Here is a 254,110-nt window from a genome sequence, read left to right on the forward strand (position 1 = left end):
ACTAAAAATACAAAAATTAGCCAGGCACGGTGGAAGGCACCTGTAATCCCAGCTACTTGAGAGGCTGAGCCAGGAGAATCGCTTGAGCCTGGGAGCTGGAGGTTGCAGTGAGCAGAGATTGAGCCACTGCACCCCAGCCTGGGCAACAAAGCAAGACTCCATTTCAAAAAAAAAAAAAAAAAAAAAAAAAAGAATAGCCAGGCAAGGTGGCATGTGCCTGTAGTCCCAGCTACTCAAGAGGCTGAGGTGAGAGGATCGTTTGAGTCCAGGAGGTCGAGGCTGCAGTGAGCCGTGATCGTGCCACTGCACTCTGGCCTGAGTGACAGAGACCCTGTCTCTAAAAAAAAATAAATAAATAAAAATGTGGCAGGGCACCGTGGCTCACGCCTGTGATCCCAGCACTTTGGGAGGCCAAGGTGGGTGGATCACCTGAGGTCAGGAGTTCAAGACCAGCCTGGGCAACATAGTGAAACCCCATCTCTACTAAAAATACAAAAATTATCTGGGTGTGGTGACGGGCAGCTGTAATCCCAGCTACTCGGGAGGCTGAGGCAGGAGAATCACTTGAGCTTGGGAGGTGGAGGTTGCAGTGAGCGGAGATCACGCCATTGCACTCCAGCCTGGGTGACAGAGTGAGACTCCGTCTCAAAAAAAAGAAAAAAAAGTAAATAAAAAAATTTAAAAAAAAATGTAATGCTTGCTTTTTGGCAAATACATTTTAAAGGTTGTTGCTCTTCAGAGGTTGTTTTTAACTGACCATTTGGAATATGAAACTCCAAGAGGAGCCCCTATAAATCTCATCTGTTTCAGAAATTCAAATGAGAGAACTTTGTTCTTTGTTACTTACATGATATGTGGCTAAGATCACTTTGGAAAATGTAGTAAAACTTCATATTGGCCGGGCGCGGTGGCTCACGCCTGTAATCCCAGCACTTTGGGAGGCCGAGGCGGGCGGATCACGAGGTCAGGAGATCGAGACCATCCTGGCTAACACAGTGAAACCCCGTCTCTACTAAAAAATACAAAAAATTAGCCGGGCGAGGTGGCGGGCGCCTGTAGTCCCAGCTACTCGGAGAGGCTGAGGCAGGAGAATGGCGTGAACCCCGGGGGGCGGAGCCTGCAGTGAGCCGAGATCGCGCCACTGCACTCCAGCCTGGGCGACAGCGAGACTCTGCCTCAAAAAAAAAATAAAAAATAAAAAATAAAAACTTCATATTAAACTGAACAAATAAAGAAAGTCTTTTCTAACTGGGAAACTGGAAATAACTTCTTTTTTTTTTTTTTTTTTTTTTTTTGAGACGGAGTCTGGCTCTATTGCCCCAGGCTGGAGTGGAGTGGCATGATCTTGGCTCACTGCAACCTCTACCCTCCAGGTTCACGCCATTCTCCTGCCTCAGCCTCCCGAGTAGCTGGGACTACATGCACCTGCCACCACGCCTGGCTAATTTTTTTGTATTTTTATTAGAGATGGGGTTTCACCGTGTTAGTCAGTATGGTCTTGGTCTTCCGATCTGATGATCCACTCTCCTCAGCCTCCCAAAGTGCTGGGATTACAGGCGTGAGCCACCGTGCCAGCCTAATTTTTGTATTTTTAGTAGAGACAGGGTTTCTCCATGTTGGCCAGGCTGGTTTCGAACTCCTGACCTCAGGTGATCCACCCGCCTTGGCCTCCCAAAGTTCTGGGATTGCAGGCATGAGTCACTGCGCCTGGCTGGAAATAACTTCTTAAATTGTCTTTTAACCATTAAGTTTTGCCTCAAAGTGGCTACTTGCCACTGTCACTTTTTTTTTTTAATTTTTTTTTTTAGAGCTAAGGTCTCTTGAATAAAGCTGAAAATTCTTATGTTGAAAGGTACTTCCTTCTGTTATTTTATCACCTTCCTGGTTTTGTCTAATCTCAACGAGATTACAGTCATATTTCTTGTTCTTTTTAAGGTGCATTTAACAATTTCAAGCACAGAGTCTTTGTTCTGTGGTCTTGATGTTTTGTGTACTCCCGGACATATTTTGGGACTCTTTAAACAGAAGAATGTTTGCTTTAAATATTCTTAATGTCTTTAAACCTACTTTGTCATATTCAGCTTCTAAATTTTTCATGTGTGCTGATGAGATATTTTATTTAGATTGTTTTGTTTTAATTAAGCCCATCTTAAGAGACATTCAGTTTTTGCCAAGAATCTGCTTTCTCTCTTAAAAACCAGTTATATTTATAACATTCATAAACTAAGTTATTAGCAAAGGAGAAATTTTAGCTGCACCCTGGCTATGTCTTCCAGATTCATGGCAGAATTAAAGAGAGTAAGAGCAGGCTAAAACAAAACACGATGACAAATCAGGATGCTATAAACATGCATGACCTTTATTTTCAATATTTTCTTAAATGTGGTTTTTCCTTTTTTTTTTTTTTTTTTTTGGAGACAGGGGCTCACTCTGTTGCCCAGGTTGGAGTGCAGTGGTGCGATCTTGGCTCACCGCAACCCCTGCCTCCTGGGCTCAAGCCATTCTTCTGCCTCAGCCTCCCGAGTAGCTGGGACTACAGGCATGTGCCACCTCACCCGGCTAATATTTGTATTTTTAGTAGAGACGGGGTTTCGCCATGTTGCCCAGACTGTAAATGCTGTCTTTAAAAATTTGTTTCAAAGAACAATTCCTCATCTCTAAAAAGATAACTAAGGGAGGTTGCTATATTTGAGAGCATTGTGTTTTATCTTTTAACGTGCATCCTTCAACTATGGAGAAAGGCTGCAGTGGAAACTGCAATTCTTCCTTTGTTCAATTAGGCTGCATTTGAAAACTAAAGTTTATTTTTTGACTATTATAATGTATGTCCACATAGCAGAATATATAGAAAGTTCAGGAAAGTAGAGGCAGGAAAATTAAAGTCGTTTTACCAAAAGGTAACCAATGTTATTATTTCGGTCTCTTTTGTTGGAAATATTGTACATGTAACCCTTTTCTTTTTATTATTATCTTGTATTATTATCTTTTTTTTTTTTTCTGAGACAGTGTCTCACTCTGTCACCCAGGCTGGAGTGTAGTGGCATGATCATGGCTCACTGCACCCTCAATCTCCTGGGCTCAAGCGATCCTCTTGCCTCAGCTTCCTATGTAGCTGGGACCACAGTGTGCACCACCATGCCTGGCTGATTTTTAAAATTTTTTGTAGAGACAGAGTCTCACTTTGTTGCCCAGGCTGGTCTCAAACTCCTGGGCTCAAGCTATCCTCCTGCCTTGGCCTCCCAAAGTATTGGGCTTACATGCATGAGCCATAGCACCTGGCCCATATATGCATTCTTTTATCCTGCTTTTCTTCTTTCTTTCTTTTTTTTTTTTCCTCAGCCTCCCAAATAGCTGGAATTAGAGGAATGCACCACCATGCCCTGCTAATTTTGTACTTTTAGTAGAGACAGGGTTTTCTGCCTCAGCCTCCCAAATAGCTGGGATTACAGGCACGTACCATCATGCCCTGCTAATTTTGTATTTTTAGTAGAGACGGAGTTTCACAATGTTGGTCAGGCTGGTCTCAAACTCCTGACCTCAGGTGATTCACCCGTCTCAGCCTTCCCAAGTGCTAGGATTACAGGAGTGAGCCACTGTGCCCGGCCTCTTTTTTTTTTTCTCTTAAGACAGGGTCCTTCTTTGTCGCCCAGGCTGGAGTGCAGTTATGTAATCATAGCTCACTGCAGCCTTGACCTCCCAGGCTCAAGTGATCCTCTCATCTCAACCTTCCCAGTAGCTGAGACCACTGGCATATGCCACCATGCCTGGGTAGTTTTTTTGTTTTGTTTTGTTTTTGTTTTTGTTTTTGTTTTGAGACGGAGTCTCACTCTGTTGCCCAGCCTGGAGTGCAGTGGCGCGATCTTGGCTCACTGCAAGCTCTGCCTCCTGGATTCACGCCATTCTCCTGCCTCAGCCTCCGGAGAAGCTGGGACTACAGGCGCCTGCCACCACGCCAAGCTAATTTTTTGTATTTTTAATAGAGACGGGGTTTCACTGTGTTAGCCAGGATGGTCTCGATTTCCTGACCTCGTGATCCGCCCGCCTCGCCCTCCCAAAGTGCTGGGATTACAGGTGTGAGCCACTGTGCCCAGCCATGCCTGGGTAGTTTTTATATTTTTTATAGAGATGAGATTTCCCTATGTTTCCCAGGCTAGTGTCAAACTCCTGGGCTCAAGCAATCCTCATGCCTTAGCCTCCTGAGTAACTGGGACTACAGGAGTGTGCTACCACACCTAACTAATTTTTCTTTTTCTTTTCCTTTTTTTTTTTTTTTTTTTTTGAGATGGAGTTTCGATCTTTCGTTCAGGCTGGAGTGCAATGGTGCAATCTTGGCTCACTGCAAGCTCCGTCTCCTGTCCCCCAAGTGATTCTCCTGCCTCAGCCTCTCGAGTAGCTGGGATTATAATTAGCCGGGCATAATTTTTCTTTTTGTAGACAAGGGGTCTCTCTATGTTGCCCACCCTGGTCTCGAACTCTTAACCTCATGCGATCCTCCCGTCTTGGCCTCCCAAAGTGTTGGGATTACAGGCACGAGCCATGGATGCTAGCCACATTCCATTTTTGATAGTAGCGTAAGCCAAATGTAAGTAACAACATTTGCTCCTTTCCCTTTTACATAGGTTCTCAAGGAAGGAGAAGTATATTCTTACCACCTGGACCACTGATTGTGTTGGTTTGAAAATGGCATCGTGGACACTGGTTCCATATTGCAGTACTAAAATATTCCTATCTGTGCGTCTTTGAGAAGTCACCATATAGAGAGACAGCTCTCTTCTATTTCTTCTTCTTCTTTTTTTTTTTTTTTTGAGACAGGGTCTCGCTGCTCTGTCACCCAAGAGTGTTGCAATCACGGCTCACTGCAGCCTTGACCACCCAGGCTCAAGCAATTTCCTCCCTCCTGAGTCTCCCATGTAGCTGGGACCACAGGCATGCACCACCACGCCAGGCTATTTTTTTTTTTTTTGTATTTTTTGGAGAGACAGGGTCTCACTATGCTGCCCAGGCTGATCTTGTACTCCTGGGCTCAAGTGATCCTCCCACCTTGGCCTCCTAAAATGCTGGGATTACAGGCATGAGCCATCTTGCCCAGCATGGCTAATATATGTTATTAGCCACTTAGCTAATATTAGCTGTTTTCACAATAGCTAATATATGTGCCACACACATAATGTAAATGATCTATAATCCTAATAACAACTCCGCATGGCAGATATTATTGTCTTCATTAATAAACCAAAAGGCCGAGGTTCAGAGAGGTCAACCACCTTATCTCGGGTCACACAGCAGATGAGTTGGAGTAACCTTCTCTTCATTCTGAGAGCACTTAGATTGGGGACCATATACACATTTTAAATTGAAGCAAAAATTCACATAAAATTCACTGTTTTAGGCTGGGTACAGTAGCTCACACCTGTAATCTCACCACTTTGGGAGGCTGAGATGAGAGTATCTCTTGAACTCAGGAGTTCGAGACCAGCCTGGGCAACATAGCGAGACCCCTTCTCTACAAATAGTAAAAAAATTACCTGGGCATGGTGGTGTGCATCTGTGGTCTCAGCTACTTAGCAGGCTGAGGCAGGAGGATTGCCTGAGCCCAGGAAGTCGAGGCTGTAGTGAGCTGTGATCACACCACTGCACTCCAGCCTGTGTGACAGAGTAAGACCCTGTCTCAAAAATAAAATAAAATAAAATAAAACAAACCATTCTAAGGTGACCAATTCAGTGGCAATTTAGTGCATTCACAATGTTGTGCAACCATCACCTCTATCTAGTTGCAAAACATTTTCATTACCTCTAAAGGAGATCTTGTACCCATTAAACAGTTACTCTTCATTCTTCCTTCCTCCAGCCCCTGGCTACCACCAATCTGCTTCCTATCTCTATGGAGTCATCTATTATAGACTTTTATTTTATTTTATTTTTTTAGACAGAGTCTCGCTCTGTCACCCAGGCTGGAGTGCAATGGTGTGATCTTGGCTCACTGCAACCTCCACCTCCCAGGTTTAAACAATTCTCCTGCCTCAACATCCCAAAGAGCAGAGATTATAGGTGCCCACCACCACACCCGGCTAATTTTTTTGTATTTTTAGTAGAGACAGGTTTTCACCACGTTGGCCAGGCTAGTCTCGTACTCCTGATCTCAGGTGATCCACATGCCTCAGCCTCCCAAAGTTCTGCGACTTACAGGCGTGAGCCACCACGCCCAGCCTATTTTATATGTTATTTTATATCTTTTGAGATAGTCTCACTCTGTTGCCCAGGCTGGAGTGCAATGGCGCAGTCTTGGCTCATTGCAACCTCCGCCTCTCGGGTTTGAGCAATTCTCCTGCCTCAGCCTCCAGAGTAGCTGGGAGCCTACTCCAGAGTAGGCGTGAGCCACCAAGCCCGGCTAATTTCTGTATTTTTAGTAGAGACAGAGTTTCACCATGTTGGTTAGGCTGTTCTCAAACCTCTGACCTCGAGTGATCTGCCCGCCTCGGCCTCCCAAAGTGCTGAGATTACAGGCATGAGCTACCACACCTGGCCCTATTATAGATATTTTATGTAAGTGGAATTGTATAATGTGTGGCTTTCTGCCTCTGGCTTCTTTCACTCAGCAGAATGTTTTCAAGCTTTATCTGCGTGGTAGCACGTGTCAGTACTTCTTTCCTTTCTTTTTTTTTTTTTTTGAGACAGAGTCTCGCTCTGTCGCCCAGGCTGGAGTGCAGTGGCACAATCTCGGCTCACTGAAAGCTCCGCCTCCCGGGTTCACGCCATTCTCCTGCCTCAGCCTCTCCAAGTAGCTGGGACTACAGGCGCCCGCCACCACGCCTGGCTAATTTTTTTTTTTTTTTTTTTTTTTTGAGACGGAGTCTCGCTGTCTCCCAGGCTGGAGTGCAGTGGCGCAGTCTCGGCTCACTGCAAGCTCCGCCTCCCGGGTTCACGCCATTCTCCTGCCTCAGCCTCCCGAGTAGCTGGGACTACAGGCGCTGCCACCGCGCCCGGCTAATTTTTTGTATTTTTAGTAGAGACGGGGTTTCACCGTGTTAGCCAGGATGGTCTCGATCTCCTGACCTCGTGATCCACCCGCCTCGGCCTCCCAAAGTGCTGGGATTACAGGCGTGAGCCACCGCGCCTGGCCAGTACTTCTTTCCTTTCTATGGCTCAGAAATATTCTATGGTTCGTATACCACAATTTGTTTATCTGTTTGTCCATTTATGGACATTTGCAAAATTTCCACCTTTTGACTATTGTGAATAATGCTGCTTTAAACTTGTGTGTATGTGTGTTCATCTGAGCACCTGTTTTTAGCTCTTTTGGGTACGTAACTAGGAGTGGAATTGCTGGGTCGTACGGTAATTCTATGTTTAACTTTTTGAGGAACTGCCAGACCATGTTTCATAGCAACTGCCCCATTTTACAATCCCTTCAGCAACATATGAGGCCTCCACATCCTCTCATGGGAATCATCTCTCTCTCTCTCTCTTTTTTTTTTTTTTGAGACAGTGTCTCACTCTGTTACCCAGGCTGGCATGCACTGGCATGATCAGGGCTCACTGCAGCCTTGACCTCTTGGGATCAAGCCATCCTCCTGCCTCAGCCTCCCAAATAGCTGGGACTACAGGTGCACACCATTTAATAATTAAAAAAAAAACAAACTAGTCTAATATGGTGGCACATGCCTGTAGTCCTAGCTATTTGGGATGTTGAGGTGAAAGGAACACTTGAGGACAGGAGTTGGAGGCCACAGTGAGCTATGATCTTAATTTTTTAAAAATTAGCTTAGCCACGTTCAGCTAATTTTAAATGTTTTTTGTAGAGACAGGGTCTCACGATGTTGCCCAGGCTGGTCTTGAACTCCTGGGCTCAAGTGATTCTCCCACCTTGACCTCCCAAGTGCTGGGATTACAGGAGTGACTTATCGGGCCCAGTTTTTAAAAATTTATTTTATTTTTTTGAGAGGGAGTTTCGCTCTTGTTGCCCAGGCTGGAGTGCAATGGCGCGATCTCGGCTCACCACAACCTCTGCCTCCCGGGTTCAAGCGATTCCTCCGCCTCAGCCTCCCGAGTAGCTGGGATTACAGGCATGTGCCACCATGCCTGGCTAATTTTGTATTTTTAGTAGAGATGGGTTTCTTTTTTTTTTTTGAGACGGAGTCTCGCTCTGTCGCCCAGGCTGGAGTGCAGTGGCGCAATCTTGGCTCACTGCAAGCTCCGCCTCCCGGGTTCATGCCATTCTCCTGCCTCAGCCTCTCCGAGTAGCTGGGACTACAGGGGCCCGCCACCACGCCTGGCTAATTTTTTGATTTTTTGTATTTTTTAGTAGAGACGGGGTTTCACCGTGGTCTCGATCTCCTGACCTCGTGATCCGCCCGCCTCGGCTTCCCAAAGTGCTGGGATTACAAGCGTGAGCCACCGCGCCCGGCCTGAGATGGGTTTCTTCATGTTGGTCAGGCTGGTCTCGAATTCCTAACCTCAGGTGATCTGCCCGCGTTGGTCTCCTAAAGTGCTGGGATTACAGGTGTAAGCCACCATGCCCAGTCTTTTATTTTTTATTTTTTTAAGAGATAGAGCATGTTTACCTATGTAACAAACCTGCCACATCCTGCACACATATCCCAGAACTTAAAATAAAATAAAATAAAAAGATAGAGAGACTCTCACTCTTGAAAAATAAAAGCTGGGGGCCCGGCACGGTGGCTCACGCCTGTAATCCCAGCACTTTGGGAGGCCAAAGCGGGTGAATCACGAGGTCAGGAGATCGAGACCATCCTGGCTAACACAGTTAAACCCCATCTCTACTAAAAATACAAAAAAATTAGCCAGGTGTGGTGGCGGGCGCTTGTAGTCCCAGCTACTAGGGAGGCTGAGGCAGGAGAACGGTGTGAACCCAGGAGGCGGAGCTTGCAGTGAGCCAAGATCGCACCACTGCACTCCAGCCTGGGTGAGAGAGCAAGACTCTGTCTCCAAAAATAAATAAATAAATAAAATGAAATAAATAAAAGCTTGGGTGTAGGGGTGTGATCTCAGCTCACTGCAACCTCTGCCTCTTGAGTTCATGTGATTCTCCCGCCTCAGCCTCCTGAGTAGCTGGGATTACAGGTGTGCACCACCACTCCTGCTAATTTTTGTATTTTTGGTAGAGACAGGGTTTCACCATGTTGGCCAGGCTGGTCTTGAACTCCTGACCTCAAGTGACCCATCTGCCTTGGCCTCCCAAAATACAGGGATTACAGGAGTGAGCCACTGTTCCCGGCCTTTTTTGTTTGTTTGGTATTGAGACAGGGTCTTGCCCTGTCTCCCAGGCTGGAGTGCAATGGGGCCATCATAGCTCACTGCAGCCTCCAGCTTCTGGGCTCCAGCAATTCTCCTGCCTCAGCCTCCTGAGTAGCTGGGAGTATAGGTGTACACCACCACACCTGGCTAATTTTTGTATTTTTAGTAGAGATGGGGTTTCATACTCTTGGCGAGGCTGGTGTCGAACTCCTGACCTCAGGTGATTTGCCTGCTTTGGTCTCCCAAAGTGCTGGGATTACAGGCATCAACCACTGTGCTGGTCGCAAGCAACATTTACCGACTTGGTCCTGTGCACTATGGTGCCCACTCCATTCAGGGGGCTGGTGGTTTGGTGGTTAACATCAGAAGAGGGCTGATGCCACACTTCATCATCTTTCCACGTCTTCAATCTTTCTTGGTGTTTCTTGACCTGAGAGTCACAGCCTCGTCTTCACTCCTTGTCTTGAATTTTCTAGGAGACACTTTGTTTTGATCCTCTGGGACAGGCAAATGCAACACCTAGAATAAATGTATGTGTTATTAAATATCGCCCCTAAATGAATAATTCTTGCTGAGGTGCAATGTGAGGAAGTAACATGAGCCTTAGAATCCACAGAAACTCAGACCTACGTGGTGGGATGGGAAAATCCTCCAGCAATTGAAATCAAATAAATCATGTCCTCTCCATAGAACCTTTTTTTTTTTTTTTTGAGACAGAGTCTTGCTCAGTCACCCACTGGGGTGCAGTGCTGTGATCTTGGCTCACTGCAACCTCCGCCTCCCGAGTTCAAGTGATTCTCCTGCCTCAGCCTCCTGAGTAGCTGAGATTAAAGGCACTCACCACCACACCTGGCTAATTTTTGTATTTTTAGTAGAGACTGAGTTTCACCATGTTGGCCAGGCTGGTCTTGAACTCCTGGCCTCAAGTGATCTGCTCAACTCAGCCTCCCAAAGTGCTGGGATTATAGACGTGAGCCACTACGCCCAGGCTTTTTTTTTTTTTTTTTTTTGAGACAGGGTCTCACTCTGTTGCCCAGGCTAGAGTGCAGTGGTGTGATCATAGCTCACTGCCTCACTGCAGCCTCCAACTCTTGGCCTCAAGTGATCCTCTCACCCTGGCCTCCTGAATAGCTAGGACTACTGGCATGAGCCACCATATCAGGCTAGGTTTTTTTTAAATTTTCTTTTCGGACAGGGTCTCGCTCTGTTGCCTAGGCTGGAGTGCGGTGGCACGGTCTTGGTTCACTGTAAGCTCCACCTCCAGGTTCACACCATTCTGCTGCCTCAGCCTCCCAAGTAGCTGGGACTACAGGTGCCTGCCACCACGCCCGGCTAATTTTTTGTATTTTTTAGTAGAGACGGGGTTTCACCATGTTAGCCAGGATGGTCTCAATCTCCTGACCTCGTGATCTGCCTGCCTTGGCCTCCCAAAGTGCTGGGATTATAGGCGTGAGCCACCGCACCCAGCCCAGGCTAGATTTTTAAAACTATTATTATTGTAGAGATGGAGTCTTGCTATATTGCCCAGGCTGGTCTTGAACTCCTGGCCTCAAGTGATCCACCTGCCTCAGCCTCCCAAAGTGCTGGGATTATAGGCATGAGCCACCATGCCTTGCCCGAAGTTCAGTTTGATTTCATGGCCAAGGCTCTCCCACCCCAGCCCCTTTCCTGGCTCTGGAATTTCCACCCGAAGGTGGGCTTGTGCCGTTTCATCTTCAGGATCAGCAAGTCCACTCTGCATCAGGCAGGTGACTTAATGGGCAGCTCCCCTTGACTTCTGGCTGTGGGAGATTCAGATAAAGTCCAAGTAGCAGGCTAGGTGTGGTGGGTCACACCTGTAATCCCAGCACTTTGGGAGGCCGAGGTGGGTGGATCACTTGAGGCCAGGAGTTCAAGACCAGCCTGGCCAGCATGGCGAAACCCCGTCTCTACTAATAATACAAAAATTAGCCAGGCCTGATGGTGCATGCCTGTGGTCCCAGCTACTCAGGAGGCTGAGGCAGAAGAATCACTTGAGCTCGGGAGGCAGAGGTTGCAGTGAGCCGAGATCGTGGCACTGCACTGCAGCCTGGGCAACAGAGTGAGACTCTGTCACAAAAGGAAAAAAAAAAAACCCAAACAAAAAACAAAGTCCAAGTCCAAGTAGCAAGAGGACTTTCAGTGAAACCATCTTTCCTCAGTCTTCCCTCTCTTTCCATAATCTGGTTACTAGAGATTAATTTTTCCTTTTTTTTTTTGAGGAGTTTTTGCTCTGTCACCAGTATGGAGTGTGCGATATCGGCTCACTGCAACCTCCACCTCTCGGGTTCACGTGATTCTCCTGCCTCAGCCTCCCGAATAGCTGGGGCTACAGGGGCCCGCCACCACGCCCGGCTAATTTTTGTATTTTTAGTAGAGACAGGGTTTCACCATGTTGGCCAGGATGGTCTCAATCTGTTGACCTCGTGATCTGCCCGCCTTGGCCTCCCAAAGTGTTAGGATTACAGGTGTGAGCCACTGCGCCCGGCCGTAATTTTTCCTTTTAATTCTTGGTAGTACTGTGGCTGTTTTCTGGAGCAGGCCAAAGCACATTTCACCTTTTTCCATTTTCTTTCATTCTCATCACAAAAATCCCTCCAGGCTAAGGCTCCTTCTCAGAAACCTGGCAATTAGAAGAGGAAGCCTGTCTACTCCTAACACTTCATTTGTAGCCCCATTATAAATAATTAACCTGAAGTTATGCTCAGAAAACAAATAGATGGGGTGCAATTGGCAGGGCTGCATAGGAGATTTTTCTCATGGGTTTTTACCCCATTCACAAAATCCGGGAAGCGGATACAGCCCTTTCCATTAGCAGAAATGAGCCGTCTGCTCTTGAACACTTAGAGAGGAAACCACAGTGGAGCCACTTTTCTTATGCACTTAAACTTGAGATCTGCCCTTGGAGCCGTTGTCTGAGGCCCTGGACAGCATTTACTCCTACCAGGATCTCACAGGCCCCCCTAAGGACAGAGCTTGGTTGCAGCTGCCACTGTACGCACTGATTCTGATCCCCTGTCAAGTCAGTCTTGTACCTGGGGATGACAGTGGTGAGTAGATTCAGAAGGGGTTGTGGTCACCTCAACTCAGATTCAGTCCTTGGCTAAAACAAGGTAAAGACGAGACTGATATTGTTGTTGTTTTTGTTTTTTTGAGACAGAGTCTCGCTCTGTCACTTACGCTGGAGTGCAGTGGCACCATCTCGGCTCACTGCAACCTCTGCTTCCCAGGTTGGAGCAATTCTCCTGCCTCAGCCTCCCAAGTAGTTCAGATTACAGGCACCCGCCACGATGTCGGCTAATTTTTGTATTTTTTAGTAGAGACGGGGTTTCACCATGTTGGCCAGGATGGTCTCAAACTCCTGACCTGAAATGATCTGCCCGCCTCAGCCTCCAAAAGTGCTGGGATTATGAAAAGTTTTGAAATACAGGTGAAATTCACATAACATGATGTTAACCATTGTATTAGTCCGTTTTCATGCTGCTGATAAAGACATACCAGAGACTGTGTAATTTATAAAGAAAAAGAGGTTTAGGCTGGGTGCGGTGGTTCATGTCTGTAATCCCAGTACTTTGGGAGGCTGAGGCAGGTGGATCACCTGAGGTCAGGAGTTCGAGACCAGCCTGACCAACATGGTGAAACCCTGTCTCTACTAAAAATACAAAAACTAGCCGGGCGTGGTGGCAGGCACTTGTAATCCCAGCTACTTGGGGGGCTGAGGCAAGAGAATTGCTTGAACCCGGGAAGCAGAGGTTGCAGTGAACCAAGATCATGCCACTGCACTCCGGCCTGGGGGACAAAAGCGAGACGTCGTCTCAAAAAAGAAAAGAAAAGAAAAAGAGGTTTAATGGACTTACAGTTCCACATGGCTAGGGAGGACTCAGAATCATGGTGAAGGTGAGGGAAGAACAAAGGCGTGTCTTACATAGCAGCAGGCAAAGAAAGAAAATGCGAGCCAAGTGAAAGGGGTTTCCCCTTCTAGAACCATCAGATCTCGTGAGACATACCATGAGGACAGCATGGGGGAACCACCCCCATGATTCAGTTATCTCCCACTGGGTCTCTCACACTACAATTCAAGATGAGATTTGGGGCCGAGTGCAGTGGCTCACACCTGTAATCCCAGCACTTTGGGAGGCCGAGGCGGGCGGATTGCCTGAGGTCAGGAGTTCGAGACCAGCCTGGCCAACATGGTGACACCCTGTCTCTACTAAAAATACAAAAATTAGCCAGGAGTGGTGTCAGGCGCCTGTAATCCCAGCTACTCGCGAGAATTGCTTGAACTTGGGAGGCAGAGGTTGCAGTGAGCCAAGATCACGCCATTGCACTCCACCCTGGGTGACAAGAGCGAGAATTCGTCTCAAAAAAAAAAAAAAAAAAAAAGATGAGATTTAGGTGGGAACACAGCCACCATATCAACCATTTTAGTCACAAAAGGACTAATGCTGTATGATCCCAGTTATATGAGGTCCCTAGAGTAGTCAAATTCATAGAGATAGAAGGTATGGTGGTTGCGGGGGACTGGGAGGAAGGAGAATGGGGAGTGTTTGACTGGTGCAGTTTCAGATTGGGAAGATGAGAAAGTTCTGGAGATGGATGGTGGTGATAGTTGCACAACACTGTGAATGTGTTTAGTGCCACTCAACTGGTCGCTTACAAGTGGTTAAAATGGTAAAATGTACACATATTTTATCACAATAAAATATATATGTTATATATTTTGTCACATAAAATATATATGGCTGGGTGTAGTGGGTGGCTCATGCCTGTAATCCTAGCACTTTGGGAAGTCGAGGCGGGCAAATTAGTTGAACCTAGGAGTTCGAGACCAACTTGGGTAACATGGTGAAACCCTGTCTCTACAAAAAATACAAAAATTAGCCAGAGTGGTGGCATGTGCCTGCAGTCCCAGCTATTCGGGAGGCTTAAGTAGGAGGATCGCTTGAGCCTGGGAGGCAGAGTTTTCAGTGAGCCAACATTGTGTCATTGCACTCCAGCCTGGGCGACAGAGTGAGACCCTGTCTCAAAAAAAAAAAAAAGAGAAAAGAAAAAGAAAAGGGTCAGGCATGGTGGTTCACACCTGTAATCCCCACACTTTGGGAGGCCTAGGCGGGTGCATTACCTGAGATCAGGAGTTTGAGACCAGACTGGCCAACATGGCAAAACCCCATCTCTACTAAAAATATAAAAATTATCTTGGTGTGGTGGCACATGCCTGTAATCCCAGCTCCTTGGGAGACCGAGGTGGGAGAATCACTTGAACCTGCGAGGCGGAGGTTTCAGTGAGCAGAGATCTTGCCACTGCCCTCCAGCCTGGGTGACAGAGTGAGAATCCATCTCAAAAACAAAAACAAAAACAAAGCAAACAAACAAAATATATATATATGTGTGTGTGTATGTTTTATATAAGCAAAACATTAATAACCATTTTAAAATATACAGTTCAGTGGCATTTAATACATTCCCACTGTTCTGCCACCACCACTTCTATCTAGTATCAATATATATATGTGTATATATGTATATTTAATTTTTTTTTTTTTTTTTGAGATGGAGTCTCCCTCTGTCACCCAGGCTGGAGTGCAATAGCGCCATCTCGGCTCACTGCAACCACCGCCTCCTGGATTCAAGCAATTCTCCTGCCTCAGCCTCCTGAGTAGCTGAGATTACAGGCACGTTCCACCAAACCTGGCTAATTTAGTAGAGACGGGGTTTCACCATGTTGGTCAGGCTGGTCTCGAACTCCTGACCTTGCGATCCACCCGCCTTGGCCTCCCAAAGTGCTGGGATTACAGGCATGAGCCACCGCGCCTGGCCTGTATATTTAAGTTTTTAGTAGAGACAAGGTCTCACTATGTTGCCCAGGCTGCTCTCGAACTCCTGGCCTCAAGTGATTCTCTCACCTTGGCCTCCCAAAGTGCTGGGATTGCAGGCTGAAGCCACTGTGCCCGGCTGTTCCAAAATGTTTTCACATCATGAAAAGGAAACCTCATTCCCATTAAGCAGTTACTCCTCGTTCTACTCCCACCCCAGCCCCTGGCAACCACCAGTTTGCTTTCTGTCTCTATGGATTTACTTATTCTAGATATTTCCTATAAATGGAATCATACAATATGTGGTCTTTGTGTTTGGCTTCTTCTACTTAGCCTCATGTTTTTGGGCCAGGCATGGTGGCTCATGCCTATAATCCCAGCAGTTTGAGAGGCTGAGGCAGGAAGATCAATGCAGGTCAGGAGTCTGAGACCAGCCTGGGCAATATAGCAAGACCCCATCTCTATTGAAGATAATGTTTCTGGCCGGGCGCAGTGGCTCACGCCTGTAATCCCAGCACTTTGGGAGGCCGAGGCGGGCGGATCACGAAGTTAAGGGATTGAGACCGTCCTGGCCAACATGGTAAAACCCTGTCTCTACTAAAAATAAAAATTAGCTGGGCCTGGTGGTGCAGCACCTTTGGTCCCAGCTACTCGGGAGGCTGAGGCAGGAGAATCGCTTGAACCCAGGAGGCGGAGGTTGCAGTGAGCCGAGATCACGCCACTGAACTCCAGCCTGGCAACAGAGCAAGACTTCGTCTAAAAAAAAAAAAAAAAAAAAAGATAATGTTTCTGAAATCAGCACTTCCTTCCCCCCTTTTTTTTTTGTTTTTTGAGACAGGGTCTCACTCTGTCACCCAGGGTAGAGTGCAGTGGCGTGACCACAACTCGGGCCAACCTCAACCTCTTGGGCTCGAGTGATTCTTGCACCTCAGCTCCCTGAGTAGCTGGGACCACAGGTGCATGACACTATGCCTGGCTACATTTTATTTTATTTTTTGTAAACGGGGTCTTGCTATGTTTTCCAGGCTGGTCTTGAACTCCTGGGCTCATGTGATTCTCCCACCTGGGCCTCCCAAAGTGCTGGGATTACAGGCGTGAGCCCCCTCACCCAGCCGCTTCCTTCCTTTTGATGGCTGAGTAGTATTCCACTGTGTGAATGTATTACCATTTGTTTCTCCATCTGTGGGTGGACATACGGCCCATTCCCACCTTTTGGTTATTGTGAACACTGCTGCTGTGAGTATTCACATACAAGGATTTGTTTGGGTGCCTCTGCCGGGAACATTTTTGGCTGCTTTTTGCTCTCATTTCTTTCTGGCCTTGCCAAGAGGGCTTCCAGATCCCCTTTCTCACTTGTGTCCAGGTTGGTCCTGCTGGGGCCTCCTACAGCTTGTGGGACAAGTGGTGCTTCTTGGAGAACCTGCTGGGTGACATGTCTCAGAGGGTCACAGCACTCGGCGGCCACCCAGCAGTTAGGAGGCTGCCTTGTCATGCTCTCTGGAGAGAGTACCTGAGTATGTGGCCTGGCAGTTCTGTCTGTCGGTTTTCTGAAAGCAACCAGGAGATGTCCCAGCCTCTGTGGGGCAGGTGCAGCAAGAATCCACCTCCCTGAGTCACCACTTAGAGAGCCTTCAAGTCTGTGGACATCCTGTCTCATTTCAACCTTAGTGTTAACAGGATGTGTAAGACATGACACTGAAACGGGAGGGGAGGACAGTGAGGCCGAAACTCTGCCCAGCAAGGCTTACCATGGGAGGCTCCGGGAATGACTACTGAGGCCTGAACACATCTGGTGGACACAGTGAGCTTCCAGCAAAGGACAAGGGGCTTTTAGGCGCCAATAGCGTTAGAAATAATCAGACATGGAATTTCTCTGCTGTGCCGTTTCCATACCTTTTAAATTTATTGAGGTGAAATTCACATAAAATTAGCCATTTTAAAGTGAGCAATTCAAGGCTTGGCGTGGCGGCTCACACCTGTAACCCCAACACTTTGGGAGGCTGAGGCAGGAGGATCACTTGAGCCCAGGAGTTCAAGACTAGCTTGGGCAACAGAGCGAGATCCTGTCTCTCCAAAAAATACATATATGAGAAAACACTAACTGGGCATGGAGGTGCGCACATGTAGTCCCAGCTACTCAGGAGGTTAAGGTGGGAGGATCGCTTGAGCCCAGGAGGTTGAGGCTGCAGTGAGCTGTGATCACACCACTGCACTCCAGCCTAGGAGACAGAGCCAGACTCTATCTAAAAAAAAAAAGTAGTTACTATAATATTGCTGTACTTATTAAATGATGAAGATTGTGATGGTGATGGGGGTATTGATGGAAGTGCCAGGCAAAATCCAAGCCCCAGTAGCTGACTTCTCTTTTTTTTTTTTTTTTTTTTTTTGAGACAGAGTCTTGCTCTGTCGCCCGGGCTGGAGTGCAGTGGCGCAATCTCGGCTCACTGCAAGCTCCGCCTCCCGGGTTCACGCCATTCTCCTGCCTCAGCCTCCGAGTAGCTGGGACTACAGGCGCCCGCCACCGCGCCCGGCTAATTTTTTGTATTTTTTAGTAGAGACGGGGTTTCACCGTGGTCTCGATCTCCTGACCTCGTGATCCGCCCACCTCGGCCTCCCAAAGTGCTGGGATTACAAGCGTGAGCCACCGCGCCCGGCTTTTTTTTTTTTTTTTGAGACAGTCTCGCTGTGTCACCCAGGCTGGAGTTCAGTGGCGGCGCAATCTCGGCTCACTGCAAGCTCTGCCTTCCGGGTTTACGCCATTCTCCTGCCTCAGCCTCCTGAGTAGCTGGGACTACAGGTGCCTGCCACCACACCTGGCTAATTTTTTGTATTTTTAGTAGAGATGGGGTTTCACCGCATTAGCCAGGATGGTCTCCATCTCCTGAGCTTGTGATCCACCTGCCTTGGCCTCCCAAAGTCCTGGGATTACAGGCGTGAGCCACAGCACCCAGCCACCAGTAGTACACTTCTTATCCTAAATCCAGAAGAGAAAATGATGCAGGATAGTGAACAACAAGAGAGAGAATCTGGAAGAGTCTGCCTCCATTCAGGAGAAGCCGAGAGAACTGAAAGCCTTTTCAGGAATTAGGACATTCAGCTGGGTGCGGTGGTGCACACCTGTAATCCCAGCACCTTGGGAGGCTGAGGCAGGAGAATTGCTTGAGCCCAGGAGTTGGAGACCAGCCTGGGCAACATAGCGAGACCCTGACTGTACAAAAAATAAGAAAAAAAAATCCCAGCTACTCAAGAGACTGAGGTGGGGCAATCACTGGAGCCCAGGAGTTCAAGACCAGCCTGGACAACATAGTGAGACCCCCATCTCTACACAAAAAATTTTTTTTAGGCTGGGCATAGTGGCTCACGTCTGTAATCCCAGCACTTTGGGAGGCCGAGGCAGGTGGATCACAAGGTCAAGAGATTGAGACCAAACTGGCTAACACGGTGAAACCCCGTCTCTACTAAAAATACAAAAATTAGCTGGGCGTGGTGGTGCGCACCTGTAGTCCCAGCTACTCAAGAGGCTGAGGCAGGAGAATCACTTGAACCCAGGAGTGGAGGTTGCAGTGAGCCGAGATCGTGGCACTGCACTCCAGCCTGGAGACAGAGCGAGATTCCATCTCAAAAAAAAAAAAAAAAAATCTAATAGCCAAATTTTGGGCCACATGCCTGTAGTCCCAGCTACTCAGGAGGCTGAGGTGGGAGGATTGCTTGAGCTCAGGAGTTGTAGGCTGCAGTGAGCTATGATTGTACCACTGCACTCCAGCCTGGGCAACAGAGTGAAACCCTGTCAAAGAAGGAAGGAAGGAAGGAAGGGCAAAAGGGAGGGAGGGAGGAAGGAAGGAAGGTAGGAAGGAAGCAAGGAAGGAGAGAAAGAAGGAAGGAAGGAGAGAAAGAAAGAGAGAAAGAAAAGAAAGGAAGGAAGGAAAAGAAAGAGGAAGGGAGGGAGGAAGGAAAGAAGGAAGAAAAAAGGGAAGAAGGGCCGGGCACGGTGGCTCACACTTGTAATCCCAGCACTTTGGGAGGCCGAGGCGGGCGGATCACGAGGTCAGGAGATCCAGACCACGGTGAAACCCCGTCTCTACTAAAAATACAAAAAATTAGCCGGGCGTGGTGGTGGGCACCTGTAGTCCCAGCTACTCGGAAAGGCTGAAGCAGGAGAATGGCGTGAACCCGGGAGGCGGAGCTTGCAGTGAGCCGAGACTGCGCCACTGCACTCCAGCCTGGGCGACAGAGCAAGGCTCCGTCTCAAAAAAAAAAAAAAAAAAAAAAGGAAGAAGGGAGGGAGGGGAGGGAGGAAGGAAAGAAGGAAGGAAGGAGAGAGAGAGAAAGAAATAAGGAAGGAAGGAAAGAAAGAAAGAGAGAAAGAAAGAAAAGAAAGAAAGGAAGGAAGGAAAAGAAAGAGGAAGGAAGGGAGGGAGGAAGGAAAGAAGAAAGAAAAAAGGGAAGGAGGGAGGGAGGGAGAAAGGAAAGAAGGAAGGAAAAGAAAGAGGAAGGAAGGAAGGGAGGGAGGGAGGAAGGAAAGAAGAAAGAAAAAAGGCAAGGAGGGAGGGGAAGGAAGGAAGGAAGAAAAAGAGGAAGGGAGGGAGGGAGGGAGGGAGGAAGGAAGGAAGGAAGGATGGAAGGAAGGAAGGAAGGAAGGAAAACGAGACATTAGGCTGGGCGTGGTGGTTCCCGCCTGTAATCCCAGCTACTCGGGAGTCATCCCAGCACTTTGGGAGGCCGAGGTGGGCAGATCACTTGAGGTCAGGAGTTCGGGACCAGCCTGGTCAACATGGTGAAACCCTATCTCTACAAAAAATACAAACATTAGCATGAAGCGGTGGCACACGCCTATAAACCCAGCTACTCAGGAGGCTGAGGTAAGAGAATCGCTTGAACCCAGGAGGCAGAGATTGCAGTGAGCCAAAATTGTGCCACTGCACTCCAGCCTGGGTGACAGAGCGAGATTCTGTCTTAAAAAAAAGAAAAAAGAAAGAAAAAAGAAATGAAATCACTCTCTCCCTGTGACCCTCCTGCCCACCTGTTCAGGCAGAGTGCCTCCCTGCCAAGGTCCAGTAGGTCTCATTTCTTCCCTCCTTAGAACTCGGCAGTGTGGAGGGGTTAGAAGGGCTGTGACTAAGCTTCCAGCCAGCTGACTGGCCATCTTCTGATGAGCAGGCAGGCGCCAAGGGGAGACTGTGCCCTGGGCAGTGCATTTATGCGGCTGCGCCAGAATGGGATTTTTGTTTGCTTGTTTTCCAGCTCCTTTTTTACACACAGCAAAATGTTGCATGCTTGAGGGTGTGTCTCCTGTTTCCTTTTGTAGAAGACAATCCTTCACTTCCCAGATGGAATCAATCTGGGATGCATTTTCTTTGTGAGCCAGCCGTGTGCACAGCTCCGGGGTGGTGGAGACTGTCTTCTCTGGGCATCCTTAGCAAAAGACTCCACTTACCAAAGACCACCAAAGAGACAGAATCAAACAGTATTAGGGTCCTAGGGCTGCTGTAACAATGACTGCAGACTGGAGTCTTAAAAGCAACAGAAGTTGTCCAGGCGCGGTGGCTCACGCCTGTAATCCCAGCACTGTGGGAGGCTGAGGCAGGAGGATCGCTTGAGGCCAGGATTTCGAGACCAGCCTGGGTAACGTGATGAAACACGGTCTCTACTAAAAATACAAAAAAATAGCTGGACGTGATGGTGCATGCCTGTAATCCCAGCTACTCGGGAGGCTGAGGCAGGAGAATTGCTTGAACTCAGGAGGCGGAGGTTGCAGTGAGCCAAGACCGTGCCACTGCACTCCAGCCTGGGTGACAAGAGCGAAACTCTGTCTCAAAAAACAAACAAAAAACAATAATTAGCCATATGTGGTGGCACCCACCTGTGGTCCCAGCTACTTGGGAGGCTGGAGGTGGGAGGATTGCATGAGCTCAGTTGAAGGCTGCAATGAGCTATGATCGCAGCACTGCACTCCAGTCCGGGCAACAGAGTGAGATTCTGCCTAAAAAAAAAAAAAAAAAAAAAAAAAAAAAGTAAAAAAAAGTGGAGGATCCTTCTAGGCCTCTCTTCCAGCTTCTGGTGGCTCCCGGCAATCCTTAGTATTCCGTAGATGGTAGCTGCATTGCTGCAATGTCTGCCTCCATTGTCACACACTTCCTTGTGTGTGTCTTCTCTCTTTTTTTTTTTTTTTTGGAGATGGAGTCTCACTCTGTCCCCCAGGCTGGAGTGCAGGGGTGCGATCTTGGCTCACTGCAACCTCCGCCTCCTAGGTTCAAGTGATTCTCCTGCCTCAGCCTCCCAAGTAGCTGGGACTACAGGCGTTTGCCACCACACCCAGCTAATTTTTTGTATTTTAGTAGAGACGAGGTTTCACCACGTTGGCCAAGCTGGTCTCAAACTCCTGACCTCAAGTGATCCACCCACCTCGGCCTCACAAAGTGCTGAGATTACAGGCATGAGCTACTGTGCCCAGCTCTACTTTTCTTTTAAGCAATACTGCATTTTGTTTGTTTTTGAGGTTCAATCATCTTTATTCCCTTGTGGCCCTTCCCAGTTAATGCCACCCAACCCCAGGTAGCCCCTGTGAAGTTGGGGCCTCTAGGAGGCAGTTAGAAGTGGGGGAGCTCATTCAGGGCTGCGTGGTGAGGGAGATGGATAATGGGGGAAACTTCTAGTCCAGATAGGATGTCAGGAAAAGATAGGAAGGAAGGGCCTCTGCTGTGGTGCAGCTCTCAGCGTCTCGGCCAGCTCGATGGGGGCCCAGAGTAGAAGCTGCCAGGGGAGGAGCTCCAGGATGCCCTTGTCCCCTGCTGTCCACCCAGTTTCCCCGCTAGGTGACATCTCATGTAACTGTAGTAAAATATCAAAACCAGGAGTTCGACATTGGCATAAGGGGTGTATGTGGTTCTGTGTCATCGTATCACACAGGTAGATCCATGCAATCATTGCCGCAATCAGGATACAGATCTGGGCCAGGCTCAATGACTCATGCTTGTAATCCCAGTACTTTGGGAGGCGGAAGTGGGCGGATCACTTGAGGCCAGGAGTTCAAGACCAGCCTGGGCAACAGCCGTTACAACAGCAACAAACTTAAAAAATTAGCTGGGTGTGGTAGCTCGCTCCTGTATTCCCAGCTACTCACTCAGGAGGCTGAGGTGGGAGGATCACTTGAGCCCAGGAGGTCGAGGCTGCAGTCAGCTATGATTGTGCCACTGCACTCCAGCCTGGGCAACAGAATGAGACCCTGTCTCCCACTCCCTGAAAAATGATATAGATCTGTTCCATGATCTCAAATGCCAGAGAGCCTCCTGCTTCCCTGCTGCAGTCACACCACTGTCCTCCCCCACGAACATACCAACCCTTGTCAATCACTAATCTGTTTTCCATCTTTACAATGTTGTCATTTTGAAAATGTTACATAAGGCGGGGCGCAGTGGCTTACGCCTGTAATCCCAGCACTCTGGGAGGCCGAGGCAGGTGGATCACGAGGTCAGGAAATCGAGACCATCCTGGCTAACCCGGTGAAACTCCGTCTCTACTAAAAAATACAAAAAATTAGCCAGGCGTGGTGGCGGGCGCCTGTAGTCCCAGCTACTCGGGAGGCTGAGGCAGGAGAATGGCGTGAACTTGGGAGGCGGAGGTTGCAGTGAGCCAAGATCACGCCACTGCACTCTAGCCTGGGCGACAGAGCGAGACTCCATCTCAAAAAAAAAAAAAAGAAAAAAGAAAATGTTACATAAATGAACTCCTATAGTATGTCATCTTTTGAGATTGGCTTTTATCGCTCAATGTAATGCCCTTGAGATGCGTCCAAACTGATGCTCATATTGTTTGTTCGTATTTTTATTGTTGAGTAGTATTCCATGGTATGGATGTACCAGTTTAATTTTTTACTTATTGTAGGACACCTTGGTTGTTTCCTGTTTTTGGTTATTATGAATAAATTGCTGTGAGTATTCATGTCTATTGTTTTGTTGCGACATAACTTTTTTGATTGTTTGTTTTGAGACAATGAAATCACTCCGTTGCCCAGGCTGGAGTGCAGTGGCAGGATCACGGCTCACTGCAGCCTCCACCTCTTGGGCTCAAGTGATCCTACTGCCTTAGCCTCCCAAGTAGCTGGAACTGCAGGCTCATGCCACCACGCCCAGCTAATTTTTGTATTCTTTATAGAGATGGGGTCTTGCTATGTTATCAAGGCTGGTCTCAAACTCCTGGGCTCAAAGGATGCGCTCACCCCAGCCTCCCAAAGTGTTGGGACTACAGGCATGACCCACCATGCCCAGCCAAACATAACTTTTTATTTGTTTTGAGACGGAATCTTGCTCTGTCTCCCAGGCTGGAGTGCAGTGGCACAACCTTGAGGGCTCACTGCAATCTCCACTTCCCAGTTTCCAGAGACTCTCCTGCCTCAGCCTCCCGAGTAGCTGGGATCACAGGCGCCCGCCACCATGCCTGGCTAATGTTTTGTATTTTTAGTAGAGACGGGGTTTCACCATGTTGGTCAGTCTTGTCTCAAGCTGCTGACCTCAAGTGATCTGCCCACCGCGGCCTCCCAAATTGCTGGAATTACAGGCATGAGCCGCTGCGCCTAACCCTGGATTCTTTTTTTTCCTGCTAAGTTTTAGAGTTCTTTATACATTCTAGAAATGAGTAATTTTTCAGATATGCAACAAATTTCTCCCGCAAATATTGGAAATGTTTTTGCAATTGTTTTCTCCCTGTTTGTGGCTTGTTTTTTTATCCTTTTAATTGGGTCCTTCACAGAGTATAAGTTTTAAATTTTGATGAAGTTCAGTTTATTGATGTTTTTTCTTTTATGGATCGTGTGTTTTTGTTGTTGTTGTTGTTGAGACAGACTCTGGCTCTTTTTCCCAGGCTGGAGTGCAGTGGTGTGATCTCGACTCGCTGCAACCTCTGCCTCCCAGGCTCAAGCCATCCTCCCACCTTAGCCACCTGAGTAGCTGGAACTACAGGCATGTGCACCACCATGCCTGGCTAATTTTTGTGTATTTGGTAGAGACAGGGTTTCTTCATGTTGCCCAGGCTGGTCTCAAAACCCTAAGCTCAAGCAATCTGCCTGCCTTGGCCTCCCAAACTGTTGGGATTACAGGCGTGAGCCACCATGCCCAGCTGGATTGTGCTTTTGAAAGTGTCATGTCTGGCCGGGCACAGTGGCTCATGCCTGTAATCCCAGCACTTTGGGAGGTGGAGGCGGGCAGATCACAAGGTCAGGAGATCAAGACCATCCTGGCTAACACGGTGAAACCCTGTCTCTACTAAACATACAAAAAAAAAAAAATTAGCTGGGCGTGGTGGCAGATGCCTGTAGTCCCAGCTACTTGGGAGGCTGAGACAGGAGAATGGCGTGAACCTGGGAGGCGGAGCTTGCAGTGAGCTGAGATCGCACCACTGCACTCCAGCCTGGATGACATAGCGAGACTCTGTCTCAAAAAAAAAAAAAAAGAAAAAAAGAAAGTGTCATGTCTAAAAACTTTTCACTTAGCTGTAAGTCCCAAAGATTTTCTCCTGTTGCCTTCTAAAAGCATGGTTTTCACACTTGGCATTTAAATCTATGATTTTTTTTTTTTTTTTTTTTTGAGATGGAGTCTCGCTCTGTCACCCAGGCTGGAGTGCAGTGGCGTGATCTTGGCTCACTGCAATCTCCACCTCCCAGGTTCAAGCAATTCTCCTGTCTCAGCCTCCTGAGTAGCTGGGATTACAGGCACCCGCCACCATACCTGGCTAATTTTTGTATTTTTAGTAGAGACGGGGTTTCACCATATTGGTCAGGCTGCTGATCTCGAACTCCTGACCTCAGAAGATCCGCCCACCTCGGCCTGCCAAAGTGCTGGGATTACAGGCGTGAACCACTGCACCTAACCCTATGATTCATTTTGAGTTAATATTTGTATAAGTTAATTTTTGTCAGGTTTCTTTTTTTTTCAATTTTATTGGCTATTCTTACATTGCTATACTTTTTTTTGGCCTATAAATATCCAATTGCTCCAGCACCATTTGTTGAAAGACTATCCTTCATCCATTGAATGGCTGTTAGTCTGTTGTCAAAAAGCAGTTGTCTGTAATCCTAGCACACGCCTGTAATCCCAGCACTTTGGAAGGCTGAGGCAGGCAGATTGCATGAGCCCAGGAGTTCAAGACCAGTGTGGGCAACATAGCGAGACCCTGTCTCCACAAAAACATATAAAAATTATCCAGCCATGGTGGTGTGTGCCTATAGTCCAGCTGCTTGGGAGGCTCAGGTTGGGGGATGGCTTGAGCCTGGGAGGTGGAGGTTGCAGTGAGCCGAGATCATGCCATTGCATTCCAGCCTGGGTGACGAAGCCAGATCTTGTCTCAAAAAAAAATCAGGTGGCTGTACTTGTGTGGGGTTATGCCTGCCTACTGTATTCCATTCACCTGTGTATCTGTCTTTCAACCAATACCACATGGTCTTCATTACTAGCGCTACATAGTAAGTCTTGAAATTGGGTACAGTGATTTCTCCTACTTTTTCTTTTTCCAAATTGTTTGAGCTATTTTATTTTATTTATTTATTTATTTATTTATTTATTTATTTATTTTTGAGACAAAGTCTCAATCTGTTGCCCAGGCAGGAGTGCAGTGGCATAATCTTGGCTCACTGCAACCTCTGCCTCCTGAGTTCAAGCGATTCTCTTACCTCAGTCTCCGGAGTAGCTGGGACTACAGGCATGCGCCACCACGCCTGGCTAATTTTTATATTTTTAGTAGAGACAGAGTTTCACCATGTTGGCCAGGCTAGTTTTGAACTCCTGACCTCAAGTGATCCACCCACCTTGGCCTCCCAGAAGTGCTGGAATTACAGGCATGAGCCACTGTGCCCAGCCTGTTTGAGCTATTTTAGTTCCTTTGTCTTTTTATATAAGTTTTAGAATAATCTTGGCTATATTTACTAAACATCTTGCTGGAATTTTGATAGGAATTGCTTTAAACCTGTATCTCAATTTGGGGAGAATTGTACTATGTTGTGTATTCTAATCCACGAACACAACATGCCTCCCTGTTTATTTGCATCTAGTTTGAGTTCTTCTATTTCAGTGTTTTGTCATTTTCAACATACAAATCCTGTACATGTTTCGTTAAATTTACACTCATGTGTTTTTTTTGTTTTGTTTTGTTTTTTTGAGACAGAGTTTCGCTCTTGTTGCCCAGGTTGGAGTGCAATGGTGCGATCTTGGCTCACTGCAACCTCTGCCTCCCAGATTCAAGCAATTCTCCTGCCTCAGCCTCCTGGGTAGCTGAGACTACAGGCATGTGCCACCACGCCTGGCTAATTTTGTATTTTTAATAGAGACAAGGTTTCTCCATGTTGGTCAGGCTGGTCTTGAACTCCCAACCTCAGGGGATCCACCTACCTTGGCCTCCCAAAGTGCTGGGATTACAGGCGTGAGCCACCGGGCCCAGCCCTCACGTGTATTTTTTTTTTTTTTAAGAAATTGTACATTGCATTTTGTTTCAAATTTTAGATTCCAAGTTTGCATTGTTAGTACATATTAATAGAAATACAATTGATTTATATGTATTAATCTCATATCCTGTAACCTTGCTGAATTCACTTATGAGTTCCAGGAGGTTTTTGTAGATTGTTTGGAATTTTCTTTTCTTTTTTTTTTTTTAAGACAGTCTCACTCTGTTGCCCAGGCTAGAGAGCGGTGGCATGATCTTGGCTCACTGCAACCTCTGCCTCCCGGGTTCAAGCAATTCTCCTGCCTCAGCCTCCCCAGTAACTGGGATTACAGGTGCCCGCCACCACGCTCAGTTAATTTTTGTATTTTTAGGAGAGACAAGGCTTCACCATATTGACCAGGCTGGTCTTCAAACTGAGCTCAAGTGATCCTCCCACCTCGGCCTCCCAATGTGCTGGGATTACAGCATGAGACACCATATCCAGCTGCAATTTTCTATGTAGACATTTTTTCTATATAGACCTTTTTTTTTTTTTTTTTTTTTGGCGGGGTCTCACTCTGTTGCCCAGGCTGGAGTGCAGTAGTGGCATGATCACAGCTCACTGCAGCCTCAAACTCCTGGACTCAACCAATCCTCCCACCGCAGTCTCCCAAGTAGCTGGGACTACAAGTGCATGACACCACACCTAGCTAATTTTTAAGTCTTTTGTGGAGACAGGGTTTCACTGTGTTGCCCAGGCCAGTCTCTTTTTAAATTTTTCTAAGTGAAGGAGAGTTGGCCCCTATAAGAGTGTCGTAAAGGTCTCCGGGGCCCTCATAGTGATTCCAGGTGCTGAGTTCTGACGTGTCCTTCACTGAAGGTCATTGACTGCCTGGGCACGGTGGCTCATGCCTGTCATCCTAGAACTGCAGGAAGCCAATGTGGGAGGATTGCCTCGGCTCAGAAGTTTGAGCTCACTCTGGGCAACATACTGAGACCTCGTGTCTACAAACAATTTTTGAAAATTAGCCAGGCGTGGTGGTGTGCGCCTCTCAGCTACTCAGGAGGCTGAGGTGGGAGGATTGCTTGAGCCGGGGAGGCTGAGGCTGCAGTGAGCCATGATTACACTATTGCCCTCCAGCTTGGGCCTGACACCCTGTTTCAAAAATAAATAAATAAATACAAATTAAAAAGTCATTGACTGCTGTCTTCCGTTGAATCCCCAGGGCCTATGTGGTGGAGAGGCTAAGAAACAGGTTTTGTTTTGTTTGTAGCAACAAGGTCTCACTCTGTTACCCAGCCTGACCTTGACCTCCTAGCCTCAAGCAATCCTCAACCTCTCAAAGTGCTGGGATTACAGACATGCACCACCATGCCTGTCCAGAAGCAGGTTGCTGAATGAAGAAACTAACATCAAAAGACAAGGCTTGGAGTCCCCAGATTCCCTTATGAAAATGCACACGTGTGTCTGTGGCCCTAAGAACCCAGTTATTTGGCAGACTGATGAGGTATGCAGTGGAGACACATGAGCAGGGACCACGGACCACGGCAGGGGTGAGTTCCAGAAGGCAAACTTGGAGGGAGAGACAGCAACGAGAAGGTGGCGGTGGAAGGAGGGAGCCCTACCGAAACTCAGCTTTGCCTCCCAGCTTGGCAGACAGATTCCCTCTGGCTTGTGAATTAGAAGTCGGGAAAACTTTCTACTTCTGTGGATAACAATGACGAGTATTTATTGAGTGCTTATTGTGTGCTACACACTGTATATGACAGCATCTTGTTCTCACAGTAACTGTATGGGCCGGGGTTGTTGTTGGTTCCATTTCACAGAAATTTCACAGGAACTAGGGCACAGAGAGGTGAAGCAACTTGCCCAAGGTCACACAGCCAAGAAACAAAAGTGCCTGGCCCATCTGATTTTAGAGCCTAGGTAGTACCTTGTGATATATCATGGCTGGGACCCAGTGACAATTACGGGTCGTTAGTCGGTGTAATAACCAGAACTCACGGATGGCGTTTGCTGTCCTACAAGCCAAATTGCAGTATCACATTGGCATGGGTGCCGTTAGGCCCTCCAGATCACAATGCCCTGTGACTGGTATTGGGACGCTTGATTGCTGGCTAGGAGCACACTTTTTTTTTGAGACGGAGTCTCACTCTGTCTCCAGGCTGGAGTGCAGTGGCATGATCTCAGCTCACTGCAACCTCCGCCTCTTGGATTCAAGCGATTCTCCCGCCTCAGCATCCTGAGCAGCTGGGATTACAGGTGCGCGTCACCATACCCAGCTAATTTTTGTATTTTTAGTAGAGGTGGGGTTTCACTATGTTGGTCAAGCTCATCTGAACTCCTGACCTCGTGATCTGCCTGCCTCGGCCTCCCAAAGTGCTGGGATTACGGGCGGGAGCCACCGCGCCCGGCCTAGGAGCACATTTTCTATTCCAAGAATCATGATCGCAGACACAGATGTGCTACATCTTGTTGGCTGTCATTTTCATTCTTTTTCTTTTTAATTGCCTGTCCAATAGTACACTCTGCACCCCAGGATGGATTCTCTTGATGATTTTAAGCTGCATGCTGCAGACTCTGACCAACTTAATTTTTTAAATTAAATTTTTTTTGTTGTTTTTAGTAGGTCAGGGACATACTATAGAAATGAAGAACCAGGCCAGGCTCAGTGGCTCATGCCTGCAATCCCAGCACTTTGGGAGGCTGAGGCAGGAGGATGACTTGAGCCCAGGAGTTCGGGACCAACCTGGGCAACACAGTGAAAATCTACAAAAAAAAAAAAAAATTAGTCGGGTGTAGTGGTGCTCGCCTGTGGTCCCAGTTTTCCGGGAGGCTGAGGTGGGAGGGTTGTATGAGGCCAGGAGTTTGAGGCTGCAGTGAGCTGTGATTGCACCACTGCACTCCAGCCTGGGCAACAGAGCGAGACCCTATCTCAAAAAAATTAGAAGTAGATAAAAATAACCATTTTTAGTACTATAGAAGACACCTTGTATATAATAACTCTTAGTATTGAGGCTGCTTTGAGTGGATATAATGTTTTTCTTCCAATGACAAATAGCTCAAACTGTGGTCAAATTATTTGTTCCAAGTTTACCACAGAGAAATCTGACTACCTTTGTTCTTACAAAAATGTAAGTCACTAATCAATCTAAAAGGAATTAAGCTGCCCTTGGTAATGTGAGGCCAGGGAACTGATGTCAATTGTGTGGATTATTCTGGGGATAGAAGAATAAGGCCAAGGTGGACTGCATTGAATGGCTAGAACGAGAGACAGAGTATTGTGAAGGCTGGAACGTCTGGGCTTTTGAAAATTTAATAAGGATGTGACTTGACTGTTGGACCCTTGTCATTTGCCTGCGCAGAACAGAGTATGTTAATTTGCATGAGATCATCTCCATTCCAATGAGATGTTTTCTTTCCTAAATGAAATTAGGTTGTAGAAAACATTCCTTTCCTTTCCTAACTGTGAGCTGACGGTGAGCTGGCCACAGTGCGTGTCTTCTCTGGACTGCGACAGATCCCCGATGTAACAGATTACTTGAGTCCCCATCTGCTGACAGTCACACATTTGTGCCTGCATTTCTTAACTATTATCAGGGGAGATGAGAGCTGCTCCAGGCAGGGTCTGGAGTAGCTCTAGCCTGGGTAGCTCGGGAAGCCTCTTTATGGCCAAGCATCAAGAAACCGACCTTGGCAGGGTTTTGGCTCTTGTGACCCTCAGCGCTGGGAGAGGACACTTCTGTCTGATTTCGCAGACTTTCACTTGGAGGATGGATGAATGTACAAAGAAGTCCTCTGACCTTTCCGGAATGTTCACATTCTTGATTTCTTAAACTATTTCTGCAGTGGTCAAAAGGCTGATAAATGGGTTTCAACATGTTTTCAAAATGTTTCCCATTTTTGATGGCCCTGTTCATCCAGCAGTGGTAACAAATATTGTTGTTTTCGCTTTTTTGACATGGCCACACCCTGCAGCAGACAGCAGAGACAGAATAAATACAGACTACCGTCTCTGTCCTGAAGGAATTTTTTGTTTTGTTTTGTTTTGTTTTGAAATAGGGTCTCACTCTGTTGCCCACGTTGAAGTGCAGTGTTGCGATCCCGGCTCACTGTAGCCTCAACCTCTGGGCTTAGCCTCCTGAGTAGCTGGGACTACAAGTGTGCACCACTGCACCCGGCTAATATATATATATATATATATACATTTTGAGACAGGGTCTGGCTCTGTCACCAAGGGTGGAGTGCAGTGGTGTGATCTCGACTCACTGCAACCTCTGCCTTCCAGGCTCAAGTGATCCTCCTACCTCAGCCTCCCCAGTAGCTGGGACTACAGGCTTGTGTCACCATGGCCAGCTAATTATATTTTGTACTTTTTGTAGAGATAGGGTTTTGCCGTGTTGCCCAGGCTGATCTTGAACTCCTGAGCTCAAAGGATCCACCTGTTTTGTCCTCCCAAAGTACTGGGATTACCGGTGTGATTTATTTTTTATTTATTTATTTTTTTTAGAGACATGGTTCACTATGTTGCCCAGGCTGGTCCTGAACTCCTGGGCTCAAGCCATCCTCCTGCCTTGGCCTCTGAAAGTGCTGGGATTACAGGCATGAGCCACCGTGTCCAGCCCTGAAGCAGTTTTAAGTCTGCAAAGCCAATTCACATGAAATAGCAAATACTATGAGAAAATCTACAGAGTCAGATGTCAAAATTACAATTTTTTTTTTTTTTTTTTTTTTTTTGAGACGGAGTCTCGCTCCTGTCACCCATGCTGGAGTGCAGTGGCGTGATCTCGGCTCACTGCAACCTCTGCCTCCTGGGTTCAAGTGATTTTCCTGCCTCAGCTTCCTGAGTAGCTGGGGTTACAGGCGCCTGCCACCACGCCTGGCTAATTTTTGTAGTTTTAGTAGAGACAGGGTTTCACCATGTTGGCCAGGCTGATCTCGAACTCCTGACCTCAAGTGATCTGCCTGCCTCGGCCTCCCAAAGTGCTAGGATTATAGGCATGAGCCACTGTGCCCGGCCCCTAAAGCAGTTTTAAGGCTGCAAAGCCAATTCACATGAAACAGCAAATACTATGAGAAAGTCTACAGAGTCAGATGTCAAAATTACAATTAAATAATTATTTGCTTAATGGCTGTATTCCTTCTAGGCCATCCGTTCCATAAGCCTGGGGACTGGGCCGGGTGTGGTGGCTTACGCCTACAATCCCAGCACTTTGGGAGGCTGAGGCGGGCGGATCATGAGGTCAGGAGATCGAGACCATCCTGGCTAACATGGTGAAACCCCGTCTCTACTAAAAATACAAAAAATTATCTGGGCATGGTGGCGGGCGCCTGTAGTCCTAGCTACTCGGGAGGCTGAGGCAGGAGAATGGCTAGAATCCGGGAGGCAGAGCTTGCAGTGAGCCAAGACAGCGCCACTACACTCCAGCCTGGGTGACAGAGCGAGACTCTGTGTCAAAAAACAAAAACAAAAACAATACCTGGGGACTGAATTTATCTTTTCCATCATTTTCCCAGCACCTAGGACAGTGTCTGGAATACAGAAGGTGCCTAAATATTTATCATCTGGCCAAATGATTGCAATGATTTAATAATTGGGGTTAATACTTGTTATTCTGCAGCGATGCCTGCTGCATGAATTATTTTCCTCACAAACTCACTTATAAAACTTTCAACATCTGAGCAAACCACTCATAAACTATGCATAAAGTGAGTGCCTATCTTAGTAACTAAAAGACTTAAAGTTCCTATATGTAGAGATAATATGTATGTAAGCAGATTAGATCATTGCTATCTTGGTGGGATTTGAGAGATGCTGGAAAGCACTTCTTTTTGAAAATATCTAATTTTTCCATTAGATATTAATTCCTTCGAGTTGTGAAGATTTTGAAGTCTTCCAATTTCCCCATTAAAGCACAGAAATGACACCCAAAGCCTTTATCCCCCCAACGTTTTTGCAGAATTTGTTGAAATGCAAGCCCAGGCTAAACCATGGGGATAATACAATATCCTCCTTATATAACTGGGCTGTGCTTTAGTCTGATGACAATTAGATTAGATGGAGATCAGAGAAGCCACTTTCAGAATAAAACTCGGAGAAAAGCACCTGTGGATCACATTCTAAGACACCTAAAGAATTAAGAATTGACATGAAAAAGCATTTATAATTGATAGTATCTTTGAGTTCAAAGCTCTGCATATCTCATTATCAAGTTCAAACTAATGCTGTCGTTTTTTCTCAGTAACTACGCTCTTATCTCCAAGATAACAAAGCTGACGGGAACAAGATCAGGAAGCCGCGTCTGGGGGTTGGGAGTTGAACCCTAAATCTCCTGACTCCCAGACCCCTTTTCTGGTGCCTCTTTGTCGCTCAAGCCGTCAAACACCTTTGCACGCAGCAGTGTCCCTTGGCTGGGTGTGGTGGCTTACGCCTGTAATCCCAGCACTTCGGGAGGCCAAGGTGGGGGGAATCACTTGAGTCCAGAAGTTTGAGACAAGCATGGGCGAACATGGCAAGATCTCGTCTCTAAAAAAGAATACAAAAATCAGCCAATGAGTGGTGGCATGTACCTATGGTCCCAGCTATTTGGGAGGCTGAAGTGTGATCCAGACTGGGCAATAGAGCGAGACCCTGTCTCAAAAAAAAAGTGTCCCTCGTGGGTTTGGTTGCATGAGAATGCTTCGTGTTTAATTCTTGAGGTTATTAGGAAATTGAACTTTGAAATCATCCCGCAACCTTGAACCAAAAGGTGAAAGTTGTCCACTTTTATAGATGACAACAGAAGGATCCTTTGGTTCAATGGACAGCTTGTAAATATAAAAGTTGCTGGAAAATTATATTAGAGATGAGCTATCTCCTCCATTACAATGTTTGCTTTTCTTTAATGCAATTGAGTTCCAGCAGAAAGGCTTGGGAGGGGCCACAAGCAATGCTTCAGGAGTTACTGGAAGCGAGATACGGGAGTAAGAGAGGAGACCCACCGATGTGGAGCAGGGGCCAGGGGAGGCCTTCTGCCCAGGAGGCCTGTGCTGAGGACCCTGGCTGTGCCCAAGGGAAACTGAATTCAGAGCTCCTTCTGCATCATAAATCCAGGACAGCTGGCAGCTCTCCAAGGGAGACTGGAGCTAAACTCCAAGGGCATCAGCCGCCAGATTGGCCAACCCCTACAATGCCCTTTGCGAGCTGAGCCCCAGGTGTGTTGAATTGGGATTCCGTTCCAACCTCATGACCACATTCATTTACAAGCCCTGCATTTTGTTAATTTAAAAATGCACTCGCCAAGAGGGAAGGAGGAGAGGCTCCATTAAATATAAGACAGCTGAAAGGCTGGAATTATTCTGACATGCATGTCTTAGGAAGGAGAAAGCCTGACCTTGTTCTTTTTTTTTTTTTTGAGACAGGGTCTCACTCTGTCACCCAGACTGGAGTGCAGTGGTGCAATAACTCACTGCAGCCTCTACCTACTGGGCTCAAGTGACGTGACCTCCCACCTCAGCCTCCCCAGTAGCTGGAACTACAGGTGCATGCCACCATGCCTGGGTAATTTAAAAAATTTTTTGTAGAGATGGGGTCTTGCTATGTTACTGGGGCTGGTCTCCAACTTTTGTTCTCCAGCAATCCTCCCACCTCGGCCTCTCAAAGTATTGGAATACAGGTGTGAGCCACCGAGCCTGGCCAGGCCTGACTTCTGAATGTGTTCGTTTCTTCATCTTTTACCCCGAGTGCACGTGCAAGTTGCACCCCTGGCCACTGGGTTTTGCAGAGTGTCGCGTTCCAGTGTCTGGGGCCCCACGCCCGTCCGCAGGCTACTGGAATGCTGAGGGCGAGGAGGCTTCGCTCCACGCACACCAGATCAGCCTGCACCCCAGGGGCTGGGTCTACAGCCTCCCCCAGCGCAGACGCCGCCGGGCCCGGCCGGCTCCCGAGGGCGGGGCTGCGCGGCCTCACGCCCCGCCCACCGCGGGCAGGGGCGGGGCATGGGTCAGGTGACTGCACGCCGAACACCGAGGCCCCGCCCGGCGGGAGGAGGCCCGGCCGCGACCCGGGCCGCGCGCTGAGGAGCCGCCCGGTCGCCTGCGCGCTCCCTCCGGCGGCGTCCCCAGCCCGCGGCCCCTCTGCTGCCGGCCCCCGGCTCGCCGGCTGCGGGAGTGGCCTCAAGATGGATGAAGACGGCGGCGGCGAGGGTGGTGGCGGTGAGTGTCGGAGGTGTGGTGGGCTCGCCGGCGGCCTGGGGTCCGGGTCCGGGGGCCGGGGGTCGCGGGCGCGGCGCCGGGCCCGGGTTCACCGGAGGAGATGGGGTCGGGGGCAGCGGCAGCGGCGTCCGCTGGAGGCCTGAGGCGCGCCGGGCCAGGGCCGAGGCGGGGTCTCCGGGGGCCCGAGGGAGGGGCGGGCCGGGGTCGCCGTCCAGCTCTGGCGAGGGTCTCGGTACCAGGCCGGGGCTGCCGCGGGCCGGGGTCGCTCCGGAGTCTCGGGCCGGGGTTTGGGTGTCGCTCCTCTGGGGCGGGGGACCTTGCGGGGCGACCTTCCCCGCATCTTGTTGCCAAGGGCGTCCACGCCCTCCGGAGCCCGGCGTTTCGGACGCCCCCTTTCAGCTCAGGTGGGCGGAAGCGGCTGAGCCGGTGGGAAACCGGGAGGGGAAAGTTTTGCACTGGAGGCTCCTCGAGGGTACAGGACAGGAGGGCAGGGGGAACGGTTGGAAAGCGTGACAGTCTGCTTGGCTTTGGGTCAGAAACGGTCGCTGGATTTGCTCGAACGGGGAGGGGGCCAGCTGGAGTCCAGCTCAGGGTAGACGTTTTAGGAAACGGCAGACGCGACAGAGTGAGCAAAAAACTCCGTGGAGCCGAGGGTGGGGGTCACGAGCTGCACCCAGCACCGAGGCGAGACCGGAGAGCCAGGTGTGCCCGGAGCCAGGTGTGCTCCTGAGTGGGTCGGGTCGGTGCCCGGTGTGGCCCAGGTGGTCTGTGTCTGACATTCGGTTTCCTCTTGCTGGAGGAATCGTGTTTGTTGGAAATTATTTCGTGGAATACAGATGACTGCTGGGTCATGCTGGGAATTAGATTTTAAAAACAGAAGAACGTGCCTCTGTATGGAGTGGGTGTTCGCTTTGGAAAGCAAAGAGTTAATGCCCGTGTATTTACAGTAACAGCCGAAGTTGAGGTTCTCTAGACTTTTTTCTTTTCTGAAGATCTCCTTTGAGCTGACAGAGAAATCATCAGAATCATCAGAACCCCATGTAATAAGGGAGCAGTTTAGAGAAATCTTAATTACAGGCTGCCGGAGCAGCTGCCTGTAAGAATCAGCAGTATTGAATGCTTCAGGATGAAGTGGTTCATCATCAAGGTGCCTTCTAGAATTCAAGTGCTGCTCAGGGGGAGATTTTTTTTTGCTGAAAGACGCGATGCAGCCAGGATGGTGGGAAGTTGGCACCCGTGATGGCATTTGGCGAGTTCAGTTCTTATAGTTGAAGCTAGGGGTAGCACTGTGGCACCGAGTGGGTGTGTTGATGAAAAGGGAGCGCTGTGGAACGAAGGCGCCCAGTTGCGAACCCTCCTACAGTCAGGCTGTCCGTCTGGAGCCATGAGATCCTAAGGAATGGATTCCCGGTGGATGTCGTGTTTCCTGCCTGTCACAATTTGGGCACAGCAGTTTTCCCTTGTTCGAAAAGAAAGACAACTGTAATATGCAGACGTTGGACATTAGCGTCAAGGCACCTAGATGGCTTGCCAGTTTTGTTTGTAAGGTGCTTTGGGCTCTGTGAGTAAAGAAATGTAGACTTGAAGATAAAAGCAGGAATAAAGAGGAAAAAAGGAGGCTTTAATGTGCTCCAGCAATTTGCAGGTCTTGAGTACTATTAACAGAGGATGATGTTAAGTATCAAAAGTCTTAAAACTGTCCTTGGGTTGTTAATATCTCTTCTGGGAATATATCACAGGGAAGCAACCTTGAAATAAACCCCTCACGTAAAAAGATGTGTATTATGCTGTTTAAAATAGCAAAAAGTTGGAAACATCAACGCCAACAGTAGGGGCATGGTGAGGTAAATTATGGGAAGTTTACTGAAGTATTTTACAACCATTAAAATAAGCAGTTTTATACATCATGGTTTAAACAACATAAACATTGGTGACATGGATTATTTTATTTTCTTTTTATATTTTCCAAGTTTCTGGAATAAGTGTGTATTTCAGATTTGAAAAAAACCATCAAAGACGTGAATGTTTTAAGTGTATCATTTAATTCATCTCACTGGAACATTCAACAGTGAAGATTTATTTATTGATTGCCCATCAAAATGCCAGCCGGCATGCTAGGTGCTGGAAAATAACTTTTAACCTTTATTGATTTAGTTTATAACTAGCTTTCTCCCTTGCTTTGTGACAGACACTTAAAAATATTTTTGGCAATATTAGGATATTTATTTTTGAAACAGGTGAAAAGCAAAGTTTTGAAATATGAGTGATATTGTAATTGTATAAACTTTATGTGCTTATATTTAACTCTCGACTGTTGTAAGTTTTGAAGTTAACATACCTCTTTACAGTTAATACCATTTAGATTTTTAAATGCTTTAAAATTCATGTTTAAAAAATAACGTTGAGTTCTTTTAAAGAGAACCGTTTCAGTTGCCAGCAGATTATAAAGCATAACATTTTTTGGTATATTTTTAGAGTGTAGTACATAATGTTGAACTGTATCTGGGGGAGTCAGTTAAAGCTTGTTTAAAAGATAGGGTAAATAATCTATTACAACAGTAGTTATGGTAGAGGCCAAAGATAACTGAAAAGGTCTTTTTTTTGTTAATGGTCAGGTTAAAAGACTTGAAAAATTGATTCCTACTTGCTATTTTTATAAGTTAATTTAGCTTTTTGTCCACTGTATTGTTCTTTCAATGCAAGATAAGGAGAGAGAGGATGGTGGCATGAATGGCTGGAAGGCAGTTACAAGAGGAGCGAGTGGGGGGCACAAGATTACAAGAACACATTGTTCCTTGCAGTGTGTGCAGAGTGTAGTTAAGGCATTTTTAATTCCTATGGGACTTTGTTGCCTTTCAGTTTTTCGAGAACAGTTCTTGAGCTAAGTCTCTACTTGGAGGGTGGCTGGCTAGTTTGGCTCATTGGGATTGTCTTCGTGTCCTGTTTGGGCATCTGTCTGATTGATGGTCCTGAATGGACCATTGCTGGCAGATGAGGTGAATTAACTATAATTGGCATTCTTCTCTCTGCCGCCCTTCACTCCCTGATCGATGTAGGTGTCTGTGCTTCAGGTGAAGAGATGCTGAGCCTTGTTCATAACAAAATACATGCAAATTAAGACTAGATTGAGCTCCCACCTTTCACCTTCAGACAGGTGATAACTCCCAAGCGTGAAAAGTCTGTTTCAAGTTTGAAACATTTGAACGGCAAGGCCGTTTCAAACATTTACGGGTGAGAGTGTAAAGTAGTCACAGGCAGGGCCAGCCCATGTCCTGTTGGCTCAGATCCGTTTCTTGCCCTTTCCCTGCAGGGACTCACCCCTGCAGGCAACATTTCCCAGGCCCTTGGTCAGCTGACTTCTGGCTGGGATTGGCCACTGGGAGCCACTGGCAGGAGGAATGGGAGGAGGAAGGACAAAAACAGGTTATTTCCCCTAGGTCTGCCTCAGAGAGTGTCTCTGGCACGTGCCTTGTCTCCTTTTGGCTCCAGCTCCTGCCCCTTGGTCCTAGCGTTTGAGCCTTGGAAATACCTCCTCCATTTTACCCTCTATTTGAGAAGTGGTAACAGCAGCTTGCTCTTGCTAATCTTTGGATTATCATTTCCTGTTTGGCTTTTCAGTTTTTCCATTACGCCTGTCACTAATTCCTTATATTAAATTCCCTCTATATCAGATTCTTAAAGGGATGGTTTCTCTGGATGTCTCTGTTTCTCTGGGTGGACCCTGATAGATACAGGTGCTTTAGGCAATAACTTTAAAAATTACAGGTGTGTAAATCCTTTGACCCAGCAATCCAGTTCTAGGAATTTAACCTGCAGATATATTTGTACATGTGTGAGATAACATAGGTACAAGATTATTTATTGCCTTGAGTGTCCATCAGCAAGCAAGAGACTTATCAGATAAATCCATACCCAGATGGTTAATAAGGTTGTAAAGTTGTAGAAAGGAACGAGGAAGTTCTTTTCTTAGTCGACATGGAGAGATCTCCAAAATATCTTAAGTTACAAGAGCCGGCCGGGCGCGGTGGCTCACACCTACAATCCTAGCACTTTGGGAGGCCGAGGCGGGTGGATCATTTGAGGTCAGGAATTCGAGACCAGCCTGGGCAGCATGGTGAAACTCTGTCTCTACTAAAAAAATACAAAAATTAGCTGGGCGTGGTGGTGCGTGCCTGTAATCTCAGCTACTCAGGAGGCTGAGGCAGGAGAATCGCTTGAGCCTGGGAGGTGGAGGTTGCGGTGAGCCGAGATTGCGCCACTGCATTCCAGTCTGGGCAACAGAGTGAGACCCTGTCTCAAAAAAACAAAACAAAATTACAAGAGCAAAGTGTAGCAAAATGTGCATTGCGTGCTCCCATTCTTGTGTTTTGAAAAAGGAAGTGATGGCTGATGCATGCCGATTTCCTGGAAGGTGAAACAAGGAACCAATAACAATGGTTACCTGTTTGGGGAGGATGATGGGAACTGAGTGGATGGGGGAATATAGGGGGGAAGGAAACTTTTCACTATGCGCCTTTTTATTTTTTGAAATTCAAAAAAGTTTGGATAATCTATCTTCAGTTTTTCTAAAATTGGAAAGCAGTTTCATAGAAACATAATACGCTGGTAAGAAAATACCCATTTTACACCTTTTTTGAGGGAATTTTTATAGATTAAAAAATACGGCCGGGAACAATGGCTCACACCTGTAATCCCAGTATTTTGGGAGGCCAAGGCGGGTAGATCATGAGATCAGGAGTTCGAGACCAGCCTGGCCAATATGGTGAAACCCCGTCTCTACTAAAAATACAAAAATTAGCCGGGCATAGTGGTGCGCACCTGTAGTCCCAGCTGCTCAGGAGGCTGAGGCAGGAGAATTGCTTGAACCCGGGAGGCAGAGGTTGCAGTGAGCTGAGATAGCACCACTGCCTGGTGACAGAGTGAGAGTTGGTCTCAAAACAAACAAAATATTCTGGGAAGACAGCAACAAAAAGATAATGTGATATTCAGTGTAAGGTTATGAAATGTTATCTATTTTTCAGTCTGAAGTAAGTTAACTAATGTACTTTGGAGAGTTTAAAAAGTGGATGCTTTTAGATTATGCTTAGAGTATATTCTTTTGTAGTCATTTACTCAAATATTGATGGTGTCTCTACCAAATACCAGTTTCTATGCATGGCACAAGAGCTGTTAGTGTCTGTGTTATGCCGTTTTTGCATTGCTATAAAGAAATACCTGAGCCTGGGTTATATATAAAGAAAAGAGGTTTCATGGACTCATGGTTGTGCAGGCTGTAGCTGTACAGGCACGGTGCCAGCGTCTGCTTGGCTCCTGGGGAGGCCTCAGGGAGCTCTTTACTCATAGTGGAAGGTGAAGCAGGATCAGGCACATCACATGGCCGGAGCAGGAGCAAGAGGGAAGAGATGCCACACCGTTAAACGACCAGATCTCAGGAGTACTCACTCACTGTTGCAAGGGCAGCACTGAGCCATGAGGGATCTGCCTCCATAATCCTGTTGCCTCCCCTCCAAGTCCTACCTCCAGCATTGGGGATTACAGTTCAACATGAGATTTGGGCGGGGCATATATCCAAGCTGTATCATTGCCTAATAGTGGTGAATACAGCAAATAAATTTCCCATGTTCATGGAGCTCATGTTTAGATGGAGAGACAGACAAAAGAGGTAAACAGCTATATATAAAATAACCACATATTATGCTAGATGTTTTAAAGGAAATAAACAAGAGATTGAGGAAGAGAAAGTGTGGGATGGGAGAGGTGTAGGGAAAGACCGTGGCCAGGGAAGGCCTCTGAGGAAATGCCCTTCGAGGTGCAATCTATAGGGATAGTGGACCAGACAGAAGGAAAGGCATGGAGCTGGCAAGAGCTGAGTATTCTAGAGAATTAAAAGCAGCTTTGTGTGGCTTGAACAGACAGTGAAGCGGGAGAGATAGACTGGGGCCATGTCAGTCTTTCAGTAGCTAAGGAATGCAGATTTTATTCTAGGTACATGAAGCTGCTGAAAGATTTTTAAATGGGGAAATCTCATTTGTTTTACATTTCAATAATTTTAGCTAATATTTACTTGATGCTTTATGTCCTGCATACTTTCTACGTCTTAATTTAACTCTTCATAATATTACTATTTTCAGATTGGAAAATGGAGGCATAGGGAAGCTAAGTAATTTGTCTCAAATTTCACAGCTAGCAAGTGGTGGAGCTGTGATTCGAACCCAGGCCTTCTGTTTCAGAATCCTGATTCTCAACTACTGCCCCCTGCTATTTAAAGAAGCATATTCTTGACTCCTGAGTGGAGAGTGGGTTGGAGGAGAAGGGAGGACTTGGGAGAAGGGAGTTGTTGCAGTGGTTCAGGTGAGAGTTATGGGGCTTGGTGGGTTAGGGTGGTAGTGGGAAATATGGAGGGAAGGATATATATAAAACATATCTGTATAAAACATACAGAGAACTACAAAGAATAATGAAACCAGCACTCTTGTTCCCACTACTCAGAATTGACATAATAGTTGTCAATGTTCTGTTGCATTTTTAAGGTCTATTTTTTAAAAAATAAAGCATTACTGGTAAGTCTCTCCATCTCAGTATATTGTGGTGTTCTTCTTCCAGTTGCTCAGGCCAAAATTTTGGTGCCATCTTTTACTTCTTTTGCCTTAAGCCTTCTCACAGTTCTCCCATTTGTCATCCTTGTTCACACTGCAGCCAGGGCGATTCCCTTTGACACGTAGGTCGTGTCACTCCTCTCTTAAAGTTTGTTCTTTCCTCAGTTTATTGAGAATCCTATTCTCAGACCACCTTACATGGCCATGGCCCACACGCTGTAGTTCAGGGGGCTGCAAGTTCTTCTTTTTTTTTTTTTTTGAAATGGAGTCTTGCTCTGTCACCTAGGCTGGAGTGCAGTGGTGCGATCTCGGCTCACTGCAACCTCTGCCTCCTGGGTTCAAGTGATTCTCCTGCCTCAGCCTCCTGAGTAGCTGGGACTACAGGCACATGCCACCATGCCCGGCTAATTTTTTGTAATTTTTTTTTTTTTTTTTTTTTAGTAGAGACGGTGTTTCACCATATTGGCCAGGCTGGTCTTGAACTCCTGACCTCGTGATCTGCGTGCCTTGGCCTCCCAAAGTGTTGAGATTACAGGCATGAGCCACCACACCCAGCCAAGCTTTTTTTTTTTTTTTTTTTAATAAAAGGACCAGATAGTAAACCTTGTAGGCTTTGTGGGCCACATATGATCTCTGTCACAAGTCTTTTTTTTTTTTTCATAACCTTTTCAATATGTAAAAAACATTCTGACCTTTGGGACTGCCCTTGACTACTACTCTAGTCCCCTGCTATCTGTTTGACATTTTTCATCACTCCTCTCCCGTTTCCTCCCTGACTCTGGTCTGTCTCATTGGTCTCCTTGCCAAGCACACTCCTGTCTCAGTGCCTTTGCACCTGCTGCCCCTGTGGTGGTTTCCTCTTAGATACCTGCATGTGGTGTACCCTTGCTTTGTTCAAGTTTCTGCTCAAATGTTTCCTTACCACAGAAATCTTCCTTGACCAACCTGTCTAAAATCACATTCATTGTTACTCCCAGCTCCGTTTTTCTCCCTTAGCACGTGTCACCCCTTACCTATTATATATGTTTCTTTTCTCTTACAATATGAGTTCTATGAAAGTAATATTTTCTGCTTTTATCCAGTTATATCTCCAAGATCTAGAACAGTGCTTGGTACATAGTAGCCTTTCAGTAAATATTTGTTAATAAATACTGAATAAAGTTGAAGTCACTTTTGTCTAGCAATCCCTGGTCCTTTTGCTCTTTGCTTTCGTGTTTCCTAGAGGCAGCCATTATGAATTTGATATGGGGCCCTCTGGTGTATGGTGTTTTTGTTTGTTTTTTTGAGATGGAGTCTCACTCTGTCACCCAGGCTGGAGTGCAGTGGTGTGATCTCAGCTCACTGCAATCTCCATCTCCTGGGTTCAAGCGATTCTTCTGGCTCAGCCTTCTGAGTAGCTGGGATTACAGGCGGGTGCCACCACACCCAGCTAATTTTTGTATTTTTAGTAGAGACAGTGTCTCACTGTGTTGGCCAGGCTGGTCTCGAACTCCTGACCGCAAATGATCCACCTGCATTGGCCTCCCAAAGTGCTTGGATTACAGGCATAAGCCACTGTGCCCGGCCTGGTATATGTTTCATACTTCAACAGATGTGCATGTGCCTCTGTAAGCAATGTACAGGTCTCTCTTTTGTTTTTTTTTTTCTTTTGAGATGGAGTTTTGCTCTTGTTGCCCAGGCTGGAGTGCAATGGTGTGATCTTGGCTCACTGCAACCTCCGCTTCCTGGGTTCAAGCGATTCTCCTGCCTCGGCCTCCTGAGTAGCTGGGATTACAGGTGCCCGCCACCATGCCCAGCTAATTTTTTGCATTTTTAGTAGAGATGGGGTTTGACCATGTTGGCCAGGCTGGTCTTGAACTTCTGACCTCAGATGATCCGCCCGCCTCGGCCTCCCAAAGTGCTGGGATTACAGGTGTGAGCAACCGCACCTGGCCCTAATTGGTTTTAAAAAGATTATAAAACCAAGATCACACTGTATGTAATCTTCTGCAGCTTGCATTAGAGATTATCCTTGTGATTATATATAGACCTTGTTTATTTTAACTGCGATCACATTTTGTCTATCTTGTCCTGTGTTGAACATTTTTTTTTTTTCTGAAGACAGTGTCCTCACTCTGTTTCCCAGGCTGGAGTGTAGTGGTGCGATCTTGGCTCATTGCAACCTCTACCTCCCCGGTTCAAGCGATTCTTCTGCCTTAGCCACTTCAGTGGCTGGGATTACAGGCTTGCAACACCATGCCCTGGTAAATTTTTTTGTATTTTTAGTAGAGACAGGTTTTTGCTATGTTGGCCAGGCAGGTCTCGAACTCCTGACCTCAAGTGATCCGCCTGCCTCGGCCTTCCAAAGTTCTGGGATTACAGGTGTGAGCCACCAGGCCTAGCCCTGTGTTCAACTTCTTAATGTCAGTGTTACACTGGTGGTGTTACAAATGGTACTGAGGTGAGCTCCTTAGTCTTCTCTCCCCTCACAAATGTGAGTTTGTCTAGAGTATATTTCTAGAATTGCAGTTGTGAGTTATAGGCATGCTTCAGTTTTAATAGATAACAGATTGCTTTCTCTTTTTTTTTTTTTTTTTTGAGACAGAGTCTCGCTCTGTCGCCCAGGCTGGAGTGCAGTGGCGCAATCTCGGCTCACTGCAAGCTCCGCCTCCCGGGTTCACGCCATTCTCCTGCCTCAGCCTCTCCGAGTAGCTGGGACTACAGGCGCCTGCCACCCACCACGCCCGGCTAATTTTTTTGTATTTTTAGTAGAGACGGGGTTTCACCGTGGTCTCGATCTCCTGACCTCGTGATCCGCCCGCCTCGGCCTCCCAAAGTGCTGGGATTACAAGCGTGAGCCACCGCGCCGGGCCGATTGCTTTCTCATTAGGGGCTTTTGAGTAGTGTGATTTCCCAGCATTCTAATCAGCACACAGTGTTTGCCTTACTTTTAAATATTTGCCTATCTCATGAGTAAGAAATGATGTATTGCTTTAATTTGTGTTGCTTTATAGTGACAAAATATATATTTTAAAAATGTTATATTAGGTTCAGGGGTACATGTGAAGGTTTCTCATAAGTGAGCTCTTGTTACGGGATAGAATGTATTTTGGAGAATCAGATGGACATACTGTTAGGTTGGAGAAGGTTAGAGATAAAAGAACTGTAGGAATCAAATATGGCTAGGTTTCTCGATTGGTAGTGGTGTTGCTTAATGAACAGGGGAAAAAAACTATTGTGAGGGTTCTTTTTTTTTTTTTTTTTTTGGTCAAAAATATCTTTTCTTTGCCTCCACTTAAACACAATTTTTTTATTACAGAGTCGCGCTCTGTTGCCTAGGCTGGAGAGCAGTGACGCCATCATAGCTCACTGCAGCCTTGAACTCTTGGGCTCAAGCAGTCCTCCTGCCTCAGCCTCCTGAGTAGCTAGGACTACAGGCATGTGCCACTGTGCTAAGCTTGCCTCTGTTTTTGAAGGATAGTTTCATCAGGATTATAGTTGGAGGCTTTCAAGTTAATTTATTGCAATTTTTTTTTTTTTGTGAAGATGGGAGGTCTCACTATGTTGCTCAGGCTGGTGTTGAACTACTGGCCTCAAGTGATCCAAAGTGTTGGGATTACAGGCATCAGCCACTGAGCCTGGCCTTTCTACAGTGTTTTGAAGGGGTAATTTGATTGCCTTCTGGCTTCCATTGATTCTGTGGAGAAGTCAGCTGCATCAGTCTTGTCTGTCTTTTCCAGTTAGTGTGTTTTTTCTTCCCTTTAGGCTGCTTTTGAGATGTTCTCTTTGGGTTTGGTTTTCAGCTGTTACGTGGTGTGTCCAGATGTGGTTTTCCTCAAGTGTATCCTGCTTCGGATCAGTTGTTCTTTTTCTTCTTTTTGGCAGTGCTATGACAAAGCTTGATCTTAAATTAGATTTACAGAATTCTTGTTCATTATCTCTTCATTGATTGCTTCTGCTGCATTTCCTGTCTCATGTCCTTCCAGGACTGTAATTACCTGTGCATTAAACATGTCCTCTGTGTCGTGTCCTGTATGTCTTAGATTCTTTTCTGTGTTCTTTATCCCTTTGCCTCTCCATGGTTCACTCTATATCTTCTTCTGACTTATATTCCATTGTACTAATCCTTTCTTCAGCTGTAATTGCTGTTAAACTCATTCAGTGAGTTCTTAATTTCCATTACTGTCTTTTCCAGCTTTCTTTTTTTTTTTTTGAGTTGGAGTCTCACTGTGTCGCCCAGGCTGCAGTGCAGTGGCGCAATCTCGGCTCACTGCAAGCTCTGCCTCCCGGGTTCACGCCATTCTCCTGCCTCAGCCTCCCGAGTAGCTGGGACTACAGGCGCCTGCCACCATGCCCGGCTAATTTTTTTGTATTTTTAGTAGAGACGAGGTTTCACCATGTTAGCCAGGATGGTCTCGATCTCCTGACCTGGTGATCCGCCCGCCTCGGCCTCCCAAAGTGCTGGGATTACAGGCATGAGCCACCGCGCCTGGCCTTCCAGTTTTCTTGATTTTTTTTTTTTTTTAAAGATTCCAATTTTCTGCTGGCGTTTTTTATCTTGTCAACTGCTTTATTATACGAATCACAGTTATTTTAAAGTCTGTGTCTGATAACTCCGATATTTGGATGCCTTGTGTGTTCTGTTGTCTGTTTTATCCTTGGTTTTCAGTCATGTGATCTTGATTCTAGATATGCCTGTTGAGCTTTAAGTTCTGGACAATGTATATGAAAAATTATAGAGATGCTTCAAGACCCTGCCCCTTGTCGTCATTTGAGGATTTGGCAGGCAGTTAAAAGTAAGGGAATATCACTTTGCTCTTTTTTTTTTTTTTTTTTTTTTGAGACAGAGTCTCACTCTGTCACCTAGGCTGGAGCACAGTCAGGCTCAAATGATCCTATGATCCTCCTACCTCAGCCTCCCAAGTAGCTGGGACTATAGGCACATGCCACCATGCCCAGCTAATTATTTTTTATTTTTGTAGAACCAAGGTCTCACTATGTTTCTCAGACTGGTCTTGAACTCCTGGCCTCAAATGATCTGCCTGCCTCAGCCTCCAGAGGTGCTGGGATTACAGGCCTGAGCCACCTCACCTGGCTGGAATATCATTTTAAAATTATGAGGCTTGGTCTATTCTGGTTTACCCTTCTTCTAGGTTACAGCCTTCAGTGGTTCCCACTGAAAGCTTGGGATGCTTCCCAGGGCCTCTTCTACTTGGCAGCCCCTGAACTCTAATTTTTGTCCCCTCAGTCCCCTAAGACTGGTGGCTATTCTGCTGACCTTCTTGGATTCTCAGTCACTTGTTTCTGCTTGGTATTTTGGCTTCCCAGCTTCTGCTGTGAATTGGCAAATCCCTCAAGGAGAAAAGTGGCCCTGGTGATTGGGCTCACTTCTCTGCACTCCCCTTTTCTCTCTGGAATCCTGGCCTCCAGAGTCCTCACTGCATGGGTAGCTCGCTGATGCCTTCAAACAGTTGTTTCTAATAATTTGTTCAGCTTTTTAAGTTGTTCTTGGCAGAAAGGTTGGTCTGCAATGAGCTAGTCAGCTTTTACTGGAAGCAGACTCAGGAATTCAATTTTGCTATTTAAAATGGACTTGTCAGTGAGATATCCTAGTGGAGATGGTAGGCAGTTGGCTGTGTCAGTCTGCTGCTCAGAAGACTAATTTGGGTAGGAGATAAACATTGGGGAGATTTTAATTCATGTGAGTGAAAGAGCTCACATAGGGAAGAGAGTTGAGAGAGGAGAAAAATCCTAGGACTGAGGACAGTGCAGCAAAGGTGACTGGGAGGGTAACCAGTGAGGCCTAGGAAGCCTTGAAGATTGTGTGGCATTGCAGAAGAGAGGAGTGATCAGCTGTATTGAATGCACTTAGAGTCGGCCTAAAATGGGGATGGAGACATGTCTACTGGACTTGGTGATGTTAAAGAAAAACAGTTTAGGGAGAGGCAGGGAGCTAGCTAGACTGGAGTGGGCTAAGGAGCTAGTGGGGGAAGGTGTGTCTTTGCTGAAGGAAAGGCATGTGCCATGGGCCTTAATTGGAAATGTGGCATGTTACGAGAATACAGGGGAAGCCTGAGTGGCTGGAGCTCAGTGAGGGAAGGGTATGTTTGTTTTGCAGCAAAATACTTCTCAAGGAAGTTTTCACAGGAGACCAATAATCATTTATATCAGGCATGTTAGAATAATAATGCTGTTTACATTCTCACACTCTTAGTATAAGTAACTTTGGGAGAGGTAGATTAGTTCTAAGAAATTATTGGCAGATCCTTTAGAAAGCGGGTTTGTCAGCCTGTAATATGGGACTATTGAAACTTTTGAAATGAAATGAAATTTAAAAAATAGGTTTTGTCAAAGTACCCTAAAAGCTGCTTAAGATATATTAAATATTGGCCAGGCGCGGTGGCTCACGCCTTGTAATCCCAGCACTTTGGGAGGCCGAGGAGGGTGGATCACCTGAGGCTGGGAGTTCCACACCAGCCTGACCACATGAAGAAACCCTGTTTCTACTAAAAATACAAAATTAGCTGGGTGTGGTGGTGCATGCCTGTAATCCCAGCTACTCAGGAGGCTGAGGCAGGAGAATCGCTTGAACCTGGGAGGCGGAGGTTGTGGTGAGCTGAGATCGTGCCATTGCTCTCCAGCCTGGGCAACAAGAGCAAAAATCCGTCTCAAAAAAAAAAAAATTATATATATATAAATAAAATATGTATGTAAAATAGTTTGAGTTTGTAGGGAAAATAGTAAAACATTTAAATGAGAGTAGAAAATACATGACTCTCCATCCTGATTTTTGAAGTTAACCAAACATAAACTTTTTATAGTTAATGTCAGGTACCCAATTAACATAGAACAGACATGAGATTCTGTAGTGCTTTATAATTTGGCTGGGGCCAATACAGCAAGCATTTATTTTGGATAAATATCTTTTCAGTATTATGTAAATATTAGAAGAGACTCACCTGAGTCAATTTCAGTTGGCCAAGAAGATTTTTTGATTTACTTTCCTAGAGTAAATTTACTCTCTTAGCTGACTTGATTTTTAGTAAGTCACCAAGAACGCTGTTCAAATAGGAGAGAATAAAAGTTCCTGCTTTATTTTTTATTTTTTTTTATTTTTTATTTATTTTGTTTTTATTATACTTTAGGGTTTTAGGGTACATGTGCACAATGTGCAGGTTTGTTACATATGTATCCATGTGCCATGTTGATTTCCTGCACCCATTAACTCGTCATTTAGCATTAGGTGTATCTCCTAATGCTGTCCCTCCCCCCTCCCCCCACCCCACAACAGTCCCCGGAGCATGATGTTCCCCTTCCTGTGTCCATGAGTTCTCATTGTTCAATTCCCACCTATGAGTGAGAACATGCGGTGTTTGGTTTTTTGTCCTTGCGATAGTTTACTGAGAATGATGTTTTCCAGTTTCATCCATGTCCCTACAAAGGACACGAACTCATCATTTTTTATGGCTGCATAGTATTCCATGGTGTATATGTGCCACATTTTCTTAATCCAGTCTATCGTTGTTGGACATTTGGGTTGGTTCCAACTCTTTGCTATTGTGAATAGTGCCGCAATAAACATACGTGTGCATGTGTCTTTATAGCAGCATGCTGCTATAAAGTTCCTGCTTTAAACTCTCAACAGGGCTATTGTTAATTACTATAGTCTTCTTTTGAAAAACTTATGTCTGTAATTAATAAAATCAGCAATTTGCTGTAAAACAAAGCATTTGGATGATGATCAGAAAGTATTTCCCAATATCTAGGTAATTAGTGATTTTTTTCCCCAAGTTTTCATCCAGATGTTTGGCAATGTGTAGACACAGCCTTACTGCAACTTTCTAATTCACTTTCATGGGAACATATAATATTCTCCGTTTATTTTGGACAGCAGAGTTTCCCTTTTCTCTGGACAGATGCATATGAAACACATGCTCTTTGAGTGGAGTTTGTGGTCCTCTGAGAATTCTCTGAAGGAGGAAATGGGTTGACCTATTTGGTTGCTATGAAGTAAAAACAATCTTGTTTTCATTTTTTAGTGAACATCTGGGTTGCATTTATTATTTCACATTCTGGAAGTTCTGTAAAACCACAATTTGATAATATGAGGGTTCATTAAAGCAGTAATTATTGAGCTATTATTATAGTTGATTCAAGAATTAGGGTGGCTGATAGACTTTAAACAATCTTTTTTCGTTTCTATAAAATGTAACTTAAATAACAGCTCTTGATTTGAAACCATAAAATGGGACGTAGGTATTTTGGGGGGCAGAAGAAGGATTGAACAACCAGTTTATTTCTCTGTTGCCTGTTGCCTTGTAGCTTGTGGTCATTGTTACAGCCATATTTGACTCTGTGTAGAAGACATTGTTGATGCCCTATTGCAAATCCACCCTTCTTTGCTTCTTTGCCCACAGAACCATGAATTGTTTACATATTTACCCATCAGGGAAGAGGACTTTATCACCACAAAGGGCTGTATCTTAAATAGTCTAAGCAGGTGGGATAATCCCTCTTTCTTTATCCATAAGTGGAGGAGAGGTGAAAGTGTCACCCAAGTCTGGCCAATGTGCAGGGCAGTTTGCAGGGAGATGTCTCCAAGAAGTTTCTTCCTTCACAAATAAACATATGAGGAGTTGCGTTTCTTTTCTTTTCTTTTCTTTTCTTTTCTTTTCTTTTCTTTTCTTTTCTTTTCTTTTCTTTTTTGAGACTGGGTCTTGCTCTGTCTCCTGTGCCAGAGTACAGTGGCATGATCATGGCTCTTTGCAGTCTCAACCTCCTTGGCTCAAGTGATCCCCCCACCTCAGCCTCTCAAGTAACTAAGCCCTCACCACCACGCTCCGCTAATTTAAAAATATTTTTTGGAAAAAAAAATTTTTTTTTATAGAAACAAGATCTTGCTACGTTGCCCAGGCTGTTCCTAAACTCCTGGCCTCAAGTGATCCTTCCAGGAGTGAGCCACTGTGCCCAGCCCTGTTGCATTTCTTATGCTAGACATTGTTGGGCCTGGATGAGTAGCCAGCTTGCATTCACAATGGCTCTTAATTAAGCCTGTCCATTTCCAAGCCCACACCCTGAGGATGACCAGCGGGATTCTAGATGGTGCTGTTGCTGAATTTCACCCACCCAGGAACCTCCCTACCTCCACACTTCCTGTCATGTGGGACAGTAAATACCCCTCTTGTTTAAATGATTGAGTAGCAGTGTACTGTAACTTGGAGCTCAAGGCATCTGGCGTGATACTGGCTGTAGCAGCAGGTAGGTTTCATTCTGTCATTCATTCAGTAAGGATCTCCTTGCCATAGAGTGCAAAGAGAAAAACACCTTTTCTCTTCCATAAATATTCATTAAGCATATAAATATTACTTTAAGAACTTGGCTAGGTTGTATTTTCTTTTTGAGATTAACACTTTCTCCCCTTTTAATAAAACAAAATACATTTTCGTATTCTTAGAAATACATTGTTTCGTTTGGCAAATCTTTATGTGTATTTTAACACGTACATTTAGAAATATGCAATAATCAAAGGTGGCATTGGCAATTTAATATTCTGTTAGAAGACAGGACTTCCTTTTAGTTCTTTACAGAGAGGAAATAAAATAATCAAGAATGTCCTTTTCCAACTTTCAGTAATTAGATTAAAATTTTTTTGAGTTGAGAAAGGATCAGACAAATGAATTCAGTTTTGTTTGTGTTAGAGTATGGGAAAATTGAAGAATTTTAGTGTCTTTTGAGTGTTTGGCCTGTTCACATGATGAGGCTGTATTTCCCAGGCGTGGGAGGATGAGCGATTGTAGACTTTGATTCAGTATATGACCACACTTCTGAGAGCATGACACATTTCGAGAATAAATGATGCCTTTCATTGTCTTAAGTAAAAAAAAATCTTCACATTGGATAAGTCTTCTAAAATGTTGTGTTTTCTCGGGAATCACAGGTTGTCTGTTACGGACTATGTTCCTGAAATTTAGTTTAAAGTAGTGGTTAAGCTGTATACTAGTCAAATGGTTACTAGGATGTTTCAGTTTTCACAAAAGAAAGTCAAATCCCTTCTTTCCTTCCTTTTTGTGGTCAGACTGGTCTTGAAGTCTGCTAGCTCTTGCTTGCCACACGTTGTCCTGCTAGCATTCCCTCTTGATGACAGCTCACAGAGGGAGCAGAGTCCAAATGGATGTGGTGTGTCCTGCCCTCCCTTGGCTCCCCCAGTAGTTGCTCTGCCTCACAAATGCCCAGTAATTTGGCTGGACATGCAGAACATGACTTTTTAATTTTTTTAATCTGGAAAGAACATAAGCTATTTCCCCTGGGTTCTGCTGCTATTAGTACTTGGACATTTGTTTTAGGATTTAAGTCTCTATTACCTTCCCACTGCTTCTACCCCTCCCCACTTTGCTCTTCTCAGTAGAGGAGTCTGGGGGCTTCTCTCTTTGCATGTCTTCCTGTCAGGTATTACCTATTATGATCCTGGTGAAGAGCAGACTGTCTTGCATCTAAAGGTAAAGAAGACCATCTATTTCAGAAGTCTTGTTAAGTTCTGCGCTAAAACTTTTATCTCCCATTTCCGTTTTACCTGTAAAGGGTAGCAAAGAATTTGTGTCTTCAGAGAGAAGTCCACTATCCTAGTCCTTCCAGGCCCCTTGAGGTTTGGTGCAGGCCTGCCTGGGAGTTCCACAAATGGGAGTGTGCTCTAGGGCCCTCTGCCTGAACCAGTGGTCAGTGACTCCCTTTGGAGAGAATATCCCCGCCGAAGTTCTCCAGTCTCAGGACTTGCTGTAGGCTGTTTTATCTTGGTTTCAGCCATCAAGAAATGTAGTCGATTGGATCAGTGACTGGGAATTTCAGAAACAGAGTTTACGGGAGTGCTGTTTCCTTAGAGTTGTAAAGTTATTGACAGGGCCATTTCAACTTTGGTTAGAGATTAAAGGTCAGCCAGGTGCGGTGGCTCACGCCTGTAATCCCAGCACTTTGGGAGGCCGAGGTGGGCGGATCACGAGGTCAGGAGATCGAGACCATCCTGGCTAACACGGTGAAACCCCATCTCTACTAAAAATACAAAAAGTTAGCCGGGCGTGGTGGCGGGCACCTGTAGTCCCAGCTACTCGGGAGGCTGAGGCAGGAGAATGGCATTAACCTGGGAGGCGGAGCTTATAGTGAGCCGAGATGGCACCACTGCACTCCAGCCTGGGTGACAGAGCGAGGCTCCGTCTCAAAAAAAAAAAAAAAAAAAAAAAAGATTAAAGGTCAAGCTTGGGTAGTCACACTAACCTGAGCATCTCCTCTACATTCTAGAGAGGGGAGTCTGTAATTCCTTAATTTCATAAGAGACTTGAAGTTGAAGCTGTTTTCTCCTGATGTCCCTAACATATCCGTCCCTCCCTGTCCTGATTAGGTGCTGGACCCCCAGGGCTACTGCAGTGCTGTGGTGGGAGCCTTTTTGGTCCTCAGCCCAGCTTCTTCACGGCCGACTCTGTTGGGATGCATCATGCTGGAGATAACTATGTAGCCATTCCTTCCTAAATAGTCTTAGTCCTGTGGGATTGGAGAGGCCCTCTTTTCCCTTGGGGTCTCTGGGAATTAGGATTTCAGAACTTTTGCCTGTTTGCTGTATCAGGTTAGCCATTGAGGATATTTCGGATAATTCCCCTTGTTCAAGGCAGAATATTATCATCTATAATGTTAATGGTTCTGAGAATTTGTATTCATACTTTCTGTATGCTTACATGAGTTTGTTTAAACATTTGAGCCTGATTGGTGTTGACATATTTTTAGGTAAATATCTGCAGCTCTGTCATTTCTAGCCTTGTGATTTTGTGTAAGTTACTTAATCTCCCTAAGCTTCAGTTTTCTCATATGCAAGATGGTTGTTAAAAAACCCAAGTGAAATTATTTATATGAAGAATTTATCAAAAATCTCGACGATTGTAATAGTAGGCATTCAAAACTGTTAGTCATCAATGTGTTAAGCCTCTGGCCTGCCTGTCTTTACATACTGAGCAGAGTGAGTTGGAAGAATTGTTGTATTTGGGCTTAGGGATAACCGATGATTGGCAATATGATTTATATCTTTTCTTCCCAACTTTGTATTTTGAAAATGTTCAAATCTACAGAAAAGTTGAAGGAATGGTGCAATGAATCCTATATGTCTTTCACCTAAATTCACCAGCTGCTAACATTTGGCCACATTTGCTTGTCTGTCTTTATATTACAATTTGTGTGTGTGTGTGACTGAACTCATTTGAAAGCAAGATACAAACAGGCGGGTGCGGTGGCTCACGCCTATAATCCCAGTACTTTGGGAGGCTGAGGTGCGCAGATTATTTGAGGTCAGGAGTTCGAGACCAGCCTGGCCAACATGGTGAAACCCTGTCTCTACTAAAAATATAAAAAATTAGCCAAGCATTGTGGTGTGCGCCTGTAATCTCAGCTTCTTGGGAGGCTGAGGCATGAGAATTGCTTGAGCCTGGGAGGTGGAGGTTGCAGTGAGCTGAGATCATGCCACTGCACTCCAGCCTGGGTGACAGAACAAGACTCCGTCTCAAAAAGTAACAAATATCATAACACTTTTCAAATAAATACTTTAGCACTCGTCTCCTAAGGACATTCTCCTACATAACTACAGCCGTTATCATTCTTAGGATAACTAACAGTCATTCCATAATATTGTTCCAAAATAGTACACATTCTGCTTTCCCCAGTTGTTACCGAAATGTTTTTATAGCTTTCTTTTTTTTTTTTTTTTTTTAACCTATCTGGGCTCTAATTAAGATTTACACCTCCTATTTAGTTATCTCTCTTCAGTCTTATTTATTTTGTTGTTGTTGTTTGGTTGTTTTTGAGGTGGAGTCTTGCTCTGTGGCCAGGGCTGGAGTGCAGTGGTGCGATCTCTCGGCTCACTGCAACCTCCGTCTCCTGGGTTCAAGTGATTCTCCTGCCTCACCCTCCTGAGTAGCTGGGATTACAGGTGCCTGGCACTGCACCTGGCCTCTTTTGTTTATTTTTTATTTTTATTTATTTATTTTTATTTTTGAGACAGAGTCTCACTCTGTCACCCAGGCTGGAGTGCAGTGGCATGATCTTGGCCTCCCGGGTTCAAGTGATTCTCCTGCCTCAGCCTCCCCAGTAGCTGGGACTACAGGTGCCCGCCACCACGCCCGGCTAATTTTTGTATTTTTAGTAGAGATGGGGTTTCACCAAATTGGCCAGGCTGGTCTCGAACTCCTGACCTTGTGATCCGCCCACCTTGGCCTCCCAAAGTGTTGGGATTACAGGCGTGAGCCACCGTGCCTGGCTGTTTTTTATTTTAAAATGTGTTTTGGTGGCTGGGCACGATGGCTCATGCCGGTAATTTCAGCACTTTGAGAGGCTGAGGCAGGCGGATCACTTGAGGCCAGGAGTTCAAGACCAGCCTGGCCAACATGGTGAAACCCCATCTCTATTAAAAATACAAAAGAATTAACCGGGCATGGTGGTGCATACCTGAAATCCCAGGCTGAGGCACAAGAAGTGCTTGAACCCAGGAGGCAGAAGTTGCAGTGAGCCAGGATTCTGCCAGTGTGCTCCAGCCTGGGGGACACAGTATGACTGTCTCAAAAAAAAAAAAAAAAAAATTGTTTTGGTGACACCTTTTTGAAGAGTCTAGGCTCATTGCCTAATATCATTATTTGCATCCTATGACTAGATTGCATGTGTAAGCAGAATTGATAAGTGCTTCAGTTTCTTTAATTTTCTTATTGTAAATATGTTAAAAATCATTTTGATTCAAGGTAAAAGTGACATTCATTTTTCTTGTTCTTTGGTAAGTGTGGATTAAGTTGGTAACCAGAAGGAGTTACTGAATGGTTCAGATGTCAATGGAATATGTGTGTGGGTGAATTTGGAACAAGCATACACAGTGGTTTCTTAGACTCACACCCGTCTGGAGGTAGTTATCTGGCTTAACATAGTAAGGATTTTATTTTAATATTTGGCCATGGTTTTATAAAGAAATGAACTTGAGAATTGGAAAATTTAGTAAGACAAACTATATTTACATAATTTTCAAAAGAGATACTTTGCTGTCAGATCCTTGGATGAAGACTAAACCTTAAATCTCTCAGGAATGCATCTTTTTCTTCTTCCCTCCCTCAACACTTTCCTATCGATTTAAAAAAAGAGCTTTAGCTACAGCTGAGACTAATACAGGATCCAGCTGTAGCTTTTTTGTTGTTGTTCATGTATCCGGTGATGGGCACAGCAAACTCATTGTATGAAAAGTCAATAAAGGAAAGGGCAGGGTGGGAAAAAAAATGACACTCCTCTAAAAGTATTCAAGAAATAGCAACAGGATCTAGGAGTCTCCCTTTCAGATGACTGATTTAAATTCCATTCTGAAGTATTAATTTTGTTCGTGACTAGTCTAGAAGGCATTTTAATTTTCCCTTTTAATTATGTACACACCACGTAATCAGAGAATATATGTGAGGCTGACACATTATTTTCCTTGGAGGCAGAAAATAGTAAAGCATGAGAACCCAGAGAACTAAACCCTCCTCTTGTAAAATAGGGCAAAGATTCTTCAAAATACCGTTCATGTTCGTGCTGGTATAGAGATAGCAAGGATCTGTGAAAGAAAGCCAGGTTCTCTTAAATTTGTTCAGTAGTACATTTATGCATTTACCATACAGCAAATAAATTCAGAATCAGCAGTTCAATCAAATTAAATTCCACATTTGCCTATCTGTTTCAGTGTAATTTCTATAAAAGATTTGTGTCTTCTGCTCTGTCTTAACAGGACCAGGTCCATATTACTACCCTGTAGCTGAAGATGAATTATGTTTTAAAATGGTTTTTATGATCAATGTAATGATCATAAGACTAGTGATTTTCACATACTTGAGTATCTCAAGCATTTCATTTTTCTTTTTTTCATGTTGAGGGGGTCAGATTTCTCATATTTCTTGTAATTGTAGCCAGACGTCCTGTTTGGGAACTATTAAATACCAGTGGTGCCTGTGAAGAACTCATGCGATTCTGTGGTAACCATCTGAGTTATTCTTTGTAGATTTGATTTTATGGACAGGCCTCCTTGAAGTCCTGTACTCTATTTTTAGAAGCTCTTTTTTACATTTCCGTGGTTCAGGGCATCAGTCATAAACATATTTATTATTCAGCACAAAAATGTTGTTCAGTGTCTTAAGGCTGTTTAAACTTTATGGAGATAATAAACCAGTGGCACTTCAGTGGATATAATATATGAGCACTACTGAACAAATTTAAGGACGGAGAACTTCGCGGTCCTTTACAGATTGCTGCACTGTCTGCGCCACCATGAATGGTATTTTGAAGAATCCTTTCCTATTTTACACTAAGAGGGTTCCGTCTCCATGCTTCTCACACGTTTCTATTTTCTGCCTCCCACTGAAAGAAACGCTTTTGTTCCTGCATGTCTCCCCTCCTTCACTCCTGCCTCATTATTACTCCTTTAAAAAAAAAAAACAAACTTAAGAATAGTCTGGTAGCTTTCTTCTCAGATTTATTTATTTTATTTATTTTTTTTGAGACAGAGTTTCGCTCTTGTCCAGGATGGAGTGCAATGGCGTGATCTCGGCTCACTGCAACCTCCACCACCTGGATTCATGAGATTCTCCTGCTTCAACTTCCGAAGTAGCTGGGACTACAGGCACCCGCCACCACGTCCAGCTAATTTTTGTATTTTTAGTAGAGATGGGGTTTCACCATGTTGGCCAGGCTGGTCTTGAACTCCTGACCTCAGTTAATCCACCCGCCTCGGCCTCCCAAAGTGCTGGGATTACAGGCATGAGCCACTGAGCCCGGCTTTTCTCAGGTTTATATGATTGGTTTGCTGCTCTGTGTTGTAGCAGAGACCCTGTGCTCTGAAGTAATTTCTGATCCAGTGAAGTATTACAGGAGCGAGGGACTGTGCACCTTCAGTCTATTTGGTAATAAAGCACCTATTCTCTTTTTCGAAATCACTATAATCCACATGCCATTACAATCATCCTTTTAAATTACACAATTGAATGGCTTTTAGTATATTCATAAAGTTGTGCAACCGTCACCACTATCTAATTTTAGAACATTTTTATCACTTCAAAAAGAACCTGGTCCCCATTAGCTGTCATTCCCTCCTCTCCAACCCCTGGCAGTCATTCATTGACTTTTTGTTTCTATGGACATGTCACGTAAATGGAATCATAGAATATGTGGTCTTCTGTGTTTGGCATTTTTCATTTAGCAGGTTCATCCATGTTGTGGCATGAGTCACTTTCCCAGGTTCATCTGTGTTGCAGCTTGATTCAGTGTCAGTGTCTGTGCTTCTCCTGTGGGTGGAACTGAGACCTGGATTGGTTTTAGTGTTGGGAGTGGTCAGAGAGGTTTTGCTCACCTCTGTCACATGGTTGAATCTGTGGCTGTGTGCTATCTTGAAGGTTTTTAGGTTTGCTTGTGCTTTCTTCCTATTGAAGAAGTTGAAGTTTATTTTAACCCGTATTATTTGAAGGACCACATCATATCCTTGCTGTTGAAATCCTTAAGTTGATAATCTTATGAACAGTTGCATCTGGAATAGAATCATGTTGTCTGTAGAAAGTTTTTACTCTCTCTGAAGACCAATAGTGGGTTCAAGAAACAGAATTCCCCAAGGGAGCCATACTGAAATCTGTTGACAGAAGCGTGAAGAGTCTGCTTCTCGGGGGTTCCAGTGTGATCCCAGTGGTGGACGTAGGACAACAAATTTCCATCCCCTGTTCACCCCAAAATCTCAGCAAATGACAGGGAAGAGACTAGGATGGGGGGCAAGTGGGGAGAAGTTGGTCAAAGCGTACAGTCTTGCATTTGTAAGATGAATAAATTCTGGAGACCTCATGTACAGCCCTGTGACTACAGTTAGAGATAACATATTGTATGCTTGAAATTTGCAGAGAGTGATTCTAAGTATTCTCACCACACACGCACAAGGTAACTATGTGAGGCGACAGGTACGTTAATCTTCTTGACTGTGGTCGTCATTTCACAGTGTCTCCTTAATCAAGACATTGAGATGTACACCTTGAATATATCCAATTTTTAGTTGTCAATTGTACCTCAATGTAGGTGGGGAAAAAAGAGCCTGAGAAGGGGACCTTTGGCAAAGGATAGAGTGTAACACACTTTTGGAAGGAAACTACAAATGGGAAACCTATGAGCAGATAAAACAGAAGGAGGATTTAGAGTAAGCAGGAGCAGCTTCTGGACAGCCCGTCACAGGGCTCTGCTCAGACTAGTAACTAGAGTGTTCGGATTCGGGTTCTGTTGGTGATCATGGAAATCGTGCTGCAAACAAGGAGAATTCAAAGGCCCTCCGAAGCTACTGTGCTGGGAGTGTTCTCTGCACTCTTCTCTGGCGTGCTGTCCTGTTCCTCTTGTTTTGAGCAGTCTACAGCATTTTACCCACAAGCAAATTTTCTTTACAGAGATTGGATTCCTTGCCTGGGGAGAATTGGAACTCAATGGGTGTGTACCAACACCCCAAGTAAAGCTTTTTAACATTTTTGTTTGTTTGTTCTGTTTATGTGGCTTCTCCAGTAAAGGGCCTATCTTTTCATCCCCAAGGGAAGCCCTCCAGTGGACAAGCTTTGCTCACAAACACAGAACATAATGAACCTTCTCATTTGAGAGGGGAATCGAGTGAGAAAAGTTACCTACATGCAACACCAAAGGAAGACACACAGCTAGCTTCATCTCAATTTTTTTTTTTTTTTGCATTTAATGGTTTTATTAAACATGATTTTTTTGGTAACGGATTTATTTATTATTTTTGCACATAAAACAATAAACATTTTCTAAAAGTACATACAAACAAAAAGATGCATATCAAACATATTAGGAAGGTTGCACATGGGAAGACGGGGAATAGAAATGGGGGGGTGGGAATTAAAATAAATGAGAGGGACTTTGTATGGATCAATGATAATAACTCAATCCTCTATTTGACAAAGAAGAAGGAGAAGGAAGAGGAAGAAAAAGAAAGTGGGATAAAGGATCAGAAAGGGAGGAAAATAGAAAAAATTAGAGTATGACTCCAGGGTAGACCTGTTTTGTTGTCGCTTGGTAGGTTGGTTGGTTTGTCAGTTGTATTTTTCATATGTTTCGCCATGTTGGCCAGGCTGGTCTCGAACTCCTAGCCTCAAATGATCAACCCGCCTCAGCCTCCCAGAGTACTGGGACTACAGGCGTGAGCCACCACGTCCAGCCCCCACATTGCTTCTGGCCTCTGTGGTAGACCTCCCAGACGCGGCGGCCGGGCAGAGGCGCTCCCCACATCCCAGATGGGGCGGCCAGGCAGAGGCGCTCCTCACTTCTTCCCAGACGGGGCGGCCGGGCAGAGATGCTCCTCACTTCCCGGATGGGGTGGCGGCCGGGCAGAGGGGCTCCTCACTTCCCGGACGGGGCGGCTGGGCAGAGGCGCTCCTCACTTCCCAGACGGGGGGCCGGGCAGAGGCGCTCCTCACTTCCCAGAAGGGGCGGCCGGGCAGAGGCGCTCCTCACTTCCCAGACGGGGCGGCCGGGCAGAGGCGCTCCTCACTTCCCAGACGGGGGGCCGGGCAGAGGCGCTCCTCACATCGCAGAAGGAGCGGCGGGGCAGAGGCGCTCCTCACATCCCAGAAGGAGCGGCTGGGCAGAGTCGCTCCTCACATCCCAGACGATGGGCGGCTGAGCAGAGGCCCTCCTCACATTCCAGACGATGGGCGGCCAGGCAGAGACATTCCTCACTTCCTAGACGGGGTGGCGGCTGGGCAGAGGCGCTCCTCACCTCCCAGACGGGGCGGCCGGGCAGAGGAGCTCCTCATAACCCAGACGATGGGCGGCCAGGCAGAGGCGCTCCCCACCTCCCAGACAGGGCGGCGGCGGGCCAGAGGCTGCAATCCCAGCACCCTGAGAGGCCAAGGCAGGCGGCTGGGAGGCGGAGGCTGCAGCGAGCCAAGACCACGCCACCGCACTCCAGCCCGGGCAACACGGAGCACCGAGTGAGCGAGCCACCGTCTGCAGTCCCAGCACCTCTAGAGGCCGAGGCGGGCAGACCACCGGAGGTCAGGAGCTGGAGACCAGCCTGGTGGACATGGCGCAACCGTGCCTCCAGCCAAAGGAGAAAAACCAGGGAGGGGTGGTGGCGCGTGCCGGCAATCCCAGGCAGCCCGCAGGCCAGGGCAGGAGAATCACGGGAGGCGGACGCAGGGATCCTGCAGCGAGCCGAGTGTACTCCAGCCTGGGCCACAGAGGGAAGAAAGGAAAAGAAAGAAAGAAGGAAGGAAGTTAGGTTGGTTCCTCTCATTTTTAAATGCGTACAAACAGCAAGGACCTCCAGATGGATGAAAAAACCCAACAGCGTCAAAGAGAAAATTTAAAATAAAATAAAATTTCTATAGAAACAGAGAAAGCTGACATCAAAAGAGAATTCAGAAGATAGAAGAACACTAAAAAATGGTCATTGGCAACTTCCAGGAAGATGTGACTTGGGCACTAGTGTTTGTCTAACTTTTTACTTCCCCTCCCTTGAGTCACCAGATCCCGATGGAAGTGATTGAGAAAAAGAGAGATGAAAAGCTGAATCATAATAGATAGTGGGATCAGGGTGAAGAGATACCAGGGCCTGACTCATCACTCTGTTTCCTGAGAACTCAGTGCAGGGTTGTGAGGAACATAAGGAGATGTGGTGTTGGCTGTGCTCATTTGGGAGAGCAGAGAGCGAGGGAGGCCTGATGACTCTGAATGGCCGTGGGCAGCTGGGGTGGGCTTGTGCAGCAGCGATACTGATGAGCAGCTGAACTGGGAGGCCAGAGGACACACGCGGCTTCAACACACTCAAAACTACTAGAGCTTCTCCTGGGTGCCACAGTCCTCCTTCCTGGTGCATTAGGTGGCATCCCACCCATCTGGAGTGGAAGCCAGGTCTAGACAGGGAGAGTTAGATGCAGAAACTAGAACACAAAAGCAACACGATAGGCTCAGAGAAGGAGGCTCCCAGAGCTGACGTTCGCTTGAAGATGGACCACATCTCTGAATGGGCAGTGCAGTTTATATATGTATCCTCCAGCCAAAAACTTAGAGTTAGAAAACAACAACAATAAAAACCCACCAACATTTAGCAGCATTCTAAGGAGGAGGTCCAGCTATTCTTTTTTTTTTTTTTTTGGCAGGTGGTGTTGGGGGAGGATGGGTCTAAATACCGTTGTTCAGCAATAAAGAATGAAGCAACATGTTTCCAAAAGAAAATAGGAGGGGGCTATAGTTTTTGCGGCAGAGGAAGAGTATAATTTAGAAAATAGTAATTGCAGAAATGAGAAATAAATTTCAGATTGAATCTACTTTGTGCTGTTCTTAATAAAATTCAAGAAACACAAATAAGTAGTTGAAAGATGAGATAAAGCAACAGGCCAAGCTGAAAACTAGGGTAGAGAGAATTATAAAATGAGGCTGGACACACAAGCTTATGCCTGTATTCCCAGCGCTTTGGGAGGCTGAGATGTGGGGATCACTGGAGCCCAGGAGTTTAAGACCAGGAGTTCGAGACCAGCCTGGGAAACATGGTGAGCCCTCCGTCTCTACAAAAAAGAAAAAATTAGCCAGGTGTGGTGGTACACGCTGCACCTGTGGTCCCAGCTACTCAGAGGCTAAGGTGGGAGGATCGCTTGAGCCCAGAAGTTGTCAAGACTGCAGTGAGCTGTGATTGTGGCACTGCACTCCAGCCTGGGCGACAGACCCTGTCTCAAAAATAAATAAATAAAAATTATAAAGTGAAATGAAAGAGCTGAAAGAAACTGTAATATAGTAAAAGCATTTGCAGAATTTTAAACTCCCTTAGGATTCATGAAGAGCAAAAGTTTACAATGTAGAAAGTTAAATTATTGCTGTGATCTGAATAAGTGTTGTTCCTAAAGAAGATACCAAAACAAATAGAACAGAAACAATAATCAGATTCAATGGGAAAAAGTATCTTTGAGCTGAAAAAAAAAAACACCAGCTCTTTCTGTATATTCAAAGAACTCATTCTGCCTTAGATAAAATTAGTGGGAAAAGCAAGAAAGAGCAAGAGAGTACCCTGCAAACAGCTAGTCAGAACCTGGGGAGAGGGTTACTTACAAAGAAATCGGGATGGTTTTAGACTTTTCTATAACATTGCCAGAAAATAGTGTCGTGGAGCTAAGGCTAAGTTTTAAGGGAAAAAAGGTTGTAACTAAAAATTAAATAGTCACACTAATTGTTGTTAATTTGTGAAGGCAGCAGAAAGATGTTCTCTGAAGATATAGAAGTTGGAGCTAGCACACTGCCTTCAGTGGGAGCTCACCTTGCCTTTGGACTTAGGAGTTATGTGAGCCAGTACCTTTCCTTACTGTTTAAGTCCATCAGCTTTTTTCTACTACCTGTACCTGAAATTTTTCTGTATGCCTTCTGTAAATTTTTCTTAAACAAAACTTGTTCCTAGGTATATTCTAACCAACTCAAGAATGGGGAACTTGTGGTGTTAAAAAAAATACTGACATTGAATTGAAATCACTTAAACATAAATTTAAGTCTAAATTATAAACTTGGTTACACATGTTACAAATGAAAATTCAAATGTTGTAAATACCGAAAGAGAAGATATGTAATGGAAAGAGAAAAGTCCCAGTTATTCAGTAACAATGCCAACAATAATAAATCTGGGTCAGATTCACTAGTAGAAACTGAGAAGTAGGTGGGGGTGGGGCAGGGACTGTTAGGAGAAAGTAAAAGCCCAGCCTTTATTTTTTACTGTTTTATTTTTGTTTTTGATAATTAGAAAAATATAGGTAGTGGTGTGGTTTTAAAAAAATTTAAAAATAATCACTAGAAAATTCAAAGTAGGATGTTCACATTCCACATCACACATCTACATGTGTGAGGATATATGCATTCCTCGCTGGAGGAAGAAAAACAAAAGATAAATTTGATCACAGGTTAAGGTCATGTGAGGCAAAAATTCTATGGTATTTGGTTTTGTAAATTGGCTTTTAAAACTTACGTAGAATTTTGGTCTGGCATGGTAGCTCATGGCTATAATCCCAGGGTTTTGGGAGTTGAGGCGGGAGGAACACTTGAGGCAGGAATTCGCCACCAGTCTGGGGAACAAAGTGAGACCCCTGTCTCTTAAAAAAAAAAAAAAAAAAAAAAAAATTATCCAGGTGTTGTGGCATGCTACTCAGGAGGCTGAGACAGGACAATTACTTGAGCCCAAGAGTTTGAGGCTGCAGTGAGCTGTGATCATGTCTCTGTGTTCCAGTCTGGGTGACAGAGCAAGACTGTCTCAAAAAAGTTAAAAAATTAAAAGTTATTTAGAGAATAATTACCTATTTTGCCCTGTGTTTTAGAAAATCTTTAAGAAGCAAATACCTTTTTTGGGGAGAGGGTTAATGGGAGATAATCCATTTTGTGAAATGTATTTGTTTAGAAATTTAGATCATTTGTGATTCCTTCCCCAACTCTGTCTCAAAAAAATAAAAAAGAGTTTCACTCTTGTTGCCCAGGCTGTAGTGCAATGGCACGATCTCGGCTCATTGCAGCCTTCACCTCCCAGGTTCAGATGATTTTCCTGCCTCAGCTTCCTGAGTAGCTGGGATTACAGGTGTGCACCACCATGGCTGGCTACTTTTGTACTTTTAGTAGAGACGGGGTTTCACCATGTTGGTCAGGCTGGTCTCAAAGTCCTGACCTCAGGTGATGAGCCTGCTCGGCCTCCCGAAGTGCTGAAATTACAGGCGTGAGCCGCCATGCCCGGCCCCCAAACTCTTTTGAGGTGATTCTGGACAAACTTTGTGAAGGTCTTGGAGGTAGAAAGGCTTGGGTGGTGGCTGGAGATGAGTGAAAGTAGGGAAGAAGCCTGCTCCCTCTGGACACATTCTCTCTAGTGTGCACCTTCTCCCAGGGTCGTGAAGGCTGGGATGAAAAGAAAGTAGAGAGCAGTGTGAACTTCCCCATCAGAGTATCAGCGGTCAGTGGAAGAGGAGCCAGAATTTGTGGGGCCTGAAACTCTCTAATTCTGAAGGCCCTCTTTCAGAAAAAGAATACAAATTTAGGTATCGAAATGAAAATTTAGAATGAAAAAGAAGTCACTACTTGTACATTTTAAAAAGCTAAAACTACAAACAACTCAAAACCTAGAACTGTATAACACAGTTCTTTCTTTGGCACACAACCTTACACTTTCCCCCTGCATTTTTGGTTACCTACTCTAATCTCTTCACATAGCAATTTTGTAACATTTTATGTAAAAAGACTGGAAGGCCGGGCGGGGTGGCTCATGCCTGTAATCCCAGCACTTTGGAAGGCTGGGGCGGGTAGATCATGAGGTCAGGAGATTGAGACCATCCTGCCTAACACGGGAAACCATGTCTCTACTAAAAATACAAAAAAAAAAAAAAAAAAAAATTTAGCCGAGCGTGGTGGCAGGTGCCTGTAGTCCCAGCTACTCAGGAGGCTGAGACAGGAGAATGGCGTGAACCCGGGAGGCGGAGGTTGCAGTGAGCCGAGATTGCGCCATTGCACTCCAGCCTGGGTGACAGAGCAAGAATCCGTCTCAAAAAAAATAAAAAGACTAGACTAAATAAAGATAATCCAGCCTTTCCTCCAGGATGACTGAGAACATTTAAGAAACTTTCTTTCAAGGTTTTGACCATTAAAGTTTTAAGTTTCCATTTTAAAACAATAATTTAGCCTAGGAAATGTAGTGAGACCCCATCTTTACAAAAAAATTAGAAGCTGGGTGTGGTGGTGTATACTGGTAGTCCCAGCTACTCAAGAGGCTGAGGCAGGAGGATCGCTTGAGTCCAGGAGGTTGAGGCTGCAGTGAGCCATGATTGTGCTACTGCTCTCCAGCCTGGGTGACAGTGAGACCCTGTCTCAAACAAAACAAAAATAATTTTTTGGACATTTTGAAGCATCTTCTGGTCTTTTTTCTTTCAGTTTGTTTTTGGATTCTACTAGCGTACTTCAGACTACACAGAATAAAGCATTATAAAAGCAGTTAGTCTGTAATTAATGCACATGCAAAAGCAGTTGAAATAAATTCATTAAAAATTGCCGCGAAGTTGAGTTACATCATTCAATCCTGACTCTAGATGAATAGGTTTAGGAGTTTTGTCATCTGAAAACCTGTTCCCCCCACCACCGCCCCCCGCCCCAGGCTGTTTTGTTGCTTTGGTAACATTCTTTTGTGCCATTTCTTCTGTGAAGTCTGAAAGTGTCCGACTTTGACAGGACAAAATGCATCAGATACATAAGATGCAATTCTATATGTTGGGTTGCATAGAAAATGCAACTTCAACACAGGCTTACTATTTTAGTACCAGTACAGGTTTAAAACCTGTAAATACAGGAATTCTAACAAATTCTTCAAAATGTCAAAAAATGATGTATTTATAACTTATGTTGAACAGTCAAGTATATTCCTAACAGGAGAGAATTTCCATTTTGATGAGACATCAGTGAGAATGAAACCTTTTTAAAAATTCACTTCTCTGGTGATTGGAAAGTTTTCTCCTAGATTATCTCTGACTCCATACGATTCAAACCTCATTTCTTCTCCATTATCGTCACACTCCTGGTGCTAGTTACTTTAAGACATAGTCATATTAAAATACCACCTCTGACCCTACAGTTTTCATCAATTCATTGGGTAAGTTGATATAGGGCCAGAAGGAATATTCTAGGAAGTAATTTGTCCATTTGGAATGGCTGGCCTATAATTTAATTATATGCAGAAGAAGCTGAAAGCCACCTAAGTATATTCCACTAAACCCAAACCAAATGTATTTCCAGCTGAACCTCCCCTTGTGGATTCCCAAAATACCCATCCCCTTAAGATGCCACCTGCCAGGAGAAGTGTGGTGAAGTGGAAAAAACTCTTAACCAACAGAGCTTTTTGGAGGTTCAAGTGTGCTGATCTTGACCATGTTATTGCTTCCCCACACCCATCCCACCCCATCCTGCCAGTGCTTTGACCCAAAGCGTGTGCTCGGTTAGCTTTGTTGTCACTGAGCGCTGCTGGGGGTCAGGTGGTAGAGCCAGACCTGGCCAGTCACAGGTGTCTGCTGCCTTTTCACAGACCTGCTCCTCCATCCACAGAGACACAGGCCCTGCCCGCTGGGCTCTTCTCATCTTACCAAGGGCAGTTTGCGCTCTCATGCCTGGAAGTGAGAAGCCCTAATTTTTGCTCTCAATCTCTATTAACTTTTCAGGCCAGACTTATGGCACAGAGTTGCTGGCTTGACAAGTTTTGGGGAAGAAATACCGTTTTTTGAGCACCTGCAATTAATCATGAGACTAGGTGCATCTATTGACCACAGTCACCTTGGGAGGCACAAGTTTTACCTCCCAGAGAACTGAAGGGACATGTCCCAGGACACCCATGGAAAGCTGTGAAACTTGTATTGTGGAACCCGGGTCTCCCTCACCTGTTTCTTTTTTTGTTCCCAGGCCTCTCTGCAGCCTTACGATTGGTGACCCTTGGTCCATTCTGGGGTCCCAGCACAGGGACTGCCTAGAGGGTGGCGGTGGGGTCTGGGAGGAGTATGGGAGGCACTGGGTAGGATGGTGTTGAATATAGTATGACAGGGAATTCCTGTGACTCAGAGCATCTGGCTCCAATCTTGAGCTCATCCCCCGTTAGGCCTTCACTTTTTGAAAATGTAAATGATCCTGGACCTACATAGAGTCCCTTAAGAAGGCCCCTCTTCACACCTATAATCCCAGCACTTTGGGAGGCCGAGGTGGGAGGATCACAAGATCAGGAGTTGGAGACCAGCCTGGCCAATATGGTGAAACCCCATCTCTACTAAAAACACAAAAGTTAGCCGGGTGTGGTGACGATTGCCTGTAGTCCCAGCTACTTAGGAGGCTGAGGGAGGAGAATCGCTTGAACCCAGGAGGCAGAGGTTGCAATCAGCCAAGATCGTTCCGCTGCGCTCCAACCTGGGCGACAGAGTGAGACTCCGTCTTAAAAAAAAAAAAAAGCCGGGCGCGGTGGCTCACGTCTGTAATCCCAGCACTTTCTTTTTTTGTTTTTGTTTTTTTGAAAGGGAGTCTCGCACTGTCACCCAGGCTGGAGTGCAGTGGCGCAATCTCGGCTCACTGCAAGCTCCGCCTCCCGGGTTCACGCCATTCTCCTGCCTCAGCTTCCTGAGTAGCTGGGACTACAGGCGCCCGCCACCACGCCCGGCTAATTTTTTGTATTTTTTAGTAGAGACGGAGTTTCACCGTGTTAGCCAGGATGGCCTCGATCTCCTGACCTCGTGATCCGCCCACCTCGGCCTCCCAAAGTGCTGGGATTATAAGCGTGAGCCACTGCGCCCGGCCAATCCCAGCACTTTCGGAGGCTGAGGCAGGCGGATCACGAGGTCAGGAGATGGAGACCATCCTGGCTAACATGGTGAAACCCCGTCTCTACTAAAAATACAAAAAATTAGCGGGGCGTGGTGGCGGGCGCCTGTAGTCCCAGCTACTCGGGAGGCTGAGACAGGAGAATGGTGTGAACCTGGGAGGTGGAGCTTGCAGTGAGCCAAGATTGTACCACTGCACTCCAGCCTGGGCGACAGAGCAAGACTCCATCTCAAAAAACAAACAAACAAAAAACCCCTGTGCCCCATTCCCTTCCTTTGTGTAAAGGTGTGTTCATTGTGTTACAGTGGTATATGCAAGCATGAATGAGCCTATTCTGTCCCCTGTCCTACCTCTTAGAAATAATTATTAGTTTCTTCTTTATGCTTTCAATGTTTGTTTATGCAATTATAATAAAAATGTAAATTCTTATCACTGCCTTCTGTTACACCTCACCTTTTTCATGTAATATCTGGAGATCATTTCGCTACACAGAGCCCTTTCGCACCTTATTTTTTTTAAACTAATAGCTGTCATAATTGAGCTTTTCCTGCACTCTAGGCCTTGTTCTAGCCCTTTCTTTCTCTCCCCACTGCAACCCCACCACTTTTTTTAAACAGCTCTATAGTATTCCATTGTGCTAATGGATCGGTTTATTTATCCAGTACCTTATTGATGGGCATTTGGATTGTTTCTAATCTTTCGCTATTATGTTGTAGAGAATGTGAAGATGCCATTTTTTACACATTTATCTGAGAGAGAAATTTTCAGAAGTGGGATTCTTATGCTAAAAGGAAAATGTGTTTAAAATGTTGTTAGACGTTATCAGACTTCCCTCCATACTCACTATTTTTTCCACCCATCAACAGTGTATGAGATTGCCTGATTCCCCACAGTTTTGTCAACAGGTAGTCTGTCAAACTTAAGGATTTTTGCCAGTCTGATGGGTCAGAAATGGTATTTCCGTTTAGTTTGCATTTGCTCTTCTCTGGTTATATGCCCATTTATCTGTTGGGTTGTTAGTCTTTTTCAGATTCTCGAAGGTCTTTGCATAGTAGGGGAATTAGTTCCCATGGATTGCAAATGTTGTCTCCCAATTCACCATTTCTCTTTTGACTCTTTGGGTTTACTTGGGTTTTTAGTTTTGTTTTTGACATGCAGAAGATCGTGTGTGTGTTTAATGCAACCAAATGTATTTCCTTTTTTTTTTTGAGATGAGTTTCACTCTGTCACCCAGGCTGGAGTGCAGTGGCACAATCTCGGCTCACTGCAACCTCCGCCTCCCAGGTTCAAGCGATTCTCCTGCCTCAGTCTCCTGAGTCACTGGGATTACAGGCACATGCCACCACACCCAACTAATTTTTGTATTTTTTTTTTTTTTTAGTAGAGACGGGGTTTCACCATGTTGGTCAGGCTAGTCTTGAACTTCTGACCTCGTGATCCGCCCACCTTGGCCTTCCAAAGTGCTGGGATTACAGGCGTGAGCCACTGCGCCTGGCCTCCTTTTTTTCTTTTTTCACACCTAAATTATGAGTCACACTTAGAACGGAAGGCCATTCCAAGATTATAAAAGAATTTGCCTATGTTATCTGTTTTCTTCCTGTACTTCTGTGTTCATGTTCTACATTTAAATCTTTGAATTGTTTGGAGTTTATTCTGGTGTATGGCATGAGGTATAGATACAGCTTCAACTTTCTTTCCCCAAAAGGCTGCATTGTCCCAACACCAGTTATTAAAAAGTTCATCTTTACGCCACTTTTATCATGTACTGAATTACCATCTGAGTCTTTCTGGATTTACTATTCTGTTCCATTCTGTCTATTCAGATGCCAGTATGACATGGGTTTACTTATTGAGACCATGATATTTTAGTATCAGTTAGGGTTAATCTCCTCCCCTCCCCACCTCATTTTTCTTTATTTTCAGAGTTTTCCTGGTTATTCTTGCTTGCTTGTTTTTCCTTGTGATCTTTAGAATCTGCTCATCAACAGAAAAGAAACAGCTTCTGATCTCATTCTTTTTTTTTTTTTTGAGATGGAGTCTCACTCTGTCTCCCAGGCTGGAGTACAATGGCACGATCTCATTTCACTGCAACTTCCGCATCCCAGGCTGAAGCAATTCTCCTGCCTCAGCCTTCTGAGTAGCTGGAATTACAGGTGCCTGCCACCACACCTGGCTCATTTTTGTGTTTTTAGTAGAGACGGGGTTTCACTATGTTGGCCAGGCTGGTCTCGAACTCCTGACCTCACGCGATCCACCTGCCTTGGCCTCCCAAAGTGCTGGGATTATAGGCGTGAGCCACTGCAGCCAGCTTCTGATTTCATTCTGATTGCATTAAATATATAAATTAACTTAGAAAATGTATCTTTATGATGTTGCAGTTTCTGATTACATTAAATTTATAAATTAGAAAGTGTATCTTTATGACATTGCAGTTTTCTTTCCAAGAACATGATATGCCTTCTTATTTGTTTAAGTCTGTTATCATTCAAGTGTGTTAGTTTTCCTTCTACTTATATATGTTTTATACATTTATTATTAAATTTATTTGTGGATATTTGGTATTTTATTGCTGTCATAAATGAAGTATTCTTTTCCACTTTATTGTCTAACTAGTTACTTGAATTTATGAAAGCTATTGATTTCTGTATATTAATTTTATATCTCATTTGCTTAGCAAATTATCTTACTGTTTTTAGAAACGTAGTTTTTCATTTGCTTCTCTTGGATTTTTCCACTTACACAGTCATTTCTTTGGCAAGTGATGGTTTTATCTCCTCTTTTCTAATTTTTCTTCTGATTTTAGTCTCTTGTCCAGTTGCATTGGCCAATGCATTCTGTTTTGAAAATGTTCACTTGGACCCTCCATGTGGAGATGTAGGTTTGGAATTTAGGAGAGATAATAGGGCTAGACATCAACTCTGGAAGTCATTAACTTAAAGATGGTGGTTGAAACACTGGGAACTTATGTGTTGGCTAAAGGGGAGAGGTCAGAGCTGGGGATGGAGACGGGGCAGTGGTGGGCAGAGACTGGGAAGGAAGGGCTGCGTCTTCTTTTCTCTTTCTCTCTTCCCTTCCCCTCTTCTCTCCCCTCCCCTCCCTTCTCAACAAATATAAAGGTTGTCTTGATGAAGTATAAAGGTTGCCCTGTTGCCCAGGCTGGAGTACAGTGGTGCGATCATCGCCTCACTGCAGCCTCCAACTCCTGGCTCAAGTGATCCTCCCACCTCAGCCTCCCAAGTGGCTGGGACTACAGGCATGTACCACCATCCTTGGCTAATTTTTGTATTTTTTGTAGAGATGGGGTTTTGCCATGTCGGCCAGGCTGGTCTTGAACTCCTGGCCTCAAGCAATCAGCGTGTCTTGGCCTCCCAAAGTGCTGGAATTACAGGTGCTAACCACTGTGCTTGGCTTTTTTTTTTTTTTTTTTAACCTGGAGTTCTGATTTCCAATCTTTTCCACTTTTAAATAGACTTTATTTCTGGAGCAGGTTTAGGTTCACAGCAAGATTAAGCAGAAAATAAAGAGCTCCCATATACTCCCTGCCCCCTGATACATGCACACAGCCTTCCCCAGCTATCAACACCCTTTACCACAGTGGTCCATTTGTTATAGTTGATGAACCTACATTGACACGTCATTGTCACTTGGAGTTTTCATTAGGGTTCATTTTTGATTATGGTACATTCTATAGGTTTGGGCAAATGTTTAATAATGTAATGATGAGTACCCACCGTTATAGTATCATCCAGAACAGTTTCACTGAAGGACTTTCTTTTTAAATTTACTTTTGCTTTCTCAATATGCCTACCTGTTTGTATAGGTTATTGACATTATCTATAATGTATTTACTAAGCATACTGCTTAGTATACTTTACTAAGCATACTGCTTAGTATACTTTACTAAGCATAGTACTTTCATTAGTCTTTATTGAACTTCATCTTGTTTGTTAGCCATCATTTCTTTAATCTTTCAATACTTATTTCTCTGTCCTTTTGTTCTTTTTAGAGGAGGAGTAAATAATTTCCTTTAGTAGAAATTGTTTAAACCTGTAGGGAGGAATTGTGCTTCAAGGTTGTTTCTTTTGATTATAAATGAATGAATTAAGTATATACTAAGATTCACAATTTAAAAAATATATATTGAAGTGAATTTAAAAAGCAATTCAAAAGAACACATCTAACTCTTAAAATATTAATAGTTCATTCATGTTCTGGTTGGAGTAGATTCTGTGGTCATTTTCCTGGATTGCAATAATAACCTCTAAGGAGACTTGATGAAGTATAAAGATTGTCTAGGATACTTAAAATGTATTTTCTTCTATAAATTAGAATGTTATAACGAGTGGGGACCCTGGTGTCTTTACCTATAGCTGACTCTATACTCATTGCATAACATCTCAGCCAAACTGATTTGCAGGCCAGATTCTAGCATGATAGGGTGATACTTGCACAGGTGTTCCTCAGCCTTGGGTTTGCCACTCCTGCTATCCTTGGAAGTTGGCTGACTTTTGAGACTTACAGGAAGAGAGTAAACATACATTTATAAGTAGTAGTCAAGTTCCTGTGTATTGCTTGGACATATACGTGGAACCTTCTAATTGGCACTAATACTTTTGGAAATAAATATCACATGTGTGGTTTTTTTTGTTGTTATTTTTTAGATAGAGTCTTGCTCTGTCGCCCAGGCTGGAGTGCAGTGGCGCCATCTGGGCTCACTGCAACCTTCCGCCCCCACCCTGGGTTCAAGTGATTCTCCTGCCTCAGCCTCCTGAGTAGCTGGGATAACAGGCACGTGTCACCATGCCTGGCTAATTTTTGTATTTTTCGTAGAGACAGGGTTTCACCATGTTGGTCAGGCTGGTCTCAAACTCCTGACCCCGAGATCCGCCTGCCTTGGCCTCCCAAAGTGCTGGGATTACAGGTGTGAGCCACCACACTGGGCCACATGTGTGTTTTTTTTAATAGAAATCAGAGAGTAGGATGGGAAAAGGTGGGTGCTTCCTTCTTTGTAACTAATTTCGTCAGTGTAGTAGATTTATTTTCTCAGCCATTTATCAGTGGGATGTGAGCTGTCCTCTGAAAACTAACATAGCTCAGACTGTTCCCCAGGCAACTGTTCCCTGCGGCAGTGTTGTTGCACTTGTACTCCAGTGCCTATCAGACCAACAGTTCTAGTTTAAAAGTGGATTGAGAAGACAGTTTGTGTAGAACTCGCTCTGGGAGAGCTGAAGCAACGCCTGCTGAGATGTTGATGGCAGGAGCTGCCCTAGTTCTAAGTGATGTCTCCTTTGATCAGGACTTCTCTGAGCTGCTTCTCCAGCAAGTTCTCCTCTGCTTTGACGTGAGCCTTCTGTGAGCCGTTGTGAAAAGAAATGCATTTCACCAAAACTCAGAAGCTGATCTAGGCCTATTGACCATGAGAGTCTTTGTAGAACATTAATTGGGAAATTTGTAAATTTTGAAAATCTCTTTGAAACACTACTTCATATGTAACAGGTACACTGTCAGAAAAATGGAGACTTGGCCGGGCACAGTGGCTCACGCCTGTAATCACAGCAGTTTGGGAGACCGAGGCGGGTGGATCACTTGAGGTCAGGAGTTCAAGACCAGCCTAGCCAACATGGTGAAACTCCGTCTCTACTAAAAATACAAAAAATTAGCTGGGCGTGGTGGCATGCGCCTGTAATCCCAGTTACTCAGGAGGCTGAGGCAGGAGGAGAATTGCTTGAACCCAGAAGGTGGAGGTTTCAGTGAGCTGAGATCATGCCACTATACTCCAGCCTGAGCGACAGAGCAAGAATTTGCCTAAAAAACAAAAACAACAACAATAAAAGAGGGGTGGTGGACTTAATCATAAGAAATAGTTATTTGCAGGCCAGGCGCGATGGCTTATACCTGTAATCCCAGTGCTTTTGGAGGCCAAGTTGGGAGGATTCCTTGAGCCCAGGAAATCAAGACCAGCCTGGGCAACATAGCAAGACCCTGTCTGCACAAAAAGTAAAAAAAAAAAGTCAGGCATAGTGAGCGCCTGTAGTCCCAGCTACTCAGAAGGCTGAGGTGGGAGGACTGTTTGAGCCCAGAAGGTCAAAGCTGCAGTGAACCGAGATTGTGCCACTGTACTCCAGCCTGGGTGACAAAGCAAGACTCTGTCTCAAAAAAAAAAAGGGAGGGGGAGTTATTTGCTGTTAATATATTCTATATATTAACATTTCTAAAACCCTTGTCTGTGTCTGCATGATACAGTTTAAGATTCTGCAGCTGTCTTCACACTTTTGGATGTAATCCTAGAGTAGTTAAGTATCAGGTAGTCAGGTTTGCTGAAGCTCTTAGTTGTTGGGGGGATATGCATGTGTGACTTCCTGAATTGGCTAGGCTGGTTTGATTTTTAAGCAATAGCCAATCCTAGATAAAGAAATGTGAATATAAACATTTCAAAATAATTTCTCTACAGCAATATATTGGAGCTACTGACCTGTACTGATTCAACTTACTTGTGGTTTTGTTTTGTTTTTATAGTGGGAGACTTTTGGTAGTATAGAGTTGTGGGAAGAGAATAGTAAACTCCACATTTGAATGGCATTTCTATCTCTAATGGCTTTATAATTTGCTTGATTTCCAGACTAGAAAAAACTGTAAATGAGCAGCAAGATACTACCAGCTGTTGTATTGCTTTACTCACATGTGGCATGTTGTATTTTTTATTTCAGTGTAGTATCTAATGACTCCCGTGTATTAGAAAGAACCCGTGGTAGGTTTCTGAGAAGTACGGAGTTAGGCAAGACCTAGGGGCCGCTCTTAGGGAGCTTCATGAGGATGCTGTGGAAATAACTGGCTGAGATGTGGTGCATGATCTAGCAAGCACTAAGCAGTTTTTTTGTTTTTTTGTTTGTTTGTTTGTTTGTTTGTTTGTTTGTTTGAGATAGGGTCTTACTCTGTCCCCCAGGTTGGAGTGCAGCGGCGCAATCTTTGCTGACTGCAACCTCAGCCAGGTTCAAGCGATTCTCTTGCCTCAGCCTCCTGAGTAACTGGGATTACAGGCGTGTGCCACCACACTCAGCTAATTTTTTGTATTTTTAGTAGAGACGGAGTTTCACCGTGTTGGCTAGGCTGGTCTTGAACTCCTGACCTCAAATGAGGTGCTCGTCTTGGCCTCCCAAAGTGCTGAGATTACAGGCGTGAGCCACCACGCCTGGCCCACTAAGCAGTTCTGACTGCAGGGATCACGGCAGGTGCTGGGAAACGTGGTCATCGAGCCTTAAAGGATAAGTGACAGGCATTTTGTGAGGAGGAAATACACATGTGCACAGCAAAGGAGCATGATGTTCTTGGGGAATGAGTGGTGGGTGTGACTAAGGGTTTGGTGGGATATGAAATTGGGAACATCATTTAGGACCAGATGCAAGGCACTTAAGTGAGGGATCAGAGGCTCTCATTCTTTTGCTGAGTAGCTGGGGAAGAACCATTGGTAACTGAATGACCTTCTTTACCAATTTGGGCCACGTCTCATATTCTTATTATTATTTTCAACAAATTACTCAAGCTCTCTTATTACCGATTAGCAGGAAGTCCAGTGTCTCCTTCAGGGCGGCTTTTCTTGACCGAGAATTGTCCTGTAGAACTCCAAGGGTTCATCATGTTCAAAGGGGTTAGTCCCGCCATGTGGTGGGAGAGCTGGAGGGCCCTAGAGCTACAGCTCTTTCAGTTTGCACTCGTGCACCCAGTTCTTGTTCCCTAAGTACAGCTGCTCTACAGGTCACCGGGTCCCCAGGGGCTTCCAGTCACAGGTGTGGGATGTCCCGAGACCAGCCCTCTTCATGAGCATCCAGGCCTTGGTGTTGAGCCTGAGTCACCCTCCCATGGTGACTTCCTCTATGGGGCTTTTGATGTCCTTGCCCGCAGCAGACCTCAGTTGGGGACATCAGTAAATCATGTTCCTTTTGAACTTCTAATGGGAAGGAATGAGGGTCTCTCCTTTTCTTCCAATAGGCTCTGTGGCTCAGATGCAGAATTAGCCAGTGAGTTTTGATTTCTTGGGAAGGCAATGCTTGGCCAGAACCCAGAAGATACTTCTCTTCTTTTTCCAGGGCAGTGGGTGCCTCCTTCACTGATCTTTGGATAACTAAGAGAGGGCCACTCCAGAACTCTCCCTTGTTAACAGGGATCTCCAGTGGCCTCTAACACATGGGAAGGTGCCCCTCACAAGGCTCCTGCTGCACTTGATAAAGGTTACTGGATAGTTGATCAGCTCTGCGATTTAGAAAGATAATGATATGATGTCATAATGGACTGAATGCTAATGTACCCCAAAACTCCTGTTAAAATCCTAGCCCTGAGGTGATGGTACTAGGAGGTGGGGCCTTTGTAGGTGATTAGCTCATGAATGAGATCCTTGTACAAGAGGCCCCAGACAGCTGCCTTGCCCCTTCCACCAAGTGAGGACACAGAGAAAAGGCAGCTGTGCAAGAACCAGAGAGCAGCCCTCACCACACACTGAATCTGCCGGCACCTTGATGTTGGACTCCCCACCCTCCAGAACTTGTAAGAAATAGATTTCTGTTTACAAGCCACCCAGTCTTTCGCATTTTGTTACAGCAGTCCAAACTGACCAAGACAGAAAGATGGGACTGGCGATAAGGCCCTGAAACAGGGTAGACGCTGGGACTGAGATGAAGAGACACATTTACTGATTTTTTTTTTTTCTTTTTTTTTTGAGATGGAGTCTCGCCCCCATCTCAGTCACCCAGGCTGGAGTGCAGTGGTGTGATCTCGGCTCACTGCAACCTCCGCCTCCCGGGTTCAAGCGATTCTCCTGCCTCAGCCTCTCGAGTAGCTGGGACTATAGGTGCCCACCACCACACCCAGCTAATTTTTTGTAGTTTTAATAGAAATGGGGTTTCATTGTGTTAGCCAGGATGATCTCAATCTCCTCAACCTCGTGATCCGCCCTCCTCGGCCTCCCAAAGTCATTTACTGTTTTAAACAAAACAAAAACTAGTTACGAAGGTAGAATTGGCAGGATTTGGTGACCTCTTAGATATGGGTCAAAGCTAAAGCTTGTCTAACTTGATAGTAAAGACTTGAAGGCATGGAGTAGGAGAAACTGTGTAGAGGATGAGGTAATTAATTCCTTTTTGGACACACTGAGGTATCTGCAGTCCTATTGGAGATGTCTCGCTGGCATTGAGTATACTGGTGTGCTGAAAACCTAGATGATCATTGAAGTTGAGAAAGCAACTTCAGAGAACATTTAAAATGAGGAAGGTAGACAACTGGAATGCAGCCTGGGGAGCTGCAGTATTTAAGGAGCTTGGGAAGAAAGAGGAATCCTGTGATACCAGGAGGCTGAGAGAGAATGGACTGTAGAAGTAAGAGAGTAGAGGTGGTAGAGTGGTTTCAACTGAGCCAAGGGGCAGAGGGCTGCAGGGAGGTAGGAGGTGGGGGTCAGGAGTGCCAAATACCATGGCTAAGAGGCTGGCACCCGAAGTGGATGTACAGTCAGGGCTCCTAGTTGCAAATCACAGAAAATGACTCTGGCTAATTTAAGTGTATAAGGAAATCATTGGAAGGGTGCGGGGGAAGTTACAGAACCTACAGGAAGTACAGAGAGCCACGCCTAGAAAACTGACCATAGACGAGGGAAGTGGGACAGTCAGAACTACAGCCGCAGCCGAGACCACACAGTCTGGCTGAGGTTGCCCAGTGGCTGCTGCTGCAGCCACCACTGCTACAGTCCTGGCTGTTGCTGGCACTGGCAAAATGATTTCCAAATTGTCTGTTTCTTGTCACACTCTTTTTGGTCTGAGCCCTGGGCAGAAGTTCGGGCTTCTGTGGTTGGCCAGGTTCACAACAGGAGGCTGCAGGGAGAACCAGGACCTGGCTCTTTTGCTTCTGTGATGGCAAGTGGTCCATCAGTACTGGCCATGTGGTCCACCTGTCACGATAGCCTTAGAAGGAGCAGGGGAATAGCAGTTGGGAGAAGAATAAATGGAGAATAGGAAGTGGGAGTGCCAGATAGAGCATCCCCAAGGCCAGCAGTCAGACTCAGAGCTTGCTTAATCTAAGAGTGTGTCCCTGGGTGCTTCTTGTAGCTGCAACTCTTAAGGCCTCCTTGAGTCTGGCTGTGGTACTCCCAAGATTGGAGAATCAATTAGCCTGCTGGTTTGTTTCAGTAACCAGAATTGTGCATATGTCTGGAATGAGTTTAAGGGTGGTTATGTTTATCAAGGATTGGGGATTGGCAGTGGGTCTAGTGGAAGGGTAAAAGGTAAGACAGCCATTGGAAAAAAGGTGCATCTTGGTGCTGAACTGCGAGGGAAGCAAAGTCTTGAGGGTGCAGAGGGATCAGGAAAAGAGGCAAGTTTAAAACTCAGTTGCAAATGGGGGCAAGAAAGCAGAACAGGTAGATTGTTGCAGGTTATGGCCAGAGAATAATTTCTCTGGAGATCAGGCTCGTTGGAGAGCCTGTTCTGACAGTGAAGATTCAGGTGGTGTTAGCAGGGTGCCTGAGGCCCAGGTCCCGATGCCTTTAAACCATTATTTGAGCTCCTGCCCTTTGGTTTGATCATGTGCTCACATGACAGTTTTCCAATTATAAATGGGATCCCCCACTTGGGAGATAATAATCGTTTTAATATCTAGGATTCTCTTACCTGTGATAAGTTTTTATTTGTTTCTATGAATTAGTCAGCATTGAGAGAATGCAGTAAACTGTATGGCCAAAGACTCATATTTGTTTGGTAGTTGTTATTTCTTATTGTTAATTTATACATGGGCACACTGGTTTGATACATACATTTCTCCAGTGTGCTAAATGTGTGTGTGTACCTGAGAGGTGGATCCATTCCTGGCATGTAAAGCAGTCCCGGAGATGAGCACCGCTGGGTGAGGCTCGCTGGGATACACCCTGGCCTCACCACCCTGCGAAGACTGAGACACTGTCTTGACGTCACCTGAGCTGTGAGCAGGTTCTGCCCTCCTGCAGGGCTCTTTGGAGTCTTGGTGCTCACTGTTTCCTTTGCCCAGGAGGCTCTTCTTCCAGTCCCCACTCTTGGTCTGGCCAGCTCCTCCTCCTCCTCCAAGTCCCTTTTCTCTTTTCTCTCATAGAGTTTATCAGTGTTTTGAAATAATACATTTGAGTGTTAAGTGCTGCGTTCCCTACTAACTGAACAGAAAGCGTGGGGAGGGCAGAAGCCGTCTGCCCGTCCCCACTCATGCATCATCTGACTGTAGACAGTTGTCTGGAGAGAGCAGAGAGGCAGTAGTGTTTGATGAAGTCTAAGGCGTGGGTTAGTACAGGTGAGAGGGGGACAGGCCTGGGTAACTCAGGGAGCCGTGTGGCTGGGGTGACTATGGGGAAAGTGAAGGCACAGTGGGAAGTCTGAGAACAGCTCTGTGTGGAGCCACAAAATCACTGATTTCAAGATGAAAGTGGCCTTATTGACTTTTTTCTTGAGATTGTAAAAGTACAGGCTCCTAAAAAAATTATAGAAAATTACAAAGAAGAAAATAAACATTACCTGTAATCCTACGATTATCAACCTTTTGGTTTGTATAACTTTTTTCAAAATAGGAATTTTATGTATTTACAGTGTTGTACCTGTTTTTTTTTTCATTTACTACTATGTTGTAGACTCGTTTTCTTGTAGTAAAGGTTTACATTGTCATTACGTGGCTGCATTGGATCCATGGCATGAAACGTGCTGTGTCTAGTATTGTGGATGCTTAGGTCTCTTCTGTGTTTTTCACCATGTAAACCCCACTGTGATGATTATTCTTCCTGTTGTAATTTCAGTCCCCTAAGACACAGAATTTTAAGTCTGGTGGCTAATAGAGTAAGAAGAATGATAATTAGGATTCCAGGTTTTTATTTTTGACTAGTTTTGTCTCTTTGGGATTTTGCATTAGCTATTCCATACAGCTCAAGTTCCCTTTTCCCTGCGGTAGAACGGGAATAGGTATTTTAACTTCAGGTGCCTGAGACTCTGCTTTATGGAGATATACTCCTTGTAAGTTTCCAGCTGAGGCACCGATGTTAGTGGTAGTTAATATAATCAGAACAATAATAGCAACAATAATAATGGTCACATGCATCACTTTCCATTTGGACTGAGTTTGTTTGGTGGTCTCACAACCATCCTTGAGTTGAGATGGGTTCTTTTTTATTTTATGTTTATTTTTATTTATTTTTGACATGTAGTCTCACTCTTTCACTCAGGCTGGAGTGCAGTGGCATAATCTCTGGCTAATTGCAACCTCCACCTCCCAGGATCAAGCGATTCTCCTACCTCAGCCTCCTGAGTAGCTGGGATTACAGGTGTGCACCACCACACCCGGCTGACTTTGTATTTTTAGTGGAGATAGGGTTTCACCATGTTGGCTAGACTGGTCTCGAACTCCTGACCTCAAGCGATCACTCACCTTGCCTTCCCAAAGTGTTGAGATTACAGGCATGAACCGCCCAGCCCAGCCTGAGATAGATAATTCCTTTTTTTTCTTTTTTTCTTTTGAGACAGAGTCTCTTTCTGTTGCCCAGGCTGGAGTGCAGTGGTATGATCTCAGCTCACGGCAAACTCCGCCTCCTGGGTTCAAGTGTCTCTCCTGCCTCAGCTTCCTGAGTAGCTGGGTTGACAGGCACCTCCCACCATGCCCGGCTAATTTTTTTTTTTTTTTTTTTTAAGTAGAGATGGGGTTTCACCATGTTGGCCAGGCTGATCTTGAGCTCTTGACCTCAGGTGATCCACCCACCTCGGCCTCCCAAAGTGCTGGGATTACAGGCGTGAACCACTGCGCCCAGCCCTGAGATATGTTCTATGAGCCCTACTCGCCAGCTGGGAAAACTGAGGCTTAAGCAGATTAGATAACTTGCACAGGCTTATAAGGGTGCAGTTGAGTGGTGGACCACAGTTGCTTGTTCCTGGAGTCTGCCGCAGCAAGCACGCTTTCTTCATTCCGCGTGTCTCATAGGAAAATGAGCACACCTGATAACAGTGAGGTATGATTTCTTTATAAGTTTAAAGAGACTATTTTAAAACTAGAAACAAATGTTTTGTCATTATTTAGACATATGTAAAATTAGGTGTTAATTGTTTTTCTTTCTTTGGCTATAGAGGAGTAGCAGATGAGAAGAAGCAAGTAAGTAAGGGGAGGCTGGCATTCTGGCCAACTTTGATAACGACATAGTTCCTCTTTAGGTCCTCTACACTGTATTTGGCTAATTCAGGTTTTACTTCTGTTCCACTGTTTTATTCTGTTGCTAGACAGCTGTTAAACATCTGTTCCCTCTGCTCAGAGGGCGTGTGGTTATTTTCATCTGTCTACACAGTGGCTCTCTGTATCCTGTTTGTATGTGCCCTAGGAGCCTTCAGAATAAAGGGGCTCGGACAGCGATTGCACAGTGCCTTATGTTTTCCTTGTCACTGCATCCTCAATAACTCACCAATTACCAATAAAAATGTCTAACAAAATTAGATATTTTTCCCACCAGAGGAATTAAGGAAAAGAAGATAAGATTAAGTGGAAGGAAGAAATCTATTTAAAAAGGGGCGGATTTTACATTTTTAAAAACACAGCCGTGTTCTTGAGTGTGAGGGAATCCTTTTGTGGATCTGGTCTGTAGGAGGGGTTGATAGAATGTGTGGGAGGACCCTGCTCAGAGCGGGAGGCAGCCCGGATTTCCAGAAGCAAAATGTTAAAGTTGAGCATGGTTTGGATGCAGATAAGAAGTTCTTTTGCTTCCTCTACTTGTGTTAAAACTTTTCATTTTTTATTTTTAAGGTCATTTGGAGGGAGTTTCTTTGCTTGCAGCCTGGATCTCTCAGTGTGGCCTGACCCCTGAATCCTACCCTCCCACACAACTTGAGAACTTGATTCTTTTCTCACAAAGACTTCTTTCCAACCCCTCCCCTCCCCCTAGAAGACTCCATATTTGGAGCTGAGTATTTTGAACAGGGCCCTGGCCAGAGGGCATGTTACATATGTTGTTCTGTCCCATGTACATGGAAAAGCATAAGCTTTAAGGCAAATGTATATAAAAAATGGAAAAGGTCCCTCTAAGCCAGGGACACCTGATTTTCTATTATGAATGTGCTGTACTTATATGATCATTCTCTTTAACTTGCCTCTTTGAAACTGGAAAAAAGGTGACTAGAAATGGCTGGAGGTAATGAAAGGGAATAGAGAATCAAGAAAATAATTTCTTTGACCATTCTTTTGTGAGCCTTGGGTTAGCAGAGTTAAATACTTAAATAAGAACATAAAGGAAAGCTTCAAATTTCCACATTCATTATTAAATACTTTTTAAATAGGAGAATGAGTCAGAATGAACCCTAGCAATTATCTGGTTGTTATTGAAATCTAGCCCACCTACCACATTTTCATAATTAAACACAGGCCTGAGGCAAACATCAGGTTCTCATTCTCCAGAAAGTGAGCACTTGTATACCCTGGTTCAGCCGAGGTCCAGTAAGGTTACTTGTTCACATTCACTGTGGAATTCTCTGCTTGGGAAACCATCATGTTCAGGAACATTTTCAGTAAAGTTTATGAGATATTGTATTGGCTTGGAACATGCACAGAGAATTTGACAACCCGTTTGGGTGGAGGAATACAAACTTTGTAATTATTGAAAACATAGTTGTTGTAAATGCTTCCCTTTGGTTTGCTTACTTGGGCCCCAACCAGAGGTTTTCCAGCCTTGGCAAAGCTGCCTGAAGCCTTTTATGTAGAGTAAGGGCCCTGATAGTGGCATCCTCATTTTGATCCTGTCTGTAGTGGGAACGCTTCCAAGTCTGATGCTTGTTGTAGGTTTCTGCCAGATGTCCTTCACTTAGGTTAAGACATATTCTATTCTTAGTTTAATGATTTTTTTTTTAATCAGGAAGGGCTGTTGAATTTTATCAAATGCTGTTTTTCCATCTATTGAGATGAACATGTTTTTCATTATGAGCCTTTCAGTACTATTTGACTTTTTTTTTTAAACCATTTGCACTTATTATATCCACTGACTTGAGGCTTAAAATTCCTTCAAAATGCTAACTTTACAACCATCTTCTGCCTGTGTTTTTCTTTGAATATAATTTTTCCATCAATCTGTTCCTATCTGCTTTCTTTTTTTGTAGCGATTTCAGCATCTCTGGGCTGTTGGTGATTTTTTATTCTTTAAAAAGCCTCTTCTGTCATTTCATGGGTTTGTCAAGAGAGCGGGCACACCACGTGCCAGCCCTTTCCTCTTTTTTTTTTTTTTTTTTTTTAAGACGGAGTCTCGCTCTGTCGCCCAGGCTGGAGTGGAGTGGCTCAATCTTGGCTCACTGCAAGCTCCACCTCCCGGGTTCACAGCATTCTTCTGCCTCAGCCTCCCGAGTAGCTGGGACTACAGGCGCCTGCCACCACGCCCGGCTAATTTTTGTATTTTTAGTAGAGACGGGGTTTCACCATGTTAGCCAGGATGGTCTCGATCTCCTGACCTTGTGATCCACTTGCCTCGGCCTCCCAAAGTGCTGGGATTACAGGCATGAGCCACTGCACCTGGCCCCCTTTCCTCTTAAACCAGTCTCTGGGACTTTAAAAATGCCATCCTTCCTTGCTCAGGTTCTGCTACATAGGAACCTTCAAGTTCTTACAACCTTTAAGATGTTGTGTTGCTTTACTTTGAGATGCTGACTGAGAGTCAAGAGTTGGGAATACAAATCCTCACAACATGGGTTGAAATGTTGGGAAGTAACTTAACTAAAAAGTTAGTCAGGGCATTAGCCATGGAGTGGCTGGAAGAATCCTCACTGGGGCTTCAGCCAAGACTGCCAGCTTCACCTTCTTTCCTGGACTGTGAGATAAAAAGCAGATGGATTCTACTCCAGCTTGCCTGCCGTGCCCTAAAATAGCGCTCTCCCACCTCCCCACCCTCATCTAAACATTAAATTCCTCAAGTGTTCCACCTTTTAGATGTTTGTGAATGGGAAACGGAATGCCAGATGTTCTACAGCTGTATCCAATCTGCGGAAGACAGAGATGTGGTTCAGGCTTCCCAGCAAGGAATGAGGAAGTATCTCCAGTGCTTTCTAATCAAAGCATTGCAGGGAATATTGTTTGTGGGTGTGGATGTGTGTGTACGGGAGGACATCTGGATCTTTAGGGAGACCTCTCAGAGCCCTGCAGTTTTAAAAGGAAGTCAATCACAGATACATTGCTTTTTAATTTTTTTAAAAAACACCCTCCTTGAGGTAGGGTTTGCTAAGCTAGGGACATGGGTTTATGTTCTGGGCCACCTAGGGATGAACGTTTCACATTGGGTTCTCTTTGTTTAAAGACAAAATTTTTTTTTGTTGTTTTTAAAAAAATTTCAGGCTGTGTGTGGTGGCTCACGCCTGTAATTCCAGCAGTTTGGGAGGCTGAGGCGTTGTGGTCTTGAACTCCTGAGGTCAGGAATTCAAGACCAGTCTGGCCAACATGGTGAAACCCCTTCTCTACTAAAAATACAAACATTAGCTGGGTGTGGTGGCACATGCCTGTAATCCCAGCTACTCAGGAGCCTGAGGCAGGAGAACCACTTGAACCCAGGAGGCGGAGGTTGCAGTGAGCTGAGGTTGCACTGTTGCACTCCAGCCTGGGCGACAAAAGCGGAACTCCATTTCCAAAAAAAAAAAAAAAAAAAAAATTCTTCAAAAAAATGTGTATTTTCAGGCCATGCTCAGTGGCTCACACCTGTAATCCCAGCACTTTGGGAAGCCAAGGTGGGTGGATCACCTGAGGTCGGGAGTTCGAGACCAGCCTGACCAACATGGAGAAACCATGACTCTACTAAACACAAAAAATTAGCCTGGCATGGTGGCTCATGCCTGTAATCCCAGCTACTTGGGAGGCTGAGGCAGGTGAATCGCTTGAACCCGGGAGGCAGAGGTTGCAGTGAGCCGAGATCGTGCCATTGCACTCCAGCGTGGGCAACAAGAGTGAAACTATGTCTCAAAAAAAAAAAAAAAAATTATTTTTTTTTCCTTTATCATAATGTAGGGTCTATCTTAACAGTTTATCCCATACCTTGACCTTTGTATCCAGAACAATTTCTATGCACAGTTCATTGGATATGTGATAGTAAATATTTACATGTCTTTGGACAATATGACATATATAATATCGTACTGTCTTAATTTCAGGCTTTATTAATAATAGACATTTTATTCAATAATGATTAATAATTTGTTTATAATTTGTTTTGGAATTACAGCCATCACCTGATCTAATTTCAGAACATTTCATCACCCCTAACAGATCCCTCACTCCTGTTTGCAGTCAGTCCTTACCCCAGTGCCAGCCACTGGCTAATCTGGTTTCTGTCTCTATAGATTTGCCCTTTCTGATATTTAACATAAATAGAATCATGCAGTATGTGGTCTTTTGCATCTGACTTCCTTTACTTCACATAATGTTTTCAGGTTTCATGTATGTTATAACATATCCGTAGTTTATTCTTCTTACCTGAATATCCCAGTGTCAGGAAATACTACAAGTGTTATCTATTCATCCATTGATGGACATTTGGTTTGTTTCTACCTTTTGGCTATTGTAAATCATGCTGCTATGAACATTCGTGTACACATACTTGTTTGGATACCTGTTTTCAGCTCTTGTGGTATATACGTAGAAGTAGAATTACTAGTGGTTCTATATTTAATTTTCTGGGGAACCACTAAATTGTATTCCACAGTGACAAAATGGAACCATTTTCCATTCATGCCAGCAATGTATGATGGTTCAAATTTCTCTACATCCTTGCCAACACTTGTTAGTATGTTTTTTTTTTGTTTTTTTGTTTTTTTTTCTTGAGACAGAGTCTTGCTCTGTCGCCCAGGCTGGAGTGCAGTGGTGCAATCTCGGCTCACTGCAAGCTCCGCCTCCCGGGTTCACGCCATTCTCCTGCCTCAGCCTCTCCGAGTAGCTGGGACTACAGGCGCCCGCCACCACGCCCGGCTAATTTTTTTTGTATTTTTAGTAGAGACGGGGTTTCACTGTGGTCTTGATCTCCTGACCTCGTGATCCACCCGCCTCGGCCTCCCAAAGTGCTGGGATTACAAGCGTGAGCCACCGCGCCCGGCCTAGTATGTTTTTTAAAGTATAGCCATCCTAGTTTTAGCTCTTATGCTAGGTCATTCACTCATTTTGAGTTAATTTTTGTATATGGCATAAGGTAGGGGTCTAGACCCTCATTCTTTTGCATGCAGATATCCAGTTGTCCCAGCACCATTTGTTGAAGAGACTTGTTTTAAATACTCTTAATATATGGTTTTGTTTTTAGGCTCTATAGTCGGTTCCATCGATCTCTTTTTTTTTTTTTTTTAACCTATTTTTGCAGCAGCGTCACACTTTGTTAATAGCGCTTCAGGGAATGTGTACATATTCCATGTATACCTACTGACTCAAGCCTCTTAATAGCATTCAGGTCATCTTTGTCTTTAAGAAGCGGAATTAGCCAGCCATGATTGTGGATACCTGTAGTCCCAGCTACTCAGGAGGCTGAGGCAGGACGATCGCTTGAGTCCAAGAGTTTGAGTCCAGCTTCTCATTTGCTTTTTCTCTGTGAGTACATGTTTTTGCTTTTTGTGCAATGGAAAAATATGTGAATAGGATACAGTTGTGAATCAGTGAGGATTATATATGTGGAAGCAGAAAAGACAGTATTTGCATCATTCATAGGGTTCGATGATTTGACTGCTATAGTTAGGTACATGATCTGTCTTGCAATTCTGGAGAATTAATCTGGGCATAAATACGGCATCTGGATTTAAGAGGAGAAGTGAAACATCCTTATTCATTTTTATTTGCTTCAAATAATGAAAGAAAAAAATTACCTATCAGTAAAGGCTGCCAGCAAGTGTTTAGTTCACTTTACATTTATTAATTGTTGATTGACTGTTTTTTTTATTATTATACTTTAGGTTTTAGGGTACATGTGCACAATGTGCAGGTTTGTTACATATGTATCCATGTGCCGTGTTGTTTTGCTGCACCCATTAACTCGTCATTTAGCATTAGGTATATCTCCTAATGCTGTCCCTCCCCCCTCCCCCCACCCCACAACAGTCCCCGGAGTGTGATGTTCCCCTTCCTGTGTCCATGAGTTCTCACTGTTCAATTCCCACCTATGAGTGAGAACATGTGGTGTTTGGTTTTTTGTCCTTGCGATAGTTTACTGAGAATGATGTTTTCCAGTTTCATCCATGTCCCTACAAAGGACATGAACTCATCATTTTTTATGGCTGCATAGTATTCCATGGTGTATATGTGCCACATTTTCTTAATCCAGTCTGTCGTTGTTGGACATTTGGGTTGGTTCCAACTCTTTGCTATTGTGAATAGTGCCACCATAAACATACGTGTGCATGTGTCTTTATGAGCAGGCCAACTGGAGTGTTGTTTGAAACTGCCTTTTAAAATGTTCTTTTGTCATATTAACTGTTTTGTCAAATAACAGTTAACCGTCACCCGAAAATGTGGAACACTTTATAATAATGTATGATGGTTATATAAAATTGGTTCAGTTTTTTTTTGCTTTTTTGGTTTTTTTTTTTTTTTGAAACGGAGTCTTACTCTGTCGCCCAGGCTGGAGTGCAGTGGCGCCATCTCAGCTCACTGCAACCTCTGCCTCCCCGGTTCACACCATTCTCCCGCCTCAGCCTCCTGAGTAGCTGAGACTACAGGCGCCTGTCACCACGCCCGGCTAATGTTTTTGTATTTTTAGTAGAGACGGGATTTCACTGTGTTAACCAGGATGGTCTCGATCTCCTGACCTCGTGATCCACCCATCTTGGCCTCCCCAAGTGCTGGGATTACAGGCGTGAGCCAAAATTACAGGCGCCCAGCCAAAATTGGTTCAGTTTTAAGACTCAGCAGTTGAGAGTAACATCTGCCTGGGATTCTTCTCTGTATGTTAAAATGTTAATGACGCCTCTCTTCAGCAGGTGCAATCACTGTGACAGGGATATGGGGGGAAACACGAGGCACTTGCCTTGGGAACAGAGACAGAGTTAGGCATTATCGACAGATGCTCATTTGGTATCACCTTTTAAAATGACTAAGCCCTAATTTTCCTTCCGTGATGTCCCTTGACATCTCTGCCTTTGGAAGTCCGGCTGCTTTTTCATTAGCACCTTGATCACATCCCACTCAGAGGCTGTGAAGGGCACCCTGGCAGGAGGGACCAAAGCTCTTTGTCACATACTCTGCTCTGTCCTGCTGCTTTTCCCTGGAATGGCTGCCAGGACCTGTATGACTGGAGGTCAGATGTGCAAGTCCTGTCTGGTTATGAGGGTATAGGAAACACCTGGTTTTTTCTTACCTTATGCAATATAAAGACTGTTTTTTAGTTTTTTTTTGTTTTTGTCTTTGTTTTTTTGACAGCGTCTTGCTCTGTTACCCATGCTGGACTGCAGTGGCACCATCACAGCTCATTGCAGCTTCGGATTCTAGGCTTCAAATGATCCTCCCACTTCAGCCTTCCCAGTAGCTGGGACCACAGACATGCCTCACTATGTCTGGCTAATTTCCTTTTTATTTTTTGTAGAGCCATCCTCCCACCTCACTCTCCCTGAGTGTTGAGGTTACAGGCGTGAGCCACCATGCCTGGTCTAATTTTTTTTTTTAACTTCATTTTGAACTAATTTGTAGATTCACAGAAAGTTGCAAAGATAACAGTACATAAAGGTTCCACTTGCCCTTCACTCATTTCCTCACGCTGGTTACATCTTATGTAACTGCAATATAGTATCAAAATCAGGAAACTGACATTGGTATGAGGTGTGTGTATAGTTTTGTGTCATCTTATCACCCATGCGTAGATTGATGTAGCCACCGCTGCAATCAAGATACAGAACTGTTCCATCACCACAAAGTTCCCAGGCTCCCTCCTACTACCCCAGTTGTCTTCTCCTCCACCACCCTAAACCCCAAACAATGACTAATCTATTTTCCACCTCTGAGATGTTATCATTTTGAAATGTTACATACATCAAATTATATAATATGTAACCTTTTGAGACTGGGCTTGTTTCTGGGTTTTTTAAAATTCAGCTTAATGCCCTTACAATCCAACCAGGCTGTTGTGTGTATCAATAGTTCATTCATTTTTATTGCTAGATAATATTCCATGGTATGGATGTATCACAGTTTATTTCTCCATCCACCTATTGTAGAACTTTGGTTGTTTCCAGTCTTAGGATATTACAAGTAAAGTTGCTGTGAACATTCATGTTCACGTTTTTGTGTGGGCATACATTTTAATTTCTCTGGAATAAATGCCCAGGTGATATTGCTGGATCACGTGGTAAGTGTAGGTTTAGTTTTTTTTTGGAGAAGGAGTCTCTCTCTGTGGCTTAGGCTGGAGTGCAGTGGCGCGATCTCGACTACTGCAACCTCTGCCTCCCGTGTTCGAGCAATTCTCCTGCCACTGCCTCCCGAGTAGCTGGAACTACAGGTGCCTGCCACCATGCCTGGCTAATTTTTTGTATTTTAGTAGAGATGGGGTTTCACCGTGTTGCCCAGGCTGGTCTCGAATTCCTGAGTTCAGGCAATCCACCTGCCTCGACCTCCCAAAGTGCTGGGATTACAGGCGTGAGCCACTGCGCCCGGCCGTGTATGTTTAGTTTTATAAGAAAATGCCAAATTATTTTCCAGAGGGCTATGACATTTTATGTTCCCACCAGCAATGTATAAAAGATCCAAATTGTCCACATCTTTGCCAGCCTTTGGTATTTTTTTTTTTTTTTTTTTGAGACAGGATCTTTTGAGGCTTTCTCCCATTCTGTAGCTTCTCCTTTCATCCTTTTAATGCTTTGCAGAGCAAACGTTTTTAATTTTGATATCCAATTTATTGATTTTTTTCTTTTATGGATTCTCAGTCATGTCTGTGGATTCTCAGTCATTACTAAGCCTTCACTCTCAGATTTTTCTCTTATATTTTCTTCTAAAGTTTTATAGTTTTACATTTAAACTTATGGTCTACTTTGAGTTAATTTTGTATAAAATGTGAGGTTTAGGTCAAGTTTCATTCTTTTGCCTATGAATAGCCAATTGTTGCAGCAACATTTATTGAAAAGAATATCCTTTCTCCATTGGACCGCTTTTACACCTTTGTCAAAAATCACTTGGCTAGGCCAGGCGCGGTGGCTTACCCCTGTAATCCCAGCACTTTGGGAGGCCGAGGCGGGCAGATCACTTGAGGTCAGGAGTTTGAGACCAGCCTGACCAACATGGTGAAACCCCATCTCTACCAAAAAAATACAAAAATTAGCTGGGTGTGGTGGCGCATGCCTGTAGTCCCAGTCACTTGGCTCTGAGTGTGGGCTCTTCTGAGTTCTCTCTTCTGTTCCAGTGATCTGTGTGTCTATCCCTCTGCCAACGCCACAGTCTTGGATAATATAGTTATGTAATCCTTGAAATTGAGGAGAATAATCTTCCAATTTGTCTTTTTTCAAAATTGTTGCAGCTGTTCTGATTCCTTTGACTTGCCATTATAAATTTGAGAATAGTCTTTGCTATCTCTTAAAAAAAAAAAAAAACTTACTGGAAATTTGATAGGAATGAGTCTTTTTCATTCCAAGCTGGTGGAGTTTCTACTTTTATAACATCCTCAAAAACCTTGTGGGTCTCTTCTGTATTTCACAGGGATTTCACAGTGGACAAGAGGGACCTCCATAGATCTTACCTGTGCGGTTCTGTTTCTATTCCTGGCTTCTGCTGAGAGGGTTGAGGGGATTCATGAGTGACAGGCTTAAATCTCTTCAAAGAGCTTTCTGTGTGAATGAATACGCTGACCTTTTAATTCTTCCAACATACTAGCAAAACATTGGCCAGCCACACCCTTGTCTTTCCTTAGAGCACTTTTTCCTGCCAGTGAATCTCCTAATTTTATTGTCTTTTGCAATCCATGCAGGCTCAGAATTTCCCAAATTAAGTCCTGGTTCCTTTTTGCATAATAGTTTCTCTTAATTTCTCTCTTTTGCATTTTACTATAAGCAGCAAGAAGAAACCAGGTTGCACCTTTAACACTCTGCTTGGAAAATGCCTCAATTAAATATCCAAGTTCATCACTTACACATTCTGCTTTTCACACAGTTGTAGGAGATAATTCAGCTATGTTTTCTGCTAGTATATAATAGTTTCCAAAAAGAGGTGGCTCATTTCTTTGAGTCCTACCAGCGGTACATTTAATGTCCATTTTTCTACCAACAGTGTGCTTATGAAGACGTAGATATTCTCTAAGATGATACAGACTTTCTCTACTCTGCTCCTCGCTTCTCCTGAGTCCTCAGTGGCAGTCTTTTTTTTTTTTTTTTTTTTTTTTTGGAGACAGAGTCTCGCCCCGTTGCCAGCCTGGAGTGCAGTAGCACAATCTCGGCTCACTGCAACCTCCGCCTCCTGGGTCGAAGCGATTCTTCTGCCTCAGCCACCCAAGTACTGGGAATACAGGTGTGCGCCACTACGCCCAGCTAATTTTTGTATTTTTAGTAGAGACGGAGTTTCACCACGTTGGCCAGGATGGTCTCGATATCCTGACCTTGTGAACTGCCCGCCTCGGCCTCCTAAAGTGCTGGGATTACAGACATGAGCCACCGTGCCTGGCAAGTGGCACAGTTTTTAACATCCACATTTCTATAATCTGTTTAAGGCAATCTAGGCTTTCTGTATCGTCATCTTCAAAATTCTTCCAGCCTCTGTCCCTTACAATTTGAAAGCTGGTTCCACATTTTTAGGTATTTGTTATAGCTGCACCCTAGTTCTGTATTCATTTCCCGAGGCTGTTGTAACAAGTTACCACACACTTTGTGGCTTAAAATAACACACATTTATTCTTGTACTGTTCTAGAATTAAGAAGTCTGAAATCAGCTTCACTGGGCCAAAATAAAGGTGTCCAGTGGGCCGTGCTCCGTCGGGAGGAGAGAATGCATTTTCTTCCCTTTCCCAGCATCTAGAGCTACATTTCCTTGTCCATGACCCCTCTCTCTATCTTCAAACCCAGCAGCCTAGCATCCTGCTTCAGTCATCACGTTGCCTTCTTCTGTGTCACATCTCCCCTGCTTTCTTGTTATATGGACATTTTTTATTGCATTTAGATCCCCTGGATAATCCAGGATAATCATCTCCATCTAAGATGCTTTTTCTTTTCTTTTTGAGACAGGATTTGGCTCTATTGCCCAGGCTGGAGTGCAGTGATATGATCTCGGCTCACTGCAGCCTCCCACCTCCCCTGCTCAAGCCTCCCACCTCAGCCTCCTGAATAGCTGGAACTACAGGTGCACACCACCATACCTGGCTAATTGTTGTATTTTTCATAGAGATGGGGTTTTGTCATGTTGCCCGGCTGGACTTGAACTCCAGAGCTCAAGTGATCTGCCCACCTCGGCCTTCCAAAGTGTTGGGTTTACAGGCATGAGCCACCATGCCTCGCTCTCCATCTATTTTTTTTAATCTAAAATTCTTAATTCTATTTGCAGAGTTCCTTTTGTCATATAAGTTAACATTCACAAGTTCTAGGGATTAGGACCTGGATATCTTTGGGGGTCAATGATTCAGCCTACTACAATTTTGTGTGGGGTCCTGAAAAACATGAATATTATGCTATTGGTGAGAGTGTTCTATAATCTTTCTTAGACCTTGTTGGTTGATGATGGTGGTGAGTTCTTCTCTGTAATTGCTAATTTTTTGGTTCGTTAATTATTAACAAGAAAGAAAGGCATTGAATTCTCTGACCGTAATTGTTGATTTCTCTCAGCTCTGTTGTTGCTGGAATCACATATTTTGCAGCTTTGTTTGGTGCATATACATTTAGAATTGTTATGTCTTTTTGATGGATTGACCCTTTAATCATTATGTAATATCTGTCTCTGGTAGTTTTCTTTGCTCTGAAGTTTACCGTAGCTGTTTTATTAATATAGCCACACCTGCTTTCTTTTTATTAATGTTTGCATGATATCTTTTTCATCCTTTTAACTTCAGCCAATATATTCAAATATAACATACGTGTATTTGAAGTGAGTTTTTTGTAGACAGCATCTAGGTGGGTCATGTATAATTTTTAAATTCTACTCTGCCAATCTTTTAATATTTAACATTTATATTTAGGTCTTTTACATTTAAGATGATTATCGGCCAGGAGCAGTGGTTCATGCCTGTCATCGCAGCACTTTGGGAGGCCGAGGCTGGTGGGATCACCTGAGGTCAGGAGTTCGAGACCAGCCTGGCCAACGTGGCGAAACCCTGTCTCTACTAAAAATAGAAAAATTAGCTGGGTGTGGTGGCACACGCCTGTAATCCCAGCTACCTGGGAGGCTGAGGCAGGAGAATCACTTGAACCTGGGAGGCAGAGGTTGCAGTGAGCAGAGATAATGCCACTGCACTCCAGCCTGGGTGATAGAGTGAGACTCAGTCACACCAAAAAAAAAAGTCATTATCAATTATATTAGGGGTTAAGTCTGCCATTTCTTTTTTTTTTTTCCTGTTCAGCTTTTTGTTTTCTTTTTCCTATGAGTTACTTGAAGACTTTTTAGAATTCCAGTTTGACATATGTGTGTGTATGTATGTGTATGTGTGTATATATACATACACACACATTTTTTTGAGAGGGGGTCTCATCCTGTCACCCAGATTGGAGTGCAGTAGTGTGATCTTGGCTGACTGCAACCTCTGCCTCCCAGGCTCAAGTAATCCTCCTACCTCAGCCTCCTGAGTAGCTGGGACCATAGGTGTGCGTCACCATACCCGGCTAAGTTTTTGATTTTTTTTTGTAGAGATGGGGTCTTGCGGTGTTGCCAAGGCTGGTCTCAAACTCCTGAGCTCAGGCAATCCACCCACCTCAGCCTCCCAAAATGCTAGCATTACAGGTATGAGCCTCTGCACCTGGCCTCTATGTTTTTGATTGCATATATCTCTTTGTATAGCTTTTTAAATGGTTGCTCTAGGTGTATGTTTGCATATATGTATATATGTGTGTATAATAAGTAATATATTTATTAATATATATTTATATAATTACCATCTACTGGTGGTGTCACTTTACCAGTTCAAATGAAGTGTAGAACCCTTACCTCCCTCTGTGTCCCTTACTGTCTCCAATTTATAATCTTAAATATTTCTTCTATATACATTGAGAACTACATCAGATGGTGTTAGTTTTTGCCTCAGCCATCAAATGTGATTGAGAAAACCCAAGAGGAGAAGGAAAGTTTTTTATACTTCCACATATTTTTACTGTTTCTTTTGTTCTTGTTTTCTAATATTTCAAGATGACTTCTTTGATCATTTCCCTTCTAGTTAGAGAACTCCCAGTAGCCATTCTTTTAGGGTAGGTCTACTGGTGACAAATTCTTTTAGTTTTCCTTCATTTAAGAATGTCTCAATTTCCCTTTCATTCCCAAAGGATAACTTCACGAGATACAGAATTCGGAGTTGACAGTTCTTTCCTTTCTTCACTTGAAGAATGTTTTGCTACTTCCTCTGGCTGTTGTGGTTTCGATGAGAAGCCCATTGTCATTTGAATTATCTTTCTCCTGTATAAGTAAGGTGTTATTTTCTCTGGTTGGTTTCAAACTTTTTTCTCTTTCAGAAGAATGCGTATCATGTGTCTTGGCATAGATCTCTGGGTTTATCCTGTTTCAAGTTTGTTTAGCCTCTTGAATTCGTAGGCTTATGTTTTTTGCCAAATTTAGAAGTTTTCACCCATTAAAAAATGTTTTTCTAGCCCACCCTTTTTGTCCTTATTTGTCTTGTTTGTTTGTTTGTTTGTTTTTGAGACGGAGTCTTGCTCTGTCACCCAGGCTGGAGTGCAGTGGCGCAATCTCAGCTCACTGCAAGCTCCGCCTCCTGGGTTCACGCCATTCTCCTGCCTCAGCCTCCTGAGTAGCTGGGACTACAGGCACCCGCCACCAAACCAGGCTAATTTTTTGTATTTTTAGTAGAGATGGGGTTTCACCGTGTTAGCCAGGATGGTCTTGATCTCCTGACCTCGTGATCCGCCCGCCTCAGCCTCCCAAAGTGCTGGGATTCCAGGCGTGAGCCACTGCACCTGGCCTGTCCTCATTTGTCTTTAGGGAAATTATCTGTATGTTTCTGGACTATCAAGTACCCCTGAACTGTGGAGCATCTTCTGCTCTTGGGTCACTAGAGCAGGGGGAATAATCAGGAAGAACTTTCTGGTGTTGCTCAGCTGCAATTTTCCTGGTCAACTCTCACATGCTCCATTTTGTGGAGTGGCGTTTTAAAATCTGACCAGTACTCTTTCAGAACACTTGAAGTAACAGAATTCTCAGAGGAAGAGGGGGCATCCTATCCCATTTTCTTCACACGCAAATAACTCTGTGGTTTTGTGTAAGGTGAGTTCTGTCTAAATTTTTCTTTTTAAAAATTTACCAAAATAACCTTAGTCCTTTTTTTCAAGTCAATCAAAATCAAGATAAGAAAATACTGTTGTCTTTATACTAAGAGTATGGCTAGGCAGCTCTTTGCCTGTGGTTGCGAGGAACCACAGCCTTTCACAGAGCAAATATTCGCTTTGGCATCAGTTTTTATCATAGTTGGTAATTTGATATTACCGTGGGAAATCTTGTCAATCGCATGTGTCCTTTAGGTTAGATGAGGAGAAAACAACACATCTTACAGTCTCTACTTGTCTCTTGAACTAGCAAGTTATTTTTGCTTATTAAAAATTTTGTTTTGTATGGTTTGGTGAGAGTATGCTCAGTTTGTTTTGTTCTAAGGTCATTCCTAGGCCAGGTAGAATGTGGCTCTTTTAGGTACCAGCTCTCATAGTGGGGAACTCCAGGGCTGAAAATGACACTTCTCTTTGGAAAAAGCACCAGTTTGTATGGTTTTGAAGAGCCAGATGCTGTAGGTTATTTAGGAATACTTAGTAATATTTGAAGAGAACATAAAAGTATTTTTTAAAGCATTCCTTATACACAAAATTAAGGGAAAATGCCATTAAAATCATTTAGAAATCTGTACAGTTCTCTAATAGTCAAGGCTTTTAAAATTTATTTCTTATGTTTTCAATTTTCAAAATACTTTTCAACATTTTAGTATGAAAAATTTCAAGTATACAAAAATGTTGAAAGGATATACAGTGGCTTAGGTGTAAACTCCCCACCTAGGATCCACGGTTAACCTTTCACTGTGTGTGCTTTATCACATGTCCGTTTATCCGTCTCTCATCGACCCATCAATCCATCTTACTTTTTAGACATTTCAAAGCTGGAGGTATCAGTGTACTTTATCTTTTGGACCTGTATTTCTCTTATTTGTATGGTTCAAGATGGGCCCTATAAAAACTTTGAATCAAAATATGTCTTCTGAGAAGCTCTAGTTTCTCTTACAAGGTCAGGGGAGTCTGTGACACTCTGCTTTCCCTGCACTCCAGTGAGCCTTCCTAAAAGGATGCTGAGAAGAACTCCTGTGCTCTGATGCATATGTGGCTGAGAAGCACTGAAACTTCATGGAGCCGAGTTCTCCTGGTGGGCAGAGAGAACATCCAGACAGAATGGGCAGTCTTCTGGGCTGGGCCTCTGTGGTGGGTTCCTGCCTTGCTGGCTCCCAAGGAACAGTGTTAATCTTCTGCTTGGGTGTAATCTTGAATTAACTGAGGAATCTAGGAAAGTGCATGAGATTGTGTCTTCAGACACCCGAAGAAAGCACCAAAGCTGTGAGATAGTCACACTTAGGAACTGTGCTTCCCTAGACCATTGGTTCTCAAGGCTCCTGGGGGTTGAGGGCCAAGGAGATTAAATTTTTCAAATTGGGTAATTAAAGACAATGGCAAAAAAAAAACAAACAAAAAAAACCATGGGGACACTTTACTGGGATTGAGATTGTATTGCAAAGAATGGAATCAGAGCCCTCGTTGTTGTAGATAGGCACCAATGTTATTAAAGCCCTCTTGACTTTAAGATTGACACAAAATTGTGGAAATCTTACTAAAATGGTGTTGGAGGTTCCGCCTTTCCCCAAACTCTTTTCTATACCATGCAACAACGGATAGTGCTGGGATATATTTTCAGGAATTCACGAAGACCATGAAAATGAATGAAATAGCTCTTTTAATTGCAAAGAGGTAATAAACATACATCTCATCTCTGGAGCACCTTTTGTGAAAAGGCTGTGTTCTGAGTAGTCTGATAATTCAGCAGATATCTCTGAGTTCCTACTATGTGCTAGTCACGGTTCTTGGTGCTGGGAATTTAATAATGAACCAGACAAGCAAGAACCCTGTCTTTGGGAGTTGACATTCTTACAGGAGGAGACATAAACTAAACAATAAGTCAGTGGGATGCTACTAATAATATTAATACATGGCACTTCCAGGTGCAGTAGTCACTGTTATCCCTATTAAAGATGAGATGACTGTGCAGAAAAGGGGAAACCTTGTGCACTGTTGGTGGGAATGTAAAATGGTGCAGCTGCTGTAGAAAACTGTGGAGATTCCTCCAAAAATTAAAAATAGCACTGCCCCAGTGCCCTTCACAATGGGCAAGAGCTGAAGTCGCCGGAGTGTTCATGGCCAGATGAATGGATAAGCAAAATGTGGTCTCTCCATACAGTGGAATATTCCTCAGCCTTACAAAGGAAGGAAGGCTGGTCTGAAGGTAGTAAGTTATCTCGATTGTTCAGTTACAGGTCTAACTCCTTATTCTACTCTTTCCTCCCTTCTCACTACTGCATTTGACTAATCTTTAAAAAAAAATTGAAAATAATTTGTTTTTAAAAAAGGAAATTCTGCCATATGCCACAACATGGATGAACCTTGAGGACTTTTTTTTAATATTTATGCCAAGTGAAATAAGCCAGTCACAAGACACATACTGTGTGATTCTACTTATGTGAGGTACTGAGTAGTTGAATTCATAGAGACAGGAAGTAGAATGGTGGGTGCCTGGGGCTGGGGAAAGGGAGAATTGGAGAGTTAGTATTTAATGGGTACAGAGTTTTGCAAGATGAAAAAGTTCTAGAGATGGATAGTGATGATGGTTGCAAAACAGTGTGAATATACTTAACAGTACTGAACTGGACACGTAAGAAAAAATGGATGCCAGTCCTGGTGGCACATGCCTGTAGCCACTACTTAGAAGGCCAAGGCAGAAGGATTGCATGAGCCCTGGAGTTCAAGGCCGCTGAGTCATGATTGCACCACCATACTCCAGTGTGGGAAACATCGGGAGACCTTGCTTCAAAAAAAAAATGGTTGAAATTGAACTCATGGAGTTAGAGAGTAGAAGGATGGTTACCAGAGGCTGGGAAGGGTAAAGGGGAGATAAAGATGGTTAATGGGCACAAAAAATTAGTTAGAATGAATAAGACCTAGTATTTTTTATTTATCTATTTTTGAGACAGAGTCTCACTGTGTCACCCAGGCTGGAGTGCAGTGACACAATCTCAGCTCACTGCAGCCTTCACCTCCTGGGTTCAAGTGATTCTTGTACCTCAACCTCCTGAGTAGCTGGGATGACAAGTGCAAGCCACCACACCTGGCTAATTTTTGTATTTTTAGTAGAGACATTTTGGCCAGGCTGGTCTCGAACTCTGGGCCACAGTGGTCCACTTGCCTCGGCCTCCCAAAGTGCTAGGATTACAGGCATGAGCCACCGTGCCCAGCCAAGACCTAATATTTGATAGCACAACAGGGTAACTATAGTGAATAATAATTTAGTTGTACATTTAAAAGTAAAAGGATATATTTAGGCCAGGCACCGTGGCTTACTCCTGTAATCCCAGCACTTTGGGATTTGAACTCCTGGGCTCAAATGATCCTTCTGCCTCAATCTCCTAAGAGTCTAGGACTATAGGTGTGCACCACTGTGCCCAGCTGTGTTATGTGTTTTACCACAATTAAAAATTTTAAAATTTTAGAAATGAGAAAAGCAAAGCACAAGTGTCCGGTCTTGCACAGCTAATGAAGTGGTAGAGCCAGGAGTCAGGCTCCGCAGTGTGGATCCACAGCGTGCATATTCAGCCATCATCCTGTTCTGCTTCCAAAACACTCTGGGTAAAAAGTGCTGTGAAAGAAATACAACAGCCATGTCTGATAGAAAGCGATTGTGCAGGGAGCTGGGAGTCTGACCTTTAGACAGGGTGATCAGGGAGGGCCTGCTTTGAGCAAGGGAGCTGGAGGAAGCTGGAGCCAGCCAGGTGCTCAGGAGAGTGGTTCACCGAAGGGGATGGTGCCCCCGTGGCAGATGGGGTCAGATCAGGGAGGGCACTGTAGGCTCAGGTGAGGAACTTGGATTTTATTCTGAACCCAGTGGGAAGTCATATGTGTTTTAAGCAGGGAAGAGACATGATTTGATTTATATTTTCGTGAGTACTGCCAAAACTTCACTTGGAAAGGAAATTGAGAAAAAATTCCAGAATATCGATTTCTCCATTTTGTGATCAAATATCAAATAAAATACTTCAGGTTTTACAAAAGATTAATCCTCACCCACTTTTTGGTGCTGTTTAAGCATTTTAAGTGTAACAGCTCTATCAGTGAAGGCAATATGCCCAACTGTTTTCTTGGAAGATACTTAGTGAAAGATGCTGAGGGGGAAAAAATACTGCTTTCCCAAGCCTGGCACCACTACTCCAGATGATGTGTGAAGTTGTGTCAGAATCCATCAGAGTTAATGAAATGGATTGGAAAAAAATGACTGACAAGCACTGAGGGTTTCTTTTGGGGACACCAGCAGCATGAACACTGTCTTAGATTTCACGCATTTTTAGCCAAAGTTCCACCTATGGATATAGCAAATTAGTTATAAAAATGTTTTTATCTTCCCAACTTAAGTTCTCAAGGCCAAAGAGTTTGAAAAAACTTCAACGGAAAGGATAAAATCTAATCTTAAATTTTAGGTGACATCTCCCTGACATGGTAGTTGAAAACTCATTTGAAATTTCATAAGGAATCTTCTTTCGTCTTCTGTCGCATCTTCAAGAGGACTTGTTGGGAGTTTGGGTTGATTAAATTGTCAGAGATGACTTTCACAAAGTTGTCTTAGAGAATTATTTGGTAGCTTTGGATGTCATTATCCCTACTTTAAAAATGTTATTAATAGACTTTAGTTTTTAGAACTAATTTAGATTTACATAAAAATCGAGCCGACAGTATAGAGTTCCCATCTGCTCGCCGCCTCCCAGCTCATAGTTTCCCTGTTATTAACATCTTACATTAGTGTGGTGCATTTCTTACAATGGATGAACCAATATTGATACCTTGTTACTAACTGAAGTTTATGGTTTACAATAGGATTTCCTTTTGGGGTCCTTGAGGTTCTGACAGGTGCATAATGACATGGATTCACTGTTACCATATCATACAGAAGAGTTTCACCACCCAGGAGTCCCCTGTGCTCAGCTATTCATCCCTCTCCGTGTCCTGCTGAACCTCTGGCAACCACTGATCCTTCTGTTGTCTTAGTAGCATTGCCTCCTCCAGAAGGCCATCTAGTTGAAATTGTACAATGTGTAGCCTTTTCAGATTGGCTCACTTAGCCATATACATTTAAAGTTCCTTTATGTTTTTTCAAGGCTTGAGAACTCATCTCTATGACTGAATAATATTTCATTGTCTGGATGCATCATAGTTTATCGAGTCACCTATTGAGATCTTGGTTGCTTCAGTTTTTGGCAATTATAAATAAAGCTGCTATAAATATTTATGGCAGATTTTCATGTGGACATAGTTTCCAACTCAGTTGGGTAAATTCCAAGGAGGGCAGTTGCTGGATCGTATTGTAAGGCTGTTGAGCTTGGAGAGAAACTGCCAAACTGTCTTCCAAAGTGTCCTCACATGGTTTTTAGTCACGTGCATTTGTGAAGCTGTTCCCCCGCACCGCCAACGACAGCTTCTGGCTGTGAAAGAAACTCAGTTATTCAGATTTGATCTCAGAAGTTGTTTATTTTACTCTATTTTTCAGTTAGCTAGGGTAGAAAGTCTCAATGTCTATTACTAGTTTTTCATGACTGAGGTCAACATAGTCATCGTTCAAGATCTTACAATATTTTTTGTTGTGATTTGTTTTGAGATGCAGTATTTAATTTGAAATTTCTAGTAATATTCAAGAAGAGAGTTTGATTAGCTTCAGATAGTAGTAGTATCCCATTTAGAGATGAGGAAACTGAGGCATAGAGAGGTTAGGTAAAAGACGCTCTGCCTAAAGACGCAGAGCTAGTAAGTGGCAGAGAGAAGATTTGAGACAAGTCCAGCTGCAAGACTGACTGTGTCACATTGCCTCTTTATCTATTGTGTTCATGATTTAAGGACTTATCTATTCACTGCTGTATTTTAGCAGTGCTTCTCAAATTTCCCTGTTCAACAAAATCATTTGGGAAGCTTGTTAAAATTCAGAGTCCTGGCCTTCATACCCAGAGGTTCTGATTTGGTAGGTTTGGGATAGGGTCTAGGAACTCTATTTTAGACAAGTACTTCCAAGTGTTTCTGATGGAGAAGGTCTTTAGACTATGTTATAAAAAACTGCTACAGAAGATGAACTCTGGGCCAGGCATGGTGACCGACACCTGTAATCCCAACACCTTGGGAGGCTGAGGAGGGAGGATCGCTTCAGATCAGCCTGGGCAGCATAGCAAGACCCCACCTCTACAAAAATAAAAAATAGTTGGCCGGGCGTGGTGGCTCACGCCTGTAATCCCAGCACTTTGGGAGGCTGAGGTGGGTGGATCACGAAGTCAGGAGATCGAGACCATCCTGGCTAACATGGTGAAACCCTGTCTCTACTAAAAATACAAAAAATTAGCCGGGCATGGTGGTGGGCGCCTGTAGTCCCAGCTACTTGGGAGGCTGAGGCGGGAGAATGGCACGAACCCGGGAGGCGGAGCTTGCAGTGAGCCGAGATCATGCCACTGCACTCCATCCTGGGCAACAGAGCGAGACTCCATCTCAAAAAAAAAAAAAAAAAAAAAATAGTTGGGTATGATAGCAGGCTCCTGTAGTCCCAGATACTTGGGAGGCTGAGGCAGGGTGATTGCCTGAGTCCAGGAGTTGGAAGCTGCGGTGAACTATGATTGGGCCATTGCCCTCCCAACCTGGGTGACAGTGAGATCCTGCCACCACCTCTCAAAAAAAGAAAAGAAAATGAGCTAGAATGAATGATTGGAATGAAGCACTTTTTCTAAGGATCCCAAGGAGCTGGCTACGTCCTTGGCCCTTAGGTTTAGTTTTGCTGTATGGAACTGGGGAATAAACTGTCCTTGACTACTGCATTTGGTAAGACACATGCCACTACAGTGATTCTTCCATTGCTTGTTGGTGGTTGGCTGCATCACCAAACAGGAAGAGCAGCAATTGTGGGTTGGCATGTTTGTTGTCAAGAGGATGTTTATATATGAGTCCAAAAGGCTGATTTGGGTAGGGTTGTAACACCATATTTGTTTGTTTTACATGTAACACCATGTAAATACAAAGAAGTTATTTAAAAAACTTGCAATGACTGCCCTGATTGCTAGTTTATTGCTAAGTTTATCTGTCATCTTTGTAGTGTACAAAAATTCTTACCTACCTTATCCAGTGATAGATGTGTATACCTACATTTGATCTTAGCCGAAAGTCTGAGAAGCAATAGATAGATGTATATACCTAAGGTAGAAGGAGTCTTGGAAGAATAAGAACAGTAGTGCTCAAAAGTATCATCCTATAGAACAGTTATTAATGGCTTTTTTATCTGCTCCTAACACCTTTCCCCCCACCCCCCCAAAACAGGGTCTGGCTCTGTCACCCAGGCTGTAGTGCAGTGGCATGATCTCAGCTCACTGCAACCTCCGCCTTCTGGGCTCAAGCCATCCTCCCACCTCAGCCTCCCAAGTAGCTGGGACTACAGGCATATACCACCGCACCCAGCTAATTTTTGTATTTGTTGTGGAGATGGGGTTTCACCTGTTGCCCAGGCTGGTCTTGAACACCTGAACTCAAGCAATCTGCCTGCCTTGACCTCCCAAAGTGCTGGAATTACAGGTATGAGTCACTGCGCCCAGCCTTTTTTTTGTTTTGTTTTTTTGAGATGGAGTCTTGCTCTGTCACCCAGGCTGGAGTGCAGTGGTATGATCATAGCTCACTGTGGCCTATATTGCCCAGGCTGGTCTCAAACTCCTGGTCTCAAGTGATCCAACCCCCTTGGCTTCCCAAAGTACTGGGATTACAGGTGTGTGCCACTCCACCTGACTCAAACATCAAGTTCGAATTAAATGCTATTCCATTGAAAAGTAGGCATTCTTTATATCTGTGTATCACTGATTCTAAGATGCACATTTTAGCCCGGGCGCAGCAGCTCACACCTGTAATCCCAGCATTTTGGGAGGCCAAGGCGGGCGGATCACGAGGTCAGGAGATGGAGACCATCCTGGCTAACATGGTGAAACCCCGTCTCTACTAAAAATACAAAAAATTAGCCGGGCTTGGTGGCAGGTGCCTGTAGTCCCAGCTACTTGGGCTGCTGAGGCAGGAGAATGGCGTGAACCTAGGAGGTGGAGCTTGCAGTGAGCCAAGATCGCGCCACTGCACTCCAGCCTGGGCCACAGAGTGAGACTCCATCTCAAAAAAAAAAAAAAAAAAGTTGCACATTTTAATTTCTGTGAAATTGGAATGTGTCTTATGGTATGGCATCTTAAAGTTTGTAGTGTTGGTGCTTTTTCTTTTAAACAGGACATAAAAATTATGATTTACTTAAAATTGATGGGTTTTAGATTCTGTGAAGCATTTATTCTGTAGTTAGTAATCTCTCTAAAAAGAAAAAAATCGTCTCCCCCATTGTCCCTTGAAACGCTTCTGGCACTTGCCCTTTAGTTGATGCTTTGTATCTTAGAGCCACAGGATATAAGGCAGAGGTGGCAGTGAGGCCACCTGACTCATGTTTGTACCTTAGACTGGATTGTCCTGAAGTCATCCTAGGGCAATTAGCATTGGTTCTGTTAGTGTTTGGCATGTTCTTAGAATGCTATTTCAGTGTCTTTTTCAGGAAATTCTTCCCTGTTTCTGTTAAGGATTAAAAGGGATCAGTTATTCAGACATAGGCTTTTAAGGGCAGTAAGTAAAGTTCCCAAATGTTAAGTGTACCTAGAACTCAAGCTATTTTCCATCTATTCATGTACACACACCCTTGTGTATCTACTGCCTAAATTGAAGTAGACATTTGCAACATCACAGGAGGCTCTGATATGCCCTTTTTCAGGCAGTGCTTTCTGCCTCCCCAGATTACACTGTTTTGATTCCTATCAACACAAATTAGTTTTGTCTGTTCTTGACCTACTCTGGATGTTTTCTATAACTGGAATCATACAATATGTGGTCTTTTGTGGCTGGCTCATTTCACCTAGCATCATGTTCTCAGAGTTCATCTGTGTTGTAGCATGTATCAGTACTTCATTTTTATGGCTAAATCACATTCCATTGTATATATAGACCATATATTTTTAAATACATTCATCTGTTGATGGACATTTAAGTTGTTTGGGCTATTTGTGAATAGTGTTGCTGTGAACATTCATGTACAGGTTTTTGTGTAGACATATGTTTTTAACTTTTTGGGGTATATAACTAGAGTGGAATCACTGGAATGCAAACTGATTTAACTTTGAAGAACTGCCAAACTGTTTTCCAAAGTGGCTATACTTGATTGCATTTTAATAATTGATTTCTGTATTATTTTCTTTTTTGGGTTTAAGCAGTTGTTTTTCTAATTTTTAAAGATGAGTGCTTAGTTTATCATTTTTCAACAAAATTATTTTCTAAAATAAGCATTTTTTTTTTTTTAAGAGATAGGACCTTGCTCTGTCACCCAGGTTAGAGTGCAGTGGCCCGATCATAGCTCACTGCACCCTCAAATTGCTGGGCTCAAGCTATCCTGTCTCAGCCTCTGAAGTAGATAGGATTACAGGTATGTACCACCACACCTGGCTAATGTGTTTTGGTTTTTTTCAGACAGGGTCTTGCTATATTGCCCAGGCTGTGGTAGCATCTTAAGTTGTGATTTTCTAAGTTGTTCTAGCTGTAGTACACAAGTAATATTTTCACATTATCTTTCTCTTCTCTTGTTTTTTTGTTTGTTTGTTGGAGACGGAGTCTCATTCTTTTGCCTAGGCTGGAGTGCAGTAGCAAGATCTCGCCTCAGTGCAACTTCTACCTCCTGTGTTCAAGTGGTTCTCCTGCCTCAACCTCCTGAGTAGCTGGGATTACAGGCGTGCACCGCCATGCCTGGCTAATTTTTTGTATTTTTAGTAGAGATGGGGTTTCACCATGTTGGCCAGCCTGATCTGAAACTCCTGACCTCAGGTGATCTGCCTACCTTGGACTCCCAAAGTTCTGCATTACAGGTGTGAGCCACTATGCCTGGCCTTTGTTGGTATTTTCTAATTTACATTACGTTGTTATCTTTGACCAATGATTTATTTAGAATTGTGTTTCTTAATTTCCAAACAAATGAGTTTTCCTGGTCACTGTTTTTTGTTTTTGCTTTTTTGAGAGAGTGTTGCTTTGTCACCCAGGCTGGAGTTGCATGATCATGGCTCACTGCAGCCTTGATCATCCAGGCTCAGGTAATTCTCCTACCTTAGCCCCCAAGTAGCTCGGACTACAGGTGTACGCCACCATACCTGGCTAATTTTTGTATTTTTAGTAGGGACAGGGTCTTCACCATGTTGCCCAGACTGGCCTCGAACTCCTGGGCTCAAGTGATCCACCCACCTCAGCCTCCCAAAGCTCTGGAATTACAGGGCGTGTGCCACTGCACTCATCCTCTAGTCACTGTTTTGCAACTGATTTCTAACTTGATTGTTTTGTGTTCAGATAATGTGGTCTTTATGACAACAATAGTTTCAGTTATACTTCGATACAAGAAACATAGAGCACTCTAAGTATTTTGAGCAGGAAGGGATGATTCGATTGGGGAGCCATGGGTTGGCTAAAGGAGTGGGCCCTGGCTTGGCTCTCCAGAATCGAGTCACCAGAGGAATTCTCACCTGCTAGGCAACTCCTGCAACCGTGGAGGTCCATGCACATCCCCAGCCATGGTGGGGTCCACAGAACCTGAATCAAGAGGCCACAGCTGCTGGAATGAACTCTCAATTCCTAGGAATCTAAAGAACGAACACTAGATAGAAAGTTGTTCCAGAAAATCCTCACCTTTCACATCTTTGTGGGCCAGCTGAGCAGCAGCCTGTGTAAAAGGGCGGGATGAGGACCTCTGCTTCACTGCTCTCTTTTGAATCCTGTACACTGCCTCTGATTGGTAGAGCTTCGTTCGTTTTGGAAGCCTAATTATAAGAGGATCTGGAGATGTAATTTTCAGAGATTGAGCAAAACATCTTCATCTCCACTACACCAATCCTTTGAAATTTATTAAGACTTTCTTTTTTCACATGTGCTTGACTGTATATTGCACACCTGTTGGGCGCCATGATCCCATCGAGTCTGTCTGTATCAATTGTAAGATGTGTCATTAGCTTATGTTCCATTAAGAAGAAAAAAGCTGGCACCTAAACCAGGAGCAGTGAATCCTTCTCACTTAGAATCTTTATACTGTCTGATTTTTTTTTTTCCAAATTATTTCAGTGTTGGTTTCTTCTTCTTCTTCTTCTTTTTTTTTTTTTTTTTTTTTTTTTACTATTGTGAACATATATAAAAAGTGAAATATGAGGCCGGGCAGGGTGGCTCATGCCTGTAATCCCAGCACTTTGGGAGGCTGAGGCGGGCGAATCACGAGGTCAGGAGATTGAGACCATACTGGCTAACACAGTGAAACCCCATCTCTACTAAAAATACAAAAAATTAGCCGGGCATGGTGGTGGGCACCTGTAGTCCTAACTACTCGGGAGACTGAGGTACTCCGGAGGCTGAGACAGCAGAATGGTGTGAACCCAGGAGATGGAGCTAGCAGTGAGCCGAGATTGGGCCACTGCATTCCAGCCTGGGCGACAGAGCGAGATTCCGTCTCAAAAAAAAAAAAAAAAAAAAAAAGTGAAATATGAGTACAGTAAGTTACTGGTCAAGGTGTTCCTGAAGCTTATCTACTGATTCCCACTCCTGAATAAGTTGTCTACTCAGAATAGTTGATATTTGTGTTTTTCTACAGAGTGCTGTCACCATGGAAGGCATTAGTGACACAGCAGTTCTTAAAGAGTGCTCCTATATTGTCTCCTCGATTTTTTTCGAATGTTTTGCAGAATTTTGTGCTGAGTCTTTGTTGATCTCACCAGAAAGTATCAGTGAATAATGTGTGGCAATGACTAGACTCATAATCCTTCATCAGATTATTCTTAAATTTTGTTTTTGCATGAAACATTAAGGTGTAGCAGTTGTTTAATTTTGCCTCTAGCAATAATCAGATTCACAGCTATGTAGGCAATGATATGTAAATGTCACAATTCACTTCAAATATGTTAAAATGTGAAAAAAAGCACATCTTACAATCAGTGAAGTATATTATGTCCATTAAATCAAGCTTGCTATTGTGTTGGTAAGATCTTCAACATTTTTTTTTTTTTTTGCCTTTGGGAAAAATTTTATTTTTACATGTACATCTGTCAATTTTTGCTTTATGTATTTTGAGGCTATTTTGTTAGATGCATATAAATTCTGACTTTGTGAATAACTGAACAAAATGTCATTATCTAGTGACTCATAGCTTTAGTCTATTTTTCTTAAGGTTTTTTTTGCCTGTTTTTTTCTTATAGCGGTACCAACTTTTTTTGATAAGAATTTGTCTGGTATATCACTTTCTACCCTTTTACCAACTTTTATGTATTTGTATGTTTTAAATGTGCCTCTTTTAAAGAGCATTTAGTGAGATGGTTTTTTTTTTTCTGGTTTTTAAGTCCAAGTTTTAAAACTTACTCCTTTTTTTTCACTTATGTTCATTGTAAATGTATCAGTTACTTCTTACTGCATAACAAACTTCTCCAAAGGAATTGGCTTAAAACAGCAATGGCCTGACTGGGCACGGTGGCTCACGCCTATAATCCCAGCACTTTGGGAGGCTGAGGCCGGCGGATCACCTCAGGTCGGGAGTTTGAGACCAGCCTAACATGGAGAAACCCCTTTTCTACTAAAAAAACAAAATTAGTTGGGCGTGGCAGCGCATGCCTATAATCCCAGCTACTCAGGAGGCTGAGGCAGGAGAATCGATTGAAACCGGGAGGCAGAGGTTGCAGTGAGCTGAGATTAGCACCACTGCACTCCAGCCTGGGCAACGAGCGAAACTCCGTCTCAAAACAAAAAACAAAACTAGCAATGGCCTGTTGTCTCACCAGCCAAATTTCCAAGTTGGCTGGCGGTTCATGTGCTGCTCTTGTCTGGGTTCAGCCACATTGTCACATTCAGCTGGAAGGCCAGCCGGGGGCTGAGCCCGTCCCAGATGACTTCCCTTATGCGTCCATCTGGGGCCTTGGCTGAGGTGCTGCAGCAGCTGGGACCTCAGGGACTCTTCTGTGTGGTTTCTTTACACAGTGGATTTTATTTTCTGCTGGCCCAGGGCATAGTGGTCTCAGGTTCCAGGATAGGGGAGGGGCAAAACCTTGAGGCCTGGGTGCTGGGCCCTGCCCACTGTCACATCTGCCATCTTCTCTTGGTCAAAGGAAGTCCCAAACCCAGTCCAGAGAAAACAGTGGGAAGTAGACTTCCCTTCTTGAGAGGAGGAACCACAAAATACCATGGATGTGTTTTTCTGTCTACCACGGTAAAGACCAGTATATTTGGATTTTTTTTCCTGCACCCAATATTTTGCATTTTGTATTTCTAACAGTTGTTCTGTGTTTCTCTTTCTCTTTCCTTGCCTTTTTTTGGATTATTTTTTCTCATTCCAGTTTTAATTTCCCTTTCCCAATTTGGGCATTTTGAGCTCCATTCCTTTCCTGCTTACCCTAGAAATTTTCGTATGCATTCTTAACTTGCCAAGTCTAAAGTTAATCATGTATCCCCTCCGCCTTCGAACGCTAAGAACTTTAGAGCAGATCACTCCCCTTCTTATTTACATGCTGTTGTTGTTGAGCATTTTAGTTCTGTTCTCATTCTATGAGATGTTATTATCTTACACAGTCAGGTTTTTTTTTAGATTTACTTACGGAAACCAGTGCTCATCATTTTCTCTTGCTGCTCACACCTCCTATATTGGATCCCTTCTCTTGATTGAACTTTATTTAAGAATTTCTATTAGTGATAATGGTGCACCAGTGGCCAACTCCAGTTTGTGTCTGAAAATGTTACCCTTCACCTAATCCAAAGAAGGCTGGGCAAGGAACCAGCGTCCTGGAACGGTAAAGATCAGCACATGGAGACTGAGGAGAAATGACAAGAAAGAAGGTTCCAAGGAAGTGGCGAGAATTGGGCCCTTGGAGCCTCTGCGGCTTTCCTGCCTGCCCCTGCAGCTCAGTGCAGCATCCTGGCTAGCTGCAGCACTCCACTCACCCGGCCCTTTCCAGTGTTGCTAACACGTGACTGCCCTGTTACCACCTGGATGTCATAGTTTGAACGCTGCTTTATCACCCACTGAGGTCACATAACCGTCGAGTGGTGAGGAGAGGCAGAGCGCAGCCCCTGGCAGCTCAGAGCCTGCCCGTTTGTTCTGCGTGTCATCGTACTGCTTCAGCAGTCTCCAGAAACTCATGCTCATTTAACAGTTCAGCCAGGCACGGTGGCTCACACCTACAATCCCAGCACTGTGGGAGGCCAAAGTGGAGGATTACTTGAGCCCAGGAGTTTGAGACTAGCCTGGACAACAACATAGTGAGACCCTGTCTCTACAAAAACAATTTGAAAGTTAGCCGGGCATGGTGGTACGTGCCTGTGGTCCCAGCTATTCAGGAGGCAGAGGCGAGAGGATCACCTGAGATTGGGATGTTGAGGCTGTGGTGAGCTGTGATTGTGCTGTTGCACTCCAGACCGAGTGACAGAGCAAGATCCTTTCTCAAAATAACCAGTTTAAATTGCTAGGTATAACAGTATTATGAGATAGGTGTTATTTCTGTGTGTGTTAAACCACGGCTCCTTGTAGAGTTTCCATGTAGTGGATTAACTGGGACCAGTGCTCAGAGCCCATGCTTTGCCAGTGTTCTTGGTTTCCTGCAGAATTGGCCAGTCTCTGAACTGACCAAAAATCTAAAAAGCTCCATATCACAACAAAAAGTAGTACTGATTAGTAATAAAGGTAAACTTAAGGGTAAGAGAATCAATTTCAGTTAGGACTAGGTAGCCAAAAATACGCAGTTGTGAGTTAAATGACCAAATTTTTGTTCAATGTACGTGTTATCACATTTGACTTATAGTGACTAAAACATAGTGAGAGTTCTGGCCACAGTTCATACCTGTGAAACTCCATCTTTCTCCAGGAGAAGTCACAGAACTGCAGGTGAACTCCGTGGAAGTATGTTTGTATATACGTGTATATAAAATGTGTCAGAGTGTCACTATTTATAGCATTAAACTAGAAAGCTGCAGCTTCTTGGTAGATTGGAATCTGTTAGATAACTAGGTTATTATTATAACTTGAAAGTTAGTACTGAATCAACTTGGAGATACCACTTGCTTATTTTTTAATATGAGTATGTGTGACAATCTCCCATTTTTCATTGATTCTGAGATACAAATTTGTATACATTTTAAACTGCCTGAAATTAAGCATACATCTTATAATTGACGGGCTCTTAGATTTTATTAAAGATAGTAAATAAGGGAATGATTCTGAATTTCTTCATATCATTGCACACTTTATTAGTGGTTGGTTTAGGATTTATATATACACCTTTCATTTCTCAGTCTACCATCAAATGATGTTAACCATTTCACATGTGGGATAAGCAGCTTGTAACAATGTGCTTTTCTTTCTCCCTCCCAACCTTTGTTCTGTTTTATATTTGTTATTAACCCAATACATGTTTTATTATTTGTGCTTTAAACAATAACAGTAAATCTTTTAAAGAGATATCTGTCATGAAGGGAAAGTATTCACTCACATAGTTATCATTTACAATACTTTCATTCTTTTGCATCGGTAACAAATTTTTATCTGGTATCTTTTCTTTCCCCCTGCATGAAGGACTACCTTAACATTTCTTGTAGTGCAGATGTGCTAGTGGCAAATTAGTTTAAGTTTTTATATCTGAAAATGTCTTTGTTTCATCTTTATTTTTGAAAGAGATTTTGCAGGGTGTAGAATTTTGTTATTTTGTTGGCTTGTTTTTTTATTGTTTATTTTTTAGAGATAGGTTCTTGCTGTGTTGCCCAGGCCAGCCTCAACTCTTGGGCTCCAGATCCTCCTGCTACAGACTCCCCAGTGGCTGGGACTACAGGTACATAACCACTGTGCCTGGCTGTTTTTCTACCCCCATCATTTCAGGCAACAGGATAAATCCAGTCCCTGTTACTCCATTGTGGCTGGAAGCAGAAGGTCCACACTTAAGTACTGTAATTAAATTCCTACAAACCTGAACCCAAAACATAGACCTCAACAACTGTGAGTCTCTGTGATTTTGCAGATCTAAGTTTGTGGAAGGCTAGTGCCTGAGAAAGGCAAGGATTTTGGCTGAATGATGTGAATTTGCTCCTGATTCTTATGTAAAGCCTCACTGGCAGCACCCTTTTACTAAAATGGAGGATTTCCTGCCTTCTTTCCACATTGTTTTTTCCTTGTGGAAACATTTATATTTGCCATCAAGAATTAGAGTAAGAATGTTGAAACCGTGTGTGCTGCACAGACTCATTCTCTTTTAGAGCCTGATGCATTGTTAGAAATAATCCAGTGTGTCCAACCTCCTCCATCAGACGAGAACTGAGTCTGAAGGACCTTTTCCTAGCCTGTGTCTGGAATGTCAGGATTTTATAGGGAAGCTCGTAGTGGGTGCATTCAACCAGCTTTAGAGATTTCATGCCAGACCAGTGATTTCCAGTTAACCTGCCCTTTTTTTTTTTTTAGCGGCTTTATTGAGGTTGGAGGGGAAGTTTTCACTGTATGCCTTTTTATATGTTTGTGTATTTGTAACCATATCCATATATTACTTTATCCATTCAAAAATAAACTGCTAGATTTCTTGGGAGGAAAAAACCACTTGACCTTTGTTTCTTCTTACCTAACAGAGTCCAAGTATCAAAACATACATGATGTCAATAAGTGAACCCAAGCCTTAGATAATTTTGATTGAAGGCTGGTTTGTTGCTGTGGAAAAGATCTGGATAATTAAGGACGCCTTCTCTGAACATTGCTTATCTTCCCGTTTTTAGTATGGCGGTCACATGTGTGAAATTGTCTGTGTATCAGCAGATTCCGTGACTGCAAAGTTATTTTGGATGCAGAGGGATACTGATAGAACGTCACTAAACAGCTGGTCTAATGTTGGTATTTGCTATACAATCTGGGTGTCCAAAGACACAATAGGACAGCAAGGTACTTAAATGACAGAAGCTCCACAGAGACTGGTTCAGAAATATTTTATCACGTACTCCTATTCCTTTTATTTATTCCTTTTCATGTGTCAAGGATCATTCTGTTACTTCCTAGTAATGCTTTCCCCAAATATCCTGAGTGATATTGCTACAGATGTTACTAGCCACTTAATACCTGAAAGTTTTTTTTTTTCCTTTTTTTTTTTAAGAGACAGTGTCTCACTCTGTCACTCAGGTTGGAGTGCAGTAGCACAATCATAGTTCGCTGCATCTTCAAACTCAAGGGCTCAAGCGATCCCCCGACTTCAGCCTCTTGAGTAGCTGGGACTGTGGGCATGCGCAACATGTCTGGCTAATTTCTTTTCTGTTTTTTGTAGAGACAGAGTTTCTTTGTGTTGCCCAGGCTAGTCTCGAACTCCTGGCCTCAAGCAAACTTCTGGCTTTGGCTTCCCAAAGTACTGGGATTACAGGTGTGAGCCATTATAGCTGGCCAAATACTTGAAACTTAAATTTTTTTTTAATATGAAAAATTCAAACTCTTAGAATGTAAAATGGATAATGCATCAAATAGATTTAATAATTGTTACAATTTTGCTCAGTTCTTTTTTTTCCCCCTTCGAGGTGGAGTTTCACTCTTGTTGCCCAGGCTGGAGGGCAATGGGATGATCTTGGCTCACTGCAACCTCCCGCTCTTGGGTTCAAGCGTTTCTCCTGCCTCACCCTTCCAAGTAGCTGGGATTTCAGGTGCCCACCATTACACCTGGCTAATTTTTGTATTTTTAGTAGAGACAGGATTTCATCATGTTGGCCAGGCTGGTCTGTAACTGCTGACCTCAGGTGATCCGCCCACCTCGGCCTCCCAAAGTGCTGGGATTACAGGTGTGAGCCACCATGCTCAGCCTCAATTCTTTTTTTGCTGAAGTATTTCGAAGTATAGACATAATAGCATATCCCTATATACTATGGCATGAATCTGTAGAAAATAAGGACATTTCTCTACTCAGCCACTATGTCTTTGTCCCACTGTACAAAATTTTCTTTTAGACATGGAAATTCTGATTGCAATACTGGTAAAGTAAACGGCTAGTGCTTATTAAACTCCTTAGGGCCCTAAGGGGGTAGGAAAAGATAGGTATTGCTGAAAGATAAAAATCAAGGAAATCCTTTGATTCCGATTAAAAGGTATTTTAGGATCTTTAGAGTTAAATCATTCTGGTGTTTAGATTCACTTTGTACGTCTTCACTCTGTGTTAACAACCAACCCTGCTCATCCTCAGGGAGGATGAGAAACTGTAGATAGACTTTCTTAAAAAGGAAACAGAAATGTATGCTGATGCTTGAATTAAAGCTCTCCCCTTGCAGGCCCTTGTTTTCCTATATCTGCACAGGAGAGCTCAGCAGAAGAAAATTCTTTTCATAAATGTTGTTGACAGAATCTTCAGGTACATTTACTTTTTAGTTAACAGGATAGTGTCAGTCAGCTGGTTACTTTTAGATATACTTTTTGCCATATTGAAATAAGATGCAGCTGGGCGCGGTGGCTCATGCCTGTAATCCCAGCACTTTGGGAGGCTGAGGCGGGTGGATCACCTGAGGTCAGGAGTTCGAGACCAGCCTGGCCAACACGGTGAAACCCCGTCTCTACTAAAAATACAGAAAATTAGCTGGGCATGGTGCTGCATGCCTATAATCCCAGCTACTTGTGAGGCTGGGGCAGGAGAATCACTTGAACGTGGGAGGTGGAGGTTGCAGTGAGCTGAGATCGCGCCATTGCACTCCAGCCTGGGCAACAAAAGTGAAACTCCGTCTCAAAAAAAAAAAAGAAAAAGAAAAAGAAAAAAGATGCTTTCTCAGATGCATAAGAGTAATAGTTTTGAAGATTCAAGAACTGCCTGCTTGCTTCTTTATTTTATTTGATCTCTCTGGGCATTCGATGTTGGTTTTCTGCCTGTTGAAATTCTTTATTGGCTTTCATTCTTTCCTGCTTCTCACATTATCTCTTGATCTGGATTTCTTTGTGTTTCTTCTCCTTCAACGCCAAGTGTGGTGCACATTCATTCCACTCGTGCTCTTTAGCCGATCACAGTAAAATGTCAGGTGGAGCTAGGCTGAGCCAAGGAGAATAGAGCATAGACTTTATGGGCTTCTCAGAAGGAAGCCTTCTCACTCTTGAGAGAGACATAGGACTAAGGAAGCATGTAGTTTCAGTTGCTGGGGGAAGCCTAGAGCGAGAAAGAGACAGACTTTAGGATGAAACTGACACATTGGAAGGCAGGATGAACAGACTGGGTTACTGATGACATCGTTGAGCTACCAGACCACCCAATAGCACGTTGCATGACTTTGGATCTCCTTGAGCTTATCCTACGTGGAGTTTGATGAGCACCTTGGAGGTGTATGTTCATGTCATTCATCAAATTTGGGACATTTAGCCATTATTTCTTCAAATATTTTTTCTTTTTCTCCTGGGAAAGAATCATTAGACTTTCCCTGGCTTTGGTTTCCTCATTTATAAAATGAGGATAATAATGGCTGCTCTCAGTTATTTGGGGTGTTTAATGCAGATGACCTGTTAGTTGATCAGTAAATTGTAGTTCCTTCCTCATTCATTGCTTGACATAGAGGATTGCTTGAGAAAACAGCAGTGTGAATACAAAAAATTAGCTGGGCATGATGGCAGGCACCTGTAATCCCAGCTACTTGGGAGGCTGAGGCAGGAGAATTGCCTGAACCTGGGAGGTGGAGGTTGCAGTGAGCCGAGATCGTACCATTGTACTCCAGCCTGGGTGAGAGAGTGAGACTGTCTCAAAAAAAAAAAAAAAAAAAAAAATGTTGGGCTTGGTGGCTCATGCTGGTAATCCTAGCACTTTGGGAGGCTGAGGTGGGCGGATCATCTGAGGTCAGGAGTTCGAGACCAGCCTGTGCAACACGGTGAAACCCCATCTTTACTAAAAATAAAAAATTAACTGGGTGTGGTGGCATGCACCTGTAGTCCCAGTTACTCAGGGAGGCTGAGGCAAGAGAATTGCTTGACCCCGGGAGGGAGAGGTTGGAGTGAGCTGAGCTCGCACCACTGCACTCCAGCCTGGGTGACAGAGTGACTCCCATCTGAAAAAAAGAAAGAAAGAAAGAAAGAAAGAAAATCACAGGGTGGCTCACTCCTGTAATCCCAGCACTTTGGGAGGCTGAGGTGGGTGGATCACAAGGTGAAGAGATCGAGACCATCCTGGCCAACATGGTGAAACCCTATCTCTACTAAAAATACAAAAATTAGCTGGGTATAGTGGTGCATGCCTGTAGTCCCAGCTACTTGGGAGACTGAGGCAGGAGAATCGTTTGAACCCGGGAGGTGGAAGTTGCAGTGAGCCAAGATTGCACCACTGCACTCCAGCCTGGCGACAGAGTGAGACGCCATCTCAAAAAAATAAAAAAGAAAAAGAAAACCACAGTGTGGAATTTATCGACACTTAGATCTAATACAGGAAGCAGGAAATTACAAATTTTATGTTAATTGTATTATCGGTATCTTTGTAAAGCACATTTTATTTTTTTCTCTTTGAGACAAAAGTTTATTAAGAAAGACCTGGCCGGGCGCGGTGGCTCACGCTTGTAATCCCAGCACTTTGGGAGGCCGAGGCAGGCGGATCACGAGGTCAGGAGATCGAGACCACGGTGAAACCCCGTCTCTACCAAAAATACAAAAAATTAGCCGGGCGTGGTGGCGGGCGCCTGTAGTCCCAGCTACTCGGAGAGGCTGAGGCAGGAGAATGGCGTGAACCCGGGAGGCGGAGCTTGCAGTGAGCCGAGATCGCGCCACTGCACTCCAGCCTGGGTGACAGAGCAAGACTCCGTCTCAAAAAAAAAAAAAAAAAAAAGAAAGACCTGAAGAAGGCCAGGCACAGTGGCTCACGCTTGTAATCCCAGCACTTTGGGAGGCCGAGGCAGGCGGATCACGAGGTCAGGAGATTGACACCACGGTGAAACCCTGTCTCTACTAAAAATACAAAAAAATTAGCCGGGCGTGGTGGCGGGTGCCTGTAGTCCCAGCTACTCGGAGAGGCTGAGGCAGGAGAATGGCGTGAACCCGGGAGGCGGAGGTTGCAGTGAGCCGAGATTGCGCCACTGCACTCCAGCCTGGGTGACAGAGCGAGACTCCGTCTCAAAAAAAAGAAAAAAAAAAAAAAAAAAAGACCTGAAGAAAATATAGTATCTTTTTGCAAAATTTTTTTGCTTTGCCATGTTTACTTTATCATGAGCTGAAGATTGTGTTCTTAATTTATATCGTAATAAAAACATTCAACTGATTAGGGATCAGACACAGTACCTACAGTACCCTTGAAAATATTAATAAATTTGTTCTCTTTTTTTAGGCATAACCATTGCCATCCAAAAGTTATTTTCTCTGATGAACAGCTTTTTGGTTTCCGATGACCGTTGTCTTATTTAGAAAGAGGATATGGCCTACTTTTTCTCTTTTCATTTGTCTGTTTTTTTTTTTTAATTATTATTTATTTTTTGAGATGGAGTTTTGCTCTTGTGGCTCAGGCTGGAGTGCAATGGTGCGATCTTGGCTCACTGCAACTTCCACCTCCTGGGTTCAAATGATTCTCCCGCCTCAGCCTCCTGAGTAGCTGGGACTATAGGCGCCCGCCATGACACCCAGCTAATTTTTGTATTGTTAGTAGAGACGGGGTTTCACCAGGTTAGCCAGGATGCTCTCGAGCTCTTGACCTCATGATCCGCCCACCTTGGTCTCCCAAAGTGCTGGGATTACAGGCGTGAGCCACGTGCCTGGCCTATTTCCTTTTTTAATCTACACAATGGGCTTCTTTTGATGTTACTGGTATATATCTTCTGTTGCAGTGCACAGAAATTTTTCTGATATACCTAGGAGTAAAATTGCTGGGTCATAGCAGATGCACTTCTTTGATATTAATAGACACGTTGTTTTCCAAAGTTCTCTCGATGAGAGGTCACAGTCTGGTGAGATTGAAATGCATGTGTTGTTTTCAAGGTTTTTTTGTTTTTTGTTTTTTGTTTTTTTTTTAAAGAGATGGGAGTCTTGCTCTGTCACCCAGGCTGGGATGCAGTGGCTGGTCACTGCAGCCTGGAACCCCTGAGCTCAAACGATCCTCCCACCTCAGCCTCCTGAGTACCTGGGAGTACGGATGTGTGCCGTCACGCCTGGCTTTTTCCCCAAGGTTTTATATTTTATCGGTTGTACACATATTAAAGAATCAACTGTAATGTTTGTAATGGGGGCGAGCATTGCCTTGCCTTGTCACTTTTTTGTCCCCAAGGTGTAACCGCGGTTATCCCTTTTTGCTTTTTTGTGTCTATTTCGGTATCTGTTTTGCATGTCAGAGGCTTACCTCCAGTTTGAGAAGGAAGAAGTAAAAAGTGTATCAGAAGCTCTGAGTGCAGCAGGCCGTGTTGACTGTTTCTCTGTAGGGTGGTGGGGGTGTGCTGGTTGTTGGTGTCTGCCCCTCACATCAGTATCTTTAGAGCTGAAGCCTGTGGGATGCTTCAGAGAAGACGCTTGTCCCAGCCTCTGTCCAGGGTGGTGGAAGAGGAGTAAATGGCCCGTGGCCTGCAGTCTGGGAGCCCAGTGGGGAAGGCGGCTTGGTGATGAGAATGTCTGCTTTTATCTCTCACCCTTGTTTTTGGTAGGGTGCTCTAGTCTCTCTGTTTTGTTCTCTAAAGATAAATAAGCAGTCTTCTGTGGCGTGGGAGAGAAGAGGCAGGCATCCAATGGCATTTCAAAGAGCCTCTCAACCAGTTCTCCTTATTTTAGTTGACCCTCCTTCACAGCCCCCCTCCAGAGTTATGTGGTCCAGCCAGAGCCTAAGCCTTTTGGGGATTCTCTCACGTAAATTAGGTTACTTGGTCTATGCCACTGTGGGCTTCAAAGTTTCCTTTTCCACGTGCATTAAATCAGCTATGGCTAGTCCAGTTTGGCTTCAAGCTGATAAAAACGTGGCGGTTCTTTCTGTTTCAATTCTCTTTGTTGTGACAGGTTTTGAATTTTTTAAATTGCTAATTATGATTACTACAGTTTTAGTGGATGTCTCCTTTTTTTTTTTTGAGACGGAGTCTCGCTCTGTCGCCCAGGCTGGAGTGCAGTGGCGCGATCTCGGCTCACTGCAACCTAATGGAGGTCTCTTGTTGGGATTTTAATTTGTATTTCCTTGACTATTAAGAGAGTTGACATCCTTTCATCAGCCCATTCATATTAATTTTTTGGTCTTGTGCCTATGCAAGTCATTTGCCCAATTTCCTTTTTTCTTTTGAGACGGACTCTCGCTCTGTTACCCAGGCTGGAGTGCAGCGCGATCTCGGCTCACTGCAACCTTTACTTTCCTGTTTCAAGCGATTGTCCTGCCTCAGCCCCCCAAGTAACTGGGATTACAGGTGCCCACCACCACACCCAGCTAATTTTTTGTATTTTTAGTAGAGACGGGGTTTCACTGTGTTGGCCAGACTGGTCCAGAACTCCTGACCTCAGGTGATCCACCTGTCTCTGCCTCCCAAAGTGCTGGGCTTACAGGCATGAGCTACCGCGTCTGGCCCCATTTGCCCATTTTCTAAGCACGGAGTTGTTTTGTCTTTTAAAGATTGACTTGTGGGCCAGGTGCGGTGGCTCACGCCTGTAATTTCAGCACTTTGGGAGGCCGGGGCGGGTGGATCACTTGAGGTCAGGAGTTCGAGACCAGCTTGGCCAACATGGTAAAACCCCATCTCTACTAAAAATACAAAAAACTAGCCGAGCGTGGTGGTGCACGCCTGTAATCCCAGCTACTTGGGAGGCTGAGGCAGGAGAATCACTTGAACTCAGGAGGTGGAGGTTGCAGTGAGCTGAGATTGTGCCACTGTACTCCAGCCTGGTGACAGAGCGAGACTCTGTCTCAAAAAAAAAAAAAAAAAAAAATTGACTTGCGGCTGGGCACAGTGGCTCACACCTGCAATCCCTGTGCTTTAGGAGGCCAAAGTAGGAGTTTTGCTTTAGGCCAGGTGTTCAAGGCCAGCCTGGGCAACATAGCAAGACTCTGTCTCTAAAAAAATTAGCCAGACATGGTGGCTCATGTCTGTAATCCTAGCTACTTGGGAGGCTGAGGTGGGAGGATTGCTTGAGCCCAGGAGTTCAAAGCTACAATGAGCCATTGCAGCATTTCACTCCAGTGAGATCCTGGCCAGCAGAGTGAGATCTTGTCTCTACAAAAAACAATATAATTTGTAGGAGTTACATATTTTGAATCCCAATTCTTTGGCAGTTTCTGGCTCAGCTCTTCTTCACTTTGTGGTGTGGAACTTTTGGAGAATAAAGTTTTTATTTATTAATTTTTTTTTTGAGACACAGATTCTGTGTTGCCCAGACCGGGGTGCAGTGGCACAGCCTCACGGTTGTGATCATAGCTCACTGCAGCCTCAAACTCCTGGGCTGAAGTGATCCTCCCACCTCAGGCTCCCAAAGTGACTGGGCCCACAGGCATGCACCACCATGCCTGGCTATTTTTCATTTTTTTAGTTCAGATGGGGTCCCACTGTATTGCCCAGGCTGGTCTCGAACTCCTGGCCTCAAGTGATCCTCCCACCTTGGCCTCCCAAAGTGCTTGGATACAGGCATGAGCCACCTTGCCTGGCCTAGTTTCTTAATTTTGATATAATTAAATGTATTAACATTTTCCTTTGTGATTTATATTTTGTCTGTCTTGTTTAAGAAGTCCTTCCCTGGCTGGGTACAGTGAACCCAGGAGACGGAGGACGCAGTGAGCAAAGATTGTGCCACTGCACTCCAGCCAGGGCGACAGAGCCAGATTCCGTCTCAAAAAAAAAAAAAAAAAAGTCCTTCCCTACCCTGAAATTATAAAAAACATTCTCCTATATTTACTTCTAAAAATTGTATAGCGTTCCCCCTCACATTTAAGCCTTTAATCCACTTGTAATTCATTGAAAATATGTATGATTAATAACATACAATCTGCTTTTATTTTTTCCATATAAATAACTGTCTTCACACATATTTGTTGAAGAGTCCAGTCTGTTTTTGAGCTGAGTGTCAGCTCTGCTGTGAATCATATTTTCGTCGGCCTGTGGTCTTTTCCTGGGTGCTATGTTTATTTATTTATTTATTTATTTTAATTTTTGTAGAGAAAGGATCTCACCATCTTGCTCAGGTTGGTCTTGAACTCCTGGGCTCAAGTGATTCTCCCGCCTCAGTCTCTCGAAGTGCTGGGATTAGAGACGTGAGCCACCGTGCCTGGACTTAGCCTTCTTTCATAGTCATCATTTTATTTGTGAGACTCATCCATATTGATAGACTTAGCTTATTCTTTTTATTTTTATTTTTTTTTTCCGAAACAGAATCTCCCTCTGTTGCCCAGGCTGGAGTGCAGTGGTATGATTTCGCCTCATTGCAGCCTCCACCTCCTGGGTTCAAGCAGTTCTCCTGCCTCAGCCTCTCGAGTAGCTGAGATTACAGGCATGCACCACCACGCCCAGCTGATTTTTGTATTTTTAGTAGTAGTAGAGATGGGGTTTCACCATGTTGGCCAGGCTGGTCTCAAACTCCTGACCTCAAGTGATCCACCCACCTCAGCCTCCTAAAGTGCTGGGATTACAGGCATGAGCCACTGTGCCTGGCCTGAAAAAATATTTTTGTTGGATGGGATTCTATTTTATGAATGTACCACAATTTACTTGTGTTCTTATTGGTGAATATTTAGGCTGTTTTCTGGTTATAAAGAGCGCTCCTATGAGTGTCTTAGATACAGTCTCAATGGGAGCGTTTCTTTAGGATAAATACCTGCTGGAATTGCTGGGTGGCAGCATGTACCTATCTCAACCTTGCTAGATGTTGCCAATTTGTTCTCCAAAGTAGTTATTTTTTTCTTCTTTCAGTGCCTGAAGACCTCTCATTAGAAGAGAGAGAAGAACTTCTAGACATTCGTCGAAGAAAAAAGGAACTTATTGATGACATTGAGGTAAAAAAAAAAAAAAAAAAAAAACCGAAAATGCAAAACTCTGTTTTTTGCTTTTGAGTAAAATAGTAAAAGAGTAGCCTCACAAAAATGTAAAAAAAAAAAAAAAAACAAAAAACAAAAAACAAAAAACAAAAGAAAAAGGTGTTTAGTGTGTGCATATAAGAACTACGCAAAGAGACAGAGTGAAAAAGTTATCAAGTTGGGAAAGCGAAGACTCCACACAGGCAGTGAGACCCGGGGTAGAAATCAAGACATCGTAGAACTGAGGTCAGCAGTAGCCAGCTCGCAAACCCGGGGCCACAGGCAGCGTATCATCTAAAGCAGCAGCAAGCCACCAGCGCATTGCTCTGTCAAATTGTGCACTGAGACCCTCTTTCATTAACCAATATGTTTTTTTATTTGTTTTTTGCTTTTTGCTTTTTTGAGACGGAGTCTCGCTCTGTTGCCCAGGCTGGAATGCAGTGGCACGATCTGGGCTCACTGCATCCTTTGCCTCCTGGGTTCACGCCATTCTCCTGCCTCAGTCTCCCGAGTAGCTGAGATTACAGGCACCTGCCACCACACCCAGCTAAGTTTTTGTATTTTTAGTAGAGACAGGGTTTCACTGTGTTAGCCAGATTGGTCTTGATCTCCTGACCTCGTGATCCATCCGCCTCAGCCTCCCAAAGTGCTGGGATCACAGGCGTGAGCCATCATGCCCAGCCACCAATATGTTAATGTTCTAGCACCTAGAACATTGCCTGTTCCGTTTTTGGCTCTCAGATGCCCTTTGAATGAATACGTGGGCATGTATTGGGTTCCAGCTGTGTACCAAGTGCCTACCAGGTGGTAGGAGTAGAATGACACATTAGGCCAGGCACAGTGGCTCACACCTGTAATCCCAGCACTTTGGGAGGCCAAGGCGGGAGGATCTCTTGAGCCCAGGAATTCAATACCAGTCTGGGCAACATGGTCAAACCCCATCTCTACAAAAAATGCAAAACGTAGCTGGGCATGGTGGCATGTACCTGTAGTCCCAGCTACTCGGGAGGCTGAGGTGGGAGGATCACCTGAGCCCAAGAAGCTGAGGCTACAGTGAACTGTGATTGTGCCACCGTACTGCGGACTGGGCAACAGAGCCAGACCCTGTCTCAAAAAAAAAAAAAAAAAAACGAATAAAAACACAGGCACACAAACATGGGCTCTTCCACACTTGTGTACTTTACTCAGAGGACGGGGTAGAGGGAGGTCCCACAGGAGAAGCACATGAATAAAGCCACCGTCTCAGCGTGGGAGAGCCTGTGATTGTTACAGAAGTGATTCAGAGGGCCAGCCCTGGCTCTGTCCGTTTGGGACTTCCTTGGGAAAGTCAATCAGACATGGAAGTCTTCTTTGAGAAGCTTCCTAGTCATTGTCATTGCAAGAATAAATGTGGCTTCACAGGCCACGGCAAGGACAGGCCTTGTCCCAGACAATAGCTCCTTTCTAGGAGCTTGCGTTTTAAGTCTGAGTGTCTTGGCATATAATAGGGTCCTGAATAAAAATGTCTTTGTATTTGAAAGGTAATTCATGGAAATTTTTCTTCTAAGGTTACCCTTCATTCTTGGGAAAATCAGATAACCCAGAATTGGTCTCTGGTTGAAGAATAAGGATGTATATTATTTGAACATTAGTAATCAGCCTGCTGGATAAATGTGGAATCGTAATCTAGCTCTAACTACTTCATTTTATCAGTGAGCACACTGAGGCCCAGGGAAGTTGGAGGCTTCCAGAGGTCAGTCTCATTAGTAGGGGCCACATCAAGGGAAAGGGGGTCTGTCCCCTCGGATGCATTTGGCTTCTCTGAGTGCCCTGAGTCAGTTCTGTTCACCCTCTGGGCTCTGTCCATGGTGCTTCATCTCATTCAAGGTGATAGAAGTGATCCTGAGACCAGCGACCTAAACACACCTGAGCTTCAACCTGAGACCACTGATCTAAACACACCCGAGCCTCAGCTTCTCCCTGGGAACACAGGCAGTGTTGAAGGAGGAGGCAGGTGACTGTGTGCATGGCAGGGCTGAATAGTGCAGTTAAGCAGATGAAGGACTCATGGCTTTCCTTTTGCTGGTTTTTTTTTTTTTTTTTTTTTTTAAAAGAGACAAAGTCTTGCTCTGTCACCCAGACTGGAGTACAATGGTGTGATCATGGCTCACTGCAGCCTCAAACTCACACGTTCACACAATCCTCCCTCCTCAGCCTCTCTAGTAGCTAGGACTACAGGCGTGTACCACCACACTCAACTAATTTTTCTGTTTTTCTTTTTTCTAGCAATGAGGCCTTGCTACATTGTCCAGGCTGTTCTCAAACTCCTGGTCTCAAGTGATCCCTCTGCTTCAACCTCCCAAAATGCTGGGATTACAGGCATGAGCCAGCACTCCTGGCTTGGTTTTATCTTTTCACAGCTGTGAGATTCCCCCCAGTGTCCCTGCTTGATTTTATACACAAATACCCTAGGATCTGCACAGTAGACCCCTCTGAACCTGGTATCTGATGAAAAGTGAGCAAACAATTTTGTTTTCTCCTAAGTTGTGGTGGCTTTGACTATGAAGCTCTAGCTGTATTGATAATAGTATTGGTTTTTCCATCCCTGTGATGCTCAGGTGAGACCTCAGGGAAGCTTGTCACAAGAGAACTAAAATTTCTGAGTGTCAGGGGAGGAAGGTTAAGACCCACTCCCCACCTCGAAATTCTTCTTTTTTGACAGAGGCTGAAATATGAAATTGCAGAAGTGATGACAGAGATCGACAATCTAACTTCCGTAGAGGAGAGGTAACAATTTGTGGCTACACCTTTAAGCTATTTACTCTTTTCTTTCTACCTCCATCCTCTAGTCAAACTTGCAGAAAGTGGGGTGAGAGTGGTTGGGATGTGGGGAGCCTGTGGAGTTGTTAATTCCTCTCCTCTCCCCCCTCTCTGCGTGGAGGGGTCCAGGGGTGTTTCCCTGGATGTTACTTCCTGTTGCCTCCTCTGCAAGTCATCGTCTACCTTTGTAGGTTCAGGCATAAGCACAGGCACTTCAGGGTTGACCCGCACAGAAATTACCTGCCTGCATCATAAGGAGCTGTGCTTTATTAAAATCACTGCTTTGCATCATTAGCTTTTTCTGAAGTGTCTCAAGTTATCAAATGTGAAGAGCAATGGCGGCCGCATCACCCCTGCCGCCACTGCGGAGGCTGGAGGCCCCTCCGTGAGGGCCTGTGCTTTCCCTTCCTTGAGCCCGTTGTTGTGGGGGAAAGTACACTGGAGGGCCGTGACTGGGCTGCACTGTGAAAACAGCATGAGTGATTTTTAAATTATTTCACACCAATAGCAAAACGACTCAGAGGAACAAACAGATAGCCATGGGAAGAAAGAAATTCAACATGGATCCCAAAAAGGTAAGAGAATGCTCTCCCTTTTCTGGCCTGCAGGAGATGGACTAATTGATTTGAACTGCCGTCTCCCTTTTGGACAGAGGTCAGAGGTGGTCTGCCCTATCACCTCATAAAAGACTGGGAGTTGAAGGCACATTTTTATCAAAAAGGGGCTGTTCACGAGTGGGGTGAAGCAGAAGTGCCTTGTAGGGCTGGTTCCCTGGGCAGAAAGGCCTTTCTTTCAGAGTGAGCTGCTGGGTGAGGAAGCAGCCTCACAGGCACGGCTTGGATGACTCGGCATGGGCCGGGCTTGGCTCCAGGCAGCGCCCTTGCTGTCCAGGCTCATATTCCTGTCTTCCCGCTTGAGCTGGGCCCTACAGTCAGGGAATCACGTGATTAGGAAGGAGTGGGTGGGAGTGGAACCCTGGTGTCCAGAGGTTATGGACTTTATAATCTGGGTGGGTTAACTGGTTCACATAAGAGGACTTTATTCCTCCATTCACCTTAAAAAGCAGGTGTCTGTGAAAAAACAAGGGATCCTCCACATTTAAGCCAGCATCTTCCTCTTTCCTCAAGTTGGATTTTCTAGGGAAACACTCGAAAACAGTGAAACCTGAAATATGTAGTGCTTGTTTTTGAGACTGAGCTAAAGGATTTGGCAGAATCTGTGAAGCTTCTTGGAGGACATTTTGTGTTTGAGAAAGAAGGGTAGACCTGAGTCTTCAGGGTTGAGGAGAGGAATGGCGTGTCCACGGGAAGGTCTCGCTGCAGAGCTGGTTCACGCCACTCCAGTGGTCTTCAGTCGGTCTGCACTTTTTTTTTTTTTGAGACGGAGTCTCACTCTGTTGCCCAGGCTGGAGTGCAGTGGCACGATCTGGGCTCACTGCAAGCTCTGCCTCCCGGGTTCATGCCATTCTCCTGCCTCAGCCTCCCGAGTAGCTGATACTACAGGTGCCCGCCACCATGCCCAGCTAATTTTTTGTATTTTTAATAGAGATGGGGTTTCACTGTGTTAGCCAGGCTGGTCTTGATCTTCTGACCTCGTGGTCCACCTGCCTTGGCCTCCCAAAGTGCTGAGATTACAGGCATGAGCCATCATGCCTGGCCCAGTCGGTCTGTACTTCTAACGTCCCGCTTGCTTTTCTGACATTGAGCCTCTGTGCTAATTAGTTAATTATTTGTTCATTTGATAAATATCTGATTGTAGAATTGCATTGTACAAGGTCTAAGATCTGTAAACTCACATAAGTGCAGGTGCAGTTGCAGATGATATTTACAGAAGTGCATGTCATTATTTCCTGCTCACGATTTGCAGGTCTGGGACTGCAGGTATGCGCCACTGTGCCCAGATAAGTTTTTTTTTTTTTTTTTTTTTGAGACAGAGTCTCACTCTGTTGCCCAGGCTGGAGTGTAGTGGCGTGATCTCGGCCCACGGCAAGCTCCACCTCCTGGGTTCACACCATTCTCCTGCCTCAGCCTCCCGAGTAGCTGGGACTACAGGTGCCTGCCACCATGCCCGGCTAATTTTTTGTGGTTTTTTTAGTAGATAAGGGGTTTCACCGTGTTAGCCAGGATGGTCTTGATCTCCTGACCTTGTGATCTGCGCACCTTGGCCTCCCAAAGTGCTGGGATTACAGGCGTGAGCCCACTGCACCCGGCCGAGTTTCACCACGTTGGCCAGGCTGGTCTCGAACTCCTGACCTCAAGTGATCCGCCCACCTCGGCCTCCCAAAAGTACTGGGATTACAGGCATGAGCCACCGCGCCCGGCCATGTCTGGATTTTCTTAAGGCCCAGCACATCTGCACCCAGAGGAGGGTTTTTGTTTAACGCATACACTCTAGCCACTGTGAAAACTTTCTTGTTGCTTTCTGGTTCTCTGCTTATGGGGCATAAATCATCTCCAAGATGGAATGAAAATTGTCAATTTTGTGAATTTGGAAATGATTTGATATTTTGGGTAACAGCTTTTTTTTAAGGAGTTGGAACTGTGGAGTTAGATTTATCAGCAGATTTAATAAGCATTGGAAGCATCTCAGGATTCTTTATGAAAGTGGATGTACTCAGAACTGGACCTTATGTTTTAAGGGGACCCAAGTGGTGCAGCACAGGGCAGCACACCAATAAGTTCATGGATAAATTCTAATCTCATGAAATACATACAAATAAATACTTATTTTTTTAAAGGGATGCTACTGAGGCCTGGCGCGGTGGCTTATGCGTATAATCCCAGCACTTTAGGAGGCCCAGCTGGGCGGATCACCTGAGGTCAGGAGTTTGATACCAGCCTGGCCAACATGGTGAAACCCCATCTCTACTAAAAATACAAAATTAGCCGACCGTAGTGGCGGGTGCCTGTAGTCCCAGCTACTCGGGAGGCTGAAGCGCGAGAATCGCTTGAACCTGGGAGTCAGTCAGGTTGCAGTGAGCTGAGATTGCATCACTGCACTCCAGTCTGGGCAATAAGAGTGAGAGACTCTCTCTCAAAATAAGTAAATAAATAAAGTGATGCCAGTACTGTGCATCAGTTTTCAGCTTCATGAGCGTAAACTTATCTTCATGCCTATGAAGCCCTCTCTGTCAGGCTCTTGACTGTCTTCCTCTTTTATATATACCGTGTGTCAGATTTATAATAAGGGCCAATAAAACTACAAGTTTTGTAGACTTGAATATAGCACTTGTCAGTCTACTTGAGCTTTCCTAACACAATACCACAGAGGGGGCCAGGCACGGTGGCTTATGCCTGTAATCCCAGCACTTTGGGAGGCTGAGGCGGGCGGATCATGAGGTCAGGAGATCAAGACCATCCTGGCTAACACAGTGAAACCCTGTCTCTACTAAAAATACAAAAAATTAGCCCGGCGCGGTGGCGGGCGCCTGTAGTCCCAGCTAGTCGGGAGGCTGAGGCAGGAGAATGGCATGAACCTGGGAGGTGGAGCTTGCAATGAGCTGAGATTGCGCCACTGCACTCCAGCCTGGGCAACAGAGCGAGACTCCATCTCAAAAAAAAAAAAAAAAAAAAAAACCACAGAGGGGGTGCTTAAACAATGGAAATGTATTTTCTTACAGTTCTGGAGGCTGGAAGTCTGAGATGAGGGTGCCAGCATGATTGATGTCTGGTGAGGGCTCTCTTCCTGGCTTGCTAGTAGCCGCCTTCTTGCTCTATCCTCACATGCTGGGGAGTAAGGAGAACTTACTCTAGGGTGCTGTTCTTATAAGGGCACAAATCCCATCAGACCAGGACCCCGGCCAGGACCTCATGTAACGCTGATTACCTCCAAAAGACCCCATCTCTAGATACCATCACACTGGGGGTTTGGGCTTCAACATATGAATTGTGGGAGGGGGACACGGACATTTCATTCACAGCTGCAATGGATGATCTCACATGCTTCAGACACAACTCAAAATTATATCTACCTCCCCATGCCCCTATTAAACCTGTAACATTGTGAAGCATGAAGACATTGTCACAGTAAATAAATTCCTTCCGGCTAGGATGGTGTTTTCTAAGTCTCAGAGTGATGACATTTCAAACAGGGAGCTTTGGTTTGTTTGGGTGCATTATTTCTAGAAGTAGTACTTGAGTTCATCAGTGAGTAAGAGGGAAGGTTTGATTAGATCAAGGAAGCTGAAAACGCTCTGCAGCCTCTCTTTTATTCCTGATTGCCTAGAAATGCCTTAAATAAAATATATAAATCTATATGACAAGCAGGGGTCCACTCAGTGGACTAGAAATTGAGGAATCCCTGGAAGAAGATAAATGGGATCAGCTGAAGAAGGAAACAGTACCCACAGCACACACAAGAAAGAACTGCCGGGGGTGGCAAGAGCAGCTTCAGAGTTCCCTGAGCTCAGAGGAGGTACATTCGGGGAACAGGACTGTGGGAGGGACTTAGAGACTGGTCACACTTTCCTGACCTTGTGTCTAGCAGTGATTGTGTCTCCAGGTGGGAAAAGCAAGAGGGAGCACTTAGTCCGTGAAAACAGGCAGCGTCCTCGGTGGGTGGCAGCACCAACAAGGAGAAATACCCACTCCCAGAGACCAGCCATTGGCTGTCTGACCTGCTTCTCTGCCAGATCACTGGAGGCAACTGCAGCAAAAACCAGAAGCAAGTAGCATTCTGTTAAGCCAACAGTGACCCTAAAATCCAAAGACGAACACCCACCAGGCACCACCAAGCGTTTGAGGAAACCAGCACCATGAAAGAGACATGAAACCTGGCAAACAGAAGAACTAAAGCTGGAGGAAACAGACTTAATGGAAACAATGGAGGCGGGGAGGGCAGCTCATGCCTGTAATCCTGATGTCTTGGAAGGTCTAGGCGGGAGGATCACTTGAGCTCAGGAGTTCAAAACCAGCCTAATATAGTGAAACCCTCATCTCTACGAACAGTTTTTTAAAAAAAATCAGCCAGGCATGGTGGTATGCACCTGTAGTCCCAGCTACTTGAGAGGCTAAGGTGGGAGGATCACTTGGGCCCAGGAGTTTGAGGCTACAATGAAATGTGATCGCACCACTGCATTCTAGCCTGGGTGACAGTAAGACTTTGTCTCTTAAATCCTTTGTCAAGCCAGATGTGGTGGCATGTGCCTGCAGTCCAACTACTGGGAGGCTAAGGCAGAAGGATCGCTTGAGCCCAGGAGTTTGAGGCTGCGGTGAGCTGTGATTACACCACTGTGCTCTAGCCTGGGCAACAGAACGAGACCCTGTCTCTTAATAAAGAAGCAGGAGGCTGGGTGCAGTGGCTCACGCCTGTAATCCCAGCACTTTGGGAGGCTGAGGTGGGTGGATTGCCTGAGGTCAGAAGTTTAAGACTAGCTTGGCTAACATGGTGAAACCCCATCTTTACTAAAAATAGAAAAAAATTAGCTAGATATGGTAGCAGGCACCTGTAATCTCAGCTACTCAGGAGGCTGAGGCAGGAGAATCACTTGAACCTGGGAGGTGGAGGTTGCAATGAGCCTAGATTGCACTAATGCCCTCCAGCCTGGGCGATAAGGCTAAACTCTGTCTTCAAAAAAAAACAAAAACAGAAGAAGCAAAAAAACAATAGGAGGAAACTTTTTTTTTTTTTTTTTTTTTTTGAGACGGAGTCTCGCTCTGTCGCCCAGGCTGGAGTGCAGTGGCGCAATCTCGGCTCACTGCAAGCTCCGCCTCCCGGGTTCACGCCATTCTCCTGCCTCAGCCTCTCCAAGTAGCTGGGACTACAGGCGCCCGCCACCACGCCCGGCTAATTTTTTGTCTTTTTTAGTAGAGACGGGGTTTCACCGTGGTCTCGATCTCCTGACCTCGTGATCCGCCTGCCTCGGCCTCCCAAAGTGCTGGGATTACAAGCGTGAGCCACCGCGCCCGGCCAATAGGAGGAAACTTTTTATAGTAGGATATTTGTCTATATTATAAATATCATCAAAGAGATACGATAGGATGTTTCTTATCCATGATACAAAAATGGAGGATTGTGAAAAAGAACCTTGGAAATGAAAACTAGGAGTGTCTGTCACATCATCACTTGAGCATATGGAGAAGACGTGGCTGAAGAGTGGACGTGTGCTAGAAGAGAGTTTAAGAATTCTTTATTCAGTTTTGCAGAGACCTATAAGAAAACATGCAAGGTGGGTCCAGCAGCCCAAATTTCATGTAATAGAAGTCTCAGAAGGAGAGAATGGAAAATGGAGGAGGGGAAATATTTCAAAGAAGTCTTGGAATATTTTAGAACTAAGAAAAATCCTTAGATTCAAAGGCCCCACCAAATGCCAAGCAGGATAAAAATTGAAAAGACTTATACACATAGATGTGTCAAGTAAAATGTTGTAAACTCATGGATAGAGGAATTCATTAAATTTTCCAGGAAGGAAAGATCAGATTACCTAAGAAGAAATGAGGAGCACAGCAAGCTTGTCAGGGATGCTGGATCAAAGACAGGAGGGGAGCAGTGCCTGCCAAGGCCTGAGGAAACATGATTTAAAACCCCAAATTCTGTCTGTCCTGTCACTCACAAGAGAAGGTGAGGAAAGACATATTCAGACACACAAGGGCTTCTCTGATCTCTAGGAATTGTGTAATTGGAGCATGGCACCTCAAAACAAGAAATGACTACACAGGATAAAAAAGGAAAGGCATGCAAAGAAACAAGCAAAACTTTTAATGTCAAAGTGAGAAATTTATTGTTTAAAAGATTTAAGTCCAAATTTATGTCAGTATTTAAGTAGCAAGGGGGAAAGGAAGGAGGGAAGTAACAGCTAAGGTTTTCTAGATGTTGATAAAAATAAGTTTAAATACTTGTCAAAATCTTAAGAGTAATCACTAAAGAGAAATAGGATTTTAAAATTATTAACAAACATTGAATAAAGAAAGTTTGATCAATTCAACACAAGGCTGGGAAGGCCTGTGAAATAGAAAGCACCAAATAAGGGGTCAGGAGTAAGTGCTAACCAATCAGTGCTCACCGTAGATTTGATTGGGCTAAATTAATGACAAGACAGACACTTGGGTATTAATAAAAAAATACAAAATAAAATCCAGCTTCGGATTGAGACCCACACCCAGAAGAGAAACAGAAAAAGATGGAGTAGGTGTAGTGGGTCAGATGGTGCCACCGCCCCCATTTCTGCTGTTTGACTTTCTAAATGGTATTTTAAAATGTTGAAATTTTCTAATAATGTTAAAACACTCACTTTCTTTTATGAGCATTTACCTAGTGTATTAGTATTCTATGGCTGCCATGACAGTGACCACCAATTGGGTGGTTTAAAATGAGAAATCTATTCTTGCTCAGTTCAGGAGGCCAGAAGTCCGAGATCCGGGGGTGTGGGCAGGAGTGCTGCTTAGACTCTGAGGGAGAATCCCTTCCAGCCTCGCTCCTGGCGGCTGCCACCCTCCTGGTCTCCACAGCTGTGGGCACCTCACTGTGGCCCCTGCCTCCATTGTCTTGTGGCCTTCTCTGCACCTTCTCCTCTCCGTCTCGTAGGACAAGTGTGATTGAACTCAGAGCTTCTGTGTCCTCCTCCTCTGCTTGTCTCTTTGTCACCTCCCAGATAGCATTCTCCAAGAAATGTCAGTGTTTTGTATGTTCTGAATTTTAGGGCAGGTCTTGAGCATCCAGAGGAATTCATGGAAGCCTCATGCCCAGACCCATTCAGTTCCCTGGGCTTCAGCTGACAGTGGCAGGGGCCTTCACCATGCAAGGTCAGGCCCCCAGCCTCGTAGCTCCAGAGATGACGGGACAACAGGGGTGTCCTGCCTCCCTTTCCACCTGCAGCTGATGGCCTCACCTGGCTTCTCACTGGCCTCACTTGTTTTCCTCACTTAGAGCCAATAGCAAAGCCCTAGCACTGTCTTTCCTGCCCTAGGCTCTGTTTTCAGGGAACTTGGGCTGCATTAGGCCTCTCGAAGGACCAGACCTGCACTGCTACAGTGTGTGTGTGTGTGTGTGTGTGTGTGTGTGTGTGTGTGTGTGTGTGTGTTTCTGGTGTGTTTCTGGTGTGTGTGGTGTGTGTGTCTGGTTTGTGTGTCTGGTGTGCTTCTGGTGTGTGTGGGGTGTGTGTGTGTGTGTGTGGGGGGGGGTGTGTGTGTGTGTCTGGTAATTTAGATGGTGCCCTTGTGGGTGTACCCACTTAAACTCTCACCAGATACATATGAGAATTGATTTAGGATTGTTAGACTCACTGATTTTTTTGGAGAATAACATTAAATCATGGTTCACAAATTCTAAATGTACAGCTTGAAGAATCTTTATAAATTAATATACTGACATAACTGCAACCCAGAACAAGTCGCAGTTGTAGAATATTACAGGGCACCTTTCTGGTGCCTCATCCTAGGGAATTCACTCCCCAAGGTAACCAGTCCTTAATCACCGTAAGTTAGTTTTGCCTTTTTAAAACCTTCTATGAATGGAACTGAAATACTCTTCCGTGTCGTGTTTTGCTCCATATCATGTCTGTGAGATTCGTTCTTGTGAGTGTTCATTCCATTTCATGGCTGTAGAGTGTTCCATCATGTGATTATGCCAGAATGTATTGATTGGTTCTCTTACTGACTGTTTTCAGTTTTTGGAAATAAGGCTGCTATGGACGTTCGTGTGTTTAAAAAAAATAGGAAATCTCTGGATAGACCGTGTGGGTATGAGGCAGCCCTGGTCTTGGGTACTGAGAGTCTTAGCTGGATAAAGCCTCTCTGAATTTGTAGAAATGGCCTCCTGGCAAATTGATTTCTGAATTCCCTATTCCCTTGCCACCCTTGCCAACACATATTTTGAAACTGGCTGCAAGGCTGTGTTAGAGGTAAACATTTCTATTAATAGGTTCCTGGGACTTCTCATGAGACAGTGCTCAGCTGATTCAGGCCAGGGCAGCCCGTTGCCTTTGAGATTGTCAGCTGTGCTGCAGCCCTCAGAGTGGGCATGAGCTTTGACTGGATGAGCTTGGTAGCACGGCATGTCAGTTAATATGTTTTTGGTATCAGGTATTAGAAAATCCAACAAAATGTATCTTACACAGGGGAGGTTTATCTTCTCACGCAGCTGTGTAGCAGTAGGTGGCTCCCAAGTGGCAAGAAGGCGGTCCCTGTGCCCATCTCAGGGTTTCCCATGTGAGATGGCCACTGTGGCTCTGGTCATCACATATGTGTTCAGGGCAGAAAGGAGGAGGAAGAGCAGTGCTGGCTCATGGGCCCCATTTTACCAGGAAATCAAAAACTTTGCCTCCAGGCTTGTCTTTCTGTCTGGCCAGATCTGGGTCACAAGGTCATTTCTAGTGCCAAAGGCAGCCAGGAAACTCCCTCTCTAGTGAAGGGGGTGGCAGGGAGCGGGGACCAGCACCACCTGCTCGGTGCATCCCTGGGAGTGGGGCCAGGTTGGCCAACCAGCAGTGGCCACCACCCACAAAGTGTTCCTCGCAGACACAGAATAAACCATCTTCCTAAGCTTGGGAAATCTAATCTTACTGTTACTCCTGCTTTTATAGTTTCTAATAACAACCTGTAATGGTTTGTTCAATAACCCGTTTGTCTGTCATTTAACTTGTTAAACTGACAGGAGGAATGAATGTGCGTTTCTTTGATGGATAAAATGTAGTATGGATTTGGGAAAATCAGATTGTGCAGTTGTATGGGTGTCTCTGGTATTATTTTTGCTGTGTCCATACCAGTTAAATCATGACACTAAGTGTATTTCTGTCTTTGAAAAATGAGTTTGAGTGACACTCCTAACCAGTGCTTCCTTTCAAATGTTCTTCAGGGAATTCAGTTTCTAATAGAAAATGACCTGCTACAGAGTTCCCCAGAAGACGTTGCCCAGTTCCTTTATAAAGGAGAAGGCCTAAATAAGACCGTCATTGGGGACTACCTGGGTGAAAGGTGAGTTAGAGGAGGATGCAAAGCCCTACCTGGGGCCACTCAGCCCTGCAGCTTGACCTAGGCTCACGCTCCACTTTCGGGGCCATCACAGCCTAAAGGCATGATATAGCCGTGGGCTGTGGGCATCCACATGCCCGTCTCAATACCAAGTAAGCCCAGTGCAATTGGTTCCTCTCCCATGTCCATGGGAGGAGAGGGGCATTACCGTATTCTGGGATCCTGGGACTCCTTTGGAATCCTGTTTTTCAGGGAGCCATGACAGAACTGACAATGCTGCTGCCCCTTCTTATCTTGGAAAGCATCTTAATTGTCTTCTGTTTTGCCCAGAAATACGCCAGATTTCTCAGTGGTTTTCTTTCTCCTGTTACTTGCAGTATGAATAAAGGTGGAAAGTGAATTTTTTTAATGGAAAGCAGCAGGTCAGATTTACTTTCTGACCGCGACTGGCTTAGCAGAGGTTAGGGCAGGACTGCTGAGGCAGCACATGCCCTGAGTATGCCAAACAGACTTTTGTCAAAGACCAGAAGAAAGTGTTTTTAAACAAACGCCCAATAGTTCCTAAAGTTGGGTGGTTTTGGTTTTTAGCTTTTTTTAAAAAAATATTTGATCGAAAGTGAAAGTGGAATACTTCCCAACTCATTCTCTGAGGCCAGCACTACCTGATACCCAAACCAAAGACACCGCTAGAAAATGGCAGACTCTATCCTTATGACTGTAATATACAGTCAGCAATATGTAAAAAGGATTCTGCACCAAGGGGGACTTACCCCATGTATGCAAGGTTAGTTCAACATATAAGTCAATTAAAGTAATCTATCATTCACATAAAGGACAAAACCCACATGATCTTCTCAACAAATATAGGAAAAGCATTTGACAGAACTCAAAACTCCTTCACGATAAAAACACTTAAAAAGCTAAGACAGGCAGGGAACTTCTTCAACATGATGGAGGGTACCTATAAAAAACCCCACTTTAACATCATACTTAATGATGAAAGACTGCTTTCCCCCTAAGATCAAGAACAAGACAAGGATGTCTGCTCTTAGCACTGCTGTTCAGCCCGGTGCTGGCACATCTTGCCAGGGCTGTTAGACAAGAAAATAAAGACATCCAAATTGGAAAGGAAGAAATTAAGTTCTATTTGCAGATGATGCAATCATGTATATAGAAAATCCTAAGGAATCATTAAAAACTATTAGAAGTAATACATTCAGTAAGGTTGCATGATATACAATTAATATACAAAACTCAAATTGTCCAGGCATGGTGGCCCACGCCTGTAATCCCAGCACTTTGGGAGGCCAAGGCAGGCAGATTACAAGGTCAGGAGATCGAGACCATCCTGGCTAACACGGTGAAACCTCGTCTCTACTAAAAACACGAAAACTTGGCTGGGCGTGGTGGCAGGCACCTGTATTCTCAGCTGTGGGAGAGGCTGAGGCAGGAAAATGACCTGAACCTGGGAGGCAGAGCTTGCAGTGAGCCAAGATGGTGCCACTGCACTCCAGCCTGGGCAACAGAGTGAGACTCTGGCTCAAAAAAAAAAAAAAAAAAAAAACAACAAAAAAAACAAAACTCAGTTGTATTTCTATACAATAGCAGTGAGTAAACTGAAAAAGATATTAAGTAAACAACTCCATTTATAATAGCATTAAAAGGAATAAGATACTTAGGATAAATTTAGCAAAAAAGCAACATTTTTACTCCAAAAACCACAAATTGTTGAAAAAAATGAAAAGATCTAAATAAATGGAAAAGCATCCCATGTTCATGGATTGGAGGGCTTACTATTGCTAAGATGCCAGTATTCCAGCATTGATCTACAGATTTATTGTACTTCTTATTGAAATCCCAGCTGACTTCTTTGCAGAAGTTGCACATCCTAAAATTACTATGGAAAATTCAAGGGATCCAAAATAACCACAGCAGTCTAAAAAAGAACAAAGTTGCAGAACTCGCATTTCCTGATTACAAAATAAAGTGGCCAGGCATGGTAGCTCACTCTGTAATCCCAGCACTTTGGGAGGCTGAGGCGGGCAGATCACCTGCGGTCAGGAGTTCAAGACCAGCCTGGCCAACATGGTGAAACCCCATCTCTACAAAAATACAAAAATTAGCCAGACACGATGGCAGGTGCCTATAATCCCAGCCACTTGGGAGGCTGAGGCAGGAGAATCGCTTGAACCCAGGAGGCAGAGGTTGCAGTTTATCAAAATCATGCTATTGTACTCCAGCCTGGGTAACAGAGTGAGACTGTCTCAAAAAAAAAAAAAAAACAAAACTGTATAATCAAGACATTGTGCATATATAAGTGCATAAGGATACACTTATATAAATGATGGAATAGCATTCAGAATCCAGAAATAAACCCTCACATTAATGTCAAATGATTTTTCAACCAGGTACCAAGACAGTTTCAGTGGGGGAAAGAATAGCCTTTTCAACAAATGGTGCTGGATAAGAGTAGGTAGACTCTACTTCATCAGAATATTGTGCTTCAGAAGACATCAAGAAAGTGAAGGCTGGCTGGGCATGGTGGTATTTACAGCTAATCACCAGTTACAGATTCCTTGGTTCCTTCCCCACTCCCGCTGTTTCACTTAACTAGCCTGAAGAAAAGGTAAAAAGACAACTCACAGGCCATCCTGGGTAACATAGTGAGCCCTGCCTCTACAAAAAATACAAATAAATCAGTATGACTTGCAAATATCTTCATATATTTGTCTTTATATAATCTAGATATAAGTCCTTAACAGATTATAAGGACCGATTATCATACTGATTCAGTCCTTGTAATCTCCTAAGGACTTCTATCTAGATTATATAAAGAACTCTTCCAAATAAGAGTAAAAATAACAAAAATTACTCAGTTATAAACTGGCAAAGGATCTGAATAGACGTTATCCAAGTGGCCAACAAGCACAGGAAAAAATGCTCAATTGATCATCAAGGAGATGCAGATTGAAACCATAAGGAGATACCATTTCACACCCATTAGGCCAGCTGTAATAAAAAAGACACGTAACAAATGCCAGCAAGGCCTGCAGGGAAGTCAAACCCTTATTCATTGCTGATAAGATATAAAATGATGCGGCAGGGCATAGTGGCTCACACCTGTAATCCCAGCACTTTGGGAGGCTGAGGTGGATGGATCACCTGAGGTCGGGAGTTCGAGACCAGCCTGACCAACATGGAGAAACCCCATCTCTACTAAAAATACCAAAGTTAGCCAGGCATGGTGGCGCATGCCTGTAATCCCAGCTACTCAGGAGGGTGAGGCAGGAGAATCGCTTTGAACCCAGGAGGCAGAGATTTCGGTGAGTTGAGATTGTGCCATTGCATTCCAGTCTGGCCCACAAGAGTGAAATTCTGGCTCAAAATAAGTAAATAAATAAATAAAATGATGCTTTGGAAATCGGTCTGGCAGTTCCTCAAAATGTAAAACATAAACTTTAACATGGAACCCAGTAATTCCACTCTTAGGTATTTACTCAGTAGAAATAAAAATGTGGCTAGGTGTGGTGGCTCATGCCTGTAATCCCAGTGCTTTGGGAGGCCCAGGGAGGTGTGGGAGGACCACTTGAGCCCAGGAGTTCCAGACCAGCCTGGGTAACATATCGAGCCTTGCCTCTACAAAAAATACAAATGTTTTAAAAAAGTATGGCCATGCAAAAACTTGTGCATGAATGTTCATAGCCACATTATTCATAAACCGTATCTTTTAAAATGATAGGGATAATGTACATTAGGTTTGAAACTTCCTTTTTTCCCAGGGATGAATTTAATATTAAAGTTCTTCAAGCTTTTGTTGAACTCCATGAGTTTGCTGATCTCAACCTTGTACAAGCCTTAAGGTAAGTATGATCATTTGCTGGGTGTAGAGTGGATGGGGAAGGCCAGAGGACCGCTGCCTGGGCAGCAGGGGCGGTAAATTGACTCCAGGTAACTTGGTGCCACACGAGTCTCACAGATGCTGGCCCCTGTTCGGGATGATCCAGCTAATGCTGTGTGACACTGAGCAGCCCTAGACAGGAATTGGGGCACACGCTTAAGATAAGGGCCACGCTTACCTCACCGTGGCCGCTGGTGCTCCTTCCATTCCGTTTCCTTTTATTTTTAATGCTGTTCGGCAGTAGTTTGAGTGCCTTCTTCCCAAGCTCTGTATGGCATGGCGTTGGTGCTCCATGGGGTTACTTCTTTCCAGATTTGACCCAGAGCACCAAACGCATGGATACCTGAGTGTGCCAGAGAGGATGTAGGCTTCTTGCCATTTTGGTGTCCGGGACACACTCCCTGGACGCCCCCTTGAGCTGCCCTTCCTGCACATTTTGTTCCTCATGCTCTGCAAGCAGGAAGTTGTCTCGCTTCCTTCCTTGGTGCCTTGGCTGAGTCGTGTGGGCTCTTCATCTGTTCTGGGCCTCGACCCTGAGCCAGCACTCAGCAGCACCCAGGGGAGAAGAGGCAGGGCCTGTGGTGGGAGCCGCGTCAGTCGGCCCTCGGACTGAGAAAATCAGGCCGCACCTCATCGTCTTCTCAAACCTTCTGCTTCATACTTTTGTTCCCATTTACGTGGAGTGTTTCCTCATGGCCTTACCTCAACTGCAGACTGCAATGTTGGCAGCGTTTCTGTGGGACCCTCGTGATGTTGTGCTCACAGCACAACCTGGGGCTGAACAGTGCGCTGAGAGTTAGCAACATATAAGAATCCTGCAGCCGCAGTTCAGGCTTATCAGATTCCGTTTCTGGAAGCTGTACATCCAGAGAAGGGTGCAGGCCTGGTGAGTCTGGGAGGGGTGTCTGGCGTGACCCTTGCCGCTGTGACTCCATTTCTTTCAGTCTGTCAGTCTCTGGCCAGAGCCAGAGAGGTTCCTATTAATTCCCACAGCTGTGGGAGCCTGGCATAGCCCCGTAGAGGGCCTGATGGAGGCACAGGGTGGGCGGGAATGCAGGCAGGTCCTGTGGCCTGAGGAGCTGCCCTGAGGATGTTAGCCTTTGTCCTGAGGGACACAGCAAGCCTGTGTGGGGCAGAGGCATGCGGGCTGACTCAAGACTCATTACTGCTGTGGGGTGGGCAGGTGCATGCTTTGCCGGTGAACGTGGGGCAGAGAGGGAGTGAGGGGTGGAGGAGGGGCGGTCGTGTTGAGTCTGAAGGCTGCTGGTGCAGGCCTGGCGGAGAAGAAGGGGCCTGGTAGAGAGTGGGGCCAGACGTGGCTGGAATCCTGGGAAGAGAGAGCAGAGGAAGGACCCTGGGGAAGCTGCCCTGTGTGAGGGACATGCAAAGGAAGAGGAGCCCCGCGGGGCCAGGCTGCATCCTCCCCCGATGGCTGGTGAGATCAGTGTTTTAAAAAGCCCAGAGACTTAGTTGGAGGCTTGAGGTCTAACTCGGTCATGATCCTGCTAAATCCACGGCAGCATCAGACATTGCTGAATAGCTGGTGCCAGAGGCCGCAGCTGGCCATGGAGACTGCAGCCCCTGCCTCTGGGGCTCACACCTGGGTGGCCAGACGGTGGTTAAGGCAGACGGGTAGCAGGGGCGGTGCCACGCAGCTGAGGAAAGCAAGGAAGGGAAACAGTGGGCGGGGGGTGGGTTGTGTTGGGCTGGGGGTTGCAATTACAGGCAGGGCAGCCAGGGAGACCTCAGCCAGAGGGGATACCTGAGGGTGGGAGTGTCTGCTGGGCCTGGTCTCTGAGGCAGGCGTGTGTCCCCCCAGCAAGGTAGCAGCAGCTTCTGACCGCAGCTCCCAGTGCTGTAGGTGGGGCTTTGGATGCTGTCCTGTGGACTATGGCTCTGCCTTATGTGTGGGAGTTCTGAAAGGAGGACATGGTCTTGTTGATGCTGTGAGGACCGGCTGGTGGCAGCTCGGGACAGGCAGGGCTCTGGTGATCACCTGGCAGCAGCAGGAGATGGTGGCAATGGGGACAGAGAAGTGCCAGGATCCTGGATATTTACTTTTTGGGCAGCGACAACCGGCCTCGCTGCTGAATTGGTTGTAGCTACAAAAAGATGAGCCATCAGTAAGCGTGTTTTGAGTTACAGAATGGAAGGAGACTGTCCTGGGTCTTCTCCTTTCTGTCTCTGCGCCCCCAAGCCCCTGCCAGAGCTGCACCCCAGGCTCGGGAGGAAAACGTCCTTCTAGAGCTGGGCAGAAGCCGCCCTTGGCCGTGAGGCGGTGTTGGTTCTGATGCGGCCGCCCACGGCTTTTCTCCACAGGCAGTTCTTATGGAGCTTCAGGCTGCCCGGGGAGGCACAGAAGATTGATCGCATGATGGAGGCTTTCGCTTCTCGCTACTGCCTGTGCAACCCCGGGGTCTTCCAGTCCACAGGTCAGTGCAGAGCCCACAGCCTGGCCCCTCACCGGGCACAATCCAGCGTGTGTTCCTGGGGACCTGCCTTCCCTGAGCGAGGAGACCTGTGGGCCGGGCACCTCTTGCAGGCGGGCCCCCAGCACGCGTGGTCCCACTGTCCACTGGAGGCTCTGGCTGAGCCCAGCACCCCGGACTCGTTGCAGACACGTGCTACGTGCTGTCATTCGCCATCATCATGCTCAACACCAGCCTGCACAACCACAACGTGCGTGACAAGCCCACAGCAGAACGGTTCATCGCCATGAACCGCGGCATCAACGAGGGCGGGGACCTCCCTGAGGAGCTGCTGAGGGTGAGCTCCCTGGCCCGCGGCCGCTGCCGTCTGCAGGATCTCTTCGCTGTGAGCGGCCGCAGTGCCTGTGACTCTAGACACGCCTCCCAAGCCTCCTTGCTGCCCTGGTCCCGCTGAGCTTTCTGCCCAGCCAGCCATTTTCCTCTGTTTGAGTCTCTGAACTGGCTGCTGTTTTTCCCTCCTTGCAGAATTTGTATGAGAGCATTAAGAACGAGCCATTTAAGATCCCGGAGGACGACGGAAACGACCTGACCCACACCTTCTTCAACCCCGACCGCGAGGGCTGGCTCCTGAAGCTGGGTGAGCCTCCGGCCCAGCGGGACCCGGGCGTGACCCCTCTGCCCATGGCAGCAGCCCCTCGGGTTCCTCCCAAGCTCATCGTAGGAATGCCCCCCACCACAGGCAGAGACGTTAAAGAAACGCGGTTAAGCCAGAGCCCGCTCTCGGTAGCTGCACGGCCACGGCTGCTTCTCTGAGCCAGGGCATCAGAACCATGTCCGCGGCAGAGAGTAATGCCCAGGCTGCACGGCCCGTCCCAGAAAACTGCTGAGTTAGCATCCAGATCCAGCCAGGGCAGCTTCCTGCACGAGAAGCAAGCACATTATCTCCACAGAACCTGTGTGCCTCTCTCGGTTTGGTGTGGCTGTGATTTTTGACGCGTGGTTTAAATGTGCCTTCTTGTTGTTTTCCTTCTGCCTGTGGCTCCCACCTTTCTGTTCTGTGACGGGCTGTCCCTGCTTGTCCTGCTTTAGGAGGTAGGTACCCAGTGGCTTCCCATCGCCCCCCCAGCGGCTCATTCCTCTCGGTCTCCCCACGTTGGTCTGTGTGAGCTCCGCTGTGTGGCTGCCATTCATCCGATCCATCTGTGGACTTGCTGGGGCCGCGCCGTGCACGGTGCGGTGAATGCTACACCCACCCCCAGGGGCAGGGCTGAGAGTGGCTGGGACCTGCAGCACATGGGGATGCTGTGTGGGAACCAGCTTGCCCCCCACCCTGTGTCTCTAGGGGTCTGCAGCAGTAGAGAAGCAGACAGTCAGCCCTGTCCCTGCAGCGTCACCCTCCACCCCATACTAACCCAGCAGCACATGGAGAGATTTTGGGGGTGCTCTAAGGGCCTTTGGAGCAATTTAGGGCACTTATGGGCAGTTTTAGAAATGCTGAGGGGTTGTTTTGCCTGTGGGGCGGGGATGGTTGCCTTATGCCCACAGTGAAGCGGGTGAGATGCGGTGGCTGGGTTCACACAAGCCCTTCTGAGAGCAGGCGGCCGCCGGGCAGCACGTGAGACCTGGAGTGGAGCGTCCTGGTGATTTTTTAAAAATTTTATCAGCCGGGTGCAGTGGCTCATATGTGTAATCCTAGTGCTTTGGGAGGCTGAGGCGGGAGGATTGCTTAGGCCAGGAGCTTCAGACCACCTGGGCAATATAGTGAAACCCCGTCTTTACAAAAAAGTAAAAAATTAGCCTGGCATGATGGTGTGTGCCTGTAGTCTCAGCTACTAGGGAGGCTGAGGCAGGAGGATCGCCTGAGCCCAGGATGTTGAGGCTCCAATGAGCCATGACTGTGCCACTGCACTCCCACCTCAGCGACAGAGTGAGACCTTGTCTCAAAAAAATAAAATAAAAATTATCAAGGAAGGATGAGACACGGTGTGACAGGCACAGGCCTCCTCAGCTAGCGGAAGGGGTATGAGTCCCACAGGTCTGCCGTTCCCATTAGGGTCTTTGACCTTGGCCATTGCTCTTTGACTTTTTTCTGGCTATACCGAGGTTTAGGGGAGTTCTAGATATTTGCCTGAAAACCTAGCACCATGGTCTTGGGCTCAGGTGCCTGAGAGACGCGATTCAAATCACATTGTGCGAGTGCTCTAGGGTGACGGCGGGGGGTGGTGGGGGGATGTAACCGGAGATGCCAGCAGGCACTCTGGGGCCGGGATAAGTGGGACGTTCGTTTGATTAGATGCCTCCCTTCTGGTTCCTGCATTGCCCACCAGTGTCCCCTCGAGGGACAATGACGCCGTCAGCCTGCCTGGCAGCTAATGTGGCTCCTGACCCCGGGAAAGGTCGGCTCTAGAGACGTAAGTGCGTGAATGAAATGAAGGCACAGCAGAGCTCGTGTTATCTAACCTGTTTTCTGGTTGGGCAGATAAACAGGCCACGAAATGAGTGCACACAGTGCTCACAGGAACCAAGAGATGGCTGGGCACCAGGTGCCAAGCACGGGGGCCCTGGAGGGGCTGGTGCAGCTGGCGTGGCCTCAGTGTGGTGGGCGGCCTGGTGGGCGCCTGCTGCTCTAGGGGCTGGCTTCCTTGTCCTCTCCCAGCCAGGCACCCTGTATGTCTGCTGTGTTCTCAGGAACAAAGTTCGAGACCAAAGGCTGGCGAGCCAGGGCCCTGGCTGGAGGCAGACGAGACGGGTGCAGGATCTAGAATGTGCTTCTAGGCGTGGCTCAGCGGGGAGTGCGGCCTGGCTTGGTTGCATTCTTACTGTAGATTTGCTTTTAGAACAGGTGGTCTTAAAAAGGCCTGGATGCTTTGCCAGAGCGTAGGAGCCCTGCTGTGTACACAGGCGTGGCTTACGATTGTTGGTAACTTAAGACTTTGAGTCTTGAATCAATCACCAAAAAAAAAAAAAAAAAAAATCATAGGAGGTGGTCCAATCCGAGCTGTCATGCAGAAAGTGTGTGCATGTGGACCCGTGTGTGTGCGCGCACACACCTGCCTGCTAACGGCAATGAAGGCAGAAACTTGCAGAGAGAAAGTGGCTCCCATCTGCAGGTTCCAGAAGCCAGACTCTTGTCTGCAGGTGAGCATGCTGTGTGGTGTGGCCAGAAACAAGTGTGAGCAGAGCCTGCTGGGCTCTGAGACCAAGCTTATCACCCCTACCCTGGGCCTGCAGTCCTGGTCTGCAACGATCCCCTGGCCCTGAGGACTGGACAGGGATGGGGCTCTCCATGGGAGGTGTGAGTGGGGGACCCAAGGTGGAGCTGAGAGGCTGCCTGGCAGACCCCTCCCAGACGGGGACCAGTGTGCGGGCTAGTGCAACATACAGGCCCTTTGCTGTCCACCATGCTGGGAGCATGGAGGCAGAGAGCAGGCGCTGGACAGAAACACACAACCTGGGGGCTCCGGATGAGCTCCCCGAGAACTGGAGACTCAGCAGGGCAGGGAGAAAGGCCACAGCTGGGGAGCCAGGAGGGGCGGCCCTTGCTGCTGCCCAAGGAGTTGGGTCTAAAGTCGAGTGCAGTGGGACCCTTTGGGGGGCTTCAAGCCGGGAGGGGCATGATTGCCACGTTTTTGAAAAGATGCCTCTGGCCGCTGTTTGGGGGATGGCAGCTGGCACCAGTGCAGCTGGAGCGAGGCCTGCTCTGGAGTCTCTGGAGGGAAGCAGAGGCAACTGTGACAGTGACAGATGTCAGGATAGTGGAGTTGCTGTCAGCTGATTCTGCTCTAGCAGCTCAAGCTGGAGCAAGTGCCTGGAAGGAATCAGCACTGTCCTCCTGTCCCTGGGGTCTCGGGGACATAGACCGCCTCTCACTGCTCACTGGAGGACTGTGGGACAAGGCAGGGTTGCCCCCAGGGTCTCCTGCCCTCCCCTGTGGACTTGGGCCTCCCTGGTATTCTTCAGTGGAGGTGGGGAGGGTGAAGGCCAAGGGCTTGCATGGAGCATGGAGCCTGCGGTGACACAGGGACACCAGGCCAACAAGGACTTTGGGCCTTGCTGTAGACCTGGCCGGGTCTTAAAGGGGACCAGTGAGGCGATGCCACAGTTGGGGCAGAGGGTTCCAGTGACGGAGCAGTTTTTAGGGGCTCGGGGAGTGGAAGCCCCGCCAGGGCTCAGTAGAGATGTTGGGGGCAGGGTCTGAGGGCTGGGGAGATGCAGCAGGGAGCTTGGGGGGGCAGATTTGCCCAGACCAGGGTCTAGATGGACCCTTTAATAGGTGGGCTGGTGGGACACTGATGAGAATGGGGCCTGTGGGGAGGGGAGGAACAGCTGGAGGCTGGGCTCCTGTCCCAGGCTGGTGGTGGCAACCGCATTGCAGGCTGCCTTAGGCATCAAAGGAGGACAGCAGCGCTGAGTGAGGCAGGGGCCAGAGGGTCCCAGAGGGACGGCGGAGACCCCTTCCGGCCTCCAGTACCGCTGAGCCAGGCTTCCTCCCACCTGCAGCTGGTTCCTCCTCACCCAGGGTCTCTGCAAACCAGGCCCCAACAGGGAAAGCCCCCGTGTCCTGGTGATGCATCTGCAGAGCCCTTCGCACACCATCTTGCCTCCAGGCCTCAGCGCCCGCGCTGGCCCCCACGCAGGGAGGGAGGGCTACTCCCCTGCCGGCCTGTCACGGAGAAAGCCGGGCGAGCTCCGCAGCGCTGGAGAATGGGGCAGCGAGGGCCTAGTACCCAGGGACTCTTGAGTTCATTGCCACGAGCGTGTATTTCTTTGAATTATTTAAAAAACAAACACAGGCAAGGCTAGCAGCTGAAGTCAGTTTGTCTCTGCTCAGTGTTTAAGGATCAGAGATTTCCTTCCCTTAGGGAGAGGAGGGCAGGTACAGATGGGGGTACGCGCGTGTGCACGTGTGCTCCAGATCTTGTTACAAAATTAATTCAGTCTCACGAGTCCCTGGGCCCAGGGGTGATTGATTTTGATGGATCCCAGGGCTGCCCAAGGGCCTCCCTAATGTGATAACCACCTGACATGGTGGGGTCAGGTCCTGGACAGAGCCGGGCGCGCAGTCCTGACTTCATCACGCTGCCATCTCATGTGGGGAAATGATGCCATCCATCCCACTAACTCTCCCAGGAAGCGAATTGTAGCGCGGTCATGTCATCGAGGGGCCCCTCAGTGCCGTGGAGGGGGCGCCGGTGTGGGCGGGGTGGGTGCATGTGGGGCCCTGCGGTGGGAACGCTGAAGGACACCTAAACCCAAGCCTGGTGCCTGGTGGCCTTTCTGAAAACGCAGTGGTCTGTGCAGGTCCAGGGCCCCCTCTTGGACCCGCGGGCTCCCTGTGCACGGAGCGCAGACTCACGGGGCCCTTCTGCTTCTAGGAGGGCGCGTGAAGACCTGGAAGCGCCGGTGGTTCATCCTGACCGATAACTGCCTCTATTACTTTGAATACACAACAGTAAGTAAGGCCAGGCCTCCTGGCCGCCTCCTAGCAGTCCCGGAGCTGCCCTGGGGCCGAGGGACCCTCAGGCTGGTGACCCACAGTGAGCCCCACCGTGTACTTTTCTCTTGTAGGATAAGGAGCCCAGGGGAATCATCCCGTTGGAAAACCTCAGCATCAGGGAGGTGGAGGACCCCCGGAAACCGGTAAGCTCTTCCTCCTGAACCTTCTCTCCTGCCAGCCACCTGGGAGCCATCCTCACTGCCTGCCTGCAGGGAACCTGCCCCAAGCCCCTGTGATGGCCTGCCCTCTCTCTTTCTCCACCAGAACTGTTTTGAGCTCTACAATCCCAGCCACAAAGGGCAGGTCATCAAGGCCTGTAAGACGGAGGCCGACGGCCGCGTGGTAGAGGGGAACCATGTGGTGTACCGGATCTCAGCCCCCAGCCCGGAGGAGAAGGAGGAGTGGATGAAATCCATCAAGTGAGCGGGGCCTTGGGGGCGGGGCCAGGCCCGTCTTGTCATGCCAGTTGGAGGGTGGGGGATGGTCTAGAACATGGATGCTTCCATGTGCAGGAGTGGACCTTCTGTCTCCAGAAACCCCAGAGGGCCGGGCTGCCAAAGCCAACGCTCAGATCCGAGCCTGCGGTCTTGTCTGAGGAGCCTCTGGGGCTGGCTGGTGGGAAAGGGGAGGTCTGTGTGTCACCCACGACCTAACCTGTGTGTTTTCCTTTTTCACCAGAGCCAGTATCAGCAGGGATCCCTTCTATGACATGTTGGCAACGAGGAAACGAAGGATTGCCAATAAAAAATAGCTTTCCTGGCTAGAAGACCCAGGTAAAAGACCCAACCCCAGCAGAAAGACACCGTGGGCCGCCCCTCCGCGGAAGGCGTGGCAGGGAGGCGTTCGCCCTGCGGTGCAAGCTGCTTCTCCAGAGCATATACCATGGCCCAGGCGGCATCCCCAAGGCCTCGTGCCATGGCTGGGGTCCTGGGAGGTGGTCGCCCTGCAGTGCAAGCTGCTGCTTCAGAGCATACCGTGGCCCAGACTGATCCTCGAGGCCTCGTGCCGTGGCTGGGGTTGTGGTCGGCTGTGCGTGTCCAGAAGCATTTCCTTCCCGCGACCATCCCGTGTGCCCCTGGGGGGAGAAGCCAGGACAGCAGCTTCCGCTCTCTCCACAGCAGACACGGGACGGATTCCACAGACGGGAGCCTCATTCGTACCATGCCAAACGCATTAACTCGGGGCAGTGTTAACCGTTCTAGAAAGCCACTGTTTTATAGCAAAACAGGAAAGGAAAAGCTACCAGTTTTTTATTCAGAATTTTTCTCAGATATATAGGATTATAGCTTTTATATGCCTTTTTATATTCTGAAATTATAACAAAAGATACTTTCTAACAGTAGTATTTTTAGAATGGCAGCTATAAAGTTAACTCCTGGACACAAGTATATACTGTGCACTGAAAAAATATCCATCTAGATGCAGCACCCAAGGGGAGGGCTGGGGGCACCGGCACGGGGGCAGCGTGCAGCCCTGCCCTGTCAGGCTGTCAGACAAGCCCCGGGGGCAGCAGGTGGGCTCAGGACGGGCTGGGGGAGGGACGGCCATGGCACTTGGGGGCTCCAGGGTGACTCCCATGTGGCCTCCCTTCAACCCAGGCTTTTTGGCCCCACAAATACTTTAAGCAAATCATTAAAATTATAAGTTAATGGTTTGGGGGTGTTTAGCCTGTAACTGCTAACTCCTAGGAAACCGCCTTTTCCCTGGACACAGATGGTCCATACGCTGAACCACGTGAAACTGCTGATGTTTTGTTTAGATGCACACATATGGCAGCGTTTCATACAGGTCAGCAGAATCCATGGGTTAGACTGGCTTTTGACCATATTCATCGCTATTTAAAACCTGTGGCAAAATGAACGCTTATTTTACAGACCTTCTAATTTGACCAGATTTCTTAATGAATAGACACGGAAGTAACTAAAAACAGTCTCACCCCATGTAGCGCGCCATGTCCTGAGAGAGGTGCCCTCCCTACGAGGAGGGAAGAACAGGCCCTGGGGTGCAGAGGCTCGGCACGTAGAGAACCCAGATAGATGCCGGTGGTGGAACTGGTGAAGCTCCACGCCCGCCTGGGAGGTCGTCAGTTTGCTGTGGATGTAAGGATAGGAGGTGCCGGTGCTCCGCTCAAAGAAGGATGGATCTGGGCCCCACCTACAGAGAGGGCGCAGGGCTGGACGGGGGGCATTGTGTGCTTGGGCCGACCTGGGCCCGTGGTAGACGCTGCTCTGTCGAGAGACTTGCGTCCCCAGGACCCTGTTGCACACTGAGCTGTTGGATTGGTGGCTGGCTTTTCCTCTATGGACTTCCTCTTCCTGCCCCACCTGCATAGGCACACACACCTTGAATCTGCACCCTCTGGAGGGCATCTGTACTCCTGTGCAAAATGCCCAGTCCAGAAACAAAACCTCAGACTGTGTGCACCTAGGTTTCCTTCTCAGCAGCAGAGACTGTTCCTTTGAGTTGCCTTGAAGTGGAGGCCGAGCGGCTGCAGGCCCTTCGCCTCCCTGCGGCTGACCTTGATGTAGCTTTAAGTCACACTAGACTGCAGAGGGGTCTGAGGCCAGAAGCCCCCGTCCTACATCAGACTTTCATTCCCAAGTTCTTAGGCTTTGTTACTGATACCTCAAATTGGAAGTTTTAGTTTTGAGAAAGGCAAGTCAGCGTTCTTGAAATGCCTGGCTGGTGGATATGCAACTCTGGCCTCCAGTCTTCCATGAAAATAAACGCTGCCTGGACCCCCACCCAGACCACACACTGACGGCCGGCTCCGGCGGTGCCCACCCCTCAGGCTGGCCCTGCACCCAGGACTGGCCACAGCCAGCTCTGTCAGCATGTTGTGCTCGGACGAGCCGTTTCCTCCTCCTGACCAACCCAGGTGTGACCTGGGGATGCAGAGCTTTGTTTTGGGCGTTGGGAGAAGCAGCAGGAAGGAGTCGCCAGATGATCAAACTTCCCCTTTACTGTCATCTGTGAATGAGCTTCACCAGGTGGTGCGCACCCGAGAGCCATGCAGAGGCTGTGGTGCTGAGTTAGACTCCAGGTACTTTGTGGTCAAAGGAAATCGCCTAGCTCCAGGCTGTGTTATGACAGTATTAGCATGAAGGCCGTGCAGCCATCATGCCTGCTGATCCTTGAGGCAGGCCTGGTCCAGAAAACTCTCTGGGTCAGTGACTGCGCAGGGCTAGCCGCCACCAGGACGGCCCTGAAACAGGACACATCTGTTTTTGTCCCTCACCCTGGGCAGACCCCGTCACAATCACAATCCTCCTCCTCCCCACCCTGATGTCTGAGCGCAGGGCTTGAATTGTTAGTCCCAACTCTGGCCAAAGATACTTTCTTCCAGAGACAGAGGCCAGGAGGCAGTGAGGGGAGCCCCGCGGGGAGGCAGCGGCTGCCACAGCCCTTCCAGCCTGTCTTGCTGGGCGCCCTGGTTCATATTTGAGTTTAATTGGACTGACCCTGGCCCCAGATAAGCAGCAATGTCTATGGGGTCACAGAACATTTTGGGGCAGTTTAATGTGGTACCAAACTGAAAATAGGAGCTATTTATAGATGGAGCAGCACTTAGTGCTTCATAGAAAGCAATGCCTATTTTTAAAGTTACAAACGCAGATATCTACATAGATGTGCTTTGCTGAGAAGTTAGGTCTGTGGTAGACCAGAAACCATAAATTGACTTTTTTTTTTTTTCCTTAGAAAATATTTCTATTTGCGGTAAATACAGTAATATGTAAATAATGTACATCTGTTGATTTCTGGAGTATCTGTTATTCAATGTATATACTCCCACAGCTCGCATGAAGAAATAGCCTCTATTGATATTTGGTTGTAAAGTGAACAGTAAGATTGGAGGGTGGATGGCCGTCAGAGCTCTTGCAAATACTGTGTTCACTAAATAAAAATCACATGTATTGTTAAAACAAGCCTAAGACTTGGTTCTTTGAAACAGATATTGTTGGGTCCAGCAAACACCCCTCCAGTTTTCCTTTGCCCGTCCCAGGTGGGATGGCCTGGCCGAAGGTGCTGACTTCAGCAGTAGCACTTACTTGAAGGTTTTAAGAAAGTGAATTCAGATGACAGGAAGGAGTCTGGAAGCAAATGGGGGAAAGAGCAGTAAAAAGACGCCAAGTGTGTGATTTGCTGCCATTTATATACTATAGAAATTTTACATGCTGTATATTTACAGTGGGGCAAGTGCTTTTTTAATCTTTAAAAAAACAAAGATCAAACTTTAAACATCTCTGAACAACACAAACTGTATAAACCATACAGATTATTCAGATACAAACTGTATTAAATACAGTTTTCCCCACTCCATCTCCTGATGCAGGACCAGTGAATTATAAGTGTATCACAGTTTGATAGCATATCCATATTAAAAATAAAATCACAGTATGATTGATTGTATCTATCTGTAACTAGAAACTCGAAGGGACCAAGCAGACAACGGAGACTCCAGTATCAGTGAAGACAAGAGACGCTGTATCAAAAAGTGTTGTGTAATAGAAACATACTGTCGGCTTTACAAATCATGTCTGGGTTATACATTCATAATGTAAATACTCATCATAACTGGGAAATTGATTGGAACAGTTCCACAAAGTTCAAAAACAGAACTTGTCTATAAAATACATCTTCAAATCTTGAATACAACTAAAATAAGCAAATTAGTTTCTAGTATCAGACATTACAGAAAACAGACTGCTCTCCAAAGTCTAGGTGAGAGCTTGTGAGTTTTTAAATAAGTCTTTAAATTAAATATACACACTGTCAGTTTGTACGTTTGACAATTCCATGGTCTCCCGGTTGGTCTTGCACCAGATGTCTAACTTGGAGGAACATTACATGAAATACAAGTAATCGACCTGAGTCTGTAATTAAGCAGCATTTGAGATGTTCTATTCCAGGGCATTATTTCAATGGGATTTATATACACGGTATTTTACAATGGTCAGCAGTGGTAGAAAGTGTTCGTCCATTCGGAGTAAGGGTAATTAAGAAAAGGTAAAAACTAAAAAAAAAGTTCTCCATGGTAAAATCTGTACAGTATTTACTAAAGAAGCACCACGCAGATTGGAACAGAGTTATTGTCTATAATTTAAGCTGGGATGGGGATGGCTTCTGTTGAACGCGTTGAATCTGAAAGACAAGAGGTGCAGGGTTAGTGAGTTGGAGGCAGGCGGCAGTGCGTAGGGCTTATTCCCGGACGCCCTGCCAGCTGCTCCCGAAGGCTGGGGAAGCTCTTCCTTGAGGAGATCACTCTACTTTCCTGAGTGGAAATGAGGAAACTGGCAGTGCGGGCAGCTCAGCCAGGGAGGCGCCATCTGCTGGGCCTGGCCACCACCTGCCCCAGATGCCTCCTCCACCTCCATCCTCACAGCCCCTCACTCGGGAAGTTTAGCTCCTTAATTAGGGTTGGGCCTCTCCCTTGAGAACACATTGATAAAGCTTGTTAATCACGGCCAATTAATCCACAGACTCTTCACTTGCAAATTCATTTTAAATTCCTCTTGCTGACATGTGACAGACACATTTGGACAGTTTCCTTTCAAGGGAAAAATGGTTCACTGTCCCCTCTAGCTCCACAAGGGTCAGGTATAAAACCAGTCACTCTCCCAGGACCGCTGTGCGAAGTGACCCAACAAACCTCCACAGCTCCGAGGTCCTGATCTGCCGCCCGGCCCTGGGCCACCTTCCCACGGTTTTGTACGGTGGGTGCTGGCTCCAGCTCAGTGCTACCTCGGGGCGCAGACAGCAGCACGGGGGATGGGATGGGCGAGGGAGCAAGGCTTCGCTCTCCTGAGTGAGGTGCCTGTGCTCCGGACCTGGCCTCTCCCTTCCCAGATGTTTATCAAAGGCCCGTGGGCTCTGCAGCTGTGAGCCGGGTTGGCTTTTCCCAGTGAGGCACAAGGGAACAGGGCGACTCTGCCTGCGTGAGGGATGCGGGTCTTCTCCAGCCAATAATGCAAAGGTGACAAGGTGGAGGATCTAGGTCTGTCCCCAAGCGCATGGCCTGGATGTGGGCTGGCTGGGAACCTGCCGGGGCCCTCTCCATGGCTCTGCCAACTCCTATGGGCCCAGCCCCCAGGCAGAGCCGCAGAATTAAAACTCCTCTGCCTGTGTCCCCTCAGCGCCACCACAAACAATGAGGAAACAGACAAGAAAACAGCTTACCGTAACTAGTGAATTTTTTGTTTTGAGGCTGAGTTTTAAATCACCTAGAAAGCAAAGGTCAGGAAAGAGATTTTAATGATGGTTGCAAAATCTCCAGTGCCGCTGCTGTGTGTGTGCGTTAAGTGGCTATGGTTAGAGCCACTGCGGTTCCCTGTGAGCGCCTGAGGCCACTCCCCAGCGAGGTGAGCAGGGATGTCCCAGCGCTCAGCTGCTGCTCCCAGGGTTTTACTGATATCAAAGGGTTTACGTGATGACTGAGGCTCCATCCAACCCACGCCCAGCCTGATGTTAGACAACAGATCTCAGGCCCAAGAACTGAACTGGGCAGAACAGAGCCAGAGGAGGAGTTTGAAAGAGAAAGACAAGGGGCCGAAGTCCAGGGCAGAGGGGGACCTGGCAGGACCACAGGATGCTGGATGAGGCGGGGCTGGGCAGCGGCCTTCTTGGAAAGATGAGAAAGGCTCCTCAGTCTGCTCGCAGCAGAAGTGCCAGCTGCAAACCCTGTCATCGGTGCAGTGGGACGGGGACGGAAACGCAGGGCCACCACACAGACACATGCCTGACCACAGCACCCAAGACACGAGGCAAACAAGATCACGTTCAACCTCCCTCCCGCTGGACCAGCTGCCTCGGGGGCCATCACTGTCTCCCAGCAGCCCCAGCTGGGAGCCCAATATCCTGGGAGCCCGCACCACACTCAGAATCAGCCCACCCACTGCATCCTCAGGTACCAAGCAGCCCTCACAAATCTCCTTCCCCGATTCACTGAAATGGGAATGCAAAACCAATTCTGCAATGTCCAGAACGTCTACAAGGCCCGCAGGCTCCCTGTCCTCGCCGGCAGTGCTGGTGCCTGTCCTCATCTCCGGCTGTTTCCCCAGCACTCCATGGGCAAATGTCCCCCATGGGGCTCACCCCACAACCCCCAGCTGTCTTTAACACACTCTAAGGACCGTTTACCCCTCAATCAACAATGCGTGCCGGCTCTGGGCTGCTGGGAGGGACAGGCCTTCCCCAGAACACACAGCTCCACCTAACCCACCACACAGCCGAGAAGCAAAAGGCCTCAGGGCGGCCCTGATGATTCGTCAAAAGCCCCTGGGAGGAGGGGATGCGCTTCATACATGAACACAAACAACAGGCGTCCAGGCAGGGGTGACAAACCTTTTCTGTCAAGGGGCAAATAATAAACATTTTCCGCTTTGCGAGCCACACGGTCCCTGCCCTGCTGCAGCCACTCACCTCTGCCAGGCAGCAACAGCGAAGCCGCCAGACAGCGTGTGAACGCGCCTGGCTGCGCCCCAATCAAGCCACAGACGCTGCGGTCTGAATTTCACATCATTTTCATGTGAAACGCATTGTTCTTCTTTGGGATTATTTCCAACCACTTAAAAAGGTTAAAACCATTCTTAACTCCAAGTTCACACAAAGCCAGGTGACTGGCCAAAGCTGGCCCCAGGGCTGCAGTTTGCCAACCTCCGCTCTAGGTCCACCAACTCGAGTGACATCCACTTCTAACAGGCTCACAGCTCCTCTCCAGGGCCAGCAGTCACTGGACACCAACGGGAGAGGAAGTGGGGGGGCTGCCTCAAGTGCAGTCAGAGCACAGCGCGTGGCCGCATGACGGAGACACAGCCCCACAGGGCAGAAGAGAATCCAGGACACCTGGCAGCGGCAGCCAGCGGCCCGCCACATGGAGGCCTCTGCAGTGTCACTCAAGCAGAGGCTGGTGCCCACGCTTCTAATGACCCAAGCGAGCAAATCAGTACCGAGCGTCAGGGTACACTCAGAATGCTACAGGTTTAAGGATTTGGGAGAGTAACGTATACACTGCGAAAGTATTTCTATCAAAAATGCTTTAAAACCAAGAGTTCTCGAGACCATCCTGGGCTAACATGGTGAAACACCGTCTCTACTAAAAACACAAAATTTAGCTGGGCGTGGTGGCGGGCACCTGTAGTCCCAGCTACTCGGGAGGCGGAGGCAGGAGAATGGCATGAACCTGGGAGGCAGAGGTTGCAGTGAGCCGAGATTGCGCCACTGCACTCCAGCCTGGGCGACAGCGAGACTCCGTCGCAAAAAAAAAAAAAAAAAAATTAATAAAATAAAATAAAATAATAAAATAAAATAAAATAAAACCAAGAGTTCTGGTCCTTTGCAAGGCAAACAGTCAGATGCCCAGAACTGTACGTTCCAGGGCTTTGGTGACACAGGTAGTGCCGCTCTCAGTCCTGTGTCACTTAGGCCTTCAATAAACACTAAGGGCTTGGTGCTAAGGAGCCAAACTGTGCAAGGGAACCACACTGCAGGGATGAGCACTGAGGCCGGACCAGGCAGGGCAGGGGTGCTCTGAGTAACTGTGCCCTCTGATGCCACCTAAGGTTTTCTATGTGTTAATCACCTTTGCAAAGAAAATGTATTAAGAAATAGTTTCTATCTTCTTAATTCCAAGTATCTCCTCTTACCCTGGCCATACTCAAAGAGACGACACCTGTCATCCCTGCTTTCCATCCGTAAGTGTTTCGTTTTCTCACGGAAAGGTCCGACGCCTTCCAGAGGCGGGCCACCAGAGAGAGGAAAGCCACCCTGGGCTCTCCGGAACTGGGCAACAGTCTCCAAGCTGGCGGCCCTGGGTAAGTGCAGTTCTGAATCTTTAACAAAGTCCTCTGATTTTCTTGAATGTCTCTTCTTTTTCTTCTTCTTTTTTTTGTGTCTGTGGAGGTCAGCGTCAGAGCACGCTGCTGAGAGGTCTGAGTCCTGCTGATGCCTGCGGAAGGAAAAGCCAGAATTCAAACCCCTAAAACACAAAACCACCAGCAGCAGACCCTGGAGCTTGGCCTTTCCACCCATTCACTGAGAACATTCACTGTGCAAACAGGCACAATTCTTATCTAATTAACCACGTAGGCCAGGCATGGTGGCGCACACCTGTAGTCCCAGCTACTCAGGAGGCTGAGGCAGAAGGATCACTCGAGCCCAGGAGGTTGAGGCTGCAGTGAACTACGACTGCAACACTGCACTCCAGCCTGGGCAACAGAGCATGACCCTGTCTCAAAAATTTAACAAGTTTGCCTTCACTGTAATGACTGTTTCAGTCCAGGGCCATAAATTCACCAACTTCAGCTCCATCCTGATCAGCCCCACCTCTGCTTCAGCTTTCTCAGGAACTAAGGTTGTTGGACAAACACTGCAGAGAGGATTCTGCTAGGTTTTCCCGAAACTGGTAGTTACTTGAAGGGAAAGGAAATACTAAGCCTCCTTCCCTCCCATGTGCCTGAGACACCTGGCAGCAATATTATTTTCCCCTCAACCACTGCCTATTTTCCATATGGCTTTTGGTAATCTTTCCCACGGTTTCAATTTCAAGAGATGTCAACTAAAATGTCTAATTCTGTTCCTGCTCATCCATCTCCTCATGGATAAGTCATTTTCAAGACAATCACCAACCAATTTAGCTTTTTAAAAATACAAAAACAGGCCAAATGAGGTGGCTCATGCCTGTGATCCCAGTGCTTTGGGATCGCTTGAGTCTAGGGGTTTGAGAACAACGTGGGCAGCACAGCGAGATCCTGTCTTTACAAAAATAAAAAATTAGCTGAGGGTGGTAGCACACGCCTGTAGTCCCGGCTACTCCAGAGGCTGAGGGCTGAAACAGAAATATCATTTGAGCCCAGGAAGTCAAGGCTGCAGTGAGTTATGATGGCATCACTGCACTCCAGCCTGGGTGACAGAGCAACACCCTGTCTCTTAAAAAATACAGAAACAAATTTCCCAATTGGATTTCAAGTTGAAAAATGGAGACAAAAACAAAGGCCAAGGAAACAAAAGTGTCTCAGATGCCTACGCTGGGCAGGCGGGCAGGCACAGGAGAAGTGCGCCTCCTGTTGTCTGCCTACCTCACAGCCACTGAATTTCAGGAAAATCTAACAGATATGAAAACATAACTACATCTGACAAGAATATTAACACCAATTCTAAGATCAAAGACTCTCAATTATTCACTGATGGAACACTGCATGCTTACTCCTGGAAGAATTATAAAGCATTCACCAAAAATGGCACTACCATTTTGAAAAAGAAGGTTGTTAGGCATTTAACGACACCATGAAATAAAGATACAGCTTAAAAGCAGGGCAAATTTTTACAAATCTGTAAAAATAGTGAAATCTCAAAACCTACAGAAATGAAAGACACAAATCAGACGGATACAACTGTGGCCTGGCTGGTCACTTGTTCCTGAGTCGTGTGAGAAGGGACAGGCCCCACTGCTGACAGCAGCGCCGGCACCTCGGGGAGCACAAGGCCCCCGGCTCACCTGGAGTCGCGGTCTCGGTGTTTGTCTTTGGATTTCTTTTTCTTCTTTGATTTTTTGTGCTTCTTCGCTTTAGGCTCTTCTAGAGTATCCTTCTGTTCGCTCCTCCAGGCTTTCTTCTCAACATGACTGTCACTGTTTTCCACGCTGTCGTGTCTCCGTTTCCGGGACTTTCCATTTTCGTGTTCGTGAAACCGATCAGGGAGGTTACAGTTGTCTCCGGCTACCAGTGCAGTTCTGTCGTGGGAGAAGCGGTCGGGGTGCGGGGCGAGGGCGTGGGGCGCGCCTGCACGGGGGCTGCTGGGGCGGTGCCGCTCCCTCTCCCGGGCGGGCTCCCAGCTCCTACGGCCCCGGTTGTGGTCCTTGTGCTGCCGCTCGTGCTCGCGGCCGCCGTGGAAGGGCTTCCAGTCCTGGGCAGCGTACCGGGCGTACCTGTCATGGTAGTACCGGCACCTGTCCCAGCGCGGCCTGTCGGGGTAGAACTTCTCCCGGCCCCAGCCATGCTCGCACTCAGTATAGTGGTGTCTGACCCAGTCCGGCTCCGCTCCGCTCCGGTGTCGGGAGTGGTGGTGACTGTACCTGCCCAGAGAGCGGCGCTCGCCGGGGCTGAGCCTGTCGCTGTGGCCGGGGTGGTACTCCGGGGCGTGGCGGTCCTGACGGTCGCGCTCCCGTGTGCAGGTGCGGCGCCGCCGGTGACGGTGGCCCTCGGTGTTGCTCCTGGTGTCTCTGGCGAGCTCCCCGCTGGACGAGCGCTCCCTCCGGCTGCGGTAGTGGCCTCGGTCCACCTTTCTGAGGCTGCCGATTTTCTCCTTCACTGGGGAAGGGCCTAGGGCTTTCGGCGCCGCGGCGTCCTCGACCCTTTCGCCGGGGCTAGGCTCAGCGTCCCATTCCGGGTGACTGGCCGGGGCCACGTCCAACACAGGAGCTGGCGGTCCCTCTGCGGCCTCCGGCGCGCCCGAGCTCTGCGATGGGTCCGGAGCGTCCCGGGCGTGGTCCTCGCTGGGGTGAACAAGCAGTGGCTGCTCGCAAGGCTCCTCCGACCGCGCAGGCGGAGCCGGACTCAACCCCCCCGGGGCTTCCGCCAATGCCGAGTCCCGCGGGCCCTCCGCGATCATCCCCTTTGCGTCCTGGGGCAGCGGGCTCGCGTCGCCTGTTAAGCTCCCGGGATCACACAGGTCAGGGGGTGCTGTGTCCCCCGCGATGTCCTGGCCGGCGCTGGGCGGAGGCTCCTCGGGGGCGGCGGCCATGGCCTCCCAAGCGCCTTCTTTGGTAGCGGGGGTGCCGGGATCAGGGGGCGGCGGAGCCTTCTTAGTGCTGCTGAGGCTGGCGGCCGCATCTGGCTCCTCCAGGGATTCGGCGGCGGGGCTGCCAGGCTGGGGCTCGGCGTCGCGGTCCTCGGGAGGGTCCCTCTCTGCTCCAGGTGCACTGCAGCCCCCAAACAAACAAACACACCAGTTAGCTTGGGCTTGACAGGCTCATGTCATTGCATTACAGGGACAAGTACTTCAAAACGTTCACTTGCTATTTCGTCTCTTTAAATACATCTCGCTGAAGCCCAATATTAGGCTAGTACTACTATCTCCGGAAACTCCCAATTTTGTCTTTCCCTTATTAAATAAAAATAAAATGCTGTATCATCAAGCCCAGCTCCTAGCCTATTTTTCAAAACAATAATCCTACAGTTCTAGGCTCTTCCTGTTTCTGGATATCCCTCTAGTTCTTCCAATTCCTCTTTTTTTTTGGTTTTATTTTGTTTTTTGAGGGACAGTCCCACTCTGTTGCCCAGGCTGGAGGGCAGTGGTGTGATCTCAGCTCCCTGCAACCTCCATCTCCTGGGTGCAAGCGATTCTCCTGACCCAGCTTCCCAGGTAGCTGGGATTACAGGTGCCCACCACCATGCCCAGCTAATATCTGTATTTTTAGTAGAGACGGGGTTTCACTACACCTTGGCCAAGCTGGCCTTGAACTCCTGACCTCAGGTGATCTGCCCGCCTCAGCCTCCCAAAGTGCTGGGATTACAGGCGTGAGCCACCGCGCCTGGCTGCAATTCCTCTAGTTCTTCCTAATAACTAAGACTAAAGAAAAAAAGTCCAGTGATGACAGGGCCTCCTCCTTTCCTCTGGACTCCCTTTCTCTGATTTCTCTTGGACCCTCAAAGGTAGAGCGGCCACCTCCAAACACTGCCAGCAGCTCCTCCAATTACTGACAAATTGTGAGGAATCAGAGGCTTTAGTAAAACGTTCTGCAGTAAATTAACTTTGTCCTTTGATTCCCGCAGAGCTTTCGATATGTCCTCAGGGTTAATAATGAAAGCTGCTGTGGCCTGGGCTTGTCTGCACAGCCACCTACCTCACCCTCATGCTACCTGGCCTAGGAAAGGCCACAGTGCACTCGCCGAGGGAGCGAGTGTCCAAGCTGGCCTATCCTTAGGCTGGGAATGAGTGTTCCCTGCCCGCAGGGTTCGCCCCATTCCGGTTTAATATCTAAGCCCTCCTAACAGAGGGCCTCAGTGAGGGCACTCCCACCCGCCAGGGGCCACTCTGGGGTTGCCACAGTGATGGGAGCCCCACCAGCACGAACAGCACCCCCACAGGTGAGTGAGTGCCAATGACCATGTGGGTAAAAGCTACAGGTGTGTCACTGGCACGGTTTTCACAGACACTGACGTTTCCAGGAAGGCACCTAGTATATAAATCTAGAGTCGCTCACGCTGTGATTTGATCAGAACTTCACCAGAAGTTGTTTGCCATGAGAACATCACTTCCTGATGACGAACCCGCGCCTGGCACCGAGTATGGTGACATCCGGCCGCACTCTGAGCTGTCACTCACAGCCAACCTGTGCAGAGATGTAAGTACCGCCCGCACACAGCCTCTCGCCACGGGGCCGTCCTGCCTGCTTCTTTGCGTGGTGAAGCCACTGTCACTGCATGACAAATTCCTTTCCTCTTACTCTTGACTAACATTACATTTACATTCTTGACTAACATTACATGATTTTTTTTTTAATTGTGGGGCAGGTTTTATTATCTATAATTTCAGAATCCTTGAAGGGCCTTTACAAAGTACAGTCATGTACCTCATACATACGGTCAACAACAGACCACACATGATGGCAGTCCATAAGATCACAACAGAGCTGAAAAATCCCTGTCACCCTAACTGTCCTAACATCCTAGTGACGGCGGTCCATAAGATCACAACAGAGCTGAAAACTCCCGTCACTGTAACAGTCCAAGGGCAACACGTGACTCATGAGTGTGGTGATGCTGGTGTAAGCAAACCCACTGCACTCCCAGTCCCATGGAAGTCTAGCACATACGATTACTACATAATGCATGACAATGGCATGCTGGCCAGGCATGGTGGCTCACGCCTGGAATCCCAGCACTTTGGGAGGCCACAGCAGGTGGATGAGTTGAGGTTAGGAGTTTGAGACCAGCCTGACCAACATGGTGAAACCCTGTCTCTACTAAAAATACAAAAAAAAAAAAAAATTAACTGGGTTGGGTGGCGCATGCCTGTAGTCCCAGCTACTCAGGAGGCTGAGTCAGGAAAATCGCTTGAACCCAGGAGGCGGAGGCTGCAGTGAGCCGAGGCGACAGAGAGAGACTCCAGCCTGAGCGACAGAGAGAGACTCCATCTCAAAAACAAAAAAAAATGACTGTTACTGGCTTATGTATTTACTAACTGTACTTTTTATGATTATTTTAGAGTGTGCTCTTTCTTCTTACAAAACGTAACGTAACTGTAAAACAGCCTCAGGCAGGTCCTTCAGGAGGTCTCCAGGAGGCACTGTTGTCACAGGAGATGACAGCTCCATGGGTGTTACTGCCCCCCTGAGACCTTCCCGTGGGGCAGGATGTGGAGGTGGAAGTCAATGATACAGATGACACTGACCCTGTGACCCTGGGCTAATGTGTGTGTTTGTGTCTTCGCAAAAAAAGTTTTAAAATTTAAAAGTAGAAAAAAGCTTATCAATATGGATATAAAGAACTTATTTTTGTAGCTGGGTGTGGTGGTGCACGCCTGTAGACCCAGCTACTCATGAAGCTGAGGCAGGAGAATTGCTTGAACCCAGGAGGCAGAGACTGCAGTGAGCTGAGATCGCACCACTGTATTCCAGCCTGGTGACACAGCGAGACTCTGTCTCAAACAAACAAAAGAAGTTATTTTTGCACAGCTGTATAATGTTTGTGTTTTAAGCTAAGTGTTATTATAAAAGAGTCAAACAATTTAAAATTAAAAGTTTATAAAGTAAAAAAGTTACAGTAAGCTAAGGTGTGTTTACTATTGAAGAAATCAATTTTTTAAACAAATTGAGTGTAGCCCAAGTGTGCAGTGCTTCTAGAGTCTACAGTAGTGTACTGTCTCAGGCCTCCACATTCACTCAGCGCTCACCCAGAGCACCCTCCAGTCCTGCCAGCTCCATTCATGGTAAGTGCCCTGTGCAGGTGTGCCAGTTTTCCTTTTATACCATATTTTTACTGTCCCTTTTCTATGTTTAGATACACAAATACCACTGTGTTACAGCTGCCTACGGGATCCAGTGCAGTCACAGGCTGTGCAGGTTTGTGGCCTAGGAGCCGCAGGCCACACCATCTAGGTCTGTGTGACACACTGTGGTGCTGGCATGACAACCACATCCCCAAACGATGCATTTCTCAGAATGCATCCCTGTTGTGGATGGACGGATGACTGTATGTGCTTCTTGACAGGACCGAGAGCCCTGGCCTAGACCCTCAGCACACCCTCACATCATCACTCCTCATGAGAAAGATGAAATGAGATGGCACTTGAAGGCGCGCCAGTAACCAGAGAGAGGTGGCCACGCAAGAGGAGAAACAGCATGGTGAGCACATCAAGTTTCCGTGGACTCAGTCCTGTATGCCACATTTTTTCTTTACTCTTCTAAAAGGCAAATTAATAAATCCTATACATTATAATTCAAATCATTCTAGGATTCAAAATGTTCACTATAAAATTTCTACAGCATTCCAATACTGACACATCTGGAGGCTACTGGATTTCCTACTATGCTGCCACACGTGCCTCAGATTTACTCTTACGTACCTCATTTCATCCGTCGAGCCTTTCAGTTTGTTGCTAAGCTTGAAGGTCTCTAAGATTTTGTCTTCTGGGAGAGACGGCAAAGGAGCAGGCATCAACTGCAATAAAAACAAAAATATTTCAGTTTAAGTCGCCAGCTCCACGCCTCCTGAAATCCAGCCAAGGGAACCACCACAAACGAGGCTGAAGACCCTGATGTGCACTCACCTTTCCAGGAAGACCGTTTGCCTTCGCAAAGGGATTTTCTGAGTGCAGGGCAGGCTGGCCTTGGCAGCTGGCACCATCAGGCGGCAGGCCGTTTTCTTTTGGGTCACTGTCGCTGTCTGCACTATTAGCACCGTTTAGGGTCATGGGTTCTTGGAGCTCGTGCGGAGCTGCCTCATCTTCGGCATCTTGGCCGGGAGAGGGGGAGCTCACAATCGCACCAATCCCATTCTCCTTGCCCAGTCCCTTCGACTCCTCGTCAGAGTCCTCAGAGGACTCGGCGCCATAGGGGACCAGCACGCTGGAGTTCAGCTTGGATTTGCCATTCATCACGGGCTGGGAGCAGGATTCACTGTGGGGGATCGGTTTTGTTACTTTACTAGAAACTGACATCGTAGATGCGTTCGAGGTAGACTGTACTGCAGAATTGGTAATGGTAGAAGAGGGAACGGGCTTGGTAGGGTTCTCCAAAGAATTGCTATGAAGGTTAGGCTGAGACTGACACTGGCGAACAGGCAACTTGTTGTGAATACTGATGGTAATTTTTTGTTTCTTAGGATGTTCTGGGATCACAGAGGACCTATTAACTGACCAGTTTTGGACAGAAGCTGAAGCATTAACAGGATTAGCCCTGTTGACACTGGAATTCCCGTTAGGACTCGACATGGAACTGCTTGGTGTGTCTTTCAATGGTCCAGTCCCATTTAAGTGAGGTGGATTCTGGAAGTAAGCAAAGCACAGCTGGTCAGAGCTCCAGAAACATGGTCACACAAACAGAACCCATTTTGGCTGATGGGTCCTTCGCATTTTTTTTTTTTTTTTTTTTTTTTTTTTCCAGGACTAACAAGTTTCATACACCTGGAAATGTTCTCTGTTTTTCTCAATCCCTCCTACCCGCGCATACTTTCCACAGGCCCTAGTTTTCTGGCAATAAATCAACAAACAGGACATGTATGTTTCACAGAATACAATCCTCAGACCAAACTCTTTCTGTTCCAGATCTGATAGAAATCAGCAGGCCCTGTGGCGTGGAGTCACACACTTGCTCCCTGGTTGGGTTTCCTGGGAGCTCACCGCTGCAGAGTGCCAGAAAGGAGGAATCACCCTGGCCTCAGAGCAAAGGAGACGGTCACGTGGGGGGAGAGTAGGGGCTGCTTCAGCCGCCGCTCACTCAGCCATGACCCCCACCACTGCCCCACGATGTCTCCACATTCTCCTCATGCAGTAATACATTCGCTGCAGGTTCCCACCATGGCTGCTGCATCCCCATGAAGGCGTAGGCCTGAAAGTCAGTTAACAGATCATGTGTGGCCTTCACAGCACCTTCTCAAATACCTGAATTAGCTGCCATCTTAACACTGGAAAGCTTCATGGTAAAAACAAAAATAGTCTTTGGAAAAGCAATGCCAACCACCCCTTCCTACAGGGCACATGCCCTCCTGTTTGCCAGAATCCTGATGTCACTCTGGAGCAGAGCCCAACAGGGGAGCCCGCTGGGCATTTGATGTGTGACTCTGTTATACCTCAAATACTGCCTGATGTCCATAAAATAAAGCATGCAGCTAGACAGTGTATGTGATCATCCAAAACAAACTCAAGCCGAAAAGCTGTGACGATGCCACAGCGCAGATGAGGCCCCCACTCTGGAATCTCGTGTTCCTTGTGACACTAGCTCACTACTGTTCGCCCCGACAGGACCAACAGGGAGTAAAATCAAACCCCGGGGGACAGCAGACAGAAACACTACACCCCTGAAACGACTAAATGGACCCAACAAACATGTTCTCGTAAACAGATCGCTTTCCTGGAGTCCAACAGGAATTAAGAATCTCCAAGTGTTTAACCCTTTGAGCAGAATGGAAGTCCAGAGGGGACCTAAAATTTAAAGGTGCTGACACCCAGACTTCCCTCTTTCCTCCCTATTGGTAAGGTTCGCTGTATATTTTGGGGTTTTTGTTTTTTGGGGGGGTTATTTTGGAGACAGGGTCTCACTCTGTTGCCCAGGCTGCAGTGCAGTGGTGCGATCTCAGCTCACTGCAACCTCTGCCTCGTGGGCTCAAGTGATCCTCCTGCCTCAGCCGCCTGAGCAGCTGGGACCACAGCACACACCACCATACCCGGCTGATTTTTGTATTTGTTGTGGAGACAGGGTTTCACCCTGTTACCCAGGGTGGTCTCAAACTACTGAGCTCAACCTGTCTTGGCCTCCCAAAGTGCTGGGATTACAAGTGTGAGCCACTGCGCCCGGCCATTTTCTGTATATGTGAAATACTGTATAAGAGGGTTTGATTAAACTGTGAGAAGAAATTCAGATGTATTTGAGGACACAGCAACCACTATAATTCAACTTGAGACTTTGAAGTTACATTTTAAAAATTAACATAAAAATGTTCTTCTCCCTAAGGACTGTTACCTTTATCATATGAGAGGGAAGCTGTGGTCCGATAAAGCCTGGCGCAGCCTGTTTGTTGGTGACAACCCGCTGACTGATGACGGGGCGGGGAGAGGACTGGCCAGGGCTATGGGTGGGATGAGTAAGTTCACCTCCATTTTTCACATCATGGGACCTGGAGACAAGGAGAGTGATACTTAGGGTGACACAGGATACCTCCTTAGGAGAGATTCATTTACAAAGTCAACAGCATTTAACCCCTCAGGCAGAAAACTGATGAAAAAAAATGGCATGTTTATGCTACACAGTATGGAGCTATACACATCCTCTCCTTCAGGCTAATGTCAGGCACTCAGATCAGGAGACAACAAGGATAACTGGGTAAATGATGTTCTTTAAACTGTGTTTTCTGAAGATGCTGTTTCATCTGAAAGGTATTTCTTTTCTGTTTATTTATATTTTCCTTTCTTTGAGACAGGGTCTTGCTAAGTTGCCCAGGATGGACTGCAGTGGAACAGTCATTGCTTACTGCGGCCTTGCCCTCCTGCCTCAGCATCCTGAGTAGCTGGGACCACAGACATGCACCACCACGCCTGGCTAATTTTTTTATTTTCTGTAGAAATGGGGTCTCGCTTTGTTGCTCAGGCTTATATTTTTCTAAATATAAATATATGCCACTGTAGAAAATCTACAGTGTCCAAAAAAGTTAGAAACAAAATCCTACCCCTCAACTTTGCCTGAGGCCTCCTCTGGATCATCATCTGTGCTTCAGCCCAACTGCCGAAATCCAATGCCAGTGTTTAATATTTCAATGTGTAGACATGAGCATTCTGCCAGTTGGACATTTGAGGATATTCTTCATTTTCAGCTATCAAACATTTTTTCCAAAAATGGAGTGAGTGAGTGAAAAGCGTATGCAGCCACAACAGGACAGAGCTGGGCGCGGGTGCTGGCCTTGGCCTGGAAGGCGACTGACCTGTGCTCCAGGTTGGGAGGTGCTGGCTGTGACCATGCCAGGTGCTCAGAGGCCCCTTCCCGAGCTCCCCATTCATTGTCCTGTGGCTCCTGGCCTACTCCATTGCTGCCCGCAGCAGCAGCCCACCCTCGTCAGCTACCACCTCTCCCTGCAGCACCTTCAGTGCTGATGGCCACAGAGTGCGATGCGGAGCAAACTCATCATCCCACTCAGACACTACCTTTCTTACTCTCCGGGCACATGGCAGAGTTGATGGTTTTCGGGTTTTTTTGGGACAGTCTTGCTCTGTCACTCAGGCTGGAATGCAGTGGCTCAGTCATGGCTTACTGCAGCCTCAGCCTCCCCAGGCTCAAGTAATCCTCCCACCTCAACTTCCTGAGCAGATAAGACCACAGGCCCACAACACCACGCCTGGCTAATTTTTTCGTATTTTGTAGAGATGTGGTCTCACTATCTTGCCCAGGCTGGTCGGTCTTGAACTCCTGGGCTCAAGTGATCCTTCCATCTTGGCCACCCAAAGTGCTAGGATTATAGGCGTGAGGCACCATGCCCAGGCTAGAGTTGATCTTCAAGCTGCTGGGTTTTTTTTTTTTTTAAAAACACTGAATATTGAATTCAAATATGTTGATAAGACGAGAAGAAATCACACACCAGAAAATTTGGCAATTTGTTTTCATGACAATACCTGATATAAAAGAGCACATAGGCTTGTTGGCTGAGTACCGATCTAATATCACTGGTAGATACAATGGAGTCATTCATTTGATACCAGAGGCCATTGCTAGCCTGTAAACGAGAGCCAATAAAAGAGAGAGATTAGATTTAATTAAACGTGGAACATACTCAAGAGAAATATTTTTTTCTTTTCTTTTTTTTTGAGATGGAGTCTCACTCTGTCACCCAGGCTGGTGTGCAGTGGCGTGATCTTGCAATCTCCACCTCCTGGGTTCAAGCGATTCTCCTGCCTCAGCCTCCGGAGCAGCTGGGATTACTGGCAGGCGCCACCACACGCAGATAATTTTTGTATTTTTAATAGAGGCGGGGTTTCACCATGTTAGCCAGGTTGGTCTCGAACTCCTGACCTCAAGTGATCCCCCAGCCTCAGCCTCCCAAAGTGCAGGGATTACAGGAGTAAGCTACTGCACCCGGCCAAGAGAAATATTTTTACAAAGGGTATTCACATTTTAACTGTGAAAGTTCCACCTCTCCCTATCCCAAGAATGCTACTGCTGTCTTACAGCATGTATGTAACCATAGCTAATAGCAAATCTGCACAGCTTACTTTTATGTAGCAGAAGTAATGGCCAGCATGGCAATTAAAACCAGTGTGGACCAGCACTGCATACAAGACATAGACAATCGGCTCTCCGTTGGGTTGAGACATATATGGCCGAATATCGAGATACTCAGGGTATTTCACATCCTAGACAGAAATGGAAAAAGGAGAAACATTTCTGAGGGCACAGATCGTTCCACATATTCAGGTAGAGAGGGTACTTAGAGCCTCCTGGGAGGGGAGACCCACAGAACACCTGAGCCCTGTGATATTCTAGCAAAAACCCAATGCATTTAAAAAACCTAGTGCATTTAGCCATCTCTTTTTTTTTTGAGATGGCGTGCCACTCTATCACCCAGGCTGGAGTGCAGTGGCATGATCTTGGCTCACTGGAAGCTCCGCCTCCCGGGTTCAAGTGATTCTCTTGCCTCAGCCTCCCCAGTAGCTGGTATTACAGGTGCACCACCACGCCCGGCTAATTTTTGTATTTTTAGTAGAGACGGGGGTTTCACCATCTTGGCTAGGCTGGTCTTGAATGCCTGACCTTGTGATCCACCCGCCTTGGCCTCCCAAAGTGCTAGAATTACAGGCATGAGCCACTGCGCCTGGCCTAGCCACCTTTCAAAGGGCATGGTTAACCGGGAGGATAACTGAATCTAAGTGTATTTAAGGCCATCCTGCTGCATTTATTATTTTCTTTTAACAAGTCAGGATCTACATTAAGTGAATTCTTCAAACCCATCAAAGGACAGAGTAACAAAATGACAACTCTGAACATTAATTTTTTTTTTTTTTCTGAGACAGAATCTGACTGTTGCCAGGCTGGAGTGCAGTGGCACAATCTCGGCTCACTGCAACCTCTGCCTCCCAGGTTCAAGCGATTCTCCTGCCTCAGCCTCCCGAGTAGCTGGGATTACAAGTGCCTGTGACCACACCCAGCTAACTTTAGTATTTTTAGTAGAAACAGGGCTTTGCTACGTTGGCCAGAGTGGTCTCAAACTCCCGGCTTGAAGTGATATGCCCAACTAGGCCTTCTAAAGTGCTAGGATTACAGGCGTGAGCCACCACACTCGGCCAATTATTTAATTTTAATAATTCAGGAATGGATCGTTTATTTCTCTTGCATGCTATTTAGTTTTTGACCATTTTCAATCTTCAGAAAGTGGGAAGAAAATGGGAAAATTCAGTGTACTACCAATCAGAAAACAAACAAACAAGACAAAATGAACTTTGGTGAAAACTGGCAAAGTCTAGCAGGAAGTCTTCTTTGGATTTCAGATTATACAGGCTCTCCCTGTATCCCCTCATAACCATGGGTACCAACAAAACAGACAATGAAGCCCAAATGTAGGTAATAGTTAGCAATTTTGTCATGAGAAAGTCGAGTCCTTAATCCTTAATAGCTACAGACACGTTAAGCCTTGAAAGGCTCGACATAAAAGATGATTAATGACATCATCCACATACCTTAGCAATTTTTCCGCCAGTAAAATTTGCAAAACGTTTCAGAGAAAGCGTAAGAACATTAGAGGATCTATGGATAGTGAACCTCTTTGAAGCTGGAACCATCTTTTTACACCTTGAAATAAACAGAAACAAAAGTTTAAGGAGACGAATAGATACATACAACTTTTGGTATTTTGGTCTTTCTTGTTATTATTCTCAAACATTCCACATTAAGGTTCCAAAAAAGACACTGGATGAGAACCACCAGCCTTCAACCAACAGTGAAAATATTAACATTAAAAATACAGGGGGAAGCTGCTTAATTAGCAATGAAAGGAAAGGAAGTTAGGACAATTCTGAAAAGCCAAGCCAAACAAGCCACCAATAATATTAAAATTAGGTTAACACAGCTTTCTCGCAATTCCAAAGAAAATGAAAAACAAACATGTTTGGACTGGTATAATTATGTGAAAATACGTCTTAAATTCATCTAATTTAAAAATAATAATTATTATAATATTAAAAGAAAGCCCCAACCAGAAACAAAAGGAATAAAAATAAATATTAGAAATGTCTGTGGAATTTAAAACAAAGGCAAAATCCCTCTGGTCTTGAAGATTTGACAATAAAAAAATTACTTCTATTACCTGACCACAAAGTGGAAATCTACTTAAAAACATACAAAAGAGCTTTCTTAAAATAGGCACTCTTGACTTCATGGGGAAACATATCAATGAATAATCAAAATTAGAGTTTTCCAGCAAATGCTATCCCAAACCCTGGGAACCCACCCTACGAGAAAAGGAGCCTCGCTATCCCAGAAGAAAGTGACTCCCCATCTGACAGCAGCCCTCATGATAAGAAAGTCAATGAAAATGCTATTTGGCAGACAGTGGGTGCCCAGCCACACCTGAAGCAGCACTGCCATGGGCTGCAAAGACAATTTTACCTCTCTCCTCCCACCAAATCTGCCCAATAATGTTATGCCCCAGGCTTTCACGGGCACAGAGCTGCGCATCTTGCAGAAATGCACACATCAAGACACTCCAGGCTCTGGCCTTTGGATGACAGGGACCCAGTGTCTTCCCAGCGGGTATCAGCAACTCAAGCAACCTAGACACACCAAACTCTCTCAACCAAGCCTGCCGGCCATCCCCACTGGAGCAGCCAGCATCAAGAACCAAGTCACCACCCAACGTACTTGCTGCACTTGTATGAGTTTTCTCCATCAAGCTGTTCCGGCTTCACAAACTGCTCCAATGCCTTGTTAACACTCTGAGCAGCCTGGGAAGAGAAGAGGCACAAACACCACATCACCACACACCGTCACTTGTGTGTGGGTCTTGCTCTGCCACCCAGGCTGGAGTGCAGTGGCACAGTCACAGCTCACTGCAGCCTTGACCTCCTGGGCTCAAGCAATCCTCTCACCTCAGCCTCCCAAGCAGCTAAGACCACAGGCATGGCCACCATGCTCAGCTAAATTTTTCATTTTTTGTAGAGACAGGGGTCTCACTATATTCCCCCAGGCTGGTCTCAAACTCCTGGGCTCAAGCGATCCTCCCACCTTGACCTCCCAAACTGTTAGGATTACAGGTATAAGCTATCATGCCCAGCCGTGCCCCTTATTTTTAAAAAGAAAGAACAGAAGACTCAAAGATATAAAAGCAAATGAGAATTTTTATGTAAAAAGAAAATTTTCCAGGCGGGCGCGGTGGCTCACGCCTGTAATCCCAGCACTTTGGGAGGCCAAGGAAGGCAGATTACGAGGTCAGGAGATCGAGACCATCCTGGCTAACATGGTGAAACCCCGTCTCTACTAAAAATACAAAAAATTAGCAGGGCACAGTGGCACGCGCCTGTAGTCTCAGCTACTTGGGAGGCTGAAGCAGAAGAATCGCCTGAACCCAGGAGGCGGAGGTTGCAGTGAGCCAAGATCACGCCACTGCACTCCAGCCTGGGCGACAGAGTGCAATTCCATCTCAAAAAGAAAGAAAGAAAGAAAAAGAAAATTCAAAGAGTAATAAAAAAACTTTTAAAAGCTTATTTATGATGCTTACTACAAAGCTTGAATAATCCCTCCAAATGAAATCTTAGCACATTGAATTTTTCAATTTATATCCTCTAACAAGTAGTCTAAATTATAAATGAACTATAGTTATATAAAATGACTTATTTTAAAAATGTAATTACTCCCATAATTATGAAATTTACCTTTATCTCCAATGTTATATCAAGATATGGATCAAAAGTATCTGAAACGCCCTTGCAATTTAAACATTTGACTGAAATAAAAATAAAATGCAAAAAATGAGCAAAGTATAATCATTACAGCAACATCAACTACTGAAATGACAAAATACAATTTTGAAATTTAAATTTTTTTAATTGTAATTTTTCTATCAATTGAACAAAAAAAAGTTTTAAATTAATACTACTCATAATATGGGTGAAAAGTGTAATGAATTTGGCCCCTCATATATTATTGGTTAGAATCAAAACTGGTATAACCTCTTAGAAGGACAACCTGACAGAATTAAAATTTACAATACACACTCCCTGTGATCCAGAAATTCTAATACTAAGAATTCATCCTACATATACATTTTTACCCAGACACAAAGCATGTGTGCACGGATGCTCCATGAACAACAACAAAACACAAACAACCTAAATCCCATCGATAGGGGACTAAAATAAACAGAACACTACTCCAACTGTCGAAGGCTGTTAGGCCTGTGTGCTGAAATGTAAAAGACTGCTAATATGAAGAGACAAATGGAAGCAGTGCACACAGTATGCTCCCAGTTTATTCATGCACAGGAAACTACCAGGAGGATTTACTACAACCTGGCATTGAGGTTGCCTTCAGGTAAAAGGAATGAGAATCTGGGCCAGAGAGAAGTACTTTTCCTTCCTTCCTAGTAGGACTAACCCTGTCCTATTATTACCATTTTTTAACCACATGTGTGTATCATTTTATCAACTTATAAGCAAAAGCTTACCTCTAGATCTTAGGTATCCTCCAAATATCTGACAAACAAGAGTGGTGGCCTGGGTGTGTCTGTCTAATCTGAAAAACATTGAACAATGACATGAGAGAAGAGCTTTGCAAAAACTCCAGATGCTGTGACCAGATTTCAAACACATGGGAGCTCACAAAAGATCAAGAATTCAAACAGGACAGCCATGGAAAACAAAAGGATGGCACGTGTGGCAGCCCAAGGGCATCCCTGCCTGGCCAGAACACAGGGAGGTCTGGGAGTGGTGGGAGGAGACGCAGAGCTGTGGGAGCTGTGTCTGTCAGGAAGGGACTCGCGAAGCAAGGCAGGAGTCTGGTCCTGAAGCAGGAAGACGGCAGCCTCCGGGGGCTGCGGCCTGTGTGGGAGGAAAGGGATTGGAGGCGGAAAAAGCAGAGAGGCTTCCTCCGACCCAGTCTGTCACCACCCGGACAATGAAGGCCTAGACAGGGCAGTGCCGGGGCAGGGAGAATGCAGAGGGAGATCTACCAGGTGTGCTGACAGCACCAAGTGGCTTGGGATGCATTATCTAACTGTCCCCTCGTTCTTCCTCTGGAGTCTGCATTTAGATTTTAAGGAACTAGCTACAGGAATTACTAACTGATTGGGGTGGGGGTTCAGGAAATAAACACAGGCTGGAGGGCAGCAGAGAGAAGAAAACATCAGGCACAACTAGAAAGGAGAAGCAGCTAGCTTGAGATCTGTAGACGTCTGCTGATAATCAGAAATTAAATAGCTGCAAGACCAATGTTTATTTCCTCACATCTATGATTGAGCCAACTCAAACTGTTACAGTAAGATACATGTGTAAATTTCAACCATTTTAAAATAATGCACATCACCTAAGGAAGAGGCAGAACAAAGCCAAAAGGTAGAGTGAACATAGTTCTGTGTGCTTCCAACAAAAAGGGTGAAAATGAATTCTGATAAGAATAAATTACAACAAGAGATCCCCAGTGAAGACATGGCTGGCGCTCTGTTGTACTTACTTATTGCTGCCATTCAAGCATGCTTTTTGCATAGCATCAACAGTGTATTGAAGGAATTCATGGGCATCTTCTTGGTTTCCAAAACGGAAGTGCCTAGCTATACCTGTAAAATTTCAGTATAAAGACAAGGCTTTATCATTACCCATAATAAGCCTAAGTTGTACCCCCCAAAATATATCTTATAATAATATGTTGGTTGGAAAACTCCCAAGTACTTATTTTATGAGGAAATAGCACTAACATAAGCCACTAATATAAGCTATAAGCAGGATCAGACCCTTTAGACCAGAATCCCCAACCATTTCGGCACCAGGGACTGGTTACATGGAAGACCATTTTTCCACAGACCAGAAGAGGGGGTTGGGATGAAATTGTTCCAGCTCAGATCATCAGGCATGAGATTCTCCTAAGGAGCATGCAACCTGGATCCCATGCATGCACAGTTCACAATAGGGTTGGTGCTGCTATGAGAATCTAATGCTGCCGTTGATCTGACAGGAGGTGGAGCTCAGGCGGGAATGCTCACCTGCTGCTCACCTCCTGCTGTGCAGCCCGGTTCCTAACAGGCCACACTGGGTACCAGTCCACGGACCAGAGGTTAGGGACCCCTGCTTTACACCATTAAAAGTCCACAGCAGCTAGAGTTTCTGAGAGTCTAGAGAGTAGCTACAGAGTGACTCATGTTTCTAGCAAGTTAATAAATTTACACTTGAATAAACTGGCTGTTTTGTCTCAAGTTTGTCCAAAACGCTATGTTGGTGACTTTAAATTGGTGCTACATCTCTATAATACAGAATCCATTCAAAATACAAATCTCGGCCGGGCACGGTGGCTCGCGCTTGTAATCCCAGCACTTTGGGAGGCCGAGGCGGGTGGATCACAAAGTCAGGAGATCGAGACCACGGTGAAACCCCGTCTCTACTAAAAATACAAAAAAAATTCGCCGGGCATGGTGGTGGGCGCCTGTAGTCCCAGCTACTCAGAGAGGCTGAGGCAGGAGAATGGCGTGAACTCGGGAGGCAAAGCTTGCAGTGAGCCGAGATTGCGCCACTGCACTCCAGCCTGGGCGACAGAGCGAGACTCCGTCTCAAAAAAAAAAAACAAAAAACAAATAAAAAAAACAAAATATAAATCTCCCAACCTATCTAATTCTATCCCAATGACCTACAGAAGAAATTATATTTGCAGGTGCACAGAAACATTTCAGTCCTGTTTCTAATTGATTAACGGCTACAAGACCAAATTATTTTTAAAATTATAATAAAAAATTAACACAAAAGTATAAGCAATATCACACTAAAACATATATACTGAATTTTACATGTGTATGAATGTATAAAAATGTTCCAGCTTAAATCATATGAAACTGCCAACACTCCACCAGTTTAGACCTACAAACGTGACAACTTCATGATTGAACCATGTGTGTATCAGTGAATACACACACACACACACACAGACACACACAGAGCAATGACATTTTCTTAAAAGACTAGGTTTAAAAATGTTAAGTCATGCCTGCTATATAAGTATGTATAAAAATAAATATATGTGGTCGGGCGCAGTGGCTTACACCTGTAATCCGAGCACTTTGGGAGGCAGAGGCGGGCGGATCACGAGGTCAGGATATCAAGGCCATCCCGGCTAACATGGTGAAATCCCATCTCTACTAAAAATATAAAAATTAGCTGGTGGTAGTGGCAGGAGCCTGTAGTCCCAGCTACTCAGGAGACTGACGCAGGAGAAATCGCTGGAACCCGGGAGGCGGAGGTTGCAGTGAGCCAAGATCGCACCACTGCACTCCAGCCTAGGTGACAGAGTGAGACTCCATTTCAAAAATAAATGAATAAAAACAAATAAATACATGTATAAATAGCCAGGCACGGTGGCTCACGTCTGTAATCTCTGTACTTTGGGAGGCCAATGCGGGTGGATCATCTGAGGTCAGGAGTTCAAGACCAGCCTGGCCAACATGGTGAAACCCCGTCTCTACTAAAACTACAAAATTAGCCAGGTGTGGTGGTCCACGTCTGTAATCCCAGCTACTTGGGAGGCTGAGGCAGAATCACTTGAAACCGAGAGGCAGAGGTTGTAGTGAGCCAAGATCACGCCACTGCACTCCAGGCTGGGCGACAGAGCGAGACTCCATCTCGAATGAATGAATGAATGAATGAATGAATGAATGCATGTATAAACAATCCAAACCTGCCTGGCTAAATTTTGCCAGGCTTCAACAATATTTCAAAGGTTTTTGGCTTGTCTGTTGTGGTCTATCAATAATGCCAAGGAATAACATAAGACCTCTTTAATCTTCAGTGGCTTTCTAGGCAAAAAGATTACAGTTTGTTATTGTATAATTACACATCCCTATAATTACCCCGTTACATGCCAGATTAAGAGTTTTGTTTGTATGCATTTTTTATTCCAACTCAATTAACATGATACAAAAGTTTACTGCAAAAACACAAAGTATGTAAGAAAATTTCATGCACCTACCCATTTAAAATTTAAAAATTAAATAGAAAAAAGTAAAATGTATCCACAAATTTGCTAAGCTCTGAGTATATATTCTTTTAAGACTGTAATTAAGTTGGGCACAGTGGTGCACATCTGTAATCCCAGCTACTCAACTGGGGCAGGAGGATCACTTGAGCCAGGAGTTCAAGACTAGCCTGGGCAAAATAGTGAGACACAGTCTCACTTGAAAAAAAAAAAAAAAAGAAGAACCGAAAAAAGAGAATTAACCTTATTTATTTCTTATTTATTTTATTTTTACTGCTGCTTGCACAGCAGGGCAAATCCACAGGCAGTGTGTCCAGAGTAGCCTAATTAACTTTATTTTGACAATTTCTGTCACTGTGTATAGTATACTTATTCATTCACCAAACTGAAACTAATTAAAAACTGTTTACAAAAACCTGTGAGACCATATCAGAATTAGTATTACCAAGCATAGAAATCCAAGTGTCAGAGCAAAGATACTATAAAACTTACCAATTATTTTAACATATTGATTTTTAATAGTTTAAAATTTGTTATATTGAATAGTCTTTAATATATTGTCATCTTTTGCTTTAAAGTTTCAAAATGTGTTTATATAGCAAATGTTTCACTAAAAATTTGTTATTAAAGACACAGCCACGTATGACAAAACATACATGTTTTCTAATACATGAGGAGTTCGGTTTTTTCACCAGTTGGACATTAAGAATAACTAGGTAATAGGCCAGGCATGGTGGCTCACACCTGTAATCCCAGCACTTTGGGAGGCGGAGGCAGGTGGACCACCTGAGGTCAGGAGTTCGAGACCAGCCTGACCAACATGGAGAAACCCCATCTGTATACCTAAAGTACAAAATTAGCCTGGTGTAGTGGTACATGCCTGTGATCTCAGCTACTTGAGAGGCTGAGACAGGAGAATCGTTTGAACCTGGGTGGTGGAGGCTGCGGTGAGCCGAGATAGTGCCACTACATTCCAGCCTAGGTGACAGAGCAAGACTCTGTCTCAAAAAAAAAAAAAAAAAGTATAGGTAATAAATACGAATATAAAACTACAATAGTTAATACTTACGCCGCATCTCATTGATGACAAACATTGGTTTAATAACGTCCCCAGGATTACTGAGTGCCTGGGTAATATGTGCTTGCATTGTACACATCATACAAAAGCCTTCTGCATGACCTGAAAGATAGATGATAATCCTCCAAATTAGCAAAATACAACTATATACACACATCAAGGCTAATTACAAATCAGGGGCACACACCTGAAATGAAATAATAGCTGCTATATGCATGCCTTGAGTTATCTAGTTTTATGCATTTTCATTTACTTTTCTTTGTTCTTTTTTTTTTTTTTTTTTTTTTTGAGATGGAGTCTCTGTCTGTCGTCTGTCGCCCAGGCCGGAGTGCAGTGGTGTGACCTTGGCTCATTGCAACCTCAGCCTTCCCGGGTCCAAGCAATTTGCCTGCCTCAGCCTCCCAAGTAGCTGGGACTACTACATGCGCCACCACACCCAGCTAATTTTTTTTGTATTTTTAGTAGAGATGGGGTTTCACCATGTTAGCCAGGCTGGCCTCGAAATCCTGACCTCAGGCAATCCGCCCACCTCGGCCTCCCAAAGTGCTGGGATTATAGCTGTGAGCCACCACCCCAGCCTCATTTACTTATCTAACAAACCTAAGTGATAAGTACATATTAGCTCTCTTTCACAAGAAAGGAAAAAGGCTCAGAGAGTTTAAAAGTTTGCCCCATGTCAAAGAGTTATTATGTGACAGACACATAATTGGATTCAAATCATACTCTTTCAAATTTGAAAGCCAGTGCTCCTAGCTACTCTCTATACTGGAAAAGCAAGGTTTTTTCCCTCATACCACCATTTATCTCAAATACTAAAAGAAAGTCTCCCACAACAGGGATGAGACATCACTGTGGAAGCCAGGCGCCATGGCTCATGCCTATCATCTCAGCACTCTGGGAAGCTGAGGTGGGTGCATCTCTTGGGGCCAAGGGTTTGAGACTAGCCTGGGCAACATGGTCAAACCGTCTCTACAAAAAATAAAAAGAAAATTAGCCCAGTGTGGTGGCACAAGCCTGTAATCTCAGCTACGCAGGAGGCTGAGGCAGGAGGATCACCTGATCCCAGGGAGGCTGAGGCTGCAGTAAGCTGTGATCACACCACTGCACTACAGCCTGGGCAACAGAGCGAGACCCCGTCTCAAAAAAAAACAAAGAAAGAAAAGAAAAAAGAAAATAATCTCTGTGTAAATACTCTGATGTTGCTGGCCACAGATGGTGGTCTCTATGGCATATCATTTTTTTTACAACTTTCTAAAAATGTAAAAATCATTCTTAGCGCATGCTAAGTGATGCTACAGCATCTAGTGGGTAGAAACCAGGGATGCTGCTAAAGAGCCTCAAATGCACAGGACAGCCCCTCACAACAAAGAATCACTCAAAGTGTCAACAGCACCAAGGCTGAGAAACTGCCTGACTGAAGGCTGCCCAGACGCACCTAATAATGCTTAAAACAAAAGGATCAAACTATTCCCAATTAACTCTGTCCTGCAATAAAGCGCGGTGGCTCACACTTGTAATCCCAGCACTTTGGGAGGCCGAGGCGGGTGGATCACGAGGTCAGGAGATCGGGACCACAGTGAAACCCCGTCTCTACCAAAAATACAAAAAAAAATTAGCCGGGCGTGGTGGCGGGCGCCTGTAGTCCCAGCTACTCGGAGAGGCTGAGGCAGGAGAATGGCGTGAACCCGGGAGGCGGAGGTTGCAGTGAGCCGAGATCGCGCCACTGCACTCCAGCCTGGGCGACAGAACAAGACTCCGTCTCAAAAAAAAAAAAAAAAAAAAAAAAAATACAAAAATCCCAGCACCCAACAACATAAAATTCATTCTGTCTGGCATCCAATCAAACAGTACAAGGCACGCGAAGATGCAGGAATGACCAGTAACAAGGAGAAAATAAATAGAAAAAGACCCAGAAATAACACAGAAAATATAACCAGAAGACAGTAACTTTAAAAAGAATATTACAAATATATTCCTATATTCAAGGAAATGAAAAATGGAAGAACATATTAAGAAGAAACATGGTGGCCGGGCGTGGTGGCTCACGCCTGTAATCCCAGCACTTTGGGAAGCTGAGGCAGACAGATCACGAGGTCAGGAGATCGAGACCATCCTGGCTAACACAGTGAAACCTCGTCTCTGCTAAAAATACAAAAAAATTAGCATGGCGTCGTGGCGGGCACCTGTAGTCCCAGCTACTTGGGAGGCTGAGGCAAGAGAATGACGTGAACCCGGGAAGTGGAGCTTGCAGTGAGCTGAGATCGCGCCACTGCACTCCAGCCTGGGTGACAGAGCGAGACTCTGCCTCAAAAAAAAAAAAATAAAGAAGAAACACAGAAATAGATGCAAATCTGCTTATACACATGAACAGTAGAATCTCTGGGATGAAAAATACACCAGATGCACCAGGTGCAGTGGCTCATGCCTGTCATCCCAGCACTTCAGGAGGCCGAGGCAGGCGGACCGCTTGAGCCCAGGAGTTTGACACTAGCCTGGGCAACACAGAAAAACCCCATCTCTACTAAAAATACAAAAATTAGCCAGGTGTGATGGCACGTGCTTGTAGTCTCAGCTACTCCAGAGGCTGACGTGGGATGGGAGGACCACCTGAGCCCAGCAGTTGGAGGTTGCAGTAAGCTATGATAGCACCACTGCACTCCAGCCTGGGTGACAGAATAAGATCCTGTCTCAAAAAAACAAAAACAACAACAATAACAAAAACACAAGATGTAATTAATAACAGATTAGACACCACAGAAGAAAAGATTAGTGAACTTGAAGATATTCATTATGGGTAGGTAGAAAATATCCATAATAAAACATAAAGAGAGAAAATCTCAAAATAACAACAACACAGCATACCAATAAGCTATGGGACAATTTTAAGTTGCCCCTGATATACATCATTAGAGTCTGAAGGTAAAAGGACAGCAGAAATATTTCAAGAAATAACAATTATTTACAAAAGAAAAGCACAAAGGAGGTTTTTGGGAAGAGGCATGGTTTCGTATCCTGACTGAGCTATCAGTTCACATGAGTCTATATTAATATTCAAAAGAACTTACACCAAAAAAGTTATTAAGTTTTCAAAAGTCACTGAAAGTTGTCCAAATTTGACAGAAATAATACATGTACAGATCTAAGAACCTCAACAAATTCCAGTAGTAGAAACATGAAGAAAATCACACAAAGGACCACTGCTTACAACCAGTGATAAAAATCTTAAAAGCACTGCAGATAAAAACATTACGTAGGCTGGGCCGGGCGCGGTGGCTCATGCCTGTAATCCCAGCACTTTGGGAGGCCAAGGCGGGCGGACCACAAGGTAGGAAATTGAGACCATCCTAGCTAACACAGTGAAACCCCAACTCTACTAAAAATACAAAAAAATTAGCTGGGCGTGGTGGCACGCACCTGTGGTCCCAGCTACTCAGGAGGCTAAGGCAGGAGAATGGCGTGAACCCAGGAGGCAGAGGTTGCAGTGAGCTGAGATCCCGCCGCTGCACTCCAGCCTGGGCAACAGAGCGAAACTCCGTCTCAAAAAAAAAAAAAAAAAAAAAAATTACATAGGCTGGCTTGGTGGCTCACGCCTGTAATCCCAGCACTCTGTGAGGCTGAGGTGGGTGGATCACTTGAGGTCAGGAGTTCAAGACCAGCCTGGCTAACATGGTGAAACCCCATCTCTACTAAAAATACAAAAAATTACCTGGGCATGGTGGTGTGCGCCTGTAACCCTAGCTACTCGGGAGGCTAAGACAGGAGAATCACTTGAACCCGGGAGGCAGAGGTTGAAGTGAGCTGAGATTGCAACACTGCACTCCAGCCTGGGCCACGAAGTGAAACTCGGTCTCAAAAAAACACATGACACAAAACAAAAGCAAAAAATCATTATGTATATAGGAACAAAGGTAAAACCGACAACAGACTTCTTAACAGGCACAGCACAGGCCAGAAGACAGTGGAATAGTATCTTTCAAGTATTAAAAGAAAAAGAATGGGCCAGGTGTGGTGGCTGCCCTGTAATCTCAACACTTTGGGAAGCCGAGGCGGGTGGATCACTTGAGCCTAGGAGTTCGAGACCAGCCTGGGCAAAATGGCCAAAATCCTGTCTCTACAAAAAATTAGCCAGGCATGGTGGTGAACGCCTGTAGTCCCAGCTATTCGGGAAGTTGAGGTGGAAGGATTACTTGAGCCCAAGACGTTGAGGCTGCAATGAGCTATAATCACACCACTGCACCCTAGCCTGGGTGAGAGTGACGGCCTGTCTCAAAAAAGACAAATAATGTTAACATAGAATTCTACACCCCATGAAAACATCATTCAAAAACAAACATGAGACTTGCACTTCTGGGAGACAGAGTAGAGGTAGTTTTCTATTCCTCCTGCCAAGTACAACAAATCCTGACCATTGTGTATAAAATGAACCTTAAAAGGCTGTGAAAGGTAGAGAAAGAAAGAGACATGCTAGGGACCTAAGGACCCAAGGAAGACACGGTGGTGAGTTTCTTGGGGTTTCCTTGTGCTTCTTCTAGTCCAGACTTAGAGCTAAGAAGTCAGCAACCTGGAAGCCCCAACGACTGCAGACAACCAAGCCCAGCAAAATCCCGCTCCCGCTCTCTCCAGCCAAAGGATGAGGAAGGGGCAGCCTCGTGCAACAGAAACCTTTAGAAATCATCACTCTACTTCAGCTTCTGTGTGTATTTTTTTCTGTATATTATGATGTTTGTTTTGGTTTGGTTTGTTTTTTTTTTTTTGAGACAGGATCTCACTCTGTCACCCAGGCTGGAGTGCAGTGGCGGGATCACGGCTCACTGCAGCCTCTACCTCCCAAGGCTCAGGTGATCCCCCCACCCTTCTCTCGAGTGGCTGGGATTACAGGCATGCACCACCATACCCGGCTAATGTTTGTATTTCAGTACAGACAGGGTTTCACCGTGCCGGCCAGGCTGGTCTCGGACTCCTGGACTCAAGTGATCCACCCTCCTCTGCCTCCCAAACTGCTGGAATTGTAAGAATTATTATGATGTTTTGACATTCTAAAGATCTTTCTGGCTGGGGAGAGGCTGCCCCTCAGGCTAGCCAATTCTCAGAGGTAGCAAAGGGCTCAGCGTTCGTGCAAGCCTTTGCTATACAGACTAACCATCCAGAGCCCTTCCTTCTCCATCCACCTGCCTGTGCACCCCAGGAGGCAACACTCCTCTGCCCTAATCATCTCAGGGCCAGGTGCCAGGCAACTCTGGACCACACCTGTGGCTTAGAGCCCAGTGAAATTATTCAAACCAGCCAATCCCAAATTCTTCCCCCTGCCCTACCCTGCTTTTCCCACGGAAACCTCAACGAAGGCTCTGGCCAATAATGCCTTCCCCTTGCTCCTGTCTTCTACTTCCTGACCCCTCAGGGGTCCTTATCACATGGCCCTGCATGGTGTGACCTGTGAGCATAAAATCTTTGTCCTCCTGAGCCTCTCCTGTATCTCCTCTTGTGGCTGCACCTGAGCAACCATCTAAGAATATAAAAGACATTAAAACACCACAGAAGAACTATGGCCTCACCTCTACCCACACCAGAAAAGGCAAGTAAACAGCCTAGACTTACACTCAACAGGCTGTAGCAAGGCACCCTAACCCATACTGGGTTAACGGTGGAGAAGGCAGACTAGGAGTTGGGACTTGCAACCACACTAGATGAACAAACCCTGTCCCACCCCACGTTGTGACAATCACGTGAGACGTGGGGAGCCCAGATTTCCACCCACCCAGTAGTAAAAAGCCACCTCTAAACTCTCCCCCCACTATGGCCTCCCCAGCCCCCGGTGAGGGTCAGAGTCAGGACTGTCACCATCACTCAGTGGTAACACAACCACTCCCACTGCAGTGTCCATGGAGACCATGTGGGGAGCAGGAACTTCCACTTCCACCCAGCAGGGACAACGATCCCCAATTCCCACCTGGGGTGCCAACGGAGGCTGAGTGGGGAATGTGGGCTTCTACTCCATCTGACATCACTTCCTCTGCCAGAGCAGTGTCAGAGCAAGCTGGCTAAAACAAAGGTTAGATAAGACTCAGTGTCTTATAAGGTAATACCAAAATATCCATGGCCAAGCTCGGTGGCTCATGCCTACAATTCTAGCACTTTGGGAGGCCGAGGCAAGAGGACTGCTTGAGCCCAGGAGGTGGGGGCTACAGTGAGCCGTGACTACACCACTGCACTCAAGCCTGGACAACAGAGTAAGACCTTGACTCAAAAAACAAAATTGTTTTAAAATCCAGCTTTCAAATGAAAATCACTCATCATACTGAGAACTAGAAATCTCTCAAACAAAAATTATAACATTGTCTGATATGGTTCTAAATGTATATAAAAGAAACTTTTTTTTTTTTTTTTTGAGACAGAGTCCCACTCTGTCACCCAGGCTGGAGTGCAATGGTATGACCTTGGCTCACCGCAACCTCTGCCTCCTGGGTTCAAGTGATTCACTTGCCTCAGCCTCCCAAGTAGCTAGGATTACAGGCGAGCACCACCACACCTGGCTAATTTTTGTATTTTTAGTAGAGACAGGGTTTCACCATGTTGGCCAGACTGGTCTTGAATCCCTGACCTCAGGTAATCCGCCCGCCTCAGCCTCCCAAAGTGCTGGGATTACAGGCATGAGCCACCACGCCTAGCGTTTTTTTTTTTTTTTTTGAGGCAGAGCCTCACTTTGTTGCCCAGCCTGGAGTGCAGTGGCACGATCTTGGCTCACTGCAACTTCCACCTCCTGGATTCAAACAATTCTCCTTCCTCAGCCTCCCGAATAGCTGGGATTACAGGCGCCCACCACCATGCCTGGCTAATTTTTTGTATTTTTAGTAGAGATGGGGTTTTGCCATTGTTGGCCAGGCTGGTCTCGAACTCCTGACCTCAGGTGATCCACCTGCCTCAGCTTCCCAAAATGCTGGGATTACAGGCATGAGCCACCACGCCCAGCCTAGAAGAAGCATTTTAAAACAATTATAACTAGTGAAGAGTAAAGGACATAGGGAAGTAATGTTTCTATACTTCCCTCAAACTAGTAAAATGACAATACCAGTAAACTGTGGTAAAAGTTATGTGTGTGTAAATGTGGTCCCTAAAAGGGACCACTAAAAAGGCTCCAGGCACAGTGGTGCACGCCTGTAATCCCAGCACTGTGCGAGCCTGAGGTGGGAGGATGGCTTGAGCCCAGGAGTTTGAGACCAGCCTACGCAACATGGTGAAACCCTATCTCTACAAAAATTAGCCAGGCATGGTCATGCACAGCTGTAGTCCAAGCCACTTGGGGGGCTGAGGCAGGAGGATCATTTGAGGTTGGGAGACTGAGACTGCAGCGAGCTGAGATCGTGCAACCACACTCCAGCCTAGGTGACAGAGTGAGACCCTGTCCACGACCCACCCCCCAAAAAAGAAAGATAGACTCAAGTAAAGCAAAATGATATAATTTTGAAAAATATTTTCAAGTATTCAAGTAACCCACAGAGAAGCAAGAATAAGAAAACACAGATATAAAAAAAAAGAACAGAACAAAAAACAAAATATTAAATGGCAGAATAAGCCTTAAGTCTTAAAATATCAATAATCACCTTAAAAGTAAATGTTCTAAATAAATGAGGGTGAAGGACACCCAGCCTAGAGCAGCAGACAGTTAAAGACATAGACTGACAAAATGGATTGAACAACACAAACCAACTATATGCTGTTTACAAAAAAACTCACTTCAAATGTAATGATACAGGCAGGCTGAAAGTAAAAGGACAAAAAAGATACGTCATGCAAGCATTAATCAAAGCAGGGAAAAACTTTTATCTGGGCATGGTGGTGCATGCCTGTGGTCCTAACTGCTCCAAAGGCTGAGATGGAGGATTCCTAGAGCCCAGGAGTTGGAGGCTGCAGTGAGCCATAATCGCACCACTGCACTCCAGCCCAGGTGACAGAGTGAGACCTCATCTCAAGGAGACAAAAAAAAAAAAAAAGCAGGGCCAAGCACAGTGGCTCACACCTGTAATTCCAACACTTTCAGAAGCCAAGGCAGGAGGATCACTTGAGGCTAGGAGTTCGAGACCAGCCTGGGTAACACAGCGAGACCAAATCTCTACAAAAGTAAAAAATAAAAAAATTAGCTGGTCATGGTGGGACACGCCTGTAGTCCAAAGCTAGTAGGAAGGCTGAGGCAGGAGGATAGCTTGAGACCAAAATTTTGAGGATGCAGGATTTTGAGGATTTTCAGGATGCAGTGAGCTATGATCACACCAATGCACAAAGCCTGGGACACAGAACAAGATTCTGTCTCAAAAACAAAGAAACCAACAACAACAAAAAAAGCAGGAATGGTTACATTAATAAAGAATAAAGTAGACTTCAGGAACATAGTAAAGATGTTAATCCCCCCAAATTAAGACACAAGTTTAGTGTACTTCCTATCAAAATCCCAGCAAAATATTTTATATACAGATTATTTTATAATTTGTAATGAAAAGCAATGATGCAACTAGAATAGCTGAAACTATTTTGAAGAATAAAGTGGAAGGAATCATTCTAACCGATGACAAGACTTATTACATAACTACAGTAAGAAGGACTTGTGTAGAGTGGTGGACACATACATCATCACAACAGAATAGAAACCTGGAGACAGACACACAAATATGCCCAAATGATTTCTTTTTGATTACAAAGATACAAATGCAATTCAACGGAAGAAAGACAGCTTCTTCAAGAAAATGACGTTGGAGCAAATGACATCCAGACAAAAAAACTCAGCTTACACCTCAGTTTCTAAAAAAATTAACTCAAAATGGATCACAGACTTAAATGTAACACATTAAACAATAAAACAGGAAAAAATTAACATAGGAAAAAATTAACATAGGAAAAAATCTGCAGGATCAAGAGCTAGGCAAAGAGATCTTAAACTTGACACTAAAAGCACAATCCACTAAAGGCTGACCAACTGAACTTCACCAAAATTAAAAACCTTTGTCTGTAAAACATCCACTAAGTGGATGAAGACATGCTACAGATGGGGAGAAAATATTTGGAAACCACATATCCTCAAAACTTGACAGTAGAACAACAAAGAACATGATAGAAAATGAGGGAAAGATACAGACACATGTTTCACCAAAGAACACCAACAGATGGCAAATAAGCACATGAAAAGATGTTCAATACCTTTAAGCATTAGGGAAATGCAAATGAAAGCCACACTGAGTTATCACTACACACCTATCAGTACAGGTAAAATGAACACTAGTGACAACAGCAAATGTTGGCAAAGATGCAAGGAAGCTGGACTGTCATATATTGCTTTGGCAGTTTCTTATAAAATCAAACATGCAACTACCATATAACCCAGCATTTGCAGTCCTGGGCATTTATCCCAGAGAAATGAAGACATGCTGACAAAAAGAGCTATATACACTCATGTTTATAGCAGCTCCACTCACCATATCCCAAAACTAGTAACAACCCAGATGTTTACCACAGCTCCACTCACAATCCCCCAAAACCAGAAACAACCGGGATGTGTTTACCGCAGCTCCACTCACGATATCCCAAAACTAGAAACAACCAGATGTCCTTTAATGGAAAAGTAGTTAAAGAAACTGTGGCGTTATCAGGCTGGCACAGTGGCTCACGCCTGTAATCCCAGCACTTTGGGAGGCTGAGGCGGGCAGATCACGAGGTCAGGAGACAGAGACCACCCTGGCTAACATGGTGAAACCTGTCTCTACTAAAAATACAAAAAAAATTAGCCAGGCATGGTGGCGGGCACCTGTAGTCCCAGCTAATCGGGAGGCTGAGGCAGGAGAATGGCGTGAACCCAGGAGGCAGGGCCTGCAGTGAGCTGAGATCGCACCACTGCACTCCAGCCTGGACAACAGAGCAAGACTCCCTCTTGAAAAAAAAAAGAAACTGTGGCGTATCCATACCATGAAATACTACCTACCAATGAAAGAATTATTAATACATGCAACAACCTGGATCAATCTTGAGAGAATTATGCTAGGTGAAAAAGCCAATTCCAAAAGGTTACATACTATATAACTCACGTAACACTGTTGAAATGACAAAATCATAGAAATGGAGAATCAGTGGTCACCAGAGGTTAAGGGGAAGGCAGGGACACAAGTGGGCTTGGGAAAGGGAAACATGATGGGTTCTGTAGACGATGGAAATGCTCTGTATCTTGACTATATCAATGTCACTACTGTGCTTGTGATATTCCATTACAGTGTTATCACTGGGGGAGGTTCAGTAAGGATACATGGGATTTCTTTGTATTATTTCTTACAACTGCATGTGAATCTAGTTACCCCAAATAAAAAGTTGAGTTTTTTAAAAAAGCAAAATAAAGACATTTCAAACCAAAAAAAAAAAAAAACTAAAATCAACAACAAAGTAAAATAACCCCTGCACATCAAAAAACAAAACAAAAGTAAGGAAGAATACCAAATGGAAATCTGGATACATAAAAAGGAATGAAAAGCAGTGGAAACAGTAAACAAGCAGGTAAATAGAAATGATTTCTTAAAAGCTTTAAACTATCTAAAACAAAACTTTTAAAATGAATTTAAAGGAAAAAATAATACAACACTGCATGACAACAATAGCACAAAGATGGGAAAGGAAAGATGGAGTATATTATCAAAATGTTCTTATATTACATGAGAAGCAGAATATTGTGTTTTGTTTTGTGACAGAGTTTCACTCTTGTTGCCTAGGCTGGAGTGCAGTGGTGTGTTCTTGGCTCACTGCAACCCCTGCTTCCCAGGTTCAAGCGATTCTCCCACCTCAGTCTCCCAGGTAGCTGAGATTATAGGCGTCTGCCACCATGTCAGGCTAATTTTTTGTATTTTTAGTAGAGACAAAGTTTCACCATATTGGCCAGGCTGGTCTCAAACTCCCAACCTCAGGTGATCCTCCAGCCTCAGCCTCTCAAAGTGCTGAGATTACAGGCATGAGCCACTGCGTCCCGCCTGGTTTTTTTTTTTTTTTGAGACGGAGTCTCGCTCTGTTGCCCAGGCTGGAGTGCAGTGGTGCAATCTCGGCTCACTGAAACCTCCGACTCCCAGGCTCAAGTGATTCTCCTGCCTCAGCCTCCTGAATAACTGGGATTACAGGCATGGGCCACCACACCTGGCTAATTTTTGTATTTTCAGTAGAGACAGGGTTTTGCTATGTTGGCCAGGCTGGTCTCGAATTCCTGACCACAAGTGATCCGCCCGCCTCAGCCTCTCAAAGAGCTGAGACTACAGGCATGAGCCACTGGCACCCTGCCTTAGAAGTGGAATGTTATTTGAAGGTAAACTGATAAGTTAAAGATATAACCTAAAGTAACCACCATGAAAAAAATATATCAAAAATATGCCAATAAAGCAGATTAAATAAAATCATATATCAATCCAAAAGGCGGCAGAAAAAAGATTTTAAAAGACAACCAAGAATAAAAGGGACCAATAGGAAAAAAAAATAGCAAGATGGTAGATTTAAACCCAATCATACCAATAATCTCATTAAATATAAAAGGTATAATGCCTCAAAATAAAAGGCAGAGACTACTATTGGATAAAAAGCAAGATCAAATTAATAAGCTATTTATAAGAAATCCACTTCAAAGCTGGGCACGGGGGCTCACGCCTGTAATCCCAGCACTTTTGGGAGGCCGAGGCGGGCAGATCATGAGGTCAGGAGTTTGAGACCAGCCTGGCCAATATGGTGAAACCCCATCTCTACTAAAAATACAAAAATTAGCCGGGTGTGGTGGTACACCCGTAGTCCCAGCTACTTGGGAGGCTGAGGCAGAAGAATCACTTGAACCCAGGAAGCAAAGATTGCAGTGGGCTGAGATCACGCCACTGCACTCCAGCCTGGGTGACAGAGCGAGAATCCGTCTCAAAAAAAAAAAAAAAAAGGGAATCCACTTTAAATATATAGACAAAAATAGGTGAAAGATAGAAAGATGGAAAAAATATATCACGCTAACATGAATCATAAGAAAACTGGAGTGGGCTGGGCATGGTAGCTCACACCTGTAATCCCAGCACTTAGGGAGACTGAGGCAGGCAGATCACCTGAGGTCAAGATTTCAAGACCAGCCTGGCCAACATGGTGAAACCTCACCTCTACTAAAAATACAAAAGTTAGCTGGGCATGGTGGCGCATGTCTGTAATCCCAGCTACTTGGGAGACTGAGGCAGAAGACACAGTTGAACCCAGGAGGCAGAGTTTGCAGTGAGCCAAGATCATGCCACTGCACTCCAGCATAGGTGACAAAGTGAGACTCCACCTCAAAAAAAAAGAGAAACGAAACGAAAAAGAAAACTGGAGTGGCTTTTTTTTTTTGAGACAGGGTCTCATTTTGTTGCCCTAGTTGGAGTACAGTGGCATAATCATAGCTCTCTACAACCTTCAACTCCCTGGCTCCAGTGATCCTTCCACCTTGGCCTCCCGAGTAGCTAAGACTATAGAAGCACACCACTGTGCCTAGCTAATTTTTTAATTTTTTTTGTTGTTTTTTTGAGACGGAGTCTCGCTGTCACCCAGGCTGGAGTGCAGTGGCGCGATCACGACTCACTGCAGGCTCTGCCCCCCGGGGTTCATGCCATTCTGCTGCCTCAGCCTCCCGAGTAGCTGGGACTACAGGCGCCCGCCACCTCGCCCAGCTAATTTTTTGTATTTTTAGTAGAGACGGGGTTTCACCGTGTTAGCCAGGATGGTCTCAATCTCCTGACCTCGTGATCCGCCCACCTCGGCCTCCCAAAGTGCTGGGATTACAGGCGTGAGCCACAGCACCCGGTCCAATTTTTTAATATTTTATATTATACAGAGAAGGTCTCACTATGCAGCTCAGGCTGGTCTAAAACTCCTAGCTTAACCCATCCTCCTGCCTCAGCCTCCCAAAGTGTTGGGATTACAGGCATGAGCCATCATGCCCAGCTTGGGGTGGCTAAATTTATCTCAGATGAAGTAGATTTCAGAGCAAAGAATATTATTTGGGATGAAGAGAGTCATTTCATAAATGATAACCAAGTGAGTTCATCAAGAGGGCATAACAGGCCAGGTGCAGTGGCTCATAGTATAATCCCAGCACTTTGGGAGGCCGAGGTGGGTGGATCACCTGAGGTCAGGAGTTTGAGACCAGCCTAGCCAACATGGGCGAAACCCCATCACTACTAAAAAATACAAAAATCAGTCAGGTGTGGTGGCGCATGCCTGTAATCCCAGCTGCTCAGGAGGCTGAGGTATGAGAATCATTTGAACTTGAAAGGTGGAGGCTGCAGCGAACCAAGATCATGCCACTGCACTCTAGCCTGGGCGCCAGGAGTTCAAGACAACTGTCTTGAAGCCAGGAGTTTGAGACAAGCCTGAGCAACTTAGCGAGACTCTATCTCTATTTAAAAAAAAAAATTAGGCCGGGCACGATGACTCACGCCTGTAATCCCAGCACTTTAGGAGGCTGAGGCGGGTGGATCACGAGGTCAGGAGATACAGACCATCCTGGCCAACATGGTGAAACCCCATCTCTACTAAAAATATAAAAATTAGCTGGGTGTGGTGGCATGTGCCTGTAATCCCAGCTACTCAGGAGGCTGAGGCAGGAGAATCGATTGAACCCAAGAGGCGGAGGTTGCAGTTGAGCCAAGATCACACTACTGCACTCCAGTGTGGCAACAGAGCAAGACTCTGTCTCAAAAAAAAAAAAAAAGGCATGGTGGTGCATGTCTATAGTCTCAGCTACTTGGGAAGCTGAGGTGGGAAGATCACTTGAACCCAGAAGGTTGAGGGTGCAGTGAGCTATGATGGCACCACTGCACTCCAGCCTAGGCAACAGTGAGTGAGACCCTGTCTTTAAAAAAAAAAAAAAATTGACACATGACATATCAACACATTTGGGATACAGCTAAAGTACCAGTCATAGGGAAATTTACAGCATTTAACACTTACATTGGAAAAGAAGAAAGATCTCAAATCAAATGACCTAAGACTCCACCTTAAGACACTGGAACAGAGCACATTAAATCCAAAGTAAGCAGAAGAAAGGGAATAATGACAATAACAACAAACATCAATAAAACAGAAAACTGTAATAAAACAGAAATCTGTAACAATGAAACCAAGAGCTCGTTCTTTGAGAAGATCAGTAAGATTAAAAAACTTCTGGTCAGATTGATCAAACAAAAAAGACAGAAAGCTGGGTATGGTGGTATAATCCTAGCACTTTTGGAGGCCAAGTGGAGAGGATCATTTGAAGCCAGGAGTTCAAGACTAGCCTGAGCAACATAGTGAGACCTTGTCTCTACAAAAATAATTTAAAGATTAGCTGTGTGTGGTGATGCACACCTCTAGCTACTCAAGAAGCTGAGGTGGGAGCACTGCTTGAGCCCAGGAGGTGCAGGCTGCAGTGAGATATGATCTTGCCACTGTACTCCAGCCTGGGCAAAAGAGCAAGATCCTGTCTTCTAAAAACAAAACAGAGGCCGGGCGCGGTGGCTCACGCCTGTAATCCCAGCACTTTGGTAGGCCAAGGCGGGCAGATCACGAGGTCAGGAGATCGAGACCATCCTGGCTAACACGGTGAAACCCCGTCTCTACTAAAAAATACAAAAAAATTAGCCGGGCGACTGGGAAGAAGTGAGGAGCGCCTCTGCCCGGCCGCTCCGTCTGGGAGGTCTACCACGGAGGCCAGAAGCAATGTGGGGGCTGGACGTGGTGGCTCACACCTGTGGTCCCGGCACTCTGGGGGGCGAGGTGGGTTGATCACTTCGGGCTAGGAGTTCGAGACCAGTCTGGCCAACTTGGCAAAACATGAAAAATACAACAGACAAACTAACCAACCAACTCAGTGACAACAAAACAGGTCTACCCTGGAGTCATACTCTAATTTTTTCTATTTTTCTCCCTTTCTGATCCTTTATCCCACTTTCTTTTTCTTCCTCTTCCTTCTCCCTCTTCTTTGTCAAATAGAGGATTGAGTTATTATCACTGATCCATATAAAGTCCCTCTCTCATTTATTTTGATTCCCACACCCCGTTTCTATTCCCCGACTTCCCATGTGCAACCTTCCTAATATGTTTGATACACATCTTTTTGTTTGTATGTATTTTTAGAAAATGTTTATTGTTTTTTTTTGTGTGCAAAAATTAATAATAATAAAATTAAGATACGGCTGGGGAAAAAAAAAAAAAAAGAATCAGAGAAGGGATGCAAGACCCCAGAAGCACACAAATGTATAAAGCCCCAAGTCAAAGGTGAAACTGCACTTGATCTCTCAAGTCACCCACTTGACCCTCTCCCAAGTGTACTTTACTTCCTTGCGTTCCTGTTCTAAAGCTTTTTAATAAGCTTTCACTCCTGCTTTAAAACTTGCCTCAGTCTCACACTCTGCCTTCTGTCACTTAGTCGAATTCTTTCATCTGAGGAGGCAAGAACTGAGGGTGCTGCAGACCCTTATGGATTCACCACCCAGCATGATGTTAGGTTTAGTTGTAACATAGTTATCATTTATTAAGTTGAGCAGTTTTTCTTTTATTGGTAGTTTGCTGAGAATTTCTATCTTGACTGGGTCCCAAATTTGTCAAATGCTTTTTCTGAATCTAATGAGGTAATAAAATGGTTTTGTTTTTTGGAAAAAAAAAAAAAAAAATCAGCCAGGCGAGGTGGCGGGCGCCTGTAGTCCCAGCTATGCGGGAGGCTGAGGCAGGAGAATGGCGTGAACCCCGGGGGATGGAGCCTGCAGTGAGCCAAGATCGCGCCACTGCACTCCAGCCTGGGTGAAAGAGCGAGACTCCTTCTCAAAAAAAAAAAAAAAACAGAAAAGAAGAATGTAGTTTAAAACCTGCCCATGAGAAACTGCAAGGTCCAGATGGCTTCACTGCTGAAATCTACCAAACATTTAAAGAAGAAATAACATCAATTCTGTACAAACTCTTCCAGGAAATAGAAGTGAAGAAAATATATCCCAACACATGCCAACATTAGGGTAATGATGCCAACATTACCCTAATGCCAAAACAAGAAAAAAAAAAGGCATTATAAGAAACTATAGGCTAATAATACTCATGAAGACAAAATTGTTTTACAATTTTAGCAAATCAAAGCCAATAATACATAGAATAATGTGTCATGACCAAGCGTGAGTCATCTCAGGAATGCAAGGTTGGTTTAACATTCAAGCATCAAACAACTCAACCTGGTAAAAGGTGTCTGTGAAAAACCTACAACACCATACTTAATGGTGAAAGACTGAATGCTTTTCCTCTAAGGCTGAGAAAGAGACATGGATTTTTACTCTTATCACCTCTATTTAATAATGCAATGGAGGTCTCTTTACCAGAAAAAAACAGCAAGAAAAATAAATAAAGAACCTACACAGACTGAAAATGGAAAAGTAAAATTATCTTTATTCACATATCACATGGTTACGTCTATAAAATCTTAAGGGATCTTAAAAAAAAAAACCTACTAGAGTTAATAAGTGACTTAAGCAAGGTTCCAAGATATAAGATCAAAATCTGAAAAATGTATTTCTATATGCTAGCAATAAACAATCAGTAAGTTGAAATTTTAAAAATAAAATACCCTTTGTAATAGTTAATGAAAATATTTATCCCAGCCGGGTGCAGTGGCTCACCCCTGTAATCCCAGCACTTTGGGAGGCTGAGGCAGGTGGATCATTTGAGGTCAGGAGTTCGAGACCAGCTTGGCCAACAGGGTGAAACCCTGTCTCTACTAAAAATACAAATATTAGCTGGGCATGATGGTGGGCATCTGCAATCTCAGCTACTCATGAGGCTGAAGCAGAAGAATTGCTCGAACCAAGAAGGCAGAGGTTGCAGTGAGCTGAGATTGTGCCATTGCACCCCAGCCTGGGCAACAAGAAACTAAAGATGGCCTAGGCCAGGCATAGTGGCTCATGCCTGAAATCCCAACACTTTGAAAGGCTGAGGCAAGAGGCTGGGCACGGTGTCTCATGCCTGTAATCCCAGCACTTTGGGAGGCCAAGTCGGGCAGATCACTTGAGGTCAGGAGTTTGAGACCAGCCTGGCCAATATTGTGAAACCCCATCTCTATAAAAATACAAAAATTAGCTAGGTGTGATGGTGCATGCCTATAATCCCAGCTACCTGCGAGGCTGAGGCAGGAGAATCACTTAAACCCAAGAGGTGGAGGTTACAGTGAGTGGAGATAGTGGCACTGCACTCCAGCTTGAGTGACAGAGCGAGACTCTGTCTCAAAAAAAAAAAAAAAGGGCCGGGCACAGTGGCTCACACCTGTAATCCCAGCACTCTGAGAGGCCGAGGCGGGCAGATCACGAGGTCAGGATATCAAGACCATCCAGGCTAACACGATGAAACCCCGTCTCTACTAAAAATACAAAAAAATTAGCCAGCGTGGTGGCGGGCACCTGTAGTCCCAACCACTCAGGAGGCTGAGGCAAAAGAATGGCATGAACCCGGCAGGCGTAGGTTGCAGTGAGCCGAGATCACGCCACTGCACTCCAGCCTGAGTGGCAGAATGAGACTCCGTCTCAAAAAACAAAAACGAAAACAAAAAAAAGCTGAGGCAAGAGAACTGCTTGAGCATAGGAGTTCAAGACCAGCCTGGGCAACATGGTGAGACCGTCTCTACAAAAAAATAAAAAAATTAGCTAGGTGTTGTAGCACATGCCTGTAGTCCTGGCTATTCACGAAGCTGAGGCAAGGGGATCCCTTGAGCCAAGGAGGTCAAGGCTGCAGTGAGCTGTGACTGTGCACCACTGTACTCCAGCCTGGGCAACAGGGCAAGACTGTCTCAAAAACAAAACAAAACAACAACAACAGAAAAACAAGGCCTAAATAAATAGGTATACCTTGCTTGTGAGTCAGAAAATAATACTGTTTAGATGTCGATTCACATCAAATTGATTTAAAGATTCAGCACAGTCCCAATCAAAATACCAGGAAGATTATTTGTAGAAATTCACAAAGTGATTCTAAAATTCATTTGAAAATACAAATGGCCAAGCAACCATGAAGAGCCAGAACAACTTTTTTATTTTGGTTGACACAAGATCTCACTGTCGCCCAGGCGACAGTGTACCTGCACAATCATGGCTCACTGCAGTCACCACCTCCCAAGCTGAAGCGAGCCTCTCACCTCAGTCTCCCAAGTAGCCAGGACTAGCGCTTGCCACCACACACAGTGAATTTTTTTTATTTTTTGTAAAGACGAGGTCTCACAATGTTGCCCAGGCTACAGAATAACTCAGAGAAAGAACAAAGGTGGAGGACTTACCTGGTTCCAAAACTTTTTTTGAGACAGCATCTCACTCTATCACTCAGGCTGTAATACAGTGGTGCAATCATAGCTCATGGCAGCCTCAAACTCCTAGGCTCAAGCAATCCTCCTGCCTCAGCCTCCCAAGTAACTAGGACTATAGGCATGAGTTCCCAGATACAGCTAATTTTTTTTTGTAGAGACAGGGTCTTGACATGTTGCCCAGGCTGGTCTCAAACTCCTGGGTTCAAACAGTCCTCCTGCCTCAGCCTCCCAAAACACTGGGATTATAGACATGAGCCACTCAGATGGCCACAAAACTTTAAAATATATAGTAATCAAGACATTGTGTTACGGTGTCAAGATAAACAAGTGATCAGCACAACATAATAGAGTCCATAAATAGATTGTATTTATATGGCTTAGATTTTCTTTCTTCTGTCTAAAGTGATTCAATCACCTGATTTTTGATAAAGGTGCAAAGACAATTTAGTGGCAAAAGGATTATGTTTCCAACAAATGGTGCCAGAACTGAACATCCATATGCAAAAAAACAAACTTGCTCCATCTTCACATCACAAGCAAAAATTAACTCAAAATGGACCACTGACCCAAAAACAAAAGCTAAAACTTTAAGACTTCTAAAAGAAAGTATAGGAAAAATATTTGTGACCTGTAGGTAGGCAAAGACTTTTTTTTCTTGTCTTTTCTTTTCTCCTTGAGACATGGTCTTACTGTCACCCAGACGAATAAAGTGGCACAATCATGGCTCACTGCAGCCTCAACCTCCTGGGCTCATGTGATCCTCCCACCTCAGTCTCCCAAGTAGCTGGGACTATAGGCGCACACTGCCAAGCCCAGCTAATTTTTGTATTTTTTATGGAGACAGGGTTTCACCATGTTGCCCAAACTGGTCTCAAACTACTGAACTCAAGTGAGCCACCCGCCTCAGCCTCCCAAAACACATGAACCACCACACCTGGCCTAATTTTTAATTTTTTTTATATAGAGATGAGTTCTCCCTATGTTGCCCAGGCTAGTCTTGAAATCCTGGGCTCAAGTGATCTACCTGCCTCAGCCTCCCAAAGTGCTGGGACTACAGGCATGAGCCACATACCCAGCCAAGATTTCTTAAAACACCTACAGCACAACGAATAAAAAGAAAAAAAAATGAAATGAAATTTCCCAAAACAAAAAACGCACTCTTTAAAAGACACTGAAAAGAATCAAAAGACAAATCCCAGCCTACATAATAAAAGACTTACATCAAGAATATATAAAGAACTCTCTAAGCTCAACAATAAGAAAACTACCAGTTTTCAAATGGGCAAAATATTTCAACAGGCATTTTAGCAAAGGAAATATACAGATGGCAAATAACCACATGAAAAGATGTTCAAAAACAAAAACAAAACAAAAAAGAAAAGAGGTTCAGCATTATTCATCATGAAAGTACAAATTAAAACCACAACAAAATACTACCACACTACACACCTATGGAGATGGCTAAAACTGAAGAAGACTGACCACACCAAGTATTGGGAAGGATGTGGGGCAAATGGAAGCTTCATTCACCAGTGGTGGGACTATACAACACTGCAATCCCTTTTGGAAAGTTTGGAAGTCTCTTAAAATGTTAAAGTACACACCCACCCCAGGACCAAGCCATTTTACTCCTAGATATTTATCTAAGAGAAATGAAAACATGTCCTAACAAAGGCTTGTTTGCTAATGTTCACAGCAGCTTAATTTGTAACGGCACAAAGTGAAAAATGACCCAGATGCCCATCAATAGACAAATGGAGAAACAAATTGTGATCTAGCCATAAAATGGAATCCTACTCAATAATACGATGAAGTGATGCTACATGGCACAAATGGAATAATGTTGAAGGAATTATGCTGAGTGAAGGAAGCAAGATAATATGAGAATATATACTGTACAATTCCACATAAGCAACATTCTAGAAAATCTAAACTAATTCATCTATAGTGATGGAAAGCAGATCAGTGGTTGCTGGGCAAGAGGGTGGGGAAAGGATGGAAAGGGTGATTTCAAAGGGGCATCGGGGAACTTTTGAGGATGATGAACATGTTCATTATCTTAATCTTGATGCTAGTTCCACGGGTGTATACAAATGTCAAAATGCATCAAATTATGTATTTTAAATATGTGTAATCTGGTATATATCAATAATACTTCAATAAAGCTGGGAAAACAGAGAGAGAAAGAGAGCGAGGAAGGGAGGGAGGGAGGAAGCAAGCACAAAAACTACCAGTAGCATAAAAGGTAGGCACCTAATTCTGGACACCGGGAGCTTCTGAATTTTGTCTTGGTCCTCTCTCTTGCTGTCCAGGTGCTAGTGCTGGGTTTTCATCCACACCCTACTTTCATTAAGCACAAAAGTGATAGGAAAGCTGTCTGTGGGGAATGAATTATGGACTTAGAAAGGGAGAAAATGAGGACAAACAGAGCGTTAATTCTGGCATAACAAACACCTCTAGGTAGGTGGTGAGATTCTAGGTGATTTTTCTTTGGTTTCTTTAAGTTTTTCGTACTTTCCAAATTCTTTACAAGCATTACTTGGCTCTTTGGAGGGAAAAAAGAAATCAGTTTTAAAAGAACCAATTTAAATTCTCCATTAAGTAAAGAACTATTCAAAAAGAAACCAAGGATTTTTTTTTTTAATCCTAGTAACTAATAGCACCAGAACATACACACATGAATCTGAGCCATTAATTTAGATCAAAGAACAGGGAGACTGCATTTATAAAGAATAAAGGATATTTACAGCATATGGAGAACGCTAAAACCTCAAAAACGGATGTTCTAAATTCTGAAAGTTGATAGTCAACCACTGAGTTGGCTTCCATCTAATTAAAGACATTTTAATAAGCTTTAACTGATTTCCTGACATGTAGGTTGAAGATGAGGTTCTCGAATGCTAAAGGGAAAGTCTAGTCTGAATTCCAGGAGGTTGGGGGCAGTGGCAAGAGAGTCCTTCTCCTCTAAGGCTTATAAGCATGTAAATGAGTCAAGCCTTCCAACATGGTATAAATGCCAGGAGAGGCGGGATTTCTTAACCCCCCCTGTCCCAAGTTGCTGGCATCAGACTTTTTTTTTTTTTTTTGAGACAGGGTCTCTTTCTGTTGCCTAGGCTGAAGTACAGCAGTGCCATCACAGCTCACTGCAGTCTCAACCTTCCAGACTCAGGTGACCTTCCTGCCTCACCCTCCTGGGTAGCTGGGACTAGAGGTGTGTGCTGCCATGCTAGACTAATTTTTATTTTTATTTTTAGTAGAGATGGGGTCTCACTATGTTGTCCAGGTTGGTCTCCAACTCTTGGGCTCGAGTGATCCTTTCTCCTCAGTCTCTCAAAGTGCTGGGATTACAGGTGTTAGCCCAGCTAATGTCAGATATTTCTGTCACTTTTTTTTTTAGTAAGTGTAGAAAACCAACAAGGAATTCAGAAATGCCAAAAGCTGATAAAATGTTTCTTTTTAAATACCTTCACAGGTCTAATTAGGTGCAAAATGTCTTTTATGCAACCTGAATATCAATCCTGAGTCCTCCTGCTTGGTTTCTAAAAGAATAAACCAACTTCTTAGTAATCATAGCACTCTTGGCTTAATTCTTCACTTTCATTTCAGAGGAAAAAATGAAAGTAGGTTAGCATACTACAATACTACAAACACAACACAGAACACTTACATGTTTTGGAGTGTTCATGTGATAGCATGTAATTGGCGAGAGGTGGTGTGTAGGTTAAACACTGCAGTGCTGCATTGGCAAAACAGGTATTGCCCAAATTCTGGAGCCCAGCTCCAACTCTATGAGTTTGTTGCCACTTAAGACAAATCTTCTCAGATGGGAAAAGAACTTTCTGTGGAGGAGCGATGCCATCACCTAGGGCTAGAAAAATAAACAAGAAAGAGTCAGAAACCAAGCTTTGCATACTGAAGCTAAATAAATAGTAACACCTGGTCAAACCTCAATCGTTTCAAGATCCGAAATCTCATGACCAGCCTACCTGAAATACAGGGGGAAGAGGGACATTTAAAAGACAGAAACCAGAACATGAGAAATTTTCAATGATCTGGTTTCTCCAATAAATGAACTATAAGGACAGAAAGGGGAGAGGGTTACAGATTAAAAGAAACTTGACAGAAATATCTACCAACTGCAAAGTGTAGACTTCATTTGGATGCTGCTCTGAACAACTGCTTAAAAATATATATATATATAGGCCGGGCGCGGTGGCTCACACTTGTAATCCCAGCACTTTGGGAGGCCGAGGCGGGCGGACCACGAGGTCAGGAGATCGAGACCACGGTGAAACCCCGTCTCTACTAAAAATACAAAAAATTAGCCGGGCGTGGTGGCGGGCGCCTGTAGTCCCAGCTACTCGGAGAGGCTGAGGCAGGAGAATGGCATGAACCCGGGAGGCAGAGCTTGCAGTGAGCCGAGACTGCGCCACTGCACTCCATCCTGGGCGACAGAGCGAGACTCCATCTCAAAAAAAAAAAAAAAATAAATAAATATATATAGGGCCGGGCACAGTGGCTCACACCTGTAATCCCAGCACTTTGGGAGGCCGAGGCGGGCGGATTATGAGGTCAGGAGATCGAGCCATCCTGGCTAACACGGTGAAACTCTGTCCCTACTAAAAATACAAAAAATTAGCCGGGCGTGGTGGCGGGCACCTGTAGTCATAGCTACTAGGGAGGCTAAGGCAGGAGAATGGCGTGAACCCGGGAGGCGGAGCTTGCAGTGAGCTGTGACAGCGCCACTGCACTCTAGCCTGGGCGACAGAGCGAGACTCCGTCTCAAAAAAAAAAAATACATCTATATATATACATATGTACACATATATATATACACACACACACACGTATTTTATGCATATGTATTTTATATATATAAAACAACAACCAGAGAAATATGAACACTGAAGGGCTTTTTCATATAAATACATTTTTTATTTTTAGAAAAAACTCTTTAGATGTATACACTAAAATACAAGTGAAAGATGAAGTACTGGATTTGAAATAATGTCGTGGGGAGGTAAGTAAGTGCTGGTATCACTGGCCATAAGTTGATAAATGTCAAAGTTGGTTGATGGCTACAAAAGAGTTCATTATAATTACTCTTTTATATCCACTTTGAACATTTAAAAAATAAATAACACAATAGAAAAAATGAGATAAATCTGATTCCTTGTAACATCTGCCATGGATGCTAATTCAGTACCACCATCACTGTCATCCTTATCATCTCATGTAGGGAGCCCTTACTAGGCCAAATGGTTGCAATGCTAATGGTTGGTACTGATGTCATTCCCGTTTTACCACTAAGAAAGCAGGTTTTGAACTCAGATTATAAGGCACCACTGTACACATCTGTGAGTAGACTACCTGTGACCTAAAAATTTTGAAGATTATCAACAGATTACTAATAACTAAGTATGATAATGGAACTCAAGCTGAAGCTCAAGAAACAACTTATTTAGGAAAGCTGAAAATGATCAATGGCAAGACTAATTTTTCAAAGGCTTTGGCAGTCCCCCAGTGCTCTAACAGAAGGCTGAGATTGGGCCGGGCACAGTGGCTCACGCCTGTAATCCCAGCACTTTGGGAGGCCAAGGCAGGAGGATCACGAGGTCAGGAGATTGAGATCATTCAGGCTAACACAGTGAAACCCTGTCTCTACTAAAAATACAAAAAATTAGCCAGGCATGGTGGCGGGCGCCTGTAGTCCCAGCTACTCAGGAGGTTGAGGCAGGAAAATGGCGTGAACCCGGGAGGCAGAGCTTGCAGTGAGTCAAGATTGTGCCACTGCACTCCAGCCTGGGCGAGCGAGCGAGACTCCACCTCAAAAAAAAAAAAAAAAAAAAGGAACTAATAATATTCTAGTAACTAAAAACAATCTATCCTGTTGTCAGTCAATCACGAACAAGTAACAGGAAAACAAAGCCTATCAAGTAATGCAACTCTGCTGGCCACTCAGGTGGCCTCATGGCTTGCAAAATAAGCCCCTCTCTGAAACCACCACGCCCCAGCAGCATTTATACAGGAGTTTCTGGTAGTAATTCTCTCTTTTGAAAAACAGTACCTTGATCCTTTTGTGGTGATGGTTTTGATTTATCAGGTACAGATGAACTCGAATAAACTACAGCACCAGGTACTGGTCCTAAAGAAAGTGTGTGATTTGACACATCATTCAATGAAGACACAGCACCCCAGCTGGCAGAACCTGCATCCATGTCTCCAGGTGAGACTGCCTCAGAGCTGCCAGGCTGATTCTGATAGGCTGATGGGTCTGAAGATTCAGAAGCTTTGTCAACTATGGTCATTGTTCAACTCTGCAAAAGATGAAAAGTATATATTTGTTTCATCAGGTGAGAAAAGCAATCTCCTTACCCCACCATTAGATCTTGGAAAATCATTCCAGCCATTTTAAAGTTATTTTCAAACACATCACCCAAATATAAAAACAATAGTACTTTCTAACATTTTTGTAATAATCTCCTTGGGACATTTAGCAACATGATAATCTGAATGTCAACAATCTTTATTTTAAAATCTTCAGTGAAGTATTTGATTAAAAGAACTTCTCATTTCATTTCATGCCCCCTAAAAGTCTGGCATTTCAGTTTATAATTGGGCATTTCAATTTTCAATTCTGTTTATTTACTAAGTACCTATCTTTTCCTTCTCTACTGCTTAAAACCAGAAAAATTATACACAGTAATACATTTGACTAAATCTCCAATTTGAGTATAATTCCTCAGAGAAAAGCATCAACTACACAGAGAAAATCTAGACTTAATTTTGTGCTAAAAGTGCAAATGGCACCAAGTGAAATACATTACAGTTTTGAAAATTATAATTATAGAGATCTCACCTTTAAAACCATTTTTCTGAAGAGGCTCATTTATATGGAATGTATGACTTTTTAAATAAAACCCGTAAGCCATTACTGACATCAAACTCGAACACAAATATCTGTTACGAAAGGACTTGATTATAATTTTCTCTCTGAGTCCTATTTTAAAATATTAGGGCTACCACTAATTGAGCATTTTCTATGTATTGGGCATTGCATCAACTGCTGGACATACATTAACTTAATTTTCATAAGGAACCTATGAGAGCTCAGACAGAATCCCCAGGGCCTATAAAATGAAGCAACCAGCCAGCAAATGGGACTGAGAGCCAGGTCCAGCGTTCCCAGCCAGGCTTCCTTCTGGTTATGCCACCTTGTCAACAGAATGCTTTTAGGGATATTTCTGAAATTGCCCAACAGTGGCCACATCTAGACATGCCACTCCTGTGTAGAAAACCTTTCAGGAGGCCGGGCGCGGTGGCTCATGCCTATAATTCCAGCACCTTGGGAGGCCAACGTGGGCAGATCGCTTGAGGTCAGCAGTTTGAGACCAGCCTGGCCAACATGGTGAAACCTTGTCTCTATGAAAAACAAAAATTAGCCAGGCATGGTGGTGCACACCTGAAATCCCAGCATTTTGGGAGGCCGAGCCAGGTGAATCACCTGAGGTCAGGTGTTTGAGACCAGTCTGGCCAACATGGTGAAACCTCATCTCTACTAAAAATACAAAAATTAGCCGGGCGTGGTGGCACGTGCCTGTAATCTCAACTACTCGGGAGGCTGAGTCAGGAAAATCGCTTGAACCTGGGAGACAGAAGTTGCAGTGAGCCAAGAACGTGCCACTGACATCCAGCCTTGGTGACAGAGCAAGAATAAGTCTCAAAAAAAAAAAAAAAAAAAAAGGCCGGGCGGGGCGCAGTGGCTCACACCCCTGTAATTCCAGATTCCAGCACTTTGGGAGGCCAAGGTGGGTGGATCACTTGAGTCCAGGAGTTCCAGACCAGCCTGGCCAACATGGGGAAACCCCATCTCTACTAAAAATACAAAACTTAACCAGGCATGGTGGCGCACGCCTGTATTCCCAGCTACCTGGGAGGCTGAGGCAGGGAAAATTGCTTGAACCTGGGAGGCAGAGATTGCAGTGAGCCAAGATCACGCCACTGCACTCCAGACTGAGTGACAGAGCGAGACTCTGCCTCAAAAAAAGAAAGAAAAGGAAAGGAAGAAAGAACACCTTTCAGGAGGGGCCCAACTGCCCATAGCACAACATCTTAATGCCTGGACTTGGCATTGTCTGACCTAATAACCTCTCCAAACGCCCTCTCTGTCATGTTCCCACCATGCTGAAGTCTTTTTTTTTTTTTTTGTCCCTGCTCTCTCTGGGCTCTGCGCATGCTGTTCTTCTCTCCGACTCTTTTCCATCCTTCCACCTCCAGCCAGTTCACACTTCCACTTCTCAGTTTAGAATTTACTTCCTCTGGGACACTTTCCTTGACATCACCATTCCCCCCAAGACTGGGTTAGAAACCCCTCCTCAAGGCCCCCACAGCACCCTGTGCTGATTTCTATGGTAGCGTGCTGGCATCCACTCCACAGCTGTTTTACTTGCTGTTCTCTACCATGTTCTTATTCACATCCTCCGACCTGGTGTAGAGAAAGCTTTCCATACATGTGGAGAACAACTTAATGAACAAAGTCTGGAAACAGAAAACAACTTGCGTTTGCTTTTAGCACCAGCTTGTGCTGAATGATTAACATACAGTATATCATTTGATCCTTAAGAAACTCTGGAGTAGAAATGGCCTTTAAAATTTGTTTTTAAAAATATTGAGGCTGGGCGCAGTGGCTCACGCCTGTAATCCCAGCACTTTGGGAGGCTGAGGCAGGTGAATCACGAGGTCAGGAGATTGAGACCATCCTGACCAACATGGTGAAACCCTGTCTCTACTAAAAATACAAAAATTAGCTGGGCATGGTGGTGCGTGTCTGTAATCCCAGCTACTCGGGAGGCTGAGGCAGGAGAATCGCTTGAACCCGGGAGGCGGAGGTTGCAGTGAGCTGAGATCACGCCACTGCACTCCAGCCTGGCGACAGAGCGAGACTCTGTCTTTAAAAGAAAAGGATACTGTAAAAGTACAAAAAAGTACTACCCATGCTATGAAGTAGGGATAATAAAATACCCATGTACTTTCCAAACTGGCTGCTCACAATAACTTTCTGGGGTTTTTCTTTTTTGTAGAGACAGGGCCTCATTATGTTGCCCAGGCTGGTCTTGAACTCCTGGCCTCAAACGATCCTCCTGCCTCTGCCTCCCAAAATGCTGGAATTACAGGCATGAGCCACAGAGCCTGGCCAAATTTGTTTTTTAAAAGCATCAGTTTTGTTGTTTGTAATCTTTTTGTTGGTTTGTTTTGTTATGTTTTGAGGCAAAGTCTAGCTCTGTCACCCAGGCTGGAATGCAGTGGCGCCATCACGGCTCACTGCAACCTTCTCTGCCTCCCAGCTTCAAGCGATTCTCCTGCCTCAGCCTCCCGAGTAGCTGGGACTACGGGTGCGTGCCACCACACACGGCTAATTTTTGTATTTTTAGTGGAGCCAGGTTTCACCATGTTGGCCAGGCTGGTGTAATTTTTAACTAGGGGAAGATTATCACCCAAAAAAATGCAATCTTAAAGTTTCTGAACTCAAGTAGAAATATAAAAGATGGTTGTCAATTTCAATGAACTAAGAAAAAAACTGAATTGAAATTTTAAATCAATCAAAGGTAGCTGACCCTCAATCAGGAAGAAAGCTTGAGCCTTATCCTCCAAACAGAGTTTACATTTTTCCTCATCTAATACTTAAAAGAAATTATGAAATAGTGTGGGGACAGAAGAAAAAAATGCAGGAAGAAAAGAAACAAGAGGCCGGGCGTGGGTGCTCACACCTGTAATCCCAGCACTTTGGGAGGCTGAGGCGGGCAGATCACCTGAAGTTGGGAGTTCAAGACCAGCCTGACCAACATGGAGAAACCCTGTCTCTACTAAAAATACAAAATTAGCCAGGTGTGGTCGCGCATGCCTGTAATCTCAGCTACTCAGGGGGCTGAGGCAGGAGAATCGCTTGAACCCAGGAGGCAGAGGTTGCGGTGAGCCGAGATCGCGCCATTGCCCTCCATCCTGGGCAACAAGAGTGAAACTCCATCTCAAAAAAAAAGAAAAGAAAGAAAAGGAAGAAGAAAGCCCAAATAGAGTTATAAGAAATATAAGAAAAGGTTAATCCAGCCTTATTTACAGTGACACTAAACAGCAGCAAAAACCTTAATTTTCAGGGGATTAACATACCTTCAGAACAATCACTAACAATGACCAAATAAAACCATTTTACTTGCTCTAATTACCTTTTAGAAGGGACAAAAGCCTCTTAAGTGAAAAAAAATTTAAGGAAAGCACAATTCAAGTCATCATTAACCATACAGCATTGTAATTGTGGAAAAACCAACCAAAACTATCCATTCGCCTTCATTTGTATATTCAGCCAATGAAGTCTTGACCTAAAACCATCAGGCATCAAACTAAACTCCATCTGCTACACACATAACCTTTCTTGAAGCTAAACAATGTTATGCAGGACTTAAGATTCATATGCTTGAATGTTCCTCACTTTCAGTAAAGCTTCTAAATATTACTGTTACAAATATCAGGACTTTTAAGCAACAGCTTCTGATGATATACAAAAGTTACAAGAGCATTAAAAACAACAACCACCACCTACAGGTGGTGCATGGTGGCCCAAGCCTGTAATCCCAACACTTTGGGAGGCCAAGGCAGGAGGATGGCTTGAGCCCAGGAGTTGCAGACCAGCCTGGGCAACAGTGAGACCCTGTCTCTTTAAGAAAAAAAAAAAAAAAAATTAGCTGGGTGTGGTGGCATGTGCCTGTAGTCCTACCTACTTAGGAGGCTGAGGTGGGAGGACTGCTGGAGCTCAGGAGATTGAGGCTACAGTGAGCTACAATTGCGCCACTGCACTCCAGCCTAGGCAGCAGAGGGAGATCTTGTCTCAAAAAAACAACATGAACATGAATAGAGGTTGGATCTGTGTGGAGGAATGAGACTTCACAAGTGTTTCCTTTGCTTTAAATACTAGTCTTTTACTCAAAGCCTTAAAATTCTCAGTCTCTTATATGGTATGTCTCCCTTGTTATCAAATGCTAGAATGCATTATTCTTTTCTCATTTGGAGAGTTTCACTATTTAGACACTGGGGCACTCTACATACATTGAGGTAATAATATCAACACGTTTAAAGAGAAACTGTTACACTCTGCTTCTTCGTAAACAATGTAATCCACGTTCTTGTAACATTTCCGTTACAAGAGAAAACACACACGCTTTAAAAAGACAAAACCTTAGTCTTAATTATACTTAAGTAAACCAAACGACTGGCCTTAAACTTTATAAACCAAATACTTACTGTAGACTTAATTCAAACATACAGAAAAGAAAGTGAAACTGACCCTAATTTAAAACAAATAAGTGAAACTAATCATTCATATCCCCTAGGCAATTTGAATGAGTGACATAGTAAAAAGAATTAGGTTTAAAATGTACCACTCTTTGAAACGTTTTGAGAGGCCACCAAAATGAGAACCTAGGATTCTGTGGTTACCTTGAAAAGGAGGCGTTAACTAGTTTCTCCAACCGTTTTGCTGTCAGGGTATTGACTTTACATAACCAACATGTTTTCCCATAAACAAGTGACCCCACGGCCTCCTAAGAGTCGTTAACAAAAGTCATCTCCACTGCATGCATGTTAGAGGGGTTAAAGTCCTAGATGGGAAAACTTGTCCCGTCCAATTTTCATTTCCAACATCTGCAACGGATCCCCCGTTCCAGGTAAGCTGGCTCTTCCTGCCCCGAAGATTAAAAAACGCTAGGGAGGCACACATGCTTTTGGGGACGCGCCGCCCGGCTTCTCCTCTCCCTTCGGGGTGGCCGCTCCGCCAGGCGTGGGCACCTCGGACTCTCCGCGGAGCAGCCAGGTGGCCAGGCCTGGGGAGGGGGCGCCCAAGGTGGGAAAAGTTTGTCTCTGTTAGGGATGCAGTGGGGGCGGGGAGGCCGGCCCGGGGCTCTGAGGTGACTCCGGGGCGGGAGGTGGCAGCCACGCGGGGGGCGGCGGGCGGGCCGGGGACGCCGGGCTCAGCGGTCAGCGGCCAGCACACGCCCACCCCGGCCGCCCCGAGCCTCCCGCCTGCCTGCCCGGCCCCCGGGCCGAGGGGGCGGGCTGGGGCCGGGTGGGGGTGGGAGCGCAATGTCCATGGCAACCAGGGGGGCCCGGCCTCCCCGCGCAGCCCGGCTACTCCGGCGCCCGCCCGCTGCGGCCGCCGCCCCCTCCCCAGCGGCCTGGCCGGGGCGGGCGGTGGCGCCGCAGCCCCCAGCGCGGCGGGGTCCCGGGCGGCCCGCGGCTGTGTAGGGGGAGGCGGGCAAGGGGCCGCGCCAGCCCCCGGCGGGCCGCGCCGGCTGAGGGGTGGCCGGGCCAGCGGCTGCCCAGGCGAGCGGGCCGCTGCGCGGGGCCCATGCCGGCCTGCGGCGGGCGGGAAGGAGGCGGGAGCTTACCTGACCCGGCTCGGCGCTCGCTCCATCCCCCTCGGCCGCCGCCGCCGCCGCCGCCGCACAGAGCCCAGCCGCCCGGCGGGGGACAATGACGTGCCTCCATCCGGGCACCGCCGCCGCCGCCTCCGGGTCAACGCCGCGCCCGCCGCGCCCCTCCGGACCGCCAGGGGGCGCGCCAGGGCCGCGCCCGAACGCGCCACCGCCCAGGGGCCGTCGCACAACAAGCGCGGCGCGCAGCTAACAAGCGCGGCGAGTGTGGGAGGGCCCGTCGCCCGAGAGCTGTGGGCGAAGGCCGGCGTCGCGCGTCACCAGAGCGCCGGTCAGGTCGGCAGAGGGAGCGCGCTGATTGGCTGGGCTGGCCGCGCGTCTGCGCGCCGGGAAAAGGGCTCCTTCCGCCCTGTGCTCCCCTGGGCAGAGCCAGACGTCGCGCGGTGGGCGGAGGACTTTGGGCCTTTGCCTGGTACTGCGCTTGACCCCAGACGCGTTTCCAGAAGCGGGGCACCTGGGGACGCAGGAGTCTGGGATCCCCGTACCCCGAAAACGGACTCGGCTCCGAGAAATCCTCCGCTTTGTGGGCTTCGCCCTCTGCAACTACCTTGCGCCTCCCTTGGCCTAGCGGACGCAGCCTTTATTTTTTGTTTCTTAGAAACAAGGTCTGGGCCGGGCGCGGCGGCTCACGCCGTAATCCCAGCATTCTGGGAGGCCTAGGCGGGCGGATCATGAGATCAGGAGTTGGAGACCAGCCTGGCCAGCATGGTGAAACCCTGTCTCTACTAAAAATACAAAAAATTAGCCGGGCGTAGTGGTGCGTGCCTGTAGTCCCAGCTACTCGGGAAGCTGAGGCAGGAGAATTGCTTGAACCCGGGATGCGGAGGTTTCAGTGAGCCGAGATCGCGCCTCTGCACTCCAGCCCTCCAGCTTGGGCGACAAAGCGAGACTCTGTCTCAAAAAAAAAAAAAAAGAAAAGAAAAGAAAAGAAACAGGGTCTGTAGCCCAGGCTGGGGTGCAATTTCAGGACCTAGCTCACTGCAGCTGCGACCTCCGGGCTCAAGCGATGCCCCTGTCTTAGCCTCCCTAGCAGCTGGGGCTACAGTCGCGCGTCACCACGCACACTTAATTTTAGGGTTTTTGTTTGTTTGTTTTTGGTTTGGAGTTTTGTTTTGTAGGTTGTAGGCCCGGGCAGGTCTAAGATTCCTGGGCTCAAGCAGCCCCCCCTCCGTGGCCTCCCAAAGTGTTGGGATTACAGGCGTGAGCCGCTGCATCCGACTAATTTTTTGAGTTTTTTTTTTTTTTTTTGTAGAGACGGGGGTCTCTCTATGTTGCCCAAGCTGGTTTCCAACTTCTGAGATCAAGCGATTCTCCCACCTCAGCCTCCCAAAGCTCTGGGATTACACTCCAGAGCCACCGCCCAAGACCTGATGCAGCCTTCAAGTACGCCTGATCCCACCGGTGCGCCACTGTCCATCAGACTCACACACTGAGTTACAGAAAGGGATTTTCTTTTTCTTTTTTCTTTTTTTTTTTTTTTGAGACGGAGTTTGCTCTTGTGGCCCAGGCTGGAGTGCAATGGCGTGATCTTGGCTCACTGCAACCTCTGCCTCCCAGTTTCAAGCGTGCCTCCTGCCTCAGCCTCCCAAGTACCTGGGATTACAGATGCCTGCCACCATGCCCGGCTAATTTTTTGTATTTAGTAGAGACAGAGTCCAAAGAGACCTCTGGCCATTTTGTTTGTTTGTTTTTTAGTTGGGGTCTTGCACTGTTGCCCAGGCTGGAGTACAGTAGTGCAATCTCGGCTCGTTGCAACCTCTGCCTCCCAGGTTCAAGTGATTCTCCTGCCTCAGCTTCCCAAGTAGCTGGGATCAGGTGCCCGCCACCACGCCCAGCTAATTTTTTGTATTTTTAGTAGACACAGGGTTTCACTATGTTGGCCAGGCTGGTCTCAAACTCCTGACTTTGTGATCTGGCTGCCTCGACCTCCCAGAGTGCTGGGATTACAGGCATGAGCCACCACACCCGGCCCCTCTGGCCATTTAATTTACTCAGTAATTATATGCTGGGGAATAGGGGCCTGCTCGGATATTTCCAGGCTTTTGCTTACAGAGTCCAAGTTAATGCAGATCTAAAGCACCCTCAGGGTTCCCTTATTGCTAAGGGATCAAGTTAATACCTTTGGTCCTGACCCACATCCCTCACTGGGTTCACTGAGCCCACAGTGGTCATTTCCCTGGTTCCCAAATGTGATACTCAAATAGTCATACTTAGCAATTGGTTCCTTGACTTGTAGCGTAAGAGCTATTGTAGTAGAGAAAGCCAAGTGGGGCTGGGCGCGGTGGCTCACACCTAGAATGCCAGCATTTTGGGAGGCCCAGACAGGCAGATCCCTTGAGGTCAGGAGTTCAAGACCAGCCTGGCCAACATGGTGAAGCCCCATCTCTACTAAAAATAGAAAAATTAGCCAGGTGTGGTGGCAAGTGCCTGTAATCCCAGCTACTCGGGAGGCTGAGGCAGGAGAATCGCTTGAACCTGGGAGGCGGAGGTTGCAATGAGCCGAGATTGCGCCACTATACTCCAGCCTGGGCGACAAAAAAAAAAAAAAAAAAGCCAAGTGGAACAAGTGGAAGCCCTGAAACTGCCCTCTCTGGCCAAAAGAGTAAGTTGGTGGGGCTGAGGGTGGGGGTTGATGGGAGAAAATGGCAGAGAATAGTGCCATGCTCAGAGGGTTAAAGGATGCAAGGCTGGTGTCTCCATCTGCTCATTTAATTTACCAGTCTGACCCCTGCAAAAACTGGATGAACCATCATAGATGACAATGAAATACTGCAAACATAATCCTCAAGGACTCATCTAGCACCAGCTTAATTCCACCGCTACCCACTCCATCCTTTGGAGTTCTTCTACATCCACAACAGAATGGAGTTGTGTTTAGAATCTCCCTCAGATTGGGCTTAGTGGCTCATGCCTGTAATCCCAGCATTTTAGGAGGCCGAGGAAGGAGGATCGCTTGAGGCTAAGAGTTCAAGACCAACCTGGGCAATATAGGGAGACCCTGACTCTACAAAAAATAAAAAATTAGCCAGGTGTGCTGGTGCGTGCCTGTAGTCCCAGCTACTCAGGAGGCTGAGGTGGGAGGATCGCTTGAGCCCAGGAGGTCAAGGCTGCAGTGAGCTGTGATGGCACCTTGGCACTCCAGCCTGGGTGACAAAGCAAGACCCTGTCTTAAAAACAACAGGCTAGGCGCGGTGGCTCACGGCTGTAATCCCAGAACTTCGGGAGGCCGAGGCGGGTGGATCACGAGGTCAGGAGTTCAAGACCAGCCTGACCAACGTGGCGAAACCCCGTCTCTCCTAAAAATACAAAAAAAATTGGCCAGGTGTAGTGGCGCGCACCAGCTACTCAGGAGGCTGAGGCAGGAGAATCATTTGAACCCGGGAGGCGGAGGCTGCAGTGAGCCAACATCACGCCATGCACTCCAGCCTGGGTGACAGAGTGAGACTCCATCTCAAAAAAACAAACAAAATAACCTTGTAGTTGATCCTCCTTTCTCTGAAACTCTCAGAGCAAACATGAACAAGGCCTTTTAACTCTTACAGATTTTACAACCACAATGAAAAAAAGAAGAAAATACTATAAACAGTGAAAAATAGATTGGTCACAAAATACATTCAAAAGAAGTACCTACCATATTTTACCACAAAAAAGTAAAGGAGGGAGAGAGAAAGAGGGAGAGGAAGAGTAAAAGAGAGAGAAAAGAAGAAAAAGGTAAGGAAAGAAGACGGGAGGGGTGGGGGAAGGAGGGAAGGAAGGAGAAAGAAAGAAAAAAGAAAGAAAAGACTGGCCAGGCATGGTGGCTCACGCTTGTAATCCCAGCACTTTGGGAGGCCAAGGTGGGTGGATCACAAGGTCAGGAGATGGAGACCACGGTGAAACCCCGTCTCTACTAAAAAAATACAAAAAATTAGCCAGGCTTGGTGGCGGGCACCTGTTGTCCCAGCTACTCGGAGAGGCTGAGGCAGGAGAATGGTGTGAACCCGGGAGGCGGAGCTTGCAGTGAGCCGAGATCGCACCACTGCACTCCAGCCTGGGTGACAGAGCGGACTCCATTTCAATAAAAAAAAAGAAAAGAAAGAGAGAGGCACATGCCTGTAATCCCAGCACTTTGAGAGGCTGAGGTGGAAGAATCACTTGAGATCAGGAGTTCAAGACCAGCCTGGCCAACATGGTGAAACCCCGTTTCTACCAAAAAATACAAAAGTTACCTGAGCATGGTGGTGCATGCCTGTAGTCCCAGCTACTCAGGAGTCTGAGGCATGAATCGCTTGAACTCAGGAGGTGGAGGTTGCAGTGAGCTGAGATCGCACCACTGCACTCTTGCCTGGGCAACAGAGTGAGACTTGGTCCCAAGGCAAAAAAAAACAGAAGAAAAGAAGGAAAGAGGGAAGAAAGGAAGGAAGGGAGGGAGGGATGGAGGGAAAGGAAAGGAAGGAAAAAAGAGTACCTTCCGTTCACTCAGAGTGCTCAGATGACACCAATCAATAAACTTGTCCCAGCAGCCCACACGGAGACTCAGTCACAGAGAGCACTGTTTGGAAACAGATACACTGGGTGTAAATTCCAGCTCCAGCTTATATTTATTTGTTAAGTTCTGTGAGCCTTGCTTCAGACTCTCGTGAAATGAAAGGCTGTTTTAATTTATCTTAAGCCAAGTTTATCCTAATGGATGATTAACACCACTTCCCTGCACACCAACATAAGACATTAAAGCGTGAAAGTGTTCAAAGAGGGATATATTTAATCTTCTGAGGACCAGTGTCTCCGAGGAAGGAAATCTGAGACTGTGGCTGGCCAGGTCTTAGACCCAGCTTGTTTTTAGGAGACAGATCCTAAATCTCTCCTTTATGGATTGACAAAATATTAATTTAGAATTAAGAGGGGGTCCCTCTGCCCGGCCGCCCCGTCCGGGAAGAAATGAGGAGCGCCTCTGCCCGGGCGCCCCATCCGGGAAGAAGTGAGGAGCGCCTCTGCCCGGCCACCCATCATCTGGGAGGTGAGGAGCGCCTCTGCCCGGCCACCCATCGTCTGGGAAGTGAGGAGCGCCTCTGCCCGGCCACCCATCATCTGGGAGGTGAGGAGCGCCTCTGCCCGGCCACCCATCGTCTGGGAAGTGAGGAGCGCCTCTGCCCGGCCACCCACCGTCTGGGAAGTGAGGAGCGCCTCTGCCCGGCCGCCCCGTCTGGGAAGTGAGGAGCTCCTCTGCCCGGCCACCCACCGTCTGGGAAGTGAGGAGCGCCTCTGCCCGGCCACCCACCGTCTGGGAAGTGAGGAGCGCCTCTGCCCGGCCACCCACCGTCTGGGAAGTGAGGAGCGCCTCTGCCCGGCCACCCACCGTCTGGGAAGTGAGGAGCGCCTCTGCCCGGCCACCCACCGTCTGGGAAGTGAGGAGCGCCTCTGCCCGGCCGCCCCGTATGGGAAGTGCGGAGCGCCTCTGCCCGGCCACCCATCGTCTGGGAAGTGAGGAGCGCCTCTGCCCGGCCACCCATCCTCTGGGAAGTGAGGAGCGCCTCTGCCCGGCCACCCATCGTCTGGGAAGTGAGGAGCGCCTCTGCCCGGCCACCCCGTCTGGGAAGTGAGGAGCGCCTCTGCCCGGCCACCCATCGTCTGGGAAGTGAGGAGCGCCTCTGCCCGGCCTCCCATCGTCTGGGAGGTGAGGAGCGCCTCTGCCCGGCCGCCCCGTCCGGGAGGAAGTGAGGAGCGCCTCTGCCCGGCCGCCCCGTCCGGGAAGAAGTGAGGAGCGCCTCTGCCCGGCTGCCCCGTCCGGGAAGAAGTGAGGAGCGCCTCTGCCCGGCCGCCCCGTCCGGGAAGAAGTGAGGAGCGCCTCTGCCCGGCCGCCCCGTCTGGGAAGTGAGGAGCGCCTCTGCCCGGCCGCCCCGTCCGGGAAGAAATGAGGAGCGCCTCTGCCCAGGCGCCCCATCCGGGAAGAAGTGAGAAGCGCCTCTGCACAGCCACCCACCGTCTGGGAAGTGAGGAGCGCCTCTGCCCGGCCGCCCCGTCCAGGAAGAAGTGAGGAGCGCCTCTGCCCAGCCGCCCCGTCCGGGAAGAAGTGAGGAGCGCCTCTGCCCGGCCGCCCCGTCCGGGAAGAAGTGAGGAGCGCCTCTGCCCGGCCGCCCCGTCCGGGAAGAAGTGAGGAGCGCCTCTGCCCGGCCGCCCCGTCCGGGAAGAAGTGAGGAGCGCCTCTGCCCGGCCGCCCCATCTGGGAAGTGAGGAGCGCCTCTGCCCGGCCGCCCCGTCCGGGAAGAAATGAGGAGCGCCTCTGCCCGGGCGCCCCATCCGGGAAGAAGTGAGAAGCGCCTCTGCACAGCCACCCACCGTCTGGGAAGTGAGGAGCGCCTCTGCCCGGCCACCCACCGTCTGGGAAGTGAGGAGCGCCTCTGCCCGGCCGCCCCGTCCAGGAAGAAGTGAGGAGCGCCTCTGCCCAGCCGCCCCGTCCGGGAAGAAGTGAGGAGCGCCTCTGCCCGGCCGCCCCGTCCGGGAAGAAGTGAGGAGCGCCTCTGCCCGGCCGCCCCGTCTGGGAGGTGAGGAGCGCCTCTGCCCGGCCACCCATCGTCTGGGAGGTGAGGAGCGCCTCTGCCCGGCCACCCATCGTCTGGGAGGTGAGGAGCGCCTCTGCCCGGCCACCCATCGTCTGGAAAGTGAGGAGCGCCTCTGCCCGGCTGCCCCATCTGGGAAGTGAGGAGTGCCTCTGCCCGGACACCCATCGTCTGGGAGGTGAGGAGTGCCTCTGCCCGGCCGCCCACCGTCTGGGAAGTGAGGAGCGCCTCTGCCCGGCCACCCACCGTCTGGGAAGTGAGGAGCGCCTCTGCCCGGCCACCCACCGTCTGGGAAGTGAGGAGCGCCTCTGCCCGGCCACCCACCGTCTGGGAAGTGAGGAGCGCCTCTGCCCGGCCACCCACCGTCTGGAAAGTGAGGAGCGCCTCTGCCCGGCCGCCCCGTCTGGGAAGTGAGGAGCGCCTCTGCCCGGCCACCCATCGTCTGGGAAGTGAGGAGCGCCTCTGCCTGGCCACCCATCGTCTGGGAAGTGAGGAGCGCCTCTGCCCGGCCGCCCCGTCTGGGAAGTGAGGAGCGCCTCTGCCCGGCCACCCATCGTCTGGGAAGTGAGCAGCGCCTCTGCCCGGCCGCCCCGTCCGGGAAGAAGTGAGGAGCGCCTCTGCCCGGCCGCCCCGTCCGGGAAGAAGTGAGGAGCGCCTCTGCCCGGCCGCCCCGTCCGGGAAGAAGTGAGGAGCGCCTCTGCCCGGCCGCCCCGTCTGGGAAGTGAGGAGCGCCTCTGCCCGGCCGCCCCGTCCGGGAAGAAATGAGGAGCGCCTCTGCCCGGGCGCCCCGTCCGGGAAGAAGTGAGGAGCGCCTCTGCCCGGCCACCCATCGTCTGGGAAGTGAGGAGCGCCTCTGCCCGGCCACCCACCGTCTGGGAAGTGAGGAGCACCTCTGCCCGGCCGCCCCGTCCGGGAAGAAGTGAGGAGCGCCTCTGCCCGGCCGCCCCGTCCGGGAAGAAGTGAGGAGCGCCTCTGCCCGGCCGCCCCGTCCGGGAAGAAGTGAGGAGCGCCTCTGCCCGGCCGCCCCGTCCGGGAAGAAGTGAGGAGCGCCTCTTCCCGGCCGCCCCGTCGGGAAGAAGTGAGGAGCGCCTCTGCCCGGCCGCCCCGTCCGGGAAGAAGTGAGGAGCGCCTCTGCCCGGCCGCCCCGTCTGGGAGGTGACGAGCGCCTCTGCCCGGCCACCCATCGTCTGGGAGGTGAGGAGCGCCTCTGCCCGGCCGCCCCGTCCGGGAAGAAGTGAGGAGCGCCTCTGCCCAGCCGCCCCGTCTGGGAGGTGACGAGCGCCTCTGCCCGGCCACCCGTCGTCTGGGAGGTGAGGAGCGCCTCTGCCCGGCCACCCGTCGTCTGGAAAGTGAGGAGCGCCTCTGCCCGGCCACCCACCGTCTGGGAAGTGAGGAGCGCCTCTGCCCGGCCACCCACCGTCTGGGAAGTGAGGAGCGCCTCTGCCCGGCCACCCACCGTCTGGAAAGTGAGGAGCGCCTCTGCCCGGCCGCCCCGTCTGGGAAGTGAGGAGCGCCTCTGCCCGGCCACCCATCGTCTGGGAAGTGAGGAGCGCCTCTGCCTGGCCACCCATCGTCTGGGAAGTGAGGAGCGCCTCTGCCCGGCCGCCCCGTCTGGGAAGTGAGGAGCGCCTCTGCCCGGCCACCCATCGTCTGGGAAGTGAGCAGCGCCTCTGCCCGGCCGCCCCGTCCGGGAAGAAGTGAGGAGCGCCTCTGCCCGGCCGCCCCGTCCGGGAAGAAGTGAGGAGCGCCTCTGCCCGGCCGCCCCGTCCGGGAAGAAGTGAGGAGCGCCTCTGCCCGGCCGCCCCGTCTGGGAAGTGAGGAGCGCCTCTGCCCGGCCGCCCCGTCCGGGAAGAAATGAGGAGCGCCTCTGCCCGGGCGCCCCGTCCGGGAAGAAGTGAGGAGCGCCTCTGCCCGGCCACCCATCGTCTGGGAAGTGAGGAGCGCCTCTGCCCGGCCACCCACCGTCTGGGAAGTGAGGAGCACCTCTGCCCGGCCGCCCCGTCCGGGAAGAAGTGAGGAGCGCCTCTGCCCGGCCGCCCCGTCCGGGAAGAAGTGAGGAGCGCCTCTGCCCGGCCGCCCCGTCCGGGAAGAAGTGAGGAGCGCCTCTGCCCGGCCGCCCCGTCCGGGAAGAAGTGAGGAGCGCCTCTTCCCGGCCGCCCCGTCGGGAAGAAGTGAGGAGCGCCTCTGCCCGGCCGCCCCGTCCGGGAAGAAGTGAGGAGCGCCTCTGCCCGGCCGCCCCGTCTGGGAGGTGACGAGCGCCTCTGCCCGGCCACCCATCGTCTGGGAGGTGAGGAGCGCCTCTGCCCGGCCGCCCCGTCCGGGAAGAAGTGAGGAGCGCCTCTGCCCAGCCGCCCCGTCTGGGAGGTGACGAGCGCCTCTGCCCGGCCACCCGTCGTCTGGGAGGTGAGGAGCGCCTCTGCCCGGCCACCCGTCGTCTGGAAAGTGAGGAGCGCCTCTGCCCGGCTGCCCCATCTGGGAAGTGAGGAGTGCCTCTGCCCGGCCACCCATCATCTGGGAGGTGAGGAGCGCCTCTGCCCGGCCGCCCATCGTCTGGGAAGTGAGGAGCGCCTCTGCCCGGCCACCCATCGTCTGGGAAGTGGGGAGCGCCTCTGCCCGACCACCCATCGTCTGGGAAGTGAGGAGCGCCTCTGCCCGGCCATCTATCGTCTGGGAAGAAGTGACGAGCGTCTCTGCCTGGCCGCCCCGTCTGGGAAGTGAGGAGCCCCTCTGCCCGGCCGCCCCGTGTCTGGGTAGAAGTGAGGAGCTCCTCTGCCTGGCCGCTCCGTCTGGGAGGTCTACCACGGAGGCCAGAAGCAATGTGGGGGCTGGACGTGGTGGCTCACGCCTGTGGTCCCGGCACTCTGGGGGGCGAGGCGGGTTGATCACTTCGGGCTAGGAGTTCGAGACCAGTCTGGCCAACTTGGCGAAACATGAAGAATACAACAGACAAACCAACCAACCAACTCAATGACAACAAAACAGGTCTACCCTGGAGTCATACTCTAATTTTTTCTATTTTCCTCCCTTTCTGATCCTTTATCCCACTTTCTTTTTCTTCCTCTTCCTTCTCCCTCTTCTTTGTCAAATAGAGGATTGAGTTATTATCACTGATCCATATAAAGTCCCTCTCTCATTTATTTTAACTCCCACCCCCATTTCTATTCCCCGACTTCCCATGTGCAACCTTCCTAATATGTTTGATACGCATCTTTTTGTTTGTATGTATTTTTAGAAAATGTTTCTTGTTTTTGTATGCAAAAAAAATTAATAAAAAAAAAAAGAAAAGAAAAAAAAGAAAATGTTTATTGTTTTTGTATGCAAAAAAAATTAATAAAAAAAAAAAAGAATTAAGAGGGGGTCATTGGAGATGCTGTGCCTACTTTCCAGAGACTATTTTGTTTGGAACCCAGAGCTGTGGGTGTTAATTAGTTACTACACAGTGTCATGATGCCTCAAATGAGGAAGGTAATACTTAGTGGGTGGGTTTACCCCCGAAGTGGATGCTGTTTAGGAAAAGTTTTGCAACAGAAATCGCACTTGAAATAGGTCCTTGAGGCCGGGCGTGGTGGCACATGCCTGTAATCCCAGAACTTTGGGAGCCCAAGGCAGGCAGATCCCCTGAGGTCAGGAGTTCAAGACGAACCTGGCCAACATGGTGAAACCCCGTCTCTACTAAAAATACAAAAATTAGCTGGGTGTGGTGGGAGGTGCCTGTAATCCCAGCTACTCAGGAGGCTGAGGCAGGTGAATCACTTGAACCTAGGAGGCAGAGGTTGCAGTGAGCTGAGATCACACCACTGCACTCCAGCCTGGGCGACAAAGCGAGAATCTGTCTCAAAAAAAAAAAAAAAAAAAAGAAGAAATAGGTCCTTGAGGACTAAGTAGGATTTTTTCCAGGCAGATATCAAATAGAAAAAGGATGCCAGCCAGCATTTCAGGAACAAATGCCGATTGAGGGTGCTGTGGTGCACCCCTGTAGTCCCAGATATTTGGGAGGCTGCGATGGGAGGGATTAGGCCCAGTCTAGGCAAAATAGCTAGACACCACCCCACTTTGAACCCCCATCCCCCACTGTCTCCGAAAAAATTTTTTTACCAGACTATTAAATCAGCAACATACATATATATATTTTGAGACAGGGCCTCACTCTGTTACCAGACTGAAGTGCAGTGGTGTGATCACAGCTTACTGCAATCTCTGCTGCCCAGGCTCAAGCCATCCTCCCACCTCAGCCTCCCAAGTAGCTGGGACTAAAGACGCATGCCAGTAAGCCTGGCTAATATTGTTTTGTATTTTTTTGTAGAGACAGAGTCTCACTATGTTGCCCAGGCTGGTCTCAAGTGATTCACCCACCTTAAACTTCCAAAGTGCTGGGATTACAGGCATGAGCTACTGTGAATACATATTTATTGAACCTTAAGAAGCAATGATTTAGCTGGCTGGCAAACATACAAAGAAAGATACATCTTAAGTATAATTTCTGTCCATTCAGGAACAAAACCAGAAGACATATTACTAACATAATGATTAAATATGGTTCCTGTTTTTTGGGCTAACGTAAAAAAAAAGAATAAAATTAATATGGGAGTGAGAATGAGAATCAGTATAATCAATAGAAACCCAATTATAGTACAATATGGTAGCTGACTAGAGGCTATGTATGGCACTGGGCACGGCGGCTCAAGCCTGTTATCCGAGCATTTTGGGAGGCCAAAGTAGAAGAATCACCTGAGTCCAGGAGTTTGAGACCAGCCTGGGCAACATAGGCAGACCCTGTCTCTAAAAAACTTTTAAAAATTAGCTGGGCATGATGATGCACGCCTGTAGTCTCAGCTACTCGGGAGGCTGAGGTGGGAGGATTGCTTGAGACCAGGAGTTTGAGGCTGCAGTGAGCTCTGATCTTGCCATTTCACTCCAGCCTGGGCAACAGAGCAAGACCCTGCCTCAAAAAAGAAAAGAAGAAAAGTATGTAAAGTTAGTTAATCTCTATGTACTAACAATATTAACTAAATATAAACAGTGACTCTTACCACAGAAGCTGAAACAAAATAGCAAATCATATGCAATAAACCGAAGTAAGTTGGAGGCCTTAATGAAGAACACAATCAAAGGAGGCCAAGGGAGGCTTGCTGAAAGGGAGTTTATAACTCACCACTGAATAGGCGTCATATGTCTTCAAATTAGATTGTAACTGTGATGAAATTGATCCCTAACAAATTCTTCCTGGAACATAAATTGCTGACAGGATAAATACATAATACTTTTTAATTAAGTTATAAGTGTAAGGTCCTCTCGAGGATTACTAATAGAAATTAGTTACATATATTATAGTTTTATATATAGTATATAATATATATATAGTTAGTTTTGTTTTTTTGTTTGAGACAGAGTCTTGCTTTGTCACCCAGGCTAGAGTGCAGTGGCACAATCCCAGCTCACTGCAACCTCCACCTCCTAGGTTCAAGCGATTCTCCTGCCTCAGTCTCCTGAGTAGCTGGGATTACAGGCACGCGGGACCGTGCCCAACTAATTTTTGTATTTGTAGTAGAGATGGGGTTTCACCATGTTAGTCAGCTTGGTCTCAAACTCCTGGCCTCAGGTGATCCACCTGCCTCGGCCTCCCAAAGTGCTGGGATTAGAGGTGTGAGCCACTGTGCCAGGCATATACATATATATATATTATATATATTTCTTTTTTGTGTGTGTGACGGAGTTTCAATCTTGTTGCCCAGGCTGGTGTGCAATGGCGTGATCTCGGTTCACTGCAACCTCAGCCTCCTGGGTTCAAGCAATTCTCCTGCTTCAGCCTCCTGAGTAGCATGCGCCACCATGCCTAATTTTGTATTTTTAGTAGAGACGGGGGTTTCTCCATGTTGGTCAGACTGGTCTCGAACTCCCGATCTCAGATGATCTGCCCACCTTGACCTCCCAAAGTGCTGGGATTACACGCGTGAGCCACTGCGCCCGGCCCTATATATATATATATATATATATATATATTTTTTTTTTTTTCTTTTTTTTTTTTTTTTTTGAGACGGAGTCTCGCTCTTTCACCCAGGCTGGAGTGCAGTGGCGCGATCTCGGCTCACTGCGGGCTCCGCCCCCCGGGGTTCACGCCATTTTCCTGCCTCAGCCTCCCGCGTAGCTGGGACTACAGGCGCCTGCCACCTCGCCCGGCTAATTTTTTGTATTTTTAGTAGAGACGGGGTTTCACCGTGTTAGCCAGGATGGTCTCGATCTCCTGACCTCGTGATCCGCCCGCCTCGGCCTCCCAAAGTGCTGGGATTACAGGCGTGAGCCACCGCGCCCAGCCTATATATATATTTTTTGAGACAGAGTCTTGCTCTGTCACCCAGGCTGGAGTGCAGTGACACGATCTCGGCTCGCTGCAACCTCCACCTCCCGGGTTCAAGCCACATTGGCGCCTCCCGCACCCAGCCACAGCAAGCCATATTTCATCAGACACTTGAGGGATGAGTATCAGAAAGTCAGGTGAAGAGGCCGGGCGTGGTGGCTCATACCTGTAATCCAGCACTTTGGGAGGCCGAGGTGGGCAGATCACGAGGTCAGGAGTTCGAGACCACCCTGACCAACATGGTGAAACCCCATCTCTACTAAATACAAAAAAATTAGCCGGGCGTGGTGGTGCATGCCTGTAATCCCAGCTACTCAGGAGGCTGAGGAAGGAGAATCATTTGAACCCGGGAGGCGAAGGTTGCAGTGAGCTGAGATCTCACCCTTGCACTCCAGCCTGGGAGACAGGGTGAGACTCCATCTCAAAAAAAAAAAAAAAAAAAAAAGTCAGGTGAAGCAGGGACAGGGTCCAGGGTCAGAAGAGTGTTCTGGGTGGAAGGAACAGAAGCTGTATGTATTATGTTTTTAAAATTTTCTGTACTTATGACGCTTTGACATCTTACAAAGCTTGCTGGCCTGAAAGAAACTCCCCCTCCCAGGGGTAGCCAATCCTCAGGACACCAAAGAGCTCAACCAGGAGGATGTCTTTAGTCCCAGCACTTTGGGAGGCTAAGGTGGGTGTATCACCTAAGGTCAGGAGTTCAAGACAAGCCTGGCCAACATGGTGAAACCCCATCTCTACTAAAAATGCAAAAAACGTTAGCCAGGCTTGGTAGTGGGCGCCTGTAATCCCAGCCACTCAGGAGGCTGAGGCACGAGAATCGCTTGAACCTGGGAGGTGGAGGTTGCAGTGAACAGAGATCGCGCTACTTCACTCCAGCCTGGGCAACAGAGTGAAACTCTGTTTCAAAAAGATAAAATAAATAAATAAATAAATATAGAAAAGAAACCCCAGTGCAGGCTCTGGCTCAGGCTTCTGCCACCTGACCAAACCTGGCACTCCCCTATGGCCCTTCATGGCATTTGGTGAGACCCCTCCCTGGACCTGCGAGTATAGAAACATCTTCCTTCCAATCTTGGTTCCTGCTGTCCCCTCCTGCGGGTGCACTGATTGTCCCATACCATGTCCATCATCTCCATGCTTGGAACACTTCAGGCTTCAAGCAGGGGGTTTGAGGAAGAACAGGAGAGAAGGAGAGCAAAATGTCGAACTCACCTTGATGAGTTGGTAGAAAGAGAAAATTACAAATTCTCAGAAGAAATCTTTCTGTTTAGGGAGATTCTAAAAGTGAAAGATCGATGATGAGACGCTATCACTGGCATAGTGACGTCAGTCAGGGTTGGCAGGATGAGTTAGCTTCCTAGGAGCAAAGAAGGATTGTCAATAAGAGTAATAAGAGTAGGAGGCCACGCACGGTGGCTCACGCCTGTAATCCCAGCACTTTGGGAGACCAAGGCAGGCGATCACCTGAAGTCAGGAGTTCCAGACCAGCCTGGCAACATGGTGAAACCCCGTCTCTACTAAAAAATATAAAAATTAGCTGGGTGTGGTGGCGGGTGCCTGTAATCCCAGCTACTTGGGAGACTGAGGCAGGAGAATCTCTTGAACCTGGGAGGCAGAGGTTGCAGTTAGCCGAGATTGCATCACTGCACTGCAGCCTGGGGTGACAGATGGAGACTCCGTCGCAAAAAGAAAATAAAAAAGTAATATGAGTAGCATTTTTTAAATTTTTATGTTTTAGAGACAGGATCTCGCTCTGTGGCCCAGGCTGGAGTGCACTGGTGCAATCATAGCTCAGTGCCTGGCTAGTTTTTAAATATTTTGTAGATAGGCCGGGCGCGGTGGCTCACGCCTGTAATCCCAGCACTTTGGGAGGCCGAGGCGGGCGGATCACGAGGTCAAGAGATCGAGACCACGGTGAAACCCCGTCTCTACTAAAAATACAAAAAAAAAAATTAGCCGGGGTGGTGCCGGGCACCTGTAGTCCCAGCTACTTGGAGAGGTTGAGGCAGGAGAATGGCGTGAACCCGGGAGGCGGAGCTTGCAGTGAGCCGAGATCACGCCACTGCACTCCAGCCTGGGCGACAGAGCGAGACTCCGTCTCAAAAACAAAAACAAAAACAAAATAAATATTTCGTAGAGACAAAGTCTTCCTATGTTGCCCAGGTGGGTCTCGAACTCCTGGCCTCAAGCAATCCTCCTGCCTTAGCCTCCCAAAGTGCTGAGATTACAGGTGTGAGCCACCATGCCTGTCCTAGAGTTGATATTAATAGCAGGTAGCCATTGAGAGGTACTATGTCCCAGGTCCCTCTCCCAAATGATTTAGATATGTTAACTCATTTACTATTTGCAACACGACTACAAAGCAGATAAAATTAGTACTTCCATTTTACAGGTTAGAGGTTAAATACGTTGTTCACAGTCTTACAATTAGTATTGAACATGTGTTCCTCCGGGGACTGGGGACAGAGGGACTTCCTCGGCAGATGGGACAACATATGCAAAAACAGGAATAAAAGGGTATAAAGGAGGCAAGACTAGGGTATAGCTTATCTCAAATAGTTGTTGGAGAACATTCACACTCTCTCTGAAAAATATCTCAACTTAGTATAATAACAGAGAATTAAAGAAGTGTGAGGCCGGGCAGGGAGATCATTCCTGTAATCCTAGCACTTTGGGAGGCCGAAGCGGGTGGATTGCTTCAGTCCAGGAGTTCAGGATCAGCCTGGGCAACATGGCAAGACCCCATCTCTACAAAAAATTTTAAAATGAGACAGGCACAGTGGCCCCCACATGTAGTCCCAGCTACTCAGGAGGCCGAGGTGGGAGGATCACTTGTGCCCAGCAGTTTGAGGCTACAGTGAGCTATGATCATACTCCAGTCTGGACAACAGAGTGAGACTTAGTCTCAAAGAAAAAAAAAGAAGTGCGTAGGCCAGGTGTGGTGGCTCACGTCTGTAATCCCAGCACTTTGGTTGGCCAAGGTGGGCAGATCACCTGAGGTCAGGAGTTTGAGACCAGCCTGACCAACATGGTGAATGCCTTCTCTACTAAAAATACGAAAATTAGCTGAGCGTGATGGTACACCCCTGATATCCCAGCTACTCGGGAGGCTGAGGCAGGATAATTGCTTGAACCTGGGAGGCAGAGGTTGCAGTGAGCTGAGATTGCACCACTGCACTCCAGCCTAGGTGACAGAGTGACACTCTGTCTCAAAAAAAAAAAAAAAAAAAAAAAAAGTGTGGTGGCTGGAAGCAGTGGCTCACATCTGTAATCCCAGCTCTTTAGGAGGTTGAAGCAGGCAAATCACCCGAAGTCAGGGGTTCGAGACAAGCCTGGCCAACATGGTGAAACCCCGTCTCTACTAAAAATACAAAAAATTAGCCGGGCGCGGTGGCTCAAGCCTGTAATCCCAGCACTTTGGGAGGCCGAGGCGGGCGGATCACGAGGTCAGGAGATCAAGACCATCCAGGCTAACACGGTGAAACCCCGTCTCTACTAAAAATACAAAAAATTAGCCGGGCGTGTTGGCGGGCGCCTGTAGTCCCAGCTACTTGGGAGGCTGAGGCAGGAGAATGGCTTGAACCTGGGAGGCGGAGCTTGCAGTGAGCCGAGATTGCGCCACTACACTCCACCCTGGGGGACAGAGCAAGACTCCGTCTCAAAAAAAAAAAAACAAAAAAAATAAAAAATAAAAAATAAAAATACAAAAAATTTAGCCAGGTGTGGTGGCAGACGCCTGTAATTCCAGCTACTCGGGAGGCTGAGGCAGGAAAATTGCTTGAACTGGGAGACAGAGGTCACAGTGAGCTGAGACCACGCCATTGCATTCCAGCCTGGGCGACAAGAGCGAAACTCCATCTCAAAAAGAAAGGAAAGGAAAAAGGAAAGGAAAGGGGAAAGGGAAGGGGGAAGGGAAGGAGGAAGGGAAAAGGCCGAGGTGGCTCATGCTGGTAATCCCAGAACTTTGGGAGGCTGAGGGGGGTGGATCACCTGAGGTCAGGAGTTTGAAACCAGCATGGCCAACATGGTGAAAACCAGTCTTTACTAAAAATACAAAAATTAGCCAGGCTACGCTGGGCGCGGTGGCTCATGCCTGTAATCCCAGCACTTTGGGAGGCCGAGGCGGGCGGATCACGACGTCAGGAGATCGAGACCATCCTGGCTAACTCGGTGAAACCCCATCTCTACTAAAAATACAAACAATTAGCCAGGCATGGTGGCGGGCACCTGTAGTCCCAGCTACTCTGGAGGCTGAGGCAGGAGAATGGCGTGAACCTGGGAGGTGGAGCTTGCAGTGAGCTGAGATCGTGCCACTACACTCCAGCCTGGGCGACAGAGCAGGACTATGTCCCAAAAAAAAAAAAAAAAAAAAATTAGCCAGGCAAGGTGGCAGGCTCCTGTAATCCCAGGTACTCGGGAGGCTGAGGCAGGAGAATTGCTTGAACCTGTGAGGCGAAGGTTGCAATGAGCCGAGATCTTGGCATTGGAATCCAGCCTGGGTGACAGAGTCAGATTCTGTCTCAAAAAAAAAAAAGTGTGGTTATCACCAGGGTGGTTTCTGTCATCTCAATGATGGCAGCCAGTGTCTGTGGTGGCATTGAGGTCTCCTACAAAGAGTGGCTTATGGGGCATTTATAAAAAATATAGACTAATAGGCTGGGCGCGGTGGCTCACGCCTGTAATCCCAGCACTTTGGGAGGCCGAGGCAGGCAGATCACAAGGTCAGGAGTTCAAAACCAGCCTGGCCAGCATGGTGAGATCCCGTCTCTACTAAAAATACAAAATTTAGCCAGGCATGATGGCACGCGCCAGTAATGCCAGATACTCAGGAAGCTGAGGCAGGAGAATCGCTTGAACTCAAGAGGCAGAGGCTCTGGTGAGCTGAGATTGTGCCACTGCACTCCAGCCTGGGCAATAGAGCGAGACTCCGTCTCAAAAAAAAAAATATATATATATATATTACATATATAGTAATAATACTTGTTATTGTGACACTATTATACACTAGGTCCCTCTTCTATATAATCTATATGAATTATACATGTTAACTCACTAATTATGTGCAACACTAGGAGGAAGATTTAACTAGATTTCCATTTTACGAGTTCCAACAACTAAAAGGGGATGGTGGCCAGGCACGGTGGCCCACGCCTATAATCCCAGCACTTTGGGAGCCCAAAGCTGGTGGATCACGAGGTCAGGAGATCCAGACCCAGAGGGGCCAAAGTGGTGAAACCCCATCTCTACTAAAAACTAAAAAAAAAAAAATTAGTCGGGCATGGTGGCGCGTGCCTGTAGTCCCAGCTACTCTGGAGGCTGAGGCAGGAGAATCACTTGAACCCGGGAGGCAGAGGTTGCAGTAAGTGAAGATCACGTCACTGAACTCCAGCATGGACGACAGAGACTCTGTCTCAAAATAAATAAATAAATAAATAGGAATGGCTAAAACACAAAAACAAGGTTGGGCACAGTGGTTCATGCCAGGGAGAAAGGGTGGATCAGTTACACCTAAGAGTCCTTGGCCGGGTGCGGTGGCTCACGCCTGTAATCCCAGCATTCTGAGAGGCCAAGGTGGGTGGATCACCTGAAGTCAGGAGTTCAAGACCAGCTTGACCAACATGGTGGAACCCCATCTATACTAAAAGTGTAAAAATTAGCCGGCCGTGATGGCACGCACCTGTAGTTCCAGCTACTCAGAAGGCTGAGGCAGGAGACTCACTTGAACCCAGGAAGTGGAGGTCGCAGTGAGCTGAAATTCTGCCACTGCACTCCAGGCTGGGTGACAGAGGAAGACTCCGTCTCAAAAAAAAAAAAAAAAAAAAAAAAAAAGAGTCCTTGCGGTATCAGGTGAGGAGTGTAGCAGGGCATTAAAGAGACCTGAGAAATATCTGCAGCAAAGAGCCAGGTGCGATGGCGAATGGTGTAGGCCTTGTGGATCGCAGATGCTGCAGCGCGGTGATGGGTGCAGCGGTGTGGAGTGCCTAGTGGCTAACTCAGCTTAGAAAAATATCCCAGGGCAAGGCTGGACAAAAGAGGGAGGCCAAAGGAGAGCCTCTCCCTCAGGCTCAGAGTGATGTCCTTTAGTGTCGGGCAGGTTGAGTCAAGGCTCCTAGGGCAAAAATGAAAACATCAGCGTTAGCAAGACAAAATATTGATACCAACAAGGACTAAAAGTTACTGAAAACCTACAATAGATCAAAACCCTCTTCAGGGCTGGGCTCGGTGGCTCACACCTGTAATCTCAGCACTTTGGCAGGCTGAGGTGGGCGGATCTCCTGAGGTCAAGAGTTCAAGACCAGCCTGGTCAACATGGTGAAACCCCGTCTCTACTAAAAATACAAAAATTAGCCGAGCGTGGTGGCTCATGTCTGTAATCCCAGCTACTCAGGAGGCTGAGGCAGGAGAATCGCTTGAACCCCGGAGGTGGAGTTTGCAGTGAGCTGAGATTGAGTGACTGCACTCCAGCCTGGGTGACAGAGCGAGACTCTGTCTCAAAACAACACAAAACAAAAACCCTCTTCGTGTGATGTATATACCTTAACTCACGGACGACCTACACAACCAGCTTGGGAGTTAGGTACCCTTAATCACTTTAAGGTTAGAAAAAAGGGGCAGGAGGTTAACTAGGTTAGGGATCAGTACAAATCTATCCTTGCTAGAGACCCCAGAATATGTTTCCTTGGTTTCTAACTTCTCCCCTAACAGCTCTGAATATGCAGATTGAGGAAGCAAGGGGAAAAAAAGAGGAATTTTACATGCCCTAAGATGGAGAGTTCCTAAAACAAGGTACTGGAAGACAATAAAAACATAAATGCCACATAATACTGTGAATTTCCTGTGGGGGCATATGTGTGTGTGTGTGTATATACATATCCAATATACTATATACTTATATATTCTGGTGTTACATATATTTATTGAGGTTTGTGGGTATATATGTGTGTGTGTATATATATGTATTTAAGGCTAGGTGTGGTGGCTCATGCCTGTAATCCCAGCACTTTGGGAGGCCGAGGCGGGCAGACCACTTGAGTTCAGGAGTTTGAGACCAGCCTGGCTGGCATGGCAAAACCCCATCTTTACTAAAAATACAAAAATTAGCTGGGCATGGTGGCACTTGCCTGTAATTCCAGCTACTTGAGAGGCGGAGGCAGGAGAATTGCTGGAACCTGGGAGGAAGAGGTTGCAGTGAGCCAAGATAGCACCACTGCACCCCAGCCTGGGCCACAGAGCTAGACTGTATCCAAAATAAATAAATAAGCTGGTGCGGTGACTCACGCCTGTAACCCCAGCACTTTGGAGTCAAGGCCAAGGTGGGTGGATCACCTGAGGTCAGGAGTTCGAGACCAGCCTGACCAACATGGTGAAACCCCACCTGTACTAAAAATACAAAAATCAGCCAGGTGTGGTAGCCCGCGCCTGTAATTCCAGCTATGCGGGAGGCTGAGGCAGGAGAATCGGCTTGAACCCGGGAGGCAGAGGTTGCAGTGAGCCGAGATTCCATCTCAAAATAAAATAAAACAAAAATAAATAAATAAATAAATATATTTAATTTAATAGAGACGCAGGCGCAGTGGCTCACACCTGTAATCCCAGCACTTTGGGAGGCCAAGGCGGGCAGACTGCCTGAGCTCAGGAGTTCGCAACCAGCCTGGGCAACACGGTGAAACTGCATGTCTACTCAAATACAAAAAATTAGCCGGGTGTGGCGGCGTGCACCTGTGGTCCCAGCTACTAGGGAGGCTGAGATAGGAGAATTGCTTGAACCCGGGAGGCAGCTGTTGCAGTGAGCCAAGATCATGCCACTGCACTCCAGCCTGGGCGACAGAGCGAGACATCGTCTCAAAAACAAATAAACAAACAAACAAATAAATAAATAGAGATGCAGTCTCCTTATGTTGCCCTGGCTGGTCTTGAACTCCTGGATTCAAGCCATTCTCCCGCCTTTGCCACCTGAACTGCTGAGATTACAAGTGTGAGCCACCACACCCAGCCTAAAAATATATTTTATATGTTTAGATGGATAAATACGCACCCGGGCTGGGCGCAGTGGCTCACGCCTGTAATCCTAGCACTTTGGGAGGCTGAGGCAGGTGGATCATGAGGTCAGGAGATCAAGACCGTCCTGGCTAACACAGTGAAACCCCGTCTCTACTAAAAATACAAAAAATTAGCCGGGCGTGGTGGCGGGCACCTGTAGTCCCAGCTACTCGGGAGGCTGAGGCAGGAGAATGGCGTGAACCCGGGGGGCGGAGCTTGCAGTGAGGCGAGATTGTGCCACTGCACTCTAGCCTGAGCTACAGAGAGAGGCTCCGTCTCAAAAAAAAAAAAAAATGATAAATATGCACCCATAAATATATATTTTCTGCATACATACACGTATATGTATATATATTGTATATTTACACATACAAATATGTATACATACATATATATTTAATATAGAAAAGTCCTCGCAGAAAATACCTATTATTTGGAGCTTATATTTTTATTGTCTCACAGAATATGTTATTTTATGTGTTGTTCTGCAACTTGCATATACAGGTATACTGTATTTTATTTATATTTCTATATATATTAGTGTTAACGAATATAAAACTCAGGAAACTCAGCTGGTAAACTCTGAGGAGGGGAGAAGGACCGAGATCAGGTTTCATGAGTCAACACAGACTTTCAGTTTCTTCGTGGACAGCAGGGAGGAGCGGCCCGGAGCGAAGCCGCAGTCCACGTAGACGCATTGGGCTTTGAGCCGCGCGATCACCCTCTCACCCGACCTCCCTAGGCCGCCGCCCGAAGACTAGCCCACCAGAGCGCATGCGCCATGGGTGCTCCCGCGTGGGACCCGCCCCTCCTGCCCCGTCCGAGAGGAGAAGGGGCGGGGTCTGCGTCAGGCTCCACCCCCAAACTGCGGCGCGCGCGTGGGTGGGGCGGGTCTTCCGTCTGGAGAAGGGCTACTTCCGGAGTGGACTGCGATGGCTGTGGGCAAGGAGCGAGGTGCGATTGGCTGTCCGGCGGACAAATTCTTGGGCCTGGGAGCGCAAAGTGGAAGGCGGCGGCGCCGGGGCTGTGGCTGCGCCGCCTGCCATCGACCTCCCCGCGGCGGGCCCGGCCTCCAGTGTGATGGTGGGGACCGGGGTGGGGATCTAGGTCGCGGGCCAGGAGGAGGGTGTTGGGGAACGTGTGTCCAGCTCGTCTCCGTTAGCCGTTGAACGCCAGCACCGACAGAAGATTCCCTCACCTTAAAGCGGGGGTATAAGGGGTGTCGGGGGAAGACACTCCCACCAGACTCAGAGTTACTCTGATCTGAAAGATGACAGTCGCAGCACGTCAGCCAGAATCAAGTCTCCTAGGAGCCAAAACTAAAGGATCAGAGTAAATAATGGTATTAGGTACAACACTCGCTGAGAGCTTGCCATAAATACGTCAATCGATGTAATCCTCACTACAGCCATGTAAATTACGTGGTAAAATATCATTTACAAATAAAAAACAGACACAGGGTAATTTGTTTAAAATCAGCGAGCAGTGGCAGAATTCGCTGTAAACATTACATTAAGTAAAGATGATTCTTTTCCAGATGTTTGAAATGTTGGACACAATTCCCATTCCGCTGGGGGAAATAGCTAGATTTACTGTTACTGAAGAATCCAGTTATGGACTACCATGCTGTACTGACATAGGAAGTTCCCACAAGACATATTTGGGAGTGGATTTTAAAAGTTACAGAAAAAGAGGTATTAGTAATTTTTTTTTTTTTTTTTTTTTTGAGACAGAGTCTCACTCTGTCGCCCAGGCTGGAGTGCAGTGGCGCGACCTCGGCTCTCTGCAACCTACACCTCCCGGGTTCAAGCGATTGTCCTGCCTCAGGCTCTCGGCAAATTTTTGTGTTTTTAGTAGAGACGGGGTTTCACTATGTTGGCCAGACTGGTCTCCAACTGCTGACCTCAAATGATCCACCCACCTTGGCCTCACTCCCAAAGTGCTGGGATTATAGGCGTGAGCCACCGCGCCCAGCCAGTAATTCTTTTTTTTTTTTTAAAGTAATTCTTTTACACAAAAACCCCTTAAAACAATACTGTTTTATTGTGGTATATACTTGTGTAAATGAGTAGAAAAAGAGGTATACACATTACTATAAAAAGACCTGGAATATTAATAACATACGCTAAACTGGCAACAGTCAATTATTCTATTCATTAAGCTTTTTTTTTTTTTTTTTTTTTGAGACGGAGTCTCGCTGTGTCGCCCAGGCTGGAGTGCAGTGGTGCGATCTCGGCTCACTGCAAGCTCTGCCTCCCGGATTCATGCCATTCTCCTGCCTCAGCCTCCCGAGTAGCTGGGACAACAGGCGCCAGCCACCACGCCTGGCTAATTTTTGTATTTTTAGTAGAGACGGGGTTTCACCATGGTCTCGATCTGTCGACCTCGTGATCCGCCCGCCTCGGCCTCCCAAAGTGCTGGGATTACAAGCGTGAGCCACCGCGCCCGGCCAGTGTTTCACTTCAATAAAATTCAAGATATGCCTACATCTTATACCTGACAATTTTGTGACCCTATATAAATATTGTTAGAAACAAAAAACCCTTAGTAACATCTATTTTGTACATTACACTGGGGTGGAGGCTTCAAAACAAAAGGGATAAACCCACGGATTGAAATGGGGACATTTCATGGCTCCTAATTGACAGGATCTACTAGAAACTGACATTTAAAATATGTTCATTGACCTAAGGAATACCAAGAGCCAAATTTGGCTTGGGAATCTCTTAGTTATTCACCCTATTTGGAGAAGTAAAGAAGAAAGCAGAAGTAGTTGTGCTCACCTGACAAGTGCCTTCGTATCTGGGACTTGCCATCAGACAGTTGGCAAGACCCTGTTAAGTGAGGATTCTAATCCTGATGACATCACAACTGTTGCGTGGTAGCCAGCCAGATCAACAGTTTTCACAAGTTCTTGGCTTAGGCTATTTCTTTTTCTTTTTTTTTTTTGAGACGGAGTCTCGCTCTGTCACCCAGGCTGGAGTGCAGTGCCATGATCTTGGCTCACTGCAAGCTCTGCCTCCTGGGTTCATGCCATTCTCCTGCCTCAGCCTCCCGAGCAGCTGGGACAACAGGCACCTGCCACCACGCCCGGCTAATTTTTTGTATTTTTAGTAGAGACGGGGTTTCACTGTGTTAGACGGGATGGTCTCAATCTCCTGACCTCGTGATTTGCCTGCCTCGGCCTCCGAAAGTGCTGGGATTACAGGCGTGAGCCACCACGCCTGGCCTATGAAGTTTTTTTTTGGGGGGGGGTGAAATGTGGTCAGAAAAATGTATATATACATACTGTATCTTCTCTACATAATAAAAATTATTTTTAAAACTTGAGTAAGAATGACAAGTTTCGCCAAGCATGGTGTCTCAAAAAAAAAAAAAAAAAAAGAATGATGTTTTGTATAATTTGAGCACCTACTCTGGTATAAATGGCTTTTGAATAATTGTAGAAATAAAATCTACCAGGCCGGGCGCGGTGGCTCACGCTTGTAATCCCAGCACTTTGGGAGGCCGAGGTGGGTGGATCACGAGGTCAGGAGATCGAGACCACGGTGAAACCGCATCTCTACTAAAAAAATACAAAAAATTAGCCGGGCGTGGTGGCGGGCGCCTGTAGTCCCAGCTACTCGGAGAGGCTGAGGCGGGAGAATGGCGTGAACCCGGGAGGCGGAGCTTGCAGTGAGCCGAGATCGCGCCACTGCAGTCCAGCCTGGGTGAGAGAGCGAGACTCTGCCTCAAAAAAAAAAAAAAAGAAATAAAATCTACCATTAAGGGGTGAGGAGTTGAGGGTTATGAGCATATGAGCATAAACATAAAGCACATTCAGGGAATTCCAAAAGAATTTTTACAGTACTTTAAAACAGTGCAGTATTTCATAATTCAGTCCAAGGCAGCTTAAAAACAAACAATGTTAGCTAAAACTGCTCTATGTCTATGTTACATAGCTCATATTTAATGGAGAATTAGAGGCACTAAACAATACTAAGTACTTTTTATTTATTTTTTTTTAGATGGAGTCTCGCTCTATCCCCCAGGCTAGAGTGCAGTGGTGCGATCTCGGCTCACTGCAGTCTCTACCTCCGGGGTTCAAGCGATTCTCCTGCCTCAGCCTCCAGAGTAGCTGGGATTACAGGCACGTGCCACCCCACCTGGCTAATTTTTTGTATTTTTAGTAGAGACGGGGTTTCACTGTGTTAGCCAGGGTGGTCTCGATCTCCTGACCTCATGATCTGCCCGCCTCCCAAAGTTCTGGGATTACAGGTGTGAGCCCCCGCACTCGGCCAATACTAAGTACTTTTTAAAATATGGCTCCTGATATTTTCAGTTGAAATATTTTATAAATGTATTAAATGTTGATTACCGTAAAGTGTTTCACTTTAATAAAATTCAAGATATGGGCCGGGCGCGGTGGCTCACGCTTGTAATCCCAGCACTTTGGGAGGCCGAGGCGGGCGGATCACAAGGTCAGGAGATCGAGACCACGGTGAAACCCCGTCTCTACTAAAAATACAAAAAAATTAGCCGGGCGTGGTGGCAGGCGCCTGTAGTCCCAGCTACTTGGAGAGGCTGAGGCAGGAGAATGGCGTGAACCCGGGAGGCGGAGCTTGCAGTGAGCCGAGATCGCGCCACTGCACTCCAGCCTGGGCGACAGAGCAAGACTCCGTCTCAAAAAATAAAATAAAATAAAATAAAATAAAATTCAAGATATGCCTACATCTTATACCTGACAATTTTGTGACCCTATATAAATATTGTTACAAACAAAAAACCCTTAGTAACATCTATTTTGTACATTACACTGGGGTGGGGGCTTCAAAACAAAAGGGATAAACCCACGGATTGAAATGGGGACAATTTGCTCTTAATTGACAGGATCTACTAGAAACTGACATTTAAAATATATTCATTGACCTAAGGAATACCAAGAGCCAAATTTGACTTGGGAATCTCTTAGTTATTCACCCTATTTGCAGAAGTAAAGAAGAAAGCAGAAGTAGTTGTGCTCACCTGACAAGTGCCTTCCTATCTGGGACTTACCATCAGACAGTTGGCAAGACCCTGTTAAGTAAGGATTCTAATCCTGATGACATCACAACTGTTGCTTGGTAGCCAGCCAGATCAACAGTTTTCACAAGGCCTTGGCTTAGGCTATTTCTTTTTTTCTTTCTTTTTTTTTTTGAGACGGAGTCTTGCTCTGTCGCCCAGGCTGGAGTGCAGTGGCATGATCTCGGCTCACTGCAAGCTCTGCCTCCTGGGTTCACGCCATTTTCCTGTCTCAGCCTCCGGAGTAGCTGGGGCTACAGGCACCCGCCACCATGCCCGGCTCATTTTTTGTATTTTAAGTAGAGACAGAGTTTCACCGTGTTAGCTGGGATGGTCTCGATCTCCTGACCTTGTGATCTGCCCTCCTCGGCCTCCCAAAGTGCTGGGTTTACAGGCGTAAGCCATCGTGCCCAGATGGCTTAGGCTATTTCTTACCGCAATAAGATGCTTCAAATATAGTTTAACATGTATTAATTATTGCCATGTAACAAATTACCTACCCAGAAACATTTCTCCCACAGTTTCTGAAGGTCACGGATCAGAGCAGAGTGGCTTAATGGTTCTGGCTTATTTTTTTTTTATGTTTTATTTTTTTTAAGACAGAGTTTTGCTTTTGTTGCCCAGGCTGGCGTGCAATGGCACGATCTCGGCTCACTGCAACCTCCGCCTCCCAGGTTCAAGCAATCCTCCTGCCTCAGTCTCCCAAGTAGTTGGGATTATAGGTGTGTGCCACCATGCCTGGCTAATTTTTGTATTTTAAGGGCCAGGCGAGGTGGCTCACGCCCACTTTTGGAGGCTGAAGTGGGTGGATCGCGAGGTCAGCAGTTCAAGACCAGCCTGACCAACATGGTAAAACCCCGTCTCTACTAAAAGTACAAAAAAATTAGCTGGGTGTGGTCGTGGGCACCTGTAATCCCAGCAACATGGTTGGCTGAGGCAGGAGAATCGCTTCAATCCGCAAGGTGGAGGTTGCAGTGAGCTGAGATGTCACCACTGCACTCTAGCCTGGGCAATAAGAGCAAAAAAAATTGCATTTTTAGTACAGACGGAGTTTCACCATGTTGGCCAGGCTGGTCTCGAACATCCTGACCTACAGTGATCTGCCCACCTTGGTCTCCCAAAGTGCTGGGATTACAGGTGTGAGCCACTGCGCCCGGCCAGTTCTGACTCTTGAATTTACAAGACATTTCAAGGGCCTACTGGGGATGAAGAATCTGTTCCAAACTCACTTTCTTCTTGGCAGGCTCACTTTCCCACAGTGAGGGCTTGCTAGGGCTACTCACAGCATGGCTTCCTCACCCCAGGGAGACAGATGAAAGAGGGAGAGAGTAAGATGAAAGCCACAGTGTCTTTTGAACTTCTCTGAGAAGTTACATACCAACAATTCTCTGTACATGAATCATCACACAGACCAACCTTAGTACAATGTAAGAGGGAACTTGACAAGGGTATCATTTCCCAAACTTTCCCTCTCATGGATAATTACTATATACAGGCTCCCTAAGAGCTGTGGTCAAAATGAAGGAATTAGAGACACTATACAAACAAGATTAGGCCCTGGTGGCCCGGCGCGGTGGCTCATGCCTGTAATCTCAGCACTTTGGGAGGCTGAGGTACTCAGATCACAAGATCTGGAGTTCAAGAACAGCCAGACCAGTATGGTGAAACTCCATCTCTACTAAAAATACAAAAATTAGCCGGGCGTGGTGGCATGCACCTGTAATCTTAGCTACTCAGGGGGCTGAGGCAGGAGAATTGCTTGAACCCGGGAGGCAGAGGTTGCAGTGAGCCGAGATCGCTCCACCGCACACCAGCCTGGGCGACAGAGCGAGACTCTGCATCAAAAAAAAAAAAAAAATGCTGGACGCAGTGGCTCATGCCCGTAATCCCAGCACTTTGGGAGGCCAAGGCGGGCAGATCATGAGATCAGGAGATCAAGGCCATCCTGGCTAATACGGTGAAACCCCGTCTCTACCAAAAATACAAAAAATTAGCCGGGCGTGGTGGCAGGCGCCAGTAGTCCCAGCTACTTGGGAGGCTGAGGCAGGAGAATGGCATGAACCCGGGAGGTGGAGCTTGCAGTGAGCTGAGATCATGCCACTGCACTTTAGCCTGGGCGACAGAGTGAGACTCAGTCTCAAAAAAAAAAAAAAAAAAAAAAAAAGGCCATGTGCGGTTGCTCAAGCCTGTAATCCCAGCACTTTAGGAGGCCGAGGCAGGGGGATCATGAGGTCAGGAGTTCAAGACCAGCCTGGCCAACATAGTGAAACCCCATCTCTACTAAAAATACAAAAAATTAGCCAGGCATGGTGGCAGGCGCCTGTAATCCCAGCTAGTCGGGAGGCTGAGGCAGGAGAATCACTTGAATCCGGGAGGCGGAGGTTGCAGTGAGCCGAGATCGTGCCATTGCACTCCAGCCCAGGCAACAGTGCAAGACTCTGTCTCAAAAAAAAAAAAAAAAAGAAAAAAGAAAAGAAAAGAAAACATTAGGCCCTGGTGCTATACATGTATACATGTACAATTCCCTTCTTTTTTTTTCCTTTTTTTTTTTTTGAGACAGAGTCTCGCTCTGTTGCCCAGGCTGGAGTGCAGTGGCTCAATCTCGGCTCACTGCAAGCTCTGCCTCCCGGGTTCATGCCATTCTCCTGCCTCAGCCTCCCGAGTAGCTGGGACTACAGGTGCCCGCCACCACGCCCGGCTAATTTTTGTATTTTTTAGTAGAGATGGGGTTTCACCTTCTTAGCCAGGATGGTCTTGATATCCTGACCTCGTGATCTGCCCTCCTCAGCCTCCCAAAGTGCTGGGATTACAGGCGGGAGCCACCGCGCTTGGCCTACAATTTCCTTAACATCAGATGAAGACGATAAAATATATACAACTACAGCTATATCCAAACACGTTATTAGTTACCCTATATAATTTCTGTAGCTATCTGTTTATTGATCCATCCAATTGAAGCAGTATCTTTTAACTCCCTGCTATATAGATAAGAAATGTTGGCTGGGCGCGGTGGCTCACACCTGCAATCCCAGCACTTTGGGAGGCCGAGGTGGATGGATCATCTGAGGTGGGAGTTCAAGATCAGCTTGGCCAACATGGTGAAACCCCATCTCTACTAAAAATTTAAAATTAGCCGGGCATGGTGGCACACGCCTGTAATCCCAGGTACTTGTGTGGCTGAGACAGGAGAATCGCTTGAACCCAGGAGGCAGAGGCTGCAGTGGGCCGAGATGGCACTATTGTACTCCAGCCTGGGCAAGACAGAGCAAGACTACGTCAGAAAAAAAAAAGAAAAAGAAATGTTGGCCGGGAGCAGTGGCTCACGCCTGTATTCCCAGCAGTACTTTGGAAGGCCAGAGTGGGTGGATCACTTGAGGTCAGGAGTTCGAGACCAGCCTGACCAGTGTGGTGAAACCCCGTCTCTACTAAAAATACAAAAATTATCTGGGCGTGGTGGAGCAAGTCTGTAATCCCAGCTACTTGAGAGGCTGAGGCAGGAGAACTGCATAAACCCAGGAGGCGGAGGTTGCAGCAGCGAGCCAAGATTGCGCCATTGCACTCCAGTCTGGATGACAGAGCAAGACTCCGTCAAGAAAAAAGAAAGAAAAGAAATGTTTATTTCTTTTTATTACTTCCAAACATGACTAGATAGACCATTAATTTTATACTATTATGGTTTACAGCACTTACCTTCTATTGAGTAACCATAATTAAGTATTCTCGAAATCCTGATGATTAAGAAAGGTAGCTAATTGGGGGTTTCCTTTGATGTTAGTGACCTCTCTCCTAATTGATAGAACTGACTTGCAAGTCCATGTGGATATTGAGGGGAAGGTCTCAAATTAGGGGGTTTGGTGATGAGGGTGGTAGGGAACAGAGTGGGCAAGCAATTTGCGCATAAACACACAGACACAGACACACAGACATACACACAGGCAAGATACATGTATAGACGTAAATATACACACAGGTAAGATACATATATAGACGTAGATATACACAGACACACAGCCACACTGCTTTAGAGAGTTTGTCTTTGCTTCACCATGAAGGAAAAGATACATGGTAAATATGACATTGGTGAAGAAGATGGGTAAGGGACATCCATGCAGCTAGGCCAACAATGATTCAGTCACTTAGATTTCTGTCCTTCTGGGTGACTCTGTCCCTGCTCCAGAGGCTGTGACCTCAAGAACAAGCCCCCCTCACTAGCCCTCTGTCATGAATGCTTAAGTAATGAATTTTACTTTTCTGTCCATTCATCAGTGTGATCCCATAGACCACTGTGACAGCTCTTGAAAGCCGTCTCTTTACTTGTGAAAAAAAATTTTTTTTTTTTTTGAGACGGAGTCTCCCTCTGTCACCCAGGCTGGAGTGCAGTGGCGCGATCTCGGCTCACTGCAAGCTCCGCCTCCCGGGTTCACGCCATTCTCCTGCCTCAGCCTCCTGAGCAGCTGGGACTACAGGCACCCGCCACCACGCCCGGCTAATTTTTTGTATTTTTAGTAGAGACGGGGTTTCACTGTGTTAGCCAGGATGGTCTCAATCTCCTGACCTCGTGATCCACCCACCTCGGCCTCCCAAAGTGCTGAGATTACAGGCGTGAGCCACCGTGCCCGGCCTACTAGTGAAAATTATAAAATTGGCCGGGCGCGGTGGCTCACACCTGTAATTCCAGCACTTTGGGAGGCCGAGGCGGGTGGATCACGAGGTCAGGAGATTGAGACCATCCTGGCTAACACAGTGAAACCCCGTCTCTACTAAAAATACAAAAAATTAGCCGGGCGTGGTGGTGGGCGCCTGTAGTCCCAGCTGCTCAGGAGGCTGAGGCAGGAGAATGGCGTGAACCCGGGAGGCGGAGCTTGCAATGAGCCGAGATCGCGCCACTGCACTCCAGCCTGGGCGATAGAGCGAGACTCCGTCTCAAAAAAAAAAAAAAAAAGAAAATTATAAAATTAATGGTCTATTCATACCTGTTTGGAAGTAATGAGAAGAGGTAAACATTTCTATTTTTTTTTTTTTGAGACGGAGTTTCACTCTTGTTGCCCAAGCTGGAGTGCAGTGGCGCGATCTCGGCTCACTGCAACCTCTGCCTCCCGGGTTCAAGCGATTCTCCTGCCTCAGCCTCCCTAGTCGCTGGGATTACAGGCATACGCCACCATGCCCGGCTAATTTTGTATTTTTAGTAGAGACGGGGTTTCTCCATGTTGGTCAGGCTGGTCTCGAACTCATGACCTCAGGTGATCCACCCGCCTTGGCCTCCCAAAGTGCTGGGATTACAGGCATGAGACACCATGCCTGGCCATAACATTTCTTATCTATGTAACAAGCAGTTGGCCGGGCGCGGTGGCTCACGCTTGTAATCCCAGCACTTTGGGAGGCCGAGGCGGGCGGATCACGAGGTCAGGAGATCGAGACCACGGTGAAACCCCGTCTCTACTAAAAATACAAAAAATTAGCCGGGCGCGGTGGCGGGCGCCTGTAGTCCCAGCTACTCGGAGAGGCTGAGGCAGGAGAATGGCGTGAACCCGGGAGGCGGAGCTTGCAGTGAGCCGAGATCGCGCCACTGCACTCTAGCCTGGGCGACAGAGCGAGACTCCGTCTCAAAAAAAAAAAAAAAAAAAAAAAAAAACAAGCAGTTAAAAGATACTATTTTAATTGAATGAATCAACAAACAGGTTTTTTTGTTGTTGTTTTTTGTTTTGTTTTGTTTTGTTTTGTTTGAGACGGAGTTTGGCTGTTGTTGCCCGGGTTAGAGTGCAATGGTGCTATCTCAGCTCACTGCAACCTCTGCCTCCCAGTTTCAAGCGATTCTCCTGCCTCAGCATCCTGAGTAGCTGGGATTACAGGCGTGTGCCACCACACTTGGCTAATTTTTTGTATTTTTAGTAAAGAAGGGGTTTCTCCACGTTGGTCAGCTGGTCTGGAACTCCCGACCTCAGGTGATCAGCCTGCCTCAGCCTCCCAAAGGGGTGGAATTACAGGTGCGAGCCATCACGCCCAGCCACAAACAGGTATTTATGGAAATTATAGGCCATAGGGAAGGAGTCTGTACTTTGCTGTAAGTGCGTTTGAAAGACTGACTCACTGCAAGGCTGACCTTCCTGCTTCTACTCCTGCCTTCTTTTTTTTTTTTTTTGAGATGGAGTCTTGCTCTATTTCTCAGGCTGGAGTGCAGTGGCGCAATCTCAGCTCACTGCAAGCTCTGCCTCCTGCGTTCCTGCCATTCTCCTGCCTCAGCCTCCTGAATAGCAGGGACTACAGGCGTCCACCACCACGCCAGGCTAATTTTTTGTATTTTTTTTTAGTAGAGACGGGGTTTCACTGTGTTAGCCAGGATGGTCTCAATCTCCTGACCTGGTGATCCGCCTGCCTTGGCCTCCGAAAGTGCTGGGATTACAGGTGTGAGCCACCGTGCCCGGCCTACTCCTGCCTTCTTTATTCACTCTTGTCCCCTTTCTTTGAAACACACTAAGCTCATTTCTACCCCAGGGCCCTTGCACTTTCTTTCTGCATGGGTCCAGGAGTCATGTGTTAGAAATGAGAATGGCACCGCTTAGTATTACCCCTAGTGACCCACTGGCCAAATCTTTTTTTTTTTTTTTTTTTTTTGAGACGGAATCTCACTCTGTTGCCCAGGCTGGAGTATAGTGGCACAGTCTCAGCTCACTGCAACCTCCGCCTTCCGGGTTCGAGCAATTCTCCTGCCTCAGCCTCCCCAGCAGCTGGGACTACAGGTGTGTGCCACCACACCCGGCAAATTTTTGTATTTTTAGTAGAGATGGGGTTTCACCATGCTGGCCAGGCTGGTCTCAAACTCCTGACCTCAGGTGATCTGTCCGCCTTAGCCTCTCAAAGTGCTGGGATTACAGGCATGAACCACTGCACACGGCTCACTAGTTAAATCTTTCCTTCCTGTTCCCATAACCTTATGCTCTGCTAGCCTAGAGGTCTTAGTTCCAAAGAGAGCAATGCCTCCACCAGGGGACATGCTATGGTTTGACTATTTGTCCCCTCCAAAACACATGTTGAAATTTAATCCCCGGCCGGGCGCGGTGGCTCACGCTTGTAATCCCAGCACTTTGGGAGGCCGAGGCGGGCGGATCACGAGGTCAGGAGATCCAGACCACGGTGAAACCCCGTCTCTACTAAAAAAGTACAAAAAAAAAAATTAGCCAGGCGTGGTGGCGGGCGCCTGTAGTCCCAGCTACTCGGAGAGGCTGAGGCAGGAGAATGGCATGAACCCGGGAGGCGGAGCTTGCAGTGAGCCGAGATTGCGCCACTGCACTCCAGCCTGGGCGACAGAGCAAGACTCCGTCTCAAAAAAAAAAAAAAAAAAAAAGAAATTTAATCCCCGACATGGCAGTATTGAGAGGTGGGGCCTTTAAGAGTTGATAGAGTCATGGCCGGGTGTGGTGGCTCACACCTGTAGTCCCAGCATTTTGGGAGGCTGAGGTAGGTGGATCACGAGGTCAGGAGATCGAGACCATCCTGGCTAACACGGTGAAACCCTGTCTCTACTAAAAATACAAAAAATTAGCTGGGCATAGTGATAGGCGCCTGTAGTACCAGCTATTTGGGAGGCTGAGGCAGGAGAATGGCATGAACCCTGGAGGTAGAGCTTGCAGTGAGTTGAGATCATGCCACTGCACTCCAGTCTAGGTGACAGAGCAAGACTCTGTCTCAAAAAAAAAAAAAGAAAAAAAAAAAGAAGGTGATTCAGTCATGAGGGCTCTGCCCTTATGAATGAATTAATCCATCCATGGATTAATAAATTAATGGGTTAGGGCCAGGCGCAGTGACTTATGTCTGTAATCCCAGCACTTTGGGAGGCCAAGGTGGGCGGATCTCCTGAGGTTGGGAGTTCAGGAGGAGCCTGACCAACATGGAGAAACCCTATCTCTATTAAAAATACCAAATTAGCCGGGCTTGGTGGCACATGCCTGTAATCCCAGCTACTTGGGAGGCTGAGGCAGGAGAACCACTTGAACTGGGGAGGCAGAGATTGCGTTGAGCTGAGATCACACCATTGCACTCCAGTCTGGGCAACAAGAATGAAACTTTGTCTCAAAATAATAATAATGATAATTAATTAATGGGTTAATGGATTAATGAGTTATCATGGGAATGGGATTGGTGGCTATAAAACTATATAAATAAAATGAGGAGAGATGTGAGCTAGCATGCTGAGCCCCCTGGCCATGTGATGTCCTACACCACCTCGGGACTCTGCAGAGTCCTATCAGCAAGAAGGGCCTCACCAGATGCAGCCCCTTGACCTTGGACTTTTCAGCCCCCATAACTGCAAGAAATAATTTCTTTATAAGTTACCCAGTTTCAGCTTTTCTGTCATAAGCAAAAGAAAATGGACTGACAACAGTGATTTCATTGAACTGACTTTTCAGTGCCACCTGGCCACTTTCAGTTCCTCTTGCCTCTGAATCAACAGGCAAAGAAAGGCATTACTGGGCTGACTTGGGTGATTAATCCTGATTACCAAAGAGAAATTGGACCGCTACTCCACAATGGAGCTAGGGAAGGGTATGTCTGAAATACAGGAGAGCGCTTAGGATATCTCTTAGTATCGGAATGCCCTGTGATTAGAGTCAATGGAAAACTGCAACAACGCAATCTTGGCAGGACTATGAATGGTCCAGGAAAGAAGGTTTCGGTTGCCACACCAGGTGACCCATGGCCAGCTGAGGTGTTTGTTGAGGAGAATGGGAATACGGAACGTGTGGTGGAAGAAGATGGTTATAAACACCAGCTACAACCCCATCACCAGTTGCAGAACCGAGGGCTGCAATTGCCGTTGATGTTTCTTTGTTTTGTGATGGATGTGTGCATGTGTGTGTGTGTGTGTGTGTATCACAAATGTCTTTGTTTTCATTCCCCACTTATCCTCTTATGTAACAAAAGATATATTGACTTTATATCATAGTATTTCAATATTGTTAACCTTACAGCATACTATTTAAGTTACGAGATATCAAGGAGAAGCATAAATATCACCCAAGAAACTTACATCCTCTTCTGGGAAAGAGATTAGTGCGGTTTTCATTGTATACGAGATAGTTGTATCAGGTTAAGTGGGTAGTTGTATCATGGTTGAAAAAGATATGTATAGTCTGGGTGCAGTGGCTCACACCTATAATCCCAGCAATTTGGGAGGCCAAGACAGGCGGATCACCTGAGGTCAGGAGTTCCAGACCAGCCTGGCCAAAATGATGAAACCCCGTTTCTACTAAAAATACAAAAATTATCTGGGCTTGATGGTGCACAACTGTAGTCCCAGCTACTTGGGAGGCTGAAGCAGGAGAATCGTTTGAGCCTGGGAGGTAGGTGCAGGTTGCAGTGAGCCGAGATTGCACCACTGCACTCCAGCCTGGCCATCAGAGCAAGACTCTGTCTCAAAAAACAAACAAACAAAATAAATAAATAAAAATTAAAAGATGCAAATGGATGCTGTTGACAAGGGGTGAACTTGCCAAGGTTATTTTTTTTTTCTTTTGAGATGGAGTTTCACTCTTGTTGCCCAGGCTGGAGTGCAAAGGCATGATCTTGGCTCACTGCAACCTCCGCCTCCTGGGTTCCAGCGATTCTCCTGCCTCAGCCTCCTAAGTAGCTGGGATTACAGGCATGTGCCACCACGCCCAGCTAATTTTGTATTTTCAGTAGAGACAGGGTTTCTCCATGTTGGTCAGGCTGATCTCAAACTCCCGACCTCAGGTGACCCACCTGCCTTGGCCTCCCAAAGGGCTGGGATTACAGGTGTGAGCACCACACCCGGCCTGTGATGGTTAGTTTTATGTGTCAACTTGGGTGGGCCACAATGCCCACATATTTGGTCAAAGATTATTCTGGGAGGGGCATGGTGGCTCATGCTTATAATCCCAACACTTTGGGAGGCCAAGGTGGACGGATGGCTTAAGCCCAGGAGTTCAAGACAGGCCTGGGCCACAGTGACACCCTGTCTCTATGAAAACTACAAAAATTAACCAGATGTGGGCCAGGCGTGGTGGCCACATTAACATTTAAATTGGTGGACTTGATTTCTTTTTTCTTTTTCTTTTACTTTCTTTTTTTTTTTTTAGACGGAGTCTCGCTCTGTTGCCAGGCTGGAGTGCTGTGGCGTGATCTCAGCTCATTGCAACCTCTGACTCCCTGGTTCAAGTGATTCTCCTGCCTCAGTGTCCTGAGTAGCTGGGATTACAGGCAAGCGCCACCATGCCCGGGTAATTTTTTTTTTTTTTTTAGACAGAGTCTCGCTCTGTCGCCCAGGCTGGAGTGCAGTGGCGAGATCTCTGCTCACTACAAGCTCCGCCTCCTGGGTTCACGCCATTCTCCTGCCTCGGCCTCCCGAGAAGCTGGGACTACAGGTACCTGCCACCAGGCCCGGCTAATTTTTTTGTGTTTTTAGTAGAGACGGGGTTTCACCATGTTAGCCAGGATGGTCTCGATCTCCTGACCTCGTGATCTGCCCACCTTGGCCTCCCAAAGTGCTGGGATTACAGGCGTGAGCCACCGCACCCGGCCTGTTTTTTTGTTTGTTGTTTGTTTTTTGAGATGGAGTCTCCCTCTTGTTGCCCGGGCTGGAGTGCAGTGGCGAGATCTTGGCTCACTGCAAGGGTTCAAGTAATTCTCCTGCCTCAGCCTCCCAAGTAGCTGGGATTACACCATGTCTGGCTAATTTTTGTATGTTTAGTAGTGACAAGGTTTTACCATGTTGGCCAGCCTGGTCTAGAACCCCTGACCTCAGGTGATCTGCCTGCCTTGGCCTCCCAAAGTGCTGGGATTACAGGCATGAGACACCGCGCCTGACCTAAGACTTTGAGTAAAGCAGCTTGTCTTTATAATGTGGAGTATTGGAGGCTTCCGTCAATCAGTTGAAAACTCAGATATGGCAAAAAGACTGACCTGCCCTGAGCAAGAAAGAATGTTGCCAAATGTTGCTGGCAGACAAGTTTCTGACTTAAACTGTAACATTGACCCTTCCTTCTCTGGGTCTCTAGTCTGCCAGTCTACCCTGCAGATTTTGGATTTAGCCTCCATGATCCTATGAGCCAATTTCTTTTCTTTTTTTTTTGAGATGGAGTTTCGCTCATATTGCCCAGGCTGGAGTGCAATGGCGCCATCTCGGCTCACCACAACCTCCACCTCCCGGGTTCAAGTGATTCTCCTGCCTCAGTCTCCCAGGTAGCTGGGATTACGGTCATGCACCACCATGCCCAGCTAATTTTGTATTTTTAGTAGAGACGGGGTTTCTCCATGTTGGTCAGGCTGTTCTTGAACTCCCAACCTCGGGTGATCTGCCCGCCTCGGCCTCCCAAAGTGCTGGGATTACAGGCGTAAACCGGCCGGGCACGGTGGCTCACGCCTGTAATCCCAGCACTTTGGGAGGCCGAGGTGGGCGAGGTCAGGAGATCAGGACCATCCTGGCTAACACGGTGAAACCTCGTCTCTACTAAAAATACAAAAAAATTAGCCGGGCGAGGTGGCGGGCGCCTGTAGTCCCAGCTACGCGGGAGGCCGACGCAGGAGAATGGCGTAAACCCCGGGGGGCGGAGCCTGCAGTGAGCCGAGATTGCGCCACTGCATTCCAGCCTGGGCGACAGCGAGACTCCGTCTCAAAAAAACAAACAAAAAAAACAAAATACAGGCGTGAGCCACCGTGCCCGGCCGAGCTAATTTCTTAAAATAAATTTCTCTCTCCTTCTCTTTTTTTTTTTTTTTTTTTTTTTGAGACAGTATCTTGCTCTGTCACACAGACTGGAGTGCAGTGGCACAATCTTGGCTTACTGCAACCTTCAACTTCTGGATTCAAGCAATTCTCGTGCCTTAGCCTCCCGAATAGCCTGACTAGCTGGGATTACAGACGTGCACCACCATGCCCAGCTAATTTTTTGTATTTTTAGTAGAGGTGGAGTTTTGCTATGTTGGTCAGGCTGGTCTTGAACTCCTGGCCTCAAGTGACCTGCCTGCCTTCGCCTCCTATAGTGCTGGGATTACAGGCATGAGCCACCACTCCCAGCCAAATAAATTTCTCTAAATGTATACACATCCTATTCTCCTGGTTCTCTTTCTCCAGAGAATCCTGTCTAACGTATTTGCTGTCTTGAAAAAAAAAATTGAAACATTTCAAACATATAAAAAGTTACTAAGAATAATGTGAATAAACACCAATGTTTCCACAATCAAATTTAACAACCACTGATGTTAAGCTATATTTGTTTGAGAATTGCTCTCTCTGTCACCCAGGCTGGAGTGCAGTGGCTCTAATCATGCCTCACTTCAGCCTGCATCTCCCACTCTCATCTGATCCTCTCACCTCAGCCTCCTGAGTAGCTAGGAGTACAGGTACATGCCACAACAACCAGCTAATTAAAAAAAAATTTTTTTTTAATTTTGTTTTGTAGAGATGGGGGTGTTGCTATGTTGCCCAGGCTGGTCTTGAACTCCTTGGCTCAAGCAATCCTCCCCTTTAAGCCTCTCAAACTGCTGGCACTACAGGCATCAGTCAAGGAGAATTCACAGGCAATTTACCTGGAAGAAAATTGCTTTTATTAAAGAAATAATGGGCCAGGTGCAGTGCTTGCCTGTAATCCCAGCACTTTGAGAGGCCAAGCCGGATGGATCACCTGAGATCAGGAGTTCGAGACCAACCTAGCCAAAATGGTGAAACTCCGTCTCTACTAAAAATACAAAAATTAGCAGGGGACAATGACAGGCGCCTGTAATTCCAGCTACTCGAGTGGCTGAGGCAGGAGAATCACTTGAACTGGGAGGTGGAGGTTGCAGTGAGCTGAGATCGCACCATTGCACTCCAGCCACAACAAGATTGAAACTCCATCTCAAAAATAAATAAATAAATAAATAAATAAATAAATAAAGTTTACAGATACAGATATATTCCAGTGGTAACCCTTCCTGATCCCACTGTCTTCTCTCCCTCTCCAAATGTAATCACATTTTTAAAGTCAGGTGTCATTCTCATCTTATTTTTACTAGTAATGTATGTGTCCATAAATAACATACATTTTTTTTGGAGATGGAGTCTTGCTCTGTCGCCCAGGCTGGAGTGCAGTGGTGCGATCTCAGCTCACTGCAACCTCCATTTCCCGGGTTCAGGGGATTCTCCTGCCTCAGCCTTCTGAGTAGCTGGGACTACAGGCACACGCCACCACACCTGGCTAACGTTTTGTATTTTAGTAGAGACGGGGGTTTCACCGTTTTGCCCAGGCTGGTCTTGAACTCCTGAGCTCAGGCAATCTGCCCACCTTGGTCTCCCAAGGTGCTAGAATTACAGGCGTGAGCCACTGTGCCCGGTTAACATACATATTTTTGTATATACAAAAGTTTTCACATACATGGTATCATTCTGCACTTTTTGAGGCTGAATTTAGAGCCAAAGTGCGTGGGTTTAAATTCTGCTTGCCAGAGATCTCTTTTTGGGGCAATGAGAGTGGCTAAAATTAGACAGTGGTGATGGTTGTGCAATTCTCTTAGTATGGCCGGGCGGGGTGGCTCCCACCTGTAATCCTAGCACTTTGGGAGGCCGAGGCAGGTGGATAACGAGGTCAGGAGATCGAGACCATCCTGGCTAACATGGTGAAGCCCCATCTCTACTAAAAAATACAAAAAGTTAGCTGGGCGTGGTGGCACACGCCTGTAGTCTCAGCTGCTCAGGACGCTGAGGCAGGAGAATTGCTTGAATCCAGGAAGCGGAGGTTGCTGTGAGCCGAGATTGCCCCACTGCACTCCAGCCTGGGCGACAGAGCGAGACTCCGTCTCAAAAAAAAAAAAAAAAAAAAAAGTTCTCTGAGTATGCTAAAAGCTGCTGAATTCTACACTTTAACAGAGTGACTTTTATGGTATGTAAATTATATCTCAATAAAGCTATTATAGAAAGACAGGTAACAATGAAAACCGAGATGTGAAAAAAAATCCTGGATGCACTATGAGTTGCCAGGCCTTGGACAAGTTATTTAAAAAGCTTTCTTGGGCCCAGCACAGTGGCTCATGCCTGTAATCCTAGCACTTTGGGAGGCTGAGGCAGGCAGATCACGAGGTCTGAAGTCTGAGAACAGCCTGGCTAATATGGTGAAACCCTGTCTCTACTAAAAATACAAAAACTAGCCGAGCGTGGTGGCAGGAGCCTGTAATCCCAGCTACTTGGGAGGCTGAGGCAGGAGAATCACTTGAACCCAGGAAGCAGAGGTTGCAGTGAGCCAAGATCATGCCACTGCACTCCAGCCTGGGCGACAGAGTGAGGCCCTGTCTTAAAACAAAAACAAAACAAAAAAACACAAGCTTTTTTTAGGCCGGGAACAGTGGCTTCTGCCTGTGATCCCAGCACTCTGGGAGGCCACAGCCAGCATGGTGAAACCACGTCTCTACTAAAAATACAAAAATTAACCGGGTGTGGTGACGTGTGCCTGTAGTCCCAGCTACTCGGGAGGCTGAGGCAGGAGAATCGCTTGAATCCAGGAAGCAGAGGTTGCTGTGAGCCGAGATGGTGCCACTGTACTCCAGCCTGGGTGACAGAGCCAGACTCCATCTCAAAAAGAAAAAAAAAAAAAAAGCTTTCTTTGCCTTCCTGTTCTTGTCTATAAAATGAGATAATTATAGCATCTAGCTAGTAAGTTTGTTATGAGAATTGAGTGAGTTAACACTTTTTCTTTTTTTTTTCAAGACAGAGTCTCGCTCTGTCACCCAGGCTGGAGTGCAGTGGCGCAGTCTCGGCTCACTGCAAGCTCCGCCTCCCGGGTTCACGCCATTCTCCTGCCTCAGCCTCTCCGAGTAGCTGGGACTACAGGCGCCCGCCACCAAGTTAACACTTTTTCTTTTCTTTTTTTTTTTTTTTGAGACAGTTTCACTCTTGTTGCCCAGGCTAGAGTGCAATGGCACGATCTTGGCTCATTGCAACCTCCGCCTCCTGGGTTCAAGAGATTCTCCTGCCTCAGCCTCCCAAGTAGCTGGATTACAGGTGGGCACCACCATGCCTGGCTAATTTTTGTATTTTTAGTAGAGATGGAGTTTTACCACGTTGGCCAGGCTGGTCTTGAACTCCTGACCTTAGATGATCCACCTACCTCAGCCTCCCATAGTGCTGGGATTATAGGTGTGAGCCACTGTGCCCCGCCGAGTTAACACTTTTTTTGTTGCTGTTTTTTTGAGACAGACTCTCGCTCTTTCGCCCAGGCCGCACTGCAGTGGCACTATCTTGGCTCACTGCAAGCTCCGCCTCCTGGGTTCATGCCATTCTCCTGCCTCAGCCTCCCGAGTAGCTGGGACTACAGGTGCCCGCCACCGTGCCCAGCTAATTTTTTGTATTTTTAGTAGAGACGGGGTTTCACCGTGTTAGCCAGGATGGTCTCGATCTCCTGACCTCGTGATCTGCCCGCCTCGGCCTCCCAAAGTGCTGGGATTACAGGCGTGAGCCACCGCGCCTGGCCGAGTTAACACTTTTAGAAATACTTAGAAGCGGGGTGTGGTGGCTCACGCCTGTAATCCCAGCACTCTGGGAGGCCGAGGTGGGTGGATGACGAGGTCAAGAGATCGATACCATCCTGGCTAACATGGTGAAACCCCGTCTCTACTAAAAATACAAAAATTAGCAGAGTGTGGTGCTGCGCGCCTGTAGTCCCAGCTACTTGAGAGACTGAGGCAGGAGAATCGCTTGAACCCAGGAGGTGGAGGTTGCAGTGAGCTGAAATAGCGCCATTGCACTCCATCCTGGTGACACAGCGAGATTCTGTCTAAAAGAAAAAAAAAAAAAAAAAGAAACACTTAGAACAGGGTGGGGGAATGAGGGTGACACAGTGCTCAGTAAACATTAGCAATTATGGGCCGGGCCGGGCCAGGTGCAGTGGCTCACGCCTGTAATCCCAGCACTTTGGCACTTTGGGAGGCCGAGGTGGGTGGATCATGAGGTCAGGAGATCGAGACCACCCTGGCTGACACGGTGATACCCCGTATCTACTAAACAAAATACAAAAATTATCCGGGCGTGGTGGCGGGTGCGTGTAGCAGCTATTTGGGATGCTGAGGCAGGAGAATGGCTTGAGCCCAGGAGGCGGAGCTTGCAGTGACCCAAGATCGCACCACTGCACTCTAGCCTGGGCGACAGAGCAAGACTCCATCTCAAACAAACTAAGAAACAAACAAAAAAAATTAGCGATTATGACTATTATTATTGCCTTCTGTTATTTAGGGGTTTTGTTGTGCTGATTTCAATGTTCTCGATTATATATGTGTGCTAGTTGATTCTGTCCATATTTTCTATACTTTTTTTTTTTTTTTCTTGAGACAGGGTCTTGCTCTCTCAAGGAGGCTGGAGTGCAGTGGCACAATCTCGGCTCACTGCAACCTCTTCCTTTCAGGTTCACGTGATTCATGTGCCTCAGCCTCCCAAGCAGCTCGAGTACCTGGGATTATAGGCTCCTGCCACCAAGGCAAGCTAATTTTTGTATTTTTATTTGTAGAGATTGTGTCTCACTGTGTTGCCCAGGCTGGTCTTGAAATCTTGGCCTCAAGCAATCTTCCCAACCTCAGTCTCCTAAAGTGCTGGGATTACAGGTGTGAGTCACCTTGCTGACTTAATATTTGTTTTCATATAGAATACATATCTCTATTTCCCTATTAATGAGTATTAGGTTTTTAAATTATTTATTTATTTATTTATTTATTTTTTGAGGCACAGTCTCACTCTGTCACTCAGGCTGGAGTGCAGTGGTGTGATCTCGGCTCACTGCAAGCTCTACCTCCCAGGTTCATGCCATTCTCCTTCCTCAGCCTCCCGAGTAGCTGGGACTACAGGAGCCTGCCACCATGCCTGGCTAATTTTTTGTATTTTTAGTAGAGATGGGGTTTCACTGTGTTAGCCAGGATGGTCTCAATCTTCTGACCTCCTGATCCGCCCACCTCGGCCTCCCAAAGTGCTGAGATTACAGGCGTGAGCCACCACGCCTGGCAGTTTTTTTTCCAATTTGCTGTTAAAAACAACGTTGCAATAAACAGGCTTATAGAATATACATGGACATACATAAGAGTGTTGAAAGGGAACCTAGAGGGGGCTTACTGGATTACGGGTATGTGACATGTTAACATAAAAAATTATTGCCGGGCGCGGTGGCTCACGCTTGTAATCCCAGCACTTTGGGAGGCCGAGGCGGGTGGATCACGAGGTCAGGAGATCGAGACCACAGTGAAACCCCGTCTCTACTAAAAATACAAAAAAAAAATTAGCCGGGCGTGGTGGCGGGCGCCTGTAGTCCCAGCTACTCGGAGAGGCTGAGGCAGGAGAATGGCGTGAACCCGGGAGGCGGAGCTTGCAGTGAGCCGAGATCGGGCCACTGCACTCCAGCCTGGGTGATAGAGCAAGACTCCGTCTCAAAAAAAAAAAAAAAAAAAAAAAAAAAAAAAAAAAAAAAATTATTAAGAGGGCAGGTGCAGTGGCTCATGCCTTAATCCAAGCACTTTGGGAGGCCAAGGAGGGCAGATCCCTTGAGCTCTGGAGTTTGAGACCAGCCTGGGCAAGATGGCAAAACCTGTCTCTACCAAAAAAACAAAAAACTGGCTGGGTGTAGTGGCACATGCTAGCGGTCCCATCTACCTGGGAGGCTGAAGTGGGAGGATCACCTGAGCTTGGGAAGTTGAGGCTGCAGTGAGCCAAGATGTCACTACTGCACTCCACCTGGGTGACAAAATGAGACCCCCATCTCAAAAAAAAAAAAAAAAAAATCCCACCAGGTGTGGTGGCTCACACCTGTAACCCCAGCAGTTTGGGAGGCCGAGGTCGGTGGATCACCTGAGGTCAGGAGTTTGAGACTGGCCTGGCCAACATGGTGAAACCCCATCTCTACTGAAATTACAGAAATTAGTTGGGCATGGTGACGGGCGCCTGTGATCTCAGCTACTGGGGAGGTGGAGGCAGGAGAATTGCTTGAACCTGGGAGGTGGACGTTTCAGTGAGCTGAGATCGTGTCGTTGCACTCCAGCCTGGGCGACAACAGTGAGACTCTGTTTAAAAAAAAAAAAAATTATTCATAACACTTGTAACACTTGTTAAACATGGTAGGACTGACCTTATTTAAGGCAGGGTGTGTTAGTCTGTTCATGTGGCTATAAAGATACCTGAGGCGGGGGCCGGGCGCGGTGGCTCACGCTTGTAATCCCAGCACTTTGGGAGGCCGAGGCGGGCGGATCACGAGGTCAGGAGATCGAGACCACGGTGAAACCCCGTCTCTACTAAAAAATACAAAAAATTAGCTGGGCGCGGTGGCGGGCGCCTGTAGTCCCAGCTACTCGGAGGCTGAGGCAGGAGAATGGCGTGAACCCGGGAGGCGGAGCTTGCAGTGAGCCGAGATTGCGCCACTGCACTCCAGCCTGGGCGACAGAGTGAGACTCCGTCTCAAAAAAAAAAAAAAAAAAAAAAAGATACCTGAGGCGGTGGGGCATGGTGGCTCACGCCTGTAATCCCAGCACTTTGGCAGGCCAAGGTGGGTGGATCACTTGAGGGTAGGAGTTCGAGACCAGACTGGCCAACATGGTGAAACTCCATCTGTACTAAAACTACAAAACCTAGCCGGGCATGGTGGTGTGTGCCTGTAGTCCCAGCTACTTGGGAGGCTGAGGCAGGAGAGTCGCTTGAACCCGGGAGGCAGAGGTTGCAGTGAGCCAATATTGTGCCACTGTACTCCAGCCTGGGTGACAGAGCAAGACTCCATCTCAAACAAACAAACAAAAAACCAAAAACCTGAGACTGGGTATCATAAAGAGAAGAGATTTATTTGGCTCATAGTTCTGCAGGCTGTACAAAAACATGGTGCCAACATCTGCTTCTGGTGAGACCTCAGGAAGCTCCCACTCATGGCTGAAGGCAAAGTTGGAGCAGGTGTGTCATGGCCAGAGAAGAAGCAAGGGAGAGAGAAGGGAGGCACCCTTTTTATTTATTTATTTTTAAATTTTATTTATGTATTTATTTATTTTGAGACAGATCTCCCTCTGTGGCCCAGGCTGGAGTGCAGTGGCATGATCTTGGCTTACTGCAACCTCTGCCTCCCAGTTTCAAGCAATTCTCCTGCCTCGGCCTCCCAAGTAGCTGGGATTACAGGCAGGTGCCACCAAACCCAGCTAATTTTTGTATTTTTAGTTGAGTCGGGGGTTTCACCATGTTGGCCCGGCTGGTCTTGAAATCCTGACCTCAGGTGATCCACCCGCCTTGGCCTCCCAAAGTGCTGGGATTATATGCATGAGCCATGGTGCCCAGGCTATTTTATTTTTTTTTTGAGATGGGGTCTCCCTCTATCACCCAGGCTGAAGTGCAGTGGCGTGATCTCTGCTCTCTGGAACCTCCACCTCCTGGGTTCAAGCATTATCCTCATTCAGCCTCTTGATTAGCTGGGTCTACAGGTGCACACCCGGCTAACTTTTGCATTTTTAGTAGAGACTGGGTTTCTCCATGTTGGCCAGGCTAGTCTGAAACTCTCAAACTCCTTACCTCAAATGATCTACCTGCCTCAGCCTCCCAAAGTGCTGGGATTACAGGCATGAACCGCCATGTCTGGCCTCAGACTTCTTTTTAAACAACCAGATCTGACATGAACTCACAGAGTGAGAACTCACTCATCACCAAGAGGATGCCACTAAGTCATTCATGAGGGATCCTCCCCCATGTCCAATGCCTCCTACTAGGCCCCACGTCCAACATTGGGGTTCACAGTTCTTGTTTTCTTGTTTTTTTTTTTTTTTTTTTTTTTTTTTTTAGATGGAGTTTTGCTCTTGTTGCCCAGGCTGGAGTGCGGTGGTGCGATCTCGGCTCACTGCAACTTCCGCCTCCCGGGTTCAAGCGATTCTCCAGCCTCAGCCTCCCGAGTAGCTGGAATTACAGGGGCCCACTACCATGCCCAGCTAATTTTTGTATTTTTGGTAGAAATGGGGTTTCACCGTGTTGGCCAGGATGGTCTTGATCTCCTGACCTTGTGATCCTCCCACCTCAGCCTCCCCAAATGCTGGGATTACAGGCGTGAGCCACCACGCCTGGCCTCTGTTTTTTTTTTTTTTTTTATATGCTTTCATTTTTTCGTGATTACAAACACAACTGAATATCAAATGCACAAAGTAAGAATTACACGGGGAAAAAACAAATAAGATACGTTCATATATATATCACCTTTTCAAGGCTATTTCCATCCAGAATAACCTTGGTTTGCCAGGGCCAATAGAAAGAAGTCACAAAATCGCCTTTAGTCAAATTTGTGTGTTTGCTTTCTTCTATAATTCCAATACCTCCACCATCAACGACTTGAGATAGCTGCCAAGGTATTATATAATCAGTGCCAGTGTCTTCATTCATTCTACAACGAAGGCTGTCACTTCACACTTGGAAGGTTGCACAGTGGCCAGGCAGAGGCGTTCCTCACTTCCCAGACGCGGTGGCCGGGCAGAGGCGTTTCTCACGCCCCGGTCGGGCAGAGGCCAGGCAGAGGCGCTCCTCACTTCCCAGATGGGGCGGCCAGGCAGAGACGCTCCTCACTTCCTACACAGGGTGGCGGCCGGGCAGAGGCACTCCTCACGTCCCAGACGGGGCAGCCGGGCGGAGGCGCTCCTCACATCCCAGACGATGGGTGGCCAGGCAGAGACGCTCCTCACTTCCTAGACGGGGTGGCGGCCGGGCAGAGGCTGTAATCTTAGCACTTTGGGAAACCAAGGCAGGCGGCTGGGAGGTGGAGGTTGTAGCGAGCTTAGATCACGCCACTGCACTCCAGCCTGGGCAACTTTGAGCATTGAGTGAGCGAGACTCCGTCTGTAATCCCAGCACTTCGGGAGGCCAAGGCGGGCAGATCACCGGAGGTCAGGAGTTGGAGACCAGCCTGGCCAACACGGTGAAACCCCGTCTCCACCAAAAATACAAAAACCAGCCAGGCGTGGTGGTGTGCGCCTGCAATCTCAGGTATTCGGCAGGCTGAGGCTGGAGAATCACGGGAGCCTGAGGCAGGGAGATTGCAGTGAGCCGAGATTATGCCACTGCACTCCAGCCTGGGCAACAGAGGGAGACCCTCAGAAAGAAAGAGAAAGGGAAGGAAGGAAGGAGGGAGGGAGGGAAGGAAGGAAGGAGGGAGGGAGGGAAGGAAGGAAGGAGGGAAGGAAGGAAGGAGGGAAGGAGGGAGGGAGGGAAGGAAGGAAGGAGGGAAGGAAGGAAGGAGGGAAGGAGGGAGGGAGGGAAGGAAGGGAGAGAGGGAGGGAGGGTGTGTTTTTTATTGTAGCACACAGGTGTTAGATATTCACCTGTTTACAATGCCCACCTCCCAGTGGTCTGCTCAACTGGAAACAAAGGTATCTATGGGTTCACATTTCAACATGAGACTTGAAGGGGACACACAGGCAAACTATATCAGAGGGGTACTACAATGGCATTTTGTAGTTGGAGAGAGGTCGGATTCAACTCCAAATACAACAAGGAAATGAGAATCTATAGCCAAAGATGAGTGTGTGTGTTGGCGGGGGCGGTCAGTGCATGGAAAATTACCACGAGGAAATATCAGGGGTTAAGGGGGGATTTCTGGCTAAATCCACCTAATAGGATTCTTGCTGAAAGCAGGCCAGGGTGACGAGGCATCACCTGGGGGATGTTAGGGGAGGAGGAACCCAATCGGTTACAGAGGATGATCAGATATTGAGTATGAGGGATTCAGGCTAAAGCGACTTACTAGGATTCTTGCGAGAACTGGACAATATAAAGATGAACATGTGAGCTCTAAAATCAGGGCCTAGTTGAGAAATCAGAGGGGCCTGACTAGAGATAAGTCAAGGAGAGAATCTTAATTAACCATTTGACTTTATTCAACATTGCTAAATTGCTCGTTAGCAAGGTCCGATAGTTTCTCTTTTTTCATATCTTCACCAACACTTGGTATGAGAAAGTTTAAATTTGCAAATATATTTTAAAATGATATTTCATCGTTTAACTTGCATTTACTTGTAGCTAATGAAACTTGTGCAGCTTTTCTATCTTATTGGTTATTTGGGGTTCCTCTGTGGTTAACTATGTTTAATATTGCAAGCTGATATGCGATATTGCATTTCTTAAAAGAAATTAATTTCGGCCAGGTGCCGTGGCTCATGTCTGTAATCCCAACACTCTGGGAGGCCGAGGTGGGCGGATCACGAGGTCAGGGGTTCGAGAGCAGCTGTATAGAGTGTGTTGCTTTTTTTCTCTATGCCTTCAGTAACAATGGGCATTTCTAGTGATGGTGGAAAATGGTGAGAACCAGATTAGCATATCAACGTTATTATTATTTGTTTTAAATTATAGAGAGGAGGTCTCACTAAATTGCCCAGGCTGGTCTCGAACT

At 46.5% G+C, this 254,110-nt stretch overlaps 2 protein-coding genes across 12 annotated transcripts; one reads left to right on the forward strand and one right to left on the reverse strand.

The window, feature by feature from the left end:
- The first annotated feature begins 34,507 nt into the window (after positions 1-34,507).
- On the forward strand, positions 34,508-149,677 carry CYTH3 (cytohesin 3). Of its 3 annotated transcripts, none has more exons than XM_055292367.2 (14): positions 34,509-34,686; positions 120,914-120,996; positions 123,719-123,783; positions 124,325-124,391; positions 133,606-133,724; positions 137,501-137,581; positions 139,939-140,051; positions 140,237-140,385; positions 140,574-140,685; positions 145,424-145,500; positions 145,617-145,688; positions 145,810-145,964; positions 146,224-146,318; positions 149,549-149,677. In XM_055292367.2, the coding sequence occupies exons 1-13, from the start codon at positions 34,653-34,655 to the stop codon at positions 146,294-146,296; spliced, it is 1,200 nt and encodes a 399-aa protein (XP_055148342.1). In that variant the 5' UTR covers positions 34,509-34,652; the 3' UTR covers positions 146,297-146,318; positions 149,549-149,677. The 3 variants fall into 3 exon arrangements, with proteins under 3 accessions (XP_055148341.1, XP_055148342.1, XP_055148343.1); XM_055292368.2 differs by lacking the exon at positions 149,549-149,677 and adding an exon at positions 141,138-141,140 and having other exon boundaries at positions 146,224-149,471; XM_055292366.2 differs by lacking the exon at positions 149,549-149,677 and having other exon boundaries at positions 34,508-34,686; positions 146,224-149,471.
- On the reverse strand, positions 149,678-224,784 carry USP42 (ubiquitin specific peptidase 42). Of its 9 annotated transcripts, XM_055292293.2 has the most exons (20): positions 224,553-224,784; positions 219,888-220,032; positions 210,229-210,312; positions 199,370-199,619; positions 196,970-197,170; positions 174,975-175,085; positions 171,404-171,506; positions 170,400-170,467; positions 169,609-169,679; positions 168,599-168,681; positions 167,419-167,530; positions 165,958-166,098; positions 165,361-165,461; positions 163,721-163,874; positions 161,311-162,027; positions 161,107-161,201; positions 156,038-157,459; positions 154,188-154,489; positions 151,723-151,766; positions 149,678-150,687 (listed from the first exon to the last, which is right to left on the reverse strand). In XM_055292293.2, exons 4-20 carry the CDS (start codon positions 199,608-199,610, stop codon positions 150,640-150,642), a joined length of 4,014 nt encoding a protein of 1,337 aa, XP_055148268.1. In that variant the 5' UTR covers positions 199,611-199,619; positions 210,229-210,312; positions 219,888-220,032; positions 224,553-224,784; the 3' UTR covers positions 149,678-150,639. The 9 variants fall into 9 exon arrangements, with proteins under 9 accessions (XP_055148268.1, XP_063502188.1, XP_055148267.1 ...); XM_063646118.1 differs by lacking the exons at positions 210,229-210,312; positions 219,888-220,032; positions 224,553-224,784 and adding an exon at positions 205,737-205,856 and having other exon boundaries at positions 161,311-161,659; positions 161,900-162,027; XM_055292292.2 differs by lacking the exons at positions 210,229-210,312; positions 219,888-220,032; positions 224,553-224,784 and adding an exon at positions 205,737-205,877.
- Positions 224,785-254,110: the final 29,326 nt, after the last annotated feature.

The sequence above is a fragment of the Symphalangus syndactylus genome, chromosome 9 (assembly GCF_028878055.3).
Source record: "Symphalangus syndactylus isolate Jambi chromosome 9, NHGRI_mSymSyn1-v2.1_pri, whole genome shotgun sequence".
Classification (NCBI taxonomy): domain Eukaryota; kingdom Metazoa; phylum Chordata; class Mammalia; order Primates; family Hylobatidae; genus Symphalangus; species Symphalangus syndactylus.

Coding starts and splice junctions, on each gene's coding strand:
- CYTH3 (XM_055292368.2), top strand. CDS start 34,653: ATGGATGAAGACGGCGGCGGCGAGGGTGGTGGCG. Junction 123,784..124,324: donor CTAACTTCCGTAGAGGAGAG/GTAACAATTTGT, acceptor TCACACCAATAG/CAAAACGACTCAGAGGAACA. Junction 137,582..139,938: donor AACCTTGTACAAGCCTTAAG/GTAAGTATGATC, acceptor TTTTCTCCACAG/GCAGTTCTTATGGAGCTTCA.
- USP42 (XM_055292293.2), bottom strand. CDS start 199,610: ATGACCATAGTTGACAAAGCTTCTGAATCTTCAGACCCATCAGCCTAT. Junction 168,682..169,608: donor ATATAACATTGGAGATAAAG/GTAAATTTCATA, acceptor TTCTCTTCCCAG/GCTGCTCAGAGTGTTAACAA. Junction 157,460..161,106: donor GGCTCGACGGATGAAATGAG/GTACGTAAGAGT, acceptor TGGGGGCTGCAG/TGCACCTGGAGCAGAGAGGG.